The following is a 255,800-nucleotide window of genomic DNA, read 5'->3' as shown; positions in this document are numbered from 1 at the left end:
CTGAATGGCAGGTTTTGCTCTGTTGTTATTTTATTTCAAATTCAATAAAACTGTATGGCGTGCTATATAAAGTATAATTTATACTGCTTAAGGACATCAGTGGGTATTTGATTCAGAGGAGCAATAATTAATGTGAGAAATTATGGATGAATGTTGACTGGTCACAACTGACAATGAACAGTAAATATACTATTCCAAGAATGAAAGAAAATTGAAAACTGCCAGACAGATATCACTGATGTAGGTGTCCTGAGGAATCACTCTTGTTACCTGTAGCTGACACTTCTAGGCTCTGTATAGAAAAAGAGTCAGGTAAGCGTCCAGTGCATTTCAGCCATCAGAAAATGCTCCCTGCGTGTTCAGATTTGCTGACGTCCGGTTGGCTGACATGTCTTCGGAGGGCAGGCTTCCACTGATAGGGCGAGTAGGATTGGGGTTGGGTGGTCTAATTCTAGAGGAAGTAAGCGAAACAGCTGAAATAGCTCACAAACAACTATCTACGTTCAATCGTTCTGTCATTCTATCTATCTATCTATCTATCTATCTATCTATCTATCTATCTATCTATCTATCTATCTATCTATCTATCTATCTATCTATCTATCTATCTATCCATAAACAGAACTGTTATTAAAAAAAAAAAATTCCAGCTAAATAACAAAATATGCCCTGAACAGTTTTGTCTAATTTTCCATCAATTTCTTTGCAGCAAAGATTTGTATCTTCTCCAGGCCTATAATGGATATAGATGTATATGCTATGTTTATGCAGTGTGTTGTTTTAATTAATTAACTATTATTTAAGCAGATAGTAATTTTCAAAAATACATTTTAGAAACAAAATATGTTTTCACTACTAATTCTTCTCCTTTCCACTCTCTCTTTTCATCTGAACATTATTGGCAGACACATTTGACTTTGTATTTGAATAAGTCATGTTGCCAAACTAGCTTCTAGTTACCTAGCATATTCATGAGGACCTTTATTCTAAATGTGAACTGGTGTGTATGTAATGAACTTTTCTGGGGGGAGTTATTTTAGATGAGACAAATGCTGAACATATGTACTGAAAATATTTCACACCTTTTAGGAGTACATCCAACTACTAAATATGAGATTATCTCGCATAAGGTGAACCAGAAGACTTAAAGTATTCAAAATAATGCTTGACTAATGCTGTATTTGAATCCTCCTCAGTTTTTACAAACTTTTAAGAGAAGGGAGAGGAAACAGCTGTGAGCCATGTTCTTTGAGCTCTTGATTTACTCTCCATCTCCAATGCTTGTACAGCACAAGAGGAGCAGAGGTGAGGAGGGGGTGGGCTGAGTCACAAAGCAGCTCTGCTTGTGAAGCCCAGCCCAATGGAGTGGCCAATAGCCCTTCCAAACCTCTGCAATATTGCTTGCAAGAAGCAATACTCTCATGCCAAGGAATGAGAGGCTGTTTCTTTTCTTCACACTGTTACAATAGGCAGCCAAGTATTGGATCATAACAGAATGTAGCACAGAGGAAGCTAAAAGCTGTAGGGCAGACACTGCAATGAGTTATAGTGCTTAGGTTTCCTTGTTCGCTTGTGCTCATGTCTGGCTGCTTTGGGTCCACTGGCATGGAAGAAATCTGCTCAGTGTAGTCAAACACACCAGAAGTTTGCTGCTTTGGGATGTGTGTCTGTAAAATGTACAGCAAGTGTGGTTGTCTTCTGTGTGGTTAAATATTTATTTCAATACAGTAAAGTCATCACAAATATACACGTAAAAAGTATAGGCTGCTACAGCATAAAAAAAGGGAAATTAATAGTTTTATTTATCAAGGATGCATTCAAGTGATCAAATGTGACAGTATGACTTTTGTACAAACAAATGTACAAACATAAAGCAGCACAACTGTTTTTAACATTGATAATAATAAGAAATATTTGTTGAGCACCAAATCAGCGTAGAATGATTTCTAAAGGATCATGTGTCATGTGACACTAAAGAAATTTTTTTTTTTTTTTTTTTTTTTTTTTTAAATCAAATAGATGCAATCTTGGCGAGCATACTTACTTTGAAAATATATTTAAAAAAAATCTTACTGACCCCAAACTTTTGAATTGTATTATATACAATTACAGTTGGAAAAATGCAACTTCTATTTCTGAAATCTGTAAGCATTATCAATAAAAAATATAGCAAAAATGAAAGTGTGCAAACTGCATTGAAAAATCTCAATTGAATATAGTAATATGTAAAATGATAAGCACAATTGGCAATAAATATTGGAATGCTTACAACATGCACTTGTCTTTCCATTGGGCAGGTTTATCAACATGGATATAAAAAAAAGTTATTGTTTTTCATGTTAGCAAGGATGAAGTGATAATAATAAGTTTATAGGTAACAGTGACTTTGTTTATACATTTTAGCTAACCACTTGACAGGGGCAGTGCTAAGTTACCAAAGTTAGAGGTTTCCATAGTTTTTAACAATAATTCTTTAAAATAAATGATTGTGCACTTTAGGAAAAGTCTGTTAAAAAGGCCATGTCAATATAAATTAATTTACTGTATTGATTTTCAAAGATTTCATATTTATAATCATGCATTGTGTTGTGTTTTAGGGTTAAAGGTTTAGGGTTTAATTTAATTTTTTAATTTTTTATTTTTTTAACAGTGTGGTCTGAAAAAAAAAAAAAAGTATTTAATATCTATTGAAAATTGCAGACTGATCTTTCGAACTTAGCAGGAGATGCATGCTTTACTGACTGTGATGAAAGGCATTGAAAATGGTGACAAATGCTGAACTCTTTATTGCACCACCCACTCAAATACAATGACTGATTTATTCAAAGGAATGTCTCGTTTGGAGAATAGCCAGATACTGACTTGTACTGGCTTGTTTTTTTGTGTTCACTTTCCCCAAGTAAACAGATAGAATATGGAACCTCTAAATGTGATACTGGTGTTTTGTTATTTGAGGGAAAAGTCAAGGCCTTGACACAGTAGCTCAAATTAAGGTAGCTTTTTTTTTAAAGAATACACTTTTTTGTTTGTTTCTGTACTCCAGAGACCAAACAATTTTTATGTTCACTATCATCTTTGCAATTCAAATTTAAAATTTACTCTGTACACAGTTTAATCAAGAACATAAAGCATAGATTACTTTATTCTGACAGCTGAAATATCTTTCCAAGATCATATTTTATGAAAAAAAATAGAGACAATTCAAAAGGTTTGTGGTTCTATTACAGAGACACATTTTTTCCACCGAAGAACCATGAGTTAAGTAAACTAAAGTCTTTGTTTTCATGCTTTTGAAATGTGGAATAAACTGAGATCTTGTGTGGTAGAGTAACTAGTTTGTGTCAGAAGGTGATTATCATCTCTATCGACACACATATATATACACAGACACATGTTTGCAAAACAGAAGACTAGAATGTACTAGTCACTTCATTTGCCACGCGCAATATGAAGTCCCACTGAGTGAGGAAATATAATGTTGCAATCAGTCACAAAACACTCTTTTCTAGATAACCATATTGTATAATATACTTTTTTAATTTAATTTTTTTTATGACATTCAAAGCTTTAAAATCCACCTAAACTCAGTGACCTCACAGGAATTACTTTTAAAAAATCCCCCACACATCTATATACACTCTACTCATTGTCATGACTTGCAGTTAAACTCTCAGAAAAAAAGGTAAAGCTGTCACTGGGACAGTACCCTTCAAAAGGGTTCTAATATGTACCATTTAGGTACTAATATGTCCACTTTTGGTACCAATATGTACCTTTGAGGGACTAATATGCACCCTTTAGGTACAAAGGTGTACCTTTTAAAAAGGTACCACCACAGTGACAGCTTTTGTACCTTTTTAGTATCTGTATCAGTAGCTTAAACATTATGGTTTAGTTTAAGATTCATTTTGATGTCACTACAAAGTCCAACATGTAAAGTATTTATTTCAATGTGTTTGCAGTTGCTGTAGGTTTCTTCATGATGTTTGATGGCTAGCATAATGTGTCTGGTAATCAGGGGCGCATTAACACACGGGCCTCCATGGGCTGAAGCCCAGAGGTCAACACTGGGGTAGGGAGCTTCACGAAAATGATATTTGTCAAATAATTATTTGTATATATAGGAGTTTGCAGAAGTGAGAACAGCATTCTAGAAACAAACTCACACACCCATACATTTTCAGGACAGGAAATCTTCAGAAATTTTTCATTGTATATATAGGAGTTTAGCCTAGAAATCTAGACGCACCCTAGCCAGTGTCATCTAGCAACTCTCCGTTGGCTTGCGAGCTGGAAAAAACAAACTCTAGTCAGGCCAATCACATCGTGTATAGAGTCAGTGGGCGGGCTTAACATAATGACGGCAGAGTTGTGACGGTTCCGAGTGAATTCCCTGCTACTTGAAAATAAAGAAGAGCTGCTGCTGCTGGCGAACAGCGGTCTTTCGAATCGGCTTTGGCCGCGACTCTGGAACACTTGGAGTTAAGCTTTTCTTTGAGAAAAGAACAAAGAACGGCACTGAAGTCATTCTTAAAAAAGGAAGATGTGTTCAGAGTTTTGCCGAGCGGATACGGCAAAAGTTTAATCTATCAACTAGCTCCAGTGGGAGAATGCTCTGGTTGGTTGTAGCGCTATCCTATTGCGTGCAGAGGGAATTTGAAAGACAACCGTTTATCCCGCCCCTCGGATTGAGCCCTGCCAATGGTGTGTTCCCAGACCCAAGGCTAATAGGAGTTTGCAGCAGTGATGCAAACTATATTGCTGTTAATTATATATAACTGTATCAGTTATATACCTATAACATAGGTAGCGATCCAGTTGTCCAGTTGTGCGGTGATGCTAAGCACCCTCAAATGAAAGAAAGAGCACCCTCAGGTTAATTCTATGATAATATCATATTGGAGAAGCTGATCTACAAACGTTCCAGTGTGTATTTGTGTTTGCGCTCAAGAGAGCATCAAAGGGTTTATATTTGCAGCATTGAGCAGTGTATTTTCTTTAAAATGAATATACATTTATGGGGTTTTATTTGATTTATTTCAGTTATATTGCTACTTACTTTTACTTTTAAAAAAAAAACCTGTGTATTTAAAAAGAAACCATAGGACGGTAGTGATGATTGATAATTTGCAATCATTTAAATATAATAATGTCATTTTCCAGTGTACGCTCAAATACAGGGATGACAGGCAAGAAGCTAGTTTATTGCACTTTTTGTCGATTTCTATTTTATTTAATTTTTGTGTGATTTGTTGGGTGGGGGCGCTAAAATCTCGCCTAGGACACCAACAGAGCCTGGGCCGGCTCTGCTTTCTGTAATGTCATACAGGTCGAGAGAGCCGATCTGCGCTGAACGCAGATATCTGCATGTTATCCGAAGGATATCTGCAAGTTAATTGTGTTCATTGTGTTCATTCAGTGCTGCTTTAGTCTCAATTTTTATCTCAGGAGGTTTTAAATATGGGGATGGAAAAACAGGAGTCGCAATATAAATCAGTAAAAACGCAGTGATGTTCTACATTCTCGCACTATTAGAGCAGTTTGCAATCACCAAATAGCCCACAGGTAACTGATTGTTTTGATCTACTGTTGATGAATAATTAATATTTTAATGGATGGTGTTTAATATCATGGAGCGGTAGCTTTCCTGTAAACTTGCATTTCGGCCAGGAAAGTTTTGATGGCATTTTCTTTTCATATTACCTCCGGATAATACCTGTAATAACGTAGTGTTTATAAGCGCAGCGATTCTTTGTTTATGTAACTTCTATAATTCTGCTGTTCCATAAACACCACCTACTGGCAAAGAGTGAATATGCAAATTCACCTATATTCGACCCATCAATACAGCATACACACAGTGTTGTAAATATTAACTGGTGTAACGACAAGATACATTTCGACATAAACAATTGGCAGGAAGTAAAAAAATAAATAAAATGTAGAAGCCCAGGGGAACTCTGATATCTTGAAGCGCCCCTGCTGGTAATTGCAATGATTTATTGCAGTTAATGTGCAATGTTGGTACGAGAAATTCTGCTAGAAATATAAATGCACATGAAATAAAATTACAAAACCTTGTAGAGACATACTGGTGGTGCTGTTTGATCATATTTAAGTAAGGTTGTTTTGACCCACTGCAAACGCTCACAGAGAATGGAAATAATTACTACGATTTAGATCTCCAAGGAAACAGCTGCCAAATACAGCTATAAACTAATTTTCCAGCCAGTGCTTATACTCCCATATAAAATGAAGCTGTCTTCTTAGACTGCTGGCCCCACCACTCAAATTATTTCCCAAAATCTGCTTTGTGAACATACAAGTGCATTTTCTTTGTATGTTTTAACCCTCTCCTTTCAAACAATTATCTCATGTGAGCATTTATGTACACAATCATTTTATCATGTTGTATAAATAATTTGTTGTTTCATTATTTTTACTATCAGACATATAGGATTGAAGTAACCCCTAACCCCTAAACACATTCTGTTTTTTTCTCTTTCTTTGCTCTGATAAGTTTTGCTGATTTGTACCAATCTGTACTATTGTCAGAGGATTTCTGCAACTCGCATATAAGCTGAGCAAAGACTTCTTCCTGGTTGAACCCTCCCACATACTATGTTCTGCTAGCCGGCACTAACTATTTCTGCACATGGTGGAGATCCCCAGTAATGATCCCTCAATGTCAAATCTTGGGCCATGTTTTCCTGATATAGTCATCTTTACTAGATACATCTGCATCCAATCAAAGCACAAATAAGTAACAGAAATACAAAGCATGAGACTGTCCATTCATTCAAGGTACAAATATTTAAAGAAATAAAAAATATGAATTCATAAATTTGTAGTTTCAGTGCAAGTACGTATAATTATTGATGAGAGAAGAAATTTCATGACCATGGTCTCACTACAAAGTAACTGATAACTTTTGATTCTATGAACTGCTGTCCACCAGGTCTCCTGGGACAGTTTGTTTCCAGAAACATGTTGCCACCACATGTAAGGAAGATCCTGTAATATATGGTTGTCCATGGTTGTCCATGCATGACCATTTTGCAAGGCATGTGAGGAAGTTTCCACATTCATTTAATGGTCTTTAACGTCAACAGTATCCCTCAGTTTCTTCTTGAACATCAGTGAAATTTCTTCTTTTGAACAAGAGTTTTTTTTTTTTTTTTTTATCCAATGCAGCATTTAGAAACTCCAGCAACTGTATAAGCGCTAACTATACTGTTCAAAACTATAAAACTGTTCAAACTATAACTAATAGAAAGCAAAGACGCATTGCTGTTTCCACCTGGTATTCACATTTAAATGTATCTATTTTGCAAAAACAAACAAACAAACTATAAAATAAAAAGTTAGGCTAGGTTGTTATTACATCTGGGTGAGAGGAAGAGTCTTACAAGAAACTGAATATGTAAAGTTCTTTAAAGAATTCATATACTGTATATATATGACAAGGAACAGTTACAAAATGATTATAAACAATATGAAAAGGGTGTATTTTCAGAGAGTCACCAAAAAAAAAAAAATCATGCGAGAATTTTGATAGAACGCAGTGAAGTTTAAATTCCTTGTGTTGCTGTGCATCCTCACAACACGCCCAAACAATCTCGCGTTTAAAGGTGAAGGAATGGCTTCTGCCTTCAGTTAAAGATTATCAGATGCATTGTCGAATCTTTCGAAGTTCATAACTGTGAAAGGACATATTAAACATACAGACACAAATACAGTAAAATAATAATAAAAAAAATCTTTATTTAGATGTTTGCTTAACCAAAAGTTGTAGCCTATCAGTATTGACCATTTTGCTATAGGTATTCCCTCCATTTTCTTTTGCCCTTCAGCCATGTTTTGGTGATGACTACCATCATCATCACATTACCACTGCACTAAAACGTGAGTCTTATCTATCAAAATTTGTCTACAATGGTATAAATAGGCTTAAGTTAATGGGAAAGTTGCTGCTTACTAAAGCTCAAGTCAGAAGCTACATGGTGTTGAATGAATATGATGTGAGTTTATTTTTTATTTTTCATTTAGATAAATCTGATGGTAATTTAAAAACTTAATCACTTAAAAGTGAGAACACTTTAGAATAAATTCAATAAAACATAAGGGACCCATAGTTTTTTTATGTTAGATTCATGCAGTGCAAGTAAAGGAAAAATAGGGGGAGGATTATTTTGAGGTTTGTGCTCCTTTACTCAGGAACCACAAATGAAATTGGTATTTCTTGGTCAGGGGAAATGATTTGCACCTACTGGAAAATGTTAGCAAATGCAAGATGGCTGGATATATGACTCACTGCTGGGATATCTTGGGGGGAGGGTGGTGGTCGTCTACTTGAATGTGGGGCTGAGACATTTGTTTACTTTCCAGACAGTTTGGCTTGGAGGCACCAAAAGGGGATCGCCGTGGAGAGCATGATTTTCCAGAGCTTTGTAAAACAGGGGAGGGCTGAGGTCAGAGGTGATGCTTCAAAATGGTTTCAGTATAGAAATACTCTTTGGGGAGATACGCAAATGAACAATCTCCATATTCTCAATCTTCTCTTTTGCTTTCCAGCTGTTTTTATCTCAAACAATAATAGGTGCACAGAGTAAGTATGCACTGGAAGTATGCATGCTTTTCAAGATAGACAAAATAGTGTGTCACACACTTAAATGCTTACAGGAGTTATGACTAAGAGGTCAGTCTAAGAGCATAAACCACATTTTCTGAATCTGAGTTTGCTGCTTTACTCATCTGAGCAAAGGTAATTTATGTAATCTCCATGTCATGTGGACCATCCAATAGGGTCACCAGTCTAATGCTTTATAGTTAAAAGCTGTTGTCTTGATGATGTTTATTTTACTTTATTTACTAAGTTTATGTAATAATTTTTTTATAGAACAAGGAATTTCAAATGATAGAAGCTTGGCTTGAATTATTCTTGTTTTATGTGTCTGTCATATGTGAGACAAAAAGTTTTTCAAAAAGAAATTCCTAGGCTCATTTTTTAAAACTATATGATGACACTTGAACAAATGTAAATAGCCTTGGTGGGTGAGATTCACATTTCAGGGTCAATGGATCATGTCATTTTTTATGTAAAAGACTTAGACCTAGACTTAGTAAACCTCCAACAGTAGCCACTCCCCCTTACCCTCCCCCCACCACCCTCCATTACAGGAATGCGTGGTTAGTGTAGATGGTCTCTTGCCTGTTCCATTGTGGGGGTGTGATTGATAACTTCAACAATGCTTAAAGTTAAAAAGCACAAAAAACAATGAATAGCCTTATAGAGATATCCCAGGGTGAACATCAGCATTTGCTAAGTCTTTGAAAATGTATTTGAAACAAAGGATTGTGATCTTTAAATACTAGATTATTGTGCATATAAGTGATATAAGTGTTGGTGATGTCAAGCTGATGTCACACTGTCTGATAGCTCTTAAAATTGATGATTACATGCTGAAACATTGTGCATGTCTCTGCAGATAAACTTGATTCATTCAAAAATGTGTCCATATTCACTTCTTCATGTGACTGATTGATGGCAGAACAAGGATAAAAGGCAGCCCCAAGCAAGTTTTCTTTCAAATAGCTGTTAGCTGAGTAATGACAGTCAAGCATAGCATTATTTTTTTTGGCCTGTTGTTAGCACATGTGTGTTGCTACTTGCAGCTCTGCATGTTATGTTCCCTCAATTCAGGATTAAATGCTTGGAACAATTAAGTGTCTAAATATTGTTCACTGCATATAAAATAATGCTCATTTGCATTGCTGCTTCTTGCTTTATATGCTCCCTCAATAGCCAAGCATTCGTGAGAGAAAAGTTGTTTCTTGGCATATCACGAAATTACGTTTCAATGTTTGTGTGTTTATGGATCTAAGCCGCCATTTCTAATCCTGGGATCATGTATTGCTCTCCTCCTCCTCCTCCTCCTCCTTCTCCTCCAATAAAAAGCCCCATTGGTTAGTAAAACCATTGCAATACTGAGAAGAGACACATGTTTTTAGTTTCTTTCAAAACTGCCTTGGCACAAGTTCATTTTCTTTACTAAAGTAACAGTCTGTTCAAAAACTCGGATCCTCATGTCTTGTTCAGTGTTCACAAAATGTAACTGTTTTAAATTCCATTCTTTTTTAAGAATCTTGAAGCTTTTCATACAAAACAAACAAGAGTTTTCCTTTGCTTGAGAAGTATAGAGAGAAATGCAGATGTAAAGCAGTGACTCTGTCTGGGGGGTTGCTGTAAAGGGAGCTGGGGCTTTCGACTCGAGTGTAAAAGGGAAATGCTAAAGCCATGATGAATAGGATATGTATGACCTCAGTGCTCAGATCTGTTCTCCACATTGGCTACACGCTGCTTGCCTAATTTAACTGTTTCTGAAAGAAGTGAGAACTAGCTGTAGCTGTTGGCTTGAGCTAATTTCTGAGCTTAGTATAGATATATTGTTTGTACCTATTTGATGTGATTACCCTTTTGGTCAAAGCTTGTTTGGAATTAGTTTATCTAAAAAAGAAAATTCTGTCATAGAATTCTCATGACTTGGCTTGCATTCTTCCATGGAACACAACATAATGTTGCAGATTGTATTGTATGTAATTTGATTAGCTGTTTGCTAAATCCATACAGGATTTCTTTGGAAGGCTGGAAAAAATATTTTCAGCTTTAATAAGGACAGGCATTTTCGAATCATTTATATTTTCACTCTCCAGTTATAATTATCCATAACAAACAGGGATAATGAAAGAAGAGTCATGTTTGTATCACTGCAGAACAAAAAGTTGTATTTATTCAGATCGTCTTATAGGCCATCTTCCCATGTAAACACGTCTGGTTGGGTGTTTATTCAGGGGTTCTTTCTGTTGCCATCCTCATAAAGTGCAGACTTGATATACGGCTTACATGTGTAAAAATAAAACACTTGTAAACTATTGAACACCTACATGCTGCTGCTGTTTATGGAAACAACAGGATGCAGAAAAATCTTAAACCCATGCTAACATTGTTTTAGAATGTTGTTGATCCAAACTGAATGTGCCAAAAAAGGAGAGAAGCGCTTTAAGGCCAGAAAAAACACAGCAAACATAGAGGACAGATGGAAATGGTAAAACCAGTTAATAGAAAAAGTTGAAGATGACTTTACAGCGCACTATCAATTCTGAAGAGACTGAATGGATTAAACATGTTCTCTTTGGTGTTGTGGTATTGCCATTTGCTGTTCAAGGCTGCTGCAATATGTGAACTCTTTGGATTGGAATTTGGCTTGACTTTATGCAGATGTTGTTTGTGCTGTTGCTGGATTTAAGTGATGCTGTTTCTCTGGCTACGCATGGTTAGCGTCTTATTCCTTCTTATCCCTAACTGCAACACTGTTCTGTTCCTATTGTTTCAGCATTGTATTTGTCTTTTGAGATCACACTAAAAATATTAGACGTAACTGTCAGTTGGAAGTAGACTTCTTTTTGGATTTTTCTTAACATTCTATTCTCCCTTGACCAATCAACCTCTTTTTGCTTTTGTTGTTGACTGATAATAATGAAAAAGGGTAACACTTTAGAATAATGGTCCGTCGTTAATAAGTAACTATGCAGGAAGTAATGCAGGACTAATGAGTAGTACATTAACACTTCAGCTACTACTATTAACTAATATAGAAACAAGCTGAACTAATCAGTAAACATCACATTTAGGAGATAGTTCCATATTAGGTAATCAATAATTACTTAATGAGATAACTAACTAACAAATTATAAAGAACATTATCGCGTGTCTGAGACCTAATCAGTCATAATTTTTTTGCAATTGCTAACGTCTCAGACACGTTAATGTTGTGATTAGTAATTAATTAGTCATTCTTTATCATTTAATTACCTTCTTAATGTTCTAATGATAAAGTTCTTAATGATGCCAATCTCATTAAGTAATTATTGATTATCTAATAAGGAACTATCTTAGTCCTAAATTTGATATTACTTACTGATTAGTTAAGCTTGTTTCCATATTAGTTAAAGGAGTAGTTCACTTTAAAATGAAAATCACCCCATGATTTACTCACCCTCAACCCATATAGGTGTAAATGACTTCTGAAGCAAAAGGATGAGTTTGTGTAAGACAAATATTAATATTTAAAACTTTATAAAGTAAAATAACTAGCTTCCGGCCAAATGAACATACAGATTTTACTTAAGTGTAAAGCGAAACTTATGCGAGTAAAGCGATGTACTGCTGGTATTTACGCTACGCCATGACGCACTACGCTACTTCCGACGTCATAAGTTGCATACTGTAAGTTGCGCATTAGTTGCAAGTAGACTGCGTATGGCCGTTTGGCCGGAAGCTAGAATTTTACTTTGTAATGTGTTAAACATGTACAGTATATTTTTCTTACACAAACTCATCGATTTGCTTCAGAAATCGATGGCCTTTATTAACCCCCCGAAGCCGCGTGGAGTTCATTTATGACGGATGGATGCACTTTTTTGAGCTTCAATCTGTTGGTTGCAATCCACTGCCATTATAAAGCTTGGAAGAGCCAGGACATTTATTAATATAACTCCGATTGTTTTCGTCTGTAAGAAGAATGTCATATACACCTAGGATGGCTTGAGGGTGAGAAAATCATGCGTAATTTTCATTTTAAAGTGAACTACTCCTTTAATAGTATTAGCTGAAGTGTTAATTTAGTACTACTCATTAGCCCTGCAAATCTTCCTGCATAGTTACTTATTAATGATGGTCCATTATTCTAAAGTGTTACCTAAAAAGGTCTCTATGGACATGTTTTGCAGCAATAACACATTTTCAGTCTGACATTCCCAACGGAAGCTGGCCTTCTGTTTCTTTTTTGCCACAAACAGCCTTCTAAAGTGCGTGTTTTAGTGCATAGACCCTTGTTGATTAGATGATCGTTATCCTGTGATATTCTAAAATATTGAATAATTTATGCAAGATCTGGAATGTTCTAATATTATAGCTGACCAACTTGGAATGTAGTAGTTTTGAGTGCATCTTTCTGCCCTTTTTCTTTATTAGAGTTTGCCATTGAAAACTGCCCTCGTTTTTTTCATAAATGGGAGAGCGAGGGCAGGCATCAGATTTCATAAAGACCTTCATTTTCTCTTGATGCCGAGACTTTTTTTTAGCTCATAATGCAGAGCACAATAACTGTGTTTCAATTTCAGACAAAGGGGTTTTGTTAAAATCCATGCAACTATAAAAGTAGTTTTATTGGCATTTTGTGGGATGATTTAATCAGTTGGGGCACAAGTCAGTCACATTATACACACAGCATTAAATGTTATAGTAATGATGTAAACTCTTTTTTTTTTTCTTTTTTTTTTACAGAAACAATAGAGCAAATTAAGCCATGGGAACTTGACATGGGTGAAGCACAGTGTAACACAAAATTATTGTTTTGGAGAGAACTGTAAACAGGAGTACTTCTGGTAGACCTGTAATCACCAGCCCTAAAGGCAACTGGACAATCCCATCCCATCCTAGCCAGTATTTATGACATCTGTCTGTCAAACTTTAACAATCAAAGACATAAAGATTACTAATGTGTTCAGTGTTCAGATTTTTTAGTTCATGAGTTGTTGCTCCAGTGGTGATTTGTTTGAACGCTTTGTCAAACCGCTATGACTTGTCTGAAATTGTAGGATTTTCATTGAAAGTAAAACAGTCACTGCATTTCAATGTCTTCCTCTTACCCCTCTCCCTCCATTGTCTGGATCTGCTCTGAATCTTGGCACAGACATGGTTTACGTCACTTTTGGCATGTGGGGAGCTGAGGGAGTCAGAGTTTTACATGAAAACCAAGTTTTAAGTCTGTGCTCAAAAATGTCAGTTCTCTGCATGAAAGGGTCTCATTTAATAGTTTCTTTGACCTCTGGTTGTTTGGTAAATGCATGCGTAATTGTTACTGCTTAAATTTTTTTAGCGTACAATGTTTGTCTTTAAATCATAAAACAATGCAATTCTCCCCACCAAACAGATTATTTCTTATCTCTCTCACCAATCAAACAATCAGGCCACTGCTTTTTTTTTTTCTTCACTTTTTTTTTCTGTTATAGTTTATTACAATAAATCATATTTTTTAAGCAAGAAAGCCTTCAACCACTTTAAATAGTTGTGTTAGAGAGCCACCTAGTGTTATTAATGGGTTTAGCAGGATTTGAATGGTAAATTAATTCAAGTGTGGTCTCTGCAGGTCGGAGCAATGGGCATGCCGAAAGGTCATTACAATTGGAAAGCTGCCCCTTCCACATAAAGGCTGGCAAAAAGCTTAAATGCTATTGGCCTACAGATTAAAAGGAAGTAAGATTGGACAATTAAATGTGCCTTTTTTGCCCCTATGGAACCCTGTGTCATGGAAACCTCTTTATTATTTCACTACCAAACACAAGGCACATACAGTACATGTTGTTTAGCAAATACTGTTTAATAAAAATGCTGTTTAGCAAGTACCGTTTTATTCAACATTATACAATGATAAAAAGGGAATTTAATATGATAATAATTTATATGTAATCCTTGTAAATGTAATCCTTGAGTAGCCTAGAAATCTAGACGCACCCAAGCCAGTGTCGTCTAGCAACTCTCCGTTGGCTTGCGAGCTGGAAAAAACTAACTCTAGTCAGGCCAATCACATCGTGTATAGAGTCAGTGGGCGGGCTTAACATAATGACGGCAGAGTTTTGATGGTTCCGAGTGAATTCCCTGCTACTTGAAAACAAAGAAGATTGCTGCTGCTGCTGCTGGCGAACAGCGGTCTTTCGAATCGGCTTTGGCCGCGACTCTGGAAGACTTTGAGTTAAGCTTTTCTTTGAGAAAAGAACAAAGAACGGCACTGAAGTCATTCTTAAAAAAGGAAGATGTGGAAGATGCCGACCGGATACGGCAAAATATATTAATCTATTTAATCTATCAACTAGCTCCGCTGGTGGGAAAACACTCTGGTTGGCTGTAGCGCTATCCTATTGCGTGCAGAGGGAATTAGAAAGACAACCGTTTATCCCACCCCTCGGATTGAGCCCTGCCAATGGTGTGTTCCCAGACCCAACATCTTGATGTGGGGTCTGGCTTGTCAGGCTAATCCTTGAGTTCATCTATCTGAATTGTTTGATTGTAAATAGCGGTTTAGCACTTTGTACTGTGTTCGAAAAACAAGGTTATCTACACTCTAAAATGGGTTTGTTGCAGCGATGCCACAGAATAACTATTTTTGTTTCCCCAAAGAACATTTCAGTGAACAGTTTTTAAAATAACCATTTTTCTTAGTGTGAAGAACACTTTAAAAAAAGATCTGAAGAACCTTTTTCCTCTATAAATAACCTTATATATTTGTATATAGGCTATTAATATATTAAAGGGGTGGTATATAATGCCCCTTTTTACAAGATGTAAAATAAGTCTCTGATGTCCCCAGAGAGTGTTTGTGAAGTTTTAGTTCAAAATACCCCACAGATAATTTTTTATAGCATGTTAAAATTGTCCCTTTTTGAAGGTGAGCAAAAGCGCATCGTTTTGTGTGTCCCTTTAAATGCAAATGAGCTGCTGCTCCTAGCCCCCTTACAAGAAGAGGGCGGAGCTTTCTTACAAGCTTGCAGACACGCAGTCATGAACTAAAATGTCAGAAACTGTTCTGTCTTTTACTTTAAACCGGAGTCGGACAGTGACGGAGAGACTCGATAAGAAGTGACAACATGTAGAATGCAACAGGACATTTCTGAATGGTTAGTTGATGAATTTATGTAGCTGATGTGGAGTTAATTATCTTCAAGTCATTGAATAGCATATTCTGTCATGCTAATCTATAATTCGCTCTTGAGGGAACTGTTGTAAGATGCCTGAAGAGTGACATGCTATTGCATTTGTGTTACGTAGCATAACAATAAATGTGAAAAGACGGATGTGACAGCTTGAGCAGACTCACAAATGTGCTACAACACAACAACTCTTCCTCTTCTCAACATGAACTTACCCTCTTTGTTGCATGTTCCTGGGGGCTGGGTTTATGTAAAATTTTGGGTTTGTGATGTCACTAACCCGGGAGGAAGCGTGAAGTCCCTATCAGGCGTTTGTTGTAATCCTTAAAAAGCAATTTCTGTAAAAGAAAATATCTCCCTCTGCTTTGAACTTTGAGCGTCATAACTTTAGCCGCGTTTCCACCGAAATTACCCGGAACAATTTGTCCCAGGAACTTTTTTCCCCCAGACCTGTTGCTAGCCGCGTTTCCACCGCGGTCTAAAGTACCGTGAAGATTAGGCAAATTAGTCCGGTGACGTAGGACTGCGCGCGACTTTACAGTTCCCACTGGATTTCATCCTTTGAAATTAAGCATAATAAAGCCTGAACCTCGTCGTCGGTCCATCGGACGTCTTTTTTAAACTCCATTGTTGATTCGAATAGCAGACTATTACTGCACGCATGGCAACAGATGGTGGTTGAATAAAATGCTGCGTGGAGTCAACCAATCAGCATGCTCAGCGCTCAAGTCCCACCCCTGAAAGTTCCTGACTTTCGGAGGGGGAAATATTTACCCGGAACTTCATTTAGACCCTGGTTCTTGCGGTGTAAACACGGTCGCGTACCAGCCCAAAGTTCCTGCAGTGGAAACGCGGCTTAGGCAGATGTTGTTTATGCTCAAACAGCAACATTACACTCTATCTTAAGTTATAAAAGTGAAATCATAATCAACCACCCCTTTAAACAATGTAGAGACTTCAAAATATTAACTATGATTAACTAGGCTACTTTATATTGTATTTTTGTGTAATGGAAATGTTCCAAGGATGTTAAATGTTCTTCATGGAACCATATGCCAATAAATAACCATTATTTTTAGGTAGAATGTGTTGTATTTAGATATTCTGAGAACATATTTTGAAAGGTGCTGGCTTTTAAATGAGGAGTTATTTGAGTTAACGATAACAAGCTTCACACAGAATGCATCATAGCCTTCTATGTCTGAGGTTGCAATGACACATTATTCTTACATGTTTTATCGTAGTGTTGTTGGAGATACTTAATTCTTGAGTACTTTGAGGCTGTATAATGTATAGATGTCACATGAGTTATATTCAAATACACATTATTTGTGTATTGTTTTATTTAAAATATTTTATTCTGTGGTTCAAAATAAAACAAAACAAAAAACCCTGGTTTGATAAATTGGAACAGATGCAAGCTTTATTCAACAAAATTATTGATTTGAATGCACTGACACGAGTGGATGAGAACTGAACTAAGCTGGACAATCACATCATTGTTTTCTGCAGAACTGCTTTATAGATGTAATGAACTAATTTAAGAAATTGATGATCTTTACAATGGAACTGAATCAACACTGAACTGACTTCAGCTGAACAATGACACTATTTTCTTTTAGAGCTGCTTTACAGCAGAAATGAACTCTGTATGCATCATTGAATCATTTTTCTGTTATCACTGTAAATCTGCTTTGAAACAATCTGTATTGTATTAAGCGCTATGTAAATAAAGGTGACTTGACTTGACATGCAAGCATTTAGAGAAAAGTTCTAAAACGTTTTTAAAAAGCATCTTATCTACTCAGGTTTTTTTACATGGCACAATCAATGCAAGTTAGTATTTCAGTCAACTTTATTTAAAATTTAGTGGTGTTTATCAAAGTAAAATCCTTGATCACAATATGAAGAGTATCTTGTAAAGAATGTCCAGTGCATGACTCCATGAGCTGTCTAGTAGTGTTTACAGTTCGTCATGCCCATAAACATTGTACTCCGTGAGTGATAAGGTCCCATCAGCATTGTGATCATTCTTTTGGAACACATCTGCCACAACATCATCAAAATAGGATTCATCTTTCTGTGAATGTAACTTCTGTGCTTCCAATTTCAAGTATTCTTTAATCTGTAAATCCAAAATAACAATATATGTAAATAATAATAAATAAAAAAAATCAGGAAGGCAAAAGTAAATTCCTAATACAACAGTATGACATATTTACCTCTTCTTTTGTCAGGGCCTTGTCGTTGTCAGCATCAATTTCTTTGAAGGCTTCTATGCTGCGTGGTCCTCTGGTTATGAACAAAAGCTCGACCTCAAAGATCACTGTTGCATTCGGTGGTACAGGACCTATTCCACCAGAAAAAGGTGATTGTTAATGGTTTATATTAACTTAACTTTTAAATGCTATTTGCTTCATAATTAACTTAGATTTTTATGTATTTGATTATTTTAATAATTTAAATTACGGGCCTGTAGTAGAGAAAATAAATATATATATATTTTTATATCATTTCACCTTACTAAGTAGCCTATGTATGTTCATGAGTAGCATTTAGGCCTATGTTTCTTTCATCACCACTGTCCAGCACCATCCTGAGCTCATTTTTGTTGTTGTATTGTATTGTTGTCTGTTGTACTGAAATTATACTTTCTTATTTTTAGTTTAAAATAAGTATACTAATAGCACACTTGAATAAACTTATTTTTTGTAAGGGCGCACACACTGAGAGAGAGAGAGAGAGAGAGAGAGAGAGAGAGAGAGAGAGAGAGAGAGAGAGAGAGAGAGAGAGAGAGAATGAATGCAAAACAGCGCCACACGTGTAAGCAGGGGCTGTATTGATTCTCTAAGTATATGAAGTAATAGACCTACCTTTTCCTTTCTCGCCATATGCCAGAGAAGGAGGAATTGTAACTTTTCTCTTCTCACCGGGACACATGTCTTTCAGCCCTAAATCCAGCCCCTTAATAACTTCTCCAACGCCTAACACAAACCAGTGTGGGTGACCCGTGTTTGTCGACCGACTTGAAAATGAAAACAAACACTGGTTTAGGTTGGAAATAAAAATACTTTTTATTTAGCACGTTAGTAGCCTACTAAATACACTGTTTATTACTCTACCTTGAAGCAGATAAATATAACATGCAATACAATATTTAATGCAATAACTTTGTGTAAAAAAAATGCGTTTACCTGCAATAGAACTGAGATCCGTCTTCAACTAGATATCCATCATAATGCGCATTCAGCATGTCTCCTCTCTTGGATTTCTGGCTGCAGTTTTCAGGCAGAAACGTAACCTCAATTTTAACATTGTGTTTTGATTCATTTGCACGAATTATTACGACGAGGAGATTGAGCGTTTGCAGAGTCAAAATCAAACAAAAGTAAAACGTAGACCGTTGGGACATCTTGCACATCTGTCGTCGTGGCGTCGGAGGCTGGAACGCTGACGCGGCAGTGCCGCCCAGTTCTCAGATTTCTCACTTGACGTTTGAGGTGTTCAATGGTTTTTCTTTTTTTGCAATAGATTTAGAACATATTCAGATGTCCTTGTTGGGACATTTGGTCCTCACAATGTAGGGATATATATTATACATGTGTATCACCGCGAGAAGAAAATTCAGAGAAGCAAAATGAGGAAGAATAATTAAGATGCTGTTTTAGACAGAGCATGTCGTAAAGCAGGTCTGCAGGACACGTTTTTGTGCGTGATAAAAACAATGTTCCTATTTGCTACTGGACATTACTTTATGGGTTTATTTTAACCATTTAAAGTGTGTTTTTAACTAGTGCAAGAAACAGAAAGGATGATTTGTTACTGATTCAAACAGGCTATCCTTTTAAATATCATCTGAAATTAGATAAAACTGATTTTCTATGAAAACAAATTTAGTTTTGTAACCATACTATTGAAGACATGAAACTGTTATTCAATGACTGAGTAAACATGTTTTATACATTAAGTAGCATTCGTTTATGGAATACAGACAGACAATTTATGGTGCTGAAAACATGCTTTATTAAATCAGTAATTCATAAAACTCAAGGAGGCTGAATATATGTGTAATACTACATAAATTAGTTCTAATAAATCAATGTGCAGGGTATTACAGTAATGTATTTTTCTTTTCTTCGCACAACACATGAAATCTCTGTGGTACATAGCTTGATGGATACCCTGACTGCTGACAAAGTGAGATTCTAATGCTAACACACACACAAACACACAAAATATAACCTAGCAATCCTCCAAGAGTTGGCACAGCTTCTGCAAAGAAGCACTTGAACTGATTTTACAACTATTGGCCAGGTGATGTTACTTTAATAAAATCAAAATTCAAACAGTCCTTTGCCAGAAACCTTGCACAAACATTATAATTAACTCATTGTGCAGGCCGCTCGCACATTGAGCTTGTCATTAAAATGGCGGTATGACTTCGTCAGTCTGAACACAAGGCCTAGTTGTCCTGCTTACATGAGGGTAATGCAAACAGCACTCAAGGCCTTATGTTCAAGTCATAAATTCTTGTGTACTGCATTACTGCACGCACAAATGTACAGTGTATAACTTTGTCTCTTTGATTTTAGTAAACTTCAACAGGGAGCCTCTCTACCTGTTGAGGCAATCTTAAGACTTCAACTTATTGTTGAGGCACATAGTTTTGTTTCGTTTCAAGTTTTACAGGGTATTCGTTCCATGTGAAACTTTCTCCTGTTAAACATTTAGTTCCATTTGTTAATATTGTCATAAATAACAATGCATACATTTTCCATAACCGGTAAATTCGGCTATATACATTATGTACATGTCACAAAATGGTGCAGAACTTCTGGTCATAATTATCCAATATGGCACATTTTATAACAGCTTTAGACTTTAGTCTAGTTTGGCATAAATTAACGTCAAGTTTGGTATAAAAATAGTTCATATTTACAAGAACAGAAATCCAGGTCTTTATCAAGAACAGAGTATTTTTTTCTCATTCTATAAATAAAAAGGTTTTGAATGAGGGAAATGGGGTGAGGATTGGATTACTATTATATAATAATTATTATAATTGTACTTTTTTTTTTACATGGATCGAATGTTGACATTGACAGTAGTGGTATCAGATCCAAACTCGTTAACAAGTTTTAAGGTGTATGCACCAGCATCAGTCTCTTTCACTCCACTTATAACAAGAGTGGTGACATCCTGAGAAGTCTCAATATGCAATCGTCCACTCTCCTCCTTGCTGGACAGTGTCTTCCCTGAATGTGACCATTCTATGCAAGGGCTTGGGTCTCCAATGAAAGCACAGGCTACAGTCAGGACCTTCCCTGACTCGATACTGATATCTTGAGGGGCAGCCTCAATCTTTGGTGGTATACCTGGTTAAAAAACAAATTTGTTATTATTATGGTGATATAGCTCTGCTGATATCTGTTTTGTTGCACTGTAAATGCTTCTTTTTTTTCCTTCTTTTTTTTTGCAAAGATGCATATATTTTCCATCTCACCTTTGCGGGTCTGAGAAATGGCTTTGATGGATGACCCCTCAACATGCGAGTGACTGGACATTGCCACCATACTGCTCGAGCTCAAAGCCATCATTCTTTCAGAAGTCATAGAGGTCATGCTAGACGCTGACATGCTCTCAAATTTAACCTCAGCCATGCTGGAACTGCTGAAGGATTTCTCTTGCATTTTTGAAACCACATGCTTGGCAGCATAACTGCCCTGCATGCTCGTAGCATCAGATGTTTTCTCCATAATTATCATTTTGGCAGGTTCCTCAACCAGAGCTGTGAGAGTGCAGTAAATAATTACCATGTCACTGAAGCAACTGATTTCATAAAAAGGTACAACAGTCAATTCAAATGGCATTACTGGTTTCTTTTTTCTGTTTAAAACATTTGAGGATATTCAATGTAAATTAGACTGGAACGTTTGTGATGGCATTGGTATTAGTACAATAAAAAAATATTTTAGTTGCACACTTGTACATTATACCTTTAAGAAAATTAATTTGGTAAGGCTAATCAGAGAACACAGATTTCGGATTATTTTGACTATATTTTAAATATGGTGTTATTTTGTTGAACATACTGTACACATAAAATGATTCAAACTATGTGAAGGCATGGCTAATGGATGGTTAATAATATGGTTTGGTTATTTAAAGACTTGAATATACATGCAGTTACATGCAATGCTTTATCATCACATAGTGTGGAAATTAATTCAGTAGGCGACCAAGGATGCAAATCAAGCTAACAAAAAAAAAAAAAAAAAAAATCTAGATCAAAATAACATAGTTCTATTTATAGAAGGGAATGGTGAGATTTTGTTAATGGTTATTTTGTTAGCTTGACAAGTGAGCACTGACGATTAGTGTGTATGATCTTTTAAGTCAGAGTTTTAATCAAGAGACATCATGAACATACAGTAAGGGTATGTGTTTGGTTTGACCATGCATTTTATGTACTGTAATGGACAGGATGCTCATACTTTGTTACTGTAAGAGTGCTAATTTATTCTTAGGAATGGATCAAACACTTACTGAGGACATTCAGTGATGATGTTGCAGAGCACTGTCCAAATTTATTCTTAGCTTTTACGGTGTATTTTCCACTGTCTTCAATGGTAGCGTTGTGAATCTCAAGTGTGTACACATTCTTAGAGCAGCTGAATTTCATGTTTGGTGTAATAGATATCTGAAAGGAAATGTAAACAAAGTTAACAGACTGCTATGAGTGAAACACAAATAAGTTGTTTTTGTTTCTTTCCCCAAAATATAATGACAAACCACTCACGACTGCATTATCCTTGAGCCACTCGATTTCAGGAGAAGGTTCACCAGTGATTTCGCATGTGAATGTGACATTTTGTCCCTCGTTAACATTCTGGGAGCGTGGTTGCACAAGGAAACTTGGTGCATCTGAACCCATTGCACTGATGGTCATATCAAACTGGCACTTGACCACACCATGTTTAGTTTTGGCCTCACATGTGAGAACTCCCTGGTCATGGTAGCTGATGGTTTTAATTGTCAGGGTGTGATCATTGCCTGACACACCATACCTGTAGTTCTCTGAATTTGATAGCTCAGCTCCATTCAGGATCCATTTCACATCAGAGGCTTCAGGGATGTTTGCTCGTAGTGTGACAGTCTGACCTTGATTTATTGTTAATTGGGTTTTTGATGCTTTAATTTCTGTGAAGGACTGCACTTCCTCATAGGCAGTCTCCTTTTTCGCTATTTGTTCTAGAAACTCTGTTTTTCTTTCCACGGCAACTGCTGTTGTTCGTGCTGGAGCAGAAGGAGTAGATACTTTTTTATTAAAGAACAACTGTACATACAAAATTACACAAAATTATTCTTACTAAAATTATATTGTATGTGTATTTTGAGACCTGAAATGTGCTAAATAATACCTTGAACCGTAACAGTGCAGTTTGTAGTAACAGATCCAGCACTGTTTTTGGCTGTACATGTGTATACTCCACTATCAGAGACATCAGCTTCATAGATTTCAAGATGTGCTGAACCATGCTCTTCAAAGATTTCATATTTTCCACCTTGAGAGAGGTTCTGGGAGAAAAATGTTCAAATTGATTAGTAAATCAATCCATTCAACTATATATATTTTTATAAAGTAAAAATATCTTTCTTACCTTTCCATCCTTCATCCAGAAGATTGTTGGTTTAGGCTCACCAGACAGTTTCACTATCAGCTTTATAATAGTATCTGCAGAGGCTGAAATGTCTTTTAGTTCTGCAGAGAAGGTTGGCTTGGATGTTTTTTCTTTTGGAGTAGGCGATTTTACCATGGGTGGGGACTTAACTCTTGGTGGAGATTTGATTGGTTCAGGTGATTTAATTCTCTGTGGAGACCTAATTCCAAATGGTGACTTTATACGAGGAGACTCTGGAGACTTTACTCTTGGAGGTGAAGCAACAACTTTCTGTACAGGTGTTGGTTTACGAATTGTTAGACTGAACTGTGCCTCCTGTTTACCATCAGAGTTCTCTGCCACTACAGTGTAATTACCTCCATCTGACATTTCTACTTGGGTTATCTCAAAAGTAGATTTATATTCAGTTGAGGTAACATGGTGACGACGAGATGACACAATGACTTGTCCCTCTTGCATCCATGTTACAGTGGGTGCAGGTTCACCATCAACATCACATGTGAATTTGACCGATTCTCCCTCTGATACTGTGAGTGACTGTGGTTTAGTCAGAATTGCAGCTGGAGTCTGTTTCTTTTTCTCAACCACTTCTTCCACTACTGTTGTCACTTCTGTAGCTTCAAGTTTGGTCTCTGACATTTTCTCAACCACAACTTTCTCAACTGCAGTCACTTCCATAGTTTCAAGTTTGATCTCAGATGTCTTAATTGTCTCTTCTGCCCTCTCTGTTTTAGTTTCAGATATTTCGACTTGTGTTTCTGATGCAGTTGCTGCTGTTATGGATGAAACATGATACACATCTGTTTTAGTCATCTCAGGGACGAAGGGGGTCGGCGGCTCCTCATCTTTGCGTTGTGAGGCATATGCAGAAAATCCACCCCCGGCAACATCGAGAGTGGCATAGTCAGAAGCTTCTCCCTTTGCATTTGTACAGACGACACGGTAGGTGCCACTGTCCTCTTCCTGGCAATCAATGATTTGAAGAGACAAAACACCACTCATGTTAAACATACGATATTTTCTGCTTTCTTCAATCTGCTGCCCATTGTGGTACCATTTAATCTGTGCTTCTGGCTTAGATTGGACATTCAGTGTGAATTTGGTGTTTTGACCAATTGGCACACGGTGAGAGCGCATTCTTACAGTCACCCTGGGAGCATGGTCAAGAGTAAAAGGCTGCTGGGTCACAATTTCAAACTTCCTCTCAGTTTTCAAGGCTTTCTTTCTTGACTCATACCTTGACATATAATCAATTTTTGTTGACAAGTCTGGTGTAGTGATTGTTTTCTCAGTAGAATCAAGGCTGGGTGAACGTGGGCGTGTCTTTTCAGGTGAAGCCGTTTTAATCACTTTTTCTGCCACAGTTGCAGAGGGTTTCTTGGAATGACTTACTGTAGTATAGCCAGGTGAGAATGCTGTTGTAGATATATCAGTTATCACTGCTGCCTCAGTTACTGCTGCCACAGAAACTCTTGTTTTTTCCTTTCTTTTGACCTTTGTTTTCTCCTCAAACTCAATGTGTTGCAGTTGGCTCTTGTAGGAAGTTAATTTTGTTGTGGTAGTTACTGACCTAAGCAGTTCATGGTCTTCTTTTTCCTCATAGAGCCTTTGCTTTTGCCTTGGAGGTCTGTATGTTGCCCTTTCATGACGCTGACGCAAGTCAATATAGCTTGGACCAGCCTCATATTTAGATGGAATACGATATGAGTCATATGTTGGAACTTCCTCCCCTTCCTCTTCGTCATATGTAGCTCTCTTAGGTGATGGGTGACGCAGTGCAGAAAGTTCAAAGCGTACAGGGCTCAGACTTGGTGGAGAAGCAGAATAGCCTAACTCAAGTTCATCCTCAAGTTTGAGTCTTTCTTCCTCTGTTCTCTTCATTGAGAGGTATTCTTTAACTGGCAGAAGCAGTTCCTCATCAGAAAGATCACCAAGAGAGCGTCTCCTGATTCTGTAGTAAGCCTCCATTTCTGGAGAAGGTGTGCGATGTCTTGCTGGTCTTACAGTCTCAAGGTCATCTTGTGAAACAGGAATATGCCATTTTGGCTTGTATTGGTCTTTAATTCTTGGAAGGGGTACTTCATAGAACTGGTCCCACCTTGACAGCCGGATGCGCTTAAGTCTTTTCTGGGGGAACTTTTCCATTGGCTCCGGGAACTCATATTGATCTCTGAGTTTCTTGTACCACTTCATATCAGAGAATGGCACAAAGTGTTTGATTTCCATGTCCTCCTCAAGGGCAGTAGGAGCAACAACGCGAGGCGGAGGAATAACATATGGCATTCTCAATCTCTTTTCTTCTGCTCTCTTCTTCTTTTCTTCTTTCTCTTTGGCTTCTTCAGCTTCGCTTTTGACTTTCTTGGTAGTGATTGCTGGCTTGTACATGGTTGCAGCTTCTCTTAGTGCTTGCTGTGCGACTGGAGTAAGTGGGGTAACGTCTGCACCTGCTAGTATCTGAGTTAGTCTTACTTTCTTGTCCATCTCTTGCTGTTCAAGATCGTGTTTCTTCTTCTTTCCTTCCTCACTCACCTCTTTCTTGATATGTGTCACACGTTCAACCTTGAGTGTGGCTTGACAACTTGCAGACCCTGCCGAGTTAGTTGCAATGACTCTGTATGTGCCAGAATCCTCTGGAAGAGTACCTCTTACATGTAAGACATAGTAATCTAAGCCTTCATGCTCAACCTCAATTTGTGGACCAAATGCCAAAGGCATGCCATCTTTCTCCCATTTCAATGAAGGATGTCCTGACACACGCATTTCAAAACGTACACTCTGGCCTTCTCTGCATTCCAAATTAGCAAGAAGACGTTTGAACATAGGTCTCAAGGTGTTATCAGCAGGAGCAGGACGAGGGACCACTTTGAGTCGAGCCTTGCAACTGTCATCACCAAATCGGTTCCGTGCCACAACAGTGTATTCCGCATCATCATCTGGGTCAAGTTTGTGAATCACTAACTGATACAGGCCCTTGTCACTAATAAAAGTGTATTTTTTGTCATCATCTCCTGGCATAATCTTTTGACCCGATTTCAACCACATTACACGAGGTTCAGGATGCACTGTGATGGTGACACCAAAGCGCACATCCTCTCCAATGTAAGCAGTGCGGTTGCACAATGGCAAAGTAAATTCAGGAGGTCTTTGGAGTAGTCTTGATGTGTCAACTCTGCGTTTTACTTTCTTTACCACACGTGTAGTGAAGAACTCACGATAGGATCTTACCCCTTTGACAAAGAGCTCAGCATAGGCACTGTCCTCACCATACTCATTGACAACTTTACATCTGTATGTTCCATCATCTGTTCTGTTGATTCCCTTGATAGTTATGGTAGCAAGCCCATCTTCGTAAGTAATTTCGTATCTAGCACCTTCTTCTAGTTGTCTAACTCCACAGTACCATGTTACTTCGGTAGTGCTGTCATAATTGTCAATGTTGCAAATAAACTTGATATCATCGCCTTCATTGGCAACACTGTGTTTAATTTGTCCTGCAACTGGTCCATGTTCAAATGGTGCAATCTTCACTTTAGAGACTGTTACTCCTCGCTGACTTCTGATAGCACCACCAATGGCAACACGAGCAGAAGAGACAACTGTGTTCCATTCTTTCTTCACCATGGCTCGGTAATATCTCGTATGGCGTGTAATATTGATGGACCTAGTGCTTAGCTGCTCTGAGTTCATCGTCAGCCAAGGATGATTCAAAGCCTCAGTAGCAGTCATACGATGTTTGCGCTCTTTGGTTAGTAGGCGGTCCACAAAGTCTAAAGCCTCAACACTAACATGCTTGAAGGCTTCATCATCAAAACTGTACTCAGCATTGTAAATGCTCTCAATCATTTGCTGATTAGTTTCAGCAGCGAATGGATTAAGTCCACTAAGAAGAACATAAACAAGGACACCGACAGACCACATATCTGTCACAGTGCTAACCATCTCATTTTGATGAATTTCCGGTGCCGCAAACTCAGCTGTTGTGTACTGAATCTTAAATTGGTCCCCAGGTGTAAGGTGTCTAGATTGTCCAAGCTCAATGATCTTGACATTAGTTCCCTTTCTTGTGGTGTACACTATATTTTCAGGCCTGATATCAAAGTGGCCATAACTCTTGCTGTGAAGAAATTCAAGAGCTTCACACACTTGTCTGATATAGTTAACAATTTCACGCTCACTGAGCTCAAAGTTGGCTGTACCAAGGCGCTCAAATATGTCCACACCAGAGATGAACTCATAAATCATGACTAGCTCTTCAGGGCTGTCAAATGACTCATGTAGCAACAGGAAGTTCTTGTGGCGTGCCACATTCAGTGTTGCAATTTCTTTTTTCACTAATGCCTGATCCGCACCTCTAACTTTGACAAATTTAGCCATGTAAGTTTTCTCAGAGCTAGTCTCAATACACCGGTGAACAATACCAAACTGTCCGCGGCCAAGCTCTTCAGCAATCATGTACTTGTTATGAACATTCTTAGTCTCTGAATGAGGAGCTTTGCTTTTGGAAACTGGCCTGGTGTCATCAACTTCTTCATCATAGTTAAGAACTCTTGATTTGTCTTCCTTTGTCACGACAGGTCCACTTGTCTCAGATGGTACACTCTGACCAAATTTATTTTCAGCTATGATACGGAATTGATAACTTGTCTTTCCAAACAGATTGACAACAGTGTAGTGGGTGTCACGAGACTGGCCAACACGTATCCACCTTTCTGCTGTGGTGGCGCACTTCTCTATGATGTAGCTTGTGACTTTACTTCCACCATCACTAGCAGGTGCTAGCCAGTGGAGTGTTACAGAATCTCTCGAAACATCACTGGCTTTGATGCCACGTGGTGGATCAGGCACATCTGCAACATCAAGCTCAACTGTTTGCTGGTCAATTCCAAATCTATTTTTGGCACACACAATATAGAAACCAGCATCATTCCTTTCTACTCCATTCAAAAATACAAGAGATGTGAAGGATCGTGTGACAATAACTTGATAGTGTCCATCATTATCAAGAAGGTCTTGTCCTTTCTGCCAAGTGATAACTGGATCTGGTTTTCCACTGAATGGAATCTTGATGTTCACTACTTCACCACGAAGGGCAGGGATAGCTTCCTTTCCTTGCAGATTCTTAGGTAGATGAATCTTAGCAGGGACTGAAAAAACAAACGTTTTAATCCATCATTTGGAAATAGCTTGTATAGCCAAGTAAAGTACAGTATAAAACTTTGTAAGCTTACCTTCAACATCTAGAGAAACAGTAGCAGAAATGGATCCACCCTGGTTTGTTGCTCTGATCTGATATACAGTTGAGTCTTCTGCTTCGCAATCAGCAATAACAAGCTGATGATAGCCTCCCTTGAATTCTTGGATCTTGATTTTGGTACCATCAGCTTGAATTTCCTTTCCACGCTTAAACCATTTTATTACAGGCTTGGGCTGTCCTGTTATCTTGCAGACAAATGTTGCATTGCTTTTGAATTTTACACTCATGTTTCTGAGGTCTTCCTTGAAGGCAGGAGCACGCACATCAACATCAGTCTTTGGAATGGCAGGGTCAGATATTTCACTGTATTCACTTTCTCCACCAATGTTTTCACATTTCACCCGGAATTCATACTCTACACCTTCTGTCAGGCCCTTGACAGAATAAACAGTCTGGTGGATTTCATCTGTTGTAACTGCAGCCCATTCACCCTTCTTCTTATCTCGCTTTTCAAGACAGTAGTTCTTAATTTTAGAACCTCCATCACTGAGAGGTGGCTTCCAAGACACAACAAAGGAGTTTTTGGTAATTCCAGACACAACTGGTTTTAATGGAGCTCCTGGCCTCTCTGCAAAACATACATTTGCATTTGAATAATAACACTAAATAATAACAACAAAACTGTGGTTACTTCTTTAATAGATATTAAAGAATATCTATTGACAGACAATATTTCTTTATAACTTACCTAGCTGACTCTTGATGAGGATAGCAGAAGGAGTCTCCAGTGATTCACTATTACCATAACGATTTTGTGCTGAAACGCGGAAGTAGTATCCCTCATTTTCAACAAGGTTAGGAATTCTGCATGAAATGCCTGTGATGGATGATGATACAAGTTCCCACTCTGCTCCTTCCTTGTCTTCACGTTTTTCCACAATATAATTAGTTATCATAGATCCTCCATCATCTTTGGATGCTTTCCAGCTAATAATCACAGAATTCTTCAACAAAGCATCAAGAACAAGAGGACCCTCTGGCATAGCAGGTTTATCTGAAAACACACACAAAAATATGTTAATTACTCTTATTTCCCCTACTAAGTATAAAAAAAGACAAATTATGAAGCATATACCTAAGATTTCAACGTGAGTTACAGTATCTGCAGACCCAAAATGGTTGTTGATCCTGATTCTGTATTTTCCTCCATTTACACTGCGCTGTACATTCTTGAGAATCAAATGAGTGTAATGCTCTGTATTTTCAATGATCACATTCTCAGAGGGCTCCAAAGCCTTGGCTCCATAAAGCCACATGATTTTAGGTTGAGGTCGGCCAATGTAAACAACATGAATGCGCACTGTGCTACCACATGTTGCAAAGAATTTGTCTTTCAGTGGCACTGGGAACTGTGGTGCTGCTTCAAGGACCAGAGTTCCACTGGTCTCACAGTCACCTGCTTCATTCACTGCCTTGCATGTGTACAGACCCTCATCTTCCTGTTGATCTGTTGAAATGGTCAATGTATGGTTGCGACCATCAGAGGTTGCTGCATATTTGCGACCTTCTTTGATTTCCTTTCCACCCTTGTACCATTTAATTTCTGGAACAGGTCGTCCAATAATCTGACATTTGAGAGTTGCAGTTTGTCCAAGTTTGGCAGTGACTTCATCCATCTCTTTCCTAAGAGCTGGTTTAGATCCAACTAAGAAAAAAAAGACAGAAGGGGCAGCTATAGTGACATTTATTTTCAAACACCCTTTCTATTTATTTATAGTCAAACACCCCCAAAAATGCATTGGAATAAATATTGGATATCATTATTGTATTGACAAATCACAATACACACAACAATCCTTTTAATGTTATTTCAAAATGTGCTTACCACCCAGTTTAGTTTTGATGCCAGTTGCTGTTCTGCGTGGTCTGCTGATTCCGGTTTCATTCTCAGCAAATACTCTGAATTCATATTCAGTTGCCTCTTGTAGACCACTCTGAGTGTACTGCATGTCCTTTGTGCGCTCCTTATTGCATTTCTTCCAAGCACTCTCTCCAGACTTTCGGTATTCAATCCAGTAGCCAAGGACTGGTTTTCCACCATCACATGCTGGAGCCTCCCATTTAATTGTAATGTAGTCTTTGGTTACAGTCATAGTGTCAATTTCTCCTGGCTGGCTTGGTTTATCTAAATAAATAAAGAGTGTAATAAAAAATATTTTCCATAAATCAAGGCAACAATTTTGAATCAATTACTTAATGAACAGACAACGTATTCTGAATACATATTATGAAGACAAAATAAGAATGTGGTCATACCAAATGGATCTTTGCAGATTACTGAATCTGATGCAGGTCCTGGTTCACTCTCTCCAATGTCATTCACAGCAATTACACGGAACTGATACTCAGCATCAGTAGTGAGCTGACTAAGAGTATACATTGTTGAGGTAATCTTTGTCTCATGACGAATCCACTTATCAGACAGCACTTCTTTGTACTCAATGAAGTAACCAGTAATGCAAGATCCACCATCATCCTTAGGTTTAGTCCAAGCCAAAGCAGCAGAACTCTTAGTAACATCCATGATTTCTGGTGGAGTGCCTGAAGCCTCTGGGACACCTAAAATAACAGAAAACAAATAAATATATGTTTTTATTATGTTTAATAACAAACATGCAATTCCTAGAAATAAGACATATGACAAGTGCTTACAAATGGGAGTCTTTGGTACAACAGTTCCCTCTGATTTCAGGGAGTTGCTGATTCCAAACTGGTTCTCCGCTGTCACCTTAAAGTGGTATTCAACATTTTCTTCTAGTCCTTTAACCACAAGGGATGTGTCAACCACCCGTGAGTCAACAGTGTACCAAGCTGCTTTTGTTACTTCACGTCTCTCCACAATGTAGCCAACAATTTCAGAAGCACCATCTTCAGTTGGTGGTTTCCAGCTAACTCTTACAGAATGTGCTTGTATATCATCAAATCCAAGAGGGCCTTCAGGTGCAGATGGGCGGCCAATAACCTTGACCTTAATAGGAAGCATCTTTTTGCCACACTTATTTTCCAGATGGAGATAGTAAACGCCAGAATCAGACCTTTCAGCCTGTTTGATTACAAGCTCGGATACGTCTTCATTAGAGGCAATCATTGCACGGTTGGTCACCTCTGATCCATCCTTGGTCCATTTGCTGGTAGGAGTAGGTTTACCTTTGATGGGCACTGAAAGTTTGATTACTCCTCCAGATCTGACTACAAGGACATCTTTGTATTTTGCTTCAAGGTCATAACTTGGAGTATCTGAAACACAGAACATTTCCAATTATTAAATTATTCCATAAATGTAAAACTTTTTACATATAAGTACACATATAAGTAAAAGGAGTTAATGACAGGGTCATGAGATCTTACCAAGCATCTCTGTTATGGTCACAACTCCAGGTACTTCAGCTGGTTCACCTGGACCACCAGCATTGCAAGCCATGACACGGAATTTGAATTCCTCTCCTTGTGGCATTTGTGTCAAAGTATATTCACAGATCAGTGAAGGTGTAGTATTGCACTTCATCCAGGTTACTGAACCAATTTTTTGCATCTCAATTAGATAGCCTGTAACCTTAGCACCACCCTCCTCATCTGGAGGACTCCAGGCCAAAGACACAGAAGATTTTGTGGTATCTGTGACTCGTGGATTTTGAGGTGATCCAGGTGGATCTGTAGGGGTTATGCAATAGATTAATAAGTGATAATAATTTGAATGCACATAAATTCTACAGTATTTAAAAAAAATAAAATAAAAAAAAATTCTCACCAACTGGATCATTTGCTACTGCAGGTTTAGAAAGAAGGCTAGGTTTGCCAACACCACGAGCATTGACGGCTGTCACTCTGTGCTCATATTCCAGGCCTTCAATTAAACCAGTGGATCTGTATCTTGTCATTGTTACTGGATTTTTATTAGCACGGATCCACCTGTCAGCTCTGACCTCCTTGCGTTCAATAATGTAGCCAGACACCTCTAATCCTCCATCCTCATCTGGTGGCTCCCATGCAACAGTCATGCCATCGCGTGATACATCAAAGATAATGGGTCTTCCAGGCGGCCCGGGAATGGCTGCAACAACAATTCAATATTGCGATGATGTAGGTCCAATATATGTGTTACATAATATATATCTAAAATATATATGTGCATATGCTATTTTTTAAAAACATGTTTTTCTTACATTTGGAGCTCTTGCACATCACGACTTCTGACTGTAAGTACTCCCCAGTGCCATAACGATTGGTTGCTGCAACCCGGAACACATATTCATCGCCCTCTGTCAATCTGTTAAATTTGAATGTTGGTCTGCTAACTGATTCTGAAACAGGTACCCATCCTGGGCGATGAGCATCACGTTGTTCAACCACATAGTTGCTAATTGGTGCGCCACCATCTCTCATAGGTGGATCCCAGCTTATTGTGACTGATGTTGCATCAATTTCATCTAATCTAATGGGTCCTTGAGGCTCATCAGGTTTAGCTAAAGAGAGAAGAGGGTTATTAATAATATTATTTCTCATTCATTTAAAAAAATCCATTTTAATGTAGAGAGTGGGTACTTACAAAGAATAATGACTTTGATGTTTTCAGTAATTACTCCTGTTACGTTTTTCACCTCTAGAGTATACACTCCACTGTCATCAATGGTGGTGTCAAGAATAGTTAATTTAGAGAATTTTCCAGTTGACTTCATCTTCACACGCTCCACAATCTTTATCCTATTGTCATTGAAGAACCAAGAGCAAACTGGTGGTGGTCTTCCTATGATTGGCAAGTCAAGCTCAAGGGGTTTGCCTGCCAAAACACTGATCATCTTTTGTGGAATAGTTGATAGATCAACCTTCGGCATAACTGAAAGAGAATAAAAAAAATAAAAAAAATAAAAACTGTGAGACACAACAAACAAATAACACCATCTTGTGACTATTATTGTATTTATTATAATACATACCTCTTTGTTCTTGAACTGTCACAGCTGTCACAGTTTCTTTTGGCTCACCAGCTCCTCTACTGTTGACAGCACGTACCCTGAAGAGGTACTGCTCATGCTCATTCAGTGACACAATAGTGAACTCAAAGTCTGTAAGTTTCAAAGTTGCCACCTTCATCCACTTGTCAGTACCAGCCTTACAAGCCTCAACAATGTAGCTAGTGAGTCTGCTGCCTCCATCATGTAAAGGTTTCTCCCAAGCAAGTGAAACACTGGATTTGGTTACATCTACAACTTCAAGCTTGGCTGGTGGCAGTGGAACTTCGCACACCAACACAACATCGCCTGTCTCACAAGGTTCACCAACACCATATATATTCTCTGGTAAGACTCTGAAATAATACAGCATTCCTTCTGTCAGACCAACAATTTTGTATGATGTCTTGCTGCATTTTGATGTGACCGTTTTGTAAGCTCTCATTGATGCCTCTCGTCTTTCAATGATATAATTGTTGACGGGTGCTCCACCATCAACCTCAGGAGCATCCCAGATAATATGAGCAGAATCTTTTGTGAGCTCTTTCATCTTAATTGGACCAGGTGGACCAGGTGTATCTGAGAAAGAATGCACAAACATGCTGGTTAGAAACCATTTCATGGTATGTCGTTATATGCACTATAAATAATTGACACAATTTAATATGAGAAAACATACCATAGATTTTCACAAGGATGCTTGCATCCTTCTTCCCAGCAGAATTGGAAGCTTCAATTGTGTATCTACCAGCATCATAGCGGTGCACCTTGTCAATAATGAGAGTTGTGGCAGTATTGGTCACTTCAATAAAGCCACGATTTTGGAGGTCCACACCAGGTTTGCTCCAGGTTACAGTTGGGATTGGTCTACCAGTAACAGTAATATGTAGGCGCAGAGAACTTCCTGCTCTCAGACAAATTGTCTTTGTCAGTTCATCAGGCAGCTCAAGGTCAGGAATTTCTAGAATAAATAATAAAACAATTATACAATTTATTAGAGTGACTGATTGAATATTGGACATTACTTCTTTCTTGCATTTGTATATACAGTATATCAAACTTCAGAACCATACATAGATTTAGAAGTTGTTTGAACTTACCAATTCTTTCTACAGGCTCAGTCTCTGCACAAGGATCACTGAAGTCACCAATTCCATTTACATTGACTGCTGCAACTCTGAAACAGTACTTTTTGCCAGCAGAAAGACCTGTAACTACGTGTTCTGTCACCCTAAGATTCTTTTCATGCACTTTTGTCCATTCCTCTGCACCAGCTTCTTGCATCTCAAGAACATAACCAATAACATCAGCACCACCATCTTCAACTGGTCGTGTCCAAGCAAGACTAACACTCTCTTTGTGTGTGTCAGTAACCCGTGGAATTGAGGGTGGACCTGAAGTGCCTAAAATGGGATTAAACATAATAAGGTTAAAAAAAAAAAAACTTTAGTAATATAAACACTTAAATGTTATAAATTATGTTCTTTCGGAAACATACCGGTTGGTACTCTACATACTGCATACATTGACACTTCACTAGGTTCACTATCTCCAGCAGCATTCATGGCTGTAATGCGGAATTGGTAAATGTTGCCTTCATGGAGACCAGTGACTTTGAAAGATGTGTCCTTGAGAATAGAATCTCTGTTAACCTTGATCCATCTAACACTCTTTCTTTCACGGAACTCAATCAAGTAGTTTGTGACTTCACTGCCACCATCGCTCTCAGGCTTCAGCCACTCGATCGTTGCAAAGTCTTTTCCAACTGCAAGGATTTCTGGGGCTCCAGGGGATGATGGGACAGCTGCAATTGGAAATCAAGTTTATTTTAACATGCAAAATCTCTCATCTAAAGGTTTTTAAAATTAATCATGGTACTTACTGAATGAATTTCTGGCAAAGATGGGGGTAGACTGTACAGCCACGCCAGACCCATACTTGTTCACACCTCTCACACGGAATATATATTCGTTATTCTTGAAAAGTCTTTTAATTTCGTATGTTAGGGTTTTGCATTCAGCCTCCATGATAACCCAGGTAAGTCTATTGGTATCCCTTCTTTCAACAATGTAATGTGTGATTGGGTCACCACCATCCTCCAGTGGCTCTTTCCAAGACACTGTGCATTTTTCCTCAGAAACATTGCTGACTGTAAACTCCTGACAGGGACCAGGTGTATCTTGTAAAAGAAGAAAGATTATTGTATGAATGAATTTGCAACATATTTAAAACTGAAGATCATGTTTGCTTATGATATGGCTGTATGTTTAGAACACCTACCAAGCACTTTAACATTGACCTCAGCGGTTTTTGTTCCACTAGCATTCTTAACTGTCAGAACATACTTCCCAGTGTCATCTCTGTCACAGAACTTGATGATTGCCAGAGCTCGGGTACTAGAGTACTGGAGAGCATATTTTTCACAAAGTTCTAGCTCTTTCGTACCCTTAGCCCAGCTTACTTTTGGCTCAGGTTTTCCACCAACAGCAGCATCTAGCACTAAATCAGATCCAGCTCTGATTGTAACTGTGTCCACAAGGAGTTTGCTGTCCAGCTCTGCTTTAGGAGGAACTAAAAAATAAGATGTCATGAGTGTCAAAAGTGTCATGAGTATTTAGGTTCTCATTAATAAAACAATGTTAGTCTTATGTGTATTGTGACAGAACCATGTATGATACATACTGTATTCTGCTTTGCAGGTCACTGGTCCTGTTGAAACTGATGGCAGGCTCAATACTCCGTTAGCATTTTTGGCAATGACACGGAATTCATATTCCTCTCCTTCTCCCAGTGCAGTGACAGTGAAATTTGTGTCAGTAACATTAGTGTAATTACACTTAAGCCAGCGACCTTCTCCAGTGACGGTATATGGCTTTCGCTCAACAATGTAGCCTGTGATTGGGCTTCCACCATCGTTTAGAGGCACAGACCACTTGATTGAGACTGTTGATCTTGATACATTTGTAACTTCTGGTTTTCCTGGAGGATCTATATATTTGTATCATCACAAACAAAAAACAACATTTATCAGTATTGTGTTTTCTGATCTAAACTGGTATGAATTACTTTTTGATTGTAATATACTTACCAACTGGATTTTGTGCCACAGCTTTCTTTGATGCTTCACTTGCTTTGCTGAGGCCAGCACTATTCATTGCATACACTCTGAACTGATATTCAAGACCCTCAACAAGGCCTTCCACCTTGTAGTAGCATTCAAAGCAGGGAATCTTGTTTTCTCTCACCCAGAGAATTGTGTTACGCTCCTTCTTTTCAATCCAGTATCCAGTGACCTTGCTGCCACCATCATGGTATGGTTCCTCCCAACGAATGCTCATGCTGTTGGCGGTTACAGAGAACACTTCTGGTCTTGTTGGAGGGCCTGAAGGAACTGTGAAAATAAAAACATGTAATAAGATATTTGATATTTCATACAGTATATCAAAACTGCTAATTTCTTATTAGCTATAACATACCAAATGGATGCTCTGCAACAATCGTCTCAGATTCTGTTGGTTTGCTCACACCAAAACGGTTTTCAGCACAGACACGGAAAGTGTACTGCATGTATTTAGTTAGATGTGAAACATGGAAAGAAGTTTGCTTTACACTTGAGTTAATAAGCTGCCAAGCAGTGGAACCAGATTCACGCTTCTCGACAATGTAGTTTGTGATGTCTGTTCCACCATCATCCTCAGGTGGATTCCATGATAGTACGCATGACTGTGATGTAATTGAGGAAATCTCAATAGGGCCCTCTGGAGGGCTTGGTCTGCCAATAACATTGACAGTGACACTGAAAGTCTTTGACCCCGTGACATTCTCAAGAGTTAGGAAATATCTGCCTCCATCACCTCTCATGCTGTCTTTAACTGAGAGAGTGGTCCTGTTTTTGGTAGTCTTGATTGACACCCTGTCAGTTTCTTTTAGCTTCATTTCCTCAAGCTTCCAGGATACCTTTGGAGCAGGTCTTCCACTAATTGGAACATCAATCTCAAACAATTCACCAATCCTGCTAATAATGAGTTGGTTGGTTATGCCACTGAGGTCGGCAGTAGGTTCAATTCGTGGCTCTTTAATGATGACTGAGGAGAAAGCTTCCCTTGGCACACTGAACCCAGCATCATTCTTTGCCTTGACACGGAATTCATACTCACTGTTCTGTATAAGTCCTTCAATTACAAGGCTTAGGTTTTTCGTTGTGCCACAAACAACCCATTTATCTGAGTCTTTAGCCTTTGACTCCACACAGTAGCCTGTGATACGGCTTCCTCCATCATGCTCCGGCTTGAGCCAGGCCAGGGTTGCTGATGTGTCAGTTGTATCAATAATATCAACTCTCTTCGGTGCAGCAGGTTCAGCTGTGGCAATAACTGGGTCGGGCATTTCATATGCTTCACCAAGACCATATTGATTCTCAGCCATAACTTTAAAGAAATAAGGTACACCTTCCAGGAGATCAGAAATTCTCAGGCTTGTTTGAGTGGTCTTGGGTGCTGCCTCTGTCCATGTACGACGGCTAGCCTCACGTTTCTCAACAATGTAATGATGAACACGTGCACCACCATCGTTGGTAGGAGGTTCCCAAGCAATTTTGAGAGCTCCTCTCGTTACTTCCTTGATGGAGAGAGCCCCTGGTACACCAGGTGTGTCTAACACTTTGACTGCAATAGTAATAGATTTATTGCCACTACTGTTCTCAAGAGTGAGAGTGTATTTTCCAGTATCATTTCTAGTGCAATTTTCCAGTGTCAAAGCCGTGAATGTCTCAGTGGTGGCGATGTCTGTCATAACACCAAGTTCTCCATCCACTTTTGTCCATGAAGCTGTAGGTGTTGGCTTTCCCTTAAAGGCAATATGGATACATACACTTGCTCCACTTTTTACAATATGTGTCTGTTTGAAGGATGCATCTATGTCAATTTCCGGTGCCAAGAACCTGTCTACTGCCTGTACAGACTCAGACATTTCTTTGGCTTCGCCCTTTCCAACAGAATTGACTGCACAAATACGGAACTTGTACTCTGCAGTGGTTTCCAAACCAGTTACAGTGTATTTTGTGACAGCACAAAGTTCCTCATTGACTCTGCGCCATTCCTCTTCAGATCCCTTGCACATTTCAATAATGTAGCCATGAATTTCCATTCCACCATCATAGGCAGGTCTGGTCCATTCCAAGCTGATAGACGTATTGGTAGTGTCAGTCACATTGACAATAGATGGGGCATCAGGTTCTTCTGTTGGCTCAGTACATTTAATTGGCATTGAAATATTGCTTGGTGCTCCAATTCCAGCATCATTTACAGCATACACACGGAATTCATACTCCACATTCTCAGTTAGATGAGTCACTCTGTGTGCAGCCTCAACAATGGGTTTCCTTGTTAGGACTTTCAGCCAACGACCAGTCTTCTTTTCACGTCTTTCCACAATGTAATATTTTATTTGGTTTCCACCATCATGTGTTGGAGGAGCCCAGTTGATTGTGATACTCTCTCCATCGACATCTGTTGCATCCGGAGTTCCAGGAGAATCTGGAACAGCTGCAGGGATGAAAAAGAAAGAAATTACAGAAAAAATCTTTTTACAGTGTTGTATATATAAAATTTTAGAAAAAAATATTTATTTTAATATAAGCTTTTTATTATCTTACTGTATTGCATCTGTGCAATCACAGGAGCTGAATCCAGTGGTCTGCTAACACCAAACCTATTGACTGCAGAAACACGGAATTGGTACTCGTTTGTCTTGATCAGTTTGGTGGAAGTGTATGTGCATCCCAAGCACTCATCCGTGACAAGTGCCCATGAAAGTTTTGAAGTTTCACGCTTCTCAACAATGTAATGAGTGACCTCAGAACAGCCATCATTCTCAGGTGGATTCCATGAAAGTGTTACTTTGCCCTCAGAGATATCTGAGAATGTGACTGGACCAACAGGCTCTCCGGGTGTATCTGAAAGATAGAAATTATAGAAGCATATGGTATATATGATATGATATGATATGACATGACATGATAAGATATGATATGATATGGATATTAAGAAAATCTAGTGATTAAAGGGTGGGATGAATACATAAGATGGATAAGGTACAAAAAGTATTCATACCAAAGACTTCAACTTTCATTGATTCTTTTTTACTTCCTAAGGGATTTGTGGCTTCCACAGTATAAAGACCACGGTTTCTACGGTCAGCATCTCTTATAAAGAGGGTACTTGATCCAGAAATTGTTGTGATATCAACCATTTTCTTGGTTAATTCAATATTATCCCTGAACCAGGTAACTTTTGGTGTTGGTCTTCCAGTGATAGCAACTTTGAGCCTGATGTTTTCTCCAGCTTTAATAGAGACTCCCTCAAAGTACTCTTGGCCAAACTGAACATTTGGAGGAACTGAAAGAGAAAAGAGTTTTAATAAAATAAAAACTTTTTTAATATATACAGACCAGCATAAAATTGCATGTAAAATGTTGACCACTGAACAATGAGAAACACAATATAAACTGCATGAACTTACAGCTCTCATCTCTGATGACGACATAACCAGAAGACTGAGAGGGTGGGCTCACTGTGCCGATAGCATTTCTTGCTATGACTCTAAATTCATAGCGTTCACCGCAAGCAAGACCAGTCACTGTAAATTCTGTGTCAGTCACATTTGTAAAATTGCTCTTCAACCACCGTCCTTTGCCCTGTCGTTTCTCCACATTATAGGCAACAATTTTGCTTCCACCATCATGCTTGGGTGCTTCCCATTTCAGTTGAACTGATTCACTTGTTACATCAACATAGTCAGGGGTACCAGGAGGATCTGAAGTTAAAATTCACAAGTTTATTAATATTTAGCTACTGTAAATTGTCATATTTTTAACTTGCAAGATTGGTGTGAAAAACATATCTTAAAGTTAAACTTACCAACTGGAGAAACAGCCATAATAGGTTTGCTTGCATCACCCATGCGACTGTATCCAGCATCATTCTGGGCGTAGACTCTGAACTGGTATTCCAAGCCTTCAATAAGACCAAGAATCCTGTACTCCCTTTCTTTCACTAAAACTGTGTTGACTTTTTGCCACATTATGCTGTTCTTCTCCTTCTTTTCAACATGGAACCCAAGGACTGGACAACCTCCATCAAAGACTGGTTCATCCCACTGAATAGTCATGCCATCGTTTGTAACATTGTAAACCACTGGCATGCCTGGTGGGCCGGGTGGTCTGAACTCATGCTTGGCAATGACATTTTGTGAAACTAAAGGTTCACTTGCACCATATCTATTTTCTGCACAGACTCTGAACTGATATTGAATACCCTTGATCAGGTTGGGGACCTTAAACGATGTTCCAGTTACACTTGAACAAGCCATTTTCCAGTCTGTCTGAGAGGTGTCATGTTTTTCAATAGTGTAGCAAGTGATTTCTCCACCTCCATTATCATTTGGTTCATCCCAAGATATAGCGATACTTTCTGCTCTGACCTCATCTAAGCGGATAGGTCCAATAGGTTTAGAGGGTGGTCCAAGGGTAATAACATGTACGTGAAATGATTTTCTGAAGAATGTGTTGTCAAGAGTAAGTGTGTATTTGCCTCCATTCTCTTTCTCCACATTTTTTATCATAAGAGTGGCCTTGTTTTCAGTCTTCTTGAAGCGGACCTTTTCACTCTCCTTCAGTGGTAAGTTGTCCTTTAACCAAATAATGGTTGGTCTAGGCTTACCCTTGTATGGCAATTCAATGTGTACATTGTGTCCCAAACGCACACTGATCTGTCCACCAGGATACTCTTCAAGGTTTGCTTCTGGTGGGATAATGTAGTCCTTTACTTTGATTGGCCCAATTTCAACAGAGTCACTAGTACCCTTTTCATTCTTGGAACTAACTCTGAAAAACATTTCAGTGAGTTCCTTAAGCTTTGTAACTTTATGTTCACAGTGCTTGTTTGTGCCAGCAGGAGCCCATTCTTCTTGACCTTGGAGTTTCTGTTCAATTATGTAGTCTGTAATGATGCTACCACCATCATAATCTGGTTTGTTCCATTGTAGTGTTACTGAAGTCTTGGTGGAGTCTTTCATAGAAAGGTCTTTTACTGGACCAGGGGTCTCAGTGGCTTTAACTGGCTCTGCTGTTTCACATGGATCTCCAACTCCATTCTCATTTTCTGCTAATACACGGAAGAAGAACAATGCCTTCTCAGAGAGTTCTTCAATTACACATGTGGTTTCTTTGCATTTATTTGTTACACAGGCATATGTACGCTTTGAAGAGTCTCTTTTCTCAACAACATAATTGGTAATTTCAGAACCACCATCCAGTAGAGGGGGCTCCCAACAAAGAGTAACTTTTCCACGAGTGACGTCTTTCAAGATCAAATTCCTACAAGCAGCTGGAGTGTCCTGTACTTTAACAGACACAGTTAGTGACTTTGGTTCTCCTACACCATTTGATATATTAATGGTATATTTACTTGTGTCACTTCGAGTTACTTGTGTAATTATGAGACATGATGAAGAGTCTGTGTTGTGAATGTCGTATTTAGGATCATTGTCAATGTTCTGGTCTTCCTTTTTCCAAGAGACACTTGGAGCAGGTCTGCCTTTGAGGGGAACCATGATTTCAACATCTTTACCAGCTTTCACAATGTAGTGAGTTCTCATTGCAACATCTGTATCAACCTGGGCTTCCTCTGCAAAATAGGAATTAAAGTGGTTTATGCCGTTGTTACAGAAAACATTATTATAAAATATACAAAGATATTCCAAGCATTTCAACATGAATGCATACCAAGAATGTCCTTGGCTTGTACTGGCTCTTCCATTTCTATTGGGTCTCCACGGCCAGCACAATTGACAGCAGATATACGGAAGTAGTAGTCCATATCTGGTTTAAGATCTGAAGCTACATACTCTGTAGTTCTCACTTCTCCCTTATGGCTAATCACTGTCCATTCCCCTTCTTTGCCAACTCTTTTTTCTACTACATAGCTGGTGATTTCACTGCCTCCATCATACTCTGGCTTTGACCATCCAAGTGTGATTGATGTTTTTGTTGAGTCAACCACCTTCAGCTTAGTTGGTTCATATGGTGGGTCTTGGGAGAAAAAAAACCTTGGTTAGAACTCTATGTCAAGACAGTTTGATTCAAAATTATATATGAATTTAGTAAAATTAACAGTTGAGCAAAAATTATACAGTAATACATACCAACTGGATCAGCAGCTTTGTAGAAGTCAGAAACGTCTGTGTATGGACCTTCCCCAGCTTTATTGATTGCACATACACGATACTGATATTCATTTCCTTCTGTAAGATGATGGACCTTTGATTTTGTATCACTAATGGGGTCCTTGTACACTTTTACCCAGCGCAGACTCTTCTTGTCACGTCTCTCCAAATAGTATCCTGTAACCATGCTACCTCCATCCACACTAGGTTTATCCCAAATGATCTGCATTGATGTTCTGGTGATATCTGTTGCTTCAGGTGTAGAAGGTTGTCCGGGAGTAACTGAAAAAATAGCATTGATTTAATAGTTGTGGTGTTATATAAATTATCTCATTTACCAAACGTATATATTATCTAGTTTAATAATTTTGATTTTCGATTTACTATTTCCTTACCAAATGCATTTTTGGCGATAACAGGCTCAGACTCCAGAGGATCTCCAGCTCCAAATTTGTTAACACCTCTGACACGGAATACATATTCATTTCCTCTGGCCAACTTTTGGACAGTGACAGTGCGTGCTTCCATTGCCTCAAAAACTGTAGACCACACTACTCTACTTGTCTCTCGTTTTTCTACAATGTAATGAGTTACTTTGGCACCTCCTTCATCAGTCACTGGTTCCCATGCAATTGTTATCTTGTCAGCAGTGACAGTTTTGAATTCAATGTGTCCAGCTGGAGGTCCAGGTTTGTCTATTTATAGAATAAAAATGTATTAATTTACAATTAGGAAATGGATAAGACATTGAAAGAGGTGGATAAGACATTGAAATTACATTTATATACATATTTTTGACAGAAATGATTACATACCTAAAATCTGTATTCTGATAGAAGCAGATGCTGTGCCAAACACATTCTTGATTTTGAGATCATAGGTTCCAGTATTAAGACGAGTAGAATCTTTAATGAGGATGGCTGATGAGTCAGTTGTGTTCTCAATTGACAGCTGTGCGCTTGATACTAATTCCTTTTCGTCTTTAAGCCATTCAATAGTTGGCAAGGGTTTAGCAGATATTCCCACTTTGATTTTGAATGATGCACCAGCTTTGTATTGCACAACATCCAAATACTCTGGGGGCAGGTCAATTACTGGAGCACCTAGAATTAGGGAAAAATGGAAAAGTGTGTGTAATAAAGAGTAAGACCCATTGCTAGGAATGGCATTAAATAAACAAGCAATGTAGAAGCAATTCACTTACCAGAAATGTCAACACAAGTTACTGGTCCTGCAATTAGAGATGGGTTGCTAATTGAGCCAACTGCATTTTTGGCGAAAATCCTAAATTCATATGACTGATCCTGAGTCAAGCCTGACACAGTGAAATTAGTATCAATGACATTGGTAAAGTTTGCCTTTGTCCATCTGCCATTTGGAGCATCTCTTCGCTCAACCATGTAGCCAGTGATTTTGCTTCCACCATCAAATGGAGGCTTCTGCCATACAAGGCTAACTGAATTTTTTGTAACCTCAGAAATTCTCACATTTGCCGGTGGTTCTAAAATAAAACAAGGATTATTAGGCACAGAAATTTAGAGAAACTTGACATCTCCTTTGCACAGAATTTCTATTTTTATTTTGTTATTATTATTTAAGCTTACCACAGGCATCGATCGCTAGCACTTCATCTGATGTCTTGCTGAACTTTCCAATACCAGCTGCATTTTCTGCAGCTACTTTGAATTCGTAAATCATTCCAGGACATATATTTGTCACTCTAATTTGAGTTGCAGGGATTGCTGTTTTGTTCACCGTCTGCCAAAGGATGCTGCTTCTTTCTTTCATTTGGACGTGGTATCCAAACACCGGGTTTCCACCATCTACTACTGGCTCATTCCAGCAAACAGTGAGGCTTTCCCTTGACACATAGCTCAGCCATGGTGTTGATGGTGGACCAGGGATAGCTAAAACATACAGTAAACCAGCAGAGGTTTAGACATTATAAAAATTGAGACATAACTAGAAACGATTGCAAATGTACAGTATCCAAGTACTCACTGTATGGAAGCTTCACTGTAACTGACTGAGAATCAATATGGTCACTGATGCCAAAGCGATTCTCAGCTTTAACCCTGAACTGGTATCCTTCTCCCTTTGTAAGTTTGGTGACTTTAATAGCACTTCTTGCAATTGTGGATGAAACTTCTGTCCAGGCTGGAGTACTTGTTTCACGTTTAAGAACAACATAGTTAGTGACAGGACTGCCACCATCATACTGAGGCGGGAGCCATTTGAGGCACAAGCTTGTCTCTCCCACACCACTAACTTCAACAGGACCAACTGGAGGACCTGGTCTATCCAGGACCAGTATGTTAACAAACATCTTGGTTGTTCCACTTGTGTTTGAGGCGACAATGTCATATCTTCCAGCATCACTTGCAATACTTTCCTTGAGGTTGACATTAAGACTTTCAGGGGTTACTTCAAAGCTGAATCTCTTGCCGCACTTAACTGGAGCATTGCCTCTTGTCATTGTGACCTTTGGCATTGGTTTCCCAGAGAGAGGAAGCTCAAATTTAAGATTTGATCCTGCTCTCACATAAACAGTGTTATGTGGGAAGTTCTTCATATCAAACTCAGGGGCATCTGTTAAGAACAATGAAAGAAAATGTAATTACAAGATTAATAGATTATTTGAATATAATAAAAATTGAATAAATTAAATTAATTAAGACTCACCCAACTGATCTTTCACAACCACAGGGATTATCATTTCTTTTGGTTCACTGAGTCCAGCATGATTCTCAGCGCGAACTCTGAACAAGTATTCTGCATTTTCCCTCAGGCCCTTAATTATGTGGGTGTTGGTTTTAACATTGGCACATTTAACCCACTTCTGTTGTCCTTTTTCAAGGGCATCAATGAGGTAGCTAGTAATTCGGCTTCCACCATCATGCTCTGGCTTTGACCATGCAATGGTGATGCTATTCTTTGTTACTGCAGTAACGCCAAGTCTAGCAGGTGGACTTGGTTTTTCTGTTGGTGCAAAGTTAAAATCATGTTTAAAACAGAAAGAATCATTTTATTTTCTAATTTTAAGACAAATAAATCTGGTAATGGTTTATACCTGTGATCTTGGTTCCATCTTTAGTTTCAGTTGGTACACCTGTCCCAAACTCATTTTCTCCAGTAACTCTGAAGTAGTAGATTGCACCTTCTTGCAAGTCTTCAATCTTGTATGTTAGACTGTGGCAGTTGCTTGTTACGCATACCCAGGCCTTTTTGCTTGCTTCACGTTTCTCAACATGATAAGCCTTAACAGCATCTCCTCCATCATTCTCTGGAGGTGCCCAAGTAACTGTAGCAGAGTCTTTTGTGACTTCTGTAATCTTCACGTTAGTTGGTGGTCCTGGGGTATCAAGGACTTTGACCACCATGGGCAAAGATGCAGTTCCAACACCATTGTCCAAAGTAACAATGTATTGTCCAGAGTCATTTCTTGTTGCTTTCTCAATAGTAATAGATGTGTATGTTTCTGTTGTTTCTATGCTTGCCCTTGCTTTGAGATCAATTTCCTCTTTATTCCACGTAATTGAAGGAACTGGCTTTCCCTTAAATGGTGCCGTCAAAGTAAATGAATTACCATGCTTGACTAACAAAGTCTTTCGCATCTCAATGTCAACGTCAAACTCAGGTTCCTCCTTTCTCTCAGTTGCTGACTGTGGCTCAGAGACAGGTGACTGCTCACTGACACCAACTTTGTTGATTGCTTTAGCGGCAAATACATACTCTACATCAGTTGCAAGACCAGAAATGGTGAATTCATTGCTCTTTGTCATCTGAATCGCCACTATCCATTCCTCATCCTCAGATTTCTTATATTCTACAATGTATCCTAGGATCTGTGCACCACCATCAGATAATGGCTTTTTCCAGGCAATAGTAATAGAATTCTTTGTATGATCCAGAATCCTTGGTTTAGTTGGCGGGGATGGCACCAAAAGCTCATCCTCAGCTCTTGCTGAAAGAGATGGGTCACTTGCTGGACCTAAACCTGCCGCATTTTCAGCATAAACTCTAAACTCATATTCACATCCTCTTCTTACTTTTGATATCACAGCTGTTAGGTCTGTCACAAGCTCCCTGTTCACACGAACCCAGTGAAGACTGGATTTCTCTCGCCTTTCAATTATATATCCAAGGATCTCACTGCCTCCATCAGATGCAGGCTTTGTCCAAGTTAGATTCATTTCCTCACTGGTTACACTTGTAATTTCAACATTTGATGGGGCTGTTGGGATAGTGTATGGATCATTAACCTTCACAATTTCACTTTCAAGGGCTTCACCAAGTCCAAACTTGTTGACAGCTAATATTCTGAATATGTACTCATTTCCTTTCAGGAGCTTAGTGACCTTAAATGTTGTGGTTTTGACCTCTCCATGCACAAGTGTCCATGCCAGTCGGCTGGTCTCTCTTTTCTGAATAACATAATGTATTATTTCAGAGCCACCAATTTCTTGCGGTGGTCCCCATGACAATGTGCACTCCTCTGCTGTGAGGCCCGTTACTGACAATGGCCCTGCTGAAGGTCCTGGTTTATCAAGAATAACACAGTTTACTGGTGTTGTGACACTTCCTGCAACATTCTGCAATGTCAAAGCATACTGCCCAGAGTCACTCCTTTTGCAGTCTTTAATTACTATCATAGTACTAGTATCTGATCCAGTTATCTGAATTCTTGCCTTGTGTTCAATTGCATGTCCATCTTTTGACCAAGCTGCAACTGGAAGAGGGCGCCCTGCAATGTCAGCATTAATCTTCAGGGTTTCCCCAGATTTGACCACCACAACATCTCTGAACTTGACATCCATCATAATGCGTGGTGGATCTACATTATCTTTAACTGTAATAGGACCAGTGTTGTAGGATGGCTCACTGAATAGTCCAGCAGCATTCTTTGCAATAACACGGAAATCATATTGCTCATCCAATGTTAGGCCAGTAACATCAAAGTAAGTCTCTACAACATTGGTAAAATTGCATCTTATCCAGCGACCATCTGGGAGATCTTTACGTTCAATTATGTAACCAGTAACTTTGGCTCCACCATCATATTCAGGCTTTGTCCAAGAAAGAGATACAGAAGACTTGGTAATGCTAGTTATCTCAGGTTGACCTGGAGGATCACAAGGATCTCGTGCAGCTATGCCCTCACTGGCTTTGCTTGCCTTGCCAATTCCAGCAATATTTTCAGCATAGATACGGAATTCATACATCATACCTGCCTCAATACCCGTTACTTTGAATTCAGTATCCTTGATGAGTGTCCTGTTCACCTTTGTCCAAAGAATACTGCTTCTCTCCTTGCGTTCTAAATGATAGCCAAGGACTGTGCTACCACCATCATTAACTGGCTCATTCCATGTGACAAGCATGAAGACCTTGGTGGCATGAGCAACGCGGGGCGTAGAAGGTGGGCCAGGCTGTTTGAATGTGTACTCCGCAGTAATGCCTGGAGAGTCAATTGGCTTACCCTTTCCATAGCGATTCACTGCATAGATGCGGAACTGGTACTCAGAACCTTGTGTCAATCGAGGTACCTTAACTGAGGTTCTGGCAACATTTGTTGAAACAATCTGCCACTCTGTTGTGTTGGTATCTCTCTTCTCAACAATATAATTATTGATGGAGCATCCACCATCATATTCTGGAGGGGCCCATGACAATGTAATACTGTCAGAAGTCACAGCGTCAACCTTCACTGAAGCTGGTGGCCCAGGTTTATCAAGAACAACAATGCCGATATCTGTGGACATGGTGCCGGCTGTATTAGCAAGAGTGAATTCATATTTACCAACGTGTTCAATAGCAGCTTCTTTGATGACAATTTTGCTTGACACCATAGTGTTGACAATTGAAAGAGAGGTTGTTTGCCTCAAAGGAAGGCCATCCTTCTTCCATGAGACAACTGGCTTAGGTCTGCCTCTCACAGGAACTTCCACAGTAAGATCAGCTCCAGCTTTAACACTGTAAGTATTGAACAACAGATGAACAGAGGGTTCAATTTCAATATCTTTAGCTATAACAGGTACACCAAGTTCTTGAGGCTCACTCTTGCCTTTCTCATTCAATGCAATAACTCTGAATGAATATGTTTCACCAGGTGTTAGGTTGCTCACAGTAGCCTCTGGAACCTTAACTGTGCAGCTTACACCCCATTTGTCACTAGTCTTGGTTTGCATCTCTACATTGTAGCAGATGATTTTACTGCCTCCATCATGGACAGGCTTCACCCAAGTAAGTGTCACACTATTCTTTGTGACATCCACAATAGTTACTTTTCCTGGAGGCATAGGTACCTGTGCAACCTTAATAGGATTCTTTGTTCCTGCCATCACACCAAAGCCATACTCATTAACAGCACACACACGGAAGTAGAAAATGCCTCCTTCCTGCAATTCATCAACTTTAAAGGAAGTCTGTGTGCAGTTGCTTGTGACAGTTGTATAAGCTTTTCTTATAGATTCTCTCTTCTCAACCACGTAATTGGTTATTTTAGCCCCGCCATCTGTAAGTGGTGGGTCCCAGCAGAGAGTCACTGAATCTTTCTTTACATCTTTCACTTCAAACTTCTGTGGAGAACTTGGTGTATCGAGCACCCTGACATTCACAAATGCAGATTTTGTGCCGCTCTTATTCTCAAGTGTTAAGACATATTTTCCACTGTCAAATCTGTTGACATTGTCAATTACAAGCATGGTGTATGAACTTGTGGACTCAATCTGAGCACGCTCAGTTAGAGTTCCATCATCCTTTTCCCATTTGACAGATGGCTCAGGTCGACCTCTAATTGTAATGAAAAGACGAAGGGATCCTCCTGCACGAACAGAGACAACTTTTCTGAGGTCAGCATCAAGTTCAATCTCAGGTGCTTCAATTTTTTCAGATGCAATCACCGATCCATGAACATCAGCAGGCTCACCAATGCCTTCAGAATTAATTGCACAAATACGGAAGTTATATTCAGCATTTTCCTTCAGGTTTTCAACTGTGAGGCGCGTTGCTTGAATACCAGCTGCAGGTGTGCATATGATCCATTCCTCTGAGGAAATCTCTTTGATCTCAACAATATAACCTTTAATATATGAACCACCATCTGTAGCGGGTTTTCCCCAAGACAGAGAGACGGATGAGATTGTGTAATCTGTCACTTTAGGGTGATGAGGTGGACCTGGGGGAGTTGTGGCATTTATTGCTCTATAAAACAGTGATAAGTCACTAGATTCTCCCACACCAGCTTCATTCTCAGCAGACACACGGAATTCATAGAAATGTCCCTCTGACAGTCCAGTTACTTTGAAATGCAGATCTGAAAGCTTCTGCCGGTTGCATTTTGTCCACCTTACACCATCTTTGTCACGCTTCTCTAAGTGATAACATGTAATTTCTGTTCCACCATCGCTCTCTGGGGCACCCCATGACAAAGTTATTGAATCCTTTGTTATCTCACTTGCCTCTGGTGTTGATGGTGCACTTGGTGGCTTGTAAGGATTGCGTGCAATAATTGCCTCAGATTCCAGAGGTTCACCAATGCCATATTTATTGACAGCCATAACTCTAAAGATATACTCATCACCAGACAGGAGCTTGGTCACTTTATAACTCACAGTAGAAATGTTGGAATCAACAACAGTCCATGATAGCCTGCTAGTTTCCCTTTTCTCAAGGATGTAATGAGAAATATTAGCACCTCCATTCTGAGATGGCTCAGACCAGGACAGATGACATTTATCAGACATGATGCCAGCTACTTGTAGCGGTCCGGTTGGTGGACCTGGTCTATCAAGAACTGTTACTGTTATTGGAATTGTTTTTGTTCCACCACTGTTGCTTAAAATTAGGTCATAGTGTCCACCATCCAATCTAGTACAGTCTTTTATTGTAATAGAAGCATGTTTTTGTGTACTTCTTACTTCAATGCGCAGTGTCTTATCCATTTCCTTTCCTTCTTTTAGCCATTGAATATCAGGTGTGGGTTTTCCATGTATATCTGCATCCAAAACTAAGTTGTCTCCAGCATTGACAACAATGACATCCTTGTACTTAGGATCCATTGACACACTAGGAGGTTCAATTTCATCTGTAGCAGTAATTGTCCCGGTGCTGTCTGAAGGCTCACTGAAGACACCCACTGCATTTCTTGCAATTATTCTAAATTCATACTGATTGTTTACTGTTAAGCCTGTGATTGTAAATTCTGTCTCAATTACATTGGTAAAGTTTGCCCTCATCCATCGGCCCTCAGGCAAATCTCTTCTTTCAACAATATATCCAGTCACTTTGCTGCCACCATCATACTGAGGCTTTGTCCACTGAATCTTAATGTGGTTCTTAGATATTGCAACAGCCTCAGGCGTTCCAGGGGGATCACATGGGTCACGGGCCACAAAACTCTCTGAAACTTTGCTTGCTCTGCCAATACCAACAATGTTTTCAGCATATACTCTGAATTCATATCCAATGCCTTCTTCAAGATTGCATATTTTGAAAACAGTATCAGTGATGAGGGTTTTGTTTAGTTTTGTCCATAGAATACTTGTTCTTTCTTTGCTTTCAAGGTGGTATCCAATCACTGAACTGCCACCATCATTGACCGGTTCATTCCACTCAATTGTCATTTGATCTTTGGTGGCAGATTTCACATATGGAGTACCAGGTGGCCCAGGTGGTTTGTAAGGATACTGCACAACAATTGACTTTGAATCTAAAGGAGCACCTTTACCATATCTGTTCTCAGCAATGACTCTAAACTGATACTCAGCACCAGTTTTCAGCTTGGTAATTTTGAGGGATGTCCTGGCAACTGATCCAGCAACAACTTGCCAAGTAGTTTCAGTGTTGTCTCGCTTTTCAACAATGTAATGCTTTACTTGGCAGCCCCCTGTATACTCTGGAGGTTCCCATGAGATGGATACAGAAATGTTGCTTACTTCGTTCACTTTTATTGGTCCTGTGGGTGGACCAGGTTTATCCAGGATAATGATACTGATATCTTCTGTTACTGAACAAACACTGTTTGTTGCAGTAACTGCATACTTTCCAAGGTCATCTTTACAGGCTTCAGTTACCTGTAGGATTGTCGATGTTGCTGTGTTGGAAGTAGTAATTCTGGATGTTACTTTAAGTGACTGCCCATCCTTTGACCAAGTGATCTTTGGTTTTGGACGTCCAAAAATAGGTATTTCAAGTTTTAAATCCTTTCCAGATTTGACACTATATGTATTGAACTGCAACTTGAAGCTTGGTTCAATTGTGAGGTCATTGGCAATAACTGGAGCAGCAAGGGGCTTTGGCACACTTTTGCCTTTCTCATTGTAGGCCAGAACACGGAACAAATATTCCTGACCTCCAGTTAGTCCAGTGACTGTTCCTTCACATGTTTTTACATTTGTTGCTACACCCCATTTGTCAGTTCCCTTTGGCTGCATTTCAATCAAGTAGCCTGCAATCCTACTACCTCCATCATGCTCTGGTTTTTCCCAGGCCAGTGATGCACTTACTTTTGTCACATCAGTCAACATAACCTTTCCAACTGGCTGAGGTACTTCAGATGCCTTTGAAGCAGTTTTTGTTTCAACTGGCAAACCAACACCAAATTCATTTTCAGCCATAACTCTGAAGTAATACATGGCTCCCTCTGCAAGATTTTCCACCTTATAAGTTGTCTTACTGCACTTGGTTGTTACATTTGCATAGGCCTTTCTTGTGGATTCACGCTTGTCAACAACATAATTCTTGATCTTTGCTCCTCCATCAATAAGTGGTGGTTCCCAAACAAGTGTGACAGAGTCTTTCTTGATATCCTTAACTACAAGGTTTAGTGGTGCTCCGGGTGTATCTAACACTTTAACAGCCACAAAATCAGATACAGAGCCACTGCTGTTCTGTAGAGTCACAGTGTATTTTCCAGAGTCCCTTCTATCACAGGAGTCAATTGAAAGCTGGGTGAAGTTAAGACCCTTTTCAAGCACTGTCTTTTCTGACAATTCACCTTCATCTTTAGTCCATTTCATATCTGGTACTGGTCTACCTCTAAATGGTACATTGATTCTTACTGATCCTCCAGCGCGAACAACAATGCCTTTCCTCAGCTCTGAATCAAGGTGAATTTCAGGGGTCTCCAGCTTGTCCTCAGGCTTGGAAGTTCCTGCAATAACCGCAGGCTCTCCAACACCTAATTTATTAATGGCACATATTTGAATTTTATATTCTTGTTGTTCTGTTAGCTTAGTGATTTCAAATTTGTTGACACGTAAGCCAGTAGGGGGAGTGCACATAGTCCATTCTTCCTCTTCAGCTTTGCAGATCTCAACAATATATCCTTGAATTGCACATCCGCCATCATTATGGGGTTTTCCCCATGCTACTGTAATTGAAGTCTTGGTGGTATCAACAACATGTGCATGCATGGGTGAGCCAGGTTTGTATTTGGGATCACAAGCCTTGTAGTATGAAGTTGGCAAGCTTTGTTCTCCAATTCCTGCTGCATTTTCAGCTGACACTCTGAATTCATACTCATGATCCTCAATGAGGCCATGCACTCTGAAGCATACATCAGTTACTTTTTGTCTATTGCATCTTGTCCATCTAATTCCAGACCGGTCTCTCTTCTCAATTATGTATCCAAGAATTTCACTTCCACCATCAGTATCTGGTGCACTCCAGCAAACAGTCATGGAGTCCTTTGCAATATTTGTTACCTCAATAATTTGTGGTGATCCAGGGTGACTAAATGGATCTTTCATTATTACAGATGGTGTGTCAATTGGCTCACCAACACCATAACTGTTGGCAGCCATGACACGGAATATATATTCGTTACCCTCAAGGAGCTTTGTCACTTTGTATGTTGTTGTTTTGCAGTCATTACAGACCACAGTCCAAGCAAGTCGACTTGTCTCACGTCTCACAATAATATAATGAGATATAGTGTTTCCTCCATCATCAAGTGGAGCACGCCATATTAGTGTGCATTTATCACTGGACACACCTGTGACATGAAGAGGCCCTTCTGGTGGGCCTGGTTTATCAAGCACTTTCACATGGAATTGAACATTCTGAGAGCCAGCAATATTAGTAAGCTGAAGAGTGTAGTTTCCACCATCTTGTCTGACTGCATCTTTTACTATAATTAGTGCTCTGTTGTCAGTGTTTTTGATGTCACATCTAATTGTGTTTTCAAGCTCTTTGTCATTCTTAAACCACTGGATTGTGGGAATTGGTTTACCATGGACATCAGCATCAAGTTTGAATGTATCTCCTGCATTCACAATAAGAGTCTGTGTGTATTCTGGGTCAATTGAGAACTTTGGTGGCTCTACCTCATCCAATGCAGCAATTGGTCCACTATTATATGATGGTTTGCTGATAGTTCCAACCGCATTCTTTGCGATCACCCTGAAGTCGTACTTGGCACCTTCTGTCAGCCCAGTGACAGTAAAATTGGTTTCAATAACATTTATGAAACTTGCTTTCATCCAGCGTCCCTCTGGAAGATCACGTTTCTCAACATTATAACCAGTGATAACACTTCCACCATCATACTCTGGCTTTGTCCATTGGATAGTTATGGAATTTTTGTTCACATGGACAGCTTCTGGGGTTCCAGGAGGATCACATGGATCACGAGCAACAATGCCCTCTGAGATTTTGCTGCATCTGCCAATGCCAACAATATTTTCAGCATAGACTCTGAACTCATATTCGATACCCTCCTCTAAAGGACTGGTTTTGAATCTTGTTTCTTGAATCAGTGTCTTATTTATCTTTGTCCAAATAATACTGTTTCTCTCCTTCCTTTCAAGATGATATCCAATAATGTTACTGCCTCCATCTGAAACTGGCTCATGCCACTCAACAACCATATGTTCCTTTGATAGGCATGACACAAATGGAGTTCCTGGAGGTCCTGGTTCTCTGTATGGGTATTGAGCAACAACAGCTGAAGAGTCCAAAGCATAGCTCTTGCCATACCTGTTTTGAGCAATGATTCTGAATTGATATTCAGATCCAGTCTTTAGTCGTTGTACTTTAAGTGTTGTTCTTGCCAATGAAATTGCAACGTTCTCCCATGTTGTAGTAGTTGTGTCTCTCTTTTGCACAATGTAATTTGAAATTGAGCAACCACCAGTATACTTTGGAGGATCCCATGACAATGTAACACTTGACACAGTTATCTCATCAAATCGCACTGGGCCAGTTGGTGGGCCAGGTTTATCAAGAGTGATGATTTCAATGGTTGCATCCTTTTGTCCAACAATATTGGACACATTTATTCCATACATTCCACCATCTTCTCTTGCTGCTTCTTTGATATTAAGAACAGTGCTGTGTGCTGTATTAGAAATGTTAACCCTTGTTGTGAATTTGAGGGCTGCACCATCCTTTGTCCATGTGATTTTTGGCTTTGGACGACCAGAAACTGGGATTTCAACTTGAAGGTCCTTTCCAACAAGAACACTGTAGTTGCTAAATGCAGGTCTTACATCAGGCCCAAAGACAAGGTCTTTTGCTTCCACAGGTACAGCAAGTGTTCTTGGGTCACTCTTTCCTTTTTCATTGACCGCAACCACTCTAAAAGTGTACTCCTCTCCAGGGTTCAAATTTTTTATTACAGCTTCCAATGTTTTAACGTTGGCACAACCAGACCATTTATCATTACCCTTGACCTGCATTTCAACGAGGTATTGAAGTATTCTACTGCCACCATCATGAACTGGCTTTTCCCAAGAAAGAGACACACTTGTTTTAGTAACATCTACAACACTTAATTTTCCAGGACACTGTGGCACCTCTGAAACCTTCAACGGATCTGTGATATCTGCAGGTAGCCCTACACCATATTCATTTTCTGCAAGCACTCTGAAATAGTAACTGCAACCTTCTTGAAGTGGTTCAACTTTCCATGAGAGTTTGTGGCAATTTGTTACAACGGCAGAGAATGTTTTTCTTGTGCTCTCACGTTTCTCAACAATGTAATTTTTGATTTTTGCTCCACCATCCAAAAATGGAGGCTCCCACATAAGAGTAACAGATTCCTTTGCAATTTCTTTCACTTTGAAGTTGAGTGGAGCACTTGGAGTGTCAAGGACTTTCACAATAATTGTTTCAGATTTTGCACCTGCAGAGTTTTCTGCAGTCACAATATATTTACCACTGTCTGCCCTGTTGACTTTATCAATAACAAGAGAAGTGTGACTGCTGGTGGTCTCAGTCTGTGCTGTTTCCTTAATCTGCCCACCATCTTTTTCCCATTTGATTTGTGGGGTTGGTCTTCCTTTAAAAGGGATGAACATCCTAAGAGAACCTCCAGCTTTAATACGTACAAGCTTTCTAAACTCAGCATCAATATCAAGATCTGGATCCTCTGTTTTGTCCTCTGGCAGAATGGGCCCGGTGACATCAGCATGCTCCCCAACACCAACCTTGTTAATGGCACAAACCCTGAATTTGTATTCCTGTTTTTCTTTCAGATTTTCCACAGTAAAGCGTGTGAGTTTAACACCTGCTGGTGGAGTGCACATTGTCCATTCTTCAGCAACTGCTGATTCACCTGCAGCCTTTCCTTCTTCTATTGGAGTCTTTACCTCCTGTAAGGCTGCTTTTACTTCACATGCTTCAACAATATATCCCTGGACTTCACAGCCACCATCATAAATAGGCTTTCCCCATGCAAGTGCAACAGATGATTTTGTCATATCTAACACTTTTGGATTATGGGGTGGACCTGGCTTGAAAACAGGATCCAGGGCTTTATAGAATACAGTTGCAGAACTTGCCTCACTAACTCCAGCAGCATTCTCAGCAGATACTCTGAATTCATACAGATGATTCTCCAGGAGTCCAGTAACTTTTAATGTGAGGTTAGTAACTGTTTTCATGTTGCATCTGGTCCATCTAATGCCTTCCTTGTCATGTTTCTCAATAATATAACCAGTGATAGGAGTACCCCCATCATTTGTTGGGGCCTCCCAGGTTAAGACCATTGAATCTTTCTTGACATTTGAAACTTCTACTCCTTTTGGTGCATCTGGGGGTGTAAATGGATTCTTGATAACAACTGCACTTGATTGTAGGGGCTCACCAACACCAAATTTGTTGACTGGTAAAACTCTGAAGATATATTCATTTCCTTCAAGGAGTTTTGTTATTTTAAGATTTACAGCTTGGACTTTGGGTTCAACAACTGTCCAAAGCAGTCTGCTAGTCTCTCTTTTTTCAACAATATAATGACTGATCTTGCTGCCACCATCTTGTTTAGGTGGATTCCAAGCAAGGCAGCATTGCTCACTGGTTACACCTGTGATAGAGATGGGTCCCTCAGGTGGTCCAGGCTTATCCAGGACACATATATTGACTGGCACAGCTTTCTCTCCTCCTGGATTTTGCAGCAGTAGAGTATATTGACCTCCATCAGCAAGTTTGGCCTCCTTTACAGTCAAACAGGTATAGTTATTTGTGCTTTTAATTTCACGATATATGGTGTTTCCAAGTTCTTGCTCACCCTTCATCCAACAAATTGCTGGAATTGGTTTTCCATGAACATCTGCATCAATCTTGAAGTTGTCTCCTGCATTTACAACAATTGTTTGAGTGTACTCTGGATTTATGCTGATACGTGGTGGTTCAATCTCATCCTTTGCCATGATAGGTCCAGTACTATATGAAGGATCACTGAAAACTCCAGCAGCATTTCTTGCAATGACACGGAACTCATATTTCTGGTCCTCTGTAAGACCTGTTGCAGTATACTCAGTCTCTATGACATTGGTGAAGTTTGCTTTCATCCAGCGTCCTGCAGGTAATTCCTTCTTTTCTACAATATATCCAGTGACTTTGCTTCCACCATCATACTCTGGCTTGGTCCATGCAATTGTAATAGAATCTTTTGTGATTCTAACAGCTTCTGGTGTTCCAGGAGGATCACAAGGATCTCTGGCAACATAGCCCTCTGAGATCTTACTAGCCTTCCCAATGCCAACAATGTTTTCAGCATAAACTCTGAATTCATACTCCATGCCTTCTTCAAGCCCTGTGGTCTTTAAAGTTGTGTCTTGGATTAGGCTTTTGTTTAATTTCATCCAAAGAATGCTATTTCTCTCTTTTCTCTCAAGGTGATATCCTAAGATTGTTGCTCCACCATCAATGACAGGTTCATTCCACACGATCACCATACTATCTTTTGTAGAAGACTGCAAGAAAGGTGTTCCAGGAGGGCCCGGTAGTTTGTAAGGATACTGTGCAACGACACATTCAGACACGAGCAGAGGGCTTTTTCCATATCTGTTCTCTGCTGCAATTCTAAATTGATATTCAGAGCCTGTCTTCAGTCTTCCTGCCTTAATTTGAGTTCTTGCTATATTTGCTGCTACAATCTGCCAATTAGTTGTTGATGTGTCCTTCTTTTCTACTATGTAATTATTAATGGTGCAGCCCCCATCATACTCTGGTGGCTTCCAAGAAATGGTAACACTGTCGGATGTTACTTTATCAACTTTAACAGGGCCTGTTGGTGGACCAGGTTTGTCAAGAACAACGATTCCAATATCCACTGTTGTCTCACCAGCTGTATTTGATAGTTTGACATTATACTGGCCAACATCATCTCTACAGGCCTCTTTGATTACTAAATTCAGCTGTGTATCCGTAGAGGAAAAGTTAACCCTGGTTGTTCGTTTAAGTGGAACTGCTTCCTTTAGCCATGAAATGGCAGCTTTTGGACGAGCATTATATGGAATATCAATTGTCAAATCCTCTCCTGCCAGGACACTGAATGTGGAGAACATCATCTTAGCGGATGGAGCAATTACAAGGTCCTTTGCAATCACAGGCACACCAATTTGACGAGGATCACTGGTTCCCTTTTCATTTCTTGCAGAAACACGGAACATATACTCTTCACCAGGTGCAAGCCCAGTAATAACTGCTTCAGGTACCTTGACAATCACAGCTTGTGTCCATTTTTCACTCCCTTTGCTCTGCATCTCTACAACATATGCAACCACTCTGCTTCCTCCATCATGTTCAGGTTTTTCCCATGATAATGTCACACTCATCTTTGTGACATCCTTAAGTGTAATTTTGCCAGGGGGAAGTGGCTTCTCAGACACTTTAACAGATTCACCAGTCTCAATAGGAAGACCAATCCCATATTCATTTTCTGCTAGAACTCTGAAGTAGTAGTTGCATCCTTCTTGGAGCTGGTCAACTGTCCAAGTAGTTTTGTGACAATTGGCATTTACTGTAGCATATGCCTTTCTTGTAGCCTCACGCTTCTCAACAATGTAATTCTTAATTTTTGTGCCACCATCGTTAAGTGGAGGATCCCAAACAAGTGAAACAGATTCTTTAGTAACCTGACTTATTTTAAAGTTTTGTGGTGCTCCAGGTGTATCTAGAACTCGAACTATCACAGAGACTGTCTTTGTTCCAGAGCTGTTTTCTACAGTCAAATTGTATTTGCCACTGTCAAATCTATTCACATTTCCAATAACCACTGATGTAAAAGATGATGTAGTTTCAATGGTAGCTCTGTCTAAAGGCTCATCATTCTCTCTTGACCATTTGGCCTCCGGTGTGGGTCTACCTCTAATTGGCACAAAAAGTCTTAATGTATTGCAAGCTCTGATGTTCACAATCTTACGAAGTTCAGCATCAAGGTCAGCCTCTGGTGGTATGAGTCGTTCCTCTGCTTTGGGTGAACCTGGTACAGGTGCTGCATCTCCAATACCCTCGCTATTTAAAGCTGACACATTGATTTTATATTCCTGATTTTCTTTAAGATTTTTAATTGTAAATGATGTTCCTTTTACACCATCTTTAGGAGAGACAATTGTCCATTCCTCCTCTTCAGTTCCAGGGAGACAGGTCTCAACAATATAACCAATAATTTCAGAACCACCATCATAAACTGGTTTGTTCCATGCAAGCGTGATGGAAGAACTTGTTGTGTCCAGGATTCTTGGATTGCCAGGTGGACCTGGTTTGAAAAGAGTGTCTGTGGCCTTGACAAATGGTGATGAAGGACTGGGTTCACTTATTCCTGCTGCATTTTCAGCAAAAACTCGGAATTCATATTCATGGCCTGGAACAAGAGCAGTAACCTTGAAATGCAAGTCAGTAACATTCTTCTTGTTACATTTTACCCAGCGCAAACTAATCCTGTCTCTTTTCTCAATGCGATAGCTGGTGATTTCACTTCCCCCATTGATGGCTGGTGCACCCCAACAGAGAACTGCTGAATCTTTAGTAACTGCTGTTATCTCAGGTGTTTGTGGAGGATCTGGTGGCAGATATGGATTTTCAGCAATTATTGCTTCAGACTCAAGAGGTTCTCCAACACCATACTTGTTAACAGCCATAACTCTGAAAATGTATTCATTTCCTTTGAGCAACTTTGTTGCTTGGTACTGATTAACCCGCAATTCGGATGCCACATTTGTCCAAGCAAGTCTGCTTGACTCACGTTTTTCAATAACATAGTGTTCAATGTTTGAACCGCCATCATCTATAGGTGGATTCCATGTGAGCACACACTTTTCGGCTGTAACATCAGAAACTGCCAGAGGTCCTGTAGGTGGTCCTGGTCTATCAAGAACCTTCACATTGAAAACATGCTTAACAAAGCCACCAATATTTGTTGCTGTCAGAATAAACTCACCGCCATCCCTTCTGACAGAATCCTTGTTTATCAAGACTGATGTAATTTCTGTCATTTTAATCTGTAGTTTATATGTGTTTTCAACATCTTTTCCATCTTTCGTCCAAACCATGGATGGTAATGGCTGGCCTGCAACATCAGCTTCAAGTTTGAACAGTTCTCCGGCTTTGACAAGGACAATATCTTTAAATTTAGCATCAACCATAATTCTTGGTTCTTTAATGTCATCTTTGCAAATAATTGGGTCTGATGGATCTGATGGGTTACTAACAGAACCTGCTGAATTTCTAGCAAGTACACGGAATTCATAAGATGCTTCTTGTGTTAGACCACTTATTGTGAAAGTGGTTTCAATGATATTTGTAAAGTTAGCTCTCATCCAGCGCCCAGCTGGAAGATCTTTCTTTTCCACAGTATAGCCAGTAATTTTGAAACCACCATCATACTCTGGCTTTGTCCACTGAATAGTGATGGCATTTTTCGACACATGTATTGGGACAGGTTGACCAGGTGGATCCACTGGATCAAGAGCAAGCATTGGTTCAGAAGCTTTGCTTGGTTTTCCAATTCCAGCTATGTTTTCAGCGATCACACGGAATTCATATGCCACACCATCCTCTAGTCCTGTAGATTTGAACAGATTTCCGACCACAAGTGCCTTACTAATTCTGTGCCAAACAATACTGTTCCTCTCTTTCCTTTCAAGATGGTAACCAATGACATCGCTTCCCCCATCAGAAACAGGCTCATTCCAGCCAATTGTCATTGTATCCTTAGTGAAAGCAACAATATTAGGTGTTCCAGGTGGCCCAGGCACCTTAAATGGATATGCAGCAACCACTGCCTCTGAGGTTATTGGAGGCCCTGTACCATATCTGTTTTTGGCCTTGACACGGAATTGATATTCAACTCCTGTAGTTAAACGAGTTGCTTTAAATGTTGTACGAATAATTAAAGAAGAAAGTTCTACCCATGTCTGGCTGGTAGTTTCCCTTATTTCAACTACATAGTTATTGATTGGTACACCTCCATCATTTTCAGGAGATTCCCATGAGAACTCAATGAAAGTACGAGATATTTTGTCCAGTTTAATTGGTCCCTTTGGTGGTCCAGGCACATCATGCACCTTTACTGTGATGCTGTCTGTGACTGAGCCAACAATGTTCTTTCCTGTCATTGAGTATATTCCACTGTCACTTCTTAAACATTCATTTATGATCAAGATAGTTGAGGTAGAAGTAGTTTCAATCATTGTTCTTTGTGTTAATTTGAAGGCTTGACTGTCTTTCTGCCAGGAAACTGTTGGTTTAGGACGTCCAGAAACAGGCACTTCAACCTTTATATCATCACCGGCCTTGGCAATAACTGTCTTCTGACACACACCACAGAGGTCGAATTCCGGTTCTGAACTTTGTTCTCTGATAACAACAGACTTGCTTACACGAGGATGACTTCGCCCAGAGCTGTTCACGGCCATCACACGGAATACATACTCTTCATTTTCATTAAGATTTTTTACAGTAAAGTTCAAAGTCTTCACAGCTGTCACATGGGCCCACTGATCTGTTCCTTTCTTTTGTGCCTCAATAACATACCCAGTAACTCTACTTCCACCATCATGTTTTGGTTTAGTCCATGCAAGATTAACTGTGTGCTTTGTGACATCAGTAAAAGTGACATTTTCTGGTGGAGTTGGTGCTTGAGATACTCTGACTGGGTCTGGGGTTTCAACTGCTTCACCAATGCCATACTCATTTTCAGCAAAAACTCTGAAATAATATTCCAAACCCTCTGCCAGATCAGAAACTCTGACAGAGCATGTCTCACATTGTGTGATCACGGCAGCATATGCCTTGCGAGTAGACTCTCTCTTCTCAATGATGTAATTGGTGATCTTGGCACCTCCATCAATAAGAGGCATTTCCCATTCCAATGTGATACTCTCTTTGTCAATTGCTTTAGGTTTCAGACTGAGTGGAGGCCCAGGGGAGTCCAAAACCCTTACAACCACAGAAGCGGTCTTCTTTCCAGCAGCATTCTCTAATGTTAAATCATATTTGCCTGCATCACGTCTATTACAGTCAGGAATGACCAGCAGGGTGTATGATTCAGTATTGTCAATGATTGCACGAGTTTTCAATGGCGAGTCCTCTTTTGTCCAAGTCACTGCAGGGGTTGGGCGTCCTTTAATAGGAACAAATATACGAATAGAGGCACCTGCCCTAACAACTAATGTTCTTCTGAGTTCTGCATCAAGTTCTAAATCAGGGATTTCTTCACGTTCCACAATTTCAACAAGATCCTCTGTTTGTGCTGGTTCACTGACACCTATTGCATTCATTGCACTAATTCTGAAATGATACTTCACTCCAGCTTGCAAATTGGGGACAACGAACTCAGTTATCCTTAAAGGCATAGTTGTATCTTTGATCCATTCTTCTTCTCCCTCCTTTTTGTGTTCAATAAAGTATCCTGTGACTTCCATGCCACCGTCACTAAGTGGTTTGCCCCAGTGCAATTCAGCTGTTGTTTTTGTTGTGTCAGTGACTCTTGGGTTGACTGGAGGACCAGGTACATCTGGAAAGTAATAAAACACACGTAAGGAACATATCTGTTATCATATCAAATAATAATATAAAACAAAAAATAATCACTTACCTGCAACAAGCTTTGTCCTCACAGGCATTGAAGGTTCACTTGGCTCACCAAAACCAGCCTTATTCTCAGCAGTTACTCTAAATTCAAATTCAATTCCCTCTTTCAGCCCTTTCACTTCAAAGTGGAGGTCAGCAATTGTTTTCTTTGATGCTCGTGTCCATCTCATGCCCTTCTTTTCTTTCCTCTCAACCATGTACCCTGTTATATCACTTCCTCCATCATCGGCTGGTCTTTTCCAAGCAATGGTAACAGAATTTCCACAAACATTTTCAACTTCTGGCTTGGCTGGTGGGCCGGGGGGACCTGAAATAATTAATATGTATTTTGAGAACCTTATTGCATTACATATGCAGCTATGCAGCATCACACACAAAGGAGAAGTATGGAAGTAATATATGAGAGAAAGAGTTTTTAACAATAAACATACCATATCTATCCACCATTTTCACTGGCTCAGAATGAGAGGCATCACCAGCTCCTGAATTATTGACAGCAGAAACCCGGAAGATGTACTCATTTCCCTGAATAAGTTTATTGGCAACAAAGTGGCAGTCAATAACCTTTTCGGCAAGAATGGTCCAAAGGAGACGGCTTGTTTCTCTTTTCTCCAATGTGTAATATTTGATTGGAGATCCTCCATCCTCATGAGGTGGTGTCCATGTCAAAGTGACCTTTTCAGATGAAATTCCACTTGCTTCAACTGGCCCTGGTGGACCAGGAACATCTAAAATTGTTACTTTCACATTTTCCTCTTTGACACCAAATGGGTTACTTGCTGTGATTGTGTACTCTCCTGAATCCTTCCTACTGGCATACTTGATAGAAAGAGTAGAAGAAGAAGGTGTAGTTTCTATCTGACACACATCTGAAGGCTTGAAATACTTTCCACACTTTGACCACACAGAAGTTGGTTGGGGTTTGCCCAGAATGCTTGTTGCAGTAATCACAATTGTATCTCCAGCTTTGACAGTAAGCCCCTCCTTGACTGTTGGATCGATTATAATTGTTGGTGCCGCTGCAAAATAATCAGTATATACACTAATCAGCATAATTATTTTTCATATTTGGATGATATAAAACATCATTTACTCACAATGCATGCACAAAAAAGAGCAATTGAGTCTTACCATATTCATCCGTGCACATAAGGGTATCTGTTTGTTCAGAGGGTTGACTTATTGCTCCAGCACCATTCTTTGCTCTGATTCTAAATTCATACTTGCAACCCTCTTGCAAGTCTGCTACAGTATATGCACAGTCGACAACATTTACTGCATTAGCCTTCACCCAGACCTTGGCTGGGAGATCACGTCTCTCAACAATGTAGCCTGTTAGCCTGTGTCCACCATCATACTGAGGTTCAGTCCATTGAAGTGTTACAGTGCTTCTAGTGATACTAATCACATCTGGTTTCCCAGGTGCATCTATAATGAAATATGCTCAAATAAATTATTAAATCAACCATACACAAATTGGGGAGGGTATATATTTTAATGACCCAAGCCTTTAAAATAACATTAACTTACCAATTGCATCCAAGGCAACCATTGGCTCAGTGGCAGGACTTGGTCTTCCAACACCAGCCAAATTAATAGCCATAACTCTGAACTCATACTCTAGACCCTCTGTTAAGCCAGTCACTTTGAAATCTCTCATCTTCAAAGGAGTTGGATTTGCTCTTTTCCATAACATGCTGTTTCTTTCCTTGAATTCAACATGGTAGCCTGTAAGCAAAAAATACTGTTTATTTATCTAATTGTTCTAGAATTGTTTTCTCCTAGCTATATTTTTATGAAAAAGTATTATTATTGACTCATATTCATTTAATTACTTCTGTACCTGTGATTGGTGAGCCTCCAGTTTTCCTTGGATCTAACCATGTAAGAGTTGCTGAATTATGACGCATACTCATGACTTGTGGGGGAGGAGGTGAATCTGGTACATCTGAGGAAATAATCATGAGTAAGAAAGTGAGATTTTTACACTTTGATATTATCTATAGTATATATTGACGATAAATTTAAAGTCCACTCACTGAATGGATGCTTGGCAACCATAGGCTCTGATTTGAGGCCTTCGCCAATTCCATATTTGTTTTCTGCACTCACTCTAAAGATGTATTCAGTTCCCTCATGGAGACCAGTCACTCTGAAAGTGTTTGTGTCCACAGATGAAAACACTGTAACCCACATGTTAGTAATGGAATCACGTTTCTCAAGAATGTAGTTGGTAACTTCTGATCCACCATCATCTTTAGGAGAACCCCATTTTAAGGTTGCACCATCTGCAGTCACTTCTTTGAACTTTATTGGTGCAGTTGGAATTCCTGGTTTACCAACAACTCTGACGAAAATTGTGGACTCTTTAGACCCAGCAGTGTTGCGAAGAGTGATGGTGTATTTTGAGGCATCTGTCCTTTGGCAGTCACGTATCAAGAGAGTTGTGTTTACAGCTGTCGATTCTACACACACTCTTCCTGTGTCTGTGAGATTTTCATCCTCCCCCTTCTTCCATGTGACAACAGGGACAGGCTTTCCACTAATAGGAATCTTGAGACGAACATTGCTTCCTTCTTTTGCAATGTAGTTCAAGTTAGGCAATTCTCGCAAGTCACAGCTTGGATAAACTATAACAGTATAGAAAAGGAATGGATAAGGATCAGATTTGAAACACAATATACCAGAAAGAGCTAAAGGGCATTTTTATACAAATACAAAATTTGAAATCTCACCATAGACATCTTTGGCGATCACAGCGAGTTCTTTCACAGGACCATCACCAGAATCATTTGTTGCAAATACTCTGTATTTGTATTCCCTTCCTTCAACAAGATCTTTTGCACTATATTGCATATTCTTTGATCGAAGAAGCTCCTTCCATTTGTCTTCGCCATTAAGGACCTCAAGCACATATGCAATGATGCGACTTCCACCATCACTGATTGGTTTTTTCCAGGAAAGAGTACAAGAGTCCTTGGTTACAAGCACGGTCTTGAAGTCCATAACTGGTCCAGGTTGTTCTGGAAGATATTGATAAGTTTACTTAATAATATATATCAGCAAAACTATTATAAAAAAAAAAAAATATATATATATATATATATATATATATAATTTTTTTTGCAATTGAGGATTACATGATCAAAAAATATCTTCCCTTACCAGAAGCTCTAACAGCATCCACAGTTTCACATGGTTCACCAATGCCATACTCATTTTGAGCCAGAACCCTGAAGCAATAAGATCTACCAGCCTCTAAACCATCAATCTTGAAAGATGTTTTATTACAAGTGTTTGAAACATTTGACCATGCTTTCCTTTCTGCATCTCTTTTGTCAACAATGTAACCTGTAATCTCACTTCCACCATCAATTAGAGGTGCATCCCATAGGATGGAGGCACTGTCCTTTGATGACTCTTTTATCATCAGATTAAGTGGAGGTCCAGGGGTATCTGTTTAATTTTATAAGAGTTATACATACTTTAGTTAATATAAAATATTAAGAAAACTGTATCTGAATAAAAATAAAATTCTTAATATCACAGAACTCACCAAGGACCTTGACAATAACTGTGTACATCTTCATTCCGCTTACACTGTCAAGATTCAAAATGTATTTCCCTGCGTCGTATCTGTTTACTTTCTCAACACAAACCAATGTATCAGTGTCTGTCGTCTTGATTATGATTCCTTGTCTGTCCTTAATGTTGGTGTTCATCTTGGCCCAGGTGACCCTGGGGGTTGGTCGACCCTTAATTGTGGCATGAAGTTTCATTTTACTTCCAGCCATTAGCACCAAAGTGTCCTTCAGCTCTGCGTCAAGCTCAGCCTCAGGAGGAACTGGAATAACATAGAAAGAGTACATTAATATATATTTCCGGAATAAGTTACAAAATATTTGAATAATGTACTGTATTTTCATTTTTCATAAAATATATAAGAATGAACAAAATACACAATAAATGATTTTAAAGCTAGTACCAAAAACATCCTTGGCAATGTGTTTTTCAGGAACTTCACAAGGCTGGCTGAATCCAACTTTATTTACAGCAGTAACACGAAGTTGGTACTCTGACTTCTCCAAGAGTCCAGTCACAACATAATTTGTATCCTGAAGGTTCTTTGGTACATTGCATCTTATCCAGTCTGTTGTATTAGTTCTCTTGCATTCAACAAGGTATCCCAAAATTTCACTTCCACCATCATTTGCAGGCTTAGTCCAAGTTAGTCTAATTGTGCTGCTGGTGGTGTCTGTGGCCTTGGGAGAAATGGGTGGGCCTGGAGGATCTGTAAATGAGTAAGAGGTACTGATAAAAGCTCTCACATATTTGTTGATATACAAGATATTGTGAATGGATTCTGATACTCACACAAAGGATCAAGAGCAGAGGCAGCATTAGATGGTTCACTGGGTTTGCCAAGGCCAGCTTTATTTACAGCAATGACTCTAAACTCATACTGAGCTCCCTCAGAGAGACTTCCAACCACAAGTGTTCTCTCCAGCAAGGGTTTTCTGTTCAGTTTGGTCCAGTTCACTTCCTTGGTTTCACGTTTCTCAACCATGTATCCAAGGATAGGTGATTTTCCATCATCAGATGGTTCCTTCCAGCTTACAGTCATACACTCCTTTGTGATGTTTGTAAGGACCGGTGGATCACATGCTCCAGGAACAGCTGTAAATGACAAGTACATTACAACACAGAAATTATATATCCAATCAATAAAATACATAAACCAATAGTAAGGTCTTACTGAAGGGATTCCTTGCCACAACAGGGTCGGATACAATGGCATCACCAGTACCATAGTGGTTCTCAGCACGAACACGGAACTGGTACTCGTGCCCCTCAATTAGTCTCTCCACTGAACATTCTGTTGTATCACCACTGATTTTAGCAGAAAACTGGGCCCAGTTTGCCCTGTTTGTCTCCCGTTTATCAACAACATAATTTGTTATTGGAGAACCACCATCGGCAAGAGGAGCCTCCCAGCACAACTTAATTCGATCTGAAACTATCTCATCAAACTTGATAGAGGCTGGTGGGCCAGGTATATCTGTGTAAGGGGAATGCATGATTATTATTTTGCAAAAAGGACACGAATATGCTATATGTCCAATTCACTTAGTAGTATTTAGACTAAACAATAAAAATATAATTTTACTCACCTAAAACTTTGAGTTGTATTTCTGCAGTCGTAGAACCACTTGCATTTGCTGCAAGAATAACATAATTTCCAGTATGAAGTTTAGTAACTGCATCAAGGCTCAGAGAAAAGAGATGTCTCTTTTGAGACATCTTGAATTCTTTGTCAGCTTTTAACAATTCTCCATTTTTGCTCCATGTAACCTTGGGCATTGGTTTGCCAAAAACTTCAGCTTCAAGACAAACATCTGACCCAGCCTTTACTGGCAACATCTTTTTCATCTGAATTGAAAGCTCTATTCTTGGAGGCACTATAGACAAGGAAATATGATAGAAAATCAATAAGACAAATAGCAATTGAATAGCAACTTAGAAAACATTTTAAAAATCATTTTAAAAACATAAAAATACTTACCATTTTCTGCAGACACCAGAATGGGGTCAGTGATTTCAGATGGCCTGCTAATGTTAACTGCTGTCTTGGCAATTACCCTAAATTGGTACTTAGCACCCTCTTCTAACCCAGGTGCTGTGTACTCCTCACGAGGCACATTTTGACTACTTGTGTTGCAACGCACCCAAGTGTCTCCTGGAACCCTTAAGGCCTCAACATAGTATCCAATTATCTTGCTTCCACCATCATTCTTTGGTTTAGTCCAAACCAGTGTAACTGTGTTCTTAGCAACATCAAGCACCTCTGGTTTTCCAGGAGCATCTATAATAAAAATAATAAAAATAAAAATAAAAAATAGAATATAAATATCTAATACGCAAACATGTATACCTAAAAAAAATATTTTACATGCACATACCAACAGGTGTTCTTGCTGTGATGAACTCAGTTTTCTTGCTTGGTTTACCCTGTCCAGCTCGGTTAATAGCAGACACTCTGAAAGTGTACTCCAGACCCTCAATTAGGCCAGCACAAGGATATTCTGTTGTGCGAACAACAGAATCATTAGCCTTCACCCAAAGGAGACTGTTCCTCTCTTTGCGTTCAATGTAGTATCCAGTAACTGGACTGCCACCATCAGACTCAGGCTTATCCCAAGCCACAAACATGCAGTCCTTGTTCACTTTGTTGATGCGGCAGTTCAAAGGTTCACCAGGAACATCTAAAAGAAAATTAAATTGTTAAACACTGACAAATATGTCTCATCATTTTTGTCATCAGTTACATGTTGACAGACACTGCTGATGCTTGCATTTCAACTTACCAAAGGGGAATTTAGCAACCATCCTTTCAGATGTAAGGGGGTCTGAAATACCAAATCTGTTCTCAGCACGAACACGGAAGACATATTCCTTTCCAGGAATAAGCTTTCCGATTCTGCAGCCAGCTTTCCCACAGCTGGAAAGAGCAGTAACCCAGTCACCTCTGCTTACATCACACTTCTCAACCACATAATTAGTGATATTGCTACCACCATCTTCAGTAGGTTTGTTCCAAGAGAGTGTGCAGGCATCAGAATCAATGTCACTGATCTCAAATGGTGGCTCAGGTGGTCCAGGAATATCTGACACAAAAGAATGTTTGTAGAAAAATTAACTGTATGTTCACATAGCCCCTTATTATTGAAGGTGGTGATGATGACAAGTTCTAACCTCTGATGATGATTTTCAAAGTCTGGTCAACTTTTCCAGTGCTGTTCTCAGCAACAAGGCTGTATTCAGCACTGTCTTGTCTCGAAACATCCTTAATGATGAGCACACACATGTTCTGAGATTTGTGCACAGCGAGACGGCTTGATGAGACTACATTATTTTCTCCCCGTTTCCATTGGCACACTGGTGCTGGCTTTCCAGATACAAGAGCCTCAACCCTAAGTTTTGCTCCTGCTTTTGCAGTGACAAGTTCAGGCATGATGATTTTGGGCTCCACTGGGAAAAAAATACAAGATTTAACATGTTTTTAGTTGAAGTCTATTAATTCAAATGACTGAGTAACACATTCATTTTCTAACTTACACATCTGCTCCTTGATCTCATAAGCTTCTCTTGTCTCTGTGGGAAGACTAGAACCCATGGCATTTCTTGCTGCAACTCTGAAACGATATTTTCTTCCTTCCTTTAGTCCAGCAACAGAGATGCTCAAATCTTTTACGACTGTGTATGGTGTCCATTCCTCCTTCTTCTCCTCCTTCTCCTCCTTGTCCTCAACCACAGGTTCAGGTGGAGGAGGAGCCACAGGCTCTACGCCAGGCTCAGCCTCAGCTTCACCCTCTACTGGTTTCTTAGGAGGTTTAGGCATTGGAAGCTCAAGATAGTCAATAATGTAGCCATCAATTTTAGCTCCGCCATCCCGCAATGGTTTCACCCATCCCACAGTTGCACTGTTCTTAGTAATCTCAAGAATATCAACCTTTTGTGGTGGGTCAGGCTTGCCTTAAGGAAGGAGACAGAATTGTTATAGTAATACTATTTCAACAAAACCTTTAAAATTGTTCTGGCTAAGAATGCACTTACTGATAGGATCAGAGGCCAGATAAGATTTTGGTGTAACTCTTGGGACTCCGGGACCATACTCGTTTACAGCTATGACCCGGAAGTAATACTCTGCTCCTGGGGCGAGATTGCTTACTTTAAATGTGGTGTTTTCAACATTAGCTTTCACTGTTGCCCAAGTCTTGCGATCAATTTCTCGTTTTTCAACCATGTAATGAGTGATGTTACTGCCACCATCATTTTCAGGTGGAGACCATGTGAGGTTGCAAGAGGACATTGTGATATCAGTAACCTCAAGACCAACAACAGGTCCAGGTGAATCTGTTTTTAAAATGCAAAAACAAAATATATATATTTGAATGAAAAGTTGGATATTTTAAGTATTTTCATAGATTCATATATAACTTTATTCATCTGTTTCAGTCGTGTGTTTTTTTCCCCCACTAATTCCCCTTAAATAAAAATAATCAGAAGTTACATGACTGAAACATTGAATAAACGGGAGCCTGTTTTTTACTTACCAAGTACTTTGACATTCACAAACACTGCCTTCTCTCCAGCTGGACTGGATAAAGTCAATGAATATTTGCCTGAATCATCACGAGAGCTTTCAGATATGACAAGGAATGTCATAGTGTCAATGAGATCAACATGGCCCTTCTGAACAACATTGTCTTTACCCATTCTCCTCCATAAGACCTTGGGAGCGGGTCTTCCTCTAATTGTTGCAACTAATCTTATTGGGCATCCAGCCCTAACTGTCAACCCTTTCTTCAGTTCTGCATCCAAATCAATCTCGGGGGCCTCTGAAGATTGGGGGGGAAAAAAAGGATAAAAACACAAATTAGGACATAGAAGGTAATGTTGCTGAAAAGTTTATAGAAAAGTGTATAGAAAAGTGTATGGAAACTCACCCAAGACTTCTCTTGGTGTCACAGCTCCCTCGAGATTTGTTGGCTGACTCAAGCCAACCTGATTTTGGGCAGAAACACGGAATTCATATTCAAGCTTCTCATCCAGGCTTGAGACTGTGAATTCTGTTCCGATCAACTGGGCAGCAACATTGCACCTTTTCCAGCCTTCATCCCCCTTCTTGCCTGTGCCCTTGACTCTGAGCTCAACTACATATCCAATAAGAGGAGCACCTCCGTCATATGTAGGCTTTGTCCATGCAAGAGTGACTGATGTCTTTGAGCTGTCAGCCACCTTTAAGTTACTAACGGGACCAGGAGGCTCTGCAAATAGAAAACCAAATAATAAATGTGGCTGTAAAGACAAAAACAAATAAACATTTCATCAAATATTGTAACTGGACATACCAACTGGATCTCTTGCAGTAAATGATCTGGATGGCTTGCTTGCATCACCAACCCCAATTTCATTTTCAGCCTTAACACGGAACTGGTATTCATGATTAGGCAGTAAACCTGTAACAGTCATCTGTGTCCCTGCAATTGGGGACTTAACAACAGGGCCCCACCGAATGGCATGCTCTTCTTTTTTCTCAAGAATATAACCAGTGATAGGTTTTCCACCATCATTGTCAGGAGAACACCACATAACAACCATTTCTTCTTTTGTAATTTTAGTCACTTCTGGAGCATCTGGTGCACCTGGTCTGTTAAACTGGGTCCTTGCAACAATAGACTCAGTTTCAACAGCAGGGCCAGCACCCATTTTGTTTTCAGCTCTCACTCGGAATATGTATTCATTTCCTTCGATAAGGCGAGTAACTTTAGCTGAATTGGTAATTACAGCTGCTGAATGAATTGACCATACTCCTCTCTTTGTCTCACATTTTTCTATGATGTAGTTATAGATCTCACAACCACCATCATCTTCTGGTACTTCCCATGTAAGCTTGCATCTGTCCACAGAAATCTCTGACACTTTCAGATCTCTAATAGGACCTGGTCTATCAAGAACATTCACCTTGGCCTCAGCAGTACAGGTTCCAGCAGCATTTGTTCCAGTAATTATGTATTTTCCAGTATCTCCACGTCTTGAACTTGTGAGCAGGAATTTAGTGAAGTTGGTGCCAGTTTCAACTTGCACTCTTGGGCTTTTGGTGATATCTCCAGTGACACCTTCTTTAGACCATTTTATATCAGGCTGAGGTTTACCTATAACCTCTGCCTCAATTGGAACTGCATCTCCAGCTTTAACAACAAGAACTCCCATCAGTTTGACTTTGAGCTCTGGCTGTACAAGTTCCTCCTTTACAAGAACTTCATCTGTTGTCACCCAGTTACTCTCTCCTCCCTCATTCTTTGTTTGAACTCTAAATTGATAAATTTGGTTCTCAATACATCTGTCAGCCATGAAATAGGTTTCCTTTATTGCACCTTTGTGTAATCTTTCCCATTCATCTGCTTCTTTAGGCTTCTTTTCAATATGGTAAGCAAGGTTTCGACTACCACCATCATATTCTGGTTTCTTCCATTTGAGGAAGACAAATGTCTTGCCAATTTCAGTGATTTGGAAGTTCTCTGGCTCACCAGGTTTCTCAACTGGGTCAACAGCAAGGACTGGTGCTTTTGTTTCAGTTGGTGGACCAACACCAATTTTATTCTCTGCACTCACACGGAAGAAATATTCGCAATTCTCAACAAGTGGAGCTTTGACAAGTCGTTTGGTGCAGTCAGATGTAACAACTGTCCATCCCCTTTGACTTGGTTGTCGGCACTCAATTTTATAACTAGTAATTTCAGTGCCACCGTTATCCTCTGGATTTTCCCAAGACACCATACATGATTCTTTAGTCACATAAGCAACCTTCAAATTCTGACAGGCTCCAGGAATATCAAGGACATTAACAATAATTGTAGCATGTGCTTGACCACTGCTGTTCTTTGCTTGAATTGCATATTTTCCATAATCAGCTCTAACAGCTTCCTGAATTACCAGCTCAACAAGAGGGAAGTTATTGTTCATCTCAGTGCGTTTATCTCTGCCTAAAGCTCTTGCATCTTTAGTCCAAATGATTTCTGGATCAGGTCTGCCCTTTACACGGGTCACAAGGTTGATGATTTGCCCTGCTCTAACTGTAAGGAGGTCACGGCAAGCAACATCAACAGTTACGTCGGGGGGAACAAGAATGTCCTTGGCAAGCACAGTTTCTGTGAGTTCTCTTGGCTCACCATCTCCAACTTTGTTTGAGGCTCTAATACGGAATCTGTACTCTGTGCCTTCACTAAGTCCAGGTACTCTAAATGCACAAAACTTAATTAGATCCTTATTTATTCTGTCCCACTGTGCAGAACCTGATTTCTGGCATTCAACAACATAGCCTAAGATGGGGCTGCCACCATCTCTGGAAGGTTTGGTCCATACCAAATCTGCATATGACTTGCTCCAGTCCTTCAGCTTAATGTTACTCGGAGGCCCTGGAGGACTAATTGGACGTTTAGCTTTCACAGGGTCTGATGGATATGAAGGCACACTTACACCAGCAACATTTTCAGCAAATATTCTAAATTCATAGCTGTTGCCTTCAAACAGACTGCACACCCTGTATCTAACATCCAAGACTGGTGTTTTATTGACACGTATCCATTTGCCGGTCATCTCCCTGCGCTCAACAATGTAGCCACTCACAGGGCTTCCACCATCTGTTTCTGGTTCAGTCCATGACACTGTTACAGCATTTTCTGTTATATCAGAACATGTTGGTTGGCCAGGAGGGCCTGGTGGATCAAACATATGCTTGGCAATAGTGGGAGGACTTTCAAGGGCAGCTCCAATGCCAATTTTGTTCTCGGCACGTACACGCACAATATATTCACGTCCCTTCTCCAAACGTGGGACTTTGGCCTTTGTGCTGGTACTTCCAGAACTCACAACTGACCATGGCTCCCAAGGCTTCTTGACATCCTTCTTCTCTACAACATAGTTCATCAAAGGTGCACCACCATCATCTTTTGGTGGACGCCACTGGATTATCATATGATCAGGGGTAACCTCAAGGATATTTACAGGACCAACTGGAGCAGATGGAACATCAAGGACAGTGAGATGTAGAGCAACAGATTTGCTTCCAGAAGGATTTGCCACAGTAAGTATAAACTCTCCGCTGTCATTTCTGACACATTCACTAATAGTCAAGACAGTTGAATTTTCTTCAGTAACAATCTTAAATGTGCCCTCAGTTTTAAGCTCATTTCCTTCACTTTGCCACTTGGCTGTTGGAGTTGGGATTCCATGCATGACTGCTGGGAGGACAACTGTACTTCCAGCTTTGACAACAAGACCCTCAATAAGCTTCACATCAACTTCAATAGTTGGAGCCACTGAAAAAGAATATTATCATCATAAAATGTAATATTATGTTGTAATTTTTCTATAAAAAAATTAAATTATATAATAAAATATATTATATATCTTACAGGTTTTTTCCTGGCAAGTAATTGGCACAGTGGTGTCTGGTCGACTAATGCCAATTGCATTTTGTGATTTTACACGGAATCTATAGGTTTTGCCCTCCACAAGTCCAGTTACATGGCACTGAGGATTGCTGACAGTCTTGAAGGTCACCCAGTCTGTGGAACCTTCTTCTTGATGCTCAACAATGAATCCAGTGATCTCACTTCCACCTGTACGTTCAGGCCACTCCCACTGAAGCCATACTTCAGTTTTGTCTGCATCCACATGATGCAGATTCTTGGGTGGACCAGGGGGATCTATAAGTAAAAATATACCAATTAATTTAACAAACTGTTATAAAAAGTCAAGAATTAGAAAAATAATATTCAATTTAATACTTACAAAGAGGGTCAACTGCCTTGATGGGCTTGTTGGTTTCAACAAATGCACTCCTGCCAAACTGATTCTCAGATGCAACTCTGAAGAGATACTGAATTCCCTCCATCAGATATTGAGCCATGAGGCTCAGCTTTTTGGATGCAGCACACACTGAAACCCAGTTCTCAGCTGCAACATCTTTCTTTTGCACAACATAGTGGGAGATCACAGCACCACCATCATCTTCTGGCTTTTGCCATGTCAGGTAAGCTGACTCACTTGTGATTTCAGAGATGGTAAGATTCCTTGGAGGTCCAGGTTTATCTAAATCAAAAAGAAAAGGAGTCATTGTGGCGCTACTATGGGTATCTACAGTATTTAATTATACATACTGTGTGTACTGAATTTCATTGTAATCCTGTTACAATGTTAATAAAGAATCTATCTATCTATCTATCTATCTATCTATCTATCTATCTATCTATCTATCTATCTATCTATCTATCTATCTATCTATCTATCTATCTATCTATCTATCTATCTATCTATCTATCGTTAAGAGTTGTTCTTAAAACATTCATACCAAGAGCAAGAACAGTGCAGGTAGCAGATTTCGATCCAGCTGCATTCTGAATAGTGATAGTATAATTGCCACTGTCAGCACGGGTACACTTCTTAATGTGAAGTTTGCTTCCGCTTGCTGTGACCTCTATAAGGCAATGAGCAGGAACTTCACCATCATTCTTTTTCCAAGAGACAGTGGGTATTGGCATGCCCTTAATTGTGGCACTGAGTGTGATGTCTGTCCCAACCATGGCAAGGTGATCACGAGCCATATTGCCATGTAACAGCAACTCTGGCTCCTCTGCATAAGAATTGAGATGAGAAAGATAGAAATATGAATTAATAGATTTTTAAGTGATTACTTTCCAATATGCGAAAAAACATACTTCAAGTTACAGGGGGAGAGTAGTATTATAAAACAATACCTACTTTTCAATACTACTCTTATGCATTTTCTGAATATGTAAATAAAAAGAAAGAAATTACCAAGTCTGTCATGAACTTTCACTGGTTCCTTGACATATGCAGGTTCAGATTTTCCAGCTGCATTCACAGCCATAATTCTGAATTCGAACTCTTCACCTTCTGGTAGTTTTGTCACAACAAACTTGGTGTCTGGGCATGATTCAGGAGTTTCATTTGCCTGGATCCATTCGACTGCACCAGGCTTCCGATACTCAATCAAGTAACCAAAGATTTTGCCTTTACCATCATGACGAGGAACACGCCATGATAGATTCACAGAATCTTTAGTCTTGTCAACAGCTTCAGGCAAAACAGGTGGACTTGGCAGAACTATTAAGAATAAGTTGAATAAGTGAAAAAAGAATGATCAAAAGATAAGCATTAAGAGAATGAAACCATCAAAACACTAGGACTTACCAATGGGATCCTTAGCAAGAATAGGTTTACTTGGAGGGCTAGGATCTCCAGTGCCAATTTCATTCTCTGCCGTTACACGGAATTCATATTCACAGCCTTCAACAAGGTCTTGTACCCTATACTGTGTAGCAGGGTAAATTGGATCTCTGGTTGCACGAGACCATCTCTTAGCTGAAGGCTCCTTCCTCTCCAAGATATAGTTTGTGATGGGCTTTCCACCATCACGAGGACGGTTCCAAATCACCAGTGCTGAATCACGAAAGATGTCTTTTACAGTGGGTTGCTCAGGCGCCTCAGGTACCCCTGTAATTATGTGTAAGATATTAGGAACAAAACAAATTTTTACAGCTTTAATGTTCAATTGATTGTTTTGTGAGTGTTTTAACATACTGAATAGATCTTTAGCTTTCATCTCTTTTGACTCCAGTGGGTCACTTATACCATACATGTTCTCAGCACTAATTCTCATGATGTATTCACGACCCTCTACAAGCTTAGGTACTTTGCAGTGGGTTTTTGTGGAGGCAGATGTTACAGTTGTCCACATGTCTCTGTTTACATCTCTCTTTTCAATGACATAGTTAGAAATTTCACATCCACCATCATCAAGAGGGGGCTTCCAAGAAATAACCATGTGATCTTTGTGAACTTCCTCAAAGACAACTGGGCCCTCTGGAGGCAATGGTCGATCTAAAAAATGCACAGAATATTCAGATAGATTGCTTGTTAGTTATAAGCCCAAAATATGTATTTTTACTCATCATATTGTTTTAAAGTTAAGTAAACATTTTTTCTATCGTTTCATGAGACTTACCTGCAACTGTGATATTGCAAATGCCTTTACGAGCACCAGTACAGTTTTCAACAGTCACACAGTATCTGCCACTGTGCCCACGCTGAGCTTTCATAATACCCAGACACATTGTGGTAAGAGTATTTTTGAACCTGATATGGTTGTCTGCTTTCAGTTCATTGTCATCCCTTGACCAGGTGATAGATGGGGCTGGTTTTCCAGTGTAACGCCCCTGGAGTGCAAAGCTTTCACCAACCCGCACAACAACCTTATCACGGAAGTCAAGCTCAATTGTAGGAGGTTCTAAAAAAATAAAAAATAAAAATAATCATATTATTGACGTAATTTTATTTAATAAATAGAATTAGAGATTTATAATAATAATAGTGGTGTACATAACGAAAAACACTTGAAAAACAAAAACAATTCACTTACCAAGTTCGTCTTTACATGTAATTGGCTTAGTGGAGAAGGATGGTTTGCCAGGACCAACTTCATTCACTGCACTGACACGGAATTCATAGGTGTCGCCTTCTCTGAGACCATCATAAGTATATCTCCTATCCATCAGTTTCTCTTTGGTCAGTCTGACAAACTTGTCTTTGCCAATCATGCGAGCCTCAAGAATGTAAGATATCACCTCAGATCCTCCATCGTACTTAGGTGGCTTCCAAGTCATACTGATATAGTCTTTAGTGATGGTAGTCACCTCAAGGTCTTCTGGACGGTCTGGAACATCTAGTAAAAAGAGACCAAATGATGATTAGCTACCATCCATGCTGAATACTATTTTACAGCTGCATTACTTGGTCAATAGTTTAAAGCTATTTTAAATCCAGGAAAAATAAAATAAAGAAAAATACTTACTGATGCGATCTTTAATCACAAGTTCGCATGATGTTTGACTGAAAGGTCCTACTCCAATTACATTTTCAGCTGCAACTCTGAAGAAATATGCCTTTTTTAGCACTAGATTATTTACTACAGCATTTTGTCTGCCAGCTGTGTAGGAGCAAGATGTCCAAGCCTTGCGCTCTGCTTCACGTTTCTCAATTATGTAGTTGGAGATGGCAGATCCACCATCATCATCAGGAAAAAACCAGTTCAGCTTGCATGATTCACTTGTAAGACTTTCTGCTGTGAATGGTGCCCCCACCGGACCAGGGACATCTGAAGAAGCAAAATAAAATAAGAAAATGTAAATTCTCTAATGTAGCTATTTCATAGTAATATATAGACTATTTGTGTCTGATAATTCTCACTTACCAAGTACATCAACAATAATAGACCTCTTCACCTCTCCTCCATCATTATTGGCTGTTATTGTATAAACACCTCGTTGTGCCCTTGTGCAGTCTTTGATTACCATTGAGCAGCTGATTGAAGTGGTTTCAATAACAGCTTCTGGTGGGACTGGGTTCCCATCTCTGCTCCATGTTATCACAGGTGGAGGTTGGCCAGACACATAAGCCAGGATACGAATAACACCTCCAGCATGAATAACCATCTTCTCCTTTACTGAAATGTCCAGGTCAAGGACTGGCAAAACTGAAATGACAAAAATTATCATTAATTTCATATTACATACATCATATTGCGGTTGAGTTATTTATCACAGGCTTTTTACTTCCTCTTCAGGAGAGAGCAGTTCTCAGTACCATTGAATTAGTGCATTTCTTCACTAAAATACAGGTTTGTGTACATTTTATTTTATCTATAAAATCGTTACTGATGCCTGCATAAAATGGATGATTTTATTCATTAAAGGGTTAGTTCACTCAAAAATGAAGTTTCTGTCATTAATCACTCTCCCTCATGTCGTTCCAAACCCTTAAGACCTTTGTTCATCTTTGGAACACAAATTAGGTTTATTGATGAAGTCCGATGGCTCAGGGGGGGCTCCATTGACATCTATTTAATTAACACTTTGAAAGCCCAGAAAGGTAGGCAAGACATCGTTTAAATAGTCCACTACAGTGGTTCAACCTTAATTTTATGAAGTGACGAGAATACATTTTGTGTGCCAAAAAAACTAAGTAACGACTTTATTCAACAATTTCTTCTCCTCCGTATCAGTGAGCACCTACCTTTCTTGGCCTTCAAAGTATTAATTAAATAGCTGTCAATGGAGCCCCCCCTGAGCCATCGGACTTCATCAATAAACCTAATTTGTATTCCAAAGATGAATGAAGGGCTTACGGGTTTGGAACGACATGAGGGAGAATAAATAATGACATAATTTTCATTTTTGGGTGAACTATCCTTTTAAGATGTTTTATTCATAAAGATGATACTTTGGATGTTAAATGTGTCCTCAGAGCCCAACATGTGTTCTGTACTATATTTACTTGGCCCTTTTTTATAGTGTATGAATTTTTTTTTCGATTTTAGATCTTTTTGTGTTGAATTACATGTTGAATCACTGAGACTTACTTATCCGGTCCTTCATTTCAATAGCATCAGCAACTTCGCCTGGTTCACTCAAGCCAGCAGCATTGATTGCCAAAACCCTGAACTTAAACAATGCATTCTCTTTCAGTCCAGTGACCACCAATTTAGTACCTCTAACTTCTTTGTCTTTGGCCTGGAACAGAAGGAAGATCTTTTTTGTAATCTATAAAAAGTATATGAACATGTTTTGCTGAAATGTAAATACTCTGGTCTTAAACAAACCTTAACCCATGTTTCTGTGCCCTCCTCTTTGTATTCAACATAGTAGCCCATAATCTTTGAACCTCCATCCTTCAAGGGTGGAATCCATTCCAAGTCTGCTGTAGTCTTAGTCCAGTCAGTGACTTTTGGGGTTGGTGGAGAAGGAGGAGCTACAAGAAAACGATTTGTCATAGTGTGATTCTCTATTAATTGAAAAATTATACCACTGAATTTCAAACTTGTTTTCCTACCTATTGGATCTCTGGCAAATGTTGGATCAGATGGCTCACTTGGGGGTCCACATCCTGCTGCATTCATTGCAATCACACGGAACAAATACTGAGATCCCTCAATGAGTCCCACGACGTTGTGAGACACACCAAGTGGCATGGGCCTGACTGGATCGCGAGTTACTCTGCTCCAGCGTTTAGATGTAGTTTCTTTACGCTCAAGCCAATAGCCTGTGATTGGAGTACCTCCATCTGTCTCTGGCTCTTCCCAGTTCACAGTCATGGAGTCTATTGTGACGCTAGAGAGTGTTGGCTTCTCGCACTGACCAGGTGGCACTTAAAAAACACATAAAATGTTGTCAATGTTATAAAGTGAAATTAATGTAATCTAATCATACAAAATGTCTCTAATTACATCAACATTAAACATGTGAATTAATACTTACTGAACACATCCCTGGCTACTTCAGGTTCGCTATCAAGAGGATCACCAACACCATATTTGTTTTGAGCCCTAATGCGGAAAATGTACTCATGGCCTGGCATTAGATTCTCGACTGTGTATATTCTCTCTTTGGGTTCACTAGTGACAGGTATCCAAGTCTTCCTGTTGGCAACACGTCTCTCAATAGTGTAGTTTGTAATTTTGGAGCCACCATCATCCTTAGGAGGCAGCCATGACAGTGTTATTTGTTCAGCATGAATTTCCTCAAATTTAATGGGTGCAGATGGAGCCCCAGGACGTCCTGTTTAAAATAAGAGAATAATGTTAGTTATAAAAACAACACATAGGTCTTCATATAAAAAATGGTTGTTGCAATTTACCTAGAACATTAAGCCTCATTTCCTTGGAAACAGTACCAAGGCTGTTGCTAGCAGTAAGAGTGTAGAGGCTTGTATCTAAGCGTTTGCCCTGCTGGATCAGCAGTGTGCAGCTATCATCAGACACAAGCTTGTTGATGTGCTCATCATACTCAATGTCAACCTTGTTTTCACCCTTGTGAGGTGGAGCCTTCTGCCATGTGAGTGTTGGGAATGGACATCCCTTAATCTTGGCAACAATATGAATATCTGCACCCTGTTCAACCTCCATGAATTCTGGAAGCTCAATGGAAGGTGCCCCTAAAAGTGAAAGGAAGAAAGGTGAATTGGTTCATCAGACAACTCTTAAATTAACTGAATTACTTTGTGTGTGTTGCTCTGTACATACTGTTCTGGTCCATAACAATGATAGGTCCTGCTGTAGAGGATGGTCTACTCGCACCAACCTCATTCACAGCCTTAACACGGAATTCATATTCAGCACCCTGGTGGAGATCCTCCACTTTGAAAGTGGTGGTGTCAATATCACGGCGGTTGCACTGTCTCCAGGACTCTTGCTGGTTTCCACTGCTATCCCACCACAGACGCTCAACATTGTAGTGAGTCACAGGTGCACCACCATCATTTTTTGGTGGCTTCCAAGTCAGAGTCACAATGCCCTTTGACACATCAACGATTTTAACTCTTGTGGGAGGATCCGGAGGATCTGCAATAATATAGTGTTTTGAATAGTCAGAATAAACTGTATTAAAGTATTTTTAATGACAGACTTGTATACAAAACACACTTACGAATAGGATCCCTGGCTTTAGTCCGCTGAATGGTTGTGGTATGAGGCCCCAAACCAAAGCAATTCTCAGCTCTTATACGGAACAAGTATTCTTGTCCTTCAATGAGGTCTGGCACAACTAAGGACTGCATTGCACAAGCTGGGTTGACCTTTGTCCAAGCCTTTCCTTCAACAGTCTTTTTCTCAATGAAGTAGCTTTTGATCCTGTCACCACCATCAGAGTCTGGAGGCATCCAGGTTAGTCTACATGTTCCACGTGTGATGTCACTGACTTTGATGTCTTTTGGAGCTCCAGGCAAATCTAGACAAAAGAGACAAGTTATGTGATATAATACACACTTCTAGACGTTCTGTGTTCTAATGATACTACTATTATATAAGGTTTTTGAATATGCTTACCAAGTACATTCACGCGCACTTTAACTATTTTAGTGCCAGCCTGGTTGTTGGCAGTGATGATATATCGCCCAGAGTGGTTTAATTTACATTCAGGGATTGTCACTACTGATGTTGTATCACTGGATGATACCTGCAGAGTTAAAATGTAAAATGTATTAGTTTGTTTGGACTAAACAAACTGAGTGTTTTGAAGAAATTTGAATTATCCTACTTCTGAATCCTCTGGCAGAGTGTGACGCTCATTCTTTTTCTCTGTTGGAGCGGTTCCATCAAAGTCCCATGTCACATTCGGAACAGGTTTGCCAGAGACGGTGGCTGGAATCTTGATGGTTGTTCCAGCACGACAATTCAGAAGTTCTTGAGCTGTGACCTCCAAAGTAATGACAGGTTCCTCTGTGATGTTGGGTGACACATATATCTTTAATCATATATAACTTTCTGCATGTATGTATTAAATATAATTATATAGTATTGTAACACATGTACATAAAAGTAAGACTTACCCAGAATATCCTGTACAATGATATCAGAAGTTCTTTGACTTGGCTCAGATTCACCAGCAGCATTTACAGCAACAATCCTGAACCTGCATTTCTTATTCTCTTTAAGCCCTGACACAGTGTATGAATTACTCAGGATCAGCTTCTCCGGTGTATTGATTCTTCTCCACTCATGTGAACCCTCATCCTGAACTTCAACAATGTAACCCTTTATTGGACTTCCTCCATCTTTTTCTGGTGGGGTCCAAGAAAGGGTCACGCTGCTTGTTGATTTGTCTGTTACTACAGGTGCTGGTGGTTGACCTGGTGGGTCTACAAGTAACATTTAAGAAAGTTTTATTCATAAGGAACAGGAATTCATAAACATATCAACACATTAATATCAATATTACTTACTTTTTGGATCAACCGCAGACACGCATTCTGTTGCTTCACTTGGAGGTCCAACGCCAGCTGCATTCTGAGCCATAACACGGAACTTGTACTCGGCACCCTCAATAAGGTGCAGCACATTGTATTCCAGGCCCTTGACTGCTGGTTTTGTTACTGGAGCTCTGTTAACACGACTCCAGTATACAGCACCTCTCTCTCTCTTTTCAAGCCAGTAGCCTTGAATAGTTGAGCCACCATTGTCTTTTGGAGGCTCCCAAGTGACCACCATGGATGAGCAGGTGTGTCTAATAATCCTTGGCCTCTGGGGTGGCCCGGGAAGACCAAATGGATCTTTGAGTACAACCTTTTCTGATTCACAACCATCACTGACCCCATATTTGTTCTCAGCTTTGATCTGGAACTGGTAATTACCATAGGCCTCCAACTTGTACACCTTCAGAAGGGGATGTAAAAACAAACAAACATTTAGAGCATTTATAAGCATATAGCACTGTTTCATTCTAGAAGGAACTGTCTCATAATAATACGTATTAATAACATGTATTAACCCCATAACGTCTGTCTATAATGCAGCATGTCAACTGTTCCCAGTCAGACTTCTTTTTGCTGGCATCTCTCTTCTCAATGATGTAGTTAGTGAGGTCACTTCCACCATTGTCCTCTGGAGCATCCCAGGTAAGGTAGCAAGACTCAGCTTTGATGTCAGACACCACAATGTTTCTTGGTGGCAATGGGCGATCTAGGAAAAGAACACCACAGTTATCATAAAGATAATCTTGTAACAGAACTGTTGAAAATAAAGAGTTGTCACCTACGTAACTTAACTACAAGAAAAAGTACTGTGTAACACCCAATAGTACTTCCCATGCTGTGGAAAATCAATAGCTTAAGTAAAAGTACTGAATAACATTTAAAGGCTTACCCAAGATATCCACACGGATTGTGCGTTGACCTACTCCACGGGTATTTGTGGCAGTTAACTTGTATATGCCTGTGTCTTGTCTTACAGTTTCAGGAATACCAATTTTGGTGTTGATAGTTTGTCTGTTAATCTCCTCTGATTCCAACATCATTGTCTCAGTGGGTTGGTCAATAACTACTCCATTCTTTGTCCACTCAAATGTAGGCAAGGGTAGGCCAAAAATTTCAGCAGGAATTTCAATAGCTGCTCCTTTCTTGACAACAATGGCATCACGTTTAAAGAATTTCAACCACTTAACAGTTGGTGAATCTAAAATAGAGGAAAATATCAATGAAAATGTTAAGGCATGATTTTTATTAGCAAACTACAACTACATGCGATCAGAATTGGTCAATGATTTATATTATAGGGAGTGATACATACGTTCGTCATCCTGAATATTGACACTGATTGGTTTGGATGGTTCTCCATCACCAACCTCATTGACAGCTTTCACTCTGAAGTCATACATCATGTTCTCAGACAAATTGTCCAGAGTGATGGTGAGGTCTTTGCAAAGTTGACGGTTGGCAACATCAAATTCATCACTGTCTTGTCTCATCTTTTCAATATAGTAGCCTCGGATTGGAGAACCGCCATCACTACGAGGAGGTTCCCAAGTCAAAGTAATAGTGTTCTTGGTCCTTTCCGTATAGTGCAATTTCTCTGGGGCAGATGGAACTCCTAAATTTCAAGAAAGTTGTTTATCCCTTTTGTATGAATATTAAAACAATATAAAAATATAAAAATATGTATACAATTCATATACAAGATATAAATTCACTATATATTCTGTTGTATTTACTTTTGGGATCCACTGCTAAAACGGGTCCAAGGTCAACAGGAGCACCAAGTCCATACTTGTTCCTTGCAACTACACGGAACATGTATTCTTCTCCATCAAGCAGACCAACAATGTCACATTTGCAACTGGCGACTTCCAGGGGTTGTCTGTAAATGTGCATTTTGGCATCCTTTCTCTCAACAACATAGCCCATTATGTCACTTCCACCATTATCCAGAGGATCTGACCAGGTGAATGAAATCATCTTCTTGCTCACATGAACTGTCTTAAGATCAACCACTGGTCCAGGAACATCTTTTGTCCCCCAAAAAAAAAAAAAAAAAAAAAACACGTGTGTGGGAACATATCCTACATTTCAGAATTTAAAAAGCTAACAATTTTCTGAAACTTTTTTAAAGAAAATAATTGTACTTACCCATCACATCCACCTTAACAGAGGCAGACTTGGTTCCACTGGGGTTAGTGCCTGTGATCTGGTATATTCCATGGTCAGTTCTCAAAGCATTTTTTATGCTTAAAGTGCTGTTCTTTACTTCTGTCTCAATAATTACATGCTCCTTGTCTGTCTCTGCATCATCCTTTGTCCACTTAACTTCTGGTACAGGTCGCCCAGTAACAACAGCAGGGAGACGCAATGTTTCTCCAGCTCTAATGATGACTCCATTCCTTACACAGATATCAAACTCAACCCCTGGTGACTCTGTTAAATCAATGCAGATTTAAATATTTTATTATAATTGCTCAAGTGTGTGTTAAATAATCTTGAGTAATAGCTTAATTTAGGTTGATTGTTTGAAAAAGACTTCAGATCCTCATTGCGCTCTATTTGAAGAAAATGTCACAAGTTTTTCGACTTACCTTCAGGTTCTTTGGCCTGAACAGGTTCAGTCATGCCTGGGGCTCCATGTCCTGCATCATTTACAGCATACACACGAAGGTAATAATCAGCTCCTTCAGTCAGTCCAGTCACGGTGTACTTGCGGTCTTTGCATCTAAACTCAGTGCAGCGGACCCAATCCTTCTCTCCAACCAGACAGCGCTCAATATGATATCCAAGGATTTCTCCACCACCGTTGTATAATGGAGGTATCCAACTGATATCGATAGAAGTATTTGTGACATCAACAATTTTTGGTACAGGTGGACCAGGTGGCACTGCAAAAATAGTTACATTTTATCAAATTATAAGGTAACTTAAATCCAGTTAGTATAAATCATGAGTTTCAATGCAGGTTGACAAAGAATCTATTTTTTGAGTAAAGCCCACTGTTGCATAAATGTACACAATTAATATCATCTATGCAAACTACCAAAACAAATAATTACAACTTAAAATTACAACTTTCAATGTTTAGTTTTCATTTTCCACACTTACATATTGCATCCATTGCAGTTTGAGGGTCAGTTGGTACACTGAATTCTCCTGGGCCAGCAAGATTTTCGGCACAGACCCTAAAGACGTAAACAAGGCCTTCCATAAGACCCTCAACCTTAACTGTCAGTGCACTAAGAAGATTGGCGTTTACTCTGATCCAATATTTGCTGTTGACTTCACGTCTCTCAACCCAATAGCCCAAGATAGGGCTACCATTGTCCTTTGGCTCATGCCAGCTGAGGGCAACTGTGCTGGAGGTGACCTCTCCAATTCTTGGCATGTTGGGAGCATCAGGTGGTTCTGAAAAAGAATAATCAAAAAACTCAAATAAACTATAATATAAGCCAACTACTGTTCAAAGTATAGCTAAAATATAACTTTACCAAATTGATTCTTCGCAACAAGTGGTTCAGAGTAGCATGGATGTCCACAGCCAAACTTGTTTTCAGCTGTGACTCTGAAGATGTACTCCTTTCCTTCAATAAGCTTGGTCACAGGGTAACTGTATCCCTTGTGAGTCGAGGTCACAGTTACCCAACCAATTTCATCTGTTGTGTTGTCTTTCTTTTCCAGTATGTAGTTGATGATCTCACTGCCACCATCATCAAGAGGTGCATCCCAAGTGCAAACAACAGAGATGTTCCTGATATCATCAAATCTAAAGTTCACAGGGGGGCCAGGCTTATCTGTAAGTTATAACAGGCAGAAATGTTAATACATCATTTTTGTTGTTAAATGCTTAAGGAGATACCCATAGTAGTTTCAAAAATAGCATACCAAGAACATTGACGTCACAAGATGCTGTTGCAAAACCATGGGTATTCTCAACTCTAATAGTGAAATTTCCATGGTCAGATCTGATGGCATCACGCACCATCAGAGCAGTCTCACTGCGTTTAGTCTGGTCAAATGACAGGCGATCTAAAAGTGGTGGATGGAATACTTCTTCAGGTTCAGGCTGCACAGACTTCTTCTTTTTCTTCTTCACAATTTCTGGTTTCTTCTTAGCTGGCGGCTGCCTGACATTCTCATCATTTCTGAGCCATGTTACAGTTGGGTAGGGAGATCCAGATATGTAAGCATCCAATCTAATCTCCTCTCCCTTTTTGATACTGAGGCCAGATGCAATACGTGCATGAAGTGATACCTTTGGTGGTTCTGAAGCAGAAAATGTAATAGAGATTTAAAAAAATTGACATTTAATGTTTTATTTGACACAACAAAAAGTTTTTATACTCAAAGTAGTGCTGTAACAGATTTTGATTTGTTTTTAACATACCAACAGGATCAGCAGCCTTAATCAGTGGTGTACTGCGAGATGGGTCACTTGCTCCTGCAATGTTCTCTGCACGTACACGGAACTGGTATTCTTTTCCTTCTGTCAAGCCAGTGACAGTGTAGGAGAAACCAGGTACCAGATTTGGAACGCATCTCTCAAATCTGTCACCATCTTTTTCAATCTTCTCAAGAATGTACCCTGTGATTGGGCATCCACCATCATATGGTGGTGCCATCCAAGTAACAGTGATTGAATTTGAGGTGGGATTGTGTCCCTCAACCTCAATTGGTGGGTCTGGATGTTCTGTAATATAATAATAATAGTAATAATAATAATAATAATAATAACAGAAAAAAGAACGACAAACATGACCAGAGAGAGTGTACATAAAATAAAAATTAATAACAATAAAATGTATACTTACGTTTCTGTTCTTCTGTTAAAACAGGATTGCGGAGTTCAAGAAACTCGCCACACCCAATTCTGTTAACAGCCTTCACTCTGAAGTAATATTCACCATTGAGCATAAGATCTTTGACCAGAAAACTTAAAACATTGTCTCCAGACATCACAGGCAAAAATGTCTTCTTCTGAGCTTCCCTGCGCTCTAGAACATAATGCAAGATTGGGCTACCACCATCACTCTCTGGAGGCTCCCAGGAGATTTTGCAAGAGTTCTTGGTGACCTCACTCGGAGAGATGTCCTTACATTGTCCAGGTAGGCCTTTTAATGAAAAATATAATGAGGCATTAAGCTTGATTTTTAAGCAGTAGGTATGATAAGTGTGAATCAGTTGAAGCCAATTTATATAGTTACACAGTTTCTTACCGATTACATTTACGTTGATTGTTCCAGTTACTGAACCCAGAACATTCACGAGAGTAACAGTGTACACGCCAGCATCTTCATGTTTACACTTGAGAAGCTCCAGGTGAACACGATTAAGTTCACATGTCAATGTCAGTCTGTCTTCAGTCTTTAATTCAGTGTCACCCTTTTTCCAGACCATTGATGGTTTTGGAATTGCTCTGTATGGGATTTTTATATTCATCTTCTCACCCTCAACAACTACAATATCTTGAGTCTCGAGATCCATGGTTGGTGCACCTTTAAAATATTGAAAAATGGATTTAATACCAGTATCAGACCAGTGGGGGAAAAAGTGTACACACATACACACACACACACACACTTTCATTCACAGTTAATAATTTAATAGTCCTTACTGTCAGGGTCTTTGGCAAAGACACTATCTGAAATTTCAGAGGGATCACTGACTCCAATAGCATTGATAGCACGAACTCTCAAAACATATTTTTTCTCAGGAATGATGCCTTCCTCAGCCTTAAACCTAAGCTCTTTGACAGGACGGGCATTAATCCTCATCCACTTCTCAGTTCCAGCTTCAGACAGCTCAACATGGTAGCCTGTGACTGGACTTCCTCCATTCTTTTCTGGAGCTTTCCATGTAATGTTGATGTGCTCTCTGCTGGCATCAACAATCTGGACTTCAATTGGGGGAGAAGGTGGACCTAAAAAACAACAACACATAAATCAATACATATTATGTGGTGTACATAATCATCTATCACTACTTGAGCATTAGTATGTGTTGCATGCTATGAATTAACTAAACATACTTATGGGATCCTCAATGACCATGAAAACAGTAGGTTCACTCGGGTGGCCAACTCCAGCTTCATTCTCAGCACGGACCTGGAACTGCACCTCACTGCCCTCATCAACATCAGTCACCCTGTAATTGCATTCAGGGCCAGATGTCTTTCCAGACTTTACCCAGCGTGTGCCTAACTTCTCTTTCTTCTCAATAACATACCTATTAAAAGAACAATTCATGAGACATTTGTTTTGCTTCGAACACCACGTGCAAACACATCATTTTGTTTGCATTTAACAAAACCAATGTAAAATTTGTCCATACTTGGTGATGGGTCTTCCACCATCACTGTTGGGTGCCTCCCATTTCAGGTCAACATGTCTCTTGGATACCTCCACAACAGTCAACGCGTAGGGTGGTCCAGGGGTTGCTATAGAGGACATAAATGACACATTTTAATAAATAAATAAATAAATAAATATTATATATATATATATATATATATATACAGTTCAACTTACTGAAAGTATCCTTGGCCAAAACAGAGTCCTCTAGTTCACTGAACTCACTTACTCCAACTGCATTCTCAGCAGCAACACGGAACACATAGAGAGAGCCTTCATTAAGTGGAGTGACAGTATACTTGGTATCTTTTACTGTGGTGTCCACAGCCTGCCAGGCCCTGCGTCTGACGTCTCTCTTCTCAACAACATAGTTGGTGATCGGAGAGCCACCATCACTATCTGGTTCAGTCCACTTCAGGTCACAGTTGATTTTAGTAATGTTAACCACCTCAAGCCAACGTGGGGCATTTGGAGGATCTGGTCAAATTAAAATGACAAAAATAATATTATTATCATCATTGCAGTTGAATATAAAAATAAGAGTATGTATCATTTGAAAACTGGGTTTGCAGTGCAATTAGACTTTTATATCTTTATATAAACAATAATATTTACATTGACAATGGACACTGATCACGTTTACGATTAATATTCTGGTTAAGCCATTATTTCGTACTGTGCACAGTGCTTCTGTGCATTTTAAATGAACTCAAGTTATGGCATTGACATTTACATATTTATACATAATTAGAATATGACTAAATTCTGATATTGGATTTTTAATGAGCATGTAACTTGGTCAATACTTTGTTACGCAGTCCAAAAATACAATTAAATGTCATGCTTATTGATATATCTAGATCCTGATATCTAGATATATTCTTGATATGATATGATCTCGATATATATAATTGTTTACTATAATGACCATAATGTTTAGACAAATCAGTTTTCAAACTTTCTGTTAACACTTACAAAGTCTCTCTTTGCATACAACAGGGTCACTTGGATCACTGGGTTCACTCTCTCCAGCAACATTGATGGCCTTGATTCTAAATGAATACTCTTGCTTCTCCATCAGACCCTTCAATAAATGCTCGGTTGTTGGTACATCCTCAGCTACACGAACCCATTCCTCAGTTCCACTCTTTTGAAGCTCAATTATGTAGGACTCAATCTTAGCACCGCCATCATGCTCAGGCCTGGTCCACTGCAGGTGTGCTGAAGTCTTGGCAATGTCTTTGATGAATGGTTTCCCAGGAGCCCAAGGAGGATCTAAAACAACAACATTTGAAATTCATGACTTTAAATTTTATTTATTTAATTGCCTCAATGTTGGAAAATAAAACTGTAACCTACCAATTGGATCTTTAATCAAAATTGGGTCAGTCTCAGCACTTGGCTTTCCTGGTCCAGCAAGATTCTCAGCCAAAACACGGAACCTGCACTTCTTCTTTGTTGGCAAACCTTTCACCCTTAAAAGGTAACCTTATTTTGAGAATTTCTTTTGTCCTTCCTTCACCTTTTAAATGCAGACACAATGAAAACAATGATCCTACCTGTGTGTTGTGTCCTTAATTGGAAGCTTGTTACACCTGATCCATTTGTCAGTCTCAGGATCAAACCTCTCAACCCAGTAACCAGTGATGGGGCTTCCACCATCTTCATCAGGCTCATACCAAGTTAGAGTTACAGCATCCTTTGTGATATCAGAAGGCTGAACCCTGGTTGGTGCCCCAGGAGTATCTGAGTGACCAAGATAATTAATTTAGTAAATAAGTTGAGATAAAGAAACTTGTGAAAATGTATAATATAGTGACAAGTACACTTACCAAATGAATACTTTGCAACAATAGGCACATGCTCTGCAGGAGTCCCAATGCCATATTGGTTCTCAGCAGACACCCTGAAGACATATTCCTTCATAGATACCAGTTTGCAGGCTTTGAAAGCAGTTTGTTTTACTGTAGCAGACAGTTTCTGCCACTCTTCTTTATCTATGGGTCTCATCTCAACAATGTAATTGGTTACTGGAGAGCCACCATCATCTCTGGGGGCATTCCAGGCCAAACAGCAGGATTCATTGGTGATTTCAGAGATATCAAAAGCAGCCGGAGGGCCAGGTTTATCTGTTTTTCAACAAGATGAAAATAAATAAATAAATAAAATTACTACCAATTTTTTCAATTGCATTATGCTGAAATGACAGATTATGTAAAGCAACACCCTACCAAGAATGTTGACGTCAACCGTTGCAGTGGCACGGCCACTTGTATTGACAGCCTCAATGATATAGGTCGCTGTGTCAGATCTGGTTGTGTTTGCAATGGAAAGTGTTGAATGGCTAGGTTTTGAGTCAATGCTAATCCTATCCTCTGGTTTCAGGACAAGGTCAGCCTTTGTCCATTTTACTCTTGGCTCTGGCTTGCCAAGCACATCAGCAGGCAGGTCAATCTTAGTTCCAGCCCTGGCAGTCAAGCCTGCAAGAAGCTTCGCATCCAGCTGGATCTCTGGTGGCTCTGTAATAAAATAAAAATGTGAATATAGCGGATTCTAAATACTATTTAACTATTATATGAGTGGATCTTGATCACTAACCTTTAGGATCCACAGCAAGGATCTCGTCTGTAGCCTTGCATGGTCGGCTGGCTCCAAGTCTGTTCACCGCTCTCACGCGATAGGCATACCATTGACCTTCAATAAGACCAGTCACCTGGAACCTGGGATATGTGTAATGAGACAGATTACAGATGTATCTGAATAATTATAAAAAAACAATTATATGTTTTAGTTACAGTATGTTCCATTACGGGGATGCTCGTGAAGAATCATTACTCACTTAAGCTCAGGTATGGGATCTCCACAGGCTTCCCATTTGTCAGTGCCACGCTGACATTTATCAACAATGTAGCCCTTAACAGCAGCACCACCATCATATCTGGGAGGTTCCCAAAGCAGAAAGATGCTCTTTGCTGATTTGTCCCTCCATTTCAGGTTCTCAGGAGGATCAGGCACAGCTGTATTTCAAACAAGTTTCATACACTGTCATACTGTTCTTTATTTCATAACCCTCAAACTAATGGAATGATATTGTCAACACAGAATGATATTAAGTATTATAAAAACAGTATGCCTGTGTGTAACACTTTTTAAGACTTACTGGCTGGGGAGGACACATTCACAGGTTCATCAATGTATGCTGGCTCTCCTGGTCCACATTTGTTGCAAGCAATAACACTGAACAAGTACTCCTTGCCCTCAATGACATCTGTGACAGTGTACTCAAGGTCCTGTATGCCTGACATCACCTGAAGTGTAGATGTTGTTAGCACCTAAATGTTTCACTGAGTGTAGTGTACAAATAGTGTTAACAAGTAACTGTTAAAAACACCTCACCTTGACCCAGGTCTTGCGGGAAACCTCTCTTTTCTCAATATTGTACCCACTTACAGGGCTGCCTCCATCATACTCTGGTGCTTCCCACATTAGATGCACATGATGTCTGGTCACCTCTGCAACTTTGAAGTCTTTGGGTGCACTTGGACATGCTGAAAGATGCAAAAATAGGATTGTACATTAATTGTTGTGCAAAAACAAAAACAAGATATTAAAATGAAAATTTGTATACCAATAACATTGACTTCGATCTCTCCAGATATGGTCGTCACATCATTCTCCAGTTGTAAGGTATATGTTCCCTTGTCTGGACGCACACTTGGCGCAACAACCAATTCGGTGAATGTAGGCTTTGTGACCATGGAAACACGGTCACCTGTGGTGAGCTCTTTGTCACCAAATGTCCACTTGGGTTTAGGCATAGGATATCCCGTAATAGGAACTCGGATGATAAGAGCATTGGGGACAATGACCTCCAGACCATTTTTAAAACCACTGAGGTCCATGGTGGGTCCCACTAAGGGCGGAAAAATAAAATGAAAAAGCAGGTAAAATAATGTCTGTGTATTTTATCTGTCTTTAAGGGGATATGGCTAAAGTTGAAAATAGTTTACCATGAGGGTCATCGGCTAAAAGTGGCCCAATTGCATCAGCTGGATCAGACATCCCAGCAGCATTTTCTGCACAAACTCTGTAGTGATATTTCTGACCAAACTTCAGACCAGAAACCTTAATATAGGATATAGGACACATAAATGAACACATTGTAAAACAAAATAATCCTTTAATAAGATAATAAATTAGTGTTGTTAAATTCAAAATTAGTCAAGACGACATACCCTGTAGTAAAGGTCAGGGCAAAGTCTAGCGTTACATCTCAGCCACTTGTCAGTGCCATCTTCACACCTCTCAATGATGTAGCCTGTAATCATGCTGCCTCCATTGCTAATGGGTATTTCCCATGACAGCTGAACTGAGTCTTTGGTCTGATTTGTGTAGTTGAAGTTCAGAGGTGGACTTGGCCTCTCTGTGATAGGAAACAAAATTGAAAGTTTGACACTGGGTTTTGCAACAACTCAAGACATAATGAAAAACATATAAACCCTACTAACCAATGGGATCCATAATCTTCACTGGATCTGTGGCAGCGCTTGGCTGGCCAATTCCAGCTTTGTTCTCAGCTCTGACCCTGAAGATGTACTCCTTGTTTTCAACAACATCACTGAGTGTGGCTGTGCGATCCTCAGCTTTGACCACCATAGCAGGCTCCCATTTCAGAGAGGTTCTGTCACGGAGTTCAATGATATAAGATGTGATCTCAGATCCTCCATCAAACAGTGGTGGTTCCCAGGACACAGTGGCACCTAACCTATTGACAACTCCAACCATAACCTTTTGAGGTGCATCAGGCACATCTGTTAGAAGTGAATAAAAAATATATATATATATTTTTTAATTCTTTGATTAGTTGTTACAGTCTCAACTCTTACCACACAATCCGCTTGTTAAGTCGTGATGTAAGGATGTACTGTTTCTGGGTCCAAGCTTCTACTCAGTTCAATTGAAAATACGATTTCAACAGCCATTTGTGTGCACCTTTTATTCACATCACACATTTAAGCTAAGATTTTAAAAACTCACAGTGTACACTACAGTCTCAAGGCTGACAGCATCCCGTACACCAATATTTCAATGATTTATAAAAGATGAATCATTGTCTGACCATCTGAGATTTTGGTATGGAGATAAGGTTAGGATGATGATTTTTCTGTGTTATTAAAACACACTGTGAGTGTATATCAACACAGTTTGTTGTTGGAAACAGTGGTACATAACAGACTTAACAAGCAAAATAAACTAAAGCATAGCTCACCAAATTTGTTTTTGGCTTGAACTGCCTCGTCTGTGGTAACAGTCTCTCCATTCCCAACTCTATTGCGAGCACATACACGGAAGAAATACATGTTGTCCCTCTGCAATCCACCAACACAATACTCTGGAATGTCAGCACGGTCTGTGGCCATTGTCCAGGTCTTGCGTTTGACATCTCGTCTCTCAACCACATAAGCCAAGATCTTGCTTCCGCCATCACTTTCCGGTTCCTCCCAAGCAAGGCTGACCTCACCATCAGCAGTGTCAACAACATGAAGGTTCTTCACAGGTCCCGGAACATCTACAAACAACACTTTTATTAGACATCTAGAACATTTAAAATTGTCTGTACATCATCTAATTGAATTTCCTACTCACCAATTACATCCAGATTAATAAAAGCCTCTCCTGTTCCATGTTTATTCTTTATGACAATCTTGTAACGACCCTGGTCTGACTTCTTTGGGTCCTTGAGCCTATACTCTGTTCGATCATTAGATGTGTCAATGTTTTGCCCTGGTAGACTGATGTCATTGTAAAACCATTCTGCCTCAGCACGAGGATAAGCATCATAGGGAACCGTCATCACAAAAGGCTTTCCAGCATCTGTTACAAGGTTCTGATCTGTGGTCTTGATCTTTGGAATAGCTGTAAGGAAAAGTACAGGATATTAAAAAATATGTTCCTTTATATGAAAAACCAAATTGCATTAACACTCACTCTTCCTACCTGCAAGCTCAAGCTTGGCTCTGGCATCCTTCTCCTTGGCAACTATTCTGTATTCTCCCTGATCACGGGGTCTGATTTCACAGACCTGAAGTCTATGAACTTTGCCGTCACTAATCATCTGGTATTTGTCACCCTGGACAATGACCATGTTGTTCCTCATCCATCTGACCTCAACTCTATCTTTATTTAGTTCAGCCTCAAACACAATATCGGATCCTGGGGGCTCAAATACATCTGTGGGTGGTCTGATGATTTCCACTGGAATCTCTGTTGATGAAAGAAAAGAAAGATGCCATGAGCACATCAAATCATTGGGCAATACGAACATGGATACCAGAAATTGGCTGTGAAAAAAATTACCTTCAACAAAGAGACGTGCCCTTGATCTTTTATCTTCCACTCCACAGGCATATTCACATTCATCATCTGGTCTGCACTTTTTGACTACAAGCTTGCATTCTTTTCCATCTTTCTCCATATGATATCTAAGAAAGATCATAACATTAGCAAAAGTTTTCACATCATCACAAAGTACTTTTTCATAGTTTCATGGTTCAAACCTAACCTGGGTCCTTCTCTGATTTCACGTCCGTTCCTGTACCATTTAACATGGGCTTTTTCCTTTGACAATTTGCAAGTGAACTCAGCATCCTCAAACTCTGTGATGGTTTGGTCTCTGAGCTGAGAAGCGAAATCAGTGGGTGCCTCACTGATGACCAGTTCTCCTGTGGACTTATCAGCGCCAGCAACTACAGTGTATTCACCTTCATCTGCAAGGTTGCAGTCCTTAATGGTCAAAGTGTGCTTGTCCTTGTCAACACGATACAGAATACGCTTGCTGAAAGTGACTTCTTGACCGGCCTTCATCCACTGGACTGTCACATTTGGTCTATTCACTTTGCAAGTGAAAGTAATGGTCTTCTTTTCCTCTATTTCACAGTCCTCTAGTGGCTCAATGATCTTGATGGCTTCCTCTGTGAATGCAAAAACAAAACAAAACAAAAAACAAGTATAAACATTTTGCATATACTGCAGTCAAAATACACATGGTATAAAAGGTAGACATATAATAATGGCACACCTAGTACGTTGATGTTAGCAGAACACTTGGCCTGTTCTCCGCGCTGGTTTGTCAGTGTAATGGTGTAACTGGCTTCATCTGGCTTTTCTGCAGCTTTGATTCTCAGAGAGAACACAGTGTCTCTCTGAACCATAACAAACTTGCTACTCTCAAACATTGTCTCATTGTTCTTCAGCCATTTGGCTTTAGCTCCATCTGAGTTCACCTCACAGTTAAGAACAATCTCTTGTCCTTCTTTTACTTGGGCATCCTTGAGGGGAGTGATTATCCTCAGTTTTTCTAAAGAGACAAAAGTACCAATTTTAGTCCAATTTAATACGATAATTCAAAATTGAACATTTGGACCTCTTTAACAAAAGCACATTACAGAAAAATATACTAAAAAAGAAAAACTTACCAATCACCAAAAGGTCTGCTGAAGCCTTTACAGAGCCAATGTGGGCAGTGAATGCACCCTCATCTTTTAGCTCACAGTTTTTGACAATGAGCACCCTCCTCTTACCATCAATGACAATGTCATACTTGTCATCAGTTGTAAGTTCTTTGTCTCCTTTGAACCATTTAACTTCATAATTTTCCTTAGACACTGAGCAAACAAACTCAGCCTTTTCACCTTCAATGGCCTCTTGGTTTTGGGGCCTAGCAATGAATTCAGCTGCCAATTCTAAAGCAATACAGAGAGACAATTTTAAGTAAATCAATGCCTAATTAAATTATCAGTGAGATTATTACATGCATCAGGATTTCCACACCTTTTGATCAGTAAACTTGAGATTACTGGATATGGATTTGAAAACTATCTTTAAACAGAGTGAACTCACAAAAAGCAAACAAAATATTCTATAGCTCGGCATAAAAATATATATTCGTTATAGAAATTTCTGTGACGTTTCGAGGCCTGGAAATCACAGTTTAAAAATTCCCTACTTTTCTAGGTTTCCCATGACCATGGGAACCTTGAGCTTGCAGGACTTTTTATTATAACAGTTTGTAATAATCTAAGCTTAAAACATACCACTGATCTTTAGAGTTCCTTTTGTTTCTGAAGCAGGCAGTTTGCAGTGGTACTCTCCAGCATCATCCATACGGAGGTCCTGTATGATTAGAATTCTCTTTCTCCCATCTGCAACATGTTCATATCTACCACCCTCAGGGATCTCCTGGTCACCCTTGTACCATGTAACCTCTGAACTGGGTTTAGAGACCTCACAAATCATCTTAATGCTGTCGGTTTCTGTGCCCTCAACATTGGATAGGTTCTTTGTAAATCTAGCTTCCTCCTCTGCAAGGCAAAAGGAATTGTTATTAATGTCTGTAATGTGATTGAGTGTTTGTAGAATTGATTGACTGTAGAATAATGACTGAAATAAAACCCACCGACAACTGTTAGCATTCCAGAGGATTTGGATGTTCTTGCGTCACATTCATATTCTGCCTCATCATCAAACACTGCCTTACTGATGATGAGAATACGCTGTAATCCCTTGGCAATAATCTCATACTTTTTGCCTTTCCTGATCTCAGCGCCATCTTTGAACCAGCGGACCTGTGCAACAAACAATTATGAATCAATACACTCTCAGCTTCTGTGCATGCTGTTGTTAAAGTAAAATTGCAAAACTAAAACTTTTTCAATTAAAGTTCTCACTCAAATTGCTATGCTGCTAATAATATAATTTGTAATTAAAATAATATTAAATTATGAAAATGTTAACCAGACACAGTTTCACTAGTAGTCCCAGACTTTAGGTTTCTGTTAAAAAATACCTTGCCACTTTCACGGGACAATTCGCATTCAAACTTAGCAGATTCCTTCTCCTTAACCTCAACATCGTGAAGAGGCTTAGTGAATTCAACAAATGGAGCTGAAAATAGATAGACATATTCATTATACAAATGCACTGCGTTGTTCATTTTATTTCTTTACAATAGTTGGCTTTATTCAAGTTTCTGCATGTCAGATTTTTTTCTGTAAACTTACGTTCAACATTTAAGAAAGCAGACGTCTTGAACTCCTTTGCATCACAGGTATATGTCTTGGAATCATCAAGGCTACAGTCCTTGATGATCAGCCTCCTTATGCGTCCCTCAGCCACCATCTCATACTTCTTGGTTTTACGAATTTCCTGTCCGTCTCTGAACCACTTGACATCAGCCTTCTCCCTGGACAGTTCACACTCCAGAATGGCAGTGGCTTCCTCCTCAACAGTCTGGTCCTCCAAGGGCTTGGTGAACTCAACTGGTGGCTCTGTGATATGTAATGTGGTAATGTGAAACTCTAAGCAACCTCTATTTATGCCCCTCTTGAAAACTACTGCAAAAAAACAACCTCTAACATTCATGTATATAGGAATACAAACTAATACTTAACTAGCTAAAACTAAAACCATTAAAAAAAAACATATTTTATTTGAGCTAGTTGCCAAGGCAGCATTTCTCATTCTCTAAAATAATAATGGAAATGGAAATAAAAATGACTAAAAACGATATAGATTTATATTTATATATTAGGAGTGTGACGAGATCTCGCAAGACTAAAATATGACGAGATTTCTCATTGAGTGAAAAGCTGTCTCGATGTCATTGAGTGAAAAAATCGCCATGACGGACAAGAGGGTGAAATCAGATTTAGCATAGAATATGCCACCGCTACATTCACATTACATGCCTCCACTGTTGTTTGCTGTTTTCATAAAAATAAAAACCATTGTAATCTATTGTACATGTCTGCTCTGCTCATCCAGGACGAGTTGCAGTCGCACACAGTGCAGCAGGATCACTGATGGCGTGACGATGGCAGAGGATTCGTTGCTCAACAGAGCCTAAGCAGCTGATAAATGCATAGACTGTAAATAATAATAAAAAATAATAATAAAAAAATCTTGTCTACACAGAGTATGTGCGATCGCGAATCCGAAAGTGAAAGTAAAACTGATGCGCGCAAATTATGCTGCATACAATAGCCTACCTCTGGACTGTGGTTGTGGTTGTGGCTCTGGTCTCTGTTTTGGTCTGTTTGTACTTTGAATACTGAGAGAGTCCTTTGATTATGGTCCACTTGCACTTATTGTTTGCACTTAAAAAGACTAAGGAAAAACTGGTATTTATTTTTGTTATTTATACTGTTTTTATTTCTATGTTCAATTTGTGGAAAGGAGTTCAATTAGGAGGTCACACACAGCCTCAATCAGAAGTTCTGGAAGCTCATAAATCATGCTCAGTAAGGTCTGAAGAGACTCGTGTGAAATCATCCAGTAGAAAAGCCAGTCAGTTTAGTTTGTGGCAAAACCTTTTACAGCTCTTGTATATTGTTGTATAATTGATAATATTATCATACTCATAAAGTAGAAGATTATTAGTTAAAACATTTCAAAATGCTCCTACAGACTTTTTTTCCAGTCATGAATTTTGTCATTGAGGATTCCTATAAAATATTGTGTAAAAATCTCATCTCGTCTCGTTCTCGTGAACCCAATCTCGTGTCGTGTCTCGTCTCGTCTTGTGAGATAAGTGTCTCGTCACACCCCTATTATATATCTTTTTTTTAATATATAGATTTATAGAATAAAAATGACAAAACACAACAAAATTATTAAAACTTTACAAATAAAATGAAAATGAAAAATATTAAAATAAAAACAATTTCAAAATAATAATAAAAAACTATAATAGTATCTAAATTATTCTAAAATACAAATTTTATTAGTATATTTTGTTTATTTATTTAATTTACCGTTCACAGTAAGTTTGGCCTGGGTCACAAATTCCTTTGCAGTCAGTTTCACTTCCCCAGCCTCTGTCATCTTGACATCTCTCAAAGTCAGGGAATGCAGTCTTCCTTCTACTCTCGTGACCACCTGCACACACCAATGTGGCATAGTTGTTGAGTGGGTTTATCAATTGCTCTTTTCCCATTTTTGCAACAACATTTCAAAAGCAAATATTAACTCTATCCCATTGACAGAATTTTCAGTCATTTATGACACAACGCTTCCCCGCCAATGACGGAATATTACGGCAATCCATGATTGTTGATGGAAGTGGTCTACTCCATCTATGTTTTGATCATCATTCTGAATTCGATCCGGTATTTGACAAAAAAAGATTTTCTCTGCTTTTTGTTCAAAATGTTGCTTTTTTAATTAAACTTACCCACATTCAAGTGCTGATAAAAAAGAATGCATGAAGAGAGACTAAAAGGTTGTTTTTTAAAGCAGAGGCTATGTTCTTTCTTTTGATATATTGCATGTTCAGATATTCATATAACAAAATATTCTGGGGCCCATGAAAGTTTTGTGAAAATGATCAAAAATGCTGGCACTGGCTGGCAACTTCTTAAAAACGCTGGGGAGGAAAGAGTTAAGGAAATGGCAAAATTAAAGAACATTTGATGCCTTTAAGAAACAGATCATTTTGTTCTATAATTTAGTTATCTGTTAAGCTATGTGAAAGAACAAATGCATTAGGAATGTGAACTTGTGAAGTATTAGAAAATATATATTTTTATCAAATGTCTAAAGGATTATGAATTTCACTATATCAGCACTTCAACAACACTCTTGAAGCAGTTAAAAATAACAATAAGGGCGCCTGCAGGGCAAAATGGCCCAGTGTTATCTCGAAACCAGCAAGTACTGCTGGAAGTCCTTATATGCAGAACATATTTCATACAGACTTTTCACTTGGAATTGTCACCCTAAAACAACAATATATACATACTATTTGTGTATATAGTTATATTACTATATACTAGTTAGTATATAATGTATATGGGTTTAGACTAATTATGACATAACTTCAGCTGGAATCACAATAAAAACTTGAAAGTTTTGACTTGGATAAAGCTACATTGAAAATGGCCCAATTAACGATTAAAGACTAAATTGCTGAAATCTAAAGAAAATAATCTTACCCTATCACTTGGCTCCATCTTTGTTGATCCAACTAACCATTCAACAGGAATATCTTCATATGAGAGCTCACAGTCAAAGGTGGCAGTCTCTCCAGCAGTGACAGTGACATCCCGAAGAGGTCGCAGAAGTCCAATTGTGCGTGCTTGAGAGGAAGAAAAGGCCATCCTTAATAATGCCAAGAAACAATCCTACTACTACAAGTTGTCATTGTGATCTGTCACTAAGCTACAATTTGCAAGCTTGAAGTACTATTCAGTTTTCCAGTTTATCACACAGGGCTCTGCATCATTAACATATTGAGATTCCTTGCACTGCCTGTGGTCAGATAAACGAGGAATGTTTCAGCTCTGCCAATCACCCCCACCCACTCCTGATAAGGAATGGGGCTTCTAAAATAGGTTTGTTGGCTGCTGACTTATCCCCAATTAGTTATCTGTTACTGTCATTCAACATTTTCTTTTTTAGTAAAACAAGAATGTTGGCTGGTTTGTTACCCAATGTAAAAAATTGATTTTTGTTGTGAATAAATAATCTAAGACAAGCCTAACACAAGTCATAAAGAATTTAAGAACAATCGTTACAAAAATAATGTTGGCCAAATGCTTCTTTTTTTTTTGCACACTTATGAGGATTCTCACCTTTAACTCTTAGCTGAGCACTTGATTTTGCATTAGCAGCACTGAAATCTACACCACCAGCCATATCCATGCGGACATTGTAAAGGATAAGCATGTGCTTGGTGCCTTCCTCCTTAATTTCACAGTCCTGAGTGGAACAAACATTTAATTTATTGTTAAAAATATAAAAAAGTATGTAAATAATATTTAAAAAATAAAAGTACAACAACATGCATTGCAGGAAACCCTTACAGCAGACTGGTGCAGGGCATCTCCTTTGAGTTTCCAGTGTCCATGAACATCCTCCTCAGAGATTTCTGTCTCAAAGCGAGCAGTCTCTGTCTCTGTGACCTCCACACTGTACAGTGGACGGGTAATCTTAATGTCACGTTCTGCAGAGAACAGGAGAGGGGTAGAGACTAGGTTATAGTAGTTCATACTAATTTCAATCTATCAATCTATATATGGATGAATTAAAAAAATACATTAAAAAGATACATACCTTCAATGTTAAGTTTGGCTGTTGTTTTGTCAGAGCCGCAGTCACAAACGTAATCGCCAATGTTTGCCTTCTCTGCCTTCTTTACTGTCAGGATACGTTTCTTTCCATCAGCCTTGATGAGGACATTCTTAGAGGGAGTGATCTCCTTGCCATCTTTGAACCATTTCACCTGAGCAGATGATTTGCTCATTTCGCACATTAGGACAACCTCATCCTTCTCAACTGCAGTGTAGTCCTGCAACTTGGTGGTAAAGTAGGCTTCTCCCTCTGTTGATATAGAAAAGAACATGAAATGTTCAACATGTTTTACCAATATACAAAAATGTCTACGTAAGGGATGTAAAGCAAAATGAACCTATATAGAGTGATGAAGACCACCTTTTTTCTATGGACTAGTTTGCCAACATCTTTAGCTTCCTCTATTTTAAGATCTGTTATCCACCTCATATTTCTTGTTGCTTGTTCTTTTAAGCGAGGTTTTAATTTTTCTTGCTTTAGATGAGCATTCCTGAGCTTCTAGTCATCTATCAAATTGTTTATGCTTACCATAAAATTAATACTGAAAACCTCAGATGGCAATTTTCACTAAAGTTTGTAGTAGAAGTTTTGAGAGAAAAAAAAATCACAAGATGGCACTAGTTAGCTATTGTAACTTGTACTGGTAAAAATGTAAAAGAGACTGCAGAGTGACACAGTAGCTATTGAAGCAGCACCAGTTTACTGTCATGAATGATAGCCAAATATACTGTTTAGTGGTGATTATACAAAAGTGTTTGACCTCTTAATGTCACAACTGACCCATTAGAATCAAGTTTCAAAAGATGCATGTATTTGGAAACATTATAAACACTTACCAAGTACAGTGAGCATTGCTTCAGAGCTTTTCCCAAGAGCCTCAACTTTAATGAGAGATGTGTCATCAATAGACACCTCTTTGAAGGACAGAGTATGGATCTTGCCATCCTCGGACATGTGCACCACTTTGCTTGGATGCAAACGCACGTCATTCTTGTACCAGGTGACTTGAATCTTCTCATGAGAGAGTTCGATCCTGAATTCTGCAGTCTCACGCTCCTTAACGGTGACATCTTTAATGGGTCTGACAAACTCAAGACGGATGCCTGAGAGGAACAATAAATGCAGATCAGAAAAGGTTTGAAAGGAAATGAGAATACTGTGCATCATATACTGATTCTCATAACAAAAATCTTTTTATTACCCTGAATAACAAGTTTGGCAGATGTTCTCTTGTCCTCAGCCTCAAACATGTACTTAGCCTCATCCTCGTACGCAACAGATTTGACAACTAGAATATGCCTTTTCCCCTCTGCGAGGATTTCAATCTTTTCATCAGCCTTCAACTCCTGAGATCCCTTAAGCCAACGGATGACCTTAGCCTCTCTTGACAATTCAATTTCAAATCTTGCATCATCTTTCTCATAGACTTGTACATCGCTCAAAGGCATGACAAAAGAAATGGGCAAATCTATGATAAAGGTGCACAGAAAGATTAAATAGTACAGGAAGAATTTACATTAAATACATTTTCAATAATATATATATAAATATATATATATACAGTATATAACCTAAAACATTATAATTTACACTACCTTTCACTTTAAGATTTGCAGAACACTTTGCATTCGCTCCCTGGAAGGTAACCTCTCCAGACTGGGAAACTTTGCAGTTGTAGAGTGTTAATGTATGTTTTGCACCATCCTCAATAATCTCAACATCCTGTTAGCAGAAAGCACATAATGAAAAATATTGTTAGTAATTTGCAAGATGTCTGTTAGAAAGATGATTTAATTTATTTGTTAATTTATTTATTAATGATGCAACTTTGCTTACAGGTGAAGAAGATAATACTTCGCCCTTCAGTTTCCATTGGCCATGGACATCATCTTCAGAGATTTCCACCTCAAAACGAGCTGTCTCACCATCAAAGAGCTCAACGCCATATATGGGTCGCACCACTTTGATGTCACGAGCTGGAATTCCATAAAAAAATGTTTAGAACAAAATCAACAAATAAAACCCCATCACGCCCCTGAAAAGTTGCAATGTTTTTGCATTTTAAGAATATAACCTTAATTACTGACCTTCAATGTTCAAGTTTGCTGAAGACTTGTCTGTTCCACAGTCGCAAACATATAATCCTTTTTCTTTGTTCTCAACTTTCTTAAGATTGAGGATTCTTCGTTTGCCTTCAACTTTCATGGTAACCATCTTGGAGGCTTTAATTTCAATTTCATTGTGGAACCATTTCACAGGAACATCTCTACTGAGCTCGCAGTCAAATGTGACTTCATCTTTCTCGACTGCAGTGAAATCTTGTAACTTGACAGTGAAATATGCATCACCCTCTGTAAAAACAAGTTGCTGTGTTAATAATATTCAGAAACTAAAATATAATGAGTAACATTTTACAAAAGGTTTTTGTTGTGTGTTGGGGGGGGGGGGGAGAGAGAGAGACAAGATTAGTTGATCAAATAAATGTAAGGGTAAAATTACCTATTACCAGCAGCTTAGCCATTGTGGATATTCCCTTAGCCTCTGCTTTTATTAGGCAAGTATCATCTAGTGATACTTCCTTAATTTCTAGTGTATGCTTCACTCCCACCATGCTGGTGAACACGGTTCTGCTCGGATGCACTTTTATTTCATTTTTGTACCATGTCACGGCGACATTCTCATGAGAAAGCTCAAGCTCAAATACAGCCGTTCTACCTTCCTTCACAGTTAGGTCCTTTAATGTTGAGGTGAAGTTCAGCCTCATACCTATGACATTTGTTCAGTGCATAACAAATTAACTATGGGTGCAAAAAAATGAATATACTATAAACTTTGAAAATGGGTGAATTTATTAGTGAATTTATTAGATTATTATGAAAGGTTTTTGTTTACTATTTACTATTTGTTAGACTACTCATTAATAAACACCCTTGTTAAATTTTGTCACAAAGCATTTTGACCAACACTTCACTAACCAAGATAATAACTAAGACTTACCCTCTACCATCAGTTTTGCTTTTGATGATTTGCCCAAGACCTCAATACTGTATTCTCCCTCATCCTCAAAGCCACAGTTATTAACAATAAGTATGTGTTTCTTTCCGTCATCAATGATTTCATACTTATTTCCTTGTGTAACAATATCAGAACCCTTAAACCAAATCACTTTAGGCACATCCTTATTGATGGAGCATTCAAACTTTGCCTGTTTCATTTCATGCACAGTAACATCCTTCAATGGGACTGTGAATTCCATTTCCAACTCTGGTAGGTAAGAATGTACATTGTCCATATCGTCACTCATCTGCATTTGTAAATGTTCATTTTTATTTTTTTATGCTGTATAAAAACATTAATTGTTTTCTTACCTTTGACTGTGAGCATAGCACTTGTCACAGCATTCAGAGCTTGGTATGTAACTTCACCAGCCTGATCAAGCTGAACATTTTTGATAGAAAGGAATCGTTTGGTTCCCTCAGATCTGATGTCACATGTCTAAAATAGAAGAAAATTGTGAATCATCAAAATTGCCGAACAATGTGCTTTAAAAAAAGTAGAACACTATAATTTTAGTAGTATTTTGTGTAAATATCTGTTTAATTGAATTTGATTTAATTGAATTGTCACCCTAATTGACAGATGAAGAATGCTTTTTTTTATTATAAAACCGACTTAATTCATCTGATAGTTATCTAAAAAGATATCACCCCCTTAAATAGCTTTAAGTGTTTTTTTTTCTTTTTTTTTTCTTAGTAGCTTGTATTGTAGCTAACTACATCTCAAAATGGTGAGCTTGGCAATTTATAGCTTTTAGCCAGGGAAGCCACAGTTTCAAAGTAGTTTCCCCAGAACTGGGAATGATTCATTTTGTAGCACTCTTGAATAAGGTCTTACCGGTGATCTTGTTAGAACCTGCCCTCTAAGTTTCCATTCTCCAGGCACATCATCTTCTGAAATTTCAGTGTCAAAGTTGGCCTCTGTTTTCTCAACCACCTCCACACTAGCAAGAGGCTTCAAGATCTCAGCTTCACGTTCTGAATAGAGATTAAAAGGTTTATATACAACATTTTAAGATGGATATATAAGCAGAAATCAACACCTCTCCTCAGTTGTTGTTTTGTTTGTTTTTACATACCTCCAAGTGTTAGTTTTGCTACGTATCTGCGGCCTTCAACCTCCACAGCATATTCAGCAACGTCATCAGGCTGGGCATTTTTGACCGTAAGAGTGATCTCTTTACCCTCCTTCTTCACCTCAGTCTTATCAGTAGGCTCATTAGGAATTTCATCATTACCCTTGTACCACTTCCAGTTAGGTGTGTCTTTGAAGAGCTCGCCCTTAAATGTAGCAGTGGCTTTGGGTTTCACATGCTGGTCCCGCAAAGGTTTCACTAACCAGTCTCTTACAATTTCTGTTGAATACAGACATGGGTAAATTCATACCAGCTCTAAATTTAACAAAGACATTAAAGTAAAAAAAATAAAAAAAATTAAAATCAAATACATACCGATAACCTTGACATTAGTTTGGGTTTTTATGTTTTCACACTCGCATGAGTAAGCACCAGCATCATCTTCCTCGTTCGCGTCCTGGATTGTGATGGCACGCTGTAGTCCAATAACGTTGATTTGAATTTTGCCCGGAATTTCCTTGATCTCTTTTCCATTCTTTTTCCAGACCACATCTTTGTCCTTGCTCAACTCACAGGTCAAATACATTGGCTGGCCCTTAAGCACGGAGGTCTCTTCTTCCAGATTCTTTGTGAATTTCACAGGTAATTCTATATGAGATGAAAGAAGAAATGCTACTTTAACAATCATACATTATTAGTACCAACATATTAACATTAATTTACTTTTTATTTGACTTTAATTTTTAATTGAATAGAAATGCTTTGAGGGATAGCAGTCACAAATACCTTCTACAACAAGTTTAGCTGTTGAGGTCTTCTCTTTGTTGCCCAGCTTTGCAACACATGTGTACTCTCCAGTGTCTGAAAGCTGTACATCAATGATTTGCAGTTTGCGGTCTTTGCCATCAGATGTGAATTTGTGCTTTGGACTCTCCCTTAGATTGCTTCCATCTTTCATCCAGGTGGTGATAGCCGTAGATGGAGAGATCTGGCACTCAAATATAGCTGAGGAGCCGATTGACTCAGCCTCCTGCAACACAATGTCCTGGAGCTCCTTCACAAATTTCAAGGGGACCGCTTTGAGCTGGAAACCAAATGGTGAATCTCCAGGAGGCTTGTCACCTCCACCACCAGGTTTCCCTCTACCCCTTCCACCATCACCAGGAGAAGGAGTTTGTCTTGCTACAATAAAAATATATATTTTAAAATATTTAGTTATTTCATTATGGGGAAGTGTAATTTCAAATTATACATACGTGAATTCAAAAAGAACAAAAACAAACACTTGCAATGTAAAATGATAAATGCATATTATGATTGTACAGTATATTATGAACGTACGTCTTAGTCCTCTGCCTCTGCCTGGAGCTGGCTCCTCTTTTGGTTTTCCATCTGTTTGAAATATTGTTATACTAAGCAAGACTTGAAATGGTAAAAACACAAAGGTCTGAAATGTTTGGTTGATAAATTATATATACCTTATATAACATATGTGAGCGGATTAATTAGACAATAAAACACAGTTTGACAAATTTGAACAAAGTTTGAAAAACACAGTCCAGGACAAATGACACCCACAACAAAAATTACAAATGAAGATGAAGGAATGAAAATGATACTGACAAACAGTTTTAAGACAGAACAGACACACAATATTTTATCAAGAGTTCTTGATCAATCAAGAACGAAAGAACGAACGAATCAAGGGAAGGACAAACATCAAACATCAAAGACAATTGAACACTTGAAAAAAGAAGACACTTGTTAAAGGGTTATAATGAAGGTTGGGTTGAGTGGATATTATTTGGAACGACTGTAGGGAGCCATGAGATACCAATGGTAAGCTTTTGGTGATACCATCTCACCTTTCTTGTCACCCATTCCTGGGGTTTCAATGGCCCCATCCTCCAAAACGTCATCAAAGGTTTCGGATCCATAACTGTCCCTAGGAGCAAGTTCCCATCCCCAGGTTTCTTCTTCTTCATCATCATCCACCGCCTCATGAACTACCTCTTCTTGCTGTGTAGGAATCTTTTGTAGATGCAGCACGCTTGGAGACAACTCCTTCACCACTGGCACTTTGTCTTCACTTGTTTTCAAAGGAGGATCCTGAGTAGTCTTTTCTTCTTTGGGGGAAACTATCTTTGAGACCTTCTTCAGGATTACAGACTCAAGTGAATCTTTTGGTGAAATCTTCTTGGGTGATTTTACACTAGACTTTCTTTCCATTGGAATGGATTCAGTGGGTTTAGATTTTGGTATCTCTGCTTTTGGTGAAGGTGTCTTTTTCAGCTCTTCTGTTTTTTTTTCCTCCATTTCCTTTGGTGGATGAACAATCTTTTTTGACATTGCTGGCTTATTATCATCATCATCTTTTGGACTCTTTTTTGTCAGTGAAGTGACTTGAGGACTAGGTTTATCTACCTTTGGTGAAGTAATTTTCTCTGCAATTAGTTTTCCTTTTACGGGTTTCAGTGATACCTCTTCTTTTTTTGCTTCATCCTTTGGAATAATTCCACGCTTTTTAGTTATTGCCTTCTCTTCCTTGGGACATTCCTGTGTTGTCTTTTCTGGAGTAGTAGTAGTAGTCATCATGGGGAGATGCTCATGAGGTGACTCTAGCTTTTTGATCTTTTCAGGCTCTTCATATGTTTTTTCACTTTTTCCGGGTTCTTTTACCGGGATGTGAGGTTCCTTCAGGATATGATGTGTTTCCGGCCTCTCTGGATGCTTAATATCTACAGGCTTTTTCTCTTTTTGTTCTTGAGTAACCTTTTCAGGGGTTACATCAGCATGAGATTCTTTGGAAAATGGTTTCAGTGTCACAGTTTCTGGCTCCTCGTCCTGTGGTAGAATTATGCTTGATTTCTTTGGAAATTTCTCATGTTCCTTGGAGATTTCATCTTTAGCCACAGCAGGCTTTGGCATTACGGATTCTTTAGCTGTTTGATCTGTAAGCATCACGTCTATCTTCTTCTTTGAAACAGGTTCATCCTTTATGAGTCTTTCATGTTTCTGGACACCAATACTATCTTCACTCTTCTTTATGTTGCTGTCTTTCTGTGGACCTACAACAGCTTTATCCGATTTTACAGTTTCCTGTTCTTTCTCAGTAGATATTGATTTGGTTACCTTTTTCAGACTTGGCTGTGGTATCAAGGGTTCCCCTTTCATTGTAATTTTAGTTTCTTGTTCACCCGTATTTTCTACACCTCTTCCTCCTATTTCAGGAGTAATCACTTTCTGCTCCCACACATTCTTGTACTGTTCTATCTTCTTTCCCTCCCCCTTTGATATTTTGTCTGTTTTTGTGGCAGTTTCAAATGACCAAGTATCTTTTGTGACTTCATGACTGCTGGTGAGTTTGACTTCATTAACAGTCTTTGAATTCACCATCTCTTCTCCAACTATTTCAGCTTTCTCAACTTTCTGGAGAAGTTGTCCTGCTTCTTTTGGTGGTTCTTCATGCTGAATCTTCTTGACTACCTTAAGTGATATAACTTCCTGATCTTCCTGATGTTCTTTTGATCTTCTGGTACCTTTCTTTATGGTTGGCATTTCCAATTGTTCCTCTTCCTTGACATGAATTTTACTCTTTCGTTTAAGAAGTGCTTGTGTAGTGCTAGTTGTTTCTGAGGCGATAAATGTCACAATATCACATGACATGGACAGTACAATCAGCATGACATAAGACACCTGTACACATATCACACAGAAGGGTTGAAGCTAAAGTCATCAGTTTAACCTTCATGGAAAACTATTCACTTGATTAAATTAACATCAACCCTAATAAATAGCACTGACCCAAACTGTACAGCACAAAAATATAGAAAAAATATAGCAAGAAACAATAACAAAACAAAAAAAAGCAAACAAAAATGAGACAAAACAAACATAACAACAAGCAGACATATAAAATGTGATGCCTGAATAACTGATTTTAATATGTTTGATAATTAAACCTTGGAAGATTAATTTATGCCATTTAGGTCACATAGTAACATACCTTTGGGAGCAGGTCCAGGAGCTGTAACAGGGCCCTTGACTGCATCTGTTTCAGAGATCATTTCAGATTAAACAGATACCAACACACATACAAGTCAGAATGAGAATGCACTCAAAATTTTTAATTCCGTCATCATTTACTCTCCTTGGGCCTCATTTATAAAATGAACATACAACAGAAAACTGGGCGTATGGCCATTTCAACACAAAACTTGGCATTTATCAATATGGACACGAGTGGTGGCTACGATCAAATCTCACGTCAGGTCTCAGCTCGTGTACGCAAGTATTTGTGGAGAACTGTATTTTATTCATAGAGAGCATTTTCTCATTTAGATTATTTTCCTGAAGCTCATTAATCGATCATTAACCGTTAAAGATTATGTCAAATTAAAATTATAGATGGGTGTCTGTGACCCATTAAAAATACCACAAATGTTTTGGGTTTTTTTCAGGGGTTTAGTTTTACATGCACAAATAGCAGCATAAACAAAAGAACATGACGAATTTAAGACAAACATGTAAAAACACGACAAGATTTAAAGGATACTTTAAAAAGTAGAATGCACAAACTAAAGACCACAAAGACACATTAATAACACAAGGGAACACCAACAACAATAACAATTGATACAGAAGACATGAAAACAGAGACTCTACCTGTGGGTGGAGAGACTTTCTGTTCAATTGGAGTTGCTGTTGGCTTTGGTGCCACAAGAGATGGTTCCTTTTCAATAGTTGGCTCTTTAAATAAAATAATACCACAATCACAACCAAAAATAGTGACGACAAAGGTGGAATAAGATGTTATTTAAATGGACAAGAAGGACATTTAAAGTTAAACACAAATAAGAACAATCACACATCATACCAAAGACTATAGGACCAGCAAAAAATTGCCAGTTTTGCTTTAAATACCTTTTGGAGGATATATTGTTTTATGTTCTACTGGAGCCACAGTTGGCCTTGGTACTTCAGGAGCTGGTTTCTTTTCAACAATTGGCTCTTTAAATAAAACAATGCCATAATCACAAGCAATAAAAACAAAGATAAGATAAAAGACAATGACCATGTGAAGATCATTAGACTAACAAAACAAGCAAACACATACCAAAGACTGACAAACAGACCAGAAAATAGTTCTACCACAATGTGACTTTGAATAACTTTTGAAGGAGGCATTTTCTGTTTAACTGGAGCCACACTTGGCTTCGGTGCCTCAGGTTTCCTTTCAACAGCTGGCTCTTTAATTAAAACAATACCATAATAATAATCCAAAATAATAAAGGCACATGTGGAAAAATGTGTAACTGGACTGGTCAAAGAACATTTAAACATGACGACAAAAGAATATATGAAACAAACATTATCAAAGAAGTGTTTCTTCCAGTTTTGCTGTATACCTTTTGATGGAGGAAATATTTTCTGTTCAACTGGAGCCTCAGTTGGCTTTGGGACTTCCGGTTCAGGTTTCTTTACTAATTCCGGTTCTTAAAATAAAAGTAAGCCATGATCACAATCAATAAATAGACCCTACATAAACATTTACAGATGAGCATACAGATACATTTTCACATACTGAACAAAGAACTGAAGAGTAATAGCACCAAATCTCCCAGCCTTTTAAGTACTATTTGTAGGTGAAACAACTTTTGACACAGGAGCTGAAACTGCCTGGGTCTTCTCGTCTAATTAAGAACTATAACATATTCAAGATACAAGAAGCTAAAGAGGAACTTTAGCAAAAAATGCAAGCACATGACTTTTAAGACATTAAGAAAACCACAATTGCCTTTTCGGCAAATACATGAAGGCAAATAATTCAAGTAAAGATTGCAATATACCAGTTGAGGCATTTGCTGAAGATTATAAGGTTTACCTCTTTCAAGTACTTTACGCACTTCCTTCAACTTAGTTCCATTTTCTTTTGGTTTTACTAATGGTGTTATCTCTGGTGATATCTGAGGGGTTTCCTCCTGTGATCTGTTGTTTTCATGAACAGACTGTTGTAAGTGAATATACTCTTTCTTGTGAACTTCTATTTCTCTCTGAATGTCCATCTCTTTTCTGGGGGTGTCTTCTCTCTTTTGTAGAGGCATATCTTCCGTTTTTTTCTTTTCATCTGGCATTATTTCTTGACTTCTCAGTGACGACTCAATGCTAAGTATCACCACAGCTTCTGGAGAAGTTTCAATGTTCTCAATATGCATTTCTTGCTTTGATGAGGTTCTCTCGTGTATCTCCTTTATTTGTATCAGCTCAAAAGAAGATTCTAGCTTCCGGGAAGCCTCTGTTTCAACTATTTTCAAATCTTCAGGAGCTAATTCTCTACTGTGATGACTCACATCCATCCTTACAATATGTTCTTGAAGAGACAAAATTTCCTCAGGTTGATGAGGCATGCTTTCACTCTCTTCCGCAATTTCCTCCTTCAGAAACATTTCCTCCATGTAAATCTTCTGAGTTGCTTCCACTGTGTAGGGAATTTGGTAAATTTTCTCTTCAGAAGCTGCAAAGACTTTAAAGATTACAGATTTTCAAGATTGCACCATGCAACGGTGGTAGAAGAGTTTTCAACAAAACATGCATACCAACATGAAACAACAAAGGGTATGTTAACATATTTCCATACTTTAATCTAGAAAGGATCATTTGTTATAAAAGAGAAAGGATCTTAAAATATCATTAGTTTAGGGATAATCTTTATTTTGCCAGTACAGTCAGCTCACTTTTTTTCCAGCTAACTATGATTAAAATGTTAATAATGGTTACCCTGTAAATAGTGGGACATCTGTTTTTTGTACCACAAACAGATCTAGTAATGCAGAGATACAAATTTAATTTGTATATCCCACGACCAACCAGGCATACCTTTGGCTAGGGGCATCTCAGTCTCCATTTTAGCTTTAGTCACAGGCTTTTTCTCAGATGGTAGTTCAGCAGCCTTTACTTCAACCGCTTTGTAGATATAAAAATATTACCAGACAAAGAACAACACATTAAGAAGAGTAAATAAGATCAGCAACACTTTTAAGAGAGTTTGTACTGATTGCTACCCCATTATTACAGGGCATATTTAAAGAGCTTAATATGAAGATTTAATGATACCTTTCTTTGGATGACCCTCCTTTTTGTGGGCAAGTGCTGGCTCACTGATTTTAGGGGTTGGTTCACTCATTGGTGGCACTTGCTTTTTAGCTTGATCTGCTTGCAGTAACTCTGAAGGTTTAGGGGAAGTTTCAACGTTTCTGACTGATTCTGCTTGGGAAACTTCTCGGGAAGGTGGTTTTCTTGGTTCAACTATTACTTTTGGTGGTGCTGATGTGACTTCTTGTTTTCTAACTGGCTCAGGAGGCTGGCTTTGTGTAGGTTTAAACTGTCTAGCTGGCTCTACACTTGATGGCTCAGAGAGGACAGGCAAATGATCTTTGATAGATTCTTCTTGTAGTAGTGTAGAGGCTTCTTTCTTTGGTGGCTCAGCCGCAACAAGTGCAGGTTCTGGTTTTCTATCTAGCTTTACTTTTGGTGCTTCTATTTCCTTCATCTCCACAAGAGCTTCAAAAGAACACATATGTGTTATACAGTGTAATATCATAAAAAGATATGCATTCACAGTAGAATGCAGAAGATCATATAATAAAAATAAGCAATTAGTAGATCAAGAGAAGAGTTACACATGCATTCCAAGAGCACCATTTTTGGTGACAAAGCTTTTAACAGACAACAAACAAAAGTGAAACCGTGGTTTGCGGTTTGCAAGAATTATACTCAATAATTGTGCTTCTTAACCATTGAGATTTAAGAGTTACCTTTTATTTGAGTAGTGTCTGGCTTTAGAGGTAAGGCCTCATCTTTTTTAATAGCTAAGGATGGTTGAGGTGCAGCTTCTGGCTTCTTTGGAGCTTCAGGTTCTTTTAAAGAACAAAAAAACAAAGTAGCATACAGTAAACCCAAAATTATAAAGCAGATGAGACTTTATATTCTTAAGTTGAACAAGAGGTGGATTCTAAGAGTTGAGGACTGCACATACAACAAATAATAATAAGGAACAAATTTGTACATATCATACTTGACATACAGACATGCTCACAAAACAAACACAAAGAAAAAACTGCAGCATAGACAACGAATCACACACAATACCTTTGACAGAAGGTGCCTCAACTTTCTTTGCAACTGCAGGCTTAGGTTCAGCCTCAGGTTTTGGTGTAGCTTTCGGCTCAGGCTTGGGCTCAGGTTTGGGCTCAGGTTTAGGTAGAGCTTTTGGCTCAGACTTAGGTTCAGGCTTTGGTTCAGCCACTGGAGCTTTTGGCTCAGACTTAGGTTCAGGCTTTGGTTCAGCCACTGGAGCTTTTGGTTCTGCTGGCACCTGAGGTTTAGGCTCTGAGGGTGTAGGTTTTAGAACATCTATAATTAACACTGATATTGCTTTTAATTCTCAAAGGAGACTGACAACACAAACACATAGACAGGAATTATACAGCAGAGGCTTTAGATACTTCTGTGTACGTCACAGATAAACAATACGTGAAGAATTATAGAATCCCAAGATATTAAGAATATTTTACATACTAACAAGAAAATGGCACAAGAAGAAACTGCAAATTACAGTTACACAAATATCAACATTTATACATAATATAAATACATTTAAACTGGATAAAGAACACATTTAGACATACAATCAATACAGAACGTATATAACATTATACACACTGAAAACACACAGCTGATAATACCTTTGCGTATAGGTTGTTCTTTTTGCCCTGTCACCTTGACAGATGGGACTTTTTCCTCAACAGGCTTCTTGTCTTCAGATTCTTTAAAATATCATGGCATCACAGGAATAAAATTGAGTCGCATATTAAGCATCTTCAAACCAAAGAGCTACATGAACAGCAAGTACGCAAACAGATTTGATATGGTAACATACCGGTCTCACAAAACAGATTTGGTTTAAATATTTTGGTGGAAAACAATGAACACACAGAGGAAGAAAAACATGAACAATGTAAAAAGTCAAGCAAAGACATAATAATACCTTTCTCAGGAATTGAAGGCTGTACAAAAGTTGTTCCAGGTTTCTCTTCTGGTTGCTTCATAACTTGAGGTACATAAAATATATCAGCTTTGTTAAAATACAGCTGCAAAGCTTAAGCAGAGTTTAAGTAGCCAAAGTGTCCATGCTTTTAGCATGATTGCACACGCATTAGAAGAAAACATTTATGGACATACGATCAAGGACAATCATAAAAAGTACATAAAAAAACGCAGAATGACACAATACACAAACAGAACTCCTAGACAAGGAAGGAACCAAAAATGTTTTTGGTTCAGCACAGACATGTTGTAAGTGTTTAACTGGAGGGAAAAAAATAAAGCAGTTGGCTTGGCATACATAAATGTTAAGAGATAATCTGGGACAGCCATAAGCAGTCTAGCACAAGCATTTTGCCTTCATCAAATACCTTTCTTAGGCGCCTCTTCTGTCCTTTCCACTAGATGTTTTGTTACAGACTCCTCAACAGGTTTCTTCATTTCTAATGAGAACATGAAATAAGAACTTAGGCATGAACATAGACACACAAATTGAGTTTCAAACACACACACACACACACACACAAAGTTTACCGCACAATACCTGTGGATTAAAAATGTTAATGATGCTGAACTGAAAATGATGGAGGACCTGGTTATTGAAGGATGGGAGTGATGATGTTTAACAGTCAGTTATATTAAAAAGCAAAGGAATACACATTATAGCTTTGACAAAATATATGTAAAAAAAAAAAAAAAAAAAAAAGAAGAAGAGAGAGAATTAAAAGATGATGAAATAAAGAATGATTAAAATGAAGATGAGTGAAGAAACTCGTCACATACAAACAAGACGAGCAAAATGTTATGCTCTTAGTTAAAGACTCTAAGACTGCTAATCAGTATACCTTGCAGTGAAGAGAATTCATGAGTTACACTCTCCTCTTGAACTGTCCATTTCTGACACTCTACCACACAACAATATATGTTAATGTTATATATAAAAACAATTGTGCAACAGCAATTTTTTTGAAAGTTAATGCAAATGCAAAGAAAGAAAGAAAGAAAGAAAGAAAGAAAGAAAGAAAGAAAGAAAGAAAGAAAGAAAGAAAGAAAGAAAGAAATACCAAATCTAGGATCTGATTGTATTACATTAGTATTTTATTAAACACCCACTTTGTGGGATTACATGGTGAGGTGCTGATGGTAATATGGTAATGTTAGTTTATCAGTCCATTCAGGAGATGAGATGATGGAAGCTTAATGTATTTTAGTGAACATACTCATCAAGTTCACATATTAAGGTTTAATATGAAAAAAAATAGAGATTATTTCTCATTTTAAGTAGTACCTGTTATTTCAAAATTTTCTTCATAATGAAATTCTGAGGATTCATCTTTTAAACAAAAGGTAACAATTGCATCATTGTTAGGTGAAATGAAACTTCATGGTCTTCTATTTATATATTTGTTTATTTATTTATACCTTACCTTTAAAGCTAATCATAGATGACACATCTGGCACATATATCGATGTATCAGGAACATCTGGATAGGTTGAGATACATTTTATATATTTATTTCTTTATTCTTGCCTGATTATATTAAATTAAGTTTCCTTATACATTTAGCAGATTTTGTAATACATTTTTCTTGTAATTACATTTGTAATAAATGATTCTGCTAATACATTTAGCAGATTTTGTAAAGAAATTAGTTGGGGTAGGGTATTTGAGGAGTAAATAAGAGATGATTAATCCTCAGAAACAATTTAGTGCATAACAAACCACTCACCAAAAGAACGTGTTCTTATTTCAAATTCTGCAAAAGAAGATAAAATGTAATTGCTGTTGACTAAACTAGTAAACAAGCCATAATGTGATGCTGCTGTGAATTTTACCTTTTCCTGACAAATAAAGCTCAGCTGTACTTTTAGTTTCACCAACGGGCTCCAGGCGCGCAATCACAGAGTACACGCCTAAAAGATTTTCAGTGAAGTTAATTTTGTTTAAATCTGTTTAACTGTACATTTATAGTGAGCCACTAGGAGGATTAATGTACACACCTTCATCGTCAGAGGTTACGTTGCGGATGATCATAAAGTGCCTTCGTCCCTCACACCTGAAGGTATATTTCAGGCTCTCTTTAAGCTCCCATGCATCTTTATACCAAGTGACGACCGCATTGTCAAAAGACAACTCGCACTCAAAAGTGGCAGACTGATGCTCATTCACCACAATATTTTGAATGCGCTTGGTGAACTGAATTTGATCAGCTAAAAATAACATAAAAGGATTTGAATGGTTAAGTGTCTCAAAATTCATTTCATTTGTCATTTCACTGTTTTCAAAAAAAGAGCAAAGAAATCAGAAGAAATGTAAATGTGCTTTCAAAGGCACACACACTTTTTTTTATCCAACACTTTATTGGTACATAATCAACACCACTATAGCCAAGTAATTTTAAAGCACTAGTGGGAAAAAATGAAGAATGCTTAGCAATTGCTAGTAAGTAGCTGAACAAGAAGAGGTTAGTAATTTCCTTATATGAATAGACAATCTATGTGGCCCTTTCTTACTATTCTGATAATTAAATTTCTTATACAAAGCAATTCTACCCTCTTACCAGGTGATGGTTCCTGTACATGACCTTTACTCGATGTACAATATTGACGTAAATGTGCCTCAATTCGTAATATGTTCATCAATGTTGTTTTAATGCAAAGTACAATGTCTTTAAAATGGACTTACCCAACACTGTCAGTCTGGCACTGGATATATGTGGCCCACAAACGACGCGGTAATTTCCCTGGTCACTGGTCTGACAGTTCTTGATCTTCAGTATTTGGCGGTCACCCATGAGTTTAATGTCGTATTTATCACTAGTTTCTAGCTTTTGTGTATCTTTATACCAAGACAGTGTAATTTCTGGATAATTGATTTTAATTTCACACTCAAAGACAGCCTCTTTGTTAACTTGTGTTGACTGATCTGTGATGTCTTTAAGCAGGGTAACAGGCTGCAAAAACAAAATATTCATACATTTAGGTCATCAACATGCATCTGATAAGCATATGCATGAATATGCAAATATGTTTAGACTGAAAATTGAAGCGGTGTTACTTCAACTTCCCAAAGAAGGAACATACTTCACTTTGTTCCATTCTCCTCTGCAAATCAGCCACAAGCTTAGCCAAATCCTCATCACTTTCTCTCCCATGTTCACTTTCCTGATTCAAAAAACAAGGGCACCTATTAAAGCTATTTGTTGCAGACTTCAATCTCAATAAGGTGTAAGAAAACATAAGATTTGTAACATCTGTTAAGACAAAACTATTTAGATTTATCTACCGGTCTTCCACTTTCTTCACCCTTCTCCTTCTTCAGAAACTCAATAGCTTGAAGAAGACCCCGGAAGTCTGTGATTCCATACATACGAGCGTATTTCTCATACTCTTTTGGATCTACATTTCTTAGCAACTCAACAATGTCAATGTCTTTATCTTCCTTTGGACTTTTCTGCTTTGATGGAGTCCTGAACGTAACAAAACAGAGTGCAAGTTTATAATCATTACAGAATTGTGATTTTGAGCTTTGCTGACAAAGAAAATCCCAATTTCAGACTCACTTCTTTAGTTTGACCACCTCTGGCCCAGATTCTTTTTTCTCATCAACATTCAAGTCTGTGCTGCACTCAATTTCTCCGTGTTTGTTTGAGGCAACACATCTATACTGACCAGAGTCCGATTTGGTCACCTCTTTAATCTCCAGTTTAGACTCTTGGCCTTTTTGATGAATGTTGATGCGACCACCATGAGTCATCTGCCTCCATTTGCCCTTCATCCACTTCACATTGGGAATGGGATCACCACCAACTTTAGCAATGAAGGTAGCTGTACCCTCTGTAATCCAGAATATGATGTGATTTCCATTGTGTACATTTAATTCTAATCTAAAAATGACATATCTACACTGTTTAACTTACTCTCAACAACATGAATGCTCTTGGGCTCCTCAATGAAGAACAAGTTATCCAGTTTTTTAACTGTCTGAGATGCTGTGGGGGCTGCCGGTGTTGTTGCAGGTGCTGCACCTGTTTTATCTGAGTATTACCGGCAATGGAACAACACATTAAGCAAATTATAAAAATGGACTGAAATCTACATAAGGATACTTAGCATATTTCAGCATTTTAACAAGTTCAGTAAATATGCATTAAACTGTCACAAAATCTAAACTAATAAAAATCAACTCGTAAGCACCTTATAGTTAGCAAGATATGTCACTTTGCTTTTCAGACAATATGCATGTCTAAAAAGATCCTTGGTTACTGAAGAATAAATATGCATGTGAAAGCAAATCTTTTGAAAATATTAACAAGATCACTGCAGCTTAGTTGTGGACTATGAAAAAATGTAAAACTATTTAAGAAACAGCAAGATCAGGTGGATCCAAAGCACTTAAGGAGCATGCAAAACAAGATGTGGATATTATTAAGATGGTAAAGATACCAAAATGCATGATGATGAAATAAGAAACTTAGATATTGACTTATATCTACTTGGTACTATTAGAAAGGTTGAGAATATTAGACCCAGAAGTAGAAAATGAAGCAAAGAAACTAGTTACATGTGAAGAGTTCAAAGCAAGAATATGTAAGGTTAATAATAATACTACATCTTTAATTTAGCTGCATTGAAATGCACATTTTGATTATTACAGAAAAGTTAGATAGTTCTAATTACCTTTGAATGTGACTTTGGCCTTGGAGAATTCACTACCAGCATTGTTGGTTGCCTTGCACAGATAATCTCCTGCATCAGATTTGGATGTCTGGTTTATCTCCAGGGTGGCTGTGCCATCCACAAAAATCATCCTGGTGGTAGCAGAGGATGTGACCTCCCTTCTGTCCTTCATCCACTGAATCTTCATTGGGGGAGACCCGCAGACATGGCAGCTAAGGTTTAGCCTTTCGCCCTCACTAACGGTTACTGGTTTTAGGGGAATGTCAAAAGTCGGTGGCCTTTTTTGCCCTAGGTATTAAAAAAGTGAAGAATTTCAGCATTTTCACCAGTTCTTTTCAGTGAAAAGTAGGGGAGTACATGTTTATGCAGTACAACAAAAAGCAGTATCGCAGTAACACACAAAATCACATAAATAGAATTAACATACAAAGAGGAAAAGGGAATACAGCAATAAGTGAGAAACAAGAAATCATGCAGTAAGACCATATTGACTACCTGTGATGTTAACCACCACCTGGAAGGAGACCGTGCCAGCTTCATTAGAAGCTCTGCATGTATAAACTCCACTGTCTTTGACACTGGCCTTCTTGAGACATATCACAGCAGTGTTGCTCTTGAAGGAAATGTCATAGATGTCAGAAGTGTTGAGTTCACTGTTATCTTTGTACCAGCTTACAGATAGAGGTTGTGACCCAGATACTCGACCCTCAAGCTTCACCAATTTGCCCTCAGCATCCTCAATGTGCTCTGAGGGCTTCTTAGTGAAAGTTGGTGGAATTTTGCGCTCTGAAAACAAAACACATTTCACACAAGGTCACTAATATTAAAAGCAAAATACATATCACAAAGAGTTTAATGGAGCATGTGTGTTGCTTTTGTTGATGTTGTTGTTGTTGTTTTCTTTTCTTTTTTTAAACCAAGTTCTTCACTTGCATGGCAAGACAAGCATCTGTATTTTCCGCTTTCAGAATAGCTAGGCGTGCAGTTTTATCCACACTTGAAATTTTGCAATCTCTCTCATTTTAATCTTGCAGATCGTTTGACCAAATGATTCATATTTGCAATGCCCCTGTCTACTCTAACCTTCCAATTTGACTTTTAGAATAAAAAAAAGCTTTTAGTCCAAGACTAAATCCCTCTTAAATGTAAACAGGATTAAGGGATTTTATAGTAGAAAAGCATAATTAAATGTGCTTATTAGACTACTCGCAGTTTTTTAAATGTGATAAAGTGAAATGTATTCAATTGAAGCCTGAAGTGTAAGCTGAGGACTACATGAAGCAGTTTGTATTTAATGCTCTATTCAATGCATTTTTGCTACAGTGTTTTAGTTTGCATTAGTATTGTTATGTTATGATAATTTAAGTAAATCAGGGATAAAAAAAAAGTATAAATATTAGATACATTTTGTTGCCTTAGCAACAAACTGAAATACAAAAGTTTAATTTGAAGAACTAAAATAAATTTAAACAAACAAAAAATGTAAGTATAATATCTAAATAAAGTAGAAAAATAAAAGCTAATTCAAAATATTAATAAATATAATATATTATATTATATATAATATATAATATTATACAAATGACACTAAAACAACACTAGTTTGCATTTGGCTATTGTGCACCAGTGCCATTGTTAAAAAGTCACTATATACTCTAAATTGAGCTTAACAAAAATTTTCCTTCAATCGTTTTAGAAAATACTCAAATTGCTATTTTTGTTTCATTTGGGACGATAGTAATTTCCGTTTTTCATGTTAAAATGCTAGTAATTAATCCACAGAAAGGTGATCTCTTTGAGACAAACAAAAACAACAGTATTTGGGGAAAAAAGAAGCATACTGAAAAGTATTGTAAAGAATGGAAAAGTTGGAACTTGATCTGCAAATTCAATCAAATAAGCTGACTGCAGTTAACTAACCTGTCGCAAGGCTGACCAGCGAATGACAAATATCTGATCCATCTTCATTTGTAACCTCACAAGAATATTTTCCAGGAGTATTGCCATCACACTCGTGAAGATATTCCAAAACGCAAGTGTTTCCAATTACTTTTGTGTTGCACCTGTATGACGCATAGACCTGTTTGCCATCCTTGTACCATGTGACAAAAATGTTTTCAATTCCTGTGAAGGAACATTCGAGCCTCAACTTTTGCCCCCATTGAAGATTCTGGTTTGTGAGCTTCTTCACAAAACGAGCAGGTCCTAAGAGGAATCACATTGGATGAGCATCATGAATATCATGAGCATCATGCTTGCAAATCACTGGCTTCAGCTACAGAATCAACTTGAATTCCAACCAACACTAATTTAGAGGGCCTTTAAAAGTGTACTAACCAGATACTGTGGCCACTTCAGCATGACAGATATCACTTCCATAGAAATTGGACACCTCACAGGAGTATTTTCCAGGAGTGTCTTTGGTGCATTCATGTAAACATTCTAGAGTGCAGGAGTTTCCAACAACTTGAGTATTATATCTGTAAGAGGCATATATTTGTTTGCCATCCTTGTACCAAGTGACAAAGATTTTAGGAGCTCCGGTAAATGTGCACTCAAGCTTCAGTTTTTTGCTCATGGCAACTTTTTTGTCCTTAAGCTTCTGTTCAAATCGGGCAGGTTCTGAGAACAAGAAATGAGCGAATTTATCTTTATCCTATGTCTGCCTAAACATTAAATAAATGTGTAAATAAGTAAACTAGGATGGTATACGAACCTGTAACTGTAGTTATATTGGCATGACAGATATCAGTGCCAAAGGAATTTGAAACTTCACAAGAGTATTTTCCAGGAGTGTCATTGTTACATTCATGGAGGCATTCCAAGACACACGTGTTCTCAATGATCCTGGTGTTGTATCTGTATGAGGCATACAGTTGTTTTCCATCTTTGTACCATGTGACAAACATCTTCGGCGCTCCAGTGAATGTACACTGAAGTCTCAGTGTCTGACTGAGTGGGATAGCCATGTCTGTCAACCTCTTCACAAAGCGGGCAGGCTCTACGAAGAACAGCATCAGATCCATTTAAATGACTTTCTTAACAACGACAAGAACTATACAAACAGGCAACATATCAACCTTTACAACATGCGGATTGTTCTTTAAAAACAATAACTCCTCAAATTTGCTGAAGTATGCAATATCTTTTAAGCATGGAAACTTGCAGATGCAATCGCAAGTTGATCAATATCCCGCCACAACAAGCACTCAAAAAACATGCCAGGCCTCACTGTAGCCTTGATACAGGATAAAACAGATTTGAATGAAGACGCATGAGCCACTTCAATGAACGTGCAAAATTTCACAGCAGCACACCATATTGTTGCCAACCGCAAAAAAACTAAAAACATGATGAACAAAAAATACACCATTCCAGGTGACATGCGGTCCAACGCTGCAATATCAAACTATTCCTTTTATATCCATGGGCAAAATCCATGGGTATGGAACTTTGGAAGATGGGCAGGCAAGGGTCCAGTACAAATTACAAACCTGTAACTGCCACTACTTCAGCATGACACATATCCGTTCCATAAACGTTTGAAACTTCACATGAGTATTTTCCTGTAGTCTCATTATTGCACTCATGCAGACACTCCAGGATACAGGAGTCTGATGTAACTTTGGTGTTGTATCGATATGAAGCATACAGCTGTTTGCCATCCTTGTACCAAGTGACAAACATTTTTGGAGCTCCAGTGAATGTGCATTCAAGTCTTAGTTTTTTACTCATTGAAATGGATTGATCTGTCAACTTCTTCACAAAACGGGCAGGTTCTGAGGTGAAGAGGATTGAAAACCTTTAGTCCATAATATTATATATAGGCCTATATATTAGAGAAGTGTCATTTCCAGTTCAGTGCTGATAATTACTGGTATCTTTCATTTAAATTGAGAAGTCCAAAATTAATAACGTAATAATGGTAAAATTGTTGAGCATTCATGAAATCCATAGTATACAAACCTGTAACTGCCACTACTTCAGCATGACATATATCCGTTCCATAAACGTTTGAAACTTCACATGAGTATTTTCCAGTAGTCTCATTATTGCACTCATGCAGACACTCCAAGATACAGGAGTCTGATGTAACTTTGGTGTTGTATCGATATGAAGCATACAGCTGTTTGCCATCCTTGTACCAAGTGACAAACATTTTTGGAGCTCCAGTGAATGCGCATTCAAGTCTTAGTTTTTTACTCATTGGAATGGATTGATCTGTCAACTTCTTCACAAAACGGGCAGGTTCTGAAGTGAAGAGGATTGGAAACCTTTAGTCCAGAAAATTATATATAGGCCTATATATTAGAGAAGTGTCATTTCTAGTTCAGTGCTGATAATTACTGGTAACTTTTATTTAAATTGAGAAGTCCAAAATTAATAACGTAATAATAGTAAATTTGTAGAGCATTACTGAAATCCATAGTATACAAACCCGTCACTGCAGTCACATTAGCATGGCAAATATCTCTTCCGAATGCATTGGAGACTTCACAAGAGTATTTTCCTGTAGTGTTCTTGTCACATTCATGAAGACATTCCAAAATGCAGGAGTTATCTGTGACTTTTGTATTGTATCTGTACGATGCATAGAGTTGTCTGCCATCTTTGAACCAGGTCACAAACAATTTCTGGGCTCCATTGAATGTGCACTCAAGTCTCAACTTTTGGCTCATTGGGATGGAAATGTTCCTCAGTGTCTTCACAAAGCGGGCAGGTGCTGATGCTGTGAGGAACAGTATAGCTAGAGTTACATCTCTACAAATGGGAGTTGCATAAAAAAAAATATGATTGTAGCATTAAAATGTTGTTCTGGCAGTAATGTGCATTCACCATAATAAGTCGAAGGTATTTAAGTATAAGATTGAAAGAACTACATAATTTTGCAATAATACTGACATCGACATTCAAAGACGGTTGAATTGTCTGTTTTCCATTCCTCAGCCATTTCATAATTATATAATTCTGCATTCCATGTAAGAGGTAAAACAATGAGGAACAACAAGAGACTGTGCCACTTTGGCATGTGACTGGTTATTTCATAAGAGTGGTTATTTCATTGCAAAATCCAAGAATAAGAGGGAATTTCAGTACTCCAGTAAAGGTACCAAGAGCCACCATTTGTGTGCCATCCATCCAAGTCAAGATATCTAAACTGACAATTAGCCAGCTTGTGACAAAAGAAAAGACTGAAGACTTTTTTTCAACATTAATGGCTTGACATGAAATGGAATGCGTCCATTTTGAAGAATGTTGCAGTTGCTCTTCCATTTGTTTCTTCCAAACAAGACGTATCTTGAACCTCTTCCATTTCACCACCTTTTCAAAGAAATTGGGTAGATTGTGTCTTCAGAAAGACATGAAGTTCTGATTCAAATAAGAACATTTTAAGAAGATAAAGAGTTTGTACATGGTGCGTTGTTTGATGTTTTGCGGTCAATTTTACCAACAACCACTGTCAAGATATCTAATATTAATTCACCAGTAAAACCAATCATACTTTCTGACATCCACAACCAGATGAAACTAGGCAAGTACATTCAGTTAAAGAGAAAACTAAACCTAAACCACACAACCTTAGCAACAATTACATACCAAATATGGGATATGTGAAGGCACTGCATCACTTGACAAAAGCAATATGAACTGTGATTTTCAAATACAGAGAATTAAATACAACTAAAGATCGATTTTAATCCGATATAGAAAAGGTATGCCAAACACAATCCAGTCTAAAAGAACGCCAAACAATGTTAAAATATCTTAAGATACTCCATCCTTTTGCCAACCTTTAATTACAAGAGAACCAGAACAACTAATTATTCCAGCATAATTCAATACAAATGCACTCGATGATATCCTGAAAGGTTAGAGTAAGAATCTAAAGAGTGGCTTCTAGGACAAAGACTCAGTGTATGGAAACCCATGGATCTAGGAAATTCAAAGATCAATCAAAAAGTGAAGAAGAAAAAATCAAGTGAAAAAAAGTCACAATGCAGTCAGTCCTTGACCATCGATTTTATAAGCATAGACAAAAAGGCTTTATAGAGTAAAAGGAATTAGAATTAATTATATTATTCAGTGTGTTTGTGTTCTAAAGAATGAACTTATGAGTTGTATTAATGATCAACATCTCCTGATGTAATGCCAAATGAAAAGTTGCAAAATATAAAATGTCAAAGTTGTACTGTACTTTTATGCTTAATTGTATCGCACTGGTGTTTTTATATTTTTATGGTTGATGTTGAAAAATGTTGATATTGCAGGTCAACCGTAAACATTTTTAAATAAATCAGATAAATCATGGCAACAGCAACTGCTTAATTGTCTGAAAGCTTTGTTAACAGTTTTAGCTTGCCATTGTAGCCCGCGCTGCCTGTTAGTAACACACCTGTTAGTGCTGGGAACCTGCAGGGATTATTCTTCTCATCTTTCTCAAGCATACTAACCTCTTATTATAGCAACTGATTTTGAGGCGATTTTTCCAACTTCGTTTGATAGGCAACATTGGTACTCCCAAAAATCTGAACTTTCAAAGGGACGTGTCTCCAAATATTCAATTAAATCTTCAAAAATAATTTTGTCAGAACTGATAAATCTCTTATTCTTCAACAAGTTTATTTCAAACGGGGCAGTACCAATGAGCTCACTCCCAAATAAAGCACTGGTCACCTTCACTACATCCAGCATTGGTAATTCTTTTGTGATGGAGGGGGTTTCTGAGAATAAAAATTAAACGATTTCAGCAAAAACCATAGTCAAAAACTCGTATGGCTATTATTAATAGTACTGATCATCTTGGTAACAATAACAATAACTATAACAACTACTCTAGCAACCAGCTCAGTTTTTTTGGGGGGGCAGGTGCATCCCTCACTAAACCTAATTTTATGTAGTATAGAAAATTATCCATATTTATTATAAGCATTCAATAAGTTACCAGTCAAAGACAATGTCACAAAAGGCTCGAGAGCCCAAAAACTTTGCAGTTCAGTTGTATAGATATGCCTGCTTTAACAAGTCATAAACCATTTAGACTCTAAATACACATGGTGTGTGGAAATACTTTGGTGGGTAGGTGGTGAATTGGTGGATAACCAGCATTTTTATCATCTTTACCTTTACACACTTACACAACAGAGATACAGTATGTACACTAAAGCACATCACAAATCAAATAACACAACATGTATTACTCTGGACGTTTTCTGCACAGGACTTCACAAAAGAAGAGCAGTTTTGTCCCCACTCTACAAGCAAAGCAATAAGTTCTACATTGGTCTTGCCATTTTTTGAATCCAACTATGTTATGAATCTTCCTTCCATTCTTAATCATAGTGATCCTATTCATCCATTTTAGTCATGTGACTTTTTCTGCTCATCCACCATATTTATGACCATCAGCAGGAAAGAGTTATGGCAGTGAAAAACGCATAACAGAAATACCAAGAAAACATCAATCACTGGATCCATACCCAGTTCCCAGAACACATTTTCACAGATTTTCTGGGAGCTGGTATGGATCAAATTCATTGATCAATATTTTTTCTTAGTATCACTGTTCATGTGTTTTTGTATTCATCACCTTTGCTTTACCCCACTGATGGTCATAAATATGGTGGATAAAGTAACATGGCTAAAAACTGATGAATTCCCAAAATTATGATCCAATATGCACTCAAGAGACAATGGAATATCCATTGCTAAATTTAAGTCAAAAGTATTAATAAATCTGAATATCCGTTACCTCTACCACATACGGCCATCAAAATATTTGATAACCTGTATCATAGATGTATTGCAAATATACAGTGGGTACGGAAAGTATTCAGACCCCCTTAAATTTTTACTCTTTGTTATATTGCAGCCATTTGCTAAAATCATTTAAGTTACATTTTTTTTTCCTCATTATTGTACACACAGCACCCCATATTGACAGAAAAACACAGAATTGTTGACATTTTTGCACATTTATTAAAAAAGAAAAACTGAAATATCACATGGTCCTAAGTATTCAGACCCTTTGCTGTGACACTCATATATTTAACTCAGGTGCTGTCCATTTCTTCTGATCATCCTTGAGATGGTTCTACACCTTCATTTGAGTCCAGCTGTGTTTGATTATACTGATTGGACTTGATTAGGAAAGTCACACACCTGTCTATATAAGACCTTACAGCTCACAGTGCATGTCAGAGCAAATGAGAATCATGAGGTCAAAGGAACTGCCTGAAGAGCTCAGAGACAGAATTGTAGCAAGGCACAGATCTGGCCAAGGTTGACCCTAAGCACACAGCTAAAATAACGAAGGAGTGGCTTCACAACAACTCCGTGACTGTTCTTGAATGGCCCAGCCAGAGCCCTGACTTAAACCCAATTGAGCATCTCTGGAGAGACCAGAAAATGGCTGTCCACCAACATTTACCATCCAACCTGACAGAACTGGAGAGGATCTGCAAGGAGGAATGGCAGAGGATACCCAAATCCAGGTGTGAAAAACTTGTTGCATCTTTCCCAAAAAGACTCATGGCTGTATTAGATCAAAAGGGTGCTTCTACTAAATACTGAGCAAAAGGTCTGAATACTTAGGACCATGTGATATTTCAGTTTTTCTTTTTTAATAAATGTGCAAAAATGTCAACAATTCTGTGTTTTTCTGTCAATATGGGGTGCTGTGTGTACAATAATGAGGAAAAAAAATGAACTTAAATTATTTTAGCAAATGGCTGCAATATAACAAAGAGTGAAAAATGTAAGGGGGTCTGAATACTTTCCGTACCCACTGTATAGCCTAAAGTTAGTTCACATACCAGAAAATAAAATATCTTTACTTATCAGAAGAGATTCTAAAATGAATATTTGCAATGTATTTAAAAAAAAAAAAAAAATTGAATTGGGATAGATCTTAAAACATCACATTTCCACATGTGTGGTTCAGACATGGTTATAGAGATAGGTGGAAATATTGATCCCAGGTGGATTATTTATATTAATAAAAAATTAATAAAAAAAAAGAGCAAAAAAATAAATAAAGAATAATATTGAGAGGAAGAATTTGAAAGATTTGGACATGAATTCAGTGATTTAAAAGTCACTTTGAAAGAATTTAAGACGAATCATATATTGCTTATATATGATTACAAAACATACACAACTCAGTCATACACAAGAGTGCAGATTGGATTTCAAGGACAGAAAAAAAGCTGAACCCTTAAAAATCAGTAACCTTTGTTAAAGATTTGTCAGCAGCAAAAGCAAAGAATATAATGTCAAAACCAGTTCACTCACCAGTGATGTTCAGGTTAGCAGAGCAGGTGTCACTACCGTGCTTGTTTGAGGCACAACAGCTGTATTCACCAATTTCGGCCTTTGTTGGGTTGAGGAGCTCCAGAGATGATGTGCTTTGCCAGCTGATGATCCTGAACTTGTCGCTCTGTCTAATTTCTGAGCCAGACTTGAACCACTTGAAGGTCACATTAGGTGTCTCTTCAATCTCGCATTCAAACTTCACTGGGCTGCCGATGTTGCTCTCCATGTCATAAAACTTCTTCTTGAAAACTGGAGGCACTGAAATTTGCAACAACAAAAAAATATTTAAAAAATTATACATTGACAATAATAGGACTACTGAGTTGTGTGATATATCAGGATGCATAAGAAATGGAAAGGTAGGAATGATAGTAAACCTGGGATGACATGGAAAAAATAATGATGTGAACGTTAGAAAATAGGTGATGAAGAGCCACACATGACATGGTCATGCTTGAAGAACTCAGAAGATGAAAAATGTGCCATTATACTGGAAGAGGGTGAAAAGATACTTAGCACACATAATGTATGCTTAAAATGTATTCTTAAAGAAATGGCGAAGTAATGGAAAGATGATGTAGCGGTGCCAACTAGTTAATTAGTGATGGTCTGAGTTGAATTGTTAAGAATTATCTATCTCATCTAAGATGACAAAATCCACACAATCCAACCTCTTGAGACAACAGTGAGCCTTGATGATGATGATGATGATGATATCTTGCCAGCTTCACTCACAGCTTCACAGGTATATTCCCCTTCATGTTTCACCTTGATAACTTTGTTGATTACTAGTGTGTAAGAATCACTGTCCTTTAAACATTTGAACTCTTTGCCAGATTTGATCAATACTCCATTCAAAAGCCAGTTTACACTTTTTACACCTTTTATTCTCACAGACAATGTAACCTTGGAATTCTCTTCTGCAGTAATGTCTTTTAATGGTATTTCAAAAAGGAGCTCTTCTGTCAAATGCTTAATTAAAATTTCCTCTGTTACAACCTCCTCTCTTTTGTCTTGTTGAATAAGAACATCCATAGACTCTTCCATCGTGATCTGTCTAGGAGGTGCATCAACTGTAATATCTGAAACACACACCTCTCTCTTATAATGTTCAGATGAAATGGATTTAATTTCCATGCGTTCGGTCTCACTGAAATTGTGCATCTCCATTTTGGATTCTGCAGCCTTCTGGGTCACATGGTGCTCTGACTCCTGGATAGCAGTTTGCCTTTGAGTCATTGCAGAATGCAAAGAGACTTGAGCTTCTGTTTGCAGAGCTGCAGACTGCTTTTTAGGTGTTGTAAACATTTCAACATGTTCTGTTAAAATTGCTGAGGATAATGGATATGAAGATGCTTTGCTATCCAACAATCTCTCAGGTCTGTCAAGTTTTAAGATGTTTGACTGTTCAGAGCTGAAGACGAGTTTCTCTTGATTAAGCATAGAGTAGAAAGCAGCATTAAGTTCGTCTTTAAGAGCCGCTCTCTGAGGGTATACACCCTCGAAGACAATTGTAATTTCTATAGGTGGACCAGCTGTTGTAATAAGGTAAGTGAACAGCATGTAGTTTGGTTCCATACGCACATTGACGTCCTTTACTTCCACAACTCCTAAACTTTGCACTACATCTGCCAAAATCAAAGGCTGATCACAAGCCACAGCAGACTGAAGTGTCATTTTTAACTGTTGTTTGATGTTCAAGCTGTGTGATTTTGGTACAGGAATTACAAAGGTAAGTTCCTTTGGAAGAGTTGTGCTTTCTTGTGATTCAGTAACTAAAAGCGGTTCTAATGGCTGTGTTGTAATGTTTATTTTAGTCGCTTCTGATCTGGTAAATCCTTCAGACATTTCACCCGTCAGAGAATGTTTTTCCTCCACAAGGACTGACTGTCTTACAGACTGACCTTCTTGAATCTGAACTGCAAAGTCTTGCTCAGCAGCCACAAGAGCAACACAACTTTCTGTTGATATGGATTTTTCCTCTACATGCAAAGACTGAACAGGTACTTTAGGCTCTACATCTGTCTTACAAGTGAATTTCTCAACTGCTTTGAAACTGTCTGCGAGTCCCTCTTCTATAGAATGAGATTCAGACACTGACGCTGCATGCATGTTATTCCACCAGTCCTCTTTCTGCAAAACTGCACTTTGTGGCTTGACCTCACTTGCAATAGGGCTTTCCTTTGAAAGTGGAACAGACTGTGAGACTACCTGAAGAACACTCAAAGGTCTGGCTTCTGTTTTGAGCTCAATCTTAAGACCTTCTACTGTCACATCAAGACCTTCTGCATAATCTGATGTTAGTTCTACTCGTTCTTCTTTAGTGGCTACAAATTTACGGTCTTTTTCTTGTCTCTGGGTGGCTTTCTGTTCATCTGGTTTTTCAACTGAAACTAACCCTTCTTTACATAAAGAGGTTTTCGACTGCACCGAGTGGAGATGTAATTGGGCAGAAACCTCTAAACTAGGCTTTACAACCATTGTGGTATCCTTGGATGCACACTGTGTTGCTTGTTCATAGAAAACTGTTTTCTGGTCATCAGATGAAACTGTGTGTAAAAGAACTGGCATTTTTCTGACATCTGCCAGTTCCAAATCTGGCTTCTCACAAGTAAATCTGACTTCAGACAGAAGAGTGTCTTGGTCACTGATAAGCTGTAAATTAAGCACCTGATCCTTTTCCTTCTGGGAATGGACTGAAAAAGGATGCTCCAGGACAGGTATTCCAGTGGTTTTGTCAGCTTGAAGCTTGTTCTTTTCTTCAGTAATCAGGGCTGATTTTAACATTGGATCTTTAGAGAGCTGAGCAGTTTCCTCAACTGGTCTATGCATTCCAAGGGGTTTTTCTTTTAAAAGAGTGTGCTCAGTTTCACTAACTGACGTAAGCACTGGTTTGGCTCGTTCCTCTTCTGCTAAACATTCAATGGACTCAACAGTTGCTAGCTCTGAAGCATGACATTCTGTAAGTGCTACATTTTCTGATGATGTTGCAGTATACAATAACTTAACCCCTTCGGTAACTTTGTAGCTTTTCATCTCTTCAGGGCTTTTAATTGTTGTGCATTCCTCTCGTAGAATTGGCAGCTTAATTTCAACTTGATGACTACTAGCAATAACCTTTGGTGCTAAAGTTGTGTGCATCTTTTCTGTTTCACTTTTTATCAAATCCTCAGCTTTCACTATGCTAAGAGGTATAGTACTTTCTGAAATGGCAGACATAAGTTTTGAGGGCACCTCAAAACTAAATTCAAGCTCTCTGACTTCTGGACTAACAATTTGATCACAGTGCTGCTCACTAAAGCCTTGATTTTCTTGTACAGCAGAGATCATTGCAGCCATATGCAGCTGTTTCAGAGGAGTTGCCACCACTGGGTTTGCCTGGGCAGGGGCAACTTTTACTCTCTCCTGCACATCATGAGACTGCAATAATGCAGCTTGGTGAGTTACCTGCTCCATTTGAATAGTGGCTGTAGATACATCTATAACATGCAAAGTATCTATCTGCTCATTTGTAATAGTTTGTCTGTCTTTTGTGGCAATGGTGCAAGCCATCTGGTGTCCCTGCTGAAGGCTAGTTCTTACTTGTTCCGGAAGGCTGACACTATGTGACTCGGTGGCTTCAGATGCTGAAACAGTCCTCAAGAATACAATGAGTTCTGCGCTGCAAGAAGTTTCTCCAAAAGGATTAGATGCCTTACAAGAGTAAAGACTACTGTCGCTTTGTTGAATGCCCAATATCTTTAAATAGCCAGACCCGTCTTTGTTGTTCACAATGATGCAGTATTTGCTAGGCTGCAAATGATTGCTACCTCTGTACCACTGAACATCAGGAAGTGGAACTCCTGTTACAGTGTATTCAAGGAGAGCATGGCTCCCCACTGCGCACTGCACATGCTCAATTGCTTTGACAAAATATGGAGGCTGCCCAATGGTCTCTTCTTGTTTCTTTGTGTCCTTCACCTTAACATGAAGATAGGAAGTACATGTTGACTTGCCAAATCGGTTACTCGCTGTGCAAGAATACTCTCCCTCCAACTCTTTGGTAATTTTAGTTATGACAAGAGTGTGTTCTTCCTTCTCTTGTACTAATGTATAAAAAGATGAGGACTTTATTAATTGGTCATTGTGGTACCACTGAATAACTGGCTTAGGAAATCCAGACACAATCACAGTAAACTTAGCTGTGTTTCCAACAGTTGCAATTGCTGATGAGAATTTGGTTACAAAAACTGGCTTTTCTGGCTTTTTCACTAATGACTCTGAAAGTAATTTAGACTCTGGCTGGAGTTCAAACGTTTTGCTTTTTTCTTTTAAATGAAGACTTGTTGCGCAAGAGTCCTCCTCAGTTGATATAGTCGAGGTAGAAAACACTGAATAAAAAATGATAATGGTATTTGTCATAATATATATCATAATATCTACAAAATACATAAAACACTCTGTTAGTGGAGGGAAAAAACTGCAGATTCATTATAAATGCTAAATTTACATTTAAAAAAAAAAGTTTTACAAAAGTATAAAGAGCAAAAATAAATAAAAGCCTCACAACAAAATTAAATGAAGTAAACAAAAGCTAACAAGTCACCATCATTTGTATTTATTCATTTACCTTTGGCTTTTTCTTCATAACTGGCCTCCTCATCCACTTTAGACACTGTGAAAACACAAACAAATATTAGATATGTGACAGCAAAGTTTCTGTGCAGTGTTTTAGTGTCTGTGTTTTCTTGTTATAAAAAAAAAAAAAAAAAAATTCTCCTTCAAACATAATGAAAATGGACCAAATCTCCCTTGTAGAGCACCCATGACAGGTGTCCACTGCAGTATCTGTCAGACTCTTTTAGAAACAACATTTGCATGTTGTGATTTTTTTCCCTTTTTTAAGACGTCACATTCTCTTTTTTCTGTCATTCTACTTATAAGAGTGGACATATGAGTAAATAAAAAGTGTGCCCAGGGCTAACATAAAAGGTGGTAAAGACCAAAGCATGCAAATGCCAACCTGTCTTCACTCTGAGATGAGTGCTGCATGTTTTGTCTCCTGCAGCATTGATAACTTTGCAAGAATGTGTGCCCCCTTGCTCAGAACCGATATTCTTTACATTTAAGTAGCACAAGGGCCCATCATGTTTCAAGGAGTATGACCTTGGCTCTTCAACATTCAACTGGTTGTGTAGCCATACAACGAATGGAGAGGGGCTTCCTTTGATTACATAATAAAGAGAAACACTCTCCCTTTGTTTGGCAAGGAATTCTGGGGACAGTTTCACAAGGAACTCTGGCTGAATTGCATCATATATGTCACGCTCCAACAAAGGGATAACATCAGGATTGTAATGTCGGCTTATCTGCCACTTTGTTGTCAGGGCTCCAAAATTCTGCAGGGACTGCTGATTTTCTTGGTCAGTGCCCTTTTTACTTGACTCATTTTCAGTTTTAGAAGATTTACTGATAGAATCGGAGGGTACGGGGGTTTCTTTGGGGTTCGCTTCTTTAGCTGAGTGAGAATAAAGTTAGGGAAATTTATTAGGGATTATTCAGTAATTCAGCAAGATATTTTAGCATTGATAAGAACAAAAAAAGTTAGTAAGATGGAGGATGATGTTAGGCCAGGCATGTGAAAGATCAAACTATTTAAAGTATTAAAATAGATTACATGGGATATTACATTGTAAATTCAATTAAAAATTAAAGTTGGTTATAGCCACATGAAACATATTTTAGATTAACAAAAAACACCAGCAGGAAGCAGATGGGAGGAAATGAGCATCAAAGACAAAAAAAAACTATAACCACCTTCGACTGTGAGCTGTGCAGACGTTCGATTCTCGCCATTTCTATTTTTAACAGTACAGCAGTAATGTCCCTGGTCCCCAAGATGGACATTGAGTATCATGAGAGAAATGAGCTTGCCTTGATGTACCCACTGCACCCTTTCTGTATTTGTGATTGTCCTTCCGTTATGATCCCATACAATTTCAGTAAATGGCTGTCCACTGAAGGAACAGTTGAACTGAGCCACATCACCCAGGCCGACAATTACATCACTCATTTTCTGGGTCAAAACGGGGCTTGTAGAATATTCTTCCAAAGAGGTAACTTGTTGGACCTCTATGCTTTTAACAGATGTTGTGGACATCATCACCGTAGAAATGCTTTCAAAAGTTTGCATAGTGGAACAATGAGTCTCACTCATGGTCTGGGAGGTGACCATCTCCGAATGAGTCATTCCGGTGCTCGAAACACTTTGCCTACCTACTGTTCTCACACTGAGATCTGAGCGATAAAAAGAATAACATTAGACATTTGTAAATGTCAAATTGCCAAATTAAAGTTTAAAAATAATAGATCATCATCACTGTAAGGGTAAAGGTAGTGAGAGATGGTAGAATTCCATAGATGAGTTCTCAAAATCCATGAGGATGATGACAAGCAAAATGTGCTGTTTATTTGAGAGAAAAAAAAACTATTCATTGAAAATAAAGTTATTAATGGTCTGTGGTTAGGTTTCTCAATAATGAGAAAGAGGTGATGCAATTTGTATCTTTTAATGTTTCTTCTATATTGTGCCTGATGGATCAATGAATTTAGCTGGAAAACAGTGCTTTTCACATGCACAGTAAAGAATAATGGGGCCTGGTCTTGGTAAAGTCATAGAAATCCATTATGCCAAGATTGTCCAAAGTGTATTTAAAGTTAATGATCTGACCATCATGCATGACATCTAAAACCTGTATTAAGCAATGGAGCATGCTAAAAAAGACAAACCAAAAACAAAGGTCAGGTTGCTCAACAAGAAAAGGATGGCATAGTCTTGAGAGAAGACAATGAACTTAAAAGGTTTGCACATACCATTGACCATCAAAACTGCAGAGCAAGAGACCATTCCTCCAGAATTGCGTGCAACACATGTGTATTCTCCTGCATCTGGAGAATATGCTCTGGAGATCTCGAGCTGGCAGATATCATCAAACTGAGACATTCTAAAGTTGTCAGACTTCACAATTTCCTTATCTCTACAGTACCAGGTAATCTTCAGATCTGCACACATCAAACGAATGCTTGTTAACTCCACGAAGGAAATGATATATGCTTATTAAAAATAAAAATTCTATGATCCACAATTGTTTAATGCACAGGGTTGATCCTTACCATCTCCAGCAACACGGCACTGGAATCTGGCTGATTCTCCCTCTTCAGCAGAGGTACCTTGCAGCGAGGTAATAATTACTGGTGGAGACACTGGGGCCACAGTGTCTGGAGAAACCACTTCTGAAACTGTTCACAGAAGTTATGTTTGTGTTAAAAATATTGGTTATTTGAAAGAGTTTTAAACCAGTATCTAATATTGGTTTTAAATAACAGTCTCAAAATAAGCTTACCTTCCACATTAAGTGACGCAGAACTTGTGGCTACTCCATAGTCATTCTTAGCTTCACAGTTGTACTGAGCTGCATCCTCTGGGAAGACTTCAATGAGCAACAATATGTGCTCATCTCCCTCCCTCAGGAACTTACACTTGAACCCAGAAGACAGGGCCTGAGAGTTCTTATACCAGGACACCTGAGGCTGAGGAATTCCTGTCACCTCCACAGAGAAGCGTGCAGGTTTGCCAGCCTCAACAGACAGGGGCTGCATGTGCCTGATGATCTGAGGAGGCTCAGGGACTGAATTAAATCAAGACACATGTTAGGCCAAGACAATCAGCTTCACAAATCACACTTTAATGTAGTGGTTCAATGCACTTGGAATATACTGGTATGCAATGGACAGAAAGAGTTGAAGACATATATTCTGATTAAGTATTGGATATACCCACTACCGTCCAATAGTTTGGGTCACAATGCATTCAATTGATGAAAAGTGACAGTAAAGACTTTTCCATTGTAAAAAAAAAAAAAATATATATATATATATATATTTCAGATTTGTTTTTCTTTAAAAAAAAAAGTATTGTGGCTTCTACAATATTTATATACTGTGGGGAAAATAATTATTTGACTCACTGCTGATTTTGTAAGTTTGCCCACTTACAAAGAAATGGTCTATCATTTTTATGATAGGCTTCTTTTAACGGATAGAGACAGAATATCAACCAAAAAATCCAGGAAAAAAAACATTACAGGTTATACATTTATTTGCATTTCAGTGAGTGAAATAAGTATTTGATCCCCAAGCAAAACATGACTTAGTACTTAAAATAAACCTACCATAAAAACTGATAGACCCTTAATTTCTTTGTAAGTGGACAAACTTACTATATATATCAAAAAATAATAATAAAAAATAAAATAAAATAAAATAAAATAAAATAAAAAATAAAATAAAATAAAATAAAATAAAATAAAATAAAATAAAATAAAATAAAATAAAATAAAATAAAATAAAAAAATAAAATAAAAACAATTTATATATATATACACACATTTTTTATTTTAAATTTTTTTTGAATGGCAGTGTAAATATGCATGCAAAATAAACTGAACATTTATTTAAATATATTTATAGATATCTGAACTGTACACTCACTCTGGACATGTAGATTGACTGTGCTCCTGTTCTTTCCTGCTATGAATGTATATTCTCCAGCATCACTTCTGTAAGTCTCAGTGATTGTCAAGCGATGTGTCTTTCTAACTGTCACATAGTTAAAGCGCTCCTCAAAAGATTGAATTTCAACACCATTTTTCAGCCAGCGACCTTCAATTTCATCCTCATTTACTTCAAACTCAAATGTAGCCCTCTTTTTCTCAACCACCTGAAAAGCATGAAAAAGAGGAAAAAAAGTGATCTCACCATGACACATGGTAATGTTTTAACATGTGACTGTAATAAGACAAAGGATAGTTACAGTGATGTCCTTCTCAGCAGGCTCAGAGATGCGGACATCCTTGCCCTCCACTATGAGGTTTGCCTTGGAAACACTTGCACCAGCAACCACAGAGAACTCTCCGGCATCAGACATGCGAACTGTCTGGATCATCAAACGCTGCAGGAATTTGTCAGTGGTGGCTTTGAACCTAAAACAACAAGGAAGTAACATATTATGGATACAGTAGAGATCTTTAGACTGCAAAAAAAAAAAAAAAAAATTGTTGTCTTGTTTGGCATAAAAATATTTAAACATCCTTAGAACAAGATAAAGGTACTTAAGAAGCAAAAGTGCATGATATATTTAGACTATTATTATACATCCTTTGTTTTAAGTATTAATCTATCAAAAATAAATTAAATGTATTATTTACACAAGTCTTAATGTCTTAAACAGATATAATATGATTAATGATATTATTATTGTTTTTGTTTTTTTGGGCGTTGTTGTTTTCTTGTTTTTGCAGTTAATTTATCTGCAGTGTAAATTGCATTAAATCTGAAGCCATACCTGTCAGACAACTCAAGCTCCTGCCCATCCTTCATCCACATCACAGGGACGTTGGGTTCAGAGAGCTCACATTCAAATATAGTCTTCTTCTTCTCGGTTACCTTTATATCTTTAATGTGCTTGGTGAATTCAATCACACGAGCTGGAGAACACAGATTTTTGTTAGCCAATCTACTAGGTTATATAATCATAAAGGCAGCTGTCAATAGAAAAACAAAACTAACCATCAACAAAGAGTTTTGCAGATGTTTCAGCAGATCCAGCCACAAACTTGTACTCTCCACCATCCCCAAAGTGAACATTTCGGATAGTGAGAGAGTGGGTGAACTGTTTGCTGCGAGTTTGGCATCTATCACTGGATCTTATTTCTACTCCATTCTTCAGCCATTTGTAGGTGATGCCTTCAAAGCTGACGGTTACCTCAAATGTAACAGTGTCTTTTTCTTTAGCATTGATGTCCTGAAGCATGGATGTGATCAGAATTGCTGAAAGATTTGAAATTGCATTTGTGAATATGCTGTTTATAGTAACTTTATATTTATTTTAAGTTTACAGACAGCATACAAATTACTCACGTTTTACAGTCAGGGTAGCAGAGACTTTGTCATTTCCACACACAAATGTGTATTCTGAAATGTCCTCCTGGCTGGCATTCATGACTTTCAGCTGATGCAGTTTGCCCTGCACCACAATTCCAAACTTCTCGCTCATCTCAATCTCAACTCCATTTTTCAGCCAGGTGGATGGAACATTGAAATGTGAAACTTCACACTCGAACGTGGCCACATGGGTCTCTGGAACCTCAATGTTCTTCAGAGGTTTTGTGACTCTCAAGTCTGAATATATGCAATATATGAAAGTTAAAACATATTGAGAATGCCAAATTTGCACATTTAAGTTGAACACTATTAAAAAAAATCTTCAGATACTTACATTCAACATGAAGATGAGCACTGCAGTGCAGATGCCCGACCACAGCAATGTATTCACCTGCCAAGTGACCTTCAACACTCTGAATGACAAGTTTGTGGGCTTTCCGCTCAGACAGTATTTTAATATTTGAACTCGCCTCGAGCTCCTGATTATTGAACATCCACTTAACTGGAATGTCATCATGGGACAAACTCAGCTCAAATGAGGCAGTTGCCCCCAGCAGTGATGTCACATCCTTTGGTTTTTTCACAATTTTGATAGCTATAAAAGAGATTTAAAGGTATTGAAATACATCTTAGAACAGCAGACAGATTTAAATAACTGTATACTTGACAGATAATTAAAAACATACTTTCAACATTTAGTCTGGCATTAGCAGAGAGTTTTCCAAGTTTGAAACCATAGACTGATTCATCTTGGGAGTTGCAGTTCTTGATTTTCAGGGTGTGAACCATGCCATCAACTGTTATCTCAAATTTATCACTTGGATGAATCTCAACACCATTCTTGATCCACTGGGATCCTTTCACATCTAAATGGGTGAGTTCAAGACTGAATACTGCCTCCTGGGTCTCAGTAACAGTTTGGTTCTTCATTGTCTTCCTGATTTTAACAGCTTGGATAAAAAAAGTAAGAAAATACATATAAATAACTTCTAATTTATTATAGATAACATAATTTGCATAAAACTAATCTAGCGACACAAAATTTACCTTCAACCTTCAAGTTGCCAGATGTCTTGGAGTTTGCCACCTGGTAGGTGTACTCTCCAACATCCTGTGGCCTGGTGATGCCGATGACAAGGCGTCTAACAGCACCATTATTTTCACATATGATATTATCACTGAAGTCAATGGGGTGGCCATCTTTGAGCCATTTGCCTTCTGTAATAGGGTTAGCAACTTCACACTCCAGCACAGCAGTTTGGGATTCTGCTACAGTCAAATCATGGAGTGGCCTGTTTATAGCACCACCTAGTGGAGAAATAAACAAAATGCAACAACTCAGACACATGACATGATTTCCACCTTGTGCATGGCAAAACAGTAGGTACTTATATTTTAAAAACAATTTGAATGTCTACGTACCTGATACAATAAGCCTTGCTCTAGATTCCTTCTCACCAGCCATAAACATGTACTCTCCTTCCTCATCCTTCATGGCATTTAAAACAGTGAGGCTATAGTGTGTACCTTTGCCCTCAATCTTGTACTTTGGACCTGCTTTTAAAGGTTGACCCTTGAAAGTCCAGAGAGCATCAATGCCAGGATGAGATACCTCCACTTTAAAGTTGACATTCTGGGTCTCTGTGCAAACGCAGTCCTCCATGTGCTTAACAATAGATACAGCTATAAAACACAATGAACAATGCCATTATTATCGATTCTTTTAAAACAATTAAAACAGGAAAGAAATATATTGGAACAATTTTGAGTGACACTCACGCTGGACAGAAAGTTTACAGGTTGAGTCTACTTTGCCAGCCATCAGTTTATATTGTCCTTCATCTGATGCATAGGTCCTGTTAATTGCCAGTCTCTGTTTGGATCCTTTGACAACCATCTGGACTCTATCACTTGCTGTCACCAGCTTATCATTTTGGAACCATTTTACTGCAGTTATATCAGGAGCAGAGATTTTAGCCTCAAGGACAGCTTTAGTGCCTTCTACTGTGGAAACGTCTTTTAATGGTGTCAAGAAGCCAATAACTGGAAAAGAAACAAAATGATTAATAAAACAGCCTCTTTTCTCATGAAAAGGGAAATCAATGTTTGAGAACTCACTGAACATTAATTTATGGTTAATAAGATGACTTACTTTGAACTGTTAGCTTTCCCTTTGTAGAAATGTCCTGAGCAGGAACAACAAAGGAGTACATTCCTGCATCACCCTTACTGGTGTCCTCAATGAGAAGCTTATGGGTGAATTTGTCAATGACCATGTGAATCTTATTGGAAGCAGAGATGGCTTGACCATTCATCATCCATGAGCCCTCCACATTCTCCTGAGAGAATCGCACCTCAAGTTGGGCAATATCACCCTCACAGATTGTCAGGTCAGAAAGACCTTGCATCAGAGTCACAGGACGCACTAGAGTGAACCAGAAATATTTAAATATGATTTAAATGACTTTTACTTATAGCAGACAACTAAAATGAGTTTTAATATAAAAGTTCACAGCTTATAAAAAGTACTTTTAAATAATTGAATCCTAGTTTACTCATTATCACCTTTCATCTTAAGGGAGGCACTTGTCTTAAGATCTCCCACTTTGAAAGTGTATTTTCCTTGGTCCTCCTTCTTAACATCTTTCACAGCAAGACCATGACGACCACGACGTGCAGACACAACATATTTAAGGCTAGGAGTGATTTCTTTGTTCTCAAAATACCAGGTGCCTTCAGCATCCTCACGGGACAAAATACACTCAAACTCTCCAGAGTATGTCTCAGGTACTTCTGTATTCTCAAGGTTCTTTACAATTTCAAGTGGTGCACCTGTATAGGACATCAAATTGTACATTTCACCAAATAATTAAATGCTCAAAACTATTAAACACAGTTGGATGAGAAGATAAAACTGTTGTAAGTGTTGTACTAACCTTCAACATAAAGTGAGGCGCTGGTTCTTATGTGGTCCTCGTCAACAACCACACAACTGTACTCGGCTTCGTCCTTCATAGAAATCATCAGCACTGACAGGAAGTGCACCTTTCTGTCAGAGTGCATTCTGTATTTGTCCCCTGAGAAAATTTCTGCATTGTTCTTCATCCACTTGACCTTAACAAATGGCTCATTCGTCTCACATTCAAAGGTCATCATGGTGTCCTTCTCTTTCGCATTCTGATCTTCTAGAAGTTGTGTAAAAGAGACTACTTGTTTGCCTGAAAGAAAAGTGAAAGAACAATGACTCAAGATAACTTTTACCATTTATGGTGCTGATAATATACAAACAGCAACTAGTAGGATTTTATTTTTACCTTGAACCAGCAGGAAAGCATGGCTTGAGGTCTCTCCAGCAATGTTCATGGCTTTGACCATTACACTTGCTGAGTCCTCGGCTAAGACATTTTTTATCACTAATTCACAGACATGGTCTTCTGGCCAATACCAGTAAACCCGGTCTGACTTCTCCAATAAGATACCATTCTTGAACCACTGACATTCTGGGTCTGGTTTACCGGTGACTCTACAACGGAAGTGTACTTCATCTCCCAGGCCAACTGTCTGGCTCTGGATCCGTTCGATGATCTTTGGAGCCTCCATGCTTGGAGAGAGCACAATTTTCTCTGGCTTAACTTTGGGAATGGTGAGTTTACCCTCCTCTTCTTTTTTCTTCTCAGCATCATGCAGTTCTTTGGCGTGATGAAGAAGTTCTTCTTTCCTCTTCTTTAGCATACCCTCATAAGACTCATCCTTCTTGCGGGACTTCAGATCTACGGCAGTTATTGCTTCATAGTAGCCTTCCTGGGTCCTACGCTTGAATTTGCTTCTCAGTTCCTCTGTTTCTTCTGTTGATTTCTCATGGATCACTCTCTCGGTTTTCCTCAGCTTAACCACCTCCTTGGGTTCTTTAGAGGTTACAGATGGTTTCTCTGCTTTGACAACCTCAAATGAGACTCTACCATGCTCTTGTGATGGTGCAGGAGCAGGAGCTTTGATCTCAGGTGCACGGCGCAGGATTGACCTGAAGTCCTCCTTTTGCTGAATCTCAAATTTCACAAGATGCTCGGTAACACCTTCAGGGTTTTCAGCCACAACTTTGACATCACCTGAATCATATGACTTGGTGTCTACGATTTCCAAGTAGTGAATACCATCAAACTGAAGTCTAAATCTTTTACTCTTGCGGATGAGCAGTCCATTGAGGTACCAGTTGACTTTTGGGGTAGGGTAGCCTGTCACCCTACAGCGGAATTTGGCTGATTCTCCCTCCATAACTCTTACTGGGTCTGGAAGTAGCACAATCTCAGGCTTAGTCTTCTCAAAGTTATCATCTCCTGTAACTCCAGAGGGGCCACCCTCATGGCCAATACGCTCTATTTCATCTATTATTTGACCTCGCCTTCCCTCTGGCAACTGTGTTTCCTCAACAAGGCTTTTCTCATCTTTAACAATTAGTGTAGCAGAGGTCTGGTCAACTCCAAATTTGTTGGTGGCTCTGCATGTAATGACACCACTATCTCTGGAATAAGCAGCTTCATAGTCAAGACTGCAGTAGCCAAACTCATTGACCATGCGTAGTCTGTTTGCAGCTGCCAATGGCTTGCCATCATGCAGCCACTCAACATTCATGGTCGGGTCACCAATAGGGGTCAGTCTGCACTCAAAGTGTGCAGGTCCAAATCGCTTCAGCCTGACTGAGGTAAGCTTCTTTTTGAAGTGAGGCTTCTGTTGCTTCTCCTTATCGTAGAGGTCACCATCTTCCCATTGTTCCTGACCATAACGAAGATGCAGTGGCTCTAACTCCGGTGCAGCAATTTCTTTGGCCTTGTAGGTTCCCTTGGGAATTACAAGCTTTTTCTCAGGCTGAGGCTGTACTGCATCCACCTCAATATTAACTCTGCAACGTGTGGTATCTCTGCCAGCTTTGTTGATAGCTGTAGCAGTGTACCATGCACTATCAGATCCTGTACTTGATGGAATCTTGAAATGAGCTTGTCCTTTACCACCCTCAATCCTAATAAACAAATAAATTCAGTTAACTGAAATATAGAAATGATTTATCTATCATACACATCATCACAGGAACAGACATTATGATCATTTACTTGAATTTACTTAAAGGGGACATATCATGCTAAATCCACTTTTTTAGCTCTTAAATGCATTTTGTTGTATATTTTTAATGTTTAGAAGTATAGAAAATTTCAAATTAGTCTCTTCAGGTGTTTCGTTGATATCTTTATATTCTGTTTTGGCCTTATTTTTCAACCGGTTCCGATTTTTCTATTATCTATGACGTTTTGTGAACTATTACGTCACAGTATTTGAAGCGGAACTGCCAAATAAGGACATCAACTCCCGGCTCAACACTTCGAGCAATCCGCCATATTTATTTCTCGCTGTGATTTTGTAGTCTAAGCTCAAGGATGCAGAGGTTGCGAGAGGGTAAGTCAAAATGTTCGGTTGTTGGATGTACATTAACCCACACGCTTCATTACACCGTCTCCCAGCATCAGAACCTCTTCGAAGTGCCTGGTTGAGTTTTATTTTTAACGGAAATGTACCCATAGTCATTTCTGTGTGCGCGAACGCGAAGCACTTCAAGGATAACTACTTCAGCAACAACAGGGTTTTTCCTGCATTGAACTTGTTTTAGCACCTGCCAAAGTCTTATTTGATCGGTGAGAGTAATGTAGATGAACTGCCGCGCTTGTGTTAGGGCGAATGTTTAACTGAAAGAACGAGCAGTGAGAGACCCGGTCGCGCGCGCGCGCGCTCTCTCTCTTCCGAGCCAGGCGAGTGTAAACAAGACTTCACCGTCTCCAAACTAAGCGCTGTCTTGCTCTCTCTCCCTCGCACATATTAATCAAAATAAATCGACACAGTGGTAAAAGGTCGGAAGACCAAAGTTTCATGTGCAGCATTCAGAGATATTTTTTTTCCTGAATTACCGTGTGAATTGTGCTAAATAAGTTGCCTTATCTTTTCTGAAAAGCGTTCCGGGCATTAAGCTGACATAAAACAACACTTTAATAAAACGAAAAAACTATCCAATGATGAAATGTTTTCTGTGTTGACAGAAATCTTGGATGTCCAAAAGTTTCTGTGCCGCTAGATAATCGTATCTCTGCTATCAAACTACAAAAATGGCCGAACGGGGTGGAGTTGAACCTCTGCAACCTGGAGAGGGGGCGGGGTATGAAGTGTCTCAATTGTATTTAAAGAGACCGCACCAAAACGAGTTGCTTTCAGACGCACATCAGAAAAGGGGTAAAAAAGGGGCCTGTGGCGCTATAATAATGAGGAATTCAGACCCAAGCATTGCAGTTCCGCTTTATATAGACCACAAATGTATGATTTATATGTAAAAAGGAACGATTTAAAAGCATGATATGTCTCTTTTAAACCACTAGGCTATAATTTCATGACTGAAAACTTACCTGATATGTGGGTGTTTATGTGGGGAGATTATGTCACTGTTCTTCAGCCAAACGATGTCAGGAAGGGGGTTGCCAATAGCTTTAACAGCAAGCTCAACCAAAGTACCCTCTTTAACGCTGATGTTTCTTAGCTTCTCAACAAACTGTGGTCTCACCAAGTTTTCCTTGGCTGAAAATTATAACAATGTAAACCGAATATTTCATTAGAAATAATTAATGCAGTTGGCCTGAAGTCATATAGAAAGTTATTTTATAAAAAATTATTAGTGTATATAATGCCATACCTTCAACAGTGAGAGTCATAGATACAGTTGTTTTTCCAGCTCTGTTCTGAGCAACAACCGTCCACTCTCCAGAGTCCTGAGGCATGGCAGGAACCACAATCATTGATTGAGTTCCATCCTCCTTTACCACAATCTTGTGGGTGTAGTCATTGACTACTTGTTGTCCTGTAATGAAAAAAGTATACATGTCATGGTATGGTAATAAAATAATTGTCACTGTTATAAAATCTTCTATGGATGCAGATCACTAACCATTGTGGAACCAGTAAGTTTCAGGCATGGGTCTTCCAACAACTTTCAGATCAAATCTTGCAGTCTGTCCCTCAGAGCACTTAAAGGAAGAGGGCTTCTGTACAAACACAGGCTTGTAGAGTCTTTCTAGCTGGGCCTCATCTGTCTCATCAAGTCTTCGGGAAGGTGATCGACCTGGAGAACGACTCGTGGAGCGTGGTGATGTGGACCTGAAAATTGCAAGATTTTTAATATCTCAATCCAATAACAATTTTATTATAATATCATGCAATTTGCTATGGCGATATTACAAACTATGAAATTTTCTTAGATTGATTAGTCAAAACCTACCTAATTCTTTGAACTCCTCCTGGCTGAGGAAGCTGTGTTTGTGTTACACCAGTTGCCTCCACATACAGCTTTCCAGAGCTGACAGCATTGCCCTTTATGTTACTGATCAAAGCAGTGTAGACACCCTCATCTTCTGCCAGCACCGTAGGAAGACGCAGACTGGCTCTACCATCCAGCAGAACCTCCATCTGATAACGGCCTCCATGTATGATGCGCTTGCCATCTTTGTACCAGGTTATCTATAGTTCAAATAATAATAAAAATCCAGTCCTCTTATTTGATTGGACAAGCACTGATGATTTTCAGTACAATTGTACTTGTTTGTTATTGTTAAAAAAAATTATACTAGCTTAGCTGATTGAATGTTGAATGTATGTAAACATAACGATTTAATCTTACCTTAGGGAGAGGGGTTCCTGACATTCTACAATGGAAAGTTGCACTCATTCCCTCCCTGAGTCTGTAACTTTTAACTGGAGTATTAAAGACAGGAGAAATAGCATCATGTTCAGAAACACTCATATCCAACTGCTCTCCATCCTCAGTCACCAACTCCTGGTAGGTAATCTTGAGTAGGTTGAACTCAATTTCTTGGATGAATCTCTGCTCCAAATTAGATATTTGGAACTCCTGTAAAATATCATTGTAAGGTTCATACTCACACTTTGTAAATTCAGAAGTTGATTTTCAGGATTTATAAAGTTAAAATAATATTGAAAAACAAATCCTTTCATACCTGCTCTGAAATGAAGGACTGCATCATCTGGGTTTGTTGAGCCATCCTCCTTTGTACGAGCATCTGCTCTTTCTCAGTTACAGTCTCAACAACAGCAGGTATGTCAGCCACCTTTGGCTCCTCTATAATAGTAGTTACTTCTGTCTTGAATGTCTCTTCTTGTTTCTTCACATACAGCTCATATGCCTCTATAAAATGCCGAAAAACACTATAAACAATTGATCTGAAATGCTATTGCAATTTATAATAGTCACCCCGAAAACCAACCTTCATCAAGCAGCATGGCTGATGCAGAGATCTCTCCAAGTGGGTTCCTAGCAAAGATGGTGTACTCCCCTGCATCATCAGCAAATGTCATGGAGATCTCTAGCTTGCATGCTCCAGTGTCCTTATTGTAGGCTACTCGGTACCTAGAGGATATATGAGTTTGAGTTTATTTCCTATTAATATCTTTGCATCATAGTTCACATGAACTGAACTCAAGCAGAAGACAATACATAAAAAGACTTTGGAAACTAAGTCGCAATAGACATAAAACCAGCACAAAAAAAATCATTTGTTTATTTGCTAATTCATTATTAACCAGTCTAAATACTTTTTATTCACATAAATGAAAAAGTATGGCAATATCTTACAAACAATTCAGATCAGAAAGTGTATATTTGTACAGTATAAAACATACCTGTATCCAGTAGTAAGTGGAATTCCACTTTTCTTCCAGTAAATATGAGGCTTGGGGCTTCCTCCAACCTGGCAATCAAAGATTATGCTGTCGCCCTCCACAAGCTTCTGCACTGTGGGTTTCTTCACAAAGAAAGGGGCAACACCTGCTCCAGCTTCCATATGCTCAGAGACTGCACTTATTTCAGACATTGTCTCCTCTTTAGCTTCAACTGTAACCCTGTTTGTGAAACACCAAGGACTCAGATTGCAAATTCTTATATTATTTAATATAGTTTTATACCCTAAAGGATTCTTTTAACTCACCGTCTTTCCTGAGCAGACATTTCAATGTGTTCAGCAACAGCAGAGAAATCCTCCCGGCTTTCAATGTCTTCTGAGACTGAAAATGAAAAATTAACTGTAAAAATGTGTCTGTAATCGCACAGATAATTTTGTGTCAAGCCAAGTCATATTTCATGGTCTATTTCATGATTCATGATCTTACCTTTGACAAGCAGGTAGCAGGAGGTGCTGATAGTTCCAGCCTCACTGGTAGCAGTGCAAGTGAAGCGGCCACTGTCTTCAGCAAAGGCCTCACGGATCACCAAGCGGGCATAGCTGCTTTCATAAGTGATCTGGAAGTCAATAGAGTTCTCGATTCTGTAATCCTCTCTGAACCACATAATAGCTGGGGTGGGGTGGCCTGAAATCTGGCACTCCAGAGACACAGACTCTCCTTCGGTAACAGTCACATTCTTTAAACCCTGGGCAAAGTAAAAACAGAATTTCAAAATAAGTAAATATTTTAACCTCGCAAGAGATAAAAAATTAAGAAAATTAAATGTTCACTCTGTGTTGTACACTTTCATGTGTACATGAGTGCTCATTTACTTACAGCCACAATAGTTGGCGGCATCACTTGCTCTTTTGTTAGGGATGGGATTGCTGCAGTCTCAACAATCTAAATTGTAAAAAAAAAAAAAAAAAATGAAAATGTATTATTAACTAATTATTATTATTTATAATCTTTCTGCTGCTTTTTCATTCAAGCTTTTTCAAGCATGAGTGGTTGAGATGGAAAAGCAAATACAAATCAGAAGGTTGTAACAGTAAAATATAAATGGTTTGAGATCAATGATTAATGGGTAAAAGAGAAAAAATGGTAAAAGAGAATAATTCCTCAGTGAAGCAAGTGAGATCTGTACAGGACTGGTTGTGCTCATAACGGTCAAAAGGCAGGGGGCGATATTGTAACTGGATTAATTCGAGATGTTCAGTCAGATTAACTAAATTAATCTACACAACAAACAACAACCACAAGATTGTGCGATGACCCTGTAATATATATATATATATATATTTTTTTTTTTTTGCAGCTATCATAAACTGTATTATTATAACAAAATATAAATTCAACCTGAATTGCAATTAATTCAAATTTAGTATATTACAAAAGAGATATACTAATGATCAATGTGAGGTTGAATCCTAATATTAAAGTCAAAGAATATTTAGTTTGTTCACTGGTAAAATAGATTCATGGCAAACAGTGTCCAATTCTTGGCACACTTTTTTTTATCATTCTATTATAAGACCAGCACATGACACAAGCTATTTCTAGAGCTCAGCAACTGTGTACATCCATCACAGTCAGCTTATATACACCAAATAACTCAGTCTCACTGTTTGGTCAAACGCTCAATTACATTTACCTACTATTGCCTTACTGACAAAGCAGGACATTTTAGTTATCTGATCCACATTTATGCACATGTATAGTTTGTGTTTATATTATATTTTTATATTTTACATTTTTGCTGGCTAAAAAGGTTGGTGCTATAATATATTTATTGAGGGATTCACTGTTTGTCTGTCACTGTGCATGCTTACCTCTATTCAAGAGATTCAAAACAAACATGATTAATAAATTGTTGTGAGTACTAAACCTTTTAAAAATACAACTGATCAACTTCTAGAAACAATTAGGCCTGTAGGCATATGCACTTTTCTCACTTTAAGAGCAAGAAGTAGAAAATATTGTGCACATAGAATGAATACAAACTTTGCCAATGGACAGACAAAAAAAATAGTTTAACATTAGATAATGTATGATTACAAAAGTAATGTAATTTCAGTAATGTGGTTTAATAGTGTGGAGCAAATTTATTCAGATGGAAGAAAATATTTATGAACATGCGTATGTCCAGTTCATGTATCAAATATCAGTTAAATTACATTAAATCAGTTAAACTTCAAAATTGCAAGTTAGTAAAACTTGCTGGGCTAGTTTGCAAAATGAAGTGTGATTATTTAAGGTGTGATAACTGAAAAATGGTGTCAAAACAATCACCCCTCCCCCTACTGCCTCTGATGTGGATTCCTTTACACTTTAGGTAACAGTAGTCTCAATAATGTGTGTGGTCTCCTTTTCAACTCAGTCTGTTTGCAGTAGAAAATAAATGATCTTAAATACCTCCAAATGACCTTTTGTCAGTGACCACACACATATTGTTACACTTTTATTGTTTATTTCAAATTATATTTTAAGCACTTCTTTATTTTTAATTAAACATTTTTGATTATTCATTACTTTAAAATAAAATGCAAGTAATGAATAGTTTTTCTTTCATATTATCACAAAGACAGAATGTTACATTTTACCCACTAGAGATCATAGTAGCAAAAATTTACTTACTTCTTTGACAGCGACACCACTGGCTTGTTGCTGCATAGCAAAAGAACCTTCCCATTGCTGCTCCTTATGGACAAATGTGGAGGAGGTCTGGACATATGAGGCCCCAGTAGTCATGCTGGTATAGCTGGACTCTCCCACATAACCCTCCTGCTTCCAAGGAGGCAGAACATCTGCAGCCTGTGCGACTTGTTTGTGTATAGTCATTGGAGACTTCACTGGTCTGATAGGGGACACAGACAGTCTTGAAGGGGAAGAAGGCCTAAAATAAAACATATAAAAAACTGAATTAACAAGGGACAAATGCTATGTAAGAAAGATGTTTAATGTATCATAAAAATAAACAGAACACGGATTAATCTTTACACTTACATTTTCATAAGTGTGGGTGAAGGAACAAATGACTTTCCATTATATATCAGTAATTTTCACTATTGATTTTAGTTCAGTTATCTGCAATATGTGCACTCTAAAAATGTCTTAGGGTTTGTAAAGGTATTACTACTAAGTAGTAATGATGTTGAAAATATACTTCACCTGTGAGGTGTGAGAATGGGGGCTTTAACAGGCCTCACAGGAGAGGGTGACTGATGGCGCGTAGCTGCAACCTTTGACACCCCTGTTGGTGGGGTTGGGGACTTGGAAGTCGGCTTTGGAGGCACACGAGGTGGTGTCTTGTGAGCCAAATCACCATCCTCTATTTCCATTTCCATCATGGCTGTCGACTCAAAGGAGGCCTCCATTCTCTGTGAAGGACAAATAACACAGAGTTAACAAGGTCTTTTGCTGTCAGCCTCATGTGTAATTTTGTCAGAATGTTAACTACCTTTTCAACTCTAGCCTGGCGAGTCTGTGAAATCTGAGAAGTTGAAACAAAAGTCTTGGTCTTCTTTGCAGGCACTGCAACCTCCTCACCTGACATTAAAAAAGGAAATATTTAAAGAACACACTCTATTACAAAAATGTCAAGTTATTTCATTAGGAAATAAAAACCAAACCTTGAACCAGAAGTTCAGCTGTAGAAGTAGTACGCCCACTGCTGTTTGAAGCACTGACAGAATAAGTTCCAGAATCTTCAGGGAAGGCCTCAGCAATAAACAAACTGTAAAGGTCTCCATCTTGAACAATCTGAAAGTCAGCAGAGCTCTGAATCTCAGCTCCCTCTCTGTAGAACTTCACCACAGGTGCAGGGATTCCTGTAACTCGAACATCCAGTCTCACTTGGCTTCCTTGTCTAACAGTCATACTCTGTAGTCTCTGAATGATGTTTGGTGGCGCAGTTTCCGCTTTAAGGCAAGCAAAGAAATAGTTTTATGTTTGTTTGACATAAAAAGTCACTGGCAGAAAAGTACAAAGCTGTAGTACAAAAGTGATGACTTACCTGTAACCAGCAGTTCAGCGGTGCTAGTGGCTTGTCCAGCGCCATTGGTGGCTCTCACAGAAAATCTTCCGCTGTGTGCGGCTGTCACGGCAGGGATCATCAGAACAGCGCGGCCATCGCTGAACGAGATCTGAGCGCCGGGCAGAGCGGCAGCAGTAAGAACCTGGCCATCACGAAACCAGCTCACCTCTGGAACTGGATTACCTATAGAAAAATATTGGAGGAAATTATTAATAAGCTATTCTAGAATAGTATTTCTCAATCTTTTTGTCTTATATCACACCATAGCCTCCTCAGTAAAGCTCAAGTACCCCTTCATCAATACCAAAACAGCAATGTGTTAATTTTAACTCATATTATACTGGATGTAATTTCTTTTTCGCAGCCATAATATTTTTATTTTAAATTTAGGTTAACAAAGTTTGGCTTAAAATAGCAAAGTCTAAATCTTTCCAGTTAATAATGACCTGACCAGTCCTTACCACTAACTTGAGCTTCGAATGTTGCAGCACTACCCTCAAGTGCCACAACGCTCTGAAGCGGCTGTGTAAATGTTGGAGCTTGTGTTGACATGGTGGAAGGCACCCTAGAAAAGAACAGAATAGAGTAGTGAACACCATATTACAACAATTATATTAATTGTTTAATGCCCAATGAATCAATTAGAAATACAACAGCATTACTGTCTGTTACATGACAAACTAGAAGGGCTATTTTTAGCTGTAAAAGAAATGAACTGACTAATCACTAACACCCCCTACCCCCACCGACACCTGGTCATCAGCAGCCTGTCATTTGTGAGAACTGTGAACAGCGAAGCTGTTGAGTGTCAGGTCAAGCACCCAATTGAATATGTTAGAAATGTGTTAAACAGCAACTGTGAGCTGTAAGATAAGGCTAATAAAAATAAAACATAACTAAAAAGTCATAATCGACTAAACTATTTCAACATTAAAACATCTGGCATAATAGGATCTAGGTGTATCCAATGTTTCAAATTATCTTTGGCTTGCAAGAAAAGAAAATAGGATTAAATTTGGGAGCTTTAGGTGACTTTTTCTTGTAACATCTGACATGCAATGTTAAAAAACAAAATCATATAAGCAGCAAAATAGTTTGCATTCTTATTGTTTCTATACACAAATTAAGTCAATGCATTTGGACATATTTCATTTAAAATATCAAATAAGTATTGTTTGTAAATGTTTAAGTAAAATAGCAAAGTATGAAGACATTTTCAAACTTCTGAAAGTTGGTCATCAAACAGCCATGAGGATTTAGTGCTTTAAATGAAAACCTTCACCTATAAATATATCTGCTTCAAATAGCTTCACATGTGTATTGTACAGATATTTTCCATACATAATACAATATTATTTATCTTTAGTCTGTGTGATCTTGTATATAAAACTAAAACAACAAGATAAATTGATTGGATTATATTAAAACATACTTGATATGGTCTTTGTTAAATGACTCGGCTCAAATGGAAATGGACTCAGTTGAAATTGAATATTTTTAACTACTTAACATGAGAGAGAGAGAGAGAAAGAAAGAAAGAAAGAAAGAAAGAAAGAAAGAAAGAAAGAAAGAAAGAAAGAAAGAAAGAAAGAAAGAAAGAAAGAAAGAAAGAAAGAAAGAAAGAAAGAAAGAAAGAAAGAAAGAAAGAAAGAAAGAAAGAAGCCATCTGCATCATAAGCCTTATGCAGAAAACTAACAGGTAAGTGCGGACACACATTGTCCATAATATGACTCACAATCACAGTCAAAAGATGTGTGTACTAAATATCAATAATAGACAGAAAATGCCAATAAAAATTGAATCCAGACTAAATAGCATCATGTATGAAGGCTGATATTCAGTATGACAGAAATGGCAGTCTCCAAAAATAATCTGTCCCTTGTTTGATTGACAGTCACCATGTGGCACATAGCTGGAGGTGCAACTGATATCTCTGCTGCTGATTCCCTTAAAAAGACATCATGGCCCAGCTAGGTCACCACTCTAATGCTATCACAGGCTATTCTTGGCTATTCCGAAATAAACATTTAATAACCTTGAGAGTCATTATGTTTTATAATATTCTTGAGAAGTAACACAGATTGACTACACTATCTCGTCACCCTTCTAAAACTTCAATGAAATAGCACATTGTAAGCAACAGCACTTTTATTTTGCTTTAAAAGGGTGTGCAAGCATGTATCATTGTAGCTTATAGAAAGATGGCTTTAATGGCTGTGTTCTACAGAGTAAATGCCACTTACTTGTACAAGGCTGCCTATACTTGATGGGACTGTGCCCAGGTGTCTAGTGCCTCAGCAACAATCCTCTTATCCAAAATGTTTCCAGAAAATCCAAGGTGAGAACGGTTGGGCCCCGTTATAACCCAAAAAACAAAACTACACAGGGTCTAGACCATGTAGTTTTGCTTTTCCCTTGCAATCCCTACACCCGAGGCAAGGCTGGGGATGCTCCAACTGCTCAGAACTGCTAATATAGTTGTTTTAGTTTATATACCTCAAGCCTAGACTGCATCATCACTTTCAAGCCACTCCCAATTGGTCAAAGCATCATGGGAAAGCGATGCATTTTATGCAACTTCACACCTGTTACTCAGTGGCCCCCTCTCTCAAGTTAATGCAAGCTTGATATGCCTTAGCCTCACCATGGAGTTTATTTACTACATTGGGTATGTGGATTCATTGTTCATGCAAATAAATGGTTATGTTCATGCCCGATTCAATGACACGAAATGCTTAAAACCCTTATGGCAATCATTAACCTGTTGATGACCAAAAGGAGAGACTGGCTGTCCCTGTCACTCAAAGGAAGAGCAAGGCAAGGCAACCCCCACTGCAAGGGACTGATATACTGGTTACAGAATGCTTGCTAACTGTGCCTATTTTTGAAATGTGTTACAATCATCCAAAGTCTTGAACAAAACATTAGGCTACATTCCACAACTTTATTTCAATGGCTCTGTTAATAGTAAAAAATCCACTGCTTTTGCCACAAGAGTTTGTGGTCACTGTTTGGGATATAAAATTCAACACCACTAAAAGCTATGTGCTTGCTATGTACAATGTACTTCTCATATTTACTCATTATACTGTAAAAGTTTTTTTCAAAAATCAGCTTTTGATCTTAAAAGCAATATCACTTTCACATTCTCCCGGCCTGGCCTCATTTATCCATGATGTTGAAATGCTAACACACAGTATATCCAGCCTGATGATTAAACCTTAAATATGATTAAACCTGATTATATTAAAGCTGGGTGACAAGACATGTATTACAATGGAAATTGAAAGCATTAGCCTCAAGCTAACATTACTGTTTAAAGAGAAAAATAATTGATAAATCATGCCAAGTAGGTTATGATGGCCATTTCACCCTAAACACATTACAAGCTAAACTAAAAGACTGTTTAAAGAACATCCCTGAAACATAAATGTATACTGTTTTTATCCGTTATACTTTTACTGTTTACCAGATTATCACAGAAGAGCCTTCTCACAATTCAGATCAGCATTCTTCTCCTTCAGCTTCACAAGTGGTGTTGGCACTTTGTGGAACGTTGGTGGCTCTAAAATGCTTTTGAAATACAAAATAAATAGTTTTGAATTAATTATTACCAAATAATAATTATGAACCAAATTCTAGATATTAACAACAATCATCAAAAAATCTTTGAAAATCAATAAATAAAATCTTCTTAGCATTGTCCATGATGATACCTAATCAGAATATATTAAAGACAAAATAAGATCAATTTACTGTTTGACTTTTGACTAAAAATGTGGTCTGGGGTACAGCTCATGTGGGCTTGAGTACAGTATTGGTATGAGATTGGATAACTAGTAAAGCTTATCTGCACAAACTATAATTTACATTACTCTCTGTCACCCTTTTTATAGTAGGCTATGATGCATTTTTCAAAGCTGCTCATGCTCATCTCTTGCATTTATTTATTTTATGTTCCACATCTCTTGCAATGTATCTGCAGTAGACAAACACATGTGCAGTTCTATGACAATTAAACAACAAAACTGGTGTTTTCTTCTCCCAAGCCAACTTCCTTACAGTGGTAAACAGCTGCCATTAGTACTCAAGGTGGTACTCACATTGATGATGCAAACAAGCCCAGACGTACAATGTGAAAAGAGACCAGGTGGAGAGTGGTGGGATAAAACTTCTAACCAAGAAAAACACTCTGGTCAGGCTCTCAACAGAACAAACCTATAAATTCATCACACACACACACACTTACTATCCTTGTGGGGACTCTCCATAGATATGATGGTTTTATACTGTACAAACTGTATATTATATCCCCTTACTCATCACTAACCCTACCCCTAAACCTACTAGGGGTGGGACAAAATATCAATAAGGCAATATATCGTTGTCCTTATCTGTGCGATTCGAGAATTGATACGCTGGCGCCAGTTATCAATATTTTAATTCATAAAATGAGACGCTCTAAATAGATTTCCCTGGTCCCAGCTTCGCTACATGGCTCCTCGAGGTGGCGCTCAACACATGAATGAGGGAAACGTGAACATAAGTTAACTAGCTTAAGAAAAAGAGGTCTTTAACGGGATGGTGGACAGGAGTGAGTAAAATAATAGATGCCCCAGTCACAATTAAGTCCAAAGGCATTTTGTTTTCATACTTACACATATTGTGACGAATTATTATAGGATTGTCTAGCAATATATTGATTATCGCAGAATTGCTATATCGTGATAATATCGGTATCATGAGCCATGTATCGTATCGTGAGGTACCCTGATTCCCACCCCTAAAAGAGAAAACTTTCTGCATTTTTACATTTTCAAAAAAACTCATTCTGTATGATTTATATATCCCCACAAGTAATAATAATAATATTATGTTTATTTTATATAGCGCCTTTCTACAAAGAAACAATACAGATAAACTGAATAGGTAACATAAATAAACTGAAAAGATAAACATGACAAGAATCAGATCATAAAGTCAAGGATCAGAGAAACAAGAAGCAAAAAGATATGTTTTAAGGTGGGTTTTGAAATCATGTAATGATGGAAGGTCGCGAATGTGTTGGGGAATTGAATTTCAGAGAGTGGGGGCAGTGGTACAAAATGCTCTTCCACCAAAGGATGATAATTTGAAAAGTCTGTGTGATGATAAGTCTGTGTGCATTCAGGTTGAAGTCCCCACGGGGATAGAAAAACATGAACACACACACAGAATGTGTTTGGTTTAAAGCATTTTGATTTTAGAAAGAAAAAACAGATAAAACATCTGGATTATGTCTTAATAAATTGGTAGTTTTCACTTTAGAATGTAAACGTAGAGCATAGTTGGAAAGATCCAAGGACAAATTGGCTCTGGAAGAGAATAGCCGAATTATGATAGACAACCATGTCCCCAATTAGACCTCTGAGTCATTTAGGGCTTGAGGAAAAAGGCTTGACTGGCCAAAGCAAGTGCGTGTGTCAGGAGGTCTGAAATCAAAATAGTGAACAAGATGTGACAAGAAATAACTCTCCTGGACAAGCAGTAAATTAAACATTCAAATGGCAATTAACTCTGACGTAAAAGCTCAAAATTGCCATGTAACCACTGGCAGACAAAGATCCATATAATGAATTTGATTAATTGATGACGAATATTACTCATTATTTTTTCTTTATTTTTTCAAATATATTTATTCAACATTTTCCAACTTTATGTAACAGGGTGAAAGTGTACCCTCGTCGTTCATTGGCTAGTGTCATGAGAAAACGTTGAACCTATCAGTAGTGGGGTGTCATGGTATAAAATGGGAGGGCTTTGGTTACCTTTTTTTTTTTTTTCTTATTGCAATAACAATAACAATAGGGGAATACAGTCATACAAAACATTTGAATCTATGAAAAATTAAGATCTAAATTCTGCATTTTGTATCAAAAAATCGATCATATATCTAATACATCAAGTATCCTTTTCAACAGCTTTACGATAGTTCTGATTTAAAGTCAGAGAGTCGTAAAAAACCTTTAAGTCAGTGGAAATTGTAAAATAGTACCATTTGGTACAGTTAACATACATTTTATGTAAATGATATTTCCTAAATAAAATTATAGTTATATTATCCATTTGCAGTAAACCAGTATCACAATCCATAAACAAGACCATTATATCAGTTACACTATAGAAAGTGAACAGTTGGATCAACTTAAATTACTTAAATTGATAACACCTAAATTAAGTTTAGCAGTTTTCTTATCTCTAAATAAGCTCTCTAACTTTAATAATGTTTGACTAAGAGAAAAAAGGCTTCGGTGGGGGGTTTTAGCTCGAGGCAAAGGACCCTAGGTTTATTTTACTCCGAACCATCCCTTTAAGGTTGAACCACATGGACTCTTTCTGGGCCTTGAAAAGTGCAATGATGTTGCTGCCTATGTGTGGTTCAGATTCTGCTCAGATTTCATCAAAAATATTTACTTTTTTGTTCCAAAGATCAAAACAACAAAGGTCTTACGGGTTTGAAACGACATGAGGATGAGTAATAAATTAAAGAAATAAATTTTTTGGGTGAACTAACCCTTTAAAGAATTAGTTCACTTCAGAATTCAAATTTCCTGATAATTTACTCACCCCCATGTCATCCAAGATATTTATGTATATCTTTCTTCTGTCGAAAAGAAATGAAGGTTTTTGAGGAAAACGTTCCAGGATTTTTCTCCATATAGTGGACTTCAACGATTACCAATGGGTTGAATGTCCGAATTGCAGTGCAGCTTCAAAGGGCTCGACACGATCCTAGACGAGGTATAAGCCTCTTATCTAGTGAAACAATCTGTAATTTTCTGAAAAATATCTATATATTTAAAAATATATACTTTTTAACCACAAAGGCTCATCTTGCACTAGCTCTGCGATGCGCATCTACGACTTCACGCATTACATTATCACACTGGAAAGGTCATGCGTGATGTAGGCGGAAGTACCGATCAGTGTTTACAAAGCGAACGTGCAAAGACTAAGTCAAACGCCCTTTCACAAAAAAGGTAAAACAACGATGTCAGGCTATTTTGAAGCTGGAGGAGAAAATGGTCGATACTTCCACCTACATGCCATGCGTGACCTTTCCAAAGTGATTACATAATGTGCATCGCAGAGCTAGTGCAAGACGAGCCTTTGTGGTTAAAAAGTATATACATTTTTTATATAGTATATACATATATACAAACATACCACAGTTTCAGCTAAAAAAAACTTCTTTACTGTTCTACTGAAGAAAAAAAGTCACCTACATCTTGGATGGCCTGAGAGTAAATTAACAGGATTTTTTATTTTATGAGTAAACTATCACTTTTTAATTGTCCATTTTGTCATAACCCGGCTCAGTTTGTCATAACTTGACAAATTCAAAGAGGACATGGAGGATTGGCAAAAGTAAACATATTTATTATAACAACTTAAACAATTAATTAACAATATAGAGTGTGTTAGTCAGTGGCATCAGTGGTGTAAATGTGGATGAGTGACTAGAGTGAAGTTTTGGTGTTGAGAAGTGGTAACAAAACATAATATAACAAAACAAAGATGTGTTGCAGCTGCTGGCAGGAGTGGAACCAAATCAGAGAGAGCAAAAGATTAAAAGGGCCGGAGTATCCTCCCACAGCGTCTAGCGCAGGTGCTCCCAATCTGGTTTACGGGCGCTGATACCTTCAGGGACAAAAGGAGACTGTAAACTGCCAACACCACAAATTTAAACACCCAACTATGCATGACCATCACAATTTTGATTGGGTGGCGATGACAATTTCAAATTTCTATGCTATAAAACAGGTATCTAACAATTAAATGTTACGGTTAAACATACTGTAACTAAAATAAGATTGATGTAACACAAAGACGTACCTGATCCAAAATTTTAAAAATTGCAGCAGTCTTCTCACGGGTTGCTGCTCCTTTTGAATGGATTACTCTGATTAGTTGACTCATGTACACATCTACCTGGGCAAGAAACGTGTCTTCCAGTGGAACAGCCATAAGCCTATGGAACTCTGCATTGATCTGAAATCAGAAAGAAAAAAAAGAAAAAAAAACTGTCAACAACAGTCAAACTGTCACGTCATATAATCATTTTGAGTTTACACTGTATGGACTAACAAAAGAGATATTTTCCTGGAAATCAAAAAAGGCACATGCATTCGGGATGTCATAAGGGTGAGTTCATGCAAATTTTAGTTGGGAAATTCTTAATGAGGATAAAATGCAAGTCAATAACATTAGACAACATTACATGGAATATCCAACATTAGTAATTCATATTATCTATTATCAATTATCGAAGAAATTAGAAATTACTTAAATTAATAGAAATTACTTACCATGTAATGTTATAGCAAAGTGTCCTCCTCAGTCGTCAAATATTAAAAAAGCGTTCGGTCCTAAGGGGAGAAAAATTCTGTAGTATGCAAGTGGTAGAAAATGGTTTGCTACAGGTCAAGTAATTAAGTAGTTGTGAAAATACTACTATTCTACTCTTTCTACAAAAGAAAACCCTGACATTTTTTTCCTGGATAAAACACCTTGAGCTAGGCAAATTAAGATAGCGTCAAGCACAACAGGTGCATCTCAATCAGCTCCCTAGTTCAGTAGTCAGGGCACTGATCAGGGAATCAGTCAGTAGGCTAGTTGCACGTGGCCGCCATGTTGGATTTCCGATCAGCGAGTGTGGGGTAGACACGTCCGGTTTCGAATTACGCCCGGTGCAGGGAGCCGGAGAAAGCCGAAAATTATCTCTTGTAGTTGTTTATAGAATCAATAATATCACTTAAAATACTACTAAGATCCATATTACTATCACACGAGCCAATGGCAATTATGCATATGCATACGCAATGACAATTATGCCTACTGTAAATATAGTTACAACTACGATTAGAGTTGTTTGCATAAAATGCACTGTGAACATTCACACGTTTGCCCTGTGATAGGCTACAATTTATCTCCATAAACACTATTTAACACCGAGGGACTGTGCTGACAGTTATCCCTAACTCACAGACTGCAGTCAGTATTGAGTGTAGACCTCGAACTACTCCATAGGTTTGCGATTGGCCTATCAAGCGAGCCTTCAGCTGATAACGCTAATGTGAATGAGACATCCCTTATGAAAAACAACTATAGGAATCTTGTAGTATTTTGGGACAAAATATTACAGGAATCCTATAGTATTTTGGGATACTATAGAAGTACTATAGAGGTATTACAGAACATCACAGATAGTTCTTTTTCGTAAGGGATGTAGACAAATCTGGCCCCCTGCCTAATACGAGTTTAACACCCACTACTATATCACACAGGGATCTACTCACACAGTAATCTCAAAAAAGAAAGCTCAAAAGCCATTTTGTCTTCCTTTCCGGTTCTGTGTGTTTATTAGGAAGGATGTAGAACTTCAATTCATAATTTGTTTGTTTATTGGCGGTACAGAAAACGACACAGCAACTCTTCGGCATGATTGTCCCGTGTATTTCAATTAGCGCCAAGGCAATGTTTTCCCCATAGACAGTATATAAACTGGACACAGCGACCCCATAGGTTTCAACGGAGAGAAGTGAAGCAAATTAGAAGCCCTCACTTCCTGATGGCTGAGTGTACTGCGCAGACTCAAACAGAGCTTGACAACATGGATGTGACGTGAGCAGCCTGCCTGACAGTTGTAAGTTTTCTAGTAGCTGTGCCAAATGAAATCTGAACCATTCCCTTTCGAATCTCGCAGAGACGGAGAGCGTGAGTAGGAGCTGTCCATGAGCTAGGAGCAGGAGCAACGTCATGACTCTCTATGGGCTTCTCCCTTGACTTTATCGGACTTTATGCCACCGACCACGCCCCCCCGATTGACTGCGAGCTTCTCTTCCTGTCTCTACGGTAATTTCCAGAGAGTCGCGTGGTTATGACGCACTCGTTAGCCTACTTTTACAAAAACTGCTTCTACGGGGCCATAAGGTAAGATAAGGTAATGGAGCCTTTTATACATTGTCGTGTTTCTTTAGAAATAAACAATGGACAAATGGAGTCTTTAAACGTCTCAGATGTAAAGTTATTCGCTGTCAAAGTGACGCCAAAATGAATGGGAGTCAATGGGATGCTAACAGCAGGTGAAGGCTTGTTAGCCAATGGCGACTCCCGGGGGTGGTACGGAAATCGAGCGCTCGATTACCCCCCTGGTTTTCCCCCACGGCGCCTGACTTGAATCCTAAAAACACTCTCGCTGTCTCCCACTCTCGCTGTCAGATCACCGGAGGTTTCACCGGAAGTACTGGCCCACACACTCAAGTTTTTGAACGTCAACGAACGGTCGCGAATGGGCTGACTGACTCCCTGATCAGTGCCCTGATTACTGAACTAGGGAGCGGATTGAGACGCACCCAATGACTTTCATCATCATTTTAGGCGAAAAAAAGTCGATAAATAAATCAGAGCTAACGTTTCAAAGACAAATAAAAGAACAAACAAACACTTTAAAAGCAAACTCAATATTATATTGCAGGAATTCAAATTCGAGCGTTTTGTCCCGCTGCCCGAGCACTTCCCGCCCAAAGCATTTCCAATATCTCGCGCGGCACAGATGGTTCAAAACTTCAGAGGCATACATTTTTTAATTAATTTATACACATACTCCCAAGATCCAAACTTAACACATTTTTTATAAAACAAACGAGTAACGTTAAATACAACATCTTGTATACATATAGAACATATTCAGTAACGCTATATCGCAAACGTACGTTCAAAAATTCGGTTAATTAGCACAAACAACATTAACTCATAAACAGCAAAAACACACGTCCAAAAGTTGCATGTTCGAGTATATTAATTAAAACAAACTTTCAACCTACCTTTATCATCCGAGTCCGGACTAAGTAAAATGGGCATTGGCGGTTGAGCAGACCGGCTCGTGCGTCATGACGTCAAAAAATAAAACGTCTCACGCGGGGGTCCTTAAAGGAGAAGTTCACTTTCAAAAAAACTTTTGCTGATAATTTACTCACCCCCATGTCATCCAAGATGTCCATGTCTTTCTTTCTTCAGTCGCAAAGAAATTAAGGTTTTTGATGAAAACATTCCAGGATTTCCCCCCATGTAATGGATTCTATTGGGACCCAAACGGTAGAAGGTCCAAATGACAGTTTAAGTGCAGCTTCAAAGGGCTTTAAACGATACCAGACGATGAATAAGGGTCTTATCTAGCGAAACGATCGGTCATTTCCAAAATAAATAAAAAAGTTTAAGTTTTATAAGCACAAACGCTCGCCTTGCTCTGTTCTGTGATGCGCGTTCGTGACGTCACGTAATACGCAATTACGTTGAAAAGGTCACGCTTGACGTGTTTACAAATGTTCAGGAGGAGGACCATATACACATTTTCAAATGTATTTGTGTCAGTTTATCGTTTAAAATGCCCATTTCGTGTGCGTATCCTGGGTGTTTTAATATTAAAAAGCCAAAAAGAACATTTTCTTCAGGACAGAAATTTTTCAAGCGTGACCTTTTCAACGTAATTGCGTATTACGTGACGTCACGAACGCGCATCACAGAACAGAGCAAGGCGAACATTTGTGCTTATAAAACTTAAACTTTTTTATTTATTTTGGAAATGACCGATCGTTTCGCTAGATAAGACCCTTATTCATCATCTGGTATCGTTTAAAGCCCTTTGAAGCTGCACTTAAACTGTCATTTGGACCTTCTACCGTTTGGGTCCCAATAGAATCCATTACATGGGGGGAAATCCTGGAATGTTTTCATCAAAAACCTTAATTTCTTTGCGACTGAAGAAAGAAAGACATGGACATCTTGGATGACATGGGGGTGAGTAAATTATCAGCAAAAGTTTTTTTGAAAGTGAACTTCTCCTTTAAACGGAAATTATACTTTGGGTGAAATTGAGATATTTGAGTGTCTGTGAATTTCTATGCATTCAAGTTGAACGAGTGGACAATAATCAATTACGATTAGGAAAGCAGAAATACGAAGTAAATAGACTCAAATAGTTCTAGTAATCCAGCTTACACCCATATTCACTTTTTACAGTGTGTAGTGACACATTTGTAAAACACCTCAAAAATAAACATAGAAACTTTGGACCAAAATAATTTGGTATAATTACAAAAAAAAAAAAAATGAACAATTGTTTCGGTTTCCTCTTTACAAAAACAGCATAATCGAGAAACCACTTCTTTAAACTTACTGATAAAATATCCTGAGATAATATCCATCTTTTCATTTTTGATAAGGTGAAGTAGTTTCGGGGAAATACAATGGATTCATTTTAAATATTCTTTTGAGGATACATGTGTCCCAAAATAATAATTATATACAGGTGGCCGACTGATTTAATAAGTTAAATTAAACCTTTGTCAAACCACTCACTCCAAAAAAAAAAAAGTCTTGTTTTTGAATATTGATCATTCCAAATAACACAGGAATGGGGAGAAAAATTGTGTTTGTAGACCAATTTTCAATGCATCCAAAGCTTGTTTATAAAAATTAGACAAGTTAAATGGGAGGTTAGTGCATTTAAATTCACAAGCAAGTAAAAAAGTAAAAAGACCACCACATTTATTAAAGATTAGCTTGGGGATAAAGAAACATGGACAATTCTTCTCACAAAGACAGTGCTTGATCCAGGTAAATTGAAATATATTATTAATAGTTTCAAAATCTAAAGCATTTAATCCTCCTTCTGATACACTTCAAATTTTTTGGCTTTGGTTACCCACATTTGCATTCATTCATTTATTCATTTAGCAGATGCTTTTATCCAAAGCAACTTACAAATGAGAACAATAGAAGCAGTTAAACTAACAGTAGGACAACAATATGCAAGTGCTATGACCCTTCTCAGTTTAGTCCAACGCAGTAAAAAAAAAAAATATATATATATATATATATATAATATATATAATATATATTTAAAAAAACAATTATATATAGAATAGAATAGAATAGAATAGAATAGAATAGAATAGAAAGTGTTAGTATTACTGGATCAAGTGCTGTCGAAAAATAAGCATCTTCAGTCGTTTCTTGAAAGTGGCTATGGACTCAGCAGCTCTGGTTGAGTTAGGCAGATCATTCCACCAGCAGGGAACAGTCCAGGTGAAGGTCCGAGAAAGAGATTTTGTGCCTCTTTGAGATGGCACCACAAGACGTTGTTCGCCTGCAGAGCGCAAGTTTCTGGATGGCACATAAGTCTGAAGTAATGAGTTTAAGTAATGGGGAGCAGAGCCAGTGGTTGTTCTGTAGGCAAACGTCAGTGACGTTTGATGCGAGCGGCAACTAGCAACCAGTGCAATTTTGTGAGGAGAGGAGCTCTCTTCGGCTCGTTAAAGACCACTCTGGCTGCAGCATTCTGGATCAGTTGCAGAGGTTTGACCGTGCAAGCTGGAAGACCAGTGAGGAGAGCATTACAATAGTCCAGTCTGGATAGAACTAGCGCTTGGACAAGGAGTTGTGTAGCATGCTCTGATAGGAAGGGCCTGATCCTCCTAATGCTGTACAAGGCAAATCTACATGACTGGGCAATTCTAGGAATGTGGTCTGTGAAGTTCAATTGATCATCAATTACCACTCCAAGGTTCCTGGCTGACCTTGATGGAGTTATGGATGACGAGCCTAGCTGAATGGTGAAGTTGTGATGAAGTGTCGGGTTGGCCGGGACCACAAGTAGCTCTGTCTTCGCAAGGTTTAGTTGAAGGTGGTGGTCCTTCATCCAGCCAGAAATGTCTGTCAGGCAGGCTGAGATACGATCAGCTACCGTCGGATCGTCAAGCTGGAATGAGAGGTAGAGTTGTGTGTCATCAGCGTAGCAGTGATAGGAAAAGTCATGTTTCTGAATCACAGATCCTAGTGATGTCATGTAGATGGAGAAGAGAAGTGGTCCAAGCACTGAGCCCTGAGGCACTCCAGTAGCTAGATGTTGGGTCTTAGAGAGGACAAGAGGGTGAGAGTGAGCGTAGGTTTCTTTGAAAGGTGACCTGTGGAGGAGTGTGTGTTGTGTTCTGAGGCAGGTTGAAGTTGAGAGTGAGGAGGAAGTGATCTGAGGTGTGCAGTGGAGTGACCAGTGTATGGTCAGTGGAGCAGTAGCGTGTGTAAATAAGGTCCAATTTGTTACCTGATTTGTGAGTAGCCGCAGTAGACACTCGTTTGAGGTCGAATGAGGCAAGCAGAGTGTGGAAATCAGCAGCCCGAGGTTTTTCTAGGTGGATGCTGAAGTCTCCAAGAACTATGGAGTACCATCCTCCTCCAAGAAGAGGAGTACCATCCTCAGGGAAGGATGAGAGTAGTACATCAAGCTCCTCCAAGAAACTGCCAAGCTGACCTGGGGGACGATATACTATACAACTACAAAATGGATTTTAATAGGGCTAGTGATGGTAATTGAATGTGATTCAAATGAGCTGTTGTCACACAGAGGTGGTAAATGATCAAATTTCCAATCGTTTGAGATGAGCAGACCAGTACCTCCACCCCTACCAGTCAGGCGAGGAGTGTGTGAGAAAGTGAAGTTAGTGGAGAGGGCAGCCGATGTGGCAGTGTCCTCTGGTCTGATCCAGGTCTCAGTCAGGGCAAGTAGGCTGAGACCTGAATGACTAGAAATAGATGTAATGAAATCAGCTTTGTTCACAGTGGACTGGCAATTCCAGAGACCAATAGGAAAAGAGAATATAGAACTAGAAGACACCGGAAAGGTACGCAGGTTGTTAGGATTGGACTGCCTCCGACGTGTGACATTTGATTACGTATGTTAGTAATAGTAGGGAATTTGAAAACACAGTGTAAGAGGGGTCACAAACAGAAAGATCAGATGAAAAGTTGTGTAGAAGAGAAAGGAAACAACAAGAAAATTAAATAAACAACAAGAAATTAAAGGGCTGGTATAATGCCCTTTTCACAAGATGTAAAATAATTCTTTGATGTCCCCAGAGTGTGTATATGAAGTTTTAGCTCAAAATACCCCACAGATATTTTATATAGCATGTTAAAGTTGTCACTTTTTGAGGGTGAGCAAAAACGCACTGTTTTTGTGTCTGTTCCTTTAAATGCAAATGAGCTGCTGCTCCAGGCACAGAGGGCGGAGCTACAACAGCTTGCACTCACACAGACATGCACTGAAAATTTAGAAAACTTTTAGCCTTTTATGTTCAAACCGAAGTCAGAAGATGGAGAGACTCAAGAAGTGACAACATTTCTGAATGGTTCAGCTTATGTGTAGTTATCTTCTAGTCATTGATTAGCATATTATGTCTTCCCGAGACAGAATCGACAATCGCGTTCCCGAGGGTGGGTTTATGGAAATATTAGGATTAGTGATGTCACTAACCCGGCAGGAATGTCGTGTAGTCCTTACCAGCCGTTTGTTGTAGTCCTTAAAAAGCAATTTCTTTAAAAGCAAATATCTCCCTTTGCTTTGAACTTTGAGCGTTGTAACTTTGCAGATGTTGTTTGTGCTCAAACAGCAACATTACACACTAACTAAAGTAAGAAAAGTGAAATCATAATCAACCACCCCTTTAATACTCAAGTGCCTTGTCGGTGTCCTTGCTCGGTGGAGTCGCACAGGTAGAGTCGTTGGTCTTTACACTCTTCGGTCTTCACACAAGGGCTGCCGCGGTGCACTAACCTATTTTATACACGCCTAATACCAGAGCCCGTCTACGGAGAGCCTTGGCACTTCCTATTAGCCCCATTGTATCGATCTTGGTTGCAGTTCCATTAGAATTCCACTGGAGGTGATTGCGGGCGAGCGCAGACTGAATGGGAGTCTATGGGGCTAGACGGCTAAATTTGTCTCTTTCACCCGATTGCCGTTGAGAAATCTCAGAATTTATTGTAGGTTTTGCAAGTTCAACATGGGTTATAGGTCGAAAGTTGAATGAACAAGTACTTATGTCCTTTCGATTTCGTACAGGTTGAGTTGTTGTTCCCCATAACACACTAGCATTCTGCTAATAAACACTGATTGGTCAGTGAAGGACTGATTACTACCAGAGATGCCGCTTGATGGCATCGTGGCATCCGAAGCGGGACCAGAAACAAACACAACAAAAACTCTTCTAGCACATGTTTACCTGTTTCAGCTGTGTTGTCGATGCCTCGAAAGAAAAGAAAGTGCAGAGCGCGAAAGCACCAAAGCGACTGAAGGATTGCCGTAAAGCAGTATCTCTGGTCGTACGATGTGTATGACGTCATTGACATTTTAAAAGACTTTTTAAAGCAAATAAGTGACTCTAAAAAATCTAACACCCAGCAATGTGTAATTTCTTTGCATCTCCTTTCAAATACAACATTCAAATTACTAGACAAAAAATTATATCCTGAGAAAAGTGGATTTTGATGGGTATAGCGCCATAGACCTCCATTCATTCTGCACTCGCCTGCGAGCGCCCCCGCATGGAGAGTGCCAATTCTCTTCCTATTAGACATTCTCTGCTAATACCTCATTATTGAATACAGCAGGCCACGCCCTACTATTTAGCCAAGGGAAACTCAAAAGTCACAACACCCAAACAAAAGCCAGGCGGGCGCGCGTTTTACCAGAATAAAAACACAGTAAATAAAACAACGTTTCCTAGCAACAAAGAGCCGCTGATTTTGGTTGGGTGACAGTTGTAGGTTACAGTTTGATAAGAGTTTAGAGTTTGACAAAAGCACAATGTTGTGTTTTACATAAATATAAGAACGCTAAACACTTTTCAGTTGTAATGATGTCCATAAACAAAATTACGGAGTATGTTTTTATGTTTTCACTGTTCGATCGCGCCCGCGCCTCTCTCCCTCTGACACACACATTCCAGCATTGCAATCTTGACATCGCAGCCTGTTATGCTGCTTTTACACCAAACGCGAATAGAGCGTCAAATTCGCGTCTAGTTCGACGCTTAAACATTTTGAATCCATTCGCGCGTCCAAAGCGAAAGCGAGCTTTTGAAGCGAAACAGACGGGCTGAACGTGCTATGACTCTACTACCCCCCTAGCTGTTGCGTGAGCGGTGTATATCATTTCACGCATCGCCCGGGTCACTGTAAACACTGTTTTGACTATGAAAGGGAGCGCGTCGCTCGCGTTGACTATGTAACGGCCCTAAGTGACACATTGGAATTGACTTAAGCTAGCTCGCTAGCCAGAGATAATCATACAAGTTTGCAAAATTAACGCAGCAGCAGTCCAACTCAACTCACTGCCACCCTTCCTAGACATAGAATACAGCCATTACTTGTGTTAGAGATCAAACCATAAGAAATTGCAGCTAGCAGTTAGCTAAGCTAACGTTACCCTCTTGTTCATCTAGTTGAGGCTCTACTTTCTTTCTACACCAGTTCGTGGCTATTTTTTTCTCATCTGTTGGCTATACACTGCAAATGTATCTGGTGATTAAGCAAACAAACTGTGGTGTAATAATGTTTCAAACTTTACATGTAGTAGTGTTTGTGCACATCTTCATAACTAAGTAATAGCTATTAGAAAGACACAGCTATTAAATAATTTGATTGTGGCATTGTTTCAAAAGCTTCAAGTGAAATGTACTTAAGTGCGTTGCAGCAGTTGTTAATAACCATAGGCCAACGCATTTGGCTATATTATAGTCTATCTACTTATATCAAGACAGATAACAGATTGGACCAGGGCAAACAAAGCGCTAAGTAGCTAAACCAGGAAGTGAGATTACGCGGATGGCGCCACCCAGTGCTACTTCCGGAATAAGGTGAATAGTCTACTTGACAATGCTTGCAATGTCGCCCCCACCGACAACGCATAATAATAAATTGAATATTGCACTTAAAATGCTATGCTTCTAACCACAGCTCGAGGGCTGTCGTTCCAACCTCACAACTTTGCGATGCTGTTTGCGAATGTTCGTTAGAACTATGGTTTCGGGAAACACCGACTTGTTGAACTATGCGCATAACAACGGAACTTGCGACCATAGTTGGCTTAAGATGCTTTTGGGAAACGCACCCCTGCCTGACCATTAACTCGACAAGTTAAATATTCCAGCGGAATTAGTCAAAATCTAGTGCCAACCTGGGGTGCGTTTCCGTACAACTATATAGCTCGTTGCTTAACTACCATAGTACGATGCATCGATGGAGAAATCAACTAGCGGTAGCTAGTCACGACTGTTTCCCGAAACCGTATGTCTCAAAGTATCGGTCAACTACGTTGGTTTATGACGTCTCGCACGTGGTGGACTAATAATTTATTTTAATTAATCTGTTTGAGATCGAATTAACCCTAGATTTTGTCATATAAGATACAGACATGGCATCTGAAGACCATTTCAATTTTTTTCTCAGTTATTTTGCTTTATTACCAGACTCAATATTTGGCTCGTTCTTACATAGTAGAGCACATTCGCACATGCGCAGTCTTCAAAAACGATGCTTTAAATCTCTTGACAAACTAAAAGACGTAAATTACATTTGTATGTATTCTAAATAAATAACACGGGTTGTACTGAATGTCAGCTTGCTTATTTTGCTAAAGATAAGGATTTATTCAGTCTACATCTTGTGGTGGAAATTCTTTCTCAACTCTAAATAATAATTGGAAGACAGCTGAAGATTTCAAAAGTTATAAAGATCTTTATTTCTTGCAAGAAATTGACATTCACATACAGAACGCATCTCGTATGTGAAGGTTCCGACTTCTGCTTTTTGCCCAGCTTATATACACAAAACACATCCTGGTTAGGCTTCACCATTCGTTTACCTTAAAAGGAGGCATCTCGTCCAAAATCTTTGTCTTGCATAAATTATATCCAAACAGAACAATATCATGCCTAGATACAAGTTCCTGTTTTTAGCTGCTGCTCAAAATTCACACCTTTTGTCTATCGTTATTTTTGATCTTAAGCTACGCACATACTTTCACACTTTAAGTCCAACAATAGGTCACTTGAGTACTCTTAGTCTCTTTGCTACTAAGTCTCCTATAACTCAAAACATTTTGTCCCTCAAGCTTGTCTTAACTTATGCATTTCTAAAACTTGATTACATATCTTTAATAACGTGCTTTAGCTCATATGAATATATTTCTTCAAATGCTCATGAGGAAAAAATAAAGTGACAGATGTTAATGCAAGTTGTACACTTCTAAAAGTAAAAACACATCTAAGAGTAAAAAAACACATCTAAATGTAAAATTTCTATTACAATCTCATGTAAACTAGAAACTATGCTTCTAACCACAGCTCGAGAGCTGTCATTCCAACCACACAAGTTGCGATGCTGTTTGCGAACGTTCGTTGGAACGATGGTTTCGGGAAACACCAAATCGTTGAACTATGCTGATAACGACGGAACTTGCGACCATAGTTGGCTAACGATGCTTTCGGGAAACGCACCCCTGATATAGTCGGAGTCTTGTCACTTATCCACCACAGTAATATGTTTTTCCTAGCGGCGAAAGCAAGAAGATTGTACAGTTTTTTTTGCCTTTGATCAAATCAAAGCTCATTATTAAAGATATTACTCATTTCAGAAACTATCTTGGCCCGATATATTTGTAACTGATTACAAGACAGTGAGTGAGTGTACCAATTTGTGGTTTGCACTTAAGGCAGAGGTGAGAGGGTATAGTTGAATGCATGTCCACGGTTTGGTGAAATATGCATACTTTAAAGTATGTATCGCCTAGGTATGATTACATACCGAAATAGATTTTGCATATTTCCAAATACTTCCCCATTCTTCTTCACCTATAAAGACAAAAAGTTTCTTCTCCCAAGTAAGTCTATTCAGAACCACATTTCCCTCAGATGTAGCATTGAGAACCTTGTATAACAGACTCACTGACTTTTTTCCAGGAGTCTGAAATAGTACTTTTTCTATAGGAGACAGACTTCTGCTATTACATAATGAGGTATCTTTCAGAATATAGTTTCTAATCTGTAAAAAAAAAAAAATGCAGGAAAATGTCCTGCTTTGATAATTGATAATGTTGAATCAACTCCTTAAAATACATCAAACCTTCTTCATCAAACAAGTCTATGAGCTGATTAATACCTTGGTTCACCCAAAATGTAAACCTCTCATCAGATCTACCGGAAAGTCCGGATTGTTCACAATTGATGTGAGAGCAGAGGTTAACTTAGTTCTTCCCTCAAAACGACAAACAGCCCTCCATGCCTTAAATGTATTTAAAGGGTTATCACAATTCTCCAATACTAATTAAAAAACTTTAAGAAACAACAAATCCTCAAGGGGAAGGTTGATAATGATCATTCAAGATCTAACCACGTAGAAAAGTTATCAAGAGCAACCCAATCAGAAACATATCTTAGATGTGCAGACCACTGGTATAGCTTAATATTAGGCAAGTCCAGGCCTCCCATCGACCCTGGTAGTTGTAGCCCAGAGAATTTCAGCCTTGGTTTGCGCTTGCTCCAGATAAAGTAACTGAGCCAGCCGTTCACATCTTTTAAAACCTTTTTAGAGAACAGGATAGGGATCATATGAATAGGGTATAGGAGCTTGGGGAGGATAGTTATTTTTATAACAGCCATTCTACCTAACATTCAAGTCTTCTCTAATTTTACTAAGCAAAGGGGTAAAGTTGCCTTTGTATAAATGTTTTAATACATGGCTTACAAAGATACCCACTTAAAAGGAAATTAACTAACATTTGGCATTGTTTTCATGGTACCAACAGGCAGTCTTAGACTTATTTAGATTAATTATATATCCTGAGAAAGTACTGTATTAATAATATCAAGAAGAGATGGTACTGAAGATGAAGGATTTGAAATGAGAATGAGCACACCATTTGCATAAAGGGCTATTTTCTGATGCTTCACATCAGTTTGCAAATTTTCAATTGAAGGATCTGTTCTGATCACCTTGACAATGGGTTCAATTGCGAGCACAAAGAGACACTGGTCACTCCTGCCTATTCCCTCTATGTAAAGAGAAGCTTGCTGATCTATTTGTAAGAACAGATGCTTTTGGTTCTTGATATAATATTACTCATTCTAAAATAACTTGACTAACATGTTAGGCTTTTTAGGTAGGCTACTCTAAGGCCAAATGCATACAGGGTACAACAGGGTTAAAGGCCCTAAGAAAAATGTGCTTTTAACTACCCCCATAGTGCGTGATTGCAGAAAAAATATATAGGCTATTGTTTTTATTGAACATTGATGGAGCAACAGATTTTGTGTGAAAATAAATTATAAAAGTGGTTTGTTTGTCCATTTCAGTATAATTTTATTTAATGCCATGCCAACATCTGTGGCTATCTTCTTGGCAAAAACGTATTTACAAAAATACAAGAGTTCAATAAAAATAAAAACCAAGCAAACAGAAAAAATATAGAAATCAATATTATAAAAGATTTTAAACATTGTTTGTTTTTTTCAAAAATCGTATAAATGTACAAGGTGACAAGGAGGGCCTTTTACCCCACACACGGGATAAAAGGCTCACCAGCATGGGGCAAAAGGCACAGATTACTGATACAAAAACTTTAGGTAAAATAATGTTTTTAATATCTAAGTTAACACTTATTCAAAACAATCACTTTAGAAAAGTTTGCACTATTTTCGGTTTACTTTGATAAATAAAAGAATTCATTTTTGATATTTCAATAAATATACTGTCATTCAAATTATGTTCATTTTAAAAATACAAAAACAAAAGTATTTAAAAAAAGGTGGACACCCAGTTTGATATATGTAATTTACAATCTGAATCTAACCATGTCATGACAACAAATGGAATGTGATCTTATGGTCAGCCAGCCAGCTTATGTTAATTATTGTGCCTTTTACCCCAAAAAACATACTTTTACATATTATTCCGTTATTGAAAAACTGTTGCTTTATTTACCTTAAACAAAACAGTGAAAATCATTAACAAGACCCTTATCTTAAAATATAGACATTATTCTATAATGTATGTTGCTGCATGGCACCGGTGTTCTCTCTTCTACTCATCAGTCAAATGCCGAGCCTGTCTAACCGTTTCTCCTCCTAGTCCTAATCTCCTCCATATTGCTTTAAAATATAGCATTCTGTGTAGAATTCAAATGGGTCCAATACGTGTTGTGGTCTGCGGCGACTCGCGCATGTGATCCGCTCTGTGCTATCATGTCTCTGGACCGGAGCAGAATGTGTGCATGATGCGGTGGTTTACGTGACCTTGATGTGAAGCCAGACTTCATTCGCCCAATGTATATTTACCCTATCCCCTATACAGTGCACTATGTGCCATTCACCATATAGAAGATATAATTGTGTGAACAAGTGACCGATTTCAGCTGCAGCTTCAGTATCTATATAGGGGGTGGGATGCTTCAGATTCTAGAGAGCGTTTGATTGGATAGAAAATCTGACGAGAAGCTGAAGTGCAGAGTGATGTCATCAAAATCGCTGATCCATACCGGCGGAAGTGAGAGGCTGAAGGTTTTGAACACTTATATCTTCTAAATGTGAATTGTGTCATTGTTTTGGAGCACACTAGCTTATAGAAAACCTTAAAGCTAACATATTTATACTAAAAGTCAAAAAAATAATAATTTTGATTTCATGGGGACTTTAAGAAAAGTGCTGAGCTGAATTTTTGTGCCATCTAGTTGTTTAAAATAGAATACAGTCAAAAAGGCCTTTTATCCTGGTACGCCTTTAAGCCCCGTTGTTTCAATTAAATGATGTAATTAATTTCAGATAATATGCAAACATACAATATAAATACATTATTAAACCATTTGCTGAAACTTTAGAAAACAAATGGGAGGAAAGGAAAAGTTGTGTTTTCCACTCCGTGGTTGAGATCTTTTTGCTCTTGTATGGCACATGGGTTTATTTTGGTAGAACATCACTGTAGTCTAAAGATGTGATTTAAACAGCAGCCATTTCTGTGCCCCTCGCCAGGAGTTTGCAATGGTATCATGTCTCCAGGAGGGAAGCTCATGTGTCACCAACGAACAGCTGTGGTCTTCTAAATTCAAGTTTGGGAAACTTAGAACTGTCACTCTGTTCTTTTCCTTTAGTAAAGCAAGGAGGTGTTTTTCATACACAGACACTAACTAAATTCACTACGACTACAAATTGATTTTAAGAGGAGAAAAGTGTAAAATTTGGGTATAGAGGAGTAAAAAGTGGGCCACCAAGAATGTTGGTCTGGACTCCGGAGCAGAGGGCCCCTGCAGTGACTCCACAGTGATTACATAGGACGCAAACATGATGGCATCTACTGGGCCCTATGATTCCAGTCTGTGTTGCTGGTTTTATGTCAAAATAAGGTCACTACAGGGTTATACCACCTGTGCAAGGCATTTGGTGATGGGGTGATATAAATGGCAGCTGCATCGACAAAGACAATCATTCAGAGGGGTTATAGTGTGACTCTGGTAAATATATTTTATGACTTAAGTGCAGTGAATGCCACGATTTTTTTAAACCATAAACATAAATAATTACTTTTTTGTTTTAACCTGCATTGCATTAAGAAACATATTTATGGTCCAAAATAACAGTTGCAAAAACACTATGATGTTGTTCCTTCCTAGCAAACATTCTAAATAGAATCTCATCTCCTTCTGTCAAAATAGCATGCTATACCACCTAACAGGCAGCAGCAACTGCACATCTTGGGTGTCAGCATGTTTATGCATGCATATTCAAAAGGTAGCTCCAACTGCAGTAAATGAAGAGACCTGCCACATGGCTCAATTAGAAAGCTGTTACACCAAAAATTACCACATACATTATATGATGACAACTACTTTAATTGACTTAACTATGTGCCATGGTTCTTTTTAGCCTAAACAATAAAAATGCATAACTGAAATAAATACATATATTATAATACAATACAACCAATACAATATATTGTATAATCATTCTCTTGATTTGTGTGGTAAAACAAAAATGTTCATTTTCCTGAGGAGCTGGACAGCATACTAGCGCCATCTTGTGGATAAACCTACTGAGGCACTCTTTACATTTACATTTATGCTTTTATCCAAAGCAACTTAAATTGCATTTCAAGATACACATTTACATTCTTATCAGTTCTTGCTTTCCCTGGGAACTGAACCCATGACCTTGGTGTTGCAAGCACCAACGCTCTACTGTTTGAGCTACAGGAAAGCAATTGCTAAGAAACATGAAAGCACAGGGAAGCACATCTTATAAATTACAAATCACTTCTGTATTGGATAAATTGAAACCATTTATATAATTTCTATTATTTTTCACTTTAGGGTCTATTTGAAGGCTGGTATTTTAAAATATGTTGTCATCTTCTAGTGGTTAAATATGGTAATGTCACTAAAAACAAGCAGACATCTGGTTTGAATGAGGCTTACTCATTTTTAGCATTTAATATCCATTAAAGGAGATTTACTTTTAAACTGTAACATATTTAAATATAAGTTTGCATGTACTGGATGATGATGCATCATCCAATGTGTTATTATAGGAATTTTTTTTTTTAGTAATTTAGTTGTTATATTATAGCACAAAATGTCACTTTCAAATATTAAAAGATGGGTAATTCTATTTAATTTTTTAAAATAGAATGTTTAGTATATGTGAAATACTAAAAGTTCTATTTAAAATGTTAATTTGACAATTTAGTTGTATAACTGAATAAGCGATGACAGAAAAAACAGAATCCCAGTAAAAGAGATTTACCTGAAAGGTAAAATTATTCTATGACTACGATTTTGTGATCAGTTGTGCGAACACAGGGACCTGGTGTAAGGCACCTCAACCATCTGGGGCTTCGAATCAACTAGGAAAAGAGCAAACCCCAGTGCAGAGAATCTCTTTTTTTGGTATGGAGTTGGACTCAGTCAACATGATGACCAACATAACCGACAGTGCTGAACTGCTTGATTTCATTCAAGGACAGCACAGCGGTTCCACTGAAACTATTTCAGAGGCAATATCACACAAGCAAGACTGCGGTTTTCACCAAATATTAGCATGATTGCAAATGTGATGTTGACATTAGTTTAATAAATAATAAGTTAATATTAAGTGACATACATTTTATGCACAATATTGTCTGATTTTTATCTATTTCGTCAACAAAATAGCCAAACAAAGTCACAGCTGGGCCGCTGCTCAACTCTGAGCAAAAGCGGTGTTTCGTTGATAGCCAGAATATTTTAAACTTACGTGTGAAAGAGATCTATTATTCCACGTATAATCACAATAATTAGGGTTTAAATATCTCCACATCAGTAACTTGTCAGTTATAAAATAAGTCTGAGATCCACTCAGGTAATGTCTGGAACACTGAATTGCACCCCTTCAATGAAGGCAAACCCTCCTCGGAAGCCGGCTTTCTGGCACTCTTCCCTCGCTTGTTTCACCTGTGACCATGCCTTCTTTCTTGCAGCTCTCTCCTCCAAAGACAGATCCTGTTTGATGTGCAGCCCATTCTCTTTCAGATATTGTCTTTGGCATCTCTCCACGCTGTATCCCGGGAAAGACTCATAGCGAACTGTATAATTATCACTTTAGGGTGACCATCACGTATTCTCCGTCCCAGCCTATGAACTGAATCCAAAACATCTGTAAGTTCTCTTACGAGAGGTTCTCTCGTATTGCGTAAGTTGCTTACGCTACGGGTAAAGTCATCTTTTCTCGAGATATTGAAGCCAAAAATTATCCTTAATTTTGTATTTATTGTCAACGCCTTGCAGCAGCTAGCAGACCTAGAGCGGGCTAACTAGCGCACTCATTGGCTGCTCTGCGGCAACTGCAGCAGCCTACCACTGAGCCCTGCGTGACGTCACTGCTTCGCGCCCCCACGCATCATAGCCCGCCAGAATGGCCGTGGCTTAGCGTATGAAAGGACGGGCTTGGGAGCTGCTTACCTGATTTTCATCTCTTCAGCGAAGCTCTCCGCATCGCTGGATCTTTGAGAAGAAGCCGCCGCCGTTGAAGCTAGCGACAGAGCAAGCTTAGGACAGTGCCTGAGGAAGCCAGACGATTTCTCGCCGCCTTCAGCCATCCGTGCCTGCTACGCTATCCGACGTCAATAACCTTTATCTGCCAGGGTGTGTTCGCCGCTGCGACACACACTCTCTCTTCTTCTAAAAGAGCATGAGGCGTTTTTATAAAAATGCCTCGCATTTCCTGTGGCTCTTGCAGAGCCCCGCTCAGCGACGGAGACCGCCACGTGATCCGCGCTCTCTGCCTGGGCCGAGACCACGCAGCCCTCGCTCTGTCTTCGGGCAGGCTGCGTCCACTGCAACGATATGACAATGTCGACCCTGCGGGCTCGACTTGACATGTTCGACGCTGAAGCTTGTGGTAGATTTTTCCCTAAACCTAACTATCTGGGTCTCGTCTACAAATCGACGTCCCCTAATGTCTACTGTCGACGTTTAGTCTATCTGGGTCTCGTCTACAAATCGATGTCCCCACTCAATATCTGGGTCTCGTATACAAATCGACGTTCCCTGGGTCTCGTCTACAAATCGACGTCCACACTCAATAAGTCACCTAGTCTAACTTGTTCCCCTAAACTAGCTTCCTTCCTAAACTAGCTTCCTGCTGTGATAGAAAAATTAAAGAATAAGATAATAAACTGAATTTTAAACTAACAATGATTCTAACAGCAATAACACAAACTTTACTTCCTCTTTCTAGGTCTAACATTCTAACACTTGGAAACACATGGTACTAGAATGTTCTGTTCTTGTCTATTTGAGTTACAGTATGAAAAATTTTGTCTAATGCTGACTATAACAGAATTAAAAATATACTGTCTATCCTGTCCCATGACATATTGAGTAATCAACAGAACTCTTAACCTTTACTTGTGTTTTTTTTCTGTGTTCCAAGATGTTTTTGCATATGCCGCTAACAGAGGGTGAAAAGGAGGGAGCTTGCTTCTTCTTCTTAATAGAAGATGACAACATTAAAGTCATGAGTTAGGCAAGTGATTTGGTTTCTGTGTGTCATGTCTTTATGCTATATAACCTGATGTATTATTCTATGTGGGTGAGATTTCTCTGAGAACTGATCGAGAAACTCTCCCGGCCGTGATTAAAGCATTTAAAGGACAATTGCTAGAGTTTGTCTGTCATTTATGCTGCGCAGCAACAAAACAAGTAAAGTCAGGAAAGCGAGTTATTTAGAGTAGGACTCAGCCAGTTGTCGACTGAAGACGCAAGAGCTAGAGTATAAAGGAATTGGGTGTCGATTTGTAGACGCCCCAAGATAAAGGTGTTGGTGTCGATTTGGAGATGCCACAGATATTAAGATCAGTTGGGTGTCGATTTGGAGACGCCCCAGATAGTTAGGTTTAGGGAAAAATCCACTACATTTTGGTGAGCCAGGCAGGAGCCCAAGGATCCTCCTTCGTCGGTTGGGGCTTCCGGTTAAGCGGACAAGACTAGACAAGTTATGATAAAAAGGAACTTTGTTTTATTCTCATCTTGTATCATTTAATTCTGCCAAACATTGCAGCAGCAGACCGCAGACCCCACACCGACGGAGGAACCATCCCAGACGGGCAAAGAAAAATAACTTTTAGAGTAAGGTAGGACTTCACAAACTCTAGTTGTTTTCCTTTGATGTGTAAAAAGCAAATTATCTTTATTCTCTGTTTATCTAAATTTTAAAAGAGATTTTAAAAGTATGAAATTTTAATAATTGCTAAGATTTAATAAAAAAGAAAAGAAAGAAAAGAAACACTGGCTAAATTTAAACAGTGTGTCCCGTTATCCTATGGGGAAGATGAAAGCCAATTAAATTCACCACAACGATATAATTTTTATTTAACAAGATATACGTATGTACAGCAACGTATAGGATTGAGATTAAGTGGTCAGATAGAACAAATATTTGAAGAAGATTCTGCTGTGTTAGGAGTCGGTTGTACTAGAGCGTGGCACCAACCACACCCAGAACCAGAGTTACTAATAGGGCAAACATCTCTATATTTAATTACCAAGCCAAATTTAAGACCTTATATAGATAGGGCCACAGGAGAAATAGGATTAATTCCAAGATTTCCACAAATTTGGGCTTGGAGATACACATCTGATATATACCCAGTAAATTGAATTTATAAGATTGTTTCCTTTCTGTTTATGCAACGAAGTACTTGCTTTTCTTTGTTTGTATATTGTCTCTTTCTATTAAATTGCTTTTGCCAATTTTTCTGCAATTGAAGAACTGCTTCTAACTTAAAATGGGAAACTGCTGTGCTAAAGAAGGAACTAAAGAAAGTAATATTCAGGGCCCTTTGAAAGAGTTGATCAGGAAGTGGAATTTGAGGGATGAACAAATTGCTCAGGTTCAGCTGTGGTCAAAATTTACAAAGGGACAGTTTGCTGATTGTGGGACTTTGAGCATTTCAATTTTAGAAGAGACACGGCGCCTCCTTGAAAATTTGCCCATAAAGAAACGGAAAAGGGTTGACTGGACACTCTTCCGAAGATGGGAGCAAGAGGCTGAAACACGTTACGAAAGACAAATGGAAGGTGAGAAAGCTGCAGATTCTTTGATTGCTTTACAGACGAGAAAGAGGAAGCAGGAATTGCACGACATACAGCCGCCGCCCGCCGTAAAGCCTCCTCCATACAGCGTGGATGCTGCAAAAGATGAAGAGGGGGAAGTCGGACACGCGTCAGGAGCTGGAGGCTCTGCAGGCCTGCTCCAGGAGAAAGAGGAAGTGGAAACGGAGGGCGAAAGTTCGGGTGAGGGCGAAGGTGATTCGGGGGTCATCTACAAGGAAGTAAGAAAACTATTAGATGAAGCAATGACACCAGAACTGAAAATGCCACTCAAACGTGTGTTTAAAAGTGTCAAATGAAAAGCAGCTGAAAAAACACCTCTCCCACACCCAATGAAAATTCGGGCAGTATCTGTAGCTGGGGAAAAACCCAAAGAAACCTATAACCTCCCTATGCTTCAGTTTCCAGGTGCAGATGGGCCTGTGTGGCTGGAACGGCCATGGGATCTGGAGGAACTACGAAATGTGACAGCTGCCCTTCCAAACCCAGAAAAGGGAGTGGAACGTTTCATAGTCGCAGTAACAAATGTTGATGTGACTTATAAACCCACAGGTCGAGACTGGGCTGCCATTTTCAGTGGCAAACTGGGGCTGAAGTGGGCTGAAATTCGTGGAGCTGTTCCAGCGGCTGTGTTCAACCCCGTCCTGCAGCGCCTGAATGAAGGAGGAACTGAAACTCAAGAATGGAGAGCTCAGTGGACGACAATGATTGAAAGACTGAGACTGGCCTTCCCCATCAAACCAGACTGGGCGGCCATCACTAAAACAAAGCAAGTGAAAGGTGAGGCTGTTACTGCTTATCTTACACGACTAAAGACTGTTGTCAATGAATGTCCAGGTCTTCCAGAAGGAACTGACAACACTAGAGTTCTAAAACATCACTTCGTCAACGGCCTGCTTCTGAGCATTCCGGGAGCTGTGCGACTGACCTACATTGCATGGGAAGCGCAAGATCTGGAAGTGGTGATGCAACACGCAAAGCATGCCGAGCAGAATGATGAAAAGAAGAACACGGAAAAGGAGACTGCCCAGTATATGTTTTACCAATCCCAGCCAAATAACCGAATGTCAACAAACAACAATCAACCACCAAGAAATGGGAAGATGGGAGATAGATGCAGGAACTGCGGAGAGAGAGGACACTGGGCTAGGGATTGTCCAAACAACTACCAACAACAACGCCAGCAACAGCCGTATTCAAACCACAACCAATATCAACAGCAGCAGAGCTATCCGCCAAGAAAGCAGAACTACAGGGAGCAAGATACTTCCTCTTTCCCTCCGCCCCCGCCGAGGTCAATGAGGACTGCATAGGATGAGGAGGAAGACACTCAAACAGAAACTCAACTAATACAACTGACTAAAGACCTGAATTTAAACCCAATGATGACAATATCTGTACAAGGACTTTCAGTTTCGTTTCTAATTGATAGCTGTGTTTTCCACCCTCACGACCAAGACTGCGTCCAGGTTTGACAAATTACCACTTTCTGATCAAACTCGTAAAACGTATGGTATATCAGGTTTAGCACAAATTTATAAATTGTCAATGCCATTAACAGTGATAGATGGAGATAAAACATGTACACACTCATTTCTAATTTCTGAAACATGCCCTTTAAATTTATTAGGTAGAGATTTAATGTTTAAATTAGGAATGACAATAGATGTTTCATTAGAAGGCATAACAGTGATACCGAAGAATGGAAATTTTGCTCAAATGTTAACAAATTGGTATTATAACTGGGCTATAACTCCAACGTTTGACCCATATGCAGAGTATGAGTTTTTACCAGCAGACTATGAAAAGCCATCTCATTTCCATTTTTTAGTGCCGATGCCGATACAGATTTTTTTTCATCAGCCTTAGCCGATGACCGATACGGGCTGCCGATTTTCTTGGGCCGATATTTGGAGCCGATACTGCTTTTGCTCACTCAATTTACATCATAAAAATGACACAGTGATGATAACAAATGTTACAAGTCTCAATTTAAAAAAGGAACATTTATTGAACTTATTTTTGTTTTACAATTTAATTGCACAGCACATATTTAGAGCTGCTCCAGCAGGGTGTTTAGACACCAATGGAATATCACAATTCTCTATTCAAATTTTGATACAACAGCAAAAACTACTAGCTTAATTAATGTAAATTTAAAACATTATTAAAGACAAGTAATCAGTCAGTTATAAAATAAGAACAAATAATCTAATTACAAATAGCACAAATAAATACAATAGAACAAAGAAAGGATACAAATTAAATAAACAGCTGTTTTGGGGGGTTTTCAGGTAGGCCTATGTCTAACACTATTTTTCAGGTACATCATTTGAATAAAGGAACCAAATGTGAAATAATACTGCATATACATCACTGTATAAATTAAAGGGGTCATGAACTGAATTATTTTATAATGTCTCCTGGGGTGCCCTTATAAGTGTTAGTATGATTTTAACATCAAACATGGTCAATTTATAAATAAAAGGCATTTTTCCTATACCCTGATTTTAGCCTCTGATTTGAACGCTCTGTTTGAAGGGGTGTGTTTGCTGAGAGACTTCAGAGTAAATGCCCACTGCTTTGACTGACATCTTTGCATATGAAATATCTAGTATTACATGTGGAACTTTCTTGAAAACTTTTACGTTTTTACTAGTACAGCTATCGAGATTAACGAATCGTGAAAAGCATTGATTATAGCATTATATTTAGATCTATTCCCATCACATGAAAGGTTGTAGTGATGAGCACTGAACAGATGACAGACAGTCTGTTGATCGCGTGAATGTAGTAATCTCATCATTGCAATGCAATTTCTGCACTCCAACGAATGCTTTCACCAAATAACAATGCAAACACGAAGTAAATACAGTAAGAGCTTTGTTGTGCAGTGTAACAGCGTCATTGATTACATAGCGAGTTTTGGCAAGTGTCCAGATAAACTCACGTTGTGTGATTGACAGCTTGGGCGAATGGAAAGGGAGCGTTCTTTGATCGCTTGCTGTATATAATTTAGTCACAGTTTAAATAACAGATTATTTTCATCCTACTAAGAGAAAAAATGTGAAGTTGATCATTTAGTCACTGGCTTGATTTACTGATGCATAAAACAGTATTGAATGATTTTGAGAGAAAGAAAATCTGTCTGAACTTGAATAATTACACATCAGAAATCACTGATTACAGATTAGGCATTAGAATAAACATGGTTACTTACATGTTTGTGGCGTTGCTGGCCGATCCATATTGTAAAAGTCTGTTTGCAAAGCCTGCACCGAAATTGCGACTGATTTACCAAATAATACATAGTGAAATGTACCGAATACAAACAAATAATACACTGCTGAGACATTCACATTGTTGAACAAAACCCCCCACTTTCCTAGCATTAGGATCCTTTTGAAGGTAATGTTATTGATCCTTTCTCGTTCTCATGTCACTATTCACTAATATACCAGTGGGCGGCGCCAAAGACTCAGTGATGTAGACATAGGCATTGATATTCTTCTGCAAAGGCTGTCTTTCGCGGCACTATGACGTCATAATTCCACACTTTTCAGATCCTGTCGTTTTCTGGCCTTGGTTTCAATAAAAGCTGTTGGAATAACAAGGAAGTTTTGAGTTTTGAAACTTATAGGATATTTTTATAGTATAACAACCTCTTAACTGTCAAAAGATCAAGGAAAATTAGAATTCTCAGTTCATGACCCCTTTAAATATAGATAAATCTTTATAAAGTTACAATAGCAGTGAGGGGATTACTTTGTCTTTTGTAGTTTGAAAAAAACACAGCAGCAGGTTTATTAGGCTGCTGTCCCTTTAAGACCGAATGCACGGATCCAATATAGCCTTCCCTACTGTACATGCGGTTTCTTTGTTTACGTTCATTAAGATATAAACGACTATGTTTACCAGGATGGACGTTACATAAATTTGTGTGAATTTGTCTGTTCAAGCGCAAGACGTGAAGAGAATTTAATTCAAGTTGCACGCTGTCTGAGGCAGCTTTCAAGGCGTGCGCTTCAAATGTTTGCATTCATGAAACTTCTTGACCTGCAAATGTCCTGTAATAATGTAGGGAACCACTCGTTATACATAAATCACGTAACAGTTCATGTTTTACTTACATAGACAATTTAGTTTTAATCCAAATGATGATTGCGTGCTGATTGAACGATCAGCAATTAAGAGCATGCAACAGAAGTGCGCTCTCTCTTTACCTCCCATCAGTTAACGTAACAGTTAACTTATACATGCCCATTTACATATCTGAACGAGCTTCAAACTTTCCACTGATATCTGTGAAAATGGGATGCGCTTGACAAGCTCACGCGTCTGTGCCACTCAGATCCACTATGCTCAATCCACTGCTCGTTTTCCGCTTATCAGCTTGCGCACCACAGCTATATAGGCTTTGCTATATTGTGTTTCATATTTCACATATTAGATACATTTACTTCATATAATAATAATAATAATAATTCGTTACATTTATATAGCACTTTTCTGGGTCCTCAAAGCACTTCATAGACAGCCTTCTCTTTTATCCCCATTATACTCTGTTGTCAGTGTTTCTTTGTCTGGACACAAACTGTGAACACGTGTTGTATTGGTTGTTGGTATCAGAGCATTTTGAAGAGTACACGAGCGCAGTATCAGGCCCCATATCGGTATTGGTGCATCCCTAGTTATAGTCATAAATAAATACATAGCCGCTTTTGCAAAGTGGACTGTGTACATTCACTTGTTTGAGTCTGTGTTGTGCCTCAATCCTATTCCATCTCTTTCAACACTACTTTCCTGTCTATGCTCCCCTTTCCTATAAAATGAAGACAAACTGTCCAAAAGAATAATAAAAGAATTAATAAATCATTGTGCCATAATTAAACAAGACACATTGAAACTTCTGAATAAAGACATGGACAAAATTTAGTGCTGAGAACATGCTTTATTGAATCATTAACACTCAAGGAGGTTGCATATATAGATAATTCTACAATTCTACATAAAATCAAACCAAAGTGCAGGGCATTAAGATACTAAACTGTTTCTTTCTCGTTGCACAGCAGGTGGTGTTACTGCGGCACGCTTTCTTGATATTTGCCCAACAAGTGACAAGGTGAATTCTAAAGCTAACACACAAACACACAATGTTTCAAAGCAAACCTCCAAGAGGAGGCTCTGTTTCTGCAAGGAAGTACAAGATATACTTCCGTTATTGGCCAGGAGATGTTAATTTTGAAAGTTTATTCAAGCAGTCCCTTGCCAGAAACAGAGCACATTAAACATTTTTGCTCATAAAGTGCAGGCCGCTCGCACCTTGAGCATGTCATTAAAATGGTGGTATGACATAGTCAGTCAGAACACAAGGCCTAGTTGCCCTGCTTACATGAGGGTAAAATGCAAACAACACTCAAGGCCTTACGTTCAAGTAACAATGCATAAGAGTATGGTTATAATATCACTGCACGTGTAAACATGCAAGCATAACTTAGTCTCTCAGATTCAGTGTAACGTCAACAGGGAGCCTCTCTACCTGTTGAGGCAATCTTAAGACTTCAACTTATTGTTGAGGCACAGAGTTTAGTTTCAGGTTTATCAGGGTATTCGTTCCATGTGAAACTTTCTCCTGATAAACATTTAGTTCCATTTGTTTCAGTTAATATTGTTATAAATAACAATTCATACATTTTCCATAACCGTTAAATTCGGCTATATACATTATGTACATGTCACAGAAAATTGGATCAAAAATCCTAAGTCATAATTATCCAATATGGCACATTTTATAATACTTTAGACTTAAGTCTAGATTGGCATAAATTAATGTCAGGTTTGGTATAAAAATAGTTTATATTTACAGGAACAGATATCCAGGTAACTTATCAAGATTTTTTTTTCATTTCATTTAAAAAATACAAAGTCGCTTAATGAAGAAAGGGTTGGGGGTATAAATTATGGCTTTACTTTGATCGAATACTGATGGTAACAGTTGCCATGTCAGATCCATGCTCATTGGAAAGTTTGAGTGTGTATGCCCCAGCATCACTCTCTTTCACACCAGTGATGATGAGTGTGGTCAGGTCTTCTGTGGTGTCAATATGGAACCTGCTACTTTCTTCTTCACCAGGCAGTTTCTTTCCACTGCGTGACCACTCAATATGAGGTGCTGGCTCTCCAGAGAAAGCACAGGCCACCGTTAGAACCTTTCCAGTTTCAATGCTGATATCTTCAGGAAGAGCTTCAATTCTTGGAGCTAAGCCTATAAAATATAAATGTATTTAAAATTATATTATTATTGATTATTCTGCTCATCAAGCCTGCATTTATTTGATCAAAAATACAGAAAAAAGGTAATATTGTAATATATTATTACAATTTAAAATAACTGGTTTTCAATTTATTATACTTTAAATTATAATTTATTTCTGTGATGCAAAGCTGAATTTTCAGGATCATTACTCCAGTCTTCAGTGTCACATGTGACATCCAGTCTATCACATGATCCTTTAGAAATCATTCTAATATTCAGATTTATTATGAGTGTTGGAAACAGTTCTGCTGCCTAATATATTTGATGAATAAAAGGTTAAAAAGAACTGCATTTATTCAAAATAAAAAAATATTTTCTAATAATATAAATCTTCTTTGCTATAACTTTTTATCAATTTAACACACCCTTGCTGAATAAAAGTATTGATTTATTTCAAAAAAAGAAAGAAAAAAAAATTACTGACCCCAAATTTCTGACCAGTAGTGTATATTGTTGTTACAAAAGATTTCTATTTTTAAAACATTTGCTTCTTTTATTTTAATTTTTTTACTTTTTATTCATCAAAGTATCCTAAAAAAGTATCACAGGTTATGAAAAAATATTAAACAGCAGAACTGTTTCCAACTTTGATAATGAATCATCATATTAGAATGATTTCTAAAGGATCATGTGATAGACTGGAGTAATGATCCTGAAAATTCAGCTTTGCATCACAGAAATAAATGATAATTTAAAGTTTTTTTTTTTTTTAATCAAATAAATGCAGGCTTGATGAGCAGAAGAAACTTCTTTCAAAAACATTAAAAATAGTAATGTTTCCAAACTTTTGGCCTGTACTATATATATATATATATATATATATATATATATATATATATATATAATATTATTACAGCATTATTTTACAAATTCTTATGCATGTTTGTAATTAAACTGCTCCTTACCTTGAGCACTGTGGAGGGCTGCTCTAACTGAGGATTCTTCAACATGTGAATGACTTGACATTATACTGCTTGAGCTCATTGCATATACTGACTCTGATGTCATAGAGGATAAGCTAGACATCGACATAGTTTCAAATTTCATCTCAGCCATTGAGGAGCTGCTGAAGGATGCTTCTTGCATTGTGCTCTCCATGTGGATGGATTTTGAAGTAAAACTTTCATGCATGCCGCTAACAGCAGCACTTTCCTTCTTAAGAATCATTTCCTTTCCCCCATGTATTTGGGAGGACACAGATTCTGGAAAAGAAGACAATAAAGCATTGGCATTAAGGAGAATGGGCATCAAGACTTTAAATGGATAAGAATTTAATAAAATTTATGGAAAATTAAATTTACCTTGAACAACCTTATGTGTAGCCACAAATGCAGTTACTTTTGTGTAGATTGCTTGAAACACTTGACCAAGAAATGAGAATGATGTTCTTGACATTGCTCCTCCTTCACTTATGATTTCACAGGAGTATTCCCCTTGGTCACTCTCAGAAACATCAGATATATAGAGACAGCAAGTTCCATCTGCAGATGAATGAATCTGGTAGTGACTACTTTGACTGATTTTTCTGCTGTCCTTGTACCACACAACTTCTCTTACTGAGCTCTCAGCAACAAACATCATCTTAATTTTGTCTTCATAAGCTTCAGCTTTGAGTTGCTGAATGATCTTTGGTGGTGCAACCTTTGATGGGGTTGGGGATTTCACTGTAAGTGGAGATTTAACTCTTTTAGGTGACATAATCGGCTCAGGAGATTTGACTGTTGGTGGGGATTTAGCTCTCTGAGGTTCAGGAGACTTAAGGCCTGTAGGGGATTTAACTCTCAGAGGGGAGGCAACTGGCTCAGGAGACTTAACAGGAGGTGGAGATTTTACCCTGGCAGGTGAAGCTACTGGCTCAGGAGACTTCAGAGCTGTTGGAGACTTTACTCTTTGAGGGGTGGTTGGTTCAGGAGACTTAATAGGAGGTGGAGACTTTACCCTCTGAAGAGAGCCAACTGGCTCTGGTGACTTCACTCTGAATGGGGATTTGATACCCTCTGGAGATTTAATTCGAGGTTCAGGAGATTTCACACCAGTGGGTTCTGGTGATTTAATTTGGGGTTCCGGAGACTTTACTGAGGGCACAGGAGATTTTAATGAAGGCTCTGGAGATTTAACTGAGGGTACAGGGGATTTCACTAAAGGTTCTGGAGACTTTACTGATGGCACTGGGGATTTCACAGAGGGCTCTGGAGACTTTGGTGATGGCACTGGAGACTTTGGTGATGGCACTGGGGATTTCACAGAGGGCTCTGGAGACTTTACTAATGGCACTGGAGATGCAACTGATGGCACTGGAGATGTCACTGAAGGTTCTAGTGACTTCACTTGTGTGGGTGTAACTTCCTCTTTAAGTATTGGTTTGTGAATAGTCAATGTAAACCTTGCCTCTTGCTTTCCTTCCGAATTTTCTACTACTACAGTATAGCTGCCTTCATCAGAAAACTCAACTGATGAAATTTCAAAAGCAGACTTATACTGTGTTGTAGACACATGAATACGGTGTGAAGAGACAATTGTTCTTCCCTCATGCATCCATGTGACACATGGTGCTGGCTCTCCATCAATATCACAGACAAATCGTGCAGAGTCACCCTCAGATACAGTCAGAGACTGTGGTTTTGTGAGTATTTTGGCTGAAAGCGTAGCTTTAACTTTCTTTACTGATACTTCAGCAGTTGTTTTTTCTGATTCTTTTATCTTTGATTCAGATGACACATGTTTTTGAGATGTTGTATGTATTTCAGAAGATGAATATGAAGCTGATGATAGGTATTCAGTGGATGCATATCTAATTGGAGATGATGCAAGCTTCTGAGATTCATATTTTTCAAAGGCAGAAACTTCACGTCTATCAGTTAGTTTTGTTTTGGTTTCTTTGATCTCCAAATGAGTTCTTGAGGCAGAGGAAGCTCTGATTGTTGTTGAATGATAATAATCAGTTTTTGTTATATCAGGTACAAATGGTGTCGGAGCCTCTTCGTCTCTACGTCTTGAGGAGTATGTAGTAAACTCTCCACCTGAAACATCAAGAGTTCCATAGTCTGATGCCTCACCCTTTGAATTTGTGCAGACAACACGATATGTGCCACTGTCCTCTGCCTGACAGTCATTAATTTGGAGAGATAGAACTCCACTCATATTTGTGAACTGGTATTTGCTGCTCTCTTGTATTTGTTGTCCATTATGGAACCACTGGATATCAGCATCTGGCTTTGATTGAACATTCAAAGTGAATTTAGTGTTTTGACCACATGGTACACGGTGAGAACGGATTCTTACTGTGATACGTGGAGCATGGTCAAGACTGAAGGGTTGCTGAGTCACAACCTGGTACTTGCGCTCAGATTTGAGAGCTGCTTTTCTTGCTTCATATCTAGACATGATGTCAAATCTTGCAGACCTTTCAAATCTAGAGGAGGATCTGGAAGATCTTCTCTCAGTGGATACAGGACTTGGTGATCGAGGGCGTGTTCTCTCAGGGGTGGGTGATCTTCTTTCAATGAGTTCAACTTCAGCCTCTGTTGAGATGCGTGCACGGGGTTGTCTGATGAGCTCAGAGACAGGACGCATCAGTTCAATGTATGTTGGAGACAAGGATCTCCTCCTTCTCAAGAAATATGAAATGGGAGGAGGAGAGCCTCGAGCTTGCTCAGTTTTTGTTACATGTATGGTCTCTTCTACACGTCTCATTTCAGCTTTGTGAACAGGTTTTGGTGAGGCACGACGCAGTGCAGACAGCTCAAAGCGTACAGGGCTTCCACTGGGTGGGGAGGCAGAGAAGCCAAGTTCTAGTTCTTCATCAAGCTCTTGCCTCTCTTTTTCAGTTCTCTTTATTGTCAGATAGTCCTCACCCTCGAGGAGCTCCTCATCCGAAAGATCTCCTAGAGAGCGTCTTCTCAGTCTGAATGATGCCTCAGATTCTGGGGATGGTGATCGCCTTGCTGGTCGAATAGTCTCTAAATCATCTTGCGTAAGTTTTGGAATGCGCCACTTTGGTCTGTACTGATCACTTATTCTAGGCAGTGGCATGACATAAAATTGCTCCCATCTGGAAAGACGAATACGCCTCTGCCTCTTCTGAACAATTCTTTCCATTCTCTCAGGAATCTCATATTGGTCACGCAGTTTCTTGTACCATTTCATGTCAGATAACGGCACAAAGTGTTTGATCAAGTTATCTTCACCAAGAACAGTTGGATCATGTGCACGAGCTTCAGGGATTTCGTAAGGCATACGCATCTTCTTATCTTCTTCTTTTATTTTCTTTATTTCTTGATCCTCTTTATCAGAGATGTCAAACTCACCCTGCACATTCTTGGTGCTCACCGCAGGTTTATATAATTCAGCAGCTTCCTTCAAAGCCTCCTGTGCTACTGGATTGAGTGTAACAACCTCTGCCGTTGAGAACTGTTGTGCCATTTTCAGTGTCTTTTCTATTTGGTTTCTAACATATTTCTGCCTCTCTTCCTCACTCTTGAACTCCCTCCTTGTGTATGTCAGGCGTTCAACTTTGAGAGTAGCTTGACAACTTGCTGATCCAGCTGTATTTGTTGCAGTGACTCTGTATGTGCCTGAATCCTCTATGAGGGTTTCTCTGATATGTAGAACATGATAGTCTACGTCCTCTAGAACGACTTCAACTTGTGGTCTGAACTCAAGAGGTTTGCCATTTTTCTCCCATTTCAGAGTTGGTGCTGGGGTTCCTGATACTCTCAAGTCAAAGCGAACACTTTGCCCCTCAACACACTCAATATTGGCTAAGAGACGTTTGAACATTGGTCTCATAGTGTCCTCAGCAAGTAAGTGTGGTGTCACAGTGAGACGTGCCTTGCAACTATCCTCACCAAACTTGTTGTTTGCTACAACAGTGTATTCAGCATCATCACTGAGGTCAAGATTGTGTATCATGAGTTGATAAAGACCCTTGTCACTTGTGAATGTGTATTTTTTAGGATCTGGTTTGATTCTGTGCCCAGCCTTTAACCATGTAACACTTGGCTCTGGATGGACTGTTATGGTTACACCAAAGCGTACATCTTCACCAATGTATGCTGCACGGTTGTATAATGGCAAAGTAAACTCTGGTGGCCTCTGCAAAATTTTGGTTTTGTCAATTCTACGCCTTGGTTTCTTGAGTGAGCGTCCCAGATAGTATTCACGGTAGGACCGAACAGTCTCAACAAACAACTCAGCATAGGCATTGTCCTCCCTGTCTTCACTGACAACCTTGCATCTATATAATCCATCATCACATTCTTCAATGTCTTTAACATAGATGCTAGCAACTCCATTAGCATAACTGATTTCATATTTGTGGCTTGCAATCAGTTTGCGGGACCCAAAGTACCAGGTCACTTCAGTGTTTCTATCGTAGTTTTCAATGCAGCAAACAAACCTGACATGTCCTCCCTCTTCAGCAGATCCATGCATGACAGGACCCGCTCTCAAGCCTTGTTCAGGATGTCCAACTTTCACTCTACCAATGGAAACATTTCTCTGGTTTCTGTAGCCACCACCATAGGCAACACGTGCTGCTGAAACAACAGTGCTCCATTCCTTTTTCACCAGGGATTGATAGTATCTTCTGTGTCTCAAAGTCTTGATGACCTTTGAACTAATATGTTCCAATTTCATCTTGAGCCAAGGGTGCTCCAAAGCTTCGGAGGCAGTCATACGTAGCTTGCCGTCTTTAGTCAGGAGTCTGTCGACAAAGTCCATACCCTCAAGGCTGGTCTCTTTAAAGGCTTCACTATCAAACAAATACTCTGCATTTGAAATGTGCTCAACCATTTTCTGATGTGATTCAGCAGCAAATGGATTAAGTCCGCTAAGAAGGACATATGCAAGAACACCTACAGACCACATGTCAGTGGCAGTGGTTACAAAATCACTGTTGTGGATTTCAGGTGCATAGTACTCAGGGGCAGTGAACTGAATCCTGATGTTTTCTCCAGGTGTAAGCAACCTAGCTTGACCCATTTCAATTATCTTGATTGTATTGCTCTTCCTTGTGGAATAAACAATGTTATCAGGTCTGATATCAAAATGACAATAGTTGCGACTATGGAGGAACTTCAGGGCTCCACAGACTTGTCTCATATAACAAACGATTTCTTGCTCTGTGAGGTCAAAGTTTGTACCAAGGCGCTCAAAGATGTCCATACCAGACATGAATTCATATATCAGGACGTATTCTTCCAGGCTATCAAAGGATTCATGAAGATACAGAATGTTTTTATGTCTTGCAATGTTAAGTGTCTCAATCTCTCTTGCAACCAGCTCTCTATCTGCATCTTTAACTTTGATAAATTTAGCCAAGAATGTCTTCTTAGAGCTAATTTCAATACAGCGATGGACAATGCCAAACTGTCCATTGCGTGCAAGTTCCTCAGAGATTGTGTAGAGAGTTGGCAAAAGCTTGACTTTTGAATGTGGTGCCTCCTCCTTTGTAACCACTCTTGTTTCATCTACTTCTTCATCATAGTTTCGAATTGCTAACTTGTCTTCTTTTGTAGTCACAGGGTCCGTTGGCGCAGATGGATTACTCGAGCCAAATCGGTTTTCTGCAATCACACGGAACTGGTATTTTGTTTTGCCAAAGAGACTCATCACGGTGTATTGGGGCTCAGGAGTCTGAGCAACACGAATCCATCTGTCCCCAGTGGTAGGGCACTTTTCTATAATGTAATTGATAATTTCACTTCCTCCATCATTTCCAGGACTCCAAATGAGGGTGAGTGTGTCTCTGCTAATATCACTGACTTTAACATCCTTTGGTGGATCAGGGACATCAGCAACATCAAGTTCAACTGTCTGCTTATCCACGCCAAATCGATTTTTGGCACAAATTATGTAGTAGCCGGAATCCTTCCTTTGTACTCCCTTTTGGAACACCAGGGAGGTGAATGATCTTGTGAGAATGACTTGATGATAAGCTGTATTATTAATAATCTCTTGTCCCTTTTGCCATGTGACTATAGGATCAGGTTTTCCACTAATTGGAATCTTGATTGTAACCACTTCACCACGAATGGCATGAACAGCTCCCATGCCTTGGAGATGTAATGGTAAGTAAATTTTGGCAGGAACTAGAAAAAAAAAGAAAAGTAAAGGATAAGACAAAACTTAATATGGAATAGTACATTCTAAACAGTCATGCAGAATGATAAACGTATAAAGATATATATATAAAAAAAAGTACTTTGAATTGTTTTTGAGGTTGCATAACATGTTAAAAAACAAACCACCAGAAATACTTACCCTCAACCTCTAGGTTCATACTTGTGGAGATTGATCCAAGCTGGTTAGTAGCTCTAATTTGGTAAACAGCTGCATCATTCTCATCAGCATTGCTGATAACAAGTTGGAAGTAACCCCCCTTGAATTCTTGGACCTTTATTTTCTCTCCATCAGGGAAAATTTCTTTGCCGTTCTTGTACCATTTAACCACTGGCTTGGGATGTCCAATAACCTTTGTGACAAATGTGGCATTTGCCCTGTATTTGACACACATGTCCCTCAATTCTTCCTTGAAGAATGGGGCACGGAGAGCTGTATCTGATTTTGGAATGACTGGTTCTGAAATCTCACTCCAGTCACTCTCTCCACCAATATTTTCACATTTGACACGGAATTCATATTCGAAACCTTCAAGAAGGCCTTTAACAGTGTAAGATGTCTCGCGGATTTCTTCTGAAGTAACTGTAATCCATTTGTTCTGTTTCTTCTCTCTTTTTTCAAGGTAATAGTTCTTAATTTTGGCACCCCCATCACTGGCTGGTGCTTTCCAAGAAACAACACATGAATCCTTTGTTACAGAAGAAACAAATGGCTGTTGTGGGACTCCAGGTTTCTCTGTTTTAAAAAATAAAGAGGATTACATTTAATGGATTTGACAATCTATCCTTTTGTGTTTCATGCTAATTTATTGTTTTATATATATATATATATATATATATATATATATATATATATATAAAGACCACCAATTCATGAAACTTACCGAATGGACTCTTGATAATCACAACAGATGGTATCTCAAGAGGTTCACTAATTCCATACTGATTTTGTGCAGAAACCCGGAAGTAATATCCAGCACTCTCAATGAGGTTTGGAACACGACATGTGGTTCCTGGGATAGCTGAAGACACAAGATGCCATTGCTCACCCTCTTTTGCTTCACGTTTCTCTACAATGTAATTTGTGATCATTGATCCACCATCATCCTTAGGTGGTTTCCAGCTAATGATCACAGCACTCTTCAAGAGAGCATCAACAACGATTGGTCCTTCAGGCATGAGAGGTTTATCTGAAAAGTCAGGGAGATTATTTTTTACATTTGTAAATATATTTCATGCAAACAAATCTATTGGTATTTCAGTGTTTATCTGTTTAAAAATGGACCTTAATTTACCTTGGATTTCAACACGGAGGGTAGTGTCCACTGTGCCAAATTTATTGCTCATTTGTACCTTATATCTTCCAGCATTGGTCTTACGCTGGACATTTCTGATTACTAAGTGAGTGTAACTTTCTGTGTTTTCTATTATTACATTCTCAGATGGATTGAGAGGCTTCTTGCCATAGAACCACATTATTTGTGGAATAGGGCGACCAATGTAGACGACATGGAGACGTAGGCTTGTTCCACAACCAGCATAGTATTTCTCCTTCAATGGGAATCCAGGATGGAATTGCGGTGCAGCCTGCAATCGGAGCTTGCCACTAGTCTCAATTTCACCTGCCTCATTGACGGCTCTGCATGTGTACATGCCCTCATCTTCTTGTTCATCTGTTGACACTGTTATAGAGTGGTTTCGGCCATCAGAGCTCATCTTGTATTTTCGGCTCTGGATCAACTCCTTTCCATATCTATACCACTTAATTTCAGGAAGAGGTCTTCCAATAATTTGGCATGTCATTGTTCCAGATTCTCCTAGTTTAGTGGTAGTATCTTTAATTTCCTCTTTCAGGCATGGAGCCTCTCCAACTAGAGGATCAATTGAACATGTTAGTCACGTTGCATACTTTGTTAATGTATTTTTCAGAAAAAGAAATAAAATTTCATTAACTTACCACTCAGTTTTGTTTTAATGCCCATTGCTGTTCTTCTTGGTCTACTCAGTCCAGTTTCATTTTCAGCAAACACTCTGAATTCATACTCTGTTGCTTCCATGAGTCCACCCATGGTAAACTGTCTGTCCTTGGAACGCTCTTTGTTGCATTTCTTCCAGGCACTTTCCCCTGCTTGCCTGTATTCAATCCAGTACCCAAGGATTTCTTTTCCACCATCGGATTCAGGACGCAACCAGTGAATGGTTATGCAGTCCTTGGCTATAGAGATGATGTCAATCTCACCGGGTTGGCCTGGTTTATCTGTTGAACACAAAGAATAGATTAAGGATGTAAAAATACTTTAGTTTTTATTTAGGAAAATTATTAACTTCTTTGGAAGGGAGAAGAGAGGGTTACGTACCAAATGGATCTTTGCATACAACTGACTCAGATACAGGTCCAGGCTCACTTTGACCAATATCATTTTGAGCAATCACACGGAACTGGTACTCTGCATCAGGGATGAGACCAGTGAGAGTATACATTGTTGTCGTGATATGTGTCTTGTTATGACGCACCCACTTCTCAGTGGAAATCTCTCTTCTCTCAACATAGTATCCAGTGACACGAGATCCACCATCATCCTTGGGTCTTGACCAGGACAGGCCAATTGTGGTCTTTGTAACATCCATGATTTCTGGAGGGAAACTAGGAGGTTCTGGAGGACCTTTATGCAAAACGAATAAAACAATATATAATAATTAGTGTGATTTTCAATCATTTAAAAGTGGTTCTTAAGAAAATTAAAAATAAATAAATAGAAATGCTTACAAAGAGGTGTCTTTGGTGTAACAGATTCATCAGATTTGAGGGATTTGCTTATACCATACTGGTTCTCTGCTGTAACCTTGAAGTGATATTCAACATTTTCCTTCAGTCCCTTGACCACAAGTGATGTATCAACCACACGTGAGTCCACAGTGTACCAAGCTGCTTTAGGCACCTCTCGCCTCTCCACAATGTAACCAAAGATATCAGAGCCACCATCATCTGAAGGCGGTCTCCAGCTCACTCTGACTGAACGTGCCTGAATATCATCAAATTCAAGAGGACCCTCGGGTGGATCTGGCCGTCCAATTACTTTAACCTTAATATAGACAGCCTTCTTTCCACATTTGTTTTCCAACACAAGGTCATAGGTGCCAGTGTCATCTCTGTGGGCCTCCTTGATCACAAGCTCAGTACGTTCTTCACTGGTTGCAATCATAGCTCTGTGAGAAATGTCGCGACCTTCCTTTGTCCACTTGCATGTTGGGAAGGGTTTGCCCTTGATAGGCACAGATAATCTAATGACTCCTCCTTGTCTGACAACATAGCCTTCCTGGTAGATTTTATCCAACTCATAATCAGGATATTCTGAAAAGAAAATACAGTTCTTACATTACAAAAATACACTGCCATATACATGTGTGAAAGAATAATACAGTTTGTATGTGTACATATGTTTATAATAACAAATGATTATTCCCATTGTTAGGTATTTTCTCTTACCAAGCATTTCTGTAACTTTGACCACTCCTGAAATCTCAGCTGGTTCTCCAGCTCCACCAGCATTACATGCCAACACACGGAACTTGTATTCAGCTCCCTGGGGCATATGTGTCAAGGTGTATTCACAAATCTTTGTTGGTGTTGTGTTGCATTTTGTCCATTCAACCTGGTCAACCTTCTGCATCTCAATCAGATAGCCAGTTATAGCAGCACCACCCTCTTCCTCTGGAGAAGACCAGGCAAGCGAAACTGATGTTCTTGTGGTATCTGTGACTCTTGGATTCAGTGGAATACCAGGAGGCTCTGTTTAAGAGGAAAGTTGAACACATTGGTCATGTTTGGTCTACTGACAACTGATTTACTTACATTTTTACAAGCTTGTGTTGTTCCTTTGTACATACCGATAGGATCCATTGCAATAGTTGGTTTCGAGTTTGCACTTGGTTTTCCGGTTCCTCTAGAGTTGATAGCTGTCACTCTATACTCATATTCAAGGCCCTCAATAAGTCCTGTGGTTCTGTATCTTGTCATGGTAACTGGATTCTTATTGATGCGAAGCCATCTGTCGGACGCAGCCTCTTTGCGCTCAATAATGTAGCCAGCAATAGTAGAACCACCATTATCCTCAGGTGGTGTCCAAATAAGGGTCATGCCATCATGAGACACATCAAGTATTTCAGGTGTGCTTGGTGCTCCAGGTACAGCTAGAAAAAAAGGATATGAGACTAATTTAATACTTTCATTTTTAAATAATGTAAATATAAATAGAAAACACCTGAAGTAGGGGAAAAAAAAACATACTTTTGACACTCTTGCACTCAACAACGTCAGATTGCAAGAACCCGCCAATACCAAAACGATTTGTTGCAGCCACACGGAATACATATTCAGTTCCCTCCACAAGTCTTGTAAACTTGAACGTGTTTCTTGTGACAGATTCAGACACAGGCATCCATCCAGGTCGATGTGCATCACGCTGCTCAACAACATAGCCACTGACATTTGCACCTCCATCTTTCTGTGGTGGTTCCCAGCTGCAGGTGACAGATGTAGCATCAACCTCATCAATTTTCATGGGCCCAACAGGTACTCCAGGTTTATCTAGGAAAGAAATATATTTGGTCAATTTAAAAAAATACTTCAAATGTAGCTGTATACCTGTAAAACCTGTACGGAAAAGTAAAATGTAAAATTCTCACCAAGAATGATAACTTTGATGACCTCAGTTGCTGTTCCAGTGACATTTTTCACTTCAAGAGAATAGTCACCAGTATCATAAATTGTGGTTTCACGGACTGTCAATTTGGTAAATTTAGCAGTTGTCTCAATCTTGATGCGGTCAATCTTGTCCTTCATTTTGACTCCACCAAAGAACCATGAACAGACTGGTATGGGTCGACCTTTAATGGGAATGTTGAGCACAATTGGCTTACCAGCTGGCACACTGACAATCTTTTGTGGGATACCAGTCAAGTCAATTTTTGGCATAACTGTAATGAAAATAGAAATAACAATAATTAACCTTTCAAACAGACAATAAATAATACGAAAATAATTTTTTGACTGTTTTCCTTGTTTCATTTAGCAGTTTTTAATGATATCGTACCTCTCTGTTCTTGTATTGTTACAGGTGTCATGAGATCTCTGGGCTCACTGACACCTCTGCTATTTTGAGCTCTGATTCTGAAGAGATATTGCTCATTTTCATTCAGTGAGACAATTGTGTGCTGCAGCACAGATGATTTCACATTAGCAACATTCATCCAGCGGTCACTTCCAGTTTTGCACGCTTCGATGACATAGCCAGAAAGTCTGCTGCCACCATCGTGAAGTGGCTTTTCCCATCCAAGTATGGCAGTAGACTTTGTGGTATCAATGACATACAAATCTTGAGGAACAGATGGAACTTCACAAACCAGTACTGCATCTGTAATTTCACAAGGTTCTCCAATACCATATATGTTCTCAGGTAATACTCTAAAGAAGTATTGTGTTCCTTCTTCCAGCCCAGTGATTCTGTATAATGTCTTCTTGCATTCTGTTGTCACGGTTTTGTAAGATTTCATTGAAGCTTCACGCTTCTCAATTATGTAGTTGTTGATGTGAGCACCTCCATCAACAGTAGGCACTTCCCATGTGATTACAACAGACTCTTTTGTGTAATCTTTAACCTTTACTGCAGCACATGGTCCAGGAGTATCTACAAGACAGTTTTTAAACCGTTATAAGCGTTGGTTGCTCAAATTACAAACGACTTAGCCTGTTTAATATAAGTGAATGCACAGTATTCATTATTAATTGCATACATGTACTTACCATAAATCTTGACAAGAATGGTAACTATTTTCTTGCCAGATGGATTCTCTGCCTCTATTGTGTATTTTCCAGCATCATAACGATGTACCTTCTCCACTATTAAAGTTGTAGTGTTTTCTGTAGTATCTATGAATCCACGGGATTGTAGGTCAATTCCAGGCTTTCTCCAGGTAACAACTGGTGCGGGTCTTCCATTTGTAGTTACATGAAGACGTAAAGTGTTGCCAGCTCTGATGCAAACGGTTTTCTTCAGTTCATCAGGTAGTTCAATATCAGGAATTTCTGAGAAGATAACAATAACAGATTTTATGCAGTAATTCCACATAAAAAAATAGGCCTTTAGGAGCAGAAATTAGTTTAACCATCAGTGGTGTGCAGGAACGCGAGGTCTTTGCACATCACTATTGACCATTATTTTAAAAAACTTACCAATTCTTTCTGAAGGTGCAGCCTCAATACTGCCTTCACTGAATTCTCCAGTACCCATAGCATTGACTCCAGCCACTCTGAAGCTGTACTTTTTGTTACTTGCCAGACCAGTTACTGTGTACTCGGTACTGCTCAAGGTCTTCTGGGTGGCTCTATACCATTGCTCTGTTCCCTCCTCCAGAATTTCAACAACATAGCCCGTGACATCAGATCCGCCATCATACATCGGTCGTGTCCATGTCATACTAATACTGTGCTTTGTGGTGTCTGTAATACGGGGAACTGACGGTGGAGCTGGGGTATCTGTAAAATGACGGCAGGTTAACTGTTACTATATTCTATGCATTTAATCGTTTCTTTGGGCCATGCAGTTCAGTGTTACTCACATGTTGGGTCTTTACAGTGAGCATACTGAGATGCATCACTTGGAATGCTGGTGCCAGCTGCATTGACGGCTGCAACACGGAATTGATAATCGCTACCCTCAAGGAGACCAGTGATCTTGAGGCGTGTATCATAAATGGTGTAGGTTTTGTTCACTCTTGTCCATCTGACACTGCTTGTCTCACGTTTATCCACAAGGTAGTTTTTGATTTCACTTCCACCATCACTCTCTGGCTTAAGCCACTCAATAATGACATGCTCTTTTCCAACAGCAGTAATCTCTGGTGCTCCAGGAGGTGTTGGAACAGCTTTAATGTAAATTACAAACTAATGTTAATATTTTATCCTTGGTCCTGTAGGTAAACCTAAATTATTAATGGAAACACTAATACATAATAATTGTAATTAAACTTACTGTATGCATTTCTTGCAATAACTGGTTCAGACTCTAGGGGCACACCGGGCCCGTACTTATTTACACCTCTGACACGGAAAATGTACTCATTGTTCTTGATCAGTTTTGTGCTGACACAAGACAGAGTCTTGCATTCATTTTCCATGATGACCCAGTTGAGTCTGCTGGTCTCACGTCTTTCAACAATATAATGAGTGACATGATCTCCACCATCCTCAAAGGGGATCTTCCAGGAAACTGAACATTTCTCCTCTGTGACCCTGCTGATTGTTATTGTTCCCTCAGGTGGACCAGGTGTATCTTGAATATAAAATATTTTCTCATTAAATATACATCCAATAAATGGTATTTTGACTGAAACATGTGATTTATTATGTTCTTACCAAGTACTTTAACATTGACAGCAGCTGTTTTGATTCCACTTGCATTCTTCACAGTAAGGATGTATCTTCCGGTATCATTTCTATCACATGACTTAATGATTGCCATCGCTCTTGTACTTGTGTACGTCAGTGAGTATTTCTCTCCAAGATCCAGCTCCTTATCACCCTTGGCCCAAAAAACCTTAGGCTCTGGTTTTCCACCAACAGCAGCATCAAGAACAAGGTCTGATCCTGCTCTAATAGTGATTGTCTCACCCACAAGTTTACTGTCCAGCTCAGCCTTTGGTGGTGCTGAAATAAATAAATAACATATATTAACACATATTCAAAACAGTATACAGTATATGTGTGTTTCTACACATACTGTAAGCATGCATCAATTAAGGAAACCATCTTACTATATTCATCTTTGCATGTGAGAAATCCTGTCGATTCAGATGGCTTACTGTGGACTCCAGCACCATTTCTGGCAATAACACGGAATTCATACTCCTCTCCGTCATGGAGTGATGTAATAGTGAAGAAGTTTTCTGTGATTGTAGTGTAGTTGCATTTTAACCAACGAGCTTCTTCATCATCACTGGATGCCCTGCGTTCAACAACATATCCAACAATCTTGCTACCACCGTCATTGAATGGTATAGACCATTTAATAGACACCGAGGTCTTGGTTACATCATAAACCTCTGGTTTGCCAGGTGGATCTGAAAATGCAGACAAAAACATGTGATAAAGATTAAGCCATGAATAAAAATAACACATAAAAGATAGTAGAACATAACAAAAAACTTACCAACTGGATTTAGAGCCAGTACTGGCCTTGATGGTTCACTTGCTTTACTCAAACCAGCAATGTTCATTGCATATACTCTGAACTGATACTCAAGGCCCTCAATAAGGCTGGAGACCTTGTAGTGACACTCAAGGCAAGGAATCTTGTTCTCCCTCACCCACAAAATGGTATTACGCTCTTTCTTCTCAATCCAGTATCCAGTTACTTGGCTTCCACCATCATTATATGGCACATCCCAGCGGATAGAAATTGCATTAGCAGACACTGAAACTACATCTGGGCGGGTTGGTGGGCTTGGTGAAACTGAAAACAGAAATGTAACATTTATCAGACAGGAGACAACAAAAATAAATACTAAATTGTTTATGTTCCATTTCATCAATGGATAAAGTTATATACAATACCAAATACTTACTGAATGGATGCTCAGCAACAATAGCTTGAGATTCAATAGACTTGCTAACACCAAACTTGTTCTCAGCACAGACTCTGAAAGTGTACTCCATGTACTTAGTGAGATGAGTTACTTTGATGGTGGTCCGTTTCACACTTGAATTCACAACCTGCCATGTGGTGGAGCCAGACTCACGTTTCTCAACAATATAATTGGTTATGTCCGTTCCACCATCATCTGTAGGTTCTTCCCAAGTCAATACACAGGATTCTGATGATATTCCTGAAACCTTAACAGGTCCATTTGGTGGGGTCGGTCTACCAAAGACAATGACGGTGACAGTGAATGTCTTTGATCCAGCTGAATTTTCAAGCATGAGATAATACTTTCCACTGTCACCTCTCTTGGCATCCTTAACCAGTAGAGTGGTTCTGCCTTTAGAAATCTTAATTGAGACTCTGTCTGTTTCTTTGAGTTTCATTTCTTCAAGTTTCCATGTTACCTTGGGGGCTGGTCTGCCACTGATTGGAATATCAATGGCAAATGAATTTCCAGTTTTGCAAGTGATGAGCTGTTTATCTATGCCACTGAGATCCGCTGTTGGCTCAATACGTGGCTCCTTTATGATGACAGAGGCTAGGGCATCTCGTGGATGACTAATGCCAGCATCATTCTGAGCCTTGACACGAAACTCGTATTCTGTGTTCTCAACCAAGCCTTCAAGAACCATTTTCACAGATTTAGTTTGACCACCTACAACCCAGTGATCAGAGCCCTTCTTTCTAGTCTCAACAATGTATCCAGTAATACGGCTTCCACCATCATGCTCAGGCTTCATCCATACTAAGCTGGCTGTTGAGGATGTAGTATCAATGATATCCAGTCGTTTAGGTGGTGCAGGCTCTTCTGTGGCTATAATAGGCTCTGTCATTTCAAATGGCTCACCTTTGCCATATTGATTTTCAGCGATAACCCTGAAGAAGTATGCTACGCCAATATCAAGTTTGGTCACTCTCAGGATTTGACGTGTGCACTTTTCACTGACCTCTTGCCAACTTAATCGACTTGCCTCTCGCTTCTCAACAATGTAATGATGAACGCGTGCACCTCCATCATTGGATGGTGCATCCCACATGAGTGTCAGAGCACCTCTTGTCACATCCTTGAATGAGAGAGGTCCTGGTGGTCCAGGTGTGTCCAACACTTTGACTGTTAATGTAATAGCTTTACGACCACTGTTGTTTTCAAGAGAGAGTGTATACTTTCCAGCATCATACCTGGTGCAATTTTCAATTGTCAAAGTGCTGAATGTGTCTGTGGTATTAATATCCACCATTATGCCAAGATCTCCATCTGCCTTTGTCCATGTGGCAAGTGGGGCTGGCTTTCCACGGAAGGGAATATGAAGTGAGACTGTTCCGCCGTTCTTCACAATATGTGTCTGCTTGAAGTTTGCATCTATATCAATTTCTGGTGAAGTCAGTCTATCAACAGTTTGTACTACATTAGGAGTCTCAGAGAATTCTCCCTTGCCAGCACCATTGACTGCACAAACACGGAATTTATATTCTTCACCAGGTTCTAACTCTGTTACTTTGTAATGTGTATGGATGCAAGTCTGATTGTTGACTCTGTGCCATTCCTCAAGGCTAGCCTTGCACATCTCAATAATGTAACCAATGATTTCCATGCCACCGTCAAACACTGGTTTTGTCCATTCCAAAGTAACAGATGTCTTTGTGGAATCAATGACCTTCACTAACGTTGGTGCACTGGGTGCACTTGTTGGTTCTCTACACTTGAACAATCTGGATGTACCACTTGCAGGTCCAATTCCAGCACCATTTTCAGCCATAACACGGAATTCATATTCATTTCCTTCTGTAAGATTTGTAACTCTGTGCCTTAGTTCAGTTATTGGTCTCTTTGCGGAAACCTTCAACCATCTTAAGCTCTTCTTCTCTCGTCTTTCAAGAATGTATTGCTTAATCTCATTTCCTCCATCATGTCTTGGTCTTGTCCAGCATAGAGTGATACTGTTTCCTGTTACATGAGTGCAGTCAGGTGTTCCGGGAGCATCTGGTACCGCTGTTAGATATCAAAAAGGAATGCGTTTAAGTCAAGAATGAACAGTACTAAATTAGAAAATGATTGGATCAAGAGCAACTATTTTTACTTACTGTACTGCATTTGAGCAATGATTGAATCAGACTCTAGTGGCTTGCCCACACCAAATTTATTGACAGCAGATACACGGAACTGATATTCATTGCCTTTGATCAGTTTTGTGGCATTGAAGGAGCAGGCTTCACACTTAGATGTTACAAGCGCCCATGAAATTCTGGAAGTTTCACGCTTCTCAATCAAATAATTAATGATAGGTGCACAACCATCATTTTCAGGTGGGCTCCACCAAAGAGTAGCTTTCTCTGCAGATATATTTGTGAAGCGAAGAGGGCCTTCAGGTGGTCCAGGGGTATCTGAATAACACAGAGTAGAAATAAGCAACGACTAAATCCAGAACAACTTTATTAAAACTATAAATCAAAATTGATTTTAGATTATACCTTGTACTCTGACAAGAACATCCACTTTTGTTGTGCCTGAACTGTTCTTGGCCTCAACTGTGTAGATACCACGGTCATTCCGGTCAGCATCTCTGATGAACAGTGAGCTTGATCCAATAACAGTCGTGATGTCAACCAGCATTTTGTCTACTTCCTTTCCATCTTTATACCATGTGACTTGAGGGACAGGACGTCCACTTATACTGCAGCTGAGTTTAATGTTTTCTCCGGCCTTGATGGTGAGGGTCTTCTCAGCTTCAAACACAATCTCAGGGATGACTGAAAAAGAAAATGTTTTTAGTTTTTTTATGAATGTCTCCTAGATTTTGCCTGACACAGGCTGCCTGACACAAACCTAAAATGACACTGTTTTTTGCATTTGAATGTGGATTTTTTATTTAAATTAGAACAATATTCGAAATTTGAATAAAAATTGTACAGCTCTAATGTAGAACAATTTATATCGAATAATGCCTTTGTAATTACATACCACTTTCATCCTTGGTCATGATGTAGCCAGATGACTGAGAGGGTGGACTAACTGTTCCAACAGCATTCCTGGCAATTACCCTAAACTCAAAGCGATCACCAGCAGCAAGGCCTGTTACTGTAAACTGACATTCGCTGATGTCAATGAAATTGCATCTCAACCAACGTGCTCTTCCTTGACGCCTTTCAACACTGTATGCCACAATTCTACTTCCTCCATCACGTTTTGGTGGTTCCCAATTAAGTGTTACAGAGTCTCTTGTAACATCAATGCAGTTAGGGGTGCCAGGAGGATCTAAAGAAAAAAAGAAAAAGATATTTGGAAAATAAGAAAATAAGGAACTTTGGCAAAAAGATGCATTCTGTGAAGTAATTAAAACCATAAGCATTGACAAAAGCTTATCGTAGAATGAATGTTACAAAGACAATACTAAGACTTACCAACAGGGGAAATTGCCAGTTTGTGCTTGCTCTGTTCACTGACTGGACTCATGCCGGCATTGTTTTGTGCATAAACTCTGAATGAATACTCCAGACCTTCAAGAAGTCCAATTGCTCTGTATTCTCGTCCAGAGATAACATTGGAATTCACTTTCATCCACAATAAGCTGTTCCTATCTTTTTTCTCAAGATGGTATCCAGTGATTGGAGAACCACCATCAAATCCTGGGGCATCCCACTGAATAGTCATGCCATCACTTGTCACATTGAATACTACAGGTTTTCCTGGTGGACCTGGTGGCTTATATTGGTGTTGAGCAACCACATCTGATGAGGTTAGAGGCTCGCTCACTCCATATTTGTTCTCTGCACGTACCCTAAACTGGTATTCAGTACCCTTAAGCAATTTTGTTATCTTGAATGTGTTCCTGACCACACTAGAGCAAACCATCTTCCATGCTGCTTGACATGTCTCTCGCTTTTCTACACTATAGCAGGTGACCTCTCCTCCACCATCTTCCTGGGGTTGATCCCATGAGATTATAATACTCTGGGCTTTAATTTCATCAAAACGGATTGGGCCTATAGGCTGAGATGGTGGCCCAAGTGTAATCACTTTGATGTCAAAGAAGTTCTTGACAAGTTTGTTATCAAGGACCAAGGTGTATTTTCCTGCATTGTCCTTTCTTGCATTTCTTACAATGAGACTTGCCTTGTTTTCTGTTTGCCTGAAACGAACTTGATCGCTTTCCTTGAGTGGAACATCATCTTTCATCCACTGAATAGTTGGTTTAGGTTTACCTTTGTAGGGCAAGTCAATATTTACATTTTGTCCAATGCGAACGCTTAATTCTGCGTTAGGATAGTCAATAAGGTTTGCCTCAGGCGGTATAAGGAAGTCCTTTACAGTAATGGGTCCAATTTGAGAGAAGTCACTGCGACCCTTCTCATTTTTCGCAAATACTCTAAAGTAAATTTCTGAAAGCTCTTTAAGGTGTGTTACCTCATAGTGGCAACATCTGCATGTACCACCAATGCTCCAGGCATCTTCTTCCTTTGTCTTCTTCTCAATAATGTACTCAGAAATGTGGCTGCCACCATCATGATCAGGTTTGGTCCATGCCAAAGATACAGATGTATTAGTTGAGTCCACCAGTACAATATCTTTTACAGCACCAGGCATCTCAGTTGCTCTCACAGGCTGTGTAGTCTCACAAGGATCACCAACGCCATATTCATTTTCAGCAGAAACACGGAAGAAATAGGAAATTTCTTCAGAAAGACCATCAACTTTGTATGTTGTATTGGCACATTCATTTGTCACAATGGTGAATGCCTTCATTTTAGCATCCTTCTTTTCAACTATGTAATTTGTGATTGAAGAGCCACCATCAATATAAGGTGGTTCCCAGCTCAGTGTGAGTTTACCTCGTGTTACATTCTTCACGATCAACCTATTACAAGCAGAAGGTGTGTCCAATACTTTAACAGACACAGTAATGGTTTTTGGCTCTCCGACCCCATTTTCAATTTCAAGAAGGTATTTGCCAGTATCATCCCTCGTGACTTTTGGAATGATGAGTGTAGTTGAGTATTCTGTGTTTTTGATGCCATATCTTGCATCCCCACTAATGTTCTTGTCTCCCTTCCTCCATGTTACATTTGGAGCAGGTCTACCCTTAAGAGGGATTACAATCTCCACATCTCTACCAGCCTTTGCTATGTATTGAGTTGACATTGACATATCAAGATCCACATCCGCCTCCTCTGTTAAAATGAAAGAAGAACATATTTGATCAGGTTCACAGGATCATAAAATAATTTGAATAAACTTTTTTATTGCTTCACAGTTAGAAAGTACAAACCCAGAATATCTTTGGCTTGCACTGGCTGCATCATCTCAATTGAACGTCCAGATCCAACACAATTAACAGCAGAGACACGGAAAAAGTAGTACACTCCAGGTTTCAAGTGGGATACTACAAACTCAGTTGTCCTTACTTCTCCTTTAGAACTTATAGTGACCCATTCTGTCTCGTCAGCCATTCTTTGTTCAACAACGTAGCTTGTGATTTCACTGCCACCATCATAGACAGGCTTCACCCATCTAAGGGTAATGGATGTCTTTGTTGAATCAACAACTGTGAGCTTGGTTGGCTCACTTGGTGGATCTAAAATAGCAATTAGTAAATATAACAAATTCTGTTTTAAATATCATTGCATACTTTGCACACAATTAATGCACATTCAGGAAAATAAAACATTAAAAAATAAACCACAAAAAAGCTTACCAATTGGGTCATAAGCTTTGTAGAAGATGGACGCATCAGAATATGGGCCTGCACCAGCTTTGGTGATTGCACAGACACGATACTGATATTCATTTCCTTCTGTGAGGTTGCTGACTTTCTGTCTGGTATCACGAATCGTATCTTTAATAACCTTAAACCACTGTAGACTTTTCTTCTCGCACTTCTCCAAGTAATATCCATCAATGTCACTGCCACCATCCAAACTTGGTCTTTCCCATACCACAGTCATTGTTGATCTTGTAATCATTGTGACTTGTGGTTTAGAAGGCTGACTAGGAGGAACTGTTGGGCAAAATGAATCACATTAGGTCACAAATTTAATGGTAATAATAAAAATGTTAGATTAAAATTTTTCTTACCAAAGGAATTCTGTGCAATTACTGGTCTAGATTCCAGAGGATCTCCGACTCCATATTTGTTCACACCACGAACACGGAATATGTATTCATTGCCCTTAATTAGCCTTGGGACAGTGACAATGCAGTCTTCTAGTTTTTCTGAGATAATGGACCACAAAATTCTGCTTGTCTCACGTTTCTCCACAATGTAGTGGGTAACCATTGCACCACCTTCGTCAGCTGGAGGGTCCCACATGATGGTCATAGTACCTGCTGTGATTTTCTTGAACTCTATGTCTCCAGCAGGGGGTCCTGGTTTGTCTGATGAAGGTGAGCAAAAATGTAGCAATAAATGTTCAAATTAGGGCTATCAAAGCTAATGATTTAAGGCATGCAATGAATTAAATGTATTTAATACAGCTATTTTTTTCTTGATTCCTTAAAATTAAAATAACTACATAATAAAATGTAATTTAAAAATAAAATGATTCATGGAAATAGTGTTAGATATAATGCAAGTTATTAAAAGATATTTAGCAGTAAACTTTGCAACATACCTTGGACAAGTACTCTGACAGCAGCATACGCTGAGCCTAAAGAGTTCTTGATCTTAAGTTCATATGTTCCAGTGTTCAAACGGGTGGCTTCCCTGACTGAGATGCATGCAGAGTCAGTGGTGTTGGAGATAGAAATCTGACCTCCAGACTCTAGCTCTTTTCCATCCTTGTACCATTCAATTGTTGGTTGAGGTTTAGCAATAATACCTATTTTAAGCTGAACTGTAGCACCTGCTTTGTATTTTACAACATCAAGATATTCTTGAGGAAGTTCAATCTCAGGGGCACCATAAGTGTCCACGCATTCGACTGGTCCAACAGTTGCTGATGGGTTACTAATGGAGCCAACTGCATTCTTAGCCATGACCCGGAATTCATAAGATTCATTCTGAGTCAAGCCTGATACGGTGAACTTTGTGTCAGTAACATTTGTCAAATTAGCTTTTGACCATCTGCCTTTTGGACCATCTTTACTTTCAATCAAATATCCAGTAATTTTACTTCCTCCATCATATGAGGGTTTCTGCCAGGCAAGGCTAATTGAACTCTTTGTGATATCAGTTACTCTAAGGTTGTTTGGAGGTTCTGTTGGGGAAAAAACAGTGGTAATTAATGTTAATTAGAATTTTCTCAATGGATTAAACTATAATTATTAATACTAATGGTTCAAGTATATGGAACAATCAATTTAAAGGGAACTAAATGCTTACCACATGCATCAATTGCAAGCACAGGATCTGAGGGCATGCTAACTGGACCAATACCAGCAGCATTTTCAGCTGCAACCTTGAACTCATAGATCAGACCAGCGTTCACGTTTGATACTTTGAAGTGTGTAGCACGGACAACAGTTGTGTTAACTTTCTGCCAAAGAATGCTATTTCTGTCTTTCATCTGAAGGTGATATCCAAATACATGGCTTCCACCATCTGAAGATGGCTCCTTCCAGTTAACAGTAATACTTTCCTTTGTTACCGCTGATACCCATGGTTGTGAAGGTGCCACGGGGAGTGCTGAAACAAAATGTCATAGGTTTTTATAGATGCTTAATGGGGATACATTTGTATTTACCAATTTGCTGCTTATGATGTAGAGAAGCATTTTACTCACTGTATGGAAGACTGACTGTAACAGTTTGTGAATCAATGTGCTCACTGATGCCAAAGCGATTCTCAGCCCTGATTCTAAACTGGTACTCAATTCCAGTAATCAGCTTCATGATCTTGATTGTGCACCTTGCAACAGCAGATGATACTTCTTTCCAGTTTGCAGTAGTCGTCTCACGTTTGAGAACGATGTAGTTGGTGATTGGGCTACCACCATCATATGCGGGAGGCAACCACTTCAGATTGACACTGTCCTCTGTGACATCATACATTTCAATAGGGCCAACTGGAGGACTTGGTCTGTCAAGGACCACAATATTCACAAAAGACTTTGTGGTCCCACTGGAGTTGGAGGCTGTGATATCATATCTGCCCCTGTCCGAAGCAACACTCTCACGCAAAAAAAGGATAAGGGAGTCAGTTGTCACGTCAGAGTTAAATCTCATGGTTGACTTTAGAACCTGTCCATCCTTAGAGAGGGATACTTTTGGTAACGGTTTACCACTGAGGGGGATCTCAATCTTCAGATTTGAACCTGCTTTAACATAGGTAGTGTTATGTTGGAAGTCCTTCATGTTAATTTCAGGCGCCTCTGTTGATTAAAGAAAGCAACAAGATTACATATAATTTAACATCATATAAAATAAAACATTACGCAAGTGTAAAAAGGAAACATCGTTAATAATAAATAACTTACCCAGCTGATCTTTTACAAACACAGGTAAAACCATGTCTTTGGGATCGCTAAGTCCTGCATGGTTTTCAGCCCGTACTCGGAAGTAGTATTCAGCATTCTCTCTCAATCCATAGACAACAAAGTGAGTCGATTTGGTGGAACCACACTTAATCCACTTCTGTTGACCTTTTTCAAGAGCCTCAACCAGGTAATTTGTAATTCTGCTACCTCCATCGTGTTCTGGTTTAAGCCATGCGAGTGAGACACTGTCTTTTGTGACATCAGTGACTCCAAGCTTGGGCGGTGGACTTGGTTTTTCTAAAATTAAACATAAAAAGTAACATAAGTATAAGAAACAAAAATATGAATCAAACATTTAAAATAATAATCAAACAAATGTGCTACAATCGGTAAATGCAATAATTTTATTTTACCTGTAATCTTTGTTCCTTCTTTAGTCTCAAGTGGCACTCCTATACCATACTCATTTTCACCGGTAACTCTGAAATAATAAAGCCCCCCTTCTTGAAGGTCAATCACTTTATAAGTCAACCTGGGACAACTGTCTGTAATCCTGGTCCAGCCCATTTTAGTTGCCTCACGGAGATCAACAAGGTAGTTTTTGACTGGAGCACCACCCTCATTCTCAGGAGTATCCCATGAAATAGTTGCAGAGCTCTTAGAGACTTCCTTTACCTCAATGTGGGCTGGTGGGCCTGGAGAATCAAGGACCTTTACACTCAATGTTAGTGTAGCAGTTCCAGCAACATTTTGGAGGGTTACAGTGTATTTCCCTGAGTCATCTCTTGTAGCTTGCTCAATTGTGATAGATGTGCAGTTATCAGTTGTATCAATAGCTGCCCTTACTCTCAGATCAACATCTGGTTTGTTCCACATTACATGTGGGACAGGCTTCCCCTTGAATGGGATTCTAAGGGTAAAGGAGCTGCCATCTTTGACAATCAGTGTCTTCCTCATTTCATTACTGATTAGGAAAACTGGCTCATCTTCTCTGTCCTTTGCTAACTGTGGATCGGTTTCATTGCTTGGTTCACTTGGACCAATCTTGTTAATTGATCTGACTACAAAGATATACTCTGATCCTAGTGTGAGTCCAACCACTGTGAACTCTGTGCTCTTAGTGTTACTGACACCAACTGTCCAGTCCTCATCATTGGTTTTCCTGTATTCCACCATGTATCCTGTAACTGGAGAGCCACCATCAAATAATGGCTTGTTCCAAGACAGTGTTATAGATGTTTTAGTAGAATCAATTATTTTAGGTTTAGCTGGAGGTGATGGTAGGAACAGTGGATCCTCTGCCTTTGTCAATGGACAAGGTACACTGGGTGCACTCAAACCAGCAGCATTCTCAGCAAATACTCTGTATTCATACTCGCATCCTTCACGAAGATTGGAAGCTTTTACTCTTAAGTCATAAACAGGCTTTTTGTTGACACGTACCCAACGAAGACCGGATTTCTCACGTTTCTCAATTACATAGCCATAAATGCTACTGCCTCCATCAGAGACAGGTCTTTCCCAGCAAATTGTCATTGCTTCACTTGTAACACTGGTGACTTCAACATCTGTTGGTGCAGCAGGAACTGTAAATGGATCCATTGCCTTAGCAGGATCACTCTCAAGAGTTTCACCTGTTCCATACTTATTAACTCCCCGAACTCTAAATATATACTCATTACCTTTGAGCAGTTTTGTTACTTTACATGTTGTGGCCTTCATGTCTGCATAAACCAGAGTCCAGGCAAGCCGGCTTGTTTCACGTTTCTCAACTATGTAGTGCTGAATTTCCGCACCTCCATTTTCTTGCGGGGGTCCCCAGGCCAATGTACATTTCTCTGCAGTCAAACCAGTTACTTCCAATGGTCCAGATGATGGGCCAGGCCTGTCCAGCACCTTACAGTTTACTGCTAAAGATCTGGTGCCTGCAACATTTTGCAATGTAAGAACATACTGTCCTGAGTCGCGTCTAATAGCATCTGTCACAATTAGTGTTGTACTAGTTATTGTTGATGAAATCTCAAATCTGGCCTTGGCTTCAATTTCTTTTCCATCCTTTGCCCATGAAATCACAGGAATTGGACGTCCTGATATTTCAGCATCAATTCTCAGTATGTCTCCAGCTTTCACTACAACCAGTTGTCTTAGCTTGTCCTCAATTGTGATGCGTGGTGGATCAACATCATCTTTTACAGTTACAGGTCCTGTACCCTCTGATGGTTCACTAAGTAAGCCAGCTGCATTCTTAGCAATGACACGGAAATCATATCTTTGATCTTCAATTAGACCAGTGACATCAAAGAATGTTTCTTGAAGATTGGTGAAATTACACTTTAACCACCGACCATCTGGAAGTTCACTGCGTTCAACAATGTAACCAGTCACCTTAGCTCCACCATCATACTCAGGTTTTGCCCAAGAGAGGGAAACAGATGTTCTTGTGATGTTCAAAACTATTGGCTGACTTGGAGGCGCACATGGATCACGGGCAGAAACAGGATCACATGCCTTTGTGCAAGGTCCAATGCCAGCTAAATTTTCAGTATATACTCTATACTGATAGAAGAGGCCTTCTTCCAAACCAGTTACTTTGAACTGAGTTTCTGGAATAAGTACTCTGTTCATCTTTGTCCAGAGAATGCTGCTCTGATCTTTGCATTCCAAGTGATATCCAATGACTGGACTTCCACCATCACTTGTTGGTCTGTTCCAAGTAACTAGCATTCCAGATTTAGTGGCTTGAGAAACTTGAAGACTGGTTGGAGGGCCTGGAGGTGTGAAAGGGTACTGCGCAACAATTGGGGCAGAGTCAATTGCATGGCTTTTACCGTAACGGTTCTCTGCAGCAACACGGAACTGATATTCTGTTCCTTGTGTCAAACGAGTTATTTTGATTGATGTTCTTGCAACTGTTGCTGAAACAATTTGCCATGTTGTAGTGGTCGTATCTCTCTTCTCAACTACATAATTATTAATTTGACAGCCACCATCATAAATTGGAGGGTCCCATGATAGTGAAATAAAATCAGCACTTAATTCATCTATCTTGATTGCACCTGGTGGACCCGGTTTATCAAGAACAATGACACATATTTCTGCTGATTTGACACCAAATGAATTGGTTAAAGTAATTTCATATTTTCCAACATCCTCTCTTGTTGCATCCTTGATGACAATCTTGGATGCTGTCTTTGATGTCAGAACATTAACTCTAGTTGTTTGCTTCAATGAGTGACCATCCTTTTTCCATGTAACCTCTGGAGATGGTCTGCCTCTGAATGGAACATCTATTTTGAGATCATCTCCCGATTTTACACTGTAGGTATTAAACAGCAAATCAATAATGGGTTCAATAGTAATATCTCTTGCCACAACAGGTGCTCCCAGCGGTTTAGTATCACTCTTTCCTTTGTCATTAAGTGCTGTAATTCTGAAGCTGTATTCCTCTCCTGTTGTAAGCCCTTCAATTGTGGCTTCCAGTGCCTTTACTGTAGCACATACTGTCCATTTATCTGATCCCTTAGTCATCATTTCCACCACATAGCCTGTGATTTTGCTGCCACCATCATGATCTGGCTTTTCCCATGCTAGAGTAACAGTGTGGCGAGTTACATCAACAACTGTAATTTTACCAGGTGGTAAGGGTGCTTGGGATACTTTGATAGCCTCTGTGGTCTCTGCAGGCAAACCAACACCAAGTTCATTCACAGCCAGTACACGGAAGTGGTAAAGACCTCCTTCTTGGAGATCATCAACCTTGAATGAATTTCTGACACAGCTGTTTGTCACGGTTGTGAATGCCAGCCTTTTAGATTCACGCTTCTCCACAATGTAATGGGTGATCTTGGCTCCACCATCGATTTGTGGAGGCTCCCATTGTAGAAGGACAAAGTCTCTCTTTACATCCCTAATTTCAAAGTTCTCTGGAGCACTTGGAGAGTCAAGGACTTTGACATTAATAAATGCAGATTTTGAGCCACGAATGTTTTCAAGGGTCACAACATACTTTCCTGTGTCAAATCGATCAACATTGTCAATAACAAGCACAGTGTAAGAGCCTGTAACTTCAATTTGAGCACGCTCTGGTAAGGTACCATCTGCCTTTGTCCACTTAACCTCTGGCTCAGGCCTTCCCCTTATAGTGACAATTAAGCGTAGTGTTGCACTGGCACGCACAGTCACACATTTCCTAAGATCTGAATCAAGTTCTACCTCAGGAGCTTCAAGTTTTTCAGCAGCAATTACAGATCCTGGAACATCAACTTGTTCTCCAGCCCCCTCAATATTAATTGCACAGATACGGAAGTTGTATTCTGCATTTTCCTTTAATCTTTTTACTGTGAAGTGAGTTGTTTGCACACCGGTTGGAGGAGTGCACACAGTCCATTCATCTTCACTAACTTCCTTTGCCTCAACAATGTATCCTGAGACCGTTGCACCGCCATCATAAATTGGTCTACTCCATGCTAAGGAAACAGTTGTGCTTGAGTGGTCTGTCACTTTAGGATTATTAGGAGGACCAGGGGAATAAGTTGCATCACAAGCTTTGTAATATTCAGATGGTTCACTTGGTGTGCCCACACCAGCAGCATTTTCAGCAGATACTCTGAATTCATAGAAGTGTCCCTCTGTAAGCCCAGTGGCTCTGAATCTCAAGTCATTGAGTCTTTTCTTGTTACACTTTGCCCATCGGATACCCTCTTTATCACGTTTCTCAAGAACATAACCATCAATTTGTGATCCACCATCCTCCTCTGGCCGTTCCCATGTGAGGACTATTGAGTCTCTGGTGATTGCACTTGCTTCTGGAGTTGAAGGTGGTCCAGGTTTGTTGAAAGGATTTTTTGCAAGGACAGGTTCAGATTCAAGTGGTTCACCAATACCATACTTGTTTACTGCCATGACTCTGAATATATACTCATTACCAGGTAGGAGTTTAGTGACTTTGTAACTGATAGCTTGAATTGTTGGTTCCACTACTGTCCAAGACAGTCTACTAGTTTCCCTTTTTTCAATGATGTAATGAGAAATACCAGCTCCACCATCTTGTGATGGGTGGCTCCAATGCAAATAGCATTTTTCTGCTGTGACACCAGTTATTTTCAGAGGGCCATCAGGTGGACCAGGTCTATCAAGAACCTTTACATTAATGGGTACCTGCTTTGTTCCACCAACATTACTAAGACTTAAGAGGAAATGACCACCATCTACTCTGATGCAGTCCTTAACAGTCAAAACTGTTCGTGTGATGGTGGATTTAATCTCCATTCTAGGTGTAGCATTGTCAATTTCCTTTCCATCCTTAAGCCACATAATATCAGGAAGAGGTTTGCCAGCAATATCAGCATCAATAGTAAATGATTCACCAGCCTTTACAATGGTAACATCTTTAAATTTTGAATCCATAGAGACAGACGGAGCTTCAATCTCATCCTGAGCAGTAATTGGTCCAGTGCTTTCAGAGGGTACACTTAAAATACCAGCTGCATTTCTGGCTATTACTCTAAATTCATATCTTTGTTCTTCTTCTAATTCAGTTATTGTAAATTGTGTGTCTATGATATTTGTGAAACTGGCCTTCATCCAACGACCTTCAGGCAGCTTCTTTCTTTCAATGATGTATCCTGTAATTGCACTGCCACCATCATACTGTGGTTTAGACCACTGAAGAGTTATCAGATTTCTTGTAATAACAATTGCTTCAGGAGTTCCAGGGGGATCACATGGATCACGTGCAACAACACTTTCTGAGACTTTGCTTGATGGACTGATTCCTGCAATATTCTCAGCATACACTCTGTATTCATATTCAATTCCCTCCTCCAGACCATTTGTTCTCAATCGAGTGTCAGTAATAAGAAGCTTGTTAAGTTTAGTCCATAAAATGCTGTTCTTTTCTTTACGTTCCAGGTGATACCCAATAATAGGGCTGCCTCCATTATTGCTGGGGGGTTTCCATTCAATTGTCATGTGGTCTTTTGTCACTGATGAAACAAATGGAGCACCAGGAGCTGCAGGCTCAGTGAAAGGATAACTGACCACAACTGGAGCTGAATCCAACGATGTGCTTTTTCCATATCTGTTCTCAGCAAACACTCTAAACTGATATTCAGAACCAGTCTTCAGCTTTGAGATTTTGATTGTGGTACGAGCAATGGTTGCTGAAACAATCTGCCAGTTAGTAGTGGTTGTATCACGTTTTTCCACTATGTAGTTGTTTATCTGACAACCTCCTGTGTATACTGGTGGTTCCCAGGACATGGTAACATAGGTGGCACTTACTTCATCAATTTTGACTGGTCCGACTGGTGGGCCTGGTTTGTCAAGAATGATTATCCCAACTTCCTCTGTGACCGTACCGATATTATTTGTGGCTGTGATTGTGTACTTTCCAGAGTCCTCTCTATTTGCTTCTTTAATTTTAAGAACTGTTGATGTTGCCGTGCTTGAGACATTTAATCTAGTTGTTTCTTTCAGAGGTTGTCTATCTTTCATCCATGCAATCTTTGGAGTTGGACGACCTTTAAATGGTATTTCCACTTTGAGATCTTCACCAGCTTGAACACTGTATGTGTTGGAAAGTATTTTGATGCATGGTTCAATAGTTACATCCTTGGCAATGACCGGAGCAGCTAATGGCCTTGGGTCACTTTTTCCTTTCTCATTGTAAGCTAAAACTCTGAAGAGGTACTCTTGTCCTGAACTAAGTCCGGTCACCATACCCTCACATGTTTTGGTGACTGCAGCAACTGTCCATTCCTCTGATCCTTTTGGCTGCATTTCAATATAATAACCCAAGATTCTACTACCACCATCATGATCTGGTTTATCCCAGGAAAGTGATGCTGTGGTTTTTGTCAAATCAGTCAAAGTTACCTTGCCAACAGATAGAGGAGGATCAGCTGTCTTCACAGATTCTTCTGTTTCTACAGGCAGACCAATTCCAAATTCATTTTCTGCCATGATTCTGAAGTAATAAATACCACCCTCTGTCAGATCACCAACTCGGAAGCTGGTCTTGGAGCACTTAGTAGTAATGTTTGCAAATCCTTGTCTATTTGATTCCCTCTTGTCAATGATGTAATTTTTTATTTTGGAACCACCATCAATAAGTGGTGGTTGCCAAACCAGGGTGGCATAATTTCTTGTTATATCTTTCACAACAAGGCTCTGTGGAGCACCTGGTGTATCAAGTACTTTTACTGACACAAATGCTGATTTAGTGCCAGCACTATTTACCAAAGCCAGAATGTATTTTCCAGCATCATTTCTGTCACATAAATCAATTGATAACTGAGTGTAATCTGGTCCCTTTTCTAATTGGGCTTTATCTGGTAAATCTCCCTCATCCTTGGTCCAGTTTATCTCAGGAATGGGGCGTCCTTTGAATGGTATGTTAATTCTCATAGAACCTCCAGCACGCACAACAATACCTTTTCTCAACTCAGAGTCAAGCTCAATTTCAGGTGCATCCATCTTATCCACTGGTTTGACGGTTCCTTGGATGGCCACTGGTTCACCAACACCCAGTTTATTTAGGGCACATATGTGAACTTTGTATTCTTGGTGTTCAGTGAGTTTAGTAATTGTAAATTTAGTATCACTTAATCCAGAGGGTGGAGTACATGTGGTCCATTCTTCTTCATCAACTTTACATATCTCAACAACATAGCCCTGGATGTCTAAGCCACCATCATATATTGGTCTACTCCATGCAATTGTAATTGAATTCTTTGTAGTGTCAACAAGGTGTACATTAGTTGGTGGGCCAGGCTTAAATGTTGGATCACAGGCTTTGTAATAAACAGTTGGTGGACTTGGTTGTCCAACTCCAGCAGCATTTTCTGCAGATAACCTGAATTCATATTCATGATCCTCTGTTAAGCCTGTGACTCTGAAACGTAAGTCTGTGACCCTGCGTTTGTTACATTTTGTCCACCGAACTCCAGCTCTGTCTCTCTTCTCTACGATGTAACCAACAATCTCACTGCCACCATCAGTCTCAGGACGAGTCCAACATACCGTCATAGAGTCCCTTGATATATTTGTTATTTCTAGGTCTTTAGGTGGCCCAGGTAAAACAAAAGGATTTCTCATAATCACTGGAGCAGATTCAAGTGGTTCACCATCTCCATACTTGTTGACAGCCATGACACGGAATATGTATTCATTTCCTTTTAAAAGCTTGGTAACTTTAAACATTGTTGCTCCACAATCACCTGAAACTACAGTCCAAGCAAGACGACTTGTTTCTCTTTTCTGTATGATATAGTGAGAAATGCTACTGCCACCATCATGTCTTGGAGGTAGCCATGACAACGAACACTTCTCACATGTTACACCAGAAATGGTCAAAGGACCTTCAGGGGGTCCAGGTCTATCTAGCACCTTTACATTGAAGGAGACAGACTTCGTTCCAGCCACATTAGCGAGGTGCAATGTGTATTGTCCTCCATCAATACGAATGGCATCTTTGACGACAAGAATTGCTTTGAAGTCAGTGTTCTTGATCTCAGCCCTTGCAGAATTCTCGACTTCCACATCGCCCTTAAACCACTGCATTGTTGGAATTGGCTTTCCTAGAACGGATGATTCCAGGGTAAATGTGTCTCCAGCATTCACGGTCAAAATCTGGCAATATTCTGAGGCAACCTCATAGGTTGGTGGTTCAACTTCATCCTTTGCTGTAATTGAGCCTGTGCTCCCAGAGGGCCTACTGACCGATCCAGCTCCATTTCTGGCAATAACTCTGAAATCATATTTGTAGTCTTCTGTCAGGCCTGTGACTGTAAATTCAGTTTCAAGAATGTTAGCAAAACTAGCTTTCATCCAACGGCCCTCTGGCAGGTCTCGTTTCTCCACAACATATCCAGTGACAAGGCTACCTCCATCAAATTCTGGTGGTGTCCATCTAAGTTTCACTGAGTGCCTTGTCACAATCACTGGCACAGGGGTGCCTGGTGGGTCACATGGGTCACGTGCCACACAACCCTCAGAGATTTTGCTGCACATTCCAATTCCAACTATGTTTTCAGCATAGACTCTGAACTCATATTCAATGCCCTCTTCCAATGAAGATGTTTTGAATCTGGTGTCTTGAATGAGTGTTTTATTGATCTTTGTCCAAAGAATACTATTTTTCTCTTTTCTCTCAAGATGATATCCTAGAATAGCACTTCCACCATCTGAGACTGGTTTGTGCCATTCAACTACCATTGACTCTTTTGTGAATACAGACACAAATGGAGTTCCTGGAGGCCCAGGCTCTTTGAAAGGATACTGGGCAAGAACTGGATCTGAGTCAATGCCATAGCTTTTACCATATCTGTTCTCAGCAAAGATCCTAAACTGGTATTCAGATCCAGTTTTTAAATTACAAACTTTAAGTGTCGTCCTTGCTACTGTGGCAGAAACAACTACCCAGTTTGTGGTGGTGGTGTCTCTCTTTTGGACAATATAATTTGAAATCTGACAGCCTCCAGTGTATGTTGGTGGGTCCCAAGACAGTGTAATGCTCTCTGCACTCACTTCATCAATCCTGACTGGGCCTGTTGGTGGGCCAGGTTTTTCAAGTATGATTATTTCAAAAGTGGCTTCCTTTTGTCCAAGTACATTAGCCACAGCAATGTTATACATACCACCATCTTCTCTTGTTGCATCTTTGATCGTAAGAGTGGTATGATGTGCAGTGTCAGCAACATTTACTCTTGTGGTCTGTTTCAGAGCTGAACCATCTTTGGACCATGTAATTGTTGGTTTTGGATGACCAGCAATTCGTGCTTCAATTTTCAAATCTTGCCCAACCTGTACATTGTATGTACTAAGTTTTGTTCTCACTGAGGGCTCAATAGTGAGGTCCTTTGCAACAACAGGATTTGCAAGGAGTCTGGGATCGCTCTTTCCTTTATCATTAACAGCAATGACTCTAAAATGGTACTCCCCACCTTGGGCTAAATTAGTTACAACAGTGTCAAGGGATTTTACTTGAGCACAAAGAGACCATTTATCTTGATCTTTTGCTTGCATTTCAATTTCATAATGAGTAATTCTGCTGCCCCCATCATGCTCTGGTTTTTCCCATTTGAGAGAAACACTCTTCCGTGTTACATCCACTACAGAAACTTTACCAGGAGTTTGTGGCACCTCTGAGATTTTCAGAGGTTCTAGAGTCTCTGCAGGCAATCCAATTCCGTGTTCGTTTTCAGCAAGAACTCTGAAGAAATAGATGCTCCCCTCTTGGAGTGGTTCAATTTTCCATGTCATCTTGTTGCAGGAAGTAACAGCTGAGAACACCTTTCTTGTACTCTCTCGTTTTTCAACAATGTAGTTTTTTATTTTAGCTCCACCATCCAATAAAGGTGGCTCCCAGGTAAGAGTGACAGAATTTTTTGTTATTTCCTTCACACGGAAGTTTGCAGGTGCATCAGGAGTATCTAATACTCTGACACTAATAAATGCAGATTTTGTTCCAATGGCATTTTCCAGAGTTAAAGTGTATTTTCCACTGTCAAATCTATTAACATTTTCAATTACGAGTGAAGTGAAACTGCTTGTAATATCAATCTGAGCTGCCTCATTGATTTCACCTTCAGCCTTTCCCCACTTGACTTCAGGGCTTGGCCGTCCACGGATAGGAACAAACAATCTAAGAGAGCCTCCAGACCTGACAGTGATCATCTTTCTCAGGTCAGCATCAAGATCAATATCTGGTGCTTCAAGTTTATCCTCTATGATAATGGATCCAGGGATATCGGCAGTTTCTCCCACGCCAACCTTATTGATGGCACAGATTCTGAATTTATACTCATGCTTTTCAAGGAGTTTTTTAACCTCAAATCTTGTCTCTGTTATTCCTGAGGGTGGTGTACACATCATCCATTCATCAGAAGTGACTTCATAGGCCTCAACAATGTAACTTTGAATCTCACATCCACCATCATAAATTGGCTTGCCCCAATGCAGGATAACAGATGCTCTTGAGACATCAATTACCTTAGGGTTGTTTGGTGGACCGGGCTTGAAGACTGGATCCACTGCCTTGGAGTACACTGTGGGTGTACTTGGTTTACCAACCCCAGCTGCATTCTCAGCAGACACACAGAATTCATAACTTCGGTTTTCAAGAAGACCTGTTACTCTAAAGCGTAGTTCACTCACTACACGTTTGTTGCATCTTGTCCACCTAACGCCCTCTTTGTCTCTCTTTTCAACTATATATCCTGTAATTGCATTACCACCATCATTAGTGGGTCTTTCCCATGTGATAACCATGGAATCCTTTGTTATATTTGACACTTCAACATTACTTGGTGAATCAGGTGGCACAAACGGATTTGCTGCAATCACTGGATCAGATTCCAAAGGCTCACCAATTCCATATTTATTTACAGGTATCACTCTGAAAATATACTCATTTCCAGGAAGGAGTTTTGAAATTTTAAGATTGAGGGTTTGTACCTTAGATTCCACAACAGTCCAAACTAATCGGCTGGTCTCTCGTCTTTCCACTATGTAATGAGACACCTCTGCACCTCCATCATGCAATGGAGTTTTCCAGGAAATGCAGCACTTTTCACTGGTAACCCCATAGATTGAGATTGGGCCATCTGGAGGTCCAGGTCTGTCCAGAACCTTGACATTGACGCTAACTGATTTCTCTCCACCAACATTTTTCAGTAGTAAGGCATACTGGCCTCCATCAACACGGATAGCCTCCTTCACACTAAGAGTAGTTGTGAAGTCAGTATTCTTGATCTCAAGTCTAGCAGTATTTGTAAGTTCTTCACCAGCTTTTATCCAATGAACTGAAGGAATGGGTTTGCCAAGTATCCCTGCATCTACTTTGAATGATTCACCAGCATTAACAACAATAGTTTGTGAATATTTAGCATCCAAGTCAATTTTGGGTGGATCAACTTCATCCTTTGCTGTGATTGCACCAGTGCTGTCTGATGGAGCGCTAGACACGCCAGCAGCATTTCTTGCAATGACACGGAACTCATACTGCTGCTCCTCTACTAAACCACTGACGACAAATTCTGTCTCAATGATGTTAGCAAAAGAGGCTTTCATCCAGCGGCCATTAGGCAATTCTTTCTTCTCAACGACATATCCAGTGATCTTGCTGCCGCCATCAAAGTGTGGTGGTGTCCACCTGAGTGTTACAGAGCTTCTTGTGACGATAACTGCTTCAGGTTTGCCTGGAGGATCACATGGATCTCTAGCCACCTGGATTTCTGATACTTTGCTTGCTTTGCTTAGCCCAACTATATTCTCAGCATAAACTCTAAATTCATATTCAATGCCTTCTTCAAGGCCACCTATCTTGAATCTTGTGTCTGGAATGATCGTTTTGTTTTGTTTCACCCACAGCAAGCTGTTTCTTTCCTTAAACTCAATATGATATCCCAAAATCTTGCTTCCACCATCACTACTGGGTTTGTTCCACACAATAACCATGCTTTCTTTAGTAGCAGACTGAACAGTGGGAGTTCCTGTTGGATTTGGAATCTCAAAGGGATATTGTGCAACAATAGGCGCAGAGAGAAGAACGGAACTCTTTCCATATCTATTTTCAGCAGCAATCCTAAATTGATATTCACAGCCAGTCTTTAATCTTGCAGCTTTAGTTGTTGTTCTCGCAACTGTTGCAGAAACAATCTGCCAATTTGTGGTGGATGTGTCTCGCTTTTCAACAATGTAGTTATTAATACTACAGCCTCCTTCATACTCTGGAGGCTCCCATGATAATGTAACACTGTCTGCAGTTACCTCATCTATTTTGATTGGGCCAGTTGGTGGTCCAGGTTTATCAAGTACAATAACATTGATGTCTGCTGTAGCTTCACCAACTGAGTTTGTCAGTTTAATTGTATATTTGCCCACATCATCCCGTGTTGCCTCTTTTACCACAAGGTAAAGGTGTTTCTCTGTTACTTCAGCATTTACTCTTGTTGTTTCTTTCAAAGCAATGCCATCTTTTTGCCAGGTAACTGCTGCCTTGGGCTGGGCAACATATGGCACATCAATTTTCAGATCATCACCTGCCAGAACACTGTATGTGCTGAATACAAGTTTGAAGGCAGGAGCAATAACAACATCCATAGCAACCACAGGGACATTAAGTGGACGTGGATCACTGGTTCCCTTTTCATTGGTTGCTGAAATACGGAAGGAGTATTCTTCACCTTGTATTAAGCCAACAACAACTGCCTCTGTTACTTTAACAGTCATTACTTGGGTCCATTTTTCACTGTTTTTCGTTTGCATCTCGATAATATAACCAATAATTCTGCTTCCTCCATCACTGTCCGGCTTCTCCCAAGAAAGTGTTACACTGTTGCCAGTTACTTCTTTTAGAGTCACTTTTCCAGGAGGAAGAGGCTTCTCAGAGATTTTTATAGCTTCCATGGTCTCTACTGGAAGACCAACACCATACTCATTTTCAGCTAAAATTCTGAAGGAATACAAGCTTCCCTCTTGTAAGCCTCCAATTCTCCAACTTGTTTTGGGACAAGAGGCATTAACAATGGAATATGCTTTTCTTGTTGATTCACGTTTTTCAACAATATAATGCCTGATTCTTGATCCACCATCAATGACTGGAGGATCCCAGATGAGTGAAGCAGAATCTTTTGTTATTTCTTTGATTGTAAGGTTTTGTGGTGCACCAGGAGTGTCAAGAACTCTGACATTAACAAATGCTGTTTTAGCTCCTGAACTGTTTTCCACTGTTAGCATGTACTTTCCACCATCAAATCTGTTTACATTCTCAATAAGCAGTGTGGTGAAGGATGATGTAATATCAATGGATGCTCTATCAAGGGGTTCACCATTCTCCCTTGACCATCTGACTTCAGGAGCAGGTCTTCCTTTAATTGGCACAAATAATCTTAAGGTACTGCATGCTCTGATGTTCACTACTTTGCGGAGGTCTGAGTCAAGCTCAACTTCAGGTGGAAGGAATCTGTCTTCTGCTTTAGGTGAACCAGGCACAGAGGCTGGTTCTCCAACACCTTCACAGTTAAGAGCTGAAATGTTGATCTTGTATTCTTGGTTTTCAATAAGGTTGGTTATGGTGAATGATGTTGCTGTTAGACCTGCCTTTGGAGTGACAATTGTCCACTCATCTTCCTCTGGCAGGCATGTTTCAACAATATAACCTGTGATATCTGAGCCACCATCATAAACTGGTTTATTCCAAGCAAGAGTAATGGATGACTTTGTTGTATCCAAAACCCTAGGATTTCCAGGGGGTCCAGGTTGGAATATTGTGTCACATGCTTTGTAAAATGGACTTGAAGGGCTTGGTGCACTTAAGCCAGCAGCATTTTCAGCTAAGATTCTGTATTCATACTCATGTCCAGGTGTTAGTCCTGACACTTTGAGGCGCAGATCAGTAACAGTCCTTTTATTGCATTTTACCCAACGCAGACCAGTTTTATCTCTCCTCTCAATGATATAGGTATTTATACTACTTCCGCCATTATGTTCAGGATGTCCCCAACAAACCACCATTGAATCTTTTGTAATAGAAGTTACTTCTGGTGGCTGTGGAGGATCAGAAGGCACATATGGGTTAGTGGCAACAGCAGGCTCAGATTCAAGAGGTTCCCCAACTCCATACTTGTTCACAGCCATGACTCTGAAGATATATTCATTTCCTTTCAGCAATTTGGTAACCTTATAGCGGTTAACTTGTAACTCTGTGGCTACATTTGTCCATGTAAGTCTACTTGTTTCACGTCTTTGAATGATGTAATATTCAATCTTTCCTCCTCCATCATGAAGTGGTGGCAGCCATGACAGAATACATTTCTCTGTTGTCATGTCTGTGACATGCAGTGGTCCTTCAGGTGGGCCAGGTCTGTCAAGAACTTTAACATTGAAGACAAATTTGGCAAATCCTCCCGGATTACTAGCAGTTAGAGTGTATGCACCACCATCTCTACGTAAAGAATCTTTGTTAATCAAGCAAGTATAGAAATCTGATGTTTTGATCTCTAGTTTTCCAGTATCTTCAAGCTCCTTGCCATCTTTAGTCCAAACCAAGGATGGAATTGGGCGACCTGTAACACGTGCATCTAGCTTGAAGACATCACCTGCTTTCACTACCACACCACTACTGAAACTTGCATCAGCATCAATCTTCGGCTCTTCAATGTCATCTCTGCAGACAATGACCTCAGAAGGTTTAGATGGTTTACTAACCGCTCCAGCTGAGTTCCTTGCTAATACACGGAATTCATAAGAAGCATCTTCTGTGAGACCACTCACAGTAAAGTTTGTTTCAAGAATGTTGCTGAAGTTGGCTTTGAGCCAGCGACCATTAGGAAGTTCTTTTTTCTCGACTGTATATCCAGTTATTGAGAAACCACCATCACCCTCTGGCTTTGTCCACTGAAGAGTAACTTCATGTCTAGTAATGTTAAGGGCCACTGGTTGACTTGGGGAGTCTATGGGATCAAGTGCATATGTCATCTCAGATGGCTTGCTTGCTTTGCTGAGACCAGCCAGATTTTCTGCAATAACACGGAATTCATATGCAATACCATCTATCAGACCTGGTGATTTAAACATATTGCCAACGACTGGAGCTTTGCTGATCCTCTGCCAAAGTATGCTGTTCTTCTCTTTCCTCTCAATGTGGTATCCTAAAATTGGGCTACCTCCATCTGAAGAGGGTTCATTCCAGCTGATTGTCATTGAATCCTTGGTGAAGGCAACTATTTGTGGAATTCCTGGCTGTCCTGGTACATCAAATGGATAAGCAGCCACCACCGGTTGTGATGTTATGTAGGGTCCAACACCATATCTGTTCTGAGCTTTAACACGGAATTGATATTCAATGCCAGTTGTAAGGCGTGCAGCTTTGAATGTTGTGCGGATAACAGTTGCTGCCAGTTCCACCCAGGATGTACCAATGGTCTCACGCATCTCAACAATGTAGTTATTAATAGGAACTCCTCCATCATTTTCTGGAGCTTCCCATGATATTAGAACATAGTCACAAGAAACTTCATCCACTTTTATTGGTCCAGTTGGAGGTCCTGGAATATCATGTACTTGAACAGTAATAATTTCAGTCAGAGTACCTAAGATGTTCTTTCCAGTCATTGAATACTGTCCTCCATCTTTTCTCTTAATTTCATTAATGTTAAGAATAGTAGAAGTTGCAGTATTTTCAACGTTTATTCTCTGTGTTTGTTTAAGTTCCTGATCTTCTTTCGTCCATACAACAAGTGGTCTTGGGCGACCCAGAACAGGGATCTCAACTTTAAGATTATCACCTGCTTTAGCTACCACAATCTTCTGATGTATACCTCTGAGGTCAAATTCTGGAGCAGTGGTTTGCTCCTTAATTACAACTGGTCGACTTTCACGAGGCTCACTCCTGCCTGACATGTTTACAGCAAATATGCGGAACACATATTCTGCATTTTCCAACAATTCTGTTGCAGTGTAGTCCAAAGCTTTTATTGTTGTCACATGGGTCCACTGATCAGAATCTTTCAGCTGAGCCTCTATCACATAGCCAGTTATTCGATTACCACCATCATATTTTGGTTTTGTCCATGCAAGAGTTGCTGTGTCTTTGGAAACATCAGAAACAATCAGATTATCTGGTGCAGAAGGAGCCTGAGAAGCTCTTATTGGTTCAGGTGTCTCTGCTGGTTCACCAATACCCATTTCATTCTCAGCTAAAACTCTGAAGTAATATTCTGCGCCCTCTTCCAAATCTGGAATTTTGTACGAGCATTTCTGCCAGTTTGCAGTTATGGTTGAGTAGGCCTTTCGTGTTGCCTCCCGCTTTTCAATAATATAATTTGTGATCTTTGAACCACCATCAATAATTGGAATCTCCCATTGTAAAGTAATGCTATGCTTTGTGATTTCCCTTGGTTTCAAATTTACTGGGGGTCCTGGGGTGTCCACAACACGAACATTGACAAATCCAGTCTTCTTTCCAGCAACATTTTCTAATGTTAGAACATATTTCCCAGCATCATATCTTGTACACTCAGGGATGACTACTAGAGTGTATGATTCAGTAGTGTCAATGTGAGCACGGCCTTTAAGAGGTATGTCTTCCTTATGCCATGTTACTTCTGGAGCTGGCCGGCCCTTGATTGGCACAAATATGCGGATTGAAGCACCTGACTTCACAACAAGTGTTTTTCTCAGCTCTGCATCAAGTTCAAAGTCAGGAACCTCCTCTCGATCCACCAGTTCAATAACTTGCTCAACTTCAGAGGGTTCTCCAAGTCCTTCTGAGTTCTGTGCACTGACTCTGAAGTGATATTTTCCTCCTGATTGTAGACTTGAAACTACAAATTCTGTTATTCTCAAGGGAGTAGTTGTATCTTGGACCCAATCATCATCTCCTTCCTTTTTATGTTCAACAAAGTATCCTGTAACATCAAGACCACCATCATAGAAGGGTCTACCCCAGTTAAATGTTGCTGTTGTTTTGGTGGTGTCAGTAATTCGTGGGTTGGATGGAGGCCCTGGTGGATCTGAAAAATAATTAAATGATAATGATAAATAATCAAAATTCTTTGGGACAAAAATGAACAAGAAAAAATGTCTGGAAATATGTAATTAAAAAAACAACAATTATCATCTTACATGCAATATCCTTTGTCATTACAGGTTGTGATGGCTCACTGGGCTCGCCAAAACCAGCCTTATTCTCTGCAGTGACACGGAATTCATATTCAATTCCCTCTGACAGGCCTGAGACCTTATAACGTAGATCAGAAATTGACTTCTTTGAAGCTCTGACCCATCTCATTCCTCTTCTCTCTTTTCTCTCAACACTATATCCTCGAATGTCACTTCCCCTATCTATAGTTGGTCTCTTCCAGGAAATTGTTACAGCATTTCTACTGACATTATCAATTTCTGGTTTTGATGGTGGCCCGGGGGGTCCTGCAAAAAAAGTTAAGAAGTTGAAAAAACAATAATAAATAAATAAATAAATATATGTATATATATATATATATATATATATATATATATATATATATATATATATATAGACTGAAACAAAAAAATGCAGTACAAATTGAAGTTGGGCTTACCAAAGCTGTCAACCATTTTAACTGGTCCAGACTGTGTCGCATCCCCAGTGCCATACTGATTTACTGCTAAAACACGGAATATGTATTCATTTCCCTTTATCAGCTTGCTGGCAACATAGCGGCAATCCATAACATTTTCAGCAAGCTTTGTCCAGAGTAGGCGGCTGGTTTCTCTCTTTTCTAATATATATGATTTGATACTGCAGCCACCATCTTCTTCTGGTGGCAACCATGTCAATGTGCATTTTTCAGCAGAGACACTGCTGGCTTCAATAGGACCTGGAGGTCCAGGCACATCTAGGATTTTCACTTTAACTTTTTCTTCTTTGATACCAAATGGATTGCTTGCACTAATGGTGTACTCTCCAGTGTTCTTTCGGCTGGCATACTTGATAGACAAAGTTGAAGATGTGGGAGTGCTTGTGATTTGGACAATATCTGAGGACTTGAATTCTCTTCCACCCTTAGACCACACAGCTGTAGGAGGTGGTTTGCCAAGAATGCTTGATGCTGTGATGATAATTGTTTCTCCAGCCCTCACAGTCACTCCATCCTTCATTTCAGGGTCAATTGTGATAGTTGGCGGTTCTGTAAAAAGTTAGTTAATGATTATAAATGGTATGTTTATGGAGGGTTTGGTTAAGCAAATTCATTAAAACCTGACAATATAACTTACCATATTCATTTTTGCAGATAAGAGGCTCAGTTGTCTCTGAGGGAGCACTGATAGCTCCAGCTGCATTTTTAGCCCTTATTCTGAATTCACAAGTACAGCCTTCCTGTAGATCTGTAACAGTGTATGCACAGCTTTGGACATTCACATGGTTAGCCTTCATCCATGTCTTTCCAGGATGCTCTAATTTCTCAACAATATAGCCAGTCAATTTGTGGCCCCCGTCATACTTGGGTGCAGTCCAAATAAGTGTTACACTGTTTCTTGTGACATTGATCACATCAGGTTTGCCAGGTGTATCTATAGAAAGAGACAATAATAATAACAAAAATCATTTTGTGCTCTCTTCCTCATAAACAGCACAAATAGAAGTAGGAAAAGTAAAAAGAGAGTACACTGAGACTCACCAATAGGATCAAGAGCAACAAGTGATTCAGTTGTTTTGCTTGGCTTTCCAAGTCCTGCTATATTCATAGCTATTACCCTAAATTCATATTCCAGGCCTTCAACCAAACCGGTCACTCTGCATTCTTTCACTCTCAAAGGTGTCTTGCTGGCTCTCTTCCACATTAAGCTATTTCTATCTTTGAATTCCACGTAATATCCTATAAGCAATATTAGAAGTAAAAGTTTTTAGATACGACGAAACTGCTAAATAACTAAAGTAAATAAATAAATAACTGTAGAAAAGAAATGTTTTACCTGTGATGGGAGAGCCTCCAGTATCTTTTGGATCAGACCATGTTAGGATAGCAGACTCATGACGAATGCTCACAACCTCAGGTGGTGCTGAAGCCCCTGGTGCATCTGGTGTAGGGAAAAGTGTGTATTTGATGTAAACAAATATTTTTAAATATCCAGCATATTTCATTAAATAAAAAATATTTGGGCTTTCCTGTTAAATACTTACTGAATGGATGTTTAGCAATCACTGGATCAGATCTGAGGAACTCTCCAAATCCATATTTATTTTCAGCACAAACTCTGAAGATGTATTCTGTTCCGTCATGAAGTCTTGTAACTCTCATAGAGTTCTTCTGAATCGCAGAAGCAACTGTGACCCACTTGTTAGCAGTAGAATGCCTCTTCTCCAAAATATAGTTGCTAACTTCTGATCCACCATCATCTTTGGGTGGGCCCCATTCTACAGTAATCGCCTCTGCTGTGATTTCATCAAATTTGATAGGACCAGTGCAGATTCCAGGCTTTCCAACAACTTTAATGTCAATAGCTGATTCCTTTGTTCCAGCAATGTTTCTCAAAATGATAGTGAATTTGCCAGCATCGACTCTATGGCAATCACGAATCAGCAAGACCGTGTTTGTTGCGGTTGATTCAACTGAGATTCTGCCACTATCTGATAAAGTAACATCACCCTTTTTCCATGTGACGGCTGGAGCAGGTATACCAATAATAGGGATATTAAGGCGAACAGTGCTTCCTTCCTTTGCCACATAGCTAAAGTCTGGAAAGCCTTTAAGGTTACAGTCTGGAAGGACTGTAAAGAGAAAAGAGAAAAAGGAATATATTAATGGACATAATTGTATACCCACTAAGACACAAATGCAACTATTAGGTTCACCAGGGCTTCTCAAAGTGTGGGGAGAGCACTTCAGACAAATATATAATGTGCAACCAGTTTCAAACAACAGAGATTTTGCTATATATTTTATACCATGGTATGTTAATCTATCTGCTGAGTGTAGGGCTGCTTAAAGTTATTAATAGGGCTGGGGCAAGAAATCAATGCATCGCAAATCGCGAAATGATTCTGGATTGATTCTGAGATTTTCACGATGCATCACGATTCTCTCTCGCACTAGCGCTCTTTGTGAGCATTTGAGCTTGTGGTTAAAAACTAGCTTAGAGTGCCATCTGCTGTTAAAAACTAAGATCAGAATCGATTCGAGAGAATCGCAATGCATTCTGAAAATCTCAAAATCGATCTATGAATCGCGATGCATCGATTTATTGTCCTAGCCCTAGTTATTAACATGTCAGAGCAATAAAGAAACATGGGTGAAGGAGAAAATAAAGACTGAAACATACCTAAAAGTTATTAAAAGCACAATAAACCATGCAAGAGAACTGGGGGGGTTAGGAGAGATTGGAGGTTAGGAGCCTTGCTCAAGGCCACCTCAGTCATTTCCTGCCGGTATTGAGAATCGAAACCGTAACCTTTGAGTTACCAGTCTGACTCTCTAACCATTAGGCCACAACTGCCCCAATTGGGCACCCAAACGCTGACAGGCAACCTTCCATGCACACACAAACGAGCTGCACGCACAGAAAGCAGTCTGTCAGCGTGCATTCAGTTCTCTTGCATGGCCCATTGTACCTGAACGGACAAATACACACACTTTGTTAAAATGGTAGACTATTCATGTAAACACATTCTTAAGTCATGTCTTAAGTAAACGTAAACAGTTATATTCAATTATATTGAATCTGTGCATAAGGTATTAAAGTGACATCCTTGTGAGAAAAAAATTACTCACTTCTCTTGAACGAATAGCTTTTGTAGAATATTTAATTCATACAATGACGAGTATGCAGTTTTTTATTTTGTATTTGATTACTTTTTATAATTTAATTTCTGTAGTATTTTTTACTAGAATAAACAACAACAACAACAACCTTAAAGCACTATTTCATTTGTGTCTTTATTCTATTCTATTATTGTTTGTCATATTTATTTTAATTAGCATCTTTCATATTTTATTAAATAAATAATTTAGCTTTTTGCTAATTGAAGTTTTTACGTCAGGCTGGGTCAGAAGGCCCACTGTATTTGACTTTGAAAACCACTGAAGTAGATTATATGAATACCTATTTGATCTTTAGCCAAGACAGTGAGCTCAGTTGGTGGTCCTTCAGCTGCTTCATTAATGGCCTTGACTCTGAACAAGTACTCCTTTCCTTCTACAAGATCACTCACTGTGTACTGTGTGATCTTAGACTTAATTAGAAGCTTCCATTTGTCTTCCCCTTCACTGATCTCTAGAGCATATGCAACAACATGGCTTCCACCATCACTGATTGGCTTCTTCCAGCCAAGAGTGCAATAATTCTTGGTGATCTCTGAAGGCTTAAAATCTGTAACTGGTCCAGGTTGCTCTGCAATATACATCAATATTAGAATTTAGTATAATTAACAGATTAATGTATTTAAACTTTAAACTAACTTGCAACATTTTCAAAGAAGTCTCACCTGAGGCTTTGACTGGTCCAGCTGTCTCACAACCCTCACCAATGCCGTATATATTTTCAGCTAGGACTCTGAAGCAGTATGATTTTCCTGCTTCGAGATTAGTAATCCTGAAAGATGTCTTGGAACACTCAGGAGCAACACAGGTCCAGGCCTTTCGCTCAGCCAGACGTTTTTCAACAACATAGCTCTTAACTGGACTACCACCATCAATTAACGGAGCATCCCAAGTAATTGATACATGGTCCTTTGAGGTCTCCTTAACAATCAGATTGACTGGGGGTCCAGGTGTGTCTGTGTACATTTACAGACAGTAGTTAGATACAGTAAATAATAAACCTCAAATGGAAAATTGGTAAAAAAAAAAAAAAAAAAATCCTTACCTAATACTTTGACAACAATGGTATATGACTTGGTACCACTACTGTTTTCTAGAGTTAGAACATATTTGCCGGCATCATATCTGTTGATTTCCTCACAATAAAGGAAAGTATCCCATTCAGTTGTCTTGATCATAAGACCTTGTCTCTCTTTCAAGTTTGCATTGACCTTAGTCCATGTTGCCTTTGGAGCAGGACGCCCTCTCAGAGGTACATAAATTCTCATTGTGACTCCAGCACGCAAAACTAGTGCTTTTCTGAGATCTGCATCAAGTTCAGCCTCAGGGGCAACTAAGAGAAAATTTTAATGAAAATAATATCAGAAATGTACAGATTTTGAAATCCCATATATTTGGGTATGAGATATACTTACTCAGGATATCCTTTGCCATATGTTTTCCAGGAACTTCACTTGGCTCTCCAAATCCAATCTTGTTTACAGCAGTAACACGGAACTGGTATTCAGTGTTATCCATAAGACCAGTAACATTGAATTTTGTTGCCTGGAGATTCTTTGGAACATTGCACTTCAGCCAGTCTTCTGCATCTGCTCTCTTGTACTCAACAAGATAGCCCAGAATTTCACATCCACCATCATAGGCTGGCTTGGTCCAGGACAAACTGATTGAACTGTGTGTAGAGTCAACAACCTTTGGAAAAGCAGGTGGTCCAGGAGGATCTATGATAAAACCACAGAAACACAAGGACTTAAATGCATGAACTATAAAAGTTTTTTTTTTTTGCCAACTTAATTGTAAACTATCATCCAATGCAGTATTGTTAGTACTTACACACTGGGTCTACTGCAATAACACCAACTGATGGATCACTTGGTTTGCCAAGACCAGCTTTATTGAGTGCAATGACTCTGAATTCATACTCGGATCCTTCTGTAAGGCCTCCAGCTTTAATTGTCCTGTCAATAACTGGTTTTCTGTTTACTTTAGCCCAATTGAGGTCTTGAGTTTCACGCTTCTCGACCATGTATCCAAGAATAGTAGCCTTGCCATCATTAGCAGGGGCCTTCCAACTGACAGTCATGTGATCTCTGGTGATATTGGTAATAATTGGAGGTTCACATGGTCCTGGAACATCTGAATTTGAAAAAAAAAGAAAAGAAAAAAGAGGTTGGATTTGTTTCATCACATTATTTTGTTTAAAGAATATACATTTTCAAAATTATATAATATATTTACATTAATTTTAGAGATCAACCGATAATTGGTTTGACATTTTTGAATGATATTTAGGTTTTTCTAATGGTGAAAAGCCTTTAAAGAATAGCACCCAAAACACCATTACAACGTATTATTGACCAAAAATGTAGTTAACCAATTATTGTTTATATCATGTTTATATTACATAATGTACGTAACAGCCATTCTATGCAGTCAAAGCTTATATCAAAATCTACCTGTGCAAAACTTTCAACATTACATTAACACGTACAGTTAACTTCATTTTTGGCATTATTCATCCACATAATTACAACCCTGTAGGAAATAATGTAACATGTTTGATTTTAACTAAGACTAGAGTACTAAACTGGAGTACAAGGTTTTTCACTTCCCTAGAATGTATGATTTTTGCTGTCAACTATTGAGCATCATACAGCCTTCTAAATAAAGAAAAAAAACAAGAGTACATTCTAAATAATTTGTAATTATATGTAATATTATTTATACTATTAATATAAAAAAAGTCAATGCTGTAATGAAAATACTGTAATGGTCACTCATCGTTCTATCTCTATATTATATAAATGCACAAGAAAGAATAAAATGTTACCAAATGGATTCTTGGCGATCACAGAATTAGTCACAATTGGGTCTCCAACACCATACTTGTTCTCAGCACTGACGCGGAACTCATATTCATGGCCTTCAATGAGTTTCTCCACGGAACAGTCCGTTATCTGACCATTAATGTTAGCAGTAACTTGTGCCCAGTTAGCTCTGCTTGTTTCACGTTTGTCAACAATGTAATTTGTGATTTCAGAACCACCATCAGCAAGAGGTGGATCCCACCTCACTTTTACTCGGTCAGCAAAAACATGGCTTATCTTCACTGATGCTGGGGGTCCAGGTTTATCTGCAGAAACACAATTATGCATTATTCACATAACAAATAAACTTTCTTAAATGTTTGAAAGACAATGCACACTCAGTGCTTTTTTGGCATATTTTTAATGTTAACTTACCCAAAACCTTCAATTTAATGTTGCCAGACTTTGTGCCACTTGGGTTCTCAGCAGAAATGGTATACTCGCCGGACTCTTTTCTTGTCACAGAGAACAGTTCCAAGGAGTAGAGATGCACCTTCTGAGTCATTTTCATACCTTCTGCCAATTTGAATGGAACACCATCTTTCTTCCAAGAGACTTTTGGCATTGGTTTACCATAAACTTCAGCCTCCAGGCAGACATTTGCTCCAGCTTTGACAACAATTAAGTTCTTCATTGCTAAACTAATCTCAACTCTAGGTGGAACTGAGATAATACAAAGAGAGACATCAAATAAACTATATAAAGTCCATCATTTCGAAAATTATAAAATTATTGGTGGAACGTAAGACTTACCATGCTCTGCAATAACTGGGATAGCATCAGATTCCTCTGAGGGCAGACTGACATTAATTGCTGTCTTTGCAATGATTCTGAACTTGTACTGTGCTCCCTCCTCAAGTCCAGGAACAATGTATTCTTCCTTTGGTACATTTTGACTGCTTGTGTTGACACGCATCCATTTGTCACCTGGAAGCTTCAGAGATTCAACATAATAACCAATGAGTTTGCTTCCACCATCATGTTTTGGACGGTTCCAGACAAGAGAGACAGAATTTCTGGTCACATCAAGAACTTGGGGTTTGCCAGGTGGATCTGAAAAAGAATATACATAAAACTTGTAGTGCTTTTATTTTAACTTTTATTAAAAGTGACAGCAGCATGTTTTCCCCCCTACACATACCAACTGGAGATCTTGCAGTGATAAAATCAGTCTGTTTGCTTGGTTTGCCTTGTCCTGCTTTGTTAACAGCAGACACTCTGAATGTGTACTCCAGACCATCGAAGAGGCCAGAACATGTATATTCAGTTGAGCGAACAAGGACCTCATTTGCCTTGACCCACAAGAGGCTATTTCTTTCTTTGCGCTCAATGCAATATCCTGTGATGGGACTGCCGCCATCGTTCACTGGTATCTCCCAGGACAACACAACAAATTCCTTGCTGATTTTGTTGACACAACAGTTCCTTGGCTCACTGGGTGGATCTGAAATCGGAAAATTTGTATTGGTGTAAATAAAGCCTAATCCCTTTGTGTGTCTGTGTTCAAATGTGTCAATTTATGAGACTTACCAAATGGATATCTAGCAATGACCTTCTCAGCGTAAATTGGTTCCGAAATTCCAAAGCGGTTTTCAGCACGGACACGGAAGCCATACTCTTTGCCACATGTGAGCTTTCCAACTCTGCAACTGGTCTTGGTGCAAGATGCAGCTGTGACCCAGTCACCTCTTGTCACATCACACTTCTCAACAATGTAGTTTGTGATGTTGCTGCCACCATCTTCAGCAGGTGAATCCCATGCTAGTGTGCAGGCATCTACATCCACCTCAAGAATTTGTAGAGGACCCTGTGGAGGACCAGGGATGTCTAAAAAATAAAATAAAAATTAGACTTCAATAGACTTCACATTTTGAGACTATTAAGGCAATTTTCTTAATAAAAAATAGACTTTACACCATGCCTACAGCCAAATCACAGCCGTGCTGATATACATCCATATCGCACTGCTACTAGTGTGATATTGCTCATATATATAGGGCTCAACATTAATGCTTTTCCGCTTGTCCAGGACAAGTTAATTTTTTGAAGGGGCAAGTGTAAGATCATTTTACTTGCCCGACTGGACAAGTAGACTGATTAAAACCTCAGTGACAAAAAATAATTAGGGAAGCTTCGAAACGCGAGAATTCAGTGAGAATTAATTACAGTCAGTGTAAACAGGGATTGGCAATGGATAGTATATTTTTGGTAAGAAGGTCGAGCTGTTAAGACTCATGCTGCCTGTCTTTTTGTGAGAGACTTTGTGGAGAAATCAAAACAAATGAGCGGAACAGCACACATAAAGTAACTCACAGAAGAAACATACTGAAGTAAAATTCTAAATGTTTCATTTTTTATTTATAATGGGGTATAGTTAAGTAACGTAACAAGACCAAGGGAGCTGCATTGCTGAATATTATCCTGATTTCAAATGTTACATTTATTTTATAGTTCAACAAACAAGTAGTTAATAATAAGTCACAAGACACAATATTGACTGTTTTTTTTTATTTCACCAACGAAAATAGTTCCAAAAAAAGATCACAGCAGAACTATTGCGCATTCTCAAAGCAACACTCAGCTGTGTTTTGTTACTGAACAATTTAGCATTTTGAACGAATCGGTTGAATGAATGACTCAATGACTCACTCAATAAGTGACTTGCCGCCACCTACTGGTGGTTTAGTTTCATGTTTAAAAGTCTCATTGCATTTTTTCCCAACATTTCTTATTTGTTTATTAAAAAACGTATTTAAAACATTAATCTCATCACATTATTTATTGCAGTTGTAAGTTTGCAATGTAAATTATTTAATTTGATTTGTAACAGCCCTGTTGTGTCTTATTATTATAATTGAATTTATTGAGCAAATATAAGAATTTGACATTAAAAGATGACGCATAGATTTAACAAGGTTAAAAAATTGCCTTTATAAAGGTAAATAACGCCCTGGGGTAATAATCAAAAATAAACAGATTTAAGTATCTAAAAGCTGATGGAACACTTTTGCTTCAGAATAAATTATGTTTACACCATACACACCAAGTGAATAACTGATTTACTTGTCCGAATGACAAGCACATGACAAGGCTTAAAGGCAGGGTTGGCAGGATTTTTCTAAAAAAACTTTTTCCCACATTTGTTTAAACTGTCTTTATATACCAATACATAATTAAAATGTAAGTACTCTGAAAAAGAGAGTATAAAAATCGAGTGTCTCTAGTCCTCTCAGGGCTGCAATAAACACAGCTACTTATTTCCATTCGGAACGAATGAAATGATTGGCTGGGCGACTGTCACTCTCCCTCGATACCATGGCTACCATCCCCGCCGCTACAGGAGCTGCCCACATGCGCGCACCCGTTTGACTCGAGGAGGGGAAGAGGCACTGAGAGAGCCACGGAAGCTAGGAAGAATCACAATTATGGCAGAGAAAGAGCAGTCAAAATTCCCAGTACCTGCATATACAGTCAGCGAAGACAAAAAAAGGAACTACTAAGGTAGAAAGGTACTTGTCTCCCGAGTGTAATGTTAGTCCTCATCAGAGCCAACAGTGCTTTCATCGTGGAAGCTCTTACATGCAAAACACCGTATATGTTACGGATCTTACACGAAATTCACCTTCATCACAGTGTAACTGATGGTAATGGGAAAACATGCATCAATGCAACCTGTTTTTAGCTTTGCCTTATGTTACTAGCTCGTTACCGAATCAAACTCAATATATTTTAAACTTTACAAGTATCGATATGCTAGCTTGATAGTGAGTACTAACAGCCATGTTAGTTGTTTATATTCATAATGATAAAGTTAGGTATTTTATTACATGTGATTCTGACATGATGTCACTACATGCACTGCGCTCCTCTCCGCACGTTCATGTGTTTTGGGGGCGTGGCTTTGGAAGGAGCCCAGAAGGGAGGGGCTGGGAGTGAATGGAATAAGTAGCTGTGTTTATTGCAGTCCTGCGAGGACTACAGACACTCGATTTTTATACTCTCTTTTTCAGAGTACTTACATTTTAACTATGGTATATAAAGACAGTTTAAACAAATTTGGGAAAAAGTTTTTTTGGAAAAATCCTACCTACCCTGCCTTTAATGTCAACTATAATAAATAATAAATATATATATATATTAATAAACTTACCCATAATGATTATTCGGATGATCTGGTTGACCTTAGCGGTGCTGTTTTCAGCAGAAAAACTGTAATAACCACTATCCTTCCTTGCAACTTCTTTGATCAAAAGTGAACTTGTGGTTGATGTTTTTTGTATGAAGAGACGATCAGATGTAACTAAATCATCATTTCCTCTTCTCCATTTTGTGACTGGCGCAGGCTTCCCAGACACAAGAGCCTCAACTATAAGTTTAGTTCCTGCTCTTGCTGTAACCACATCGGGGATGATGATCTTTGGTGCCACTATAAAAAAAGGTATAAAGGTATAAAATGTATTCAGAGTGTGATTCATGACAAACACAGCATAAATAAAAATAAATTAATAATGGGAGAGCACAAAATCTTAGTCTACATACTCAGCTGTTCCTTGACCTCAAATATGCCCTCAGCTTCTCTTGCCAAACTACATCCTATTGCGTTTCTTGCGGCGACCCTGAATCTGTACTTAGTGTTTTCTTTTAGTCCAGCTACAACAATGGTCAAGTCTTTCACAACCGAGTATGATGTCCATTTGTCCTCAGGTTGACCATCCTCCTGGTATTCAACAACATATCCATTAATCTTAGATCCACCATCTCTAAGTGGTTTCAGCCACCCAAGAGTTGCACTGTTTTTAGAAATTTCTAATACATCCATCTTCTTTGGAGGATCAGGCTCACCTTAACAAAGTAAAAATATACATATTATTTTTGAAATGCATTATATTATATGATACAATACAATATAAAATAATATAATAAATTATACTGTGCCATGTGGACTTACTTTTGGAATCTGTAGCTAGGTAGGACTTTGGAGAGTCTTGAGGCAAACCGATGCCATACTTGTTAACTGCCATCACCCGGAAGTAGTATTCTGTTCCTGGTGTCAGATTTGTGATTTTGAAGCTTGTCTTCTTTAAGTCATTTGTGCAATTTGTCCATGTTTTCCTGTCAACCTCACGCTTTTCAACAACATAGTTAAGGATTGGACTACCACCATCATTTTCTGGAGGCAACCATGCAAGCTGGCAGGTTGTCTTTGTGATATCAGTTCCCTCCAGTCCACCAACAGGACCAGGAGTATCTGTTGATAAATTTCAGGAACAGTTTTACTGACAGTACCTTGTGTTGGGTAAATGTAAAGCTTATCTTAATTTTAAATGCATTTTATGCAAATATAAGTTTACCTAAGACTTTTACACGAACAAATACAGCCTTTTCTCCAGAGGCATTTGAAAGAGTCAAAGAATATCTGCCAGAGTCTTCACGTGAACACTCAGGAATCACAAGAAAGGTCATTGTATCAATCTGATCCACATGGCCCCTTCTAATGACATTGTCAACACCCATGCGCTTCCAAGTCACTTTAGGTGCTGGTCTTCCTCTAATTGTTGCAAAAAGTCTGATAGGACATCCAGCTCTAACGCTAAGGCCTTTTCTTAGACTGGCATCAAGATCAATCTCTGGAGGTTCTGTTGTGAAGAAAAAAGACTGAATAAGTGTACTGAATTTCAAGGGGAATCATATAAGTGACACTTTAAAACAAACACTTACCATTGACCTCCTTTGGTGATACAGCATCCTTGAGGTTTGCGGGACAGCCCATGCCAACTTGGTTTTGAGCAGACACTCGGAATTCATATTCCTGTCTCTCATCCAAGTTAATAATTGTAAATTCAGTTAGGACAAGTTGTCCAGAAGTATTACATTTCTTCCAGCCTTCCTCAGGATCTCTCTCTAGTTCACCTTCCATTTGCACCTTATCCCTCATTTCAACCAGATATCCAATAATCGGAGCACCACCATCATACACAGGCTTCGCCCAGCTAAGTGTAATCGATATCTTTGTGCTATCAACTACTTTAAGGCTGCCAGGAGGACCAGGGGGCTCTAAATATTACAAAAAATGTCAGCTTAGTTTAAGATACAATTAAATACATCCTTAGAGGAAAAAAACATTATACAATCTCAGATGAATAGATGTAATACAGACTATACATACCAATTGGATCTTTTGCAGTGACGGGCCTGGATGCTTTGCTTGGTTCTCCCAATCCTACTTCATTTTCAGCTTTGACACGGAATTGATAATCGTGGTTAGGGATCAGATTGGTGACCTTCATGCGTCTCTCAGAGATAGGGCTCTTTGTGACAGGAACCCATCGAACAGCCCGCTTTTCTTTTCTCTCCAGAATGTAACCAGTGATAGACTTTCCACCATCATTCTCAGGAGGAGCCCATACCACAGTCATCTCATCTTTACCAATTTTGGTTACCTCAGGTGCATCAGGTGGGCCAGGCCTGTTGTATTGTGTCTTAGCAATAATAGACCTACTCTCCATTGGTGGCCCAGTCCCCATTTTATTTTCTGCTCTGACCCTGAATATGTACTCATTTCCCTCAACAAGGCGTGTTACATTACAGTAGTTGGTGACAACAGAGGCAGAGTAAGTGGACCAAACCATTCTTCTCGTCTCACATTTTTCTAGAATATAGCTGTCCACCTCACAACCACCATCATCCTCTGGAGGATCCCATACAACTCTGCACTTGTCTGTGGAGATGCCAGAAATCTTCATATCTCTGACAGGTCCTGGTATATCCAAAACTGTAACATTGGCATATGCTGTGAATGATCCTGCTGAGTTTGTAGCAGTGACCACATATTTCCCAGTATCACTACGTTTGGTTTTAGTTAGGAGGAATTTTGAGTAATCGTATCCAGTGTCAATACTGATCCTTGGGTTATCGCCTGTAGCCTTGTCCTTCAACCATGTAACCTCAGGCTGTGGTTTTCCTCTAAGTCCAGCCTCAAGTCTTACTGATTCACCCGCTTTGACTACAATGGTACCAACAAATTTCAGGTCAAGAACTGGTTTCTGAACTTCTTCTTTGACAAGAATATCAGATGTCTTAACCCAAGCGCTTTCACCTCCATCATTTGTTGACTGGACTCTAAACTGATAGGTGTGGTTCTCAACACATTTGTCTACCATGAAGAATGTCTCTTTCAGGACTCCCTCATGTAACTTTTCCCACTCTTCAGCATCCTTTGCTTTTCTCTCCAAATGGTAGCCCAGGTTAGGACTGCCACCATCATAATCTGGTTTTCTCCATTTAAGGAAAACAAAGTTCTTACCGATATCACTGACGTGGAAGTTCTCTGGCTCACCTGGCTTCTGAAGTGGGTCGATTGCAAGGATAGGAGTTTTGGTTTCTGTTGCTGGTCCAGGACCACACTTGTTCTCAGCAGTCACACGGAATAAATATTCATGATTTTCCATGAGCTTTGCCTTTACCATACGATTTGTGCAGTCAGATGATATCATTGACCAGGCTCGTATACTTGGCTCCCGACATTCCACAATGTAATTTGTTATCTCAGTGCCTCCATTATCCTCAGGAGCATCCCAGGACACCATGCAAGAGTTTTTAGTTACGTACGTCAACTTAAGATTCTGGCAGTGCCCAGGTCTATCCAGAACATTTAGAATAATAGTAGCTGAGGCCTCTCCAGCTTCATTAGCAGCCTTAAGTATATACTTTCCATGATCTGCTCTGGTTGCTTCCTTGATACGCATTTGCACTACTGGGAAGTTGTTTATCAGAGTGGTACGCTTGCCCCTTTCCAAAATGCTTTCACCTTTGCTCCAAGTGATTTCTGGATCAGGTCTTGCTTTCACATATGCTACAACATTAATGTTATGTCCAACACGGACAGTCATACGGTCACGGCATGTGGCATCCATCTCAATTTCGGGAGGAATGACAATATCCTTAGCAATAACTGACTCTGGGATTTCCCTAGTCTCACCTTCTCCAATCATGTTAACAGCTTTAACACGGAACCTGTATTCTGTGTCCTCTGTCAGTCCCTTTACTCTATAAGCACACTGCTTAATCAGATCATCCTTATTGACTTTCTCCCACTCAGCACCTTCTTTATGGCATTCAACCATATATCCTATGACTGGACTGCCTCCATCTCTTGTGGGTCTGATCCAGACTAAGTCAGCATGTGTACAACTGTAGTCCTTTATCTTAGGGTTAACTGGAGGTCCTGGAACAGTAATTGGTCTGCAAGGTCTGGCAGGATCTGAGGTAGGTGAAGGTCCACTAAAGCCAGCAATATTTTCAGCAAATACTCTGAACTCATATTCGATACTTTCAAAAAGCCCAAGCACTCTATATCTAAGGTCCTTGCAGGGTGTTTTATTCACTCTAATCCATTTGCCTCCTTTATGTCTTCGCTCAATAATGTAACCACTGATTGGACTACCACCATCAAACAGTGGCATTGTCCATCCAAGTGTGAGTGCATCTTCAGATATATCAGATGCAACTGGTTTTCCAGGATGGCCAGGCGACTCAAACTGGTGCCGGGCTACAGTTGGTGCACTTTCAAGAGCTGCGCCAATTCCCATTTTATTTTCAGCGCGAATTCTCACAACATACTCAACTCCTTGCTGCAGACGAGAAATCTTGAGCCTTGTGGAAGTGCTGCCAGAACTTACTCCTCCCCAAGTTTCCTTATTTGATTCCCTCTTCTCAACAATATAGTTCATGACAGGGCTTCCACCATCCTCTTTGGGAGGACGCCAGTCAATGACCATGAATTCAGGAGTCACTTCAAGGATATTAACAGGACCTATCGGAGCAGATGGCACATCAAGAACTGTGACATTCAGAGAAACAGTCTTACTTCCTGCTGAGTTAGACACTGTGAGAATATAGATTCCGGTGTGATTTCTTGTGCAATCGGCAATGCTCAGAACAGTCGAGAAGTTGTCTGTGTCGATTTTGATATTGCCTTCACTTTTGATTTCCTCTCCATCAATGACCCATTTGGCAGTGGGAACCGGAAGGCCTCTCATAATGGCAGGCATCCTAATAGTGCTTCCAGCTTTCACGATGATTCCCTCAATCAATTTCACATCAACCTCAACAAAGGGTGGTACTGCAAAGACAGTAGAAGAATAAAAAATTGAATAATACATATTGAAAAAAAAAAATGTCTTTAAATAATCATACGGGACATTAAAATTAGAGTCTAACCTAGTTTTTCCTGGCAAAGTACTGGCACAGTGGTATCTGGTCTACTTAGACCAACTGCATTCTCTGTCTTAACACGGAACCTGTAGGTCTTTCCTTCTTCCAGTCCAGTCACATGGCACTCAGGAATGCTGACAGTCTTAAAAATGATCCAATCCCTTTCACCTTCTTCTTGGTACTCAACCAAGAAACCTGTGATGTCACTTCCTCCCGTGCGATCGGGCCAATTCCACTGGAGCCACACCTCGGTTTTATCAGCATCTACATGATGCAGGTCTTTTGGTGGACCAGGAGGAACTGAAATATGAGATATGAAAACAAATATTAGTTTATTATATATCTATTTTTTTATGTTATACATTATAGATATTGTTTTGAAAATGAACATTAAATAAGCCTTGAAGTGGAAAAATGTATCAGGCCATACTTACACAGGGGATTCATTGCTTTGATAGCTTTTGTTGTCTCAACATATTCGCTTCTTCCAAACTGATTTTCAGCTGCCACACGGAACATGTATGATGTTCCCTCAATCAAATGCTTAGCCATCATACTACGTTTTTTGGATGATGAACAGACTGGCACCCATTGTGCAGATGCTGCATCCTTTTTCTCAACAACAAAGTTAGTGATGCGTGTACCACCATTATCTTCTGGGTCTTTCCAAGACAGCTGGGCAGAATCACATCTGACATCAGATACCCTGAGATTCTGAACTGCTCCAGGCTTGTCTACAAAAACAAACAAATAAAACAACAACTTAACTCTTTGCTGAAAAGAATGGTATTTTCTAGGGGTTTGACGAGTCACAAGATCTTGCTATATTAAAAAGTGACGATATTTCTTGTTGAGGTGAAAAGCTGTCTCACGATATCAGCATGACGGAGTTGAGTTTGTGGCAAAACCTTTTACAGTTGCTTATATTGTTCTGTCTTTTATTGCATAGGATAATTCATACTCAGAAATGAGAAATAAAGTGACATTTACTACGATGATTAAGATGATTAATAGTCAAAAGTCTTAAAAATACACCTGCATTGTTTTGCATTTTGTGACTCAGTCGAATAATAGTCTATTTCTCCAGTCATATATTATTTCGCCATTGAAGATTTCTTAAAAATAGTGTTAAAATATCATCTCTCGTGAGCCCAATATCATGTAGTCTTGTCTCATGAGCTAGGTGTATTGTCACACCCCTAGTATTTTCATTTTCATTTATTTTTATGTTCTATTTGTTATAAATTATTTAAAATTTTACAATTTCAGATTTTTCATAGTCTTTGTAATATAAAAAAAATTACCAAGTACAAGCACAGTGCATGTGGCTGACTTTGATCCAGCTGGATTTTCAATAGTAAGTGTGTAATCGCCACAGTCTGCACGGGTGCAATAACGCATCTCTAGTTTGGTTGCTGTTCCAGATGTTTCAATCTCTGATCTTGTAGGAACATCTAATTCATTTTTCTTCCATGTGACTTTGGGGAAGGGCATTCCCTTGATTCCAGCAATAATATTAATATGGGTTCCGGCCATTGCTTTGAGTTCACGAGGCATGCCCAAATCCAGTTGAAGTTCTGGGGGCTCTAGACAAAAACAAAACAAAAATAGCATTTAATATTGTTACACATATTTTCTTAAATGCAATAACATACATACTTATTAACTAATATCATACATATTCAAATACGCATAAATTACCAAGTCTGTCTTGTGCTCGAACAGGCTCTGGGACATATGCAGGCTCTGATTCGCCAGCAGCATTCACTGCCTTCACTCTAAATCTGTAAAGTGCACCATCCTCAAGGTTGATAACCTTGAATACAGTGCCCTGGCAGGAGTCAGGTGTCTGGTTAACTTGAATCCATTCCTCATCACCAGCTTTCTGATATTCAAGGAGATAGCCAAAGATTTTGCCTCTGCCACAGTCTTTTGGTGGCTGCCAAGAAAGAGTGACAGACTCTTTTGTCTTGTCAATTGCTACTGGAAGTACAGGTGGGCTTGGAATCACTGTGACAAGAAAATCATGAAAAAAGGTGGAGGGTGGGTGTTATTATTTTAACTTTGTTTAAACATGTGTTTTTGTTGTTGTTTTTTTAAATAGTTAATTGTAAATGTTTCATTTAAAACATCTTTGGATACATACCAATAGGATCTTTGGCATAGATGGGCTTTGAAGGTGGACTAGGGTCACCAACACCAATCACATTCTCTGCCATGACACGAAATTCATATTCACATCCCTTGAGAAGATCAGGAACCCAATATTCTGTGTTGGGGAAAATGCGGTCTTTTCCAGCTCTAGTCCACATATTGGCCTTGGTCTCCTTTCTTTCAACAATGTAGTCTTTGATTGGTTTGCCACCATCAGCTGGCTGGAGCCATGAAATCAGAGCTGTATCTTTATAGATTTCTTTTATCACAGGTGCCTGTGGTGCATCTGGAACCTCTGCAGGTGTTAGAAATTTGAGAACATGAGTAAAACTCTAGACCATTCATTAAAAAAATATTTTTAAAATAATTGATTGACTATTATATTATACTGCAGAATCTGTTACTTACTGAAAATATCCTTTGCTTTTGTTTCAGCAGATAGCAATGGATCACTAATGCCATGAATATTTTGAGCACAAATTCTAATAATGTACTCTCTTCCCTCAATTAGTTTTGGAACTCTGCATGATGTCCTTGTGCAAGATTCTGTAACAGGCATCCATAAATCCCTGTTGGTGTCTCTCTTTTCAACAGTGTAGTTAGAAATAGCAGCTCCACCATCATCCAATGGGGGCTTCCAAGAAATGACCATATAATTCCTGTAAATCTCATCAAATAAAACAGGACCCTCTGGAGGTTGTGGACGGTCTGAAAAATTCATAAAACAAGATTCATCATTAAGTTTGCAAAGAAATAATTGTAAGATAAAAAATAATATATAAAAAATATAATATCTACTTTAGTATATCTAAGTATACATTAGCTTACCAACAACAGTAACAGTACATATGCCCTTGCGTGAGCCAATGGAGTTCTCCAGAACCACAGTGTATTTTCCACTGTGATCACGTTTTGCTTTTGCAATAGTCAAGCATAATTTATTCTTTGTGCTGGTGAGAGCGATTTCTTCATTTGCCTGAAGCTCCTCATCATTTTTGAACCATTTAATTGTTGGTGCTGGTTTGCCTGTGTATTGGCTTTGAAGAGTGCAAGTTTCCCCAACGCGAACAACAAGCTTGTCACGGAACTCAAGATCAAGGTTTGGTGGTTCTAGTAAAGAGTATAGCATTCAATAAATCAAACAGTCAATAAAAAAAGAAAAAAGAAATAAAAGAAATCACTTCAGTGCATCACTTCAATTACTTACCAAACTCTTTTTTGCATGTAACTGGTTTGGTGCTGAATGATGGTTTGCCTTGACCGATTTGATTGGCAGCACTAACTCGGAATTCATAAGAATAACCTTCTTTAAGACCCACATGTGTGAATTTACGGTCCAAAAGTTTATCCTCTGAGGCAATAATGCTGAAATTGTCCTGTCCGATAAGACGAACTTCAAGAACATAGCTTGTTATGTCTGAACCTCCATCATACTTTGGAGGCCTCCATGCGACGCTGATTGAATCATTTGTGATGGCTGTAACCTCAAGATCCTCTGGACGCTCAGGTACAGCTGAAGAAGGTGTGTGAGAAATATGTGAGACATAATTCATTTAAAGTAATGACGTAAATGAATACTGTAAAAAATACAAAATACTGATACAAACTAACAAAAACAAGGCTTACAGAGTGGATCCTTGATGACGACTGGAGCTGAAGTCTCAGTGAAGGGACCCATTCCAATAATATTTTCAGCTGCAATTCTGAAGAAGTAACCCTTGCCATCAATAAGACCCTGGACAACAGCATTATGTCTTGTGACAGTATAGGTCACTGAAGTCCAGCCTCTGCGGTCAGCTTCTCTCTTCTCAATTATATAGTTGGTGATAGCTGAGCCACCATCATCTTCAGGAGAGTACCATGTCAACTTACAAGAGTCATTGGTGAGATTCTCACCAGAGAAAGGCTGACCCACTGGGCCAGGGACATCTGTGAAGAGAAAAAACAAGCAGTGTTCATTAGTTTATTGAAATAATTTCAGAATTAAGATATATATATATAAAAACCACTCACCCAATACTTCAACAATAATTGCTTTCTTCCTCTCTCCACCTGCATTTTTAGCACTCAGCGTATAAATGCCTTGGTGTTGTCTCCTGCAACTTTTGATAACCAAAGCTGAACTTATAGAGGTGGTCTCAACAGCAGCCTCCTTTGGTAAATCACCATCGTCTCTATTCCAAATAATCTCTGGAGCAGGCTTTCCTGACACATAGGCCAGGATGCGGATTACCCCACCAGCATGAACAACAATCTTTTCCTTGACAGTTGCATCCAGGTCTACTTCAGGGGGAACTAAAATATATGGTAAATCAAATATAAAATAAATAAATAAATACCGAAAACAGAAGACAGAAAAGACAGGAGAGAAATCTAAAATCTGAACTAATGCTTACTTGTCCTGTCCTTGACTTCAATCACATCAGAAACCTCACCAGGTTCTCCCACACCAGCAGAATTTACAGCTCTCACTCTAAATCTGTAGAGTCCAAGCTCTTTAAGTCCAGGAACAACAAACTTGGTGCCTCGGATTTCCTTGTCTTTAACCTAAGATAAAAAAGTAAATTATATATATGTGTGTGTGTGTGTGTGTGTGTGTGTGTGTGTGTGTGTGTGTGTGTGTGTGTGTGTGTGTGTGTGTGTATATGTGTGTATATGTGCGTGTGTGTGTGTGTGTGTGCATACCTTCTCCCATTCCTCTTGCCCTTCTTCTTTGTACTCTACAAAATAGCCTGTGATCTTAGATCCACCATCAATAAGTGGAGGAATCCATTCAAGATCAACAGTTGACTTGGTGCAGTCTGTTACTTTTGGTGTTGGCGGTCCTGGAGGTGCTGTTAAGAAAAAATACAAACGTATAATAGATGCATGAATTAGAAAAAATTAAAGGGCCACCAAAATACAAAAGTACACGAGTAAAAAAAAAAATTACGAAAACAAAAAAATCCTAACATACCTATGGGGTCTCTACATGGAACAGGCTCAGAAGGAATACTAGGAGGGCCGCATCCAGCTGCATTAATTGCAATAACACGGAACTGGTAGATAGCACCCTCCATAAGGCCTGTTACAATATGGGACACTCCTAGAGTCCTGATTCTGATAGGTTCGCGATTTACTTTTGTCCAACGCTTGCCTGTAGTTTCCTTACGCTCTAACCAATAGCCAGTTACTGGAGAGCCACCATCATATTCTGGCTCATCCCAGTTGACGGTCATAGATTCAACTGAAACATCTGTAACAGTTGGCTTCTCACATTGGCCAGGCACAGCTATTAAGGGAAGAAAAATAAGTAATAAATTGAATTTAAACAATACATTTATTTTTGCAAGGATCTGAGTTTGAATAGTATATTTAATACATTTAAAACCATTTTAGCTTTTACTGAATTTTACATAGTCATTGTTTCATTCTGTTTTCAAAAGACTGGAAATCGGAAACCAAAAATCATGAGATCATTCATCTTACTTGTACTTTTTAACAGTTATACAAAAACAAAAAAAATACATATAATATTACTTTACGAGAAGACTGTTACTAGATATCAACATACACTGACAAATTAATACATAGTAAATATGTTCCAGATAATATTTGAATATTCTCCTTTAGTATAATGACAATATAAAAGCCAATTGTTTCATTTGAATTATGTCAAGCTTAACATTTTTCTCATACAGTATAAATGGGTTCTTATATATGTACATATTTCAGTAAGGTGGTCCCTCGCAAGGGGATCATCATATTTGGAGGTCATGGGAATCAAAAAGTTTGAAAACCGCTGGACTTAGAGATTCCAAGTATATGAAACTTACTGAAGAGGTTTCGTGCTTTCTCAGGTTCACTGTACAAGGGTGGTCCAATTCCATATTTATTTTGAGCCATAACACGGAACTCATACTCATGGCCCTCTGTTAGCCTTTGTACTGTGTATTGGCATTCCTTTGGATCACTAGAGACATGGACCCATGTTTTTCTGTTTTCCTCACGCTTTTCAATGACATAGTTTGTAATCTTGGAACCACCATCATCTGTGGGTGAATTCCAGGAGAGACCAATCCTTTCAGCGAAAATCTCCCCAATCTTAATTGGTCCTACAGGTACACCAGGACGTCCTTAGGACACAAGAATAGCATATTATTGATTTGTATCTTTCAAATGGATGAATCATTCCAAATTAGGAAAAAATTTAATCATGGAATTCAAGGACTTACCCAAAATGCTAAGCTTGATGCTCTTGGTGGCTGTGCCCAAACTGTTGGTGGCTGTCAGAGTGTATAATGCGCTGTCATCTCTCTTTGACTGCTGAATTAACAGGGTGCATTTCTCATCAGAAACAAGTTTATTGACATGTTTGTCATACTGTACAGCAGCTTTGTCATCAGGCTTGTCCTGTGGAGCCTTGTGCCAGACAAGAGATGGGAATGGACAGCCTTGTATCCTGGCAACAATGTTGACATCATATCCTTCTGCACCTTCTAAAGCCTCTCTGAGATCAATACTTGGAGCACCTAAAAAAAAAGATTTAAAAGAAACGTTAGCAAATAACTAAGTGTCATATTTCAAGAAACTTTATAAAAAAATTACATGATCTTCAACTCACATGTCTGGTCCTTAATGACAATTGGACCGGCAGTAACAGAGGGTCTGCTTGCACCAGCTTCATTTACAGCTTTAACACGGAACTCATATTCGCCACCTTCTTTAAGGTCTTCAATGATGAAGGTAGTCTCTTCAACATCTCTCTTGTTGCATTGTTTCCAAGTCTCTTTCTGTGGACCACTGGTATCCCAGCTCAACCTCTCAATGATGTAATGCTTTACGGGTGCTCCACCATCGTTCTTAGGAGGAACCCATGTCAAGGTTACAGCGTTCTTTGTAACAAGGTTAATTTTCACTTTGGTTGGAGGATCAGGAGGATCTTGACATTAAAAGAAAATAAGATTAATCAGAAATTAATTAGAAAACAATTTAGAGGCATGCAATGCTTTTCAAAATAATGGGCTAACCAACTTACAGATAGGATCCCTTGCCCTAACAGGTTCTGTGGTCTCGGTAAATGGTCCAAAGCCAAGGCGATTCTCAGCACGAACACGGAATAAGTAGTCCTGTCCCTCAAGGAGGTTGGGCACGACAAAGGCCATGCTGGCACAAGTAGCGTTGACAATCGTCCAAGCCTTTCCATTGACAGCCTTCTTCTCAATAAAATAACTTTTGATTCTTTCACCACCATCATTATCTGGCAGCTTCCAAATGAGTCTCATTGTGGTTCTGGTGACATCAGTAACTTTGAGCTCTTTGGGTGCTCCAGGAACATCTGGAAAAAAATTATCAATTTACTTCATAGCACAATGTTATTTTTGATTAAGTCTTTAAAAATATTAAACAAATAAAAAAATTAAATATAAGTAGAAAACTCACCAAGCACATTTACTCTGATGTTGACATGCTTCTGTCCTGATTTGTTCTTTGCTGTAATTGTGTACCTGCCAGAATGGCTTCTCAAACTCACAGGAATTGTAATAACTGAGGTAGTGTCAGTTGACTCAACCTAATCCCCAAGAAAATCAAATAAACATCTGTCTTAGATTCAGAAGAAAATATTATTTGTGTCTAAAATGAGAGAAAAAGTATCACCTGTGAATCCACTGGTAAGATATGAAGACGATCCTTCTTTTCTGTCTTTGCTTTGCCATCAAACTCCCATGTAACTTTGGGAACAGGACGTCCTGTGATGGTGGCAGGAATCTTAAATGGAGATCCAGCACGGATACACAGAAGATCATGAGCACTGATGTCCATGAAGATCTTCGGTCCAGCTGGGAATTAAAAGAATGCATAAGGTTATGTAAAAATAAATATTGTGACTCTTGAGGAAGTTAATTTGTATTTCAGTACAAAAGACTTTACTTTGAATGTCCTCTATGCGAACTTCAGTGGTTCTGGGGCTTGGTTCAGACTCGCCAATTTCATTGACTGCAATGATTCTGAATCTGTATTTCTTAAGTTCTGGGAGGTTTGGAATTGTGAACACAAGAGAAGGATGCAGATTTTCAGCATCATTAATCCTGGCCCACTCAGAAGTTCCTTCATCCTGGATCTCAATGATGTAACCTTTGATGGGGCGACCACCATCTTTAGCTGGTGGGGTCCACGCAAGGGTGACACTATGTTTGGTTTTGTCAGCAATCTCAGGAGCTGCTGGCATGCTAGGTGGAGCTGTAAACACACACACACAAAACAAACAAACAAGAAATATGTTAAAAACAACATTTATTAAAATCTATCCAAAATACAAATGCATTTAATTGATGTTCTTACTCAATGGATCATCAGCAACGGCAGATTCAGAAATGGCACTCGGTGGTCCAATACCAGCAGAATTGCAAGCCATTGCACGGAATTCATACTCCGTTCCCTCTATGAGACGGGTAACCTGGTATTCCCAGCCTTTCATGCCACGTTTTGACACCAGTACCTTATTCACACGAGACCAATAGGAAGTACCCTTTTCACGCTTCTCAAGCCAGTAGCCAGTAATCATTGAACCACCACTGTCACTAGGTGGTTCCCATGTCAGTACCATATGGGTCTTAGAGCGCTCCGCGATAGTGACCTTCTCAGGTGGGCCAGGCAGAGCAAAAGGATCCCTAATCTGCACCTCTTCCGTTTCACAGGCCTCACTTATTCCATACTTATTCTCAGCTTTGACCCTAAATTTATAGTTGCCACCAGTTTCCAGGTTCCATACCTGCAAAAAAACATTAACAATGTATACAGTATAGTTTTTAAAGAAGATGATATCATTATTTCAGCATATTTTCCCATTCTATGTGTCTTATATAAACAATACTCTTGTTTGACGCATTTTGAATGACTACCTACACAAATGCTATGAAATAATTGTTTTGCTTACCCCATATCGCTTCTCAATAATGGAGTTAGTAACCTGCACCCACTCAGCCTTTTCAGGATCTTCAACATTAAGGTCTTTCATCTCAACAATGTAGTTGGTAAGCTCACTGCCACCAATATCCAATGGGGGATCCCAGGTAAGGTTGCAAGACTCAGATTTGATATTTGAAACAGCAATATTCCTTGGTGGTGTTGGGCGATCTATGAAAAAAAGAGATAATTATAAATCATTAAGTATATGCAAAATAAACAAACTTTGGACTCTTAAGCCATGACATACTGCTTGCCATTGATTCATATAAAAAAGCATACATTTCAAGTAAAACATTTCACAACACTTTTATTTTTATTTTTATAAATAACAGATTTTTTTTTATTAAGACAAGGGTATTAGGCACCTTTTGGTTGTCAAACATAAGTAGATGATTTCCATATAAGTAGATGATTTCCATAGTTAATGTGATGAACTACGCATTTAGCTATTCAACTAGGACAACTGTGTGAACTTGAGGAGATCTGACTCCAAACATCCACTAAAATCACCTCAGCATGATGCCACATGGTTTGACATTTTGTCCAAAACAGTTTTAACTGAAGTGTTCAAGTCTCCAATAGTTTTTGCTGTTAAGTATAGGACAACTTACCCAACACTTCCACTGTGATGGAATGACTGAGTGATCCCAAACGATTTGAGGCACTAACAGTGTATGTGCCCTTCTCCATTCTAGTAACACCAGGGATGGAGAGTTTTGTATGTGATGTCACTCTGTCAATCTCTTTGGTTTCTATCAGGAGTTTCTCAGTGGGTGTGTCAATAACAACATCATCCTTCAGCCATTCAATCTTTGGCATTGGTAGGCCTGTGACTTCAGCAGGCATCTCAATAGGTTCGTTTTTCCTTACTCGGATCAAATCACCCTTGAAGTGCTTCAGCATATGCAGACTTGGTGGCACTATAATTATCAAAAGACAGATGAAATGTGTGTCATCAAAAAAAACTGATGAAATGTCTGTGCTGAAGAACAGTGATGTTAAACTAGAAAAGGACAAACCTTCATCATCCTGAATTACAACAGTCATGGTAATTGAAGGCTCACTTTCACCAAGTGCATTGACAGCCTTTGCACGGAACTCATACAAATGGAACTCATCAAGGTTTTCAACTGTCAAAATTTGAGCAGTGATCAGCTCTGGGCTGACACGCTGAAAGGCTGGTTCATC

The 255,800-nt window shown here is 38.9% G+C and overlaps 3 protein-coding genes across 3 annotated transcripts in view; all 3 read right to left on the bottom strand.

The window, feature by feature from the left end:
* Positions 1-17,167: 17,167 nt before the first annotated feature.
* Positions 17,168-19,376, bottom strand: fkbp7 (FKBP prolyl isomerase 7). Its single transcript, XM_084421007.1, has 4 exons — positions 18,963-19,376; positions 18,642-18,793; positions 17,991-18,118; positions 17,168-17,893 (listed from the first exon to the last, which is right to left on the bottom strand). Exons 1-4 carry the CDS (start codon positions 19,187-19,189, stop codon positions 17,732-17,734), a joined length of 669 nt encoding a protein of 222 aa, XP_084277133.1. The 5' UTR covers positions 19,190-19,376; the 3' UTR covers positions 17,168-17,731.
* A 333-nt stretch (positions 19,377-19,709) lies between these two features.
* Positions 19,710-155,580, bottom strand: ttn.1 (titin, tandem duplicate 1). The gene is made up of 211 exons (XM_084421004.1): positions 155,314-155,580; positions 153,531-153,634; positions 153,049-153,252; positions 152,666-152,953; positions 152,494-152,582; positions 152,205-152,413; positions 151,671-151,929; positions 149,871-149,936; positions 149,481-149,739; positions 149,300-149,375; positions 148,995-149,213; positions 148,580-148,722; positions 148,313-148,500; positions 147,976-148,206; positions 147,577-147,815; positions 147,247-147,455; positions 146,995-147,159; positions 146,711-146,879; positions 143,585-145,284; positions 143,207-143,488; positions 142,836-143,102; positions 142,423-142,695; positions 142,050-142,313; positions 141,693-141,953; positions 141,318-141,578; positions 140,957-141,220; positions 140,605-140,865; positions 140,247-140,507; positions 139,896-140,156; positions 139,672-139,813; positions 139,141-139,309; positions 138,819-139,047; positions 137,672-137,956; positions 137,442-137,567; positions 137,142-137,330; positions 136,086-136,565; positions 135,292-135,786; positions 134,899-134,943; positions 130,961-134,659; positions 130,269-130,547; positions 125,416-125,706; positions 124,944-125,228; positions 124,472-124,756; positions 123,694-123,978; positions 123,315-123,599; positions 122,898-123,182; positions 121,473-121,763; positions 120,978-121,265; positions 120,218-120,334; positions 119,861-120,134; positions 119,584-119,767; positions 119,382-119,462; positions 118,984-119,251; positions 118,299-118,508; positions 118,134-118,211; positions 118,028-118,054; positions 117,725-117,781; positions 117,586-117,630; positions 117,143-117,202; positions 116,669-116,740; positions 116,242-116,304; positions 115,940-116,020; positions 115,344-115,583; positions 115,010-115,111; positions 114,309-114,755; positions 114,072-114,158; positions 113,080-113,718; positions 112,604-112,690; positions 112,119-112,205; positions 111,861-111,944; positions 111,202-111,246; positions 109,061-110,827; positions 108,537-108,587; positions 107,982-108,377; positions 107,571-107,843; positions 107,199-107,474; positions 106,958-107,097; positions 106,432-106,558; positions 106,061-106,327; positions 105,563-105,829; positions 105,151-105,414; positions 104,900-105,039; positions 104,659-104,785; positions 104,265-104,531; positions 103,900-104,166; positions 103,046-103,312; positions 102,796-102,935; positions 102,565-102,691; positions 101,926-102,068; positions 100,747-100,870; positions 98,995-99,261; positions 98,781-98,878; positions 98,391-98,559; positions 98,029-98,295; positions 97,411-97,677; positions 97,014-97,292; positions 96,498-96,906; positions 96,293-96,417; positions 95,933-96,199; positions 95,582-95,851; positions 95,205-95,504; positions 94,444-94,746; positions 94,171-94,358; positions 93,946-94,060; positions 93,564-93,848; positions 93,332-93,483; positions 93,096-93,243; positions 92,775-92,952; positions 92,534-92,655; positions 92,167-92,454; positions 91,768-92,064; positions 91,495-91,681; positions 91,295-91,410; positions 90,911-91,210; positions 90,113-90,412; positions 89,916-90,021; positions 89,614-89,810; positions 89,200-89,505; positions 88,802-89,080; positions 88,397-88,696; positions 87,973-88,275; positions 87,471-87,851; positions 87,077-87,379; positions 86,694-86,993; positions 86,177-86,473; positions 85,734-86,018; positions 85,319-85,612; positions 84,898-85,197; positions 84,475-84,783; positions 84,101-84,291; positions 83,556-83,985; positions 83,163-83,471; positions 82,871-83,052; positions 82,660-82,789; positions 82,262-82,561; positions 81,859-82,176; positions 81,474-81,770; positions 81,095-81,394; positions 80,670-80,984; positions 80,440-80,588; positions 80,200-80,350; positions 79,033-79,314; positions 78,634-78,936; positions 78,202-78,504; positions 77,788-78,069; positions 77,364-77,663; positions 76,974-77,276; positions 76,578-76,886; positions 76,111-76,392; positions 75,552-75,851; positions 75,173-75,466; positions 72,107-75,076; positions 71,702-72,022; positions 71,309-71,593; positions 70,809-71,108; positions 70,311-70,727; positions 69,948-70,223; positions 69,560-69,859; positions 69,155-69,457; positions 68,758-69,057; positions 68,366-68,653; positions 67,951-68,253; positions 67,569-67,871; positions 67,180-67,485; positions 66,751-67,038; positions 66,360-66,650; positions 65,930-66,217; positions 65,234-65,824; positions 65,038-65,142; positions 64,725-64,922; positions 64,326-64,622; positions 63,626-64,213; positions 63,199-63,501; positions 45,946-63,117; positions 45,558-45,854; positions 44,877-45,464; positions 44,480-44,782; positions 44,080-44,376; positions 43,691-43,978; positions 43,271-43,570; positions 42,855-43,157; positions 42,436-42,741; positions 40,571-42,337; positions 40,173-40,466; positions 39,764-40,048; positions 39,307-39,606; positions 37,130-39,196; positions 36,742-37,044; positions 36,336-36,641; positions 35,934-36,224; positions 35,536-35,832; positions 35,152-35,457; positions 34,754-35,056; positions 34,333-34,614; positions 33,639-34,232; positions 33,251-33,538; positions 32,868-33,167; positions 32,453-32,755; positions 32,053-32,355; positions 31,357-31,941; positions 30,961-31,263; positions 30,530-30,829; positions 29,780-30,349; positions 29,393-29,698; positions 28,679-29,272; positions 23,430-28,594; positions 23,190-23,346; positions 22,568-23,064; positions 22,315-22,468; positions 21,272-21,556; positions 19,710-21,143 (listed from the first exon to the last, which is right to left on the bottom strand). The coding sequence occupies exons 2-211, from the start codon at positions 153,619-153,621 to the stop codon at positions 20,845-20,847; spliced, it is 87,723 nt and encodes a 29,240-aa protein (XP_084277130.1). The 5' UTR covers positions 153,622-153,634; positions 155,314-155,580; the 3' UTR covers positions 19,710-20,844.
* Positions 155,581-186,522: 30,942 nt separating this feature from the next.
* The window catches only part of ttn.2 (titin, tandem duplicate 2), a 167,306-nt gene continuing 98,028 nt past the window's right edge, over positions 186,523-255,800 (bottom strand). Inside the window, exons 161-240 of the mRNA XM_084421002.1 lie at positions 255,632-255,800; positions 255,224-255,532; positions 254,581-254,780; positions 253,986-254,415; positions 253,575-253,883; positions 253,302-253,483; positions 253,086-253,215; positions 252,682-252,981; positions 252,268-252,585; positions 251,879-252,175; positions 251,480-251,779; positions 250,621-250,935; positions 250,350-250,498; positions 250,061-250,211; positions 249,678-249,959; positions 249,291-249,593; positions 248,872-249,177; positions 248,493-248,774; positions 248,073-248,372; positions 247,657-247,959; positions 247,212-247,520; positions 246,815-247,096; positions 245,945-246,244; positions 245,517-245,810; positions 242,464-245,418; positions 242,016-242,351; positions 241,649-241,933; positions 241,246-241,545; positions 240,837-241,139; positions 240,448-240,723; positions 237,828-238,124; positions 237,439-237,741; positions 237,051-237,350; positions 236,673-236,960; positions 236,261-236,563; positions 235,264-235,566; positions 234,846-235,151; positions 234,476-234,763; positions 234,096-234,386; positions 233,714-234,001; positions 231,795-232,382; positions 231,587-231,691; positions 231,292-231,489; positions 230,888-231,184; positions 230,212-230,799; positions 229,757-230,059; positions 212,542-229,644; positions 212,129-212,425; positions 211,436-212,023; positions 211,036-211,338; positions 210,326-210,910; positions 209,790-210,089; positions 209,410-209,712; positions 208,984-209,289; positions 207,119-208,885; positions 206,679-206,972; positions 206,189-206,467; positions 205,802-206,101; positions 203,643-205,709; positions 203,228-203,530; positions 202,833-203,138; positions 202,435-202,725; positions 202,052-202,351; positions 201,639-201,944; positions 201,253-201,555; positions 200,824-201,105; positions 200,114-200,707; positions 199,707-199,997; positions 199,309-199,608; positions 198,909-199,211; positions 198,508-198,810; positions 197,788-198,372; positions 197,378-197,683; positions 196,978-197,277; positions 196,316-196,891; positions 195,905-196,210; positions 195,163-195,756; positions 189,201-194,990; positions 188,805-189,101; positions 186,523-187,848 (exon numbers count right to left, since the gene is read on the bottom strand). The exon at positions 255,632-255,800 is cut by the window's right edge and continues 131 nt beyond it. Coding sequence (XP_084277128.1) covers positions 187,550-187,848; positions 188,805-189,101; positions 189,201-194,990; positions 195,163-195,756; positions 195,905-196,210; positions 196,316-196,891; positions 196,978-197,277; positions 197,378-197,683; positions 197,788-198,372; positions 198,508-198,810; positions 198,909-199,211; positions 199,309-199,608; positions 199,707-199,997; positions 200,114-200,707; positions 200,824-201,105; positions 201,253-201,555; positions 201,639-201,944; positions 202,052-202,351; positions 202,435-202,725; positions 202,833-203,138; positions 203,228-203,530; positions 203,643-205,709; positions 205,802-206,101; positions 206,189-206,467; positions 206,679-206,972; positions 207,119-208,885; positions 208,984-209,289; positions 209,410-209,712; positions 209,790-210,089; positions 210,326-210,910; positions 211,036-211,338; positions 211,436-212,023; positions 212,129-212,425; positions 212,542-229,644; positions 229,757-230,059; positions 230,212-230,799; positions 230,888-231,184; positions 231,292-231,489; positions 231,587-231,691; positions 231,795-232,382; positions 233,714-234,001; positions 234,096-234,386; positions 234,476-234,763; positions 234,846-235,151; positions 235,264-235,566; positions 236,261-236,563; positions 236,673-236,960; positions 237,051-237,350; positions 237,439-237,741; positions 237,828-238,124; positions 240,448-240,723; positions 240,837-241,139; positions 241,246-241,545; positions 241,649-241,933; positions 242,016-242,351; positions 242,464-245,418; positions 245,517-245,810; positions 245,945-246,244; positions 246,815-247,096; positions 247,212-247,520; positions 247,657-247,959; positions 248,073-248,372; positions 248,493-248,774; positions 248,872-249,177; positions 249,291-249,593; positions 249,678-249,959; positions 250,061-250,211; positions 250,350-250,498; positions 250,621-250,935; positions 251,480-251,779; positions 251,879-252,175; positions 252,268-252,585; positions 252,682-252,981; positions 253,086-253,215; positions 253,302-253,483; positions 253,575-253,883; positions 253,986-254,415; positions 254,581-254,780; positions 255,224-255,532; positions 255,632-255,800 — 53,448 coding nt within the window. The 3' untranslated portion in view covers positions 186,523-187,549. The remainder of the gene's footprint in view (positions 187,849-188,804; positions 189,102-189,200; positions 194,991-195,162; positions 195,757-195,904; positions 196,211-196,315; positions 196,892-196,977; positions 197,278-197,377; positions 197,684-197,787; positions 198,373-198,507; positions 198,811-198,908; positions 199,212-199,308; positions 199,609-199,706; positions 199,998-200,113; positions 200,708-200,823; positions 201,106-201,252; positions 201,556-201,638; positions 201,945-202,051; positions 202,352-202,434; positions 202,726-202,832; positions 203,139-203,227; positions 203,531-203,642; positions 205,710-205,801; positions 206,102-206,188; positions 206,468-206,678; positions 206,973-207,118; positions 208,886-208,983; positions 209,290-209,409; positions 209,713-209,789; positions 210,090-210,325; positions 210,911-211,035; positions 211,339-211,435; positions 212,024-212,128; positions 212,426-212,541; positions 229,645-229,756; positions 230,060-230,211; positions 230,800-230,887; positions 231,185-231,291; positions 231,490-231,586; positions 231,692-231,794; positions 232,383-233,713; positions 234,002-234,095; positions 234,387-234,475; positions 234,764-234,845; positions 235,152-235,263; positions 235,567-236,260; positions 236,564-236,672; positions 236,961-237,050; positions 237,351-237,438; positions 237,742-237,827; positions 238,125-240,447; positions 240,724-240,836; positions 241,140-241,245; positions 241,546-241,648; positions 241,934-242,015; positions 242,352-242,463; positions 245,419-245,516; positions 245,811-245,944; positions 246,245-246,814; positions 247,097-247,211; positions 247,521-247,656; positions 247,960-248,072; positions 248,373-248,492; positions 248,775-248,871; positions 249,178-249,290; positions 249,594-249,677; positions 249,960-250,060; positions 250,212-250,349; positions 250,499-250,620; positions 250,936-251,479; positions 251,780-251,878; positions 252,176-252,267; positions 252,586-252,681; positions 252,982-253,085; positions 253,216-253,301; positions 253,484-253,574; positions 253,884-253,985; positions 254,416-254,580; positions 254,781-255,223; positions 255,533-255,631) is intronic.

The sequence above is a fragment of the Rutilus rutilus genome, assembly GCF_951802725.1.
Source record: "Rutilus rutilus genome assembly, chromosome: 10".
NCBI classification, from domain to species: Eukaryota; Metazoa; Chordata; class Actinopteri; order Cypriniformes; family Leuciscidae; genus Rutilus; species Rutilus rutilus.
This window is presented reverse-complemented; position numbering and strand designations above follow the sequence as displayed.

Excerpts from the sequence above, each read along its gene's own strand:
- fkbp7 (XM_084421007.1), bottom strand. The coding sequence starts at position 19,189 with ATGTGCAAGATGTCCCAACGGTCTACGTTTTACTTTTGTTTGATTTTG. Across the intron at positions 18,794-18,962 it reads GGATCTCAGTTCTATTGCAG|TCGGTCGACAAACACGGGTC; the intron begins GTAAACGCATTT and ends TTCATTTTCAAG. Across the intron at positions 18,119-18,641 it reads ATATGGCGAGAAAGGAAAAG|GTCCTGTACCACCGAATGCA; the intron begins GTAGGTCTATTA and ends CTGGTGGAATAG.
- ttn.1 (XM_084421004.1), bottom strand. The coding sequence starts at position 153,621 with ATGTCAACACAAGCTCCAACATTTACACAGCCGCTTCAGAGCGTTGTG. Across the intron at positions 130,548-130,960 it reads GCTCACTGTTGTCTCAAGAG|TGCCTCCAGTTTTCAAGAAG; the intron begins GTTGGATTGTGT and ends TGCAAATTTCAG. Across the intron at positions 67,872-67,950 it reads TGTGGCAAGGAATCCCTTCA|CTGTTCCTGGAGCATGTGAT; the intron begins GTAAGACCTTAC and ends TGTCATTTACAG.